The 288,358-nt window shown below is 44.0% G+C and overlaps 2 protein-coding genes and 3 long non-coding RNA genes across 11 annotated transcripts; 3 read left to right on the forward strand and 2 right to left on the reverse strand.

Annotated features, from left to right (window-relative positions):
• The first annotated feature begins 32,846 nt into the window (after positions 1-32,846).
• On the forward strand, positions 32,847-34,666 carry ADIPOQ (adiponectin, C1Q and collagen domain containing). Its single transcript, NM_001006644.1, is given in 2 exon segments — positions 32,847-33,060; positions 34,146-34,666. Coding segments are annotated over 2 exon segments (735 nt in total).
• A 59,466-nt stretch (positions 34,667-94,132) lies between these two features.
• Positions 94,133-215,393, forward strand: ST6GAL1 (ST6 beta-galactoside alpha-2,6-sialyltransferase 1). Of its 6 annotated transcripts, XM_038583653.1 has the most exons (9): positions 94,974-95,092; positions 124,148-124,286; positions 172,825-172,893; positions 180,341-180,476; positions 184,670-185,305; positions 192,582-192,679; positions 208,425-208,523; positions 209,603-209,777; positions 212,286-215,393. In XM_038583653.1, the coding sequence occupies exons 5-9, from the start codon at positions 184,720-184,722 to the stop codon at positions 212,525-212,527; spliced, it is 1,200 nt and encodes a 399-aa protein (XP_038439581.1). In that variant the 5' UTR covers positions 94,974-95,092; positions 124,148-124,286; positions 172,825-172,893; positions 180,341-180,476; positions 184,670-184,719; the 3' UTR covers positions 212,528-215,393. The 6 variants fall into 6 exon arrangements, with proteins under 6 accessions (XP_038439580.1, XP_038439581.1, XP_038439577.1 ...); XM_038583652.1 differs by lacking the exons at positions 94,974-95,092; positions 172,825-172,893 and adding an exon at positions 94,133-94,471; XM_038583649.1 differs by lacking the exon at positions 172,825-172,893.
• Positions 215,394-218,412: 3,019 nt separating this feature from the next.
• LOC119867503 lies at positions 218,413-240,956 on the reverse strand. 2 transcript variants are annotated; one of them, XR_005383855.1, is made up of 2 exons: positions 240,707-240,956; positions 218,413-220,192 (listed from the first exon to the last, which is right to left on the reverse strand). It is a non-coding gene; the product is annotated as an uncharacterized LOC119867503 (long non-coding RNA). The 2 variants fall into 2 exon arrangements; XR_005383854.1 differs by lacking the exon at positions 240,707-240,956 and adding an exon at positions 223,640-226,952.
• Positions 240,957-250,819: 9,863 nt separating this feature from the next.
• Positions 250,820-265,158, reverse strand: LOC102155419. The gene is made up of 3 exons (XR_005383856.1): positions 265,070-265,158; positions 254,062-254,119; positions 250,820-253,267 (listed from the first exon to the last, which is right to left on the reverse strand). It is a non-coding gene; the product is annotated as an uncharacterized LOC102155419 (long non-coding RNA).
• Positions 265,159-265,608: 450 nt separating this feature from the next.
• On the forward strand, positions 265,609-267,695 carry LOC111093901. Its single transcript, XR_005383857.1, has 2 exons — positions 265,609-265,901; positions 267,286-267,695. It is a non-coding gene; the product is annotated as an uncharacterized LOC111093901 (long non-coding RNA).
• The last annotated feature ends 20,663 nt before the right edge of the window (positions 267,696-288,358 follow it).

The raw sequence follows: 288,358 nt of genomic DNA on the forward strand, positions 1-288,358 counted from the left end.
TCCCGGCCACCAGAGCTATAGCGAGTATGAAGAAATGCTGGGCTGGCTGGCTAATCGTAGAAAAGGACTACTTGCTGAGAGATCTACAGGACTGGGTGACAACCTGACTGACCAAGCAGGAGCATATATGGGACTGCACTGGATGAAAAAGGGAGAAAAACCTGTGACATGGGATTTAATATCTTGGCAGAGTCCAGGTGATAGTATTTGGTTGTCCCTTAGAAACTTGGGAAAAGCAACAACCCACACTAAGTAGAAATGCCCCGCAGTCACAAGCACTGAGGGAAGAAAGCAAGACACTCGATTAGGGTATACTGCGCAAGACTAAAAAGCTACTAACCTCCTCTGTTCTTAGGATACAGTGTTCTTGTCCAAAGTGACAAGGAATGTGCTGATGGGGGTGCTCCAATATTCTTAATAAACTCAGTGGTGGGTGGTCATCTATAGGCCAAGGCCACTGGTAGGAGATGTTAGGATGGAAAAGGGTTTTCTAGTAGTTGTGGGGACAACAGAATTCCAGAATAGTAGCCAGATGGCAATACTTAACTCTCAAAAGCAAGGCAGGTATAATTATCATCATGAGTGGCAATGTCAGAGAGGTCGGACTCACAGAGAGCTAGGGAGGTGGTTAATACAGCATGGCATCCTGAGAGACATGACAGATGAACAGCAAATGAGAGTATTGCTCAATCTACAGAACCAAAGTAAATCCAAGATGGATGACCAAGATACTGACCACAGACCTGACAATAAAAAGTCTTGGTCACTTTCTCAGTTTTCAGACCTGTGCCAGTTTTCCAACCTAAATCCCACTGACTGACAGAAAAGCTCATGAAAAAGAACCCTGCAAACACCGTGGCAAAAAAAAAAAAAAAAAAAAAATAAGGTAGTGATTTCCTTAGTCCTTCTCCAAAGCCTTTTACTCATAAAACTGTACTCTGAAGGAAAGAGAAATACAAAACCTTTCAAGGACTGTTGGATACACGGTCTGAGTTGAGATATCCAGGGATCCAAAGCATCCTCATATCTTCTCTCTCAGGAGCGGGTGCATAAGGGATAGGGTAGTAAATGGAGTTCTGACTCAGGTGTGGTTTATGGTAGGACCCACTCCTCTGCTGGTAATTTCCCTGGTTCCCAAAGGAATAATGGAATGGCCAAGCTTAGGTACTGGCAGAAGCCACATTGGTTCCTTGACCTATGGGGTCAGGCTGTCATAGTGGAGAATGCCAAGAAGGATCTTGTGAAATCATTCTGCCCTTTTCAGTGAAGACAGTAAATAAACAACAGTATCATATGAAGAGATAGGGCAGATACTAGTGCTACCCTTAAATACGTAGGCAGGAATGGTGGTCCTCATCATAGGCCCATTCCATTAATCAGTATGAAGTAAAATGCTAAGTGTATCCTGGAGGATAACAGTGGGTTACCATACACTAACCAAGTAGTCGCCCCCCAACTGCAGTTATGAGCCAGATATAGTATCTTTGCTAGATCACATTAAAATGGCCTTGGATACAAAGTATACAATATCAATCTCATAAGTATATTCTTTTCAAATCTCATTAGGAAGGGTGATCAGAGCAGTTTACATTTGCATGGCTTAGGGCACAGTATACATTCACAGTGTTGCCTTTGAGCTATGTTAAATATGCCCTCTCCTACAATATAGTCTTAAGGACCTGGACCATCTGGACATCATGCAAAAAAAAAAAAAAAAAAAAAACTACATTCCTCTATTATATTAATGATGAGATGAGCAAAAAGTGGCAAATATACTGGAGGACTGGGTAAGACATGCAAGGGAGAGGACAGAGAAAAGGCTACATGACACTTCAGGGGCTCACCACATCAGGGAAGTTATTTGGGATCCGGTGGTTTGGTGCAAGTTGGGACATATGCTCCCATTACTACCAAATTAGGCCAGATTATTAACTCACGTCTCACACAATGAAGAAGAACTCTCACACAATGCCTGGAAATCCTTTTGGTTTTCTGGAGGCAGCACATTCCATATTTAGAAATACTGCTCTTACTTATTTACTTGGTGACAAGGAGAATTGCCAGCAGATCCAGGCTGACGTGCAAGTATCACTGCTGCTTGGGCAGTACCATCAGTGGGAACCAACTCAGTTCAGGCTGGCTCCTAGGAGGATTACTTGGAAACCGCATCTCCACGCCCAACACACACACACACACACACACACACCCTCCAGGAACTAGCATAGCAGCACATCCCTCCAATGCATTTTTAGGATCCAGTCACTCTCCACGTGAAAAAATTCCTGATTGAAAACGTCTGCTCTCCAAAGTTTCTACCTCCTGACTTCAGCTAAGTGGGGACACTAATCTCCTGTCCTGACAAGGAGTCCATGGAAAGTCTGTCCCCTTAACCACCTTAGAAAGGACAAGAAGCAAGTCCTGTGTATCTCTGTACAACTCCTCAAGAATTAAGGGAGGGAGACTGCAAGGACTGCCCATTAAACTGCAGGGCTCTCTCTCTGCTTCTGTGTTTCCAGAACAAAGCTGACCCCCTCCTGGTCCTTTGGGCACATTCCTTTGGGCACATTCTACCAACAAGGGCCCCGTCACTCACCTACCTTGCGTGGAGGAGCCAGCCTTACACCTAATGGGAGGAGTCACCGGGAGTGAGGCGCTGCAGCCCCTCTGAGGTTGGATCTGAAACCCAGAACCTCTCCAGACTAGGGGCCCGCACCCACTGACACAAGAGGGCTGGGCTGATCTCTAAAATCCCTCCCGCTCTGACCTCTGCCTTGACATTGAAAACAACCAGATGCCTCAGATGCAGCGCTCGTGGGGGCCAGCAGGATTGGGCTTGGCAAAGGCCAGGCTGACCCACTGGTTTCTGTCAGAAAATGTCTTCTATAAGATTGTCATAGGTTTTCAGTATATACCAAGCGCACTGTATCTCATTTGAGTGTCTCAATCATCCTGTGAACTATCTCCACATCTGTGTAGGTATCTCCATATTTACAGATTCCCTCAAATCCAAGGAGTGATTATGTCTCACTCATCTTTGTACTTCACTAACTCTACCCGGTGTCTGGCCTTATAGAATCTGCTCAATCAATATCTGCTGAGAAGAATCAAGTGGCGGAGCTGGGTTCCAGACTCAGCCTGAGCGCTGGCTTTCCCCAAGCTGCCTTTCCATGTGCTTCTTTCGTTGCCTACCTGGTCAACCTGAGAAGTTCGTCATTTCCTTCCCTTCTTATTTGACTGAACTCTATCACCGGGCCATCCCTCCCTCCTCACTGACCCCAACCTTTTCTCTGGGTAAGCATCTTGCCACAGAGTGAATTGGGTAAAATTCAAGATGGCCCCAGGCATTCTGATCAGAAGAACAGTTCCTTTTCTCTTACAGATGTGGGAGAACCAAGGAAGAAGCCCAAGGCCTATCTGCCTCCGCCAGTGCTGCCCTGGCCAGAGTTTTGCCTGTACCCATCTGTGCCCTGCTATGACAAGAGAGCCTGCGGAAACCCCAGCCAGAGGCTCCATTGCAAGGCAGCCCCCCTACACACACCTCCCGACCCAGTTGGGAACTGTAATCGACTTGTTCTTACCCTCAGGTGTAGAATCAGACCCACAAACTGCAGTCGGGATGGAAATGAGGAAATGATCCAGCCTCAGCAGTCTGGTACTCAAGGGGGAAGGCAATCCCCACCCCAAAGTTGTCCCTTCCCATTGGCCAGCCCTGTCAGGGTAGAGGCCAATGGGAGGGCACCCTGCCCCTGGCAACTGCTTCAGGTCTCCACTCTGGGGAACCTGCTGCAAACCTTCTCGGGTTTGGGAAGCCAAGTGGATCCTCAGTCACAACACTCAGATTCTCTTGGCTCTTATGTTTGCTTCCTACAACCTCAACAGAAGGTAGGGCAAGGTTCAAGACCAGAAAAAGGAAAATAAGCTATCTCGACATCTGAGGGAGAAACTTCCTCCTATAAAGTGAACTGCCCGGTGATCCAGGAGATGCCCCTTTCCCCCATCAATTTGCCGTAATAAGTCAGGGACACCAATTACCACCACCACACTCCTGCCCGCTGTGCATGACAAAGTGTGAGATTGTGTGGTGCACATGGAGCACTTCAGAAGGGGGAATAGTCAGAGGGGTTACAATAAAACAAGAAATAGAACACATCCTCCCCTCTCTGGGCTGGACCCCAAATTTGGGGAAGACTTTGTGGGTTAATTCAGAGAACCGAGGTGAAGGGAAGTTTCTGGAGTGGTGTGGGGCAGAGCCAGAGTAAGCCCTTTAGAGGCTCCTCACTGCAAAAGGTTATAGAGCTCTGAACCTGATGTAACTCAAATTCAACATAACAGAAAACTTTCCTAAAATGTGATAATAGAATACAATCTCTCAAGATTTTCTGGTTCCAAAATTCCGAATAAATTTTGAAAACTAAGTTTTTGTGGGTATGTGAGCCCTTATTTTGCCAGTCCCTTAAGCATATTTCTGACTTTACCTATTGGGGAACCCAGCTCTAGGCTGGGAGCAGCCTGGAGGACCACCAGCTGCCACCCATGTAGGTGTTCCTAGAAGGCTTAGGCTTGAAATGGCAACATTCATCACCTTGGACTCTTTCTTGGCAAACTCATGTTCTGTTTTTGAAACTCAAGATCAGAGTGGTTCCTGCAAGCCACAAATTCTGGGGCACTAAATCATGACCCCAGCAAGGGCTCAAGATCCCAGTAACAACTTCTACAAGACAGTCAGAAACAGGATGTTCTCAGGATATCTGGGTGCCTCAATGGTTGAGCATCTGCCTTTAGTTCAGGTCGTGGGATTGAGTCCCGCATCGGGCTCCTCGCAGGGAGCCTGCTTCTCCCTCTGTCTATGTCTCTGCCTCTTTCTCTGAGTCACTCATAAAAAAATAAATAAATAAAATCTTTAAAAGAAAAAAAGGAAACAATGTTCTCAGGCAGAGGCTGGGCAAGTGTCTGCCTGACCCCGAACACCATCTCTGCTGGCCCCACAGATCCTAAAAGTACACAGCAAAGTCAAGTAAAAGTCTGATCTCAGGCCTTTGCCTTTGGCTAATATACATATTTTCTGGAGAGGTCACTTTAGGCCATTGGGATTGGAGTCATGAATCCCTTTCCAAGGGCCCACTGGCTTAGATAGGGACCAGGGGAAACAAGGTTTAATAGAGTTTACCAGGTAGGTAGGACCAAGCAGAAAACAGAGAAGCTGCAGTCACTCTCAATTGAATCACTGTTTTTGTTTTTATTGTGGCATTTGCTTATTTACTTTTGGTTGTGTTACTATCTGTCTCTCTGTCTCTCACTACGTTGGGAACTTCATGAGAACAGGCGCTTTACCTGTCCAGTGTTGTATCCCCTGGCCCCTAGAATATGATCTGGTACAAGGTAGGCAATACAAAGTGTTGAATCAATGGATAGGTAAGTGATCATATTTAATCTCCCTTTAAGGATTGCTATGGCTGTCTCATATTTTACAAAAAAAAGCCTCTAGAGTTCAGTGAGGTTAAGTGACTTGTCCAAGGCATAGATCTAGGATTTGAACCCAGATCTGAGTCGAAAACCAGTATGCTTTCTAATAACTCATGTTCCTCACTCCTCCTGATGGACCGTGAGACCCTAAGATCCCCATTTGTACTTCAGTGTAGCTTTGGCAAAAAAAAAAAGTATTTTCTCCCGGCTTTATGGGAATGCAGCTGGTTACAGCAGGCTTTAACTGTTGCACAAGGTGGAATGCCTCTAGCCCCAAAAACACACCAGGACTGGGCTGGGTCTGGTTGTCAGCCAATGACATTGTGAAAGCCTGTCATTTTGAAACCTCAGGGAAAAATGCCATCCACCACAAAGGTCACTGTGTGGAAAGAGGCAATTCTGTGGCATACTGGCTTAGAGACCGTAACTGAAAAGCATTCAGCCAGGAATGCCTCGAGGCTACTCTTTTTCCCAGGACGGAACTGTTACTACCTAGAGTGAAATAATCAAATAAATGTGATCATTTCCTCTAGGGTATGATGTCTGCAGTTCAATTTCCCATCAGCTTGTGAATTGGGATATTGAAACAACAGGGCACATGATTAAGTTTCCCATAAGTATGGCTAAATATTGCCATACATTTTTTGCTTAATTGTGATTTCTAAAACATAATCTTAATTGAAATAATAAAGCATCATTACTGTGTTTTGAAAAAGAATCCAGAATATTGGAGCATGACAGCAGAGTAAGCACACCCTGGAAACTTCTGCTCCATCCCCAAATCCCTAGAAATGGCAAGAAAGGGAAAAAAAATCTTGGCTATAAAAGGAAAAAGATTTGGCTATAACTGCACTTCACCTAAGGCAACCTCAGATACTAATTTAAGTATATGTTTTGCCACTCAGGCTGTGGACTAATAGTAATGCACTTCCAATAAGCAACCCTAGATTCGTATCTTTGAGAACCTGTGTCCTGGGACCACACCCAATATCAGTCAAAGAATTTCCCACAATAATTTTGGAAATGCTGGAGAAGCAAAGGAAAGGAGATGCCCAGAGATCCAGAAGTGCCTCTGTCCATAGGACATAGCCTATTAGCCTACACTCAGTCTGTAGTGCTAGAGCCTCCATGACTGTACTGAATGGCAGCCAGGGCCACTGACACTGCCAGGGATATGGCCAGAAACACAATAGCTTCTCCCTTTTACTCCCTGTCAATCTTACACAACAGTCTTGCCTTTGCAGAATCTAATTGGAGCTCATCCGGCAAGGGAGACTAGAATATGTTATTTCAGACACACAGCTTCAGGAATAAAGGGGATTATTTAAAAGTGGATATGGGGCTAAGTACCAACAGACATAATCTGACATAGGCCACAATTTCAACAAACAGAAGAATTTACACCAAGAAATCAAAGCTAATTGCCTAAAAAAGGGGGCAAAACTTAAGAATAATTGTTATATTTAGGAATATATCTATTCCTATGCCATGGCATAGATAAAAATAATTTAAATGAATATCCTCCCACAATAGGAGATGAAAATAATTTTCTCTTCCTCAAGTCATCAAGTTTGTGGTGATTTGTTATGGCAATGCTAGGAAAATAATACAGGGAATAGAGCTAGGGAAAGATTTCTTACATATGACACCAAAGCCATGATCCATTAAAGAAAACAATGGAAATTGAGATGCCTCCAAAATTAAAACTTTTGCTCTGTTAAAGACCCTGTTCAGAGGATTAAAAAAGCAAGCTGCAAACTGGGATGAAATATTTGCAAACCATATATCTGAAAAAGCATTTGTATCTAGATTGTATAAAGAACTCTCAAAATAAACCAAAAAACCCAGTTAGAGGGCAGCCTGGGTGGCTCAGGGGTTTAGTGCTGCCTTCAGCCCAGGGCGTGATCCTGGAGACGTCGGATCGAGTCCTACGTCAGGCTCCCCGCATGGAGCCTGCTTCTCCCTCTGCCTGTGTCTCTGCCTCTCTCTCTCTCTCTCTCTGTGTCTCTCATGAATAAATAAATAAAATCTTTTTTTAAAAAATCCAATTAGAAAATGGACCCAACATATATGAAAAATATTTCATAAAATAAGATATATGGATGGCAAATAAGCACATGCAAAGATGTTCAACCTTATTAACCATTAAGAAAAAGCAAATTGAAACCACCAATGAGATATCACTACACACCAACTAGGATGGCTAAAATTAAAAATATTAAATATTATAATGGTGGATAGATATTATGCATTTATCAAAAACCATGAAAAAGTGGTTTCTCTTTGATCAAAAAACACAAGGAGTGAATTCTAATCTCTCTCAGATCATATTTCTGGCTGTGTAGTAGGTTTCTATTGCTGCATAAAAGTATTACTATAAACTTAGCAGCTTAAAACAACACATATTTATTATTTCACAGTTTTTGTGAGTCAGCACTTAGAATGTAACTTAACTGGGTCCTTTTCTTCGTGTTTTCACAAAGCTGTAATCAAGGCATTGACTGGGACTGTGGTATTATTATCTGAGCATCAGCTGGGGAGATTCACTTCCAGCCTTGTGTGGTTATTGTCAGAATCCACTTCCTTGCAGACTGCCACACTGAGGGGTTTATCTTCTTGTTGGCTCTTAGCCAGAGACCCCTGATTCAGTTCCTTGTCACATGTCCCTTTCCATGTAGCAGCTCATAACATGGCCACTTGTTCTTCACAACAAACGGTTTAAGGCACAAGGGAGTGTCCTTGCAAGACGGGTGTTACAATCTTATATAGTGTATCAAGTACACTTATTACTCATGTACATCTCATCATCTTCACCATATTCCATTCATAGAATCAAGTCACAGGACTTGCCTCACTGAAGGGAAGGGGATTACCCATGACAGTGAACACCTGGAGGAAGGGATCATGGGGCCACCCTAGAGACAGCCCTTCATAGACTACATGGAGGGCTCCTATGACTAGCTGACAGAGGAGGAAAAAGGCTGTGTGGTTCTTAGATCAGTTGGTATGTGGGTGTGAGACAAAAATGGATAGCTACTGTAGTGCAGCCTCAGTTAGGGGTCCCTCAGGGATTACTGTGAAGAGTATCCTCCTAAGGATGGTATCAGGCAGTACATCAAGTCATCTACTTGAAGAAAGAGAAATGGGCCAAGGCAAGGATGCACAGAGGCTTGTGGGCAATGGTGAACAGGTTGGCCAGTTGGTCAGGGACTTGAAAAAAGAAAACACTGGAAGATTGAGGATGAAGGTTTGTGGGAAAGAGGCATGTGGCTAGTGGACCAAGATAGTGGGCGTGGAATGTGAACATTTTTGTAACCTATGTTAATACTCAGAAGAAAGCATCACCCGTAGGACAGGCACTAATCAACCAATGACTCTTCCAGTTATCCTCAGCCAGTCTCTGCCTTTGGTCACCCTAGTGTTGGCACAATAAGGTCATGAATGGAGTAGCTACGGAGGCTATATGAGTCCAACAGCATGGGCTGTTCTAGCTACTGTGCTGCTGAAAGTTCAACCTGCCAACACACAGAAACTAGCATTGGGCACTCCTCTGCCTTCAGGGCTCCAGCTCTCAAGGAGAATTCCCAACCTTCCCCACAATGAAAGAAAACATCACTTGCTGCCACCAGAAACAAATTTCTGCTCTCTGCATTGTCCTAAAAATCCTTACTTCTTAGAGTGATGTTTCTCAAAAGGGTAACTCAGGCCTATAGCTTCCGAATCACTTGAGGGGCTTGTCACAAGCACTGATTTCCACCCAACCTACTGATTCAGAATCTCTAGGTTTGGTGCCTGGGAATCTTTATTTGTAGAACATAGAGGTTTTGGTTACTGGCCTTTGTCTACACTTTAATATTCTAACTAAATTTCTTCCAGGAAACAATACAATTGTTATGAGATGGGAAAGAAAATATCAACCTAGGAGTTTCCAAAGTGAAATATATAAAGAACTGATACAACTTAACACTCGAAAATAAATACTCCAATAAGAAAATAGGCAGAAGACATGAACAGACATTTCTCCAAAGAAGACATACAGATGGGTAACAGACACATGAAAAGATGCTTAACATCACTTATCGCTAGGGAAATGCAAATCAAAACTACAAAATACCACCTCACACCTGTCACAGTGACTAAAATAAAAAACACAAGAAACAAGTGTTGGCAGGGATGTGGAAAGAAAGGAGCCCTCGTGCATTGTTGGTGGGAATGCAAACTGGTACAGCCACTGTAGGAAACAGGATGGAGGTTCCTTAAGTTAAAAATAGAACTACGCTGTAACTGTTACTCAGTATTTACCCCCCAAAATGCAAAAACACTAATTCAAAGGGATACATGCATCTCTATGTTTACTGCAATATTATTTATAATAGCCAAATTTGGATGCAGTCCAAGTATCCATCAATAGATGAATGGATAAAGAAAATGTGATATATGTATATACAATGCAATATTATTCACCTATAAAAAAGAATGAAATCTTGCCATTTGCAACAACATGGATGGAACTAGAGTATAATGCCAAGTGAAGTAACTCAGAAGACAAATACCCTATGATTGCACTCTTATGTGGAACTTAGGAAACAAAACAAGCAAAGAAAAAAAGACAAATCAAGGAACTGACTCTTAACTATAGAGTACAAACCTATGGTTATCAGAGGGGAGGTGGGTGGCAAGATGGGTACAATAGCTGAAATTAAAGACTACACTTATGCTGAAAACAATAAAATAAAATAAAAAAAAACAAAAATAAACTTAACAACAACAAAGTGGAAAATCGCTTTACCCTATCAGTAAGACAAACCTGTTATTCGGTTACCAATTCAGAAATACATTTATAGGATCTCTGAGAGCCTGGCACTATGCTCTAAGTTGTGATGGGAATTAAAAGCATAAAGTCTGGGGGCACCTAGGTGGCTTGGTCAGTTAAATGTCTGACTCTTAATTTTGGGTCAGGTCATGATCTCAGGGTTGTTGAGATAGAGCCCTGTGTCAGGTTCCACACTGGGCATGGTGCCTGCTTAAGATTGTCTCTCTCCCTCTCCCTCCCTTTAAAAAAAAAATAAAAGCAAAACATAAAGTTTAAATAAGAAGGAAAAAGTCAATACACATAAAACTTTGGACCTGAAAGACAGGCCTAGAGCACTGTCCAGCCCCTTCTTTTATAAGAACCAGGTCTCCTCTGAGTCTGGCTCACCAAGGAGGATCTGATGAAAAGTCACCAAGACCAATGCCAACAGCGAGGGCTCTAGGAATTCGCAGGGGCCCTCAGTGCACTCTGTGAGTGGGTAGTAGCAGGGCCTTGGGCTGGTCCCTGAGAGGAGATGAGACTTCTGGGACAGAATGTAGACTCAAAAGCATCAAGCAATGGGGAAAGGAGGTTTCAGGATCAGGAATATCAGGACCTTATGTCTAGCATTTTACAAAGCTCTAACAAGGACCAGATTATCACCCCAGTTCATTCCTATTCCACATTTAATCCTTGGGATTGCTGAGTTTAATAACCTTGTACACTCTGGGCAAGGTATACACGGAACCCAGTGACAAGGATACTGGCAGCCGCCAAGAGATGTGGAGACAGGGCTTCTGGAGACAGCCAAGTGGAAGGAGTCTTGTGCCAGAGGGAGTTACAGATGCAGATGGGTTTGGGGAGGGAAGAGTGTAGCCTGATGGGGGGAAACACATCAGCATGATAAATCAAGGAGGGAGGCAGACACTGGTTTGGGACAACTATGTTTGCAGCCTGACCACCTATGATTTGGGAGGTTTCCGGAGACTGGGGGAAAGATCAGGCCCACCAGGGAAGGGCTCTGGCAGCAGGCAGGTTTGCAGGGGCTGCATGGTGTGCAGGATACAAGGCAAAGACCCAGTTTGGGCAAACATCAGAGCATGAGGCCGGGATATGAAGGCTGCAGGCCCATTGTAGCAGCAAGACAATTCGTGCCAGTTGCACAGATAATTAAGAGTAGACCCAGGAACCTTTGAAAATTACTTCCCTGCCTCTAAGCATTTTCAGTGGTGATTTGGAGCCTTGCCTGAGAGGTTCATTGATGGAGTGGAAGGAAATGAGAATGAGAAGGAGGAAGGTAGCCTTAAATATCAGGCTGAAGTGTTTGGTTTTTATGCTGGTATAGGCAGTGGAGAGAGCCACTGGGGCTTGAGACCTGGTGTTATTCTCATTGCCTGGAAAACACCTGAACAAATAATGTTCTGGAGATGTGTGTTTCCCCACTGACTTATAGAGTTTGGGCTCATTTCTATTTCCTTGGTGCACACATGGAAGAATGGGGAATGGAAGGCTCACTGATACTGCTGCCGTCCATATTAACAGAACTAGCTGTCACAACTTGGACAGACTCAGAATCAAGGCATGGTAGGTGGGTAAGTGGGAGAGGATGCCAGGGCCAAATAAGCCAAGACTACAGAAACACCTTCTGAATATATGAGAGAAAAAAAAGATCAAAACATACATTTAAGTAGACAGTGTTTTATGTGTATGGTGGCCTTACTTCTTTAATATTTACTTAAATGTGTGTGTGTGTGTGTAAAATAAATTGAAATTCACTTCATTTTGGGATGGCTGGGTGGCTCAGCAGTTGGGTGTCTGCCTTCCAGCTCAGGACACAATCCTGGGGTCCCGGGGTCAAGTCCCACATTGGGCTCCCTGCTTGGAGCCTGCTTCTCCCTCTGCCTATGTCTCTTTCTCTGTCTCTCATGAATGAAAAAATAAAATCTTAAAAAAAAAAATAAAATTGGCTTCATTTTGAGTGATTTTTTTTCCTTTCAGCCTGAAATTAGTTGTTTTTTGTTTTTGTTTTTTGTTTAGATTTCATTTATATATTTGTGAGGGACAGCACGAGCAGAAGGGAGAGAAAGAAGCAGACTCCTCGCTGACCAGGGAGCCCAATGTGGGGCTCGATCCCAAGATCCCAGGATCATGACCTGAGCCGAAGGCAGACACTCAACTACTGAGCACAACAAGCTTTTTTGTGAAGCATCCAAAAATTGCATGTGCAGGTAAATATTGTATTTTCTTTAAAAGAAACAGAAAACATTTTGAGACTTCATGTTGATTGATTTTCTTACCTTTTTTTTTTTTTTTTTTTTTTTTTTACATAAAAAAGACACCAGTTCTCTCTTGATGTTTATTAGTAACTGTGATTCCTTTTGGTCTTAGATTAGTTTGAGAAGGAAAAAAATTTTCAGAGATATATAAGTGTATCTGTACAAATTTAAATTCTAGTTCACAGAGGAAAACTTTGCAAAAGGCACTGATTCAACCTAACAATCTAGACTAATCCTGAGACTCCTCTTCTTTTGACATCTAGGTTGCTAGTGGGGCAGAGGAGACAGAAATTAGCCCTGTGGTTTAACAGCCACCAGGTAACAGCACAACGTAGGTGACAGGAGCACAAGTGCTTGAAGTCCTAGAGTTCCAGGCTCAAACTCAGTTCTGTCCCTCTAGACAAAATAATTTACCTTCAACGTGACTTAAGTTCTTAATTTTGTATTTCACAAAATAGAGGTGACACCTTATAGTCTCTCTGTGAAGACTGAATGAGATGCAGTTCAGGTACTTTCATTCATGTTAGCACAATCGTACTGTCCAATGTTCCCCCAAAGGGACAAGAGAAAGCTCAGGCCCTCTGACAAGGAACAAGAAGCTTCTTTAAGGAAGCTCCAGCTCTCACAGTCAAAATAACTCTGTCTGTATGCTAGATAGTGTCCTAACATTTTCACAAAATGTACCTTGCTTTTGCTTGAGATGAGAGCGAAATCTGGAAGGAACCAAAAAAAAAAAAAGTTTGACCATTTAAAATCTGCGCAGGAAGAGATGCCAAGATGTTAGCAGGATCCAGAGTGGTTCCAATCCGCCATCTAGTGGACAAGAAGGGAAAGGACAAACTTAGAGCAAGATCACTGATCTTAAGATTTCGTGGATGTCTGTAGTTTTCAGAAAAGTATTTTCTGTTCAATGTAATTCAAACTCCCTACTGAATTTGCTTACTAATAGATTCATTTAACTTTTATAAAGTAAAACAACCCAGTATTCTAAACATTAAGCACTAAAACTAAATTCCCTAAAATGTTTATATTTACAAATTTTGAGTTTTGAAGATTGTTTGAAGAGAGAATGCTCTTGAGTTCTTACCATCATGAGTTTTTCTGGCCCACCATTCCCATTTATATTATCCATCTCTATTTATTTGGTACTCTGCATTTATTTTGGCACATAGACTAGGAGTAGCTAGAGCTTGTTCATATTATGTCTTTCCCAAAACACTGACCGAAATCACTGGGGGAAGTAAGATTATTCTATTAATTTTTCAAAAATGTACACCAACTTAAAATGCTGGTGTAGCCAATATGAACATTTGTTAAGGTCTAAGTGCTTGAATTAGTTTTTTGCTGATTTATGTACGCACATATTTTCTCTTTTTATTTCTAAGGTCATTTCCTTAAGTGTCTATGAGGATTTCCGTTTTGTCTAGGGTGAAGACATTGGCAGCCAAATCTCCCCAAAAAGTTAGTGACTGGAGAATACCTGAAGTGGCCAGTGCTGTTTTGAGATATAATATATATATTTTAAATTCAAAAAATAAATAAATAAATTCTTGTTACTACTAACAATAATAGCAGGTGCTATTTATTGAACTGCTATGATGTGCCAGGCATGCTAATGTTCTTGATGCACATAGTGTTAATCCTCTCACTCTCTAAAATAGATATGGTTATCTTCACTATGGATGAAAAACTGATGCTTGTGACCCACTGGGCAAAATCCTGACTGTGCCAAATAATCACTGACTGGTTGAACCCTTCAAGGCATTTTCATCCCTAGAGAATGAAAAATTTTGACTAAGGCCTATTCTCTAAGGTTGTGCCTGATTTAAGAGCTCCTTTCCTGGGAGCTGCGGGGCTTCCAGAGTGAAAAAGATTTTGTCTTGCCACCGACTGGCCCAGGGTCTTATGGGAGACATAACCCCAAGGGCACAGAGTGGGATGGTATTGTATGCTAGAGCCCATGCCCTGGAAGGGACATCGTGGCAGGCACCTATGGGACCTCCCACAAAACACCTTCTGCACTCTGTCCTTGTCTTCTTTCTCTGTTCTGCCTTTCCCGAGTCCCTACCATTTTCCTTCTGGTTCTCTTTATTTTCTTTCTCCTTCTGCCCTACCCTAGAAGGGTGCTTTTTTTAAACTATGGGTTTTAAACCATTAGTAGGCCAAAAAAATCGACTCAGTATGTATAGGCCAGCATTAGAAAAAAATGAAATTAGGGATACTTGGGTGGCTCAGTCAGTTAAGTGTGTCTTCAGCTCAGGTCATGATCCCAGGGTTCTGGGATGGAGCCCTGCATCAGGCTCCCTGCTCAGTGGAGAGCCTGCTTCACCTTCTCCCTCTGCCACTATGTCCTGCTTGTGCTCTCTCTCTCTGTGAAATAAAATCTTTAAGAAAACTTTTTTATTGCAATTACACAATTCAAACTCTTAAGGGCATCACTCGTAAGGAGGGTAATATGCTTTTTTAAATTTAATTTCATTTTTAGTTTAATTAAAAAAATTTTAATTCCAGTGTAGTTAACATACAGTGCTTTATTAGTCTCAAGGGTACAATACAGTAATCCAACAGCTGTAGACATTATTCAGCGCTAATCAAGACAAGCTCACTCCTATCTCTGAGGATAATGTTCTGTGTAAAACCTGTTTTAATATGTATCCCTGTGTTTGCCTATACACTGGGTCAAGATGTAAACTTTCTATCTTAAGACATTAGGAAAACATTGCCCTAAAGTGGAGGCCTCCTCTCTTACCTGTGGAATTGCCAGGAAGGCCACAAGCACTTGACAGTCGCCAGCAGGGAGGTGGCATCCGGGGACTGTCAGCGCTGGGAGGATCATCTCTCTCCAGGCTTAGGCAGATCCTTCCTGAAGGCAGGGAATGGCCCAGATGACCCCGAAATGCTGCAGTCTACCCGTGGCCGAGTGTGTGAGGTCCTCTGCGCCAGCCCTGTGCCTGGCTGAGGGTCCCCGTCCCCTCCCGCTGGGCCCACAGGAGAGGGGAAAGCAGCCACCAGTGCCTGGTCATCATTTTGCCCCAGGTGCCACTTACCTGTGGAGTGGCTGGGACCGGCTGTCAGGTCTCTCAGGTGCAGCATCGTCCCCCAGCCTGGGGGACGGCCCCACGCCTGGCTTTGCAGCGGGTGGCCCTGGGGTCCCCGGCCCACGCCCACCCCCACGCCCACCCCTCGGCCTTGTGTGGGGCACTGAGGCCACGAAGCCCTTGTGTTCAGGTGTGATGAGGGCATGTGAGCGTGCCACTTGATGGGAGACGTTGGCAAACTAAATTAAAAAATAATAATAAAATAACTTTCTTTGTACCCCCCAAAACAAACAAACAAACAAACAAGAACGAGGAAAGAACAGTAAGAGGACTCGTCGGCCGCGGCTCCTCCGACTCTCCCTGGAGCCTCAGGACGCCCGGACCGAGCCAGCGTCCCGGGGCGGCCGCGAGGTGCGCGCGCAGGCGCGGTGCGGGCGCCTGAGGACGCGCGGGGCCCCTCCCCGGACCACGGCGCCGCCTCCGTCCCCGCGCAGGCCGCGGGGGCGCCGACGGCCCGGCCCACCCTGAGCGCCCTGCGGACCTGCACCCCGGCCGGCCGGGGGGAGCACCGGGACCGCCTGCCAGGGGCCTGCCCGCGGGGCCGCCGCCCCCCACGCCCCTGCGCGCCGCGGACGAGCGGGGAGCGGCTCCCCGTCCGGCTCTGGGCACACACGGCCGCCAGCTCCGGGGCTGCTCCCCACGCGCCTGCGCGAGCGCCGGGACCCGGGCGGGGGGTGGGGGCTGCTCCTCGCGCGCCTGCGCGAGCTCCGGGACCCGCGGCTGCTCCCCACGCGCCTGCGCGAGCGCCGGGACCCGGGCTGCTCCCCACGCGCCTGCGCGAGCGCCGAAAACCCCCGGGGCTGCTCCGCTAGTACCAGCGCCTGCGCGGGGACCTAGTGCGGACGCCCGCGAACCCCGGGACTGTTCACGCGCCTGCGCGAGCGCCAGGCCTGCGTACGGAGGCCGGAGGAGGCCACGCCCCTGCTGTGGTGCAGCCCGCCGCGGTGTCGCTGTGGGGCCGAGGCTATTCCGTTTCGGGGAGGGTTGGGGCCGTGTTGACCTATGAGAAATTTACGTTTAGGTTTTTTAGTTTTAAAATTAATTTTAGGGGCACCTGGGTGGCTCAGCGGTGGAGCATCTGCCTTCGGCTCAGGGCGTGATCCCGGGGTCCTGGGATCGAGTCCCGCATCGGGCTCCCCGCATGGAGCCTGCTTCTCCCTCTGCCTGTGTCTCTGCCTCTCTCTCTCTCTCGTGAATAAATAAATAAAATCTTAAGAAAAAAAACCACTTTGACCATTGACTAGCCATGTGCCCACTACAGAAATAGACCAACATTTTTAAAGCTTTTTAAAAGGAGAAAAAAAAAAAAAAAGAATGACTCTTCTCTGGGTCAAACGTTTGTCATCTTTCCATTTGTCTAGATGAGAAAGAATACAGCACAATGAGATAAAAAGGACCTAAACCTTTTGGGACCATTATTCTCCATGGTTTTATAATACAGCCTGTTGTCCCCGTGAGGTAACATGCTGTGACTGCTGTGACTGGGCTGAAGGCTGCGTGATTCTGTAAAGTTTGGTGTGTCCCAAATGCACATGAAACCCTCGCTGTGCATTATGCAATATTCAGAGAAAACAGAAATCGTCGAGATCAGCATTTTTTTCCAGATTTGTTTTTCAGAACCAGGAAGAGAATGCAAGAAATCAGCAATTTTCTCCTTCAATTTGCAATATAGGAAAAAAGAAAGCACGTAGCCAGAATTCCTACAGGAAGGAAACCTGCAAACTCTTATTAACCCCTTCATGTCCCCAACTGTTGGACTGCAGTACTCTTGTCTTTGTGGAATACCGCGTGGCCTGTGGGTTAGAAGCTGCTGCAACAGGGAGCAACAGTCCAGTGAGTCAAACAATGCATTTATTTCTGTCTCACGGAATAGTGCAGGATCGCTGGGAAGCCTGCCCTACTCCGCACATTCAGGATTCCCAGGCTTCTTCCATGTGGGTTTCACACCATCCCCCTCGACATCATCTTTGTCTGTATGGTCAAAACTGGGTCACAGGCACATAGTTAATAATACATATTGTATACTCGCAAGTTGCTAGGAATAGATCTTAAGCATTCTCACCCCCCCACAAAAGAAAAATTTTGTCAGGCAATGAAGGTATTAATTAATTCCATCTTGGTAATAATTTCACAGTGTGTATGTATATCAAATCATAGTACTGTGCACTTTAAATATACACAATTATAGGAGCACCTGGGTGGCTCAGTTGGTTAAGTACCTGCCTTTGGGTCAGGTCATGATCTCAGGGTCCTAGGGTCGAACCCAGTTTTGGGCTCCCTGCTCAGCAGGGAGTCCTCTTCTTCCTCTGCTCCTCACCCCTCTTATTCTTTCTTTCTCTCTCTCTCTCCCCCCAATAAATAAATAAATCTTTAAAAATATATATTTGTCAGTCATTTCTCAATAAGCTTGGAATAAGAAAGAAATATGTAGTTCTATGAAAAACAACCAATCCCCAAACCCTTCCCCCAAAACACTGAGTCACAGGCATATCTGCATTCCAGTACCTAGGTAGAGAAGAAATTGGAGAATCACACGTGCAATATTTTAACACACAGCCTGGAGGTAGCACACGTCACCTTCTCTCATATTCTATAGGTGAAAACTTTGTCATGTGGTAACTCCTTGCTTCAAGGAAGGGCAGGAATTACAGTTACTGATAATGGAGGCCATTTCCTGGCTAACAGTCTGTTAATTTGTGCCATGGTCCCCCAACCAGCCTGCAGGGAAGCAGGGACAAGAGTCCAGGTCTTCTAACTCTTGATCCACAGTTCTCATTGCCACACCAGCATTTCTGTACTCAGCCCACATATATGAAGTCCTCTTGTATGTCAGGCTTCATGTCACAGTACAAGGATAGAAAGTTTTAGAAAACACAGTCTTGGGCAGCCTGGGTGGCTCAGCGGTTTAGCACCGCCTTTGGCCTGGGGCGTGACCCTGGGGACCCAGGATCGAGTCCCATGTCGAGGAGCCTGCTTCTCCCTCTGTCTGGGTCTCTGCTTCTCTGTGTGTGTGTGTGTGTGTCTCATGAATAAATAAATAAAATCTTTAAAAAAAGGAAACACAGTCTCCTAATTACATATTTCCTTTAGTATCAGGCTTTATAAATAAATAAACTTTCAGGTATGACTTTAATAGTCATGTCTTATAGCTTTGGATCATGCTGCACTTGGTTGTCAAGAGGATACATATTCCTGATGAATAAACATATACGGTGAGCAGCAGAGTAGAGATTCCTGAAATACCCCCCAAAGCATTTGAAAAGTGAATGTATGAAAATTAGAATTGAAAAAAATAAATATGCATTAAGATGTGTGTTGGGTTCACCAAAAGTGTATATATATATATATATATATATATATATATATATATATATATATATAATGAAGCTGGATTTTACTTCATTTTTTAAAACATGAGGAACTGCTTATGTGAAACTCTAAAGCTGAGGAGCATATTTTCTTCCAGTTGAAGCAGGAAAGCCCAGATGACCCTACCCAGGCTGGAGAGCCTCCACTTACATACCAGTAGGTAATGGTCCAATCAAAGACTGACAAATGTATCTGAAAGTCAATCATAACACTTCTCTCACTTCCAAAGTCCCACGCTATGAGAATCAGAAAATCCCACCTAAAAAAACTCTTCCAAGGACTGTCTTAAGAGTTCTTCTTTTCAGTATGTAAAAGTTCACTGTCCTTTCAACCCTCTTCTAGTCTCTACTGGAATGAAAAGGTGACAGTAATGACTCCCTTAGAATAGTAAGCTTTGGCTAAACAGCCTCTGATTAACTGTGTAAGTGATCTTTGTTCATTTGACAAAATAATTATAAGTTGGTCAGTGAATTAAAGGAAAAAGAAATCATAAACATTCTAGAAAAAAATATTTTAAAGAATAATTTTGGAATGGGCGGAATCTTTAGGCAAAACACAAAGTCCAGAAAACAAAAGGAACATGTTAAAAATTAGGTTAAACAGGTAGCGAAAAATTTTTGTATAACATACTTTTTAAAAGGCAAAAGATACATTTTCAAAACATATAATGAAGGACTAATCTCCTTGATATACAAAAAACTTTTAAAAGTTAATAAAAATAACTCAATAGAAAAAAAATGGACAAAATGAACAGCACAATACGCAGTAAAGGAAATACATATAACTAATAAATATATAAAAATATAACCTCATGCATAATCAAGAGATACAAATTAAAATAAGATACATAAAAATCTAATAGAATGTCAAATATTTATTTATTTTTTATTTTTTTAAGGAGGGAGAGAGAAAGAGAGAGTTAAGATGTGCGTACATCTTGATCCTGCAATTCCACATCTACATGTTTATCATAAGTATTTACTTACACTAATGAGCAAAGATATATATGTACAAGTTTTTATGTGTAGGTATTTTGGGGGGATGAATGCATGGGAGTGTGGCTGCTGTTTAATTTCTTAAGAAACTGCTTAACTATTTTCCAGAGTGGCTGTACCATTTTCCATTTCTACTGGCAGATTATGAGTGATCTATTTTTATCATGTTCTTTTCCAAATTTAGTATTTCACTATTTTTTTATGTTAAAAAAATTTGTGCTCTTTATTTTTCCGACCTTTAAAAAAAAAATCATTCAGTGATACTTAGGTGGCTCAGTTGGTTAAGCATCTGCCTTTGGCTCAGGTCATGATCCCAGGGTCCTGGGATCAAGGCCTGCATCAGGCTCCGTGCTTAGCTTCTCCCTCTCCCTCTGCCTGACACTCTCCCTGTTTGTGCTCTCTCTGTAAGATAAATAAATAAAATATTTTTTAAAAAATCATCCAAAGTCCATAGCTTATATTAGAATTCACTCCTTGTGTTTTTTGATCAAAGAGAAACCACTTTTTCATGGTTTTTGATAAATGCATAATATCTATCCACCATTATAATATTTAATATTTTTAATTTTAGCCATCCTAGTTGGTGTGTAGTGATATCTCATTGGTGGTTTCAATTTGCTTTTTCTTAATGGTTAATAAGGTTGAACATCTTTGCATGTGCTTATTTGCCATCCATATATCTTATTTTATGAAATATTTTTCATATATGTTGGGTCCATTTTCTAATTGGATTTTTTAAAAAAAGATTTTATTTATTTATTCATGAGAGACACAGAGAGAGAGAGAGAGAGAGGCAGAGACACAGGCAGAGGGAGAAGCAGGCTCCATGCGGGGAGCCTGACGTAGGACTCGATCCGACGTCTCCAGGATCACGCCCTGGGCTGAAGGCAGCACTAAACCCCTGAGCCACCCAGGCTGCCCTCTAACTGGGTTTTTTGGTTTATTTTGAGAGTTCTTTATACAATCTAGATACAAATGCTTTTTCAGATATATGGTTTGCAAATATTTCATCCCAGTTTGCAGCTTGCTTTTTTAATCCTCTGAACAGGGTCTTTAACAGAGCAAAAGTTTTAATTTTGGAGGCATCTCAATTTCCATTGTTTTCTTTAATGGATCATGGCTTTGGTGTCATATGTAAGAAATCTTTCCCTAGCTCTATTCCCTGTATTATTTTCCTAGCATTGCCATAACAAATCACCACAAACTTGATGACTTGAGGAAGAGAAAATTATTTTCATCTCCTATTGTGGGAGGATATTCATTTAAATTATTTTTATCTATGCCATGGCATAGGAATAGATATATTCCTAAATATAACAATTATTCTTAAGTTTTGCCCCCTTTTTTAGGCAATTAGCTTTGATTTCTTGGTGTAAATTCTTCTGTTTGTTGAAATTGTGGCCTATGTCAGATTATGTCTGTTGGTACTTAGCCCCATATCCACTTTTAAATAATCCCCTTTATTCCTGAAGCTGTGTGTCTGAAATAACATATTCTAGTCTCCCTTGCCGGATGAGCTCCAATTAGATTCTGCAAAGGCAAGACTGTTGTGTAAGATTGACAGGGAGTAAAAGGGAGAAGCTATTGTGTTTCTGGCCATATCCCTGGCAGTGTCAGTGGCCCTGGCTGCCATTCAGTACAGTCATGGAGGCTCTAGCACTACAGACTGAGTGTAGGCTAATAGGCTATGTCCTATGGACAGAGGCACTTCTGGATCTCTGGGCATCTCCTTTCCTTTGCTTCTCCAGCATTTCCAAAATTATTGTGGGAAATTCTTTGACTGATATTGGGTGTGGTCCCAGGACACAGGTTCTCAAAGATACGAATCTAGGGTTGCTTATTGGAAGTGCATTACTATTAGTCCACAGCCTGAGTGGCAAAACATATACTTAAATTAGTATCTGAGGTTGCCTTAGGTGAAGTGCAGTTATAGCCAAATCTTTTTCCTTTTATAGCCAAGATTTTTTTTCCCTTTCTTGCCATTTCTAGGGATTTGGGGATGGAGCAGAAGTTTCCAGGGTGTGCTTACTCTGCTGTCATGCTCCAATATTCTGGATTCTTTTTCAAAACACAGTAATGATGCTTTATTATTTCAATTAAGATTATGTTTTAGAAATCACAATTAAGCAAAAAATGTATGGCAATATTTAGCCATACTTATGGGAAACTTAATCATGTGCCCTGTTGTTTCAATATCCCAATTCACAAGCTGATGGGAAATTGAACTGCAGACATCATACCCTAGAGGAAATGATCACATTTATTTGATTATTTCACTCTAGGTAGTAACAGTTCCGTCCTGGGAAAAAGAGTAGCCTCGAGGCATTCCTGGCTGAATGCTTTTCAGTTACGGTCTCTAAGCCAGTATGCCACAGAATTGCCTCTTTCCACACAGTGACCTTTGTGGTGGATGGCATTTTTCCCTGAGGTTTCAAAATGACAGGCTTTCACAATGTCATTGGCTGACAACCAGACCCAGCCCAGTCCTGGTGTGTTTTTGGGGCTAGAGGCATTCCACCTTGTGCAACAGTTAAAGCCTGCTGTAACCAGCTGCATTCCCATAAAGCCGGGAGAAAATACTTTTTTTTTTTGCCAAAGCTACACTGAAGTACAAATGGGGATCTTAGGGTCTCACGGTCCATCAGGAGGAGTGAGGAACATGAGTTATTAGAAAGCATACTGGTTTTCGACTCAGATCTGGGTTCAAATCCTAGATCTATGCCTTGGACAAGTCACTTAACCTCACTGAACTCTAGAGGCTTTTTTTTGTAAAATATGAGACAGCCATAGCAATCCTTAAAGGGAGATTAAATATGATCACTTACCTATCCATTGATTCAACACTTTGTATTGCCTACCTTGTACCAGATCATATTCTAGGGGCCAGGGGATACAACACTGGACAGGTAAAGCGCCTGTTCTCATGAAGTTCCCAACGTAGTGAGAGACAGAGAGACAGATAGTAACACAACCAAAAGTAAATAAGCAAATGCCACAATAAAAACAAAAACAGTGATTCAATTGAGAGTGACTGCAGCTTCTCTGTTTTCTGCTTGGTCCTACCTACCTGGTAAACTCTATTAAACCTTGTTTCCCCTGGTCCCTATCTAAGCCAGTGGGCCCTTGGAAAGGGATTCATGACTCCAATCCCAATGGCCTAAAGTGACCTCTCCAGAAAATATGTATATTAGCCAAAGGCAAAGGCCTGAGATCAGACTTTTACTTGACTTTGCTGTGTACTTTTAGGATCTGTGGGGCCAGCAGAGATGGTGTTCGGGGGCAGGCAGACACTTGCCCAGCCTCTGCCTGAGAACATTGTTTCCTTTTTTTCTTTTAAAGATTTTATTTATTTATTTTTTTATGAGTGACTCAGAGAAAGAGGCAGAGACATAGACAGAGGGAGAAGCAGGCTCCCTGCGAGGAGCCCGATGCGGGACTCAATCCCACGACCTGAACTAAAGGCAGATGCTCAACCATTGAGGCACCCAGATATCCTGAGAACATCCTGTTTCTGACTGTCTTGTAGAAGTTGTTACTGGGATCTTGAGCCCTTGCTGGGGTCATGATTTAGTGCCCCAGAATTTGTGGCTTGCAGGAACCACTCTGATCTTGAGTTTCAAAAACAGAACATGAGTTTGCCAAGAAAGAGTCCAAGGTGATGAATGTTGCCATTTCAAGCCTAAGCCTTCTAGGAACACCTACATGGGTGGCAGCTGGTGGTCCTCCAGGCTGCTCCCAGCCTAGAGCTGGGTTCCCCAATAGGTAAAGTCAGAAATATGCTTAAGGGACTGGCAAAATAAGGGCTCACATACCCACAAAAACTTAGTTTTCAAAATTTATTCGGAATTTTGGAACCAGAAAATCTTGAGAGATTGTATTCTATTATCACATTTTAGGAAAGTTTTCTGTTATGTTGAATTTGAGTTACATCAGGTTCAGAGCTCTATAACCTTTTGCAGTGAGGAGCCTCTAAAGGGCTTACTCTGGCTCTGCCCCACACCACTCCAGAAACTTCCCTTCACCTCGGTTCTCTGAATTAACCCACAAAGTCTTCCCCAAATTTGGGGTCCAGCCCAGAGAGGGGAGGATGTGTTCTATTTCTTGTTTTATTGTAACCCCTCTGACTATTCCCCCTTCTGAAGTGCTCCATGTGCACCACACAATCTCACACTTTGTCATGCACAGCGGGCAGGAGTGTGGTGGTGGTAATTGGTGTCCCTGACTTATTACGGCAAATTGATGGGGGAAAGGGGCATCTCCTGGATCACCGGGCAGTTCACTTTATAGGAGGAAGTTTCTCCCTCAGATGTCGAGATAGCTTATTTTCCTTTTTCTGGTCTTGAACCTTGCCCTACCTTCTGTTGAGGTTGTAGGAAGCAAACATAAGAGCCAAGAGAATCTGAGTGTTGTGACTGAGGATCCACTTGGCTTCCCAAACCCGAGAAGGTTTGCAGCAGGTTCCCCAGAGTGGAGACCTGAAGCAGTTGCCAGGGGCAGGGTGCCCTCCCATTGGCCTCTACCCTGACAGGGCTGGCCAATGGGAAGGGACAACTTTGGGGTGGGGATTGCCTTCCCCCTTGAGTACCAGACTGCTGAGGCTGGATCATTTCCTCATTTCCATCCCGACTGCAGTTTGTGGGTCTGATTCTACACCTGAGGGTAAGAACAAGTCGATTACAGTTCCCAACTGGGTCGGGAGGTGTGTGTAGGGGGGCTGCCTTGCAATGGAGCCTCTGGCTGGGGTTTCCGCAGGCTCTCTTGTCATAGCAGGGCACAGATGGGTACAGGCAAAACTCTGGCCAGGGCAGCACTGGCGGAGGCAGATAGGCCTTGGGCTTCTTCCTTGGTTCTCCCACATCTGTAAGAGAAAAGGAACTGTTCTTCTGATCAGAATGCCTGGGGCCATCTTGAATTTTACCCAATTCACTCTGTGGCAAGATGCTTACCCAGAGAAAAGGTTGGGGTCAGTGAGGAGGGAGGGATGGCCCGGTGATAGAGTTCAGTCAAATAAGAAGGGAAGGAAATGACGAACTTCTCAGGTTGACCAGGTAGGCAACGAAAGAAGCACATGGAAAGGCAGCTTGGGGAAAGCCAGCGCTCAGGCTGAGTCTGGAACCCAGCTCCGCCACTTGATTCTTCTCAGCAGATATTGATTGAGCAGATTCTATAAGGCCAGACACCGGGTAGAGTTAGTGAAGTACAAAGATGAGTGAGACATAATCACTCCTTGGATTTGAGGGAATCTGTAAATATGGAGATACCTACACAGATGTGGAGATAGTTCACAGGATGATTGAGACACTCAAATGAGATACAGTGCGCTTGGTATATACTGAAAACCTATGACAATCTTATAGAAGACATTTTCTGACAGAAACCAGTGGGTCAGCCTGGCCTTTGCCAAGCCCAATCCTGCTGGCCCCCACGAGCGCTGCATCTGAGGCATCTGGTTGTTTTCAATGTCAAGGCAGAGGTCAGAGCGGGAGGGATTTTAGAGATCAGCCCAGCCCTCTTGTGTCAGTGGGTGCGGGCCCCTAGTCTGGAGAGGTTCTGGGTTTCAGATCCAACCTCAGAGGGGCTGCAGCGCCTCACTCCCGGTGACTCCTCCCATTAGGTGTAAGGCTGGCTCCTCCACGCAAGGTAGGTGAGTGACGGGGCCCTTGTTGGTAGAATGTGCCCAAAGGAATGTGCCCAAAGGACCAGGAGGGGGTCAGCTTTGTTCTGGAAACACAGAAGCAGAGAGAGAGCCCTGCAGTTTAATGGGCAGTCCTTGCAGTCTCCCTCCCTTAATTCTTGAGGAGTTGTACAGAGATACACAGGACTTGCTTCTTGTCCTTTCTAAGGTGGTTAAGGGGACAGACTTTCCATGGACTCCTTGTCAGGACAGGAGATTAGTGTCCCCACTTAGCTGAAGTCAGGAGGTAGAAACTTTGGAGAGCAGACGTTTTCAATCAGGAATTTTTTCACGTGGAGAGTGACTGGATCCTAAAAATGCATTGGAGGGATGTGCTGCTATGCTAGTTCCTGGAGGGTGTGTGTGTGTGTGTGTGTGTGTGTGTTGGGCGTGGAGATGCGGTTTCCAAGTAATCCTCCTAGGAGCCAGCCTGAACTGAGTTGGTTCCTGCTTCTGTCATTCATCCTTAGGTTGTAGCAGGCGAAACCATTTTTAACCTTTAAAAATGGAAGTTTCTTTTTTTCTTTTGGATTTTTTTTTTAACCTATGAAAGACGCAGAAGGAGAGGCAGAGACATGGGCAGAGGGAGAAGCAGGCTCCCCATGGGGAACCTAATGCGGACTCAATCCCAGGACCCTGGGATCATGACCTAAAAGCCAAAAGGCAGATGCTCAACCACTGAGCCACTCAGGTTCCCCTAAAAATGGCAATTTCACAGAACCCACAAGAGTTGCTCACATGATCTTTTTTCTTTATTTTTTTTCCCCTCCCAGCTGTTCAGCACTTTTACTAAGAGTTGTGTGATCTTAAAGGCAGCATCTTGGTCTCTTCAAGTCTCCGATTCTTCTCTATAGTGGAAGCAAGAGCAGGGCTATGGGGGAAGTTACATGAAATAAAAGTTCCTTATCCAATTTCTACTCCAATGTACCCTTGCCGATTTTAAAGTATTCTCATGTCCCTCATCTTATGTGATCACAGTTTAGCAGGTTAGGAAGCTGAGTCTGAGAAGGCTTTTTAGAGGCCTTGTAGCATGATGGGAAGCTCACTGGTTTGGAAGTCAGAACAGGAATGTCTGAGGGATCATGTCCTTAATCTCTTGGTTTCCCCATCTCTAAAGTTGGGATTATTTTCCTTGCTTCATGGACCTCTTGTAAAGATTAAAATACATAATAGATAAAATAAATAATGGGTAAAAGCTACTAGTGTGGGAGCTGGCCTCTATGAAGATCTAATAAATGCACCCTTTCCCTTCTCGTTAACCTCCCGTTTGTAAAAGGAGGACAGGGGTGAGATGATTCTGGGGTTCATTTAGGCTCTCAGTGATCTGTGCTTTAGTGCCCTTTCCTACTGGAAGAGTTGGCACCAGATTTGGTGGCCTTTCCCCCCTCTACTATTTCCTGTCAGTCCCAAAGGAAACCCCATCCTGCATTTCACAAGATTCTGCTGTTGTTATTGAAGTTTCAGCAGGTCAAAGTGGAATTTCTTATATATTCTAAATATGAAAAGAAGAGATCATAATATGGCCCTTTAGGATCCAGAAAACATCGTGGCCATCCCCTCATATAGTTTTAAAAATGAAGAGATCCATGCCTATACACGGTATACTGTGAAAGCCAGGGCCACTGAAAGAACCCAGGCTTTGGGTTTTAAATTGCACCCCTGTACTCTTTCCCTTTTCATGCATGGGCAGAAGTTACTAATCTTCTCTGGTCCTGGGAGTTCTCTTGTGGCAGTTGTGTCCTACCTCCTGGAGTAGTAGGGATGGAAAGAGATGAAGAACAGGTGGCCGTACAGTGGTGGTCTATAGCAGGTGGTCCATAAATATTTGCTAGTTTCCCTTCTCTTCACTTATATGTGTGGAAGCTTATAAAATACCTCATACTTTTAGTCAACTGATACAATAAGATTGTGAAATAGGATAGGTAAGGATTAATATCATTAATAATCACATTTGCAGGCAACGAGCATGAGATCTGGGAGGTGAGGTCACCCAGTGTGTTAATGGTGGAGCCTAGGCTAGAAGCCAGGGCGCTTGCATTATAATCTGGAGGGCTTTTCAAGCCATTTTCTCTTATGTCCTCCATCCCATGGAGTGGAATATAAAAAGGCAGAAATGTGATCCTGATGCTTTTTTTTTCTCCTCTGAAGTATGCCCAGGGGTCCATTTTTGGGGTTTGGAAGACCAGAATTCAATTTCCAGCTCTTTTTGCATTTAAAAGCTCTAAGATCTTGGACAAGTCACTTAACTTTCCTGAAACTCACTTTCCTCATCTCTAAAATGGGTACAGTCATAGCTAACATTTATTAAGCACTGACACGTGCCATGTGCCATTCTAGGTACTTTATATGGATTTTATGCCCTTAATCCTCCAACAAATATATGACTAATACATGTTACAGGTAAGAACAAATCATTCTCACCCAAGCCCCAAGATCATAGAGCGTGTGATCCTGTTCTATTTCATACTGTTTCTCAAAATAGTTGTGAGGATTAAATGAGACATTAAGTGACACATGGAGTTCTGTAGAAACAGAATTATAAGTGAAACTTGGGGTCCAGCTTCATGATCCACATAAATGCTTTCTTTACAGGCACCATTGGGTCTTATTTTATGGTTTCATAATTAATGTTTTCCCCTGTGGAATTAGAAGTCTTTCCAAATGTAAGTGTAACAACTGCCATATCTAAACAAAGAACACAAATAATTTTGGAATACATTTTTTTTTGAGAGTAGTGTCTCTGCCCTGACCTTCAATTGTTATCAACTGGTGACTTTTCCACCCAGAACTAAGGTTAGAAGACAACTTTCTTCTGCAATCAGAGTCTGTTCTAGCATCAGAAATTCCTGAGGATCACGTACCGATCTTCACCCCACTTCTCTTCTCAGTACCTCCTCCTTATGCCACTGTCATGGTATCCGGACTGCTTGTCCCTGTTAGTGGAGAAATCCATCCATAATACTGAAATGTTGAGAACAGAATGCCTTCCCTTGGGCTGAGAGAAGAGAATCTTAAACCAGAGAACTCCAGAGGCCTTCTGACTTTACATTCCCCCCAACAGTTTGGAAAAGCCAATCTTCTCCTATCTTTGGGTCCTCTGTAGCTGTCCCCCACCAGTTCTCATGTTCTGGGCTCTCTCTTCCTATTTCTTTGTGGAAAAGAGCACAGCCTCCTTGTTTCAGGAGAAAGCAAGCACACAACCTTTCAGAGGTCTTCTCGGGACTTGGAATGCTAATTCCAGAAGAAGAAAGGATGAAAATGACAAATAGTGGGAAACTTTGAATGCATATTAAGTCTTGTTCATATGAGGTGTTCTTCCTAAATACGAAAGCGGGCTTGGCTGGTCTCTCCTCCCTGCCTTCTAATCTAACTCACCTTTTCTTATTTTGGGACCAGCCAAGCCTAGGCTGTATCTCATTTCATTTCCAGCAGCTATGGACTACACTCGCCTGAGCCCTTGAAATCCAGTAGAGGGCGACAAAGGTGTACATAGATGGTAAGGGGCGCGTCGGCTAGAGATTCACAGCTACAGAGGACCCAAGGGGCAGTGCCTGCTGCTGTGTGGTCTCTCTCGGCCCCTTTTTCTATCAATCTATCTCCTTCTCAATTCTCACTTACTTATAAGATCATAGTAAAACTTGATATTTACTAAATAAATGATGCAGCAGCTTAATAAAGAGTGGAAAGATGAACTAAAGTTGTCTTTAAACAGCTAGTCTTCAAATAGAAATCATTTGAGTTTTTTTAGATCACAAAACAAAATATTGAAGATGAATTAAAGAATGAAATTAAAATATATCAAACAATAGAAGACAAAAAGTAGAATATTTTCCAAGACCTACAAGGGCTAAGAACTGTTTACAACTTAGAAGCAAAGAAAAATAAGAGTTGACTCTAAAAATGAAAACTTCCATCACTTAAAAATCAGGGCAGACAAAAGAATGATCTACAGAATAATCACCAGAGAAAACAGGTGTGGCATATATGATAAAGTGTCTGTAAAAAGAGGTCACACAAATTGATTCAAAAGCACAGTGTGGGGAGCTTGGGTGGCTCAGTTAGTTAAGCATTTGCCTTTGGCTCTGGTCATGGGTCCTGGTCCTAGGGTCCTGGGATCAAGTCCCACATCGGGCTCCCTGCAGAGCTCTCTTTCTTCCTATCCCTCTCCCCCTGCCGCTTCCATTGCTTGTGTGTGCACTCTCTGTCAAATAAATAAATAAAATCTTAAAAAAAAAAAGAAAAAAGCACATTGTGTCCCTAATAAATTAAGTAACCCAAAACACTAAAGGGTGTATCATGAATGAGGAAATTAAGTTAGGAAATAGGCCTTTAATAAAATGTGCAACTCACTATTGATCAAAGTAGCAAGATGGCATTTCTTTTGTTCATTAAACTAGCAATAACAGAAATAGGTTTTTAAAATTTTGCTGGTGAAAGTAGTTAATAGGCTTTCTTAATAACACACTAACACACTACCTAGTAACAGTGTAACGAACTGCAGTTTGGAAATACACATCAAGAGCCTTAAAAATGTTCATAGATTTGGGCCAGTAATTTTACTTCTGGGAATAGGTCATAACTATATAACTTGGAGATAAGCTATATGACCAAGGATAGTAGTTATGGATTTTAAAATAATACTTTGAAATGGAGGTAAGTTAAAAGTTCAACAAAATAGGAATGGTTAAGTATATTTTGACTGTTTCCATTTGATGAACTAGCACACACACATTTAAAATGAAGATTATGAAAAAAAATAAAATAAAGATTATGGGCACCTGGGTGGCTCAGCTCAGGTCATGATCTCAGGGTCCTCAGATCGAGTCCTGCATTGGGCTGGCTTCTTGCTCAGCTGGGAGTCTACTTCTCCCTCTCCTACTGCCCTTCCCTCCTGCTCATGCTTTCTCTCTCTCTAATAAATAAATAAAAACCTTTAAAAAATGGTGATTATGAGAACCAGAAAGTGACAAGGCAAAAATGGGGGAATAAAATTTTTATGTAAAATGTGTTTTTCATTATGTTTAAAAATAAACGGAGAAAGCATTGGGACTGGGGATCGTTTTGTTTTCTGTAGTTTCCAAAGTGTTTATATTACCAATTTTTAGTGAATACATGTGCGTGTATGTCTATATCTACATCTATCTATCTATCATCTATCTATCTATATGAAAGGCGAATTCATATATATATAGATATAGATATATAGACATATATAGATATATATAGATTCATATTTATATGAATGAATGAATGAATAAATGAATGAATGATGAGTTGGTGCGTTGCATTGAGAGGGCACTATAGAGCCTAGGTGATGGGGCATAGAGGTAGGATTCTAGACACCATGCATATCTTGGAGGGTAAAATTGTCAATCAGAGACTTTCTTGCCTCCTGCACACAGGAGCTGTCCCCTGAACCCAAGCCCAATTCTGGAGACTTTGGATAACTCTTAAGAGACAAGCAAACTGATGAAAATTGGTTAAGTCCTTGGTATAAAAAAACACACGTGGACTGTGTTTAACTCAGAATCAGGTTCATGGGATTAAGCACCTCTCAAACTCCACAGAAAGTTTTAGGGCTGCCTTAATCCAGGATCCTAGGACTTATTCCCCTTTCTGTGGTGCCTTCTCTCAACTCCCTGGTGAAAGAGGGCTGAGGAGACTAAGACCCTGGCTATTATTGATGGGGGGGGGGCTAAGATCACCCTAGCATCAGAGGCAGAAGCTGGGAGGGGACCAGTATATATATAAAGGACCATCTTCTGCGGTGGGGGCGGGATATGGAGGAACGGTGTTGAGACAGGATGTCCCCGGCCACCTGTGCCACTTGAGCTTTTTGCTAGGGCTCCCAGAACACATATTTCAAATATACTCCCCTCTTCATCCTTCTTTCCCTCTTCCTTTCTCCTCCCTCACTCCCTCCTTTCTCTGACTCTCTTGCTCTCTCTTTTCTTCCTTAGAAAGACATTTATTTAGTTCCCACTAAAAAGTAAATAGTGTGTTAGGCTTTGCCTCCTGGTACCTGTAGTTTAATGGGTGAAATGAATGAGCAGATCGGGGAATTACTGGATCATGCAGGAAGTGCAATACCAGCAGTAAGCGAGGGCAGAGTGTGTGCAGGGGAGGAACGAACAACCCTGATTGGGGAGGGAGGACTTCCTGAAAGAGAAGACATCCTAACTGTGTCCTGAAGGCTGCAGAGGGATCCGGCAGGTGAGGAGGTGCAGTTAAGAATGGCCCAGGCAAAGGGTCAGCAGCGGAGGGTCATCCTCATGGGACAGTGTGGCTCTGGTTGTCTGACTAACACAGGGAGAGGCTGTGTGTGTGTGCACTGTGCGACTGTGTATATGTGTGTGCAAGCATGTGGATGTATGCCTGTGTGTGCACGTGTGCGGGCACATGTACAATAAACCAAATGGTCTAATATGTGATCCAGGAGATGGGCAGAGGCAGAAGAGAAAGAGAGAGAGAGGGGGGAAGGGAGAGAGAGAGAGAGGGAGAAAGGAGGAGGAACAGACATAGAAATGAGGGAGAGATGGGCAGCCCAGGTGGCTCAGCGGTTTAGCGCCACCTTCGGCCCAGGGCCTGATCCTGGAGACCCAGGATCGAGTCCCATGTCAGGGTCCCTGCATGGAGCCTGCTTCTTCCTCTGCCTGTGTCTCTGCCTCTCTCTGTTTCTCTCTGTGTCCTTCATGAATGAATAAAATCTAAAAAAAAAAAGAAAAAAGAAAAAAAGAAATGAGGGAGAGAAGTAAAGAAGAAAAAGGAAGGAGCCAGAGAGAGAGAGAGAGAGAAGTTGGTTAGAGTCGTCATCCTTGGAAAACTCAAGAGGTAGATTCTTGACAAATGGACTCTTGGAACTTGGTCCAAGGAGCCTGGCCCTGTGCCTATGAGGCAATTGGAAGAGTGTCGTTCTGCCCTCATTGAACTCACAATCTGTTGAGGAAAGGAGATTACACATGAAGAATAATGCTAAAATTGCAAATTTCAGGGCAGAAAGAGATCAAGCTAGGTGGAAATAGTCAAACAAGTCTTCTAGAAGAGGTGAGTGTTGAGAGAGCAGGTCTCAGAAGTGGACACTGCTGAGATGGCCCGAATCCTGCTTAGGTCCTGATGGGGTGTGCTGTATGAGGTCTCCTTGCGTGGCTGACAATGCAGATCTGGGTTCCAGGGCTCAGGATGCTGTTGCTACGAGCTGTTCTACTGCTACTAGTCCTGCCCGCTCACGGCCAGGACTCCGTGGCAGAAGGGCCTGGAGTCCTGCTTCCCCTGCCGAAGGGGGCCTGCCCAGGTTGGATGGCAGGCATCCCAGGGCATCCTGGCCACAATGGGACCCCAGGCCGTGATGGCAGAGATGGCACCCCTGGTGAAAAGGGTGAGAAAGGAGATCCAGGTAAGAACAAGTTTTTTGGCTTCCTCCATCATAAACTTCTTCTGGATAGAAGAGGGCTTCTGGAACTATACAAAGTCATTAGCTATTGACAAAGGCCTAGACACAGGAAGGGAGCAATTTTTTCTGTGACCCATAAGCAACCTATAAAACCAGCACCTCCGACTCTGCTCTATCCACATCACGTTCCCTGTACTCTTTCCCACCCCCACACTATCCATCACTATTCCCAATCTGTTCACATTCATGTCTCCCTTCATTTCCACTTAATTCTCATTCCACTGATTTCCACTTAATTCCCATTCCACCCAGTGGCATTCACACTTAATGCATTCTTATAGCTCACAGTCCTCCTCCTGGGGAACTCTTGTTTCAGTTAAGAAGATAAATTTAGGGATCCCCGGGTGGCTCAGTGGTTTAGGGCCTGCCTTCGTCCCAGGGCATGATTCTGGAGTCCCGGGATTGAGTCCCATATCAGGCTCCCTGCATGGAGCCTGCTTCTCCCTCTGCCTGTGTCTCTGCCTCTTTCTCTCTCTCTGTGTCTCTCATGAATAAATAAACAACATCTTTTAAAAAAAAGTCTAATGCATGAGGCTGTTAAAGATTACTACAAGGAAGTCTATTCCAAATATGCCAGATTGAATGTGGACAAATGCCCAAAGTATGGAACAGAGAGAAAATGCAACGGTCTTAATGAAGATCTGGATTAACAAGGAAGGCTTTCAGGAGGAGGCGGGGCTTGAGTCAGGCCTTGAAGGATGGGTACACAGAATAAAGGAGGGAGTGCATCCCAGATAGAAGGGATAGAAGAGCAAATGTATGGTTGGTTGAGCCAGCATATAAAGGGTTCGCAGGGTGGAGGGTCTAGGATGCAAACTTATAGGAAATAAGGCTGGAGATGAATTTATGGAAGTCTGCTGGGGGATGTAGAAAGTATAACTCACCTCTTTGGGAGCTCCCATTGGTCCCTTGCTCTGTAAGTCAGGCAGGCTGTGGGTAAGGGCCAAAGAGACAGTGTTTCAGGCTAGAATTCACCTAGGCAGGAGTGTTCTGTTCCTTATGGTCACTGAGGTCTTTTCATTCTCTAGGTCTTGTTGGTCCTAAGGGTGACACTGGTGAAACTGGAGTAACTGGGGTTGAAGGTCCCCGAGGCTTTCCAGGAACCCCAGGAAGGAAAGGAGAACCTGGGGAAAGTGCCTATGTACACCGTTCGGCATTCAGTGTGGGGTTGGAGAGCCGGATCACTGTCCCCAATGTTCCCATTCGCTTTACCAAAATCTTCTACAATCTGCAAAACCACTACGATGGCACCACTGGAAAATTTCACTGCAACATTCCTGGGCTGTACTACTTCTCCTACCACATCACAGTCTACTTGAAGGATGTCAAGGTCAGCCTCTACAAGAAAGACAAGGCTATGCTCTTCACCTATGACCAGTACCAGGAGAAGAACGTGGACCAGGCCTCTGGCTCTGTGCTCCTTCATCTGGAAGTGGGCGACCAAGTCTGGCTCCAGGTGTACGGGGATGGGGACTCCTATGGGATCTACGCAGATAACGTCAATGACTCCACCTTTACGGGCTTCCTTCTCTACCATGACACCAACTGATCACAACTAACTTAGAGCCTCCATCTGGCCAAACAACTCCAAAGTGAAAAAACAGTCAACAGGTGTTCAGTGGAGTTAGAAGACTAATTTTGAAAAAGACGACGATGACGAAGAAGAAGAAGAAGAAGAAGAAGAAGAAGAAGAAGAAGAAGAAGAAGAAGAAGAAAGAAGAAGAAGAAGATTAATTTTTGTGTCTAGTTGGAGAGCTCTGAACATTACTCATTATTTACTCATTCATTCAGCAAGTACCTTTTCAAAAAAAATCACATACTATATTCCCTGTCCTAAAGAAAACATAGTTCTTGGCCTCAAGGATCTGTTATGTAGTAGCAACGAAAAGTTAATAATATTTCTGGGGGTGCTTCACATATATGGTGAGATAGTGGACTACCAGAAAGTATTTGGCAGTGCTATTCTGTGTCCACCCTTTTTCCTCATGTTCATGCCAATCCTGGAAGGTGCACAGGAAAGATATTATTCTTCTCATTCTACTCTTGGGTCCTGAGCCTGAGAGAGTAAGGGAATGCCTAAGCTCACACAGGTATTAAGTGGCAGAGTTAGTAACCAAACCCAGGTCTGTAGGCCTTCTCCACTAGACCCTGGCCTTTTTTTAGGAGTATACGGCCTCTTGAGAGTGTTGGTAGGGGGTCTATCACCCACCTCACCTGAGGGCCTCTAAGTTGGTCTTCATGGTGAGTTAAGCCTTTCCCCAGTAGAGCTCCCTCAGAGAAGGTGATTCTATGACTAGGTCCCATCCCGGCTGGACCACTAATTACTCTGTACTTCTGCTTCTGTGTCTTTCCTCATGCTCTTCTCTCTAGCTCAGAAAGCTACTTCCATCTCCACATGGTGAAATCCTCCCTGTTCCTCCAAACCACCTAGTCAGGAAGCTTCTCTGATGTGATAGCTCTTTCCTGCAAATTTTCCTCACAACACCGTGCCCCTGTGTCCCTCTACATATTAAGCTGGATGAGAATCCTGGGTTGACATTTTCTACCAGCCTGGAGACAACTGCCTGGAAAGGACTGTGCTTCTTTCACCTCTGAGTCCCTTTACAGGTCCTTGATAAATGCCTCATGAAGACCAAATCTCTTGAATCTCACCTCTACCCAGAATTAACTCCAGTTTAGTCTCTTCATATAACTGATCCTTATCTACAAACTGATCCTTATCTTAAAACATTTTCATTTTAGGAACTCCCTGAATTTAATCCTTTCCATTGAGTAGTTTGAATTTTTTCCACTAAGGTTTGGGTGTATTTTCCAGAATACTTAAAGAATTCTCCCTCAAGGGGGTAGCTTGAGCCTGCAATGCAAAACCCACAAAGGAATTTGGAGACGATTCTTTCCTTGAGTACCAACAAGGTCTGGAAAGACCTGGGCCTTCTGAATCTATTCTTGTTCTTTAAGAATTATAAAAGGAAGAAGAGTAAAGAAAAGAACTATCTGAGGTGATGGGTATGTGAACTAGCTTGATTGTGGTGATTATTTTACCATGTTTATCTATAATACATCACATTGTACATCTAATTATATACAATTTTTAGTTGTCAAATATTTCTCAAAAAAATAAAGAAGTATAGAAGTAGTCGATAATGATAAATATCCTCCCAGGAGACAACAGCTTGAGTAACATTTTTCAAAGTCTTTAGCAAAAGCAGAGTTAGTAGCATTCTGTATAAACAGACAGGGGAAGCTTTTTTTTATTCTCCTCCCAGTTTTATCATTCTGAATGATTCCTTTCTGTTTGTGTATTGCTTATCATTAAGGGATTATTATTTCTACATACAAAGCTTCATTTTTTAAAATGTTTGCGCATCGGGGCACCTGGGTGGCTCAGTGGTTGAACATCTGCCTTTGGCTCAGGGCATGATCCCGGGGTCCTGGGTTTGAGTTCCACATCGGGCTCCCCGCAGGGAGCCTGCTTCTTCCTCTGCCTGTGTCTCTGCCTCTCTCTGTCTCATGAATAAATAAAATATTTTTTAAACATAAAGTAAAAAAATAAAATGTTTTCACATCATCATGTTATACAAATAAAAATACTGTTTAGCATTAAAAGTAGAAGCACTTGAATCATATGGCTTTTGTTTTCATTTTTGGAGAAAGACATGGGGCTCAGAGGAGGGTGAAGGGGTAAGGGGACATTGCATGTTAGGCCTCTGTGTTATAAATGATGGAAAACAACTCTCAGTCAAGATGGGGGGAAAAAAGGATTCCTTTGCATGATGGAAACTACCAGAGCAGCTATTTTGTCATTGGGTAAGGCTTGAACCAGAGGCTCAAGTGATATCCAAGACTCTTTTCTATCTGTCCTTCTCTGCCGTCAGCAGTGTGGACTTAACTCTCAGGCTCTACACAGTATACTTCTAGGCCTTTCCTCACGATATCAAATAGACTGACTGGCAGCCTGCCAGCTCTGGCACCCGCCCACCACATCATGTGGCTAAAGGGACATTCTCTTTTCTGGTGATTCCCACGGAGGCGGGAGGAAGTTCTCTTTTCCAGAAACCCCAGCAAGTATGTTCTTGCATCTCATTGGCTCTCACTGGGTTGTTTGGCTGTCTCTGACCAATTACTTCAGTCAGGAGGATGGAGTATACTTATCGACTTAAGTTGATTATGGCTCAAGCTGGAGAAAGGGTATTTTCTCTAAGGCAAAACTGGACACAGTTGCCAGAAGTGGGAGAGTGGATAATGGATGCGAAAGCACCTGTTCACCATAAACTCTTAATGTTATGTTTGAATTTTCTTAGGTTTCTTAGATATTGCTGGAAGATTACTATTGGTTTTCTCTAAAATTTCAACAAGTGGTTGATATCTGGTCATGCTCACAGTCCCACGTCTGGGTGGGGGTGGGAGGATCTTCACAGCACTGGACATGGAGTCAATCTCACTTTAAGCTCTCTGGAGCATGGCCAATTCTTTGTGGAAACAGAGAGACCCAAACTGCATAGCCCCTCCTGAGAGGAATTGTGGCCAAGATTAATGGTCCCATGACATCTTCATGGTCACATCATATCTTCAAACATAATTATGGATTTATTCCTTTTTAGTTCTGCCAGCTTTTGCTTCCTGTATTTTGGAGTTCTCCTGTTAAGTACATACTCATTTAATATTATGTCTTCTCAATGATTTTACTCTTTCATCATTATCTAATGTCTTTCTTTATCCCTGGTCATTTTCCTTATTCTGAAGCCTACTTTGTCCGAAGTTTATATAGGCAGTCTAACTTTCCTTTGATTACTGTTTGCATCATTTATCTTTTCCCACTGTGTTGCTTTAAATCTATCTATATAGTTGACTCTTGAACAATGTGGGGTTTAGGGGCACACACCTTCCACATAGTCAAAAATCTGTGTATAACTTTTGACTCTCCAAAAACTTTTCTACTATTGAGCGGAATCCTGAATGATAACATAGTCAACTAACATGTACTTTGTATATTACATGTATTATATATTTTATAATATATTCATATAAATATTATATAATATTCTATTATTTATATTATATTTATATTTAAATATATTTTATTCTCTTTTGTATTACTTGAATATTCCATAATATTTCAACTTAATTTATTTATTGGATTTTGGCTGTGGTATTTTTAGTATTTTTTAGTAGTTGCTCTAGGAATTTCAATGTGTATACCTAACTTTTCAGAGTATACTTAGAATTAATATTTTACCACTTCAAATAAAATATGCATGCCTTAGGATTCTGTGTCCTGATCCTTTTATGTTGTGGTTGCTGTGTATCTTATATCTATATCCATTTAAACATTACAGATAATGCTATAATTTTTGCTTTCAACAGTCTTCCATATTTTAAAGAATTTAAGAGGCCCCAAATACTCTATTTAGCTAGATATTCATCATTTCTCTTGTTCTTTCTTCATTCCTAAAGTTTTATGTTTCCCTCTGGTATAGTCTCCCCTCATCCTGAAGAACTTTCCTTGCCATTTCTTTCAGAACAAGTCTGCAAGTCATGAATTCTCTTAGTTTCCCTCATCTGAGAATATCTTTATCCTGCCTACATTCTTGAAGGATATTTTTGTTGGCTATAGAATTCTGAGTTGGCAGTTCTTTCCTCCCAGCACTTTTTATTTTTAAGTAATCTCTATATCCAATGGAGGCTTGACCTCACAACACTAAGCTCAAGAGTCACATGCTCTACTGACAGATCCAGCCAGGACTTTTTATGATTATTTATTTATTATTTTTTCTTCCAACACTTTAAAAATATTCTCTCTCTGTCTTCAGGCTCTGAGGTTTTTGATAAGAAGCCTGTAGTCATAGTTTCCCTTACTTGTAACTTATCACCTTTTGCTTCCAGGTGCTTTTAAGGTATTTTCTTTACTTTGGCTTTGAATAGTTTATGATATGTCATAAACTATATACATATATACATATACATATAACTATATACATATTTTTAACCTAAGCTGATGGGATTCATTGAGCTTCTTGAGACTGTAAATAGGTGCTTTTCACCAAATATGGACTGTTTTATGCCATTATTTCTTCAAATATATATTCTGAGTAATCTTTCTCTTTTTCTGAGATCCCAATGACACGAATGTTAGATTGATAAGCACCTAAGGTTGCACTAATTTTTTTCTATCTTTTTCTCTTTGATCTTCTTATTTCTCTTGATCTATCTTCAGGTTTTCTTTCCTCTGTCATTTCCATTCTGCTATTGAGTGCATTTGGTAGAACTATGAATTCCAGATATTGTATCTTCTAGTTTAAATTTTTCCATTTAGGTTAAAATTTATTTTTCTTTCTCTGCTAAGAACTCTATCCTCTCATTTATTTCAAGAATGTTCATCTTTACCTCATTGCTACAGTGGGTATTATAAAGTCTGTGTCTGGTAATTTAACTGGGGTCACCTGTTGATTATCTTTTCTTCCAAGTTATTCTGAATTCTGGTCAGATTTTTCTGGTTCTTTATACATTCAGTAATTTTGACTTGTATCCAGAATATTTTTAATATTATATTATGAGATTCTGGCTTCTGTTAAAATCCTCTAGAGAATGTTGATTTGTTTGTTTGTTTGCTTTTGTTAGCAGGTAATCAGTTGGCTTAGGTTCAGACTACAAGTTGTGTCTCACCTTTTGTGGGTTATGATTCCAATGTCAGTTCAGTTTTCAAACCTTTGCTATGGTATTTGGGTCTATCTATCACATGCACAGCTCTGAGTTTAGCCTCGGACTTTGGTAGTTCAGTTCTTGAAGCTTTACTACACTTCTTTGGGTCTGCCATGCATGTGTACAACTAGGGTATTTTAGTTATTTGTTTTTTTGCATTTTGCCTAGAAGTTTTGGTTGTAATCAGTGGGAAAGATAGACTGTTGTTGACTCATTGCATCTTGGCTGGCACTGAATATCTTATGTCCCATGATACTCCTGAAGAAGGAAAAGGAGAAGGCATTGAGAGATTGCAGGAACTCCAGGAAGGCATGTAATTTACTTTGAAGTTGATGGAGGTCAAAGAAAAAGTCCAATCTTGAGACAGACTTTTGTTAGAGGGAGAATCTTGGAAGGTACCAAAAATTCCTCGGGGCCAAGTAAAGTCTTGATTATAACCCGAGTCTCTGAATTTTACTGTACATGGAGTGGTTGATAAGAATACATTAAATGATGTGCAGACACTAAAGAAGTCAGCGTGACCCCAGCAACAGGGACCAAAGCAGAAATATTTACCTCCAAATTCAGAAATTTTATTCTACATATAGTGGTTTACTTAGGAATGTTTGGAAATATCCAAGCTTTTAAGAACATTTAGAAAGAACTAGATTTTTTTCTTTTAATTTTTTCGTTTTCACTCAGGTATTTTACAGTAAGTAAACATGATTTCGAATAAAATCTATTATATAAAAACCACATTTTCCCAAAAGTAAGTGAAGCAAGCTCTCTTCACTTTATCAGCTATGTGTGTGTCACAAGCTCAGTTAAGCAGAATTCCTGGACCAAGAATAAGGTTAATGTGCAGTTCAGTTTGTGGTTTGAGTTAGGGCTGCGAGATGTTAAGGGTCAGTGTGTGGTAGGTGCTAGGTGTTGGGGACACCTAGTGGATGTTCTGCTATTTCTCCACTCAAGGTGGGTTACCCCTGGCCCTTCACTTCAAGCAGTGAAGGTGGTCCATTCTGTGGTGCATTCTGACCCCTTTCTCCTGGAGGCTACTGAATGGATGAGTGTAAGTGCTTGATCTAAGCCGAGCCAACCAGAGTCCTTCCAGGAATATGAATTAGGATGGATGCAAAACACGGAGATTCAAGACTCATAGGTGGCCTTCTGCCGTGCAGTCCAGAGAGAGAAGAGACTCACCTTGGAGAAAGAAACGGAGAGAAATAGAACTGAAAGTCAAAAAGGAGAAAGAGAACTCTACTTCCAAAATCTTGCCACTTTTTGGTTCCATTCCTTCTCAACACTCAGCTATATCCCTGTCCTTGGGTCCCCTGAGACACCAGTTCCTAGATCTTTGTACAATTTCTCTTTTAACTTAAACTAGCTTGAGTTAGTTTCCACTACTTGCATCCAAAGAGTACAAGAGGTCAAGAATTGGTTTGTGAATGTGCTCAGGGACCAGGCTGAGATCAACTTAGGAAGAATACTTAGTAACAGAATTAAGTCACAAGACTGGAATTTAAAATAATCTTTTTTTCAGATAAAAAAGTCATTAGGCCCCATGAAATCAAACTTAGAAGTCCAGCTTTATTTAGATTTATTTTATTTGCAATGAATTTCCTAGCTGGCAAATCTCCTGTGGGCATAGACTTTCTATTTCATCTCTGAATTTTTCAAAATTTTGTTTATTTATTCATGAGAGATACACAGAGAGAAAGAGAGAGACGGGGAGGGGGAGGGCAGAGACATAGGCAGAGGGAGAAGCAGGCTCCCCACAGGGAGCCTGACATGGGCCTCGATCCCAGGTCTCCAGGATCACACCCTGGGCCAAAGGCGTTGCTAAACCACTGGGCCACTGGGGCTGCCCATCTCTGAATTTTTTATAGAGATCATTTAATCACTCAATAAATATTTACTGAATATCTATTATGTGTCAGGCATGTAATAATTTTTTTAAAAAATAACAATGATAATAGCATAAATAATCATTTTGAGGTACCTGCTTGAAATGTATCATTTTATTTAATTTTTGCAACACCCTGTAAATTAAGTATCATAGACCCAACCATTACGTGAGAAAATTGGTGCTTTTTGTGAAAGCTAAATTGTGGTTCAAAGCCATGACTAGTAAATTGCAGGGCAGGGGTTTATACTCAGAGCTGCTGAACTCCAAAGCTCACGTTTGTAGAAGGAACGAACCCCAATCCCACCAGCTTTTCCATCTTTCTAGTTTCAAGATGTTTGGGGGATAGGGCGTTTATACAACCTGTATCCCTGACGTCAGCAATCCTGTAAATACTAATGATGGAAAAACTTGCCTTTGTAAAATGAGTCATTAAATTTGCTGTATGACAGAAAGTCTGGTTGTTAAAAGGAAAGATGATGAAATGTCTCACTCATCATTTATATGGACAAGTTCTGAGGACTGCACTGAGGTTCTTTGTAAGTGTGGTGCAAGAAAAAAAGCACCTTGCAAAATAGCTTCTTTATGCCAGCTGAAATAGGTTGAGTCAGCGTTCAACCATCGGTTACTGAAACATTTTGTGAATTAGAAATAGAATGCTATTTCCTTAACATGATAAAGAATAACACGCTCGAAACAGTGTCTACACTATAATAAATAATGCACACCAAATATGTCCTTATCAAAATTGGGTACAAAACAAGGACAACCACTTTTTCCAGTCTTACTTAACAATGTTCTGGAAGTTCTGTTGCTCTATCTTTTTGTCATTGAGCTCCCTCCTATTTTATTCAGGTTTTCATCACAGTCTTCCATAGAACACATACTCTTGGGAAGTTTTGTTTTGTTTTTACTTTTTGCTCGGCTTATATTGTTTTCTCCCAGCCTGGGTCCTTGGCTCCTCCTTGGCATGTTGTACCAGTTTCTTTTTGTTCTTCCAAAGTATATCTGATGAATTGTAGCTTGTTTGTGTTGAATGTGGGCAGCTCTTTCCAGACCTTCAGCTCTCCCTGAGACAGTGAGGATGAGTTCTCTATGACCTCCATCCCTGACATGCATGTCTCACCTTCAGGCTACAGGGCGGAGCTAAAGTCTTGGGTTCTATCTGCTCTTCTGAGATTGAGGACAGAAAGGGTAGAAATACCGTTCTGCCGGGGCTGCGTGCACCCTTTGTTAAGTAATCTGGATTTTAATCTCTCTTCTGAAATGATGTTAAATATCTGGTACCAGGAATTAATCTGTCACGTTGGCCATGCGTGCTGTCCTCATGGTAGGATACCTCTGTGTTCCTGATGGTTTCCTGTATCCAGCGAGAGCTGGAGTTGGGGCCTTCACTCTGATGAGTGTTTCCTTGGGCTGCTTACTTACCTCTGAGTCTATTTTTCTCTGGGTTGGGCAGCATTAGTGAGAATTCTCAGGAATCTGTCCAGCTCTCTCTCTCCTCAGTACCATCATGGTGGGTAGCAGGCTGCAGTGGGACTAGAAGCCAGGCTTTGCTCTGATAGAATGTTTCGTTTCTTTCCTCAATAGCCACATTTTGAAGCTTGTGACTTGTAGTTATACCCCTTTTCTTATTCTGTGGCTGCTGGTGAATTTTCAGAGGTGTCAGTTTTTTCCTTTTGTGGTGATCATCTGAAAGAGCAGACAGATGAGATGATATAAGAATAAAACTTTAAAAATAAAAACTTACAAGTGGGAATGGCAGCTAGCCTTACTAGTTGTTGGAGCACATTACAAAATCATAGCAATTAAAGCAGAGTATTCCTGGCATAAGAAGAGACAGATTAATGGAAGATAAGATTGCTCAGAATTAGACCTTAAGATATATGAAAGTTTAACATGTGATCAAAGAAGCTTTATGCATTTCAGTTGTTTACAACAAAAGAGAAATCCTGGCCTTTTCTTCATACGTGCTTGAAAAAGATTGCACACAGATTAGATAGTTAAATGCACTTAAAGTAGAAAGTAAAACTATTAAAGATACTCTGAAAGTCTACAAAAGTGACTACCAAGTCTCTAAATGGGAGAGAGGAGACTCTTGAGTTTAAAATGAGAGGAACAGGGGTGCCTGGTTGGCTCAGTCAGCAGACTGCTGGACTTTTGATCCCTGGGTTGTGAGTTAAAGTCCCATGTTGGGTGTAGAGATTATAAATAAATACATACATAAATAAACAAATTTTTAAAAGAGAGAGCGGTCAAATTGATAAGAAAAACACAATGTCCCCAGTAGACATTTCGGTAGGGATGTGAAGAGACAAGCAACAGAAAGGAAAAAATAAATGACTTAAGTTTATGCAAATGCAATGCTCTCTAATAAGTACAAATTAAAACAACAAAGTCATGCCATGTTATTTTCAGCCATATAACTAAGGAAAGATTGTCTTAAGTGGTAGCACTTAAAGTGGTCATAAATTTAGCATCTTCATGCACCTTTGCTGAGGTTATAAATTATACAACTCTTTGGATATAAATTTGTCACATTTTATCGTGGACATTTAGGATGTTCACATGTTTTGCCCAGTAATTGAATTCCTGAGATTAAATATGAAGGAAATAGTCCTAAATTCAAGGGGAAAAGAATCTCTGGGTACCAAGATATTTATTATAGTATAATCCATAATGGAGAAACATTGGAAACAAGTTAAGTATCCAATAATGGAGGGATGGTTATAGTTAAAGCATGGTTGCATGATAAGATACCTATGAACAATGATATTTGCAAATAATTTTGAATTACCTGAGCAAAGCTTACATAATTACATTAAGTTTTTAAAAAAAGGATAGAAGGGTGCCTAGGTGACTCAGTGGTTGAGCATCTGCCTTCAGCTCAGGGCATGATCCCAGGATCCTGGGATCAAGTTCTGCATCAGGCTCCCTGTGGGGAGGCTGCTTCTCCCTCTGCCTCTGCCTCTGTCTCTCTCTGTGTCTCATATGAATAAATAAATAACATCTCTTAAAAAAATAAAATTTAAATTTAAAAAGGGTATAGAATTGTGGTATATGATTGTAAGTATGCAGAGAAAACAACTGGAATAAAAACTTATAAAAATGCTACAAAAATCCAGTTGTCTTTGGGGGGTGGGATTAACAGTACTTGTTTTTTCCTTTTATACTTCTGTTTTATTGTCAACTCTCGGTTACAAGTAACAGAAACCCAACTCCAAACAGTATGAGCAAAAATAAAAGTTTATCAGTCAAGTAATCAAAAATCTCAGGGATAGAGCACATTTCAGTCTAGATCCAGAGGCTCCAATGACATGGTGATGAGTCTAACTGTCCTATTATTTCATCCCTCATCCCTGCTGCTTTTAGTGCATCAATAACATTTTTCCTTGATACAGATGGCTTCTTTTGTGAGACCAGAGAAGGCGGCTGAAAAAGACTTCTACTTCTGTCATTCTGTATCCCAGAACTGAAGAAATTTTCACTCTTCTGATGTCTGTATTTCAAACCCTCCTGAGGACAAACTGGTGGTTGCCAGAGGGAAGGGGGTGGAAGGATGGGCAAAATGAGGGAAAAGGGTGGGAGGTAGAGCCTTCCAGTTATGGAATGAATAAGTCATGGGATGAAAGGCACAGCGCAAGGGATATAGTCAACTATATTGTAATCCTGTTGTATGGTGACAGATGGTAGCTACACTTGTGGTGAGCACAGCATAACATAGAGTTGTGGAATCACTATGCGTTACACCTCAAATTAATGTAACATTGTGTGCCAACTAGATTTCGTTTAAAACAAAAACAGTCGGGGAGCGCCTGGGTAGCTCAGTCAGTTAAGCATCTGCCTTCGGTTCAGGTCATGATCTTGGGGTCCTGGGATCAAGCCCTGTGTCAGGCTCCCTTCTCAGTGGGGAGTCTGCTTCTCCCTCTCCTCCCCACTCATGCTCTCTCTCACTGTCTCTGTTGCTTTCTCTCTCTCTCTCTCTCTCTCTCTCTCAAATAAAAAAATAAATAAAATCTTAAAACAAAAAGAAAACCCCAGAAAGTCTGGCAGTCTGTGGTTAGCCTTGTCAGGTCACGTGGTGACCTTGATCTAATAAGCACCCCCCGCCCCGTTCTGTTGCTAGTTATTAAGGAGTGGGGGAAATGCATGCATGGAGTTAGTCCTACCTGAATCACTTTCGATGGGAAATCTGCAGGAAAGCATGCTTCCAAAATGTGGAGAAAGAGGGAAATACAGCAATCTTCTATAACAAACAGGTATTGCATATAAACTGAAAAAAAAAAACTTATTTTTTTTAAGGGGAAGGGAAAGGACAGAGGAAAAGAGAGAATCTTAAGCAGGCTCCACGCCCAGTGTGGAGCCTGACCCAGGGCTTAATCTTACAACCCTGAGATCATGACTTGAGCTGAAATCAATTCAGATGCTTAAATGAGCCCCGCAGGGACACAAACATTATTATTATTTATTTATTTATTCATTTATTCATTTATTTATTTATTTTAGGGGGGATGCAAGCAGGGGGAGAGGCAGAGGGAAAGGAAGAGAAGAATCCTCAGACAGACTGCCCACTTAGCTTGGGGCTAGATCTCAGGACCCTGAGATCATGATCTGAGCCGAAATCAAGTGCCAGAAACTTAACTGAGTTTCCCAGGTGCCCCTTCCAAACCATATTATTTTTTGAAGATTTTATTTTTTAAGTAATCTCTACCCTCAATGTAGAGCTTGAAGTCACAACCCTGAGATGAAGCATCACATGCTCTACAGACTGAGCCACCCAGGCCCCCCCACAACCATTTGTTAAGAAAAATACACTATCTTGCTAGCAATAGTAATGCCTGTTAAGTGTTAGGTTTGCCAAATATTTGGTGGTGACATGTAATTATTAATGGTGTGTAATATATGTGGATGATGGGGCCATCAGGGAAATAGATTCTTTACAAGACCAAACCTTATTTTTAAGAGCAAATTGCTACCATCCACCCACCTCTCCCCAACCCTTCACCAAGAAAGGAAAAAACCCAGCATTCTTCAAATTTGACTGGTTAAAGTGTGTCATTTCATTTAGATACTAAACCAATGAATTAAATAACCAAAAAGAAATAATTCTTAAAATTGAAGGTGATACACAGTTATAAATTATTAGAAGCATCAAACCTAGGAATAAAGTGAAAAGCTATTTTGAGAGGAAGGAAGCTCATACTATTGGAGAAACATATTAAGTCCTGAGTTATGACATCGAAAATCAAGTTTTGAGTTAAAATGTTGACCCATCCCTCAAAAGACCCCAAAAATCAAAACCTAAAAAACAAGTAAAACTAATAAAGACATGAGAATGGGCTTCTCTCTAGCTGCAAAGAGTTAGAGACTACAATGAGAATTCGATGACCAAACCACTCATAAGGCTTTCCTCATAACATTTTCTTGCAAAGGCAACTATTCTCATGGGAACAATAGCTGAGGGCTTCTTAGGGAAATAAGCAGAGCTGAGGCTAAGACTCAGGATCTTACAAAATGTTGTTTTGTGCATCGGCAGCTTGTCTTCATGGCTCAGTAAGACCCCATTGTATCGATGGAACACAATTTGTTTAGCCATTGATGGACATTTGGGGATTTTCCAGTACTTGGTTATTATGAAAAAATCTGCCATGAGCATTTTGTACAGCTCTTTTTTGTGGGCATATGTTGTTATTTTTCTTGAATCAATACCTAGAAGTAGAATTTACGGGCCAAATGGTAAAATTTAAAAGAAGCTGTCAAACTCCTTTCCAAAGTAACTGTACCATTTTATATTTCCACTGGCAGCATATGAGAGTTCCAGATGCTTCACATCCTTGCCAACACTTATTATTTTCAATCCGTTTTACTTTTAGCTATTTTAGTGCATGTGAAGTGAGATTTCATGCTGGTTTTGATGTCTATTTCTCTGATGACAAATGAGGTTAAATTTTTTTAATGGGTATTTCTTTTTTTCCCCCCCCAAGATTTTATTTATTTATTCATGACAGACACAGAGCGAGAGGCAGAGACAAAGGCAGAGGGAGAAGCAGGCTCCTTGAATGGAGCCGGATGTGGGACTGGATCTCAGGATCCTGAGGTCAAGTCCTGAGCCGAAGGCAGAGGCTCAACCACTGGGCCACCAAGGTGTCCCTTTAATGAGTATTTCTATATATTCCTTTGTGAAGTTCCTGCTCAAATCTTTTGTTCGTTAAAAAAAATTGAGAGGAAGGTGCAGAGAATTTCCATGTACTCCCTGCCACAATATTACACGGCTTCCCACATTATCAACATCCTCCACCAGATGGTACATTTGTTACAATTGATGTATCTATGTTGATATATTAGGTTAGGGCTCACTCTTGGTGTTGCATATTCTGTGGGTTTGGATAACAAATCTATAACTATATTTGCTATAATCCTTTTACAAACAAGTCACATTTGGGATGTCTGGGTGGTTGAACTGGCTGGCTCAGTGGCTGAACATCTGCCTTGGGCTCAGGTTGTGATCCTGGAGTCCTGGGATCGAGTCCCACATTGGGCTTCCCCATAGGGAGCCTGCTTCTCCCTCTGCCTGTGTCTCTGCCTCTCTCTCTGTGTCTCTCATGAATAAGTAAATAAAAACTTAAAAACAAAAGAAAACAAAATGCAAGTCATATTTGTTATGTATCATTATAGTATCCTACAGAGTGTTTTCACTACCTTGAAAATCCTCTGTGCTCCACCTATCCATCCCTTCACTCGAATCCTGGCAGTCACTGTTTTACTGTCTCCATCATTTTACCATGTCCAGAACGCCATATAGCTGGAATCATCCAGTATCAGGCAGCCATCTCATATTGGCTTCTTCTACTTAATAATATGCAAACCGTTAACCAGTTACTTTTTTATCCTTTATTGCAAAATTGCCTTATGGCCATTAGTTATGTGGCGAAAATGCTTGCAGCAAAAATGTCTGTGGCAAAGATGCTTGTGGCAAAAATACCTACGACCAAATTTTCATTTCAGATATTGTGCTTTCCAATTTCTAGATATTCATTTGCTTTTTATACTTTGCGGTTCCTATCTCATTGTGTTGTTTTCCTTTATGTCCTTGAGAATATAAAGCTTATGTATAATGGCTGTTTTCATGTCCTTGTCATCTTGCTCCACCATCTCTGGCATTTCAGCATCATTTTATATTGACTAATTTTTCCTCTGGTTATGAATCATGTTTTCCTTCTTCTTCATAGACCTACTAATGCTTGGTTAAATACTGGACATTCTAAATTTTAGATTGTTGAGCTTTGGCTTTTGTCGTGTGTCTTTAAAGAATGGTTCCTTGTGCTTTTTATGGGTTTGTGTGTGTGTGTGTGTGTGTGTGTGTGTGTGTGTTTTGTTTTTGTTTGTTTTTGCTGTGCAGTTAAGTTTGTGGACTCATCTCCTAGGGAGAGTCTAGAGTAGGCTATACTGTGAGGTTAATTTATCCCCACTGTTAAGCCTGGACTTTCTGGAGTCTCTCATTAAGGTTCTGTGTGTACAATACTGCCTCTCTACTCTGACTAGCTGGGATTTGAACAATTCCTGGTGCTCTCTGAATTTTTTGGTTTCTGTCTCTGGAAATCATTCTTTGATATTGTGGGATTTCAGCCTGCCATGTACAGACTGGTTTGTAGTCAAACATGAAAAGGGATCCATATTCAGATTTCTGGAATTCCTTCTTTGCTCTGTTCTCCTTTTCAGGAATTATGCCCTATAAATTCAGCCTCCTTAGTATTCTTCAAATCCAATCTTTATCTCCTCAGCTCAGTTTGTATGCCCCCATCTGTCCCATAGCTTGGACATTGCATCTAGGCAGAAAGGTTGGGAAAGTGTAGGGCTCACATCATTTTTTCCCCATTTTCTCATAAATCATGAGCCTCAACTACCTATTGTCCAATATCCAAAATTTGTTTTTCCTACATTTCCTCCAATTTTCTAGTTGCTTGTGGTGGGAAGATAATTGCAGACTCCATTACTCTGGCATGGCTGGAAATACAACCCCAGAGTTTAATGATACTGGAGAATTATCAGTTACAGTTCCAGCTTATAAATTTGGGGCTCTTTTGTCTTCTCTGTTTTATGAATCAGCAGACTTTGGGGCACCTGGGTGGCTCAGTGGTTGAGTGTCTGCTTGGGCTTGGGTAGTGATCCTGGAGTTCTGGGATCGAGTCCCACATTGGGCTTCCCTGTGGAGAGCTTGCTTCTCCCTCTGCCTGTGTCTCTGCCTCTCTCTGTGTGTCTCTCATGGATAAATAAATAAAATCTTTTTAAAAATCAGAAGACTTTAAAAGGTTAGTAATGTTATTATATATTATATATTTGGTATTTCTTTGTTAAGGAAGTATAAAGGCACTTGCTTTTATGTAAGTTGCTGATCAAATGATCAGTGGCCAAAGCATTTAACAACATATTTGGATGTTTTTCTTCCTGATTACAAAGACAATGAATTTTCATTGCAAAAAAATTGAAAAGCACAAAACAGCTTAAAGAAAAAAAAATCATAGTTCCAGTTCTCAGAGACTATTACAGTAAATATGATTCTACCAGTAATTTTGTGTGTGTGTGTATATATATATATATATATATATATATATATATGTTGATAGTGATCTCTTAAGCTCCAGTACTGGGGAACAGGGTAGGGTGTCACAGATAACCTCCAAATTATAATTTAAACAAAAATTGTCACAATATTTTAGAATATAATTTGGAGGTAAAATAATTTGGTTTGAAGTGTATTTAACATTTAAACAACCTATGCAACCTACACATATAGCAAATCAGGTTGTACTCGTGAAACTAGTATAATGTCATATGTCAGTTATATTTCGATTAAAATAGAACATTGCAATAGAAGAATGAGTGTTAGCTTTTATGCTGATACAGAGGTTGATAATCTTTCCTAAGGACACGTTGAGTTTTCATTGGTTCACTTGCTCAAAAACTGAAATAATTGTGGGCTTTCTTTGTTCTCAAGAAATTTAACTACGTGTGCTGAAAAGATAGCTGATTCTTTTTATAGTGAGCTTCGTCCCTCTGAATTGAATGTCAGCACATCTAATAATAAAAGAAATTCACATTAAGATGGCGAAAAGGAACTGCACCCTAGGCTGTGTTCTCAACGTTTTTGGATTTATCACATACGTTTTATTCTGGGAATTTGGCAGCACTCCAGAAGGGCTTGATAAACAAGTCAGAAAGCTCCTGCAGTAAGAGTGCCTCCCAAAAATAAATAAATAAATAAATAAATAAATAAATAAATAAATAAATAAATAAACAAGTAAATTAGTAAATAAATAAATAAGTAAATAAATAAATAAATAAAAAAGAGTGGCTCCCACTGTGTATGAAAGCACCTTGGGTAGCATGCTAGTTATTTGGTTACCTTCCACACTGTTTGACAGTTTGAGAACTCTGAGTTCCATGACTTTGCTCTCACATATAGTTTCCAGTAAATGGATCTTTGGTTAGGCAGTGGTATTTTCCAAAATGCATAATTTTTACAGCAGAGACAAAAGGGAGAACTTTAGGACAAGGGAGTCAGGTTAAGAATGGAGTTATTCCTGCAAAGGGATTCCTGTGCTGGGATTAACTTTGGAGGCTTGCTTTTGGACTCTGGCAAAAGTCGTATTGTGAGCATTTCTTTAGGTTTGTTCTTCCTACAGTGTTATAATTTCCTTAAATTTCTTGAGCCCTTCGTTACAGTCTTGTGGTGGGGATGGGGATCAAGGAATAGGAGAATCAAATAAGGCAAGGCTTGCCCCACATCAACCACTGGTTTTCATGGAGAGGAAACAGGGAACTGTGGGAATGGTTTTCAGCAGAGTCTGGTAGGAAACAGGTGGTCTGTGGCAAAGCTGGGAGAAGCTGTAGAGCTGCTCCACTCATACAAGGGCCACCCGGAGTGACCAAAGACAGAATCTTTGATTTTGCAGTATTTTTCCTGGAAGAAAGAGACACTCTAAAAGAGATAGGTTCTAAAAAAAAAAATAAATAAAAGAGATAGGAGGAGGGGCATCTGGATAGCTCAGGGGTTGAGCATTTGCTTTTGACTGAGGTCAGGATCCTGGGGTCCTGGGAGTCTCACATCAGGCTCCCCACTTGGAGCTTTCTTTTCCCTCTCCCTGTGTTTCTGCCTCTCTCTTTGTGTGTCTCTCATGAATAAATAAATAAAATAAAATAAAAAAAGAGAGAGGAGGAATAGCAAGTTGGGATACACAACACATTTGTTAAAAAATTGGTATCATAATGATACCAATATTAAAATCCATATTCAGTGTTTGCTCTGCTTTTTCGGATAAACTGAATGTCATAAAATATAGTTCATAAGTGCAATTTTTTCCTTAGAGACAGCAAGAGCACGAGGGGTGGGGGTGGGGTAGAGGGAGAAGGAGAGAATTCTAAGTGGGCTCCATGCTGAGTGGGATTCAATCTCATTACCCTGAGATCATGACCTAAGCAGAAATCAAGAATTGGTCACTTAAACGACTGAGCCACCCAGGCACCCCTGTAAATGTGATTTTCATATGGATGCATAATATTCTGTAATATGGATGTTCCTTTGTCAATCTGGGCTGCTCTACTAGAATACCATAGACTGGGTGACTACCACAATAGAAATTTATTTCCCAATTCTGGAGGCAGGGAATTCTTAGATCAGGGTACCAGCACAGTCGGGTTCTGGTGAGGACCCTCTTCCTAGTTTGCAGATGGCCTCTTCTGGCTGGGTCTTACTTGGACAGAGAGTGATCATCTCCCTTGGGTCTCTTCTTATAAGGGCACCGATCCCATTCACGAGGGCTCTAATTATCTTCCAAAGGCCTCACCTCCAAATACCAACACATTAGCCATTAGGCTTCAATAATAAATAAAATTTCTGAGTGAAATCAATCAATCAATCAATCGGGGAAAGACAATTATCATATGGTTTCACTCATATACGGAATATAAGAAATAGTGAAAGGGACCATAAGGGAAGGGGGGGAACTGAGTGGGCAAAAATTAGAGAGGGAGATAAACCATGAGAGACTCCTGACTGGGAAACAAAGGGTTGTGTAGGGGGATGGGGTCACTGGGTGATGGGGACTAAGGAGGGCACTTGATGGGATGAGTACTGGGTGTTATACTATATGTCAGCAAATTGAATCTAAATAAAATATTTAAAAAATAATAAATGAAGTTTGAGGAGGGGATACAGCCGGGTGTTATGGTGATTTGTTTCAATAATGTTTACCGGGTGTTATGGTGATTTGTTTCAATAATGTTTACACCTAGAAATGAAACATGTTGGCAGATATATATAAAGACAGGGCGAAAGAAATGCCTGACTACTGACTATTTTGGAGAATGGTGTCAGAGCCCAGGAAACTTGGAAATCTCCACGCTGGGCTAGTTGGCTGAGTATTAATGATGGCTGGAGGATGGAGATGAGAAGGCCTCACAGACTCACACATGAGTTTGAACAATGTTGCTAACAGGGTAAAACCCAGGCTTTTGAAAGCATAATTGTTTTCTGTAATTTGAGTTTGTAGAAAACTTTCTTAATATACCAGTCCTGTGTGCTGAGGTCTAGCAAAGGGTAAGCCAGGGCTCAGTTAAAAGGTGAAGTAAAAAAAAAAAAAAGTTGAAGTAGCAGCTCTTTCTCAGATTCACACATTCCTTTTGACTTATTGGCAGTAAGATATCATCTGGTTCATAGTCTTGTTTCCTAGGCACATTTATTTTGGTAAATAGGAATACATTACATCTGAATCCTGAAGACAAAGATCTTACTGTCTTCCTTACTCATGACACAATCATAGCCACAAAAAAGGAAGAATGAATCCTGGTATTCGAATGAAGAAAAGTTCTATTCAGCTGCTTTCCCACCCTGGAAAACTTTCTCTCTGAGAATAATTTCATGATGGGTAATTCTGTGAGGAATGATACAATGCTGGAAATGTCCACATGCCAAACTGCTTTCAACAAGTGACTGTTTTCTCTGGAAACTGGAAATTGTGATGCATCCCAGTCAAGAGCATACTCCCTGTCTTCAGTAATAAAGAGAAGGAGCATTGAGGGGATCTCAGGTATAACAGAGATTTAAGATATTTATAAGTAGTAACCTGATCAAAAATAAGATAAATGTATGTTAGGTTGCCTGAGTGACTCAGTGGTTGAGCATTTGCCTTCAGCTCAGGGCCTGATTCTGGGATCCTGGGATCTAGTTCCGCATTGGGCTTCCCACAGGGAGCCTGCTTCTCCCTCTGCCTATGCCTCTGCCTCTCTCTCTGTGTCTTTCATGAATAAACAGATAAAAAATCTTAAAAAAGAGATAAAGATATGTCTTGATTTCCCATATTTAACAAAAGAACCTATCATTCCACCCCATCTTTTCCTACAATAGAGTAGTCTCACAAAATAAAATCCACATTTATTGAGAGAGATGTTTTCAGAATGTGTAGGGAATCATGGTCCCTGCAGTGAACACAAGAACTGAAATGTGAACCTGTTGTTTCCTTCACTGTTCACTTACCTTTCTTAGATGTGGGTTTCTCCCAAGGCTGAGTATTATCCGTTCCATAAAAATAGATATTTTTCATTCAACATATCTACTAATGGCAACTGTTTTATGTATGCTCAAAATTCTTAAGAAGGATTGTTAAGGGCAATTCTAATAAATTCTAATGGATTCTATTGCCTTAAGTATTGTGACATAGACTACTGGAACTCCCTGCTATTTGCATGCTCCTCTATATTTCCCTGTAGTTAGGTTGGCCCCATAACTAGGTCTGGCCAAAAGAGCAGAGATGGGTATCACTTCCAGGCTGAAGTAATGAAATATCTGATGTGCCTTCCCACACACTGTACTCTCCTTCCACGTGGGAAGCCAAATGATGGGCAATGAGAGTCACAGGATGAAAGGACCCTGCATCCCTGAGCCACCTTTGGAGGAGAGCTTCCTTAGGGAACTCCCCAACTGACATCAGACTATATAACATGTGCAAGAATTAAGCCTTTGTTTTGTTAAGTTTATTGTGTTGTGCAATGTCTGGGGTCATTTATTATTGCTGCTAACATTTCTTACCCTTTAGAAGCCATCTTCCCACCTCCACTGTCAACTGTCAGATGAACTCAGTTCTCCACTCAGGTTTTCTTAGGACAGAGCACAGCAGTCCTTGCAATAAATATGTGTTTGTTGAAAAATACATCTGATATCAAGCTTTTTCATTCAAACTCAGTTTCAAGTTTTTCATAATTTTGTAAGAGGGTTTATCCTGATAAAAAGTGATCTTTAAAATACTTCATGTATGAGTTAGGGATATAATATGATAACATTTCCTAGTTCTTGAGTTATATAGTTAAATTAAATACAGCCATTTCACTGGGTTCTGAAATGAGTACTATGACTTTAAGGTGCTCCTAGATACATTTGGGAAACCTTATATACTTCTAAGCTACAAGGAATATATAATAATGAGATGGCCTTGAAATGTAAAATATTGATATTGTTTCCATCCATTCATTTAGCCATTCAACAAAAAGGTATTGATCACCTACTGTTAGGCAGGATCTGTGGGGGGTAGAGTAGAACTATGTTATCCAATTTTGTAGCCATTAGCCACATGTGGCTTTTTAAATTTAAATTCAAATTAATGTAAAAAAATAAAATAGTTTTGTTCTTCTGTCACACTAACCACATTGCAAGTACCCAATAGCTAACATGTAGCTCATAGTTACCTTATTGGACAAAATGAAAGAACATTACCATCATCCAGAAAGTTTTACTGGAGAGCACTTACCTAGAGGGAAGATAGACGTGTAAGCTCATAATTTCCCTTTATCTTAATAATTGTTTCCATAAAAAATAATAAAATATGGTTCCAGGTTAAGAAAGAAGATGCTTTAGACCTCCAGAAAGGTCAGGAAGTCTGTGCATTGGGGATAACATTTGAACTAGGTCTTAAATAATGAGTAGGAATCTACTAAATTGAGGAACAAGGGAGGACACCTTCCAAGAAAAGTGAAGAGCAGATACAAAGCCAAAAAAAGCATAAATAGGCTGATAAGGCAAGATGAGAAATTCAATATGACTGGAAAGAAACATACGTAAGAGAAAAGACCAGAGATGAGGTTGAGTATAGCAAACTCAGGAAAAGAGACTAGTAGGGTAGAAAGGGTTTGGACTTTATCTTTGGCGATGGGAAGCCAACAAAAGTCTTTTAAGCAAGAGCATAACATGATCAGATTGGCACTGTATTAAGGTCACTTGCTGGCATTACTGCTGTCCAAAGACTACATTAGAGGCTCTTTGTTATGAGGCCTAGCAAGTAAAGACAAAAGCAGTAGTGATTGTGTTGAGGAGCAAAGACTCAATTCTAGAGATATTTCTACATTAGAATTATAAATTTAGGATATAATCATAACCTAATTTTTGCTATTTCATTCAGTTGGAGTATATGATGAGCCAGGTAAAAGGAGAAGTGGGAGTGTGTGTTACGTGGGTGTCTCAGCCCCTGCTCACAGAGAATAAACAGACATAAGGTTAACACGCATCTCTATCCTATCACATTAAGGCTCTATTTCTTCAATAGAGAAAATCATTTGTGACCTTCTTCACAATTGGACACTTGAAGTTATCAGAAGCTCACTTCTCCCTATGAAATCTGTTTCATTGAAGGGATTCTGAATGTTACCTCCATATTGAAAATTGTTGCCTTTTAATGAATTTATTTTGTCAGCTTGTATTTCCATAATGTACTCTGAGTTATTTTAACACAGGGTTATCTATATATTGAGGGATGATGTTATGGTTAGTGGGTGGTGAGGTATCTGGAATTTATATAAGTATGAGCCTTATGAAAATATGTTCTAGGAGCACCTGGGTGCCTCAGTTGGTTAAGCATCTGCCTTCGACTCAGGTCATGCCTAGGATTGAGCCCTCATCGGGGAGTCTGCTTCTTCCTCTACTCCTCACCTTGCTCATGCTAGCTCTCTCTCTCAAATAGATAAATAAAATCTTTAAAAAATATCTTCTAAGGCTGATAGGTGCCTGTTTGTGAGGAGCATTTAGGAGTGGATCACAGTTGATACGAGCCTGATTTTTCCATTATAAGGAGATTTCTGATTTGTTTTTTAGTTTATCCAAGTAAAATTTCAGGTGACTTTTAGTTTCTCAGAAAGGAACAGGAAGTATTTATGATAGAGTCAGTTGGCCAGATTAACCAGAGGCACCACTTCCCTTTGTCCGTTAATCACTGAGCCTGGTTTCCTTCTCTGTTGGGTCAACGTCCTTTTTATATCCCTGTTTTCCCTCCAAGTCAGCACTTGCTTCATGATTTCCTGTTTCTGAGCAAAATAATCTTCCTGAAACCAAACATGGAATCAAGCAGAAAAAAATTGGTAAGCCTGCCATGATGAGAGAATTTGAAGTCCTAGAATTTGGGTTATAGGATGTTCAAGAATTAGAGGGTGGAATGTTTGGGGTCCTCAGCCTGCTTTCCATGCCCTTCCCAAGGGGCTGTCTGCTGTGATAGAAGGCACTGAGGGACCCAGGGCTCCCTATGAAAGCTTCCTTATGTAGCTCTGTGGTAAAACAGCATTTAAGCCCCTCTTTTTTTTTTTTTTTTAAGATTTTATTTATTTGAGAAAGAGCAAGTGAGTGAGCATGAACTGGGGAAGGGGCAGATGCAGAGGGTAGAAGCAGACTCCCTACTAGGGAGTAGTAGGGAGGCCGATGTGAGGCTGTATCCAGGGACCCCGAGATCATGGGACTCCAAACCAGGGCCCCAGTATCACGACCCAAGCCAAAGACAGACGCTTAACAGACTGAGCCACCCAGGCATCCCTTAAGCCTCTCTTCTTAAATGTAAAAGGATTAAGTGAGAAATAAATGTTTCTGAAGCTTCTAATGTCCTGAAGCTTCTAATTAGTGTAATGCTTATCTCTAAGGTTGAAGGTTAAAAATGCCTGGAAGGGAATATATTTCTGTTGTCTCCTCCTTTTTTAAACATTTTATTTATTCATGAGAGACACAGAGAGAGAAGCAGAGACAGAGGCAGAGGGAGAAGCAGGCTTCCCACAGGAAGCCGGATGTGGGACTTGATCCCGAGATCTTGGGATCACGCCCCGAGCCAAAGGCAGATGCCCAACAGCTGAGCCACCCAGGGGCCCCTTTTTGTTGCCTTCTTTTATGCTGTGGTAATTTTTTCTGAGCCATTAACAATGTTATTAGGGGAAAGAACCTTCTCTTAAGTGATCATAAATTTGATAGCTTATTTTTCTGATATGCAAAAAAGAAGTCTTTTTTATTTTTGAATGCTTTTGTTACATTGTTTATATTATTATGCCACAAATCAGTGTCTAGTAGGAAAACTGATGATGAATTCACACTATATTCATCTATGTAAAATGCTACAGGATAACTTTGCTAACCCTTTCTTAAAGCTGCCATGTATTAAAACCTATAAAAGCTTAATTTGTCATAGGGTTCAGATGAATACTTTACTTGGTCACCTTCTAACAGGGGAAACAAAAGTGATTCTGGTAGCTTCCCTGAATATTATATGCAATGGAAAACCTTTGTTTTGTTTAAATTGTTTTGACAGCCCACAAACCATTCTTTCCTCAATTCCTATAAGACACAGTAACTGAACTGGTCTGCTTGCTGAGACAGGCTTGTTACATGGGTAATGCACAAAGGCTGGCTAGTGTAGGCAACATAGATGCTGTGTTGCAAGAAGCTCCTGTGGGCATCATCTGGAAACCTTTACCCTTTCTTCATGCTCTCTATCTGCTCACTGAGCTACTATATACCCTTGTTGGGAATCCTGGAGATGTTGCACTGCAAACCACCGGGTAGCAATGCAGTGGTGAAGACCAATCAGAGATTTTAGGCATATTTACCTCCATTCTTTAATAATCAATCTATTCAACAAAATATATTGAGTTTTGGGACAACTGGATGGCTCAGTGTTTGAGCATCTGCCTTTGGCTCAGGGTGTGCACGATCCCAGGATCCTGGGATCGAGTTCTGCATCGAGATCCCCACAGGGAACCAGCTTCTCTCTCTGCTTATGTCTCTGCCTCTCTCTCTGTGTCTTTCATGAATAAATAAATAAATAAAACCTTTATTTTATTTATTTATTTAAAAGGATTTATTTATTTATGATAGACATAGAGAGAGAGAGAGAGGCAGAGACATAAGCAGAGAAGGAGGAGGGAGGAGGGAGAGCAGGCTCCATGCCAGGAGCCTGACATGGGACTCAATCCTCGGACCCCAGGATCGCGCCCTGGGCCAAAGGCAGGCGCTAAACCACTGAGCCAGCCAGGGATCCCCTAAATAAAACCTTTAAAAAATATTGAATTTCTCCTCTGGGTCTGGCATTGGGTTGCTTGATAGAAATCAAAAGACGAGATTCAAAATAAGACATGGTTCATGCACAGAAAGATAGTATTATAAAGATCAAAATTATAAAAAATTTATTTATAAGGTCTCAAATTGATGTATAGAATCAAGGCTATTTCAATCCCAGTAAGGTTTTCAGGGAACTTGACAGGCTGATTCCAACATTTTTATGGAAGAGCAAAGGGCTGAGAAGGGTCAGAATTCTCTGAAAAAAGAACATAGTTGGAGAATTTGTCCTTCCAGATAATAATACTTATTATAAAGCTATAGTAATTAAGACAATAGGGTTTAATTTAGGAACAAAGAAATAGAATCAGATATGAACCCATGCATATATGAAAATTTCACTCATAATGAAGGCTGCTTCACAGATCAATGGGATAATAATGGATAATTCAATAAGTGATGCTGGGATACTTGGTTATATATATTTTAAAAACCATGACATTGAATCCCTTCCTTGCATCATGCACATAAACTTATTGCAACAAAGTTAAAGACTTAAATATGAAAGAGAAAACTTCAAATTTTTAGAAAAAATATATGGATAAAAAAGGATTGTATAAACAAAACTCAAAAGGCATAACCAATGAAGAAAAACATTTCTAATCTTATTATAGTAACATCAAAATCTTCTATTAATCAGAAAATACCCCTAAAGAAAGTGAAAGGGACTAGCCACATATTGGAAGAACTTACACCACATATCTCCGATGACAAAGAATTAGTATTCAGAAGATATAAAGAACTAAAAAAGAGTCCTATAAAAATTGAACAAAAGTATGAAAGAATACATTGTTGGTTAATTCATGAAAATTATTAATAGATTATATTATCAATTATTTGTATTAATAAAATCAACTTATATAAAAATACAAAATTATTAATATATTAATATATGAGAATTATTTTATTAATAATCTAGGAGATTAAACTAAAATCACAATGAGATTCCATTTTAAAAATACAATTTGTAATACATCAAGCTATTTAAAGCCTCTATGTTTAAAATCATAAAACATATTGGAGCGCTTGGGTGGCTCAGTTAAGTGAGAGACTCTTGGTTTTGGCTCAGGTTATGATCTCATGGGTCATGGGTTCAAGCCCCATGTTGGACTCCCCACTCAAGTAGGGAGTCTACTTGAAAGATTCTCTCTCTCTGCCCCTCTCCAACTTGTGTGTGTGGACACATGCTCTCTTTATATAAAATAAATAAATCAATCTTTAAAATTATAAAACTTGTGTGCATTTTGTTGCATATAAGTTATACCTCATTAAGCTTGATTAAAAATGTTATACTTCAATAAACACTGTGAAGGTACTTAATGCCACTTAACTGTATCACTTAAAAATAATAAAAATGGTCACTTTTATGTTATATATATTTTTCCAAATTAAATAGTACAAGGTATATTTTTTCTAAAATTATAATATTTAAAATTTCAAACACACACAAAATAGAACAGTATAATCAGTCCCTCTATATCCTTCGTGCATTATCTAGATATAACCATCATTACCACAAATATGGCAGATTTTAGGGCATTTGGGTGGCTCAGTGGTTGAGCATCTGCCTTTGGCTCAGGTCGTGATCCAGGGTCCTGGGATGATGCAGAACTCAATCCACATCAGGGTCCCCGGAGGGAGCTTGCTTCTCCCTCTGCCTATGTCTCTGCCTCTCTCTGGGTGTCTCTGATGAAAATAAAGCAAATATGGCAAATTTTAGCTACATTTGTTTATATATAAGCACCCTAAAGTAAGCTTAAATTTATAATCACATCATTATTATATTTATTAATATTATATTTATTCTACCTGAGTAAATTAACAAGAATTCATTAATATCATTTTTCATCTAGTCAAGTTTCAAATTTTCCCAATCATTCCAAAATTCATCCCCAAATTTCTCTTTTGTCCCAATTAAGATTTAATCAAGGTGTATGTTTTGGTTTGTAACTTTAGTCTCATTTAATTAAAAATGAGACTAAAGTTAAAGTTCCTCTTCCATGATGCTGACTCGCTAAAGGCACCCAGCCAGAGAGGGAGAGTCCCATATTCTGGATTTGTCTATTTCTTCAGAGTATCACTCCCTTTGTCATTCAATTCCCTTTACTTCTTATAAGGTGGAAGTTTTGCCAAGGGCTTGATTAGATTCAGGTTAATATCTTTGATAAGAATTATTTATAGATAAATTTATATATAGTTAATACTGCATCGTATCATGGGACTCATAATATCAGATGGTACTGCTGTTAGTGATGCCAAATTTGGTCACTTAGCTAAGGCAGTGACAGCCAAATCCTCCATTGTAAAGACGTGTTTTTTCTTTTTACAATTTACAAGGAGTGGTGTTAGTATGCACTAATAGTCTCTGGTGATTCAATTTGTTCAAATAGTATCATACTATTTGAAATCCATTATATTGGCAACATTTAAAAATCTGGTATTGCCAAAGGTTAGTGGGAGTGCAAAGGCACTGGCGCTCTTACCCACTCTTGATGGGAGGGAGTATCCACATTGATATAACCACTTTAGAAATCAAGTTGGCATTATCTGATAAAGCTGAAGAGGTTGATGATTTATAAACTATACTCTTTTCCTGTTTGTCTTTCTTAGGAGAAATCCTTATCTTGGTGTACAAAGAGACATATGCAAGACTTTCCACAGCTGTATTGTTCTGTAAGAGCAAAACTTGGGAGCAATCCAAACATTCATTAAAAAAGAATGGATAAATAAAGTGTTGCATAGTCAAAGAATAGAGTAGCATCAAACAGTGATAATGAATCACGTAATGCTATGAGTATCAGTCTGATGTATCTCACAATCATTACACACACATACACACAAACACACACACATTTTCGGAGAAAACACGCAGTACTTTTTATTAAAGGTGGTAGATTAGCATATATATTTATCTCTGCTATTTCTCCAAAATCCATTAAAACAATAGCAAACATTTTTTGAAAATATTTTATTTATTTATTCATGAGAGATACAGAGAGAGAGAGGCAGAGACATAGGCAGAGGAAGAAGCAGGGAGCCCAATGTGGCACTCGATCCTGGGACTCCAGGATCACACCCTGAGACGAAGGCAGACGCTCAACCACTCAGCCACCCAGGCATCCCTAGCTAACATTTTTATTATTTATTTATTATTATTATTTTTTTCCTAGCGAACATTTTTAAAGCCAAGTTTGCACAAGGACAAGTAGGAGTGTAGACAGTAGCAATAAAATCCATAAGGCATAAAAAGAATGGTAACTGATTTATCAAACTGGAAAACTTACTCTTAAGCTGGTGGAGAACACAAAGGAGCATTTGACTATGTGCTCCCAGTGGGTTAGAAATTGGTGGAACCAAGTATCTTTTCAAGTCTGACATGGCACTGCCATGCTGACGAGGCCAGGTGTAGGGCTTCTGGTAGACAGTCCCAGCTAAGCCCAGCTTTCTAGCTATCCCAGCCAACTGGCTAGACATATATGTTGAGAAACCATACTGCAAGTGAATTCTCCAACCCAATATGTTGCAGTGCTCAGCCATTTGAGTCACTCCCAGATGTCCAAGTCATCTCAGCTGAAGCCCTAGACCTTGTGGAGCAGAGCAGAGCCCTTCTGGCTATGCACCCATTTTAAACTCATGATCTACAGCATCTGCAAGCATAATAAAATGTTTTATGCCAGCCACTAAGCTTTGGGGAGGTATGTTATACAGCACTGGCTAACTTGAACAACCATCTGGCCTGCAAGAGATTTAATACAACAAATGACTACTAGATTTCCATGGTGGGACTCCATGCAAATCCAGTGGAGAGCTGGTCCAATAGGAGAGGCAGGCTGTGAAAGTGAACAGAAGGGTCTCCAGAGTACAGGGAAATCAAGCCAAGGCAGAAACTACCTTTTGTTCCTTGTAGGTCAGAACTGACTCTTAGGAGCTTTTTTGAAGTGACTGACACTTTGAGAAGGGTGGCTGTACATGAAACCTTGAGAATCAGATGTCATGAGAATCAGAATTGCATATCCTTTGGTAGTCTCTCATTTTTCCTAAGCCCACCTTCCTGAAGTCTTTGCATGATTATAATATGAGGTACAAAGGAGAAGGTGAATTCCAGCCCAATCAAGGTAGGGAGATCTGCTGAGTAGAGGGAAGGGTGACAGAGACAGGCAATTAAGATATGGACACGGTGATCTGAGGACAGGGTACTGAAGAGAAGAGTCTGGGGAACCTGAAACCTTGCAGATGTAACCAGAGACAGGATTCAGGGTAAAATTTCCTCCTCGTAAATAGGCTGAGGCTTCCTTTCTCTGGCTACCTCTGACCTCTTTAACATCTATCTCCTTAGGGCTCCTATCTACTGTGCTTATTGTCATGATTACTCAAGATGTCCTTGGAATACTCCTGCCACTGTGGTCCTGAGCTGTTGTTGGGGTAATAAATTGTTGCTTTGGTATCCCACTAAGTCATAAGAAGATTGCCTTCCAGTAATATGCTCATTCATTCATTTGGCTTAGTCCATTCATCAGTACAGCCTTAAGTGCAGTAGACACCTCAGAAATCTTCTTGCCTAGCCTTCTTATTTTACAAATAAGGAAGTTGAGGCTCAATTTATGATGACATACAGTAGGGCCTACAGGGGTAGATCTGGTACTCTGCAAAATGTCAATTACTGATGACATCGAGTAGACTCAATGTCCTTATTGACTAGATGAAATAATCAGTGTAACTTTTTCCAATGACAAGAATCTACAGGACAACAGAGTAACTTCACATACACACTGCAGTCACTTACGTGGAGTAGCAGATGAAAGGGGTGTTTTATAATGTACACCAAACCTGGAGGGAAGCCTTAAGTCTTTGGGGACTCAAGAGGAAAGGTCTACATTTCAAAGAAAGAGCCCAAGGGAAACCTTTCAGACCCTAACTTCACATAAACTCAGAGAGGCCAGGAAACATTAGCAATGATCTTCTTAGCAACGTCCCCATTTTTACCCACTGGGGGTGGGGGGTGCTGTCCATTCTGCATGAGACAAACCTGGGAGATTTGGGGATGAGGATGATATGAGGAATAAGTTCCTTAAATTGAAAATCGTGCCAGAAAGGAGGGAGGCAAATGGGTTTAAGGCAATGACTAGAAATTGTCCTTTTGCGAGAAGACCTGGTCAGCCTGAGGTCAGTCCAATAGCAACTGATCAAGCAAAAATATCATTACACCAAAAATATAATAATCTTGATGTACATAAATAGACAAGGTTGTTCAATGTAGCAAAGTTTGTATAATAGCTTAAGTGCCCATAAAAGAAAATTAGTCGATGAATTCTGGTAGCTGTAATAGAATAAAATACCGTGCAGGCAGTAATCAGGAAGATGTAGTTCTATGTTCATTGGCATGAAAAATTTCCATAATCATTTAGTGAAAAATGTTATATAATTTATATGAAATATATATAGTCAACCTTATATGTGTGTGTGGGATGTGTGTGTGTTTGTGTCTGTATGTGTATCTGTGTTTAGGGAGACCTCTACAAAGATGTCCCACAAAACTTCTGGGAGTTAGTATTTTTGTTCTTTTTTAAAAATATTTTATTTATTTATTCATAAGAAACAGAGAGAGAGAGAGAAAGAGAGAGAGAGAGGCAGAGACACAGGCAGAGGGAGAAGCAGGCTCCATGCAGGGAGCTCAACATAGGACTCAATCTGGGGTCTCCAGGATCAGGCCCTGGGCTGAAGGCAGGCGCTAAACTGCTGAGCCACCCATGCTGCCCAGTATTTTTGTTCTTTAAATTTTTTTTTCATATTGTTCTGTATTCCTTGAATTGGCTACGTAAGATTTTCTACTGTAATCAGAAAAAATGACACAGGTATTTTAAAATTATGAGAGCAGGTTGCTTGGAGAGAGGAAACTCAGGAGAGGAAGTGGAGTGGATTTGAGTTAGAGGCTCCTGTGGATGCCAGTGAGCAGCCTCAGCTCTAAACCATGGTAGGTGTGGTTATTCGCATTCACAAACCTGCACAAGGGAGAGGAGGCCATTCAACCATGTTCTTCTTTACTTTGTGTTAGATGTCTTACCAGAATACTTGATGTTCCAAGTATGCAGCCTCTTTATTTGCCTAGAATGGCTTTTTTAAAAAATTATTTATTGATGAGAGACACAGAGAGAGAGAGGCAGAGACACAGGCAGAGGGGGAAGCAGGCTCCATGCAGGGACCCTGATGTGGAACTCATTCCCAGGACCCGGGGATCACAACCTGAGCCAAAGGCAAAAACGCTCAACCACTGAGCAGCCCAGGTGTCCCAACCTAGAAGGCTTCCTACATGGCTGACTTTCGTAAGTCCTTCAAGTATCACTTTGAAACTGTCCTGGGTTCCTCCAGGTAGCTATGGAATTGTAAATATTTGTTTATATGTCATCTGACTGAGCTAGATTGCGGGTATCTAGTGACAACCACGGTGATAGTGATCATCCTTTGTGATGTGCCCTGTGGTATTAAGAATGGTAAATGCTACAGGGAAACAGGATTTGAAATACCAGAGTCATAAACACCTGGGGCCAGATTAGTGGTTATGGTACCCAGACTTCCATGCAGAGTGGGAGAAGAAAAATGCTGAAATGTTCAATTCTTAAGTTAAGTAAAATATCTAAACATGTGAAAAGTCATTTAACTTGTTCTATAATAAGAACAAGATACTGTTTTTCATCCATTACGTTGGCAACAATCAAATAGTTTTATGACACCACATATGGATGGTGTTATGGAGAAACAGAAACGTTTGCTGATTGGAGGGCACATTCATAATTTTGGAAGATAATTTGGCAATATCTGCCAAAATTTTAAATTCATTTATTTTCAGCCAAGTGGTTCTACTTCTAAGAATCTATCCTACTTATATTATATACAAGTATAAAATGACATTGTATACAAAGTTACTCATTGTGGCACTTTTTGTAAGAGCAAAAGTTTTTAAACAATTTGAATGTCTATTAATAAAAAATGGTTAAATTAATCTATGCTTGGGCACCTGGCTGGCTCAGTTGGTAGAGCATGTGACTCTTGATCTCAGGGTTGTGAGTTCAAACCCTACATTGGGATTAGAGCCTACTTAAAAAAAATCCATGTGGTGGAAAACTTTGGAGTCTTTAAAAAGAATAAAGCAGTTCTACATATACTGGTCTGGTGTGATCTCTAAGATGAAGTTTTATTTTTTAAAAGATTTTATCTATCTACTGAGAGAGTGCTTGCACACGTGTGCACACACACACACACACACACACACACACACACGAATGGTGGGGGGAGGGTCAGAGAGAGAGGGAGAGAGATAATCCCAGACTCTGGGCTGAGCAGAGCGTAACGTGGGGCCTTATCCCACTACCCCGAGATCATGACTTGAGCTGAAATCGAGAGTCAGACGCTCAACTGACTGAGCCACCCAGGTGTCCCTAAAATGCAGCTTTAAGTGAAAAAAAGCAAAGTGCATAATAGTATACATAATCTCTTAAAATTGTGGAAAAAATACATAGTTTAGTCAATTTGGACTGCTATAACAAAGCACCATAGATTGGGAGGCTTATAAGAAACAGAAATGTGTGGGATGCCTGGCTGGCTCAGTGGTTGAGTGCCTGCCTTTAGCCCAGGGCGTGATCCCGGAGTTCTGGGATCGAGTCCCACATCGGTCTCCTCATGAGGAGCCTGCTTCTCCCTCTGCCTATGTCTCTGCCTTCTCTTTGTGTCTCTCATGAATAAAATAAAACCTTAAAAGAAAAAAAGAAACAGAAATGTGTGATTCACAGTTCTGGAGGCTAGAAGTCTGATATCAGGGTGCCAGCATGGTCATGTTCTAAGAACACTGTTCCAAGTTGCAGACTACTGACCTCTCATTGTGTCCTCACACAGTCGAAAAGAGTGAGCTAGCTCTTTGGTCTCTTCTTATAAGGACACTGATCCCATTCATGAGGGTTCCACCCTCATTTTTGACCAATCACCTCCCAAAGGCTCCACTTCTTCCTAATACCATCACCTTGGGGGTTAGATTTCAACATACAAAATTTGGGGAGAAACTATATATATGTGTCTCCCCAAGATATACAGAAGTGTATTATTTTGCTAGGGCTATGGTAAAAAGTACCATAAACTGACTACCTAAACAGTAGGAATTTGTTTCTCACAGTTCTGGAGGCTCCAAGTGTGAGGTCAAGATGTCACAGGATTAGTTTCCCCGGAGGCCTCTCTCCTTGGCTTGCTGATGGCCACCTTTCCCCTATGTTTTTTCCTGGTCTTTCTGCCTGTCTGTCTGTGTCCCAATCTCCTGTTCTTATAAGGTCACCAATAGGAGTGCATTAGGGCCCACCCTAATGACCTCATTTAATCTTGGTTACCTCTTAAAGATCCTATCTCCAAATGCGATCATGTCCTGCGGTACTGGGGTTGGGACTCTAACATATGAAATCGGGGAGGGGGATGCCCCAGTTCGGTCCCTAACAATGAGGTACATGCAGGTACCTCTAGGAGGCTATGCAGCCAACGCTGATTGTGTTTGCTTCTGTGGGAAGGAAGTGTTGGACAGACAACAGGTAAAGGAAAAGACACTTCCATCCTTTTTAACTTTGAAGCATCCTATGCAGGTAATACCTATTTAAAAATTTAATTATGTAACAACAAAGGAAAAGTTTGCCTCTCAATCTTTCTTATCTGCATTTTCTTTTCTTTGCTGAAGATGAATAGTTCATGCATTAAAATAAGCCTGAAAAGTCTGGATCTGCGTCCTTTGGAGTTTCTGGAACCGAGGGAAGCACTAGCTTTGTGCAGTCTCAGCCACCACCTGCTGGGACTTGTCCTACATAAACTACGTAATCTATCTGGAAACCGATTCCTTTACATCAACCGTATAGAACTGTTGTCGTAGAAATTCCTCTTATGGCTCTCCCCCCACAGCCGGTATAATCCCTCTAAAGTTAGATACTGTCACTCTTCTGTTCAAAACCCTGCAAAGGCTCCCATTTCACTTGGAGCAACAGCCAAGTCCCGAGAGCAGCTGCAAAGCCAGTGAGCTCTGCGTCTCATCCTTCAAAGTGACCCCTCTGTGCTCTCTGCCCCTTGCTCCCTGGCCCTGCTCTGGAAGGCTCTATTCCCATGACCTCCAGGGGTCCTGGCCTTCGAAGGTTTCGCTCTGGCCCACTTCCTCCAGCATCCCGCCTACCTTGCCCATTGTATTTACCTTCACAACCTGCTTCCCTCCCTCTACTCCTCAGTCCTGATTTCCCATCATGCTTGATTCTTTTTCTTCTAGAGCATTCATCAGCTCTTTATATACTCTTTTTTTTTTTTTTTTTTTTTTTTTTTTAATGGTCTGCCTCCTCCGCTGGAATGTAAGCTTCAGGAGGACTAGAATCTTTGCCTGTTTTGTTCACAAATGAATCCCAAGCACCTGGAATCCACTGGCACTCAGTAACTGTCGTGAAGGAATGACTGAATAAGTGACTGGTAACCACGTGCCTTTCTTTTGTGCCTGAGGAAAGGACCTCTCTGTTCTAGACTCCTCGCCCCTCCTCCCCTGCCTTTCCTCCTCTGTGGAGAAACACCAACCTCTGTTCTGATGAACAACTAGAGCCACCTCACCTCGAGGGTCAGGCTGGCCAGGCACTTCACCTATCACCTCGATCCTTACCATACTTTGTAATTTAGGTATTAAGAATGTGCTTGGGTGGCTCAGTGGGTTGAGTGTCTCCCTTTGGCTCAGGGTATGATCCTGAGGTCTTGGGTTCGAGTCCCCCATCCGACTCCCCACAGGAAGCCTGCTTCTCCCCCGCCTATGTCTCAGGCTCTCTCTCTGGGTCTCTCATGAATGAATAAATAAAATCTTAAAAGAAAAGAACGTGCTCCTTTTGCACACTTATAAATGATAAGTCACTAGCTCAGGGTTATCAACAAGGAAACAAGAGCCCCAGAGCTTCTACGTAAGCCTTTCTGTCATAAAGTGGGATCAGAAGCTATCTTTCTGGAAACGCCTCTGTTCTTCCCCCGTCCTCTCTCAGTTACCAATTGGTCGCCTATCCATCTTCCTGAAAATAGAATCTGCTTTCCCTTTAACAGGAATTTAATGAGTGAGGGCAGCAGAACAGTTGACTGAGAGCTGTGTCCATCCCAAATACATTTCACGGTAGACTCACATTCGTGAAAAAGTTCCCTCCCACAAACATCCCGGGGCTCCTGCCTGGCACCCGGCAACATGCCAGCCTCTGGATTCTTAAAACGACCCTCAAAGTGACTTGCAGGTAATCATACAAATTGCTCCTCAGACTCTGTCTCTAGTTTAATGCACAGTTTCCTGGGCAAGGGCACACCTGGTCAGTTCAAGTTCCAAATCCACATGAGCAAGGGCATGTCCAAGGCTCCAGAAGCTGCCATCTTCCTGATGCTCAGTACTCCTGGTTTTAGATTATCTTAGGTGAGGGTGGGAGTCAGATACGATTTAGCACAGCAGAAAAATCCCTAAAATACCTCTTACCAAGGAACTGCCAATCCATTTCTATAGAAGTAAGTTTGCCTTCCTAACTACGGGTGCCTGGGGCTACAGGTACAGGTAAAGAGCCTTTCCAGAACTTAGAGTCCTTCCTGCTTCCTTCTGCAAAGCCTTGCTGGCAAACTTCCTGGACTGTCAGATTCTGCAGAGGTGGGAAAGGCCGGCTGGAAGGTGGCGGCCTGACCCAAAGCCCTGAAGCCCCAAAGCCAGAGGGCAGTGAGGGGGGCTGTCGTGGAGATGCACTGTCTTATAGGTGTTGATTCCTAAGAAACACAATGCACCCTCCAACTCCGTTACAGTGTCTACTAGAAAACCCAAGCTGTGATGATGCGTCAGAGGATGAGGGTAGGCCCAGCTGCAGACACAGACAGAGGAAGGTTCATGACCAGGTGAGTCCACCATTGGACCTTCTCTGAGGAAGGGGTGTTCCAACTGGTGGGCAGAGCATAGCAGTGGTACACAGACATGGCCTCAGTGCCCTGAGCCCCCAAGGCCTGTCCCTCCCACATCTTTACTCCATGAGTGCAATTCCTTTCACCATCACTCTGAGGACACACTCTTGCCATCTCTCCCCGGATTCCTTGTGTGGGCTCCTAATTCCTGACCTCCCACCAGATTGATTGCTCTGAACCCTATATCTGATCATGCTAGTTCCTTGCATGAAACTCTTCAAAGGCTCTCCATCCACCTCAGCACCAGGATCACTTGAATCAGCAGTGCTTGGAGGTCTGGCCCGGTGGGCTTCCCTAGGCTCATCTAGCGTAGCTCCCAGCTGAGCCAGCACCTCTCCTACTTCCCACCAGGCTGAGGGGGCTTCCCTGCTGCTTCAGGCCCCAGGGCCCAGAACTGAGAACAACAGGCAGTAGAATCTCCCCTTGTAAAGAGAGCCACCAGTGTGCATATAGCCACCTCCCTACAGAGCCAGCTCCACCCCAACCCCCAGCGATCACCACCATCCCCTAAACACTTGCTCACGCTTGCGGAGGAGGGAGGGCAGTGGGGACCTTGGGGGATTGTCACAGGCAGAGTATCCTGCTCCTGATGGTGACGGTCAAGGGGACGCACCTTGCTGACACCTGGCCTTGGAGGGCAGAGTGTAGGGCCAGGTCACCCAGCAGAGGGGCAGGCTGCTGGGTACGAGCAGTGGAGGGGTGGAGAAGTCGAACAAGCTCCGAGCTGGGGTCCCTCAGAAGTTCCCACATGAGCCCGTGGCTGACTCAGCCCTTGGACATAGGCCGAAAAGGACAAGTAGGCCGGCCAGTGTTAGCCAGAGACGCAGCTACCACCGGAGAGGATCAAGACAAGGGTGGGATGGGGAGAATGACATTCCCTCTCCTTCTTCTCCCTCCTGGATGCCCCTCATTGGAAGTGCCCATCGTCGCAATCCCAGCTCCAGCCTATAGAGGCAAGTTTCAAGTATTTTTTTTAAGATTTTATTTATTTATTTATTCATGAGAGACAGACACACAGAGAGAGGCAGAGACACAGGCAGAGACACAGGCAGAGACACAGGCAGAGGGAGAAGCAGGCTCCATGCAGGGACTCTGACACGGGACTCGATCCCAGGACCTTGGGATCATGACCTGAACCAAAGGCAGCTGCTCAGCCACTGAGCCACCCAGGAGCCCTGGTGAGGTTGAAGTTTTAAACTACCTTTTAAGAAACTGGAAAGGAGGATTTGAAAGACTGTGGTTGAAGACAGTAATTGAAAAAGAAAGCAATTTTGTGTTTATGTCCCATTGAATCATATTTCAGAACTCTGCTGCCCTCCTTACACTCGGACTAGACCATCTGCTGCCTCCTAAGTGCTCCAGAAATGAGGAGAGTTATTGGGCAGGAGCCATCTCTGCTCCCACCCTCCAACCTATGGACTTTGACGGACCACAGACATGGTCATTGCTTCACCCCCTCTGTCTCAGCAGTAGCAGTGATTGGTTAAGTAAATTCCATTTGGTAAGCAGGATTTTAAACTTTTTTTTTTTTTAAGATTTTGTTTATTTATTCATAAGAAACAGAGGCAGAGGGAGAAGCAGGCTTCACACAGGGAGCCCGATGTGAGACTCGATCCCAGGACCCCGGGATCACGACCTGAGCCGAAGGCAGGTGCTTAACCGCTGAGCCACCCAGGCACCCCAAATTTTAAACTCTTGATGTGTGTTAACTCATGCTGCTTTGTAAACAGCTCTTTGAGGTATATACTATTGCTTTCTATATTTCTGATAGAGGAAATTAAGGCACGGAGAAGTTAAGCAGCTTGTTGATCTCTTATCTAGTGGCTCAGCCCCTACTGCTAGAACAAAATACCATAGACTGGGTGGCTTACATAAACAAATGTTTATTTCTAGCCAATCTGAGGCTAGGAAGGCCAGGAGCAGCGTACTGGAAGATTCGGTGTCTGGTGAGAATCTGTTTCTTGGTTTGCAGACAGCTGGTCTTTTCATTGTATCTTCACCTGGTGGTGGGAGCGATAGGGAAAGAGAGAGAGAGAAGCCAACTCCCTGGCCTCTTCTTTAAAAGGCACTAGTCCCATTCAAGAAGGTTTTGCTCTCCCTCACCATCTAATTCCCCCCAAAGGCCCATCCCCAAATACCATCCCACTGGGGACTCGAAGGGGTCAGAGTTTCCAGGCACGCCTTTTGGGAGGTCACAGACACCCAGGCCCTCGCCTGTAAGACCTGAATCAGTCTGGTTCAGAAGCCTTCCTGGGCTTGCCTGCTCCACCCCACTGTCTCCTGAGCTCTAGAAAGTCCCATCCTCTGGACTTCCTGGGGAATCTTGTGCTACTGTCTATGCTTCCCCTTTCTGAACTTTGAATTGCTACATGTCCTCTGGCCTTCTCCTCACTCACCATAAGCTATGACTCTTTTTACTTTTGCCTGATTTCTGGCTTGTCACTTATGAACAGACCATCCCAGCTGCTTCCTTGACTTCCCTTCTTCCTCTAGAACTGCTCTCAGCTCATCAGGAATGACGCTGCTGAATTCCTTTAGAGCTTTTGCTGCTACTGACCCCTTCCCTTCTTGAAAATTCTACCTTGCTTGGCTTCTGTGACATCCTTCCCTGCAAAGTTTCTCTCCCCACCTCCCCCATACCCTTTTTCTGAGTCAGACTGGTCTCTAGCCTGCGCTCCTGCTCTGCCTTCATGCAGGTGTAACCCTAGAGTCCATCCTGAGCACTCTTCTTAGGACAATTCTCTCCCTTCACAGTAGCGTTCTGGTGGCATTCCTTAGACAACCTACACTCAACATTTGCCCGACTGAAACACCTCCTCTCCTTTAAAGCCTATTCTTGACATAATCCCCATCAGGAGGATAGTTCTGGAACTAGACCAAGACTGCTCACTTCATCTCCCCCAAACGTTTGCTAAATCCTGCTGTTTTTACCTTGTAAACTAATAAAATTTGGGGGTCTCTGGATTCTTTGAGACTCTTAAAAATCATCATGGATCCCCCAAAGCTTCTATCTACATGAGTTATATTTAAAGATATCTATTCAATTTGAAATTAAAAGAGATTTTTGAAATATTTAAAATAATAACAGACCCATCACATATTAGTATGAATACAATATTTTGTGAAAATGATTCCATTTCCAAAGTAAAAAGAGAGAGAGAGAGAGAGAGAGAGAGAAGAGTTGCATCGTTTTACATCTTTTTGCGAATCTAATGACTGGCTTAATGGAAGACAGGTAATTATCATATCTGTTTCTGCACTCAATCAGCTGCAATATATTATTTTGGTTGAACTATATTAGGAAAATCCAGCCTTAGACTGGTAAGTAGTTGGAAGAAGGAGGGAGGTTTCAGCAGCCTTTCCAACTAATTGTAGATGGTTTCCTTTGATGCTACATCAAAGCACAAGTGATAGTTTCTTAAAGGTTAGCTGCAACATGAATTCTGAAACCTGACACTGAATTCTTTGTATTCTGATATATTATGATGTATCAGTCTACTTCACGCTTGGAATGGCTCTCTTACATGCATGATTTTAGGACATACATTGGGCTTTTGGAAATACTGGTTTACTGCACATCTTTCAAATGCTGACACACTTTCCTTTACAGTATCAAGTAGCTACATGTGGGGTGATCATCACTGTATTAGTTTCCTAGGGCTGTTCTAACAAAGCACCACCCACAGCACAGCTTAAAATCTTTGTTTTTACCAAGGTGATATATCTTATACAGAAACTTATTCTCTCATCTCTCTGGAGGCTCAAAGTCTGAAGTTAAGGTTTTGGCAGAGTTGGTTTTTTTCTTAGGGCACTGAGGGAGATTCTCCTTCATGCCCATCTCCCAGCTTTTGGTAGTTGCCAGCATTCCTCGACATTTCTTAACTTGACTTGACCTCAATGTCAACGCCATCTTTACATGACACCATTCCCTGTGTGTGGTTGTGTTTATGTATATAAAACTCTTTTTACTTATAAGAACACCGGTGATTAGAGTTGGGGCCCAATCTAATCCAGCATGATCTCTTTCAAGTTGATTACATTTACAAAGAGCCTATTTTCAAGTAAGGTTATATTTACAGACACCAGGCATCAAGACTTCAACATGTCTTTTCTGGGGACATGATTCAACCCATAGCTATGACCTCATCTGAGAAATCTCTAAGAACTGATAAATATAGGGGCACCTGGCTGGCTCAGTTGGTAGAGCACGTGACTCTTGATTTTGGTATCATGAGTTTGAGCCCCACATTGGGTGTAGACCTACAAAAAAAAATCAGTAAGTACAGTGGTGGGCAAATTTTCCAAAATTCTATTTTTTTAATTTTTAAAATATTCATCTATTTTTAGAGAGAGAGTGTGTGTGTGAATGCAGAGGAAAGGGGCAGAGGGCGGGGGAGAGTTTCTCAAGTAGACTCCATGCTGAGCTCAGAGCCCAATGTGGGGCTTGATCTCATGACCCTGAGATCATGACCTGAGTCGAAGCCAAGAGTAAGATGTTTTAATCAACTGTAACCAGGCATCCCCCAAAATTCTAATTCTTTTAAAGATTTTATTTTTAGGGCAGCCCCGGTGGCCCAGCAGTTTAATGCCGCCTTCAGCCCAGGGCGTGATCCTGGAGACCCAGGATCGAGTCCCACGTTGGGCTCCCTGCATGGAGCCTGCTTCTCCCTCTGCCCCCTCTCTCTCTGTGCCTCTCTGAATAAATAAAATAAAATCTTAAAAAAAAATAAAGATTTTATTTTTAAAGAATCTCTACACCTAATATAGGGCTTGAACTCACAACCCTGAGATCAAGAGTCACATGTTCTATCAACTGAGCCAGCCAGGCACCCCTCAAATTCTAATTTTTGCCTGAAAACTCAAATTTCATTACTGGTAACAGATATAACTCTTAACAAATACCACAACAAAGATAAGAAAAAGTTGTTTTCCTTCAAGTGGTAGATTCAGTTTGTTCATTTTTAAGAAAATGTCTCCTAAATATTCAGATGTGAATAACCTTAATCAGTCCTTTTTATTAAGGTAAAGATGGAAAAAAAAAAAAAGGTAAAGATGGTGTTCTGCGAAAAAAGTGGTCAGTGCAGCTCATAACTCATTGCAAATGTATTTTTCTTTGAGACAACAATTGTACTTCTCTCTGTGAGTAAAATGCTTTATGTATCTTTCATATAGAGCATTAAAAAGAGGTGTTCTCAAGGCCAAGTTTCAATGAAATTAATCCTCTTTATTCCTTCATCAAGGACGTTTTGAAAAGGAATTGATTTTTTTTTTTTTTTTAATGAATGGATGGAGGTGAAGAATGCAAGACTATTAATGGACTTTAGTGGCTTCTTAATTGAGCTAAGGCACCAGCAGTTCTATCCGCCTTAATATTATTGCAAAAATAATTTTGACCTTGCAGCCCACCTGAAAGAACTTCAGGGACCCCTTGGGGTCTGTGGAGCACACTTTGAGAACCACAATACTAGTCAGCTCTCCACCGAGACTCTCTTTGCCTTAGGGCCCATCAGTTCTTGGGAGGACTATGACAATAACCAGAACGGGTAGGCCATCTCCAGAGTCATTCCTCCCAACCAGTTCTCCACATAGCAGCCAGTGGGCTCTCAAAAGGACTACGTTCCCAGGACACTAGGTGCTTCAAACAAACCCTTCAGTGGGTTCCCATTGACTTTAAAGAGCCAACTCCATGTATATAGCACAGCATGGCACAGGAGGTAATCTCAGATCTAACAATGACTTACCTTTCCCCCCTCTTCCCCAGCCGCATTTCCATATGGCATTCAATCTAGTTATTTTAATCCATCACGCTTTCTTTTGCCTGGAATGCCCTACTCTTCTTGCCTCTTACCTGGCTAAACTTTATTCTTTAAAAAGTCAACTTCTCTCCCCTCTTCCAGGAAGCCTTCTTTGTTTTTTTTTTTTTGTTTGTTTTTTTTTTTTTTTTTTTTCAGGAAGCCTTCTTTGACTGTCTGTTTGAATTAGCAGGATTTTCTCCTCTATGTTCCCATGCCATCATATACTTAGTTCTATGGTAACATTTCTAATAATATACTGTAGTATCAGTGATTAATAATACTATTTTTTTAATCACAAATACTTATTTCCTACTTATATTTGCTGGATGTGATGTTGGCACTTTAAAGGCACCATAATTTCTAGCATATGCAGCTATTACTCACATTAAGACTTGGAGTTCATTAGTCCTACCCAGGGTATAGGAGGTAAGAGAGTAAAGTGGGTATGTGCCTGGTTCTTTTTTTTTTTTTTTTAAGATTTTTTTTTTATTTATTTGAGAGAGAGCATGTGCACAAGAGATCACAAGCAAGGAGAGAGAGAAGCAGGCTCCCTGCTGAGTAGGGAGTCCACGTGGGGCTGGATCTGGGACCCCAGGATCATGACCTGAGCCGAAGGCAGACACTTAACCTACAGAGCCACCCAACAACAAGTGCATGGTTCTTAAAGTCTATGAGACTTGAGTTCATATCGCAGCTTCAAACTATGTGAACTTAAACAAGTTTCTCATTTTTTTTCTCGAAAAATCTTTGTTTTTACCAAAGTGATATAGGTTATACAGAAAAGCACAAGTGAGAAAGCAAAGATGACCCCCATATCTCACCATTCGGAAATAAAATTATTATTTGTAAGCATGGTTATAGATATTTCCAAGTGGATCAGGATGTTAGGATGATACATCAACAAACAAAAAATGATAACCATTGGATGATAGTCCATATTCTGTTGTTTCGAAGAGGAAAAATACAACAAACAACAACAGACTAGTGAAATTCAAGGTATTGGGGCAGCCCAGGTGGCTCAGTGGTTTAGTGCCGCCTTCAGCCCAGGGCCTGATCCTGGAGACCCGGGATCGAGTCCCACGTCGGGTTTCCCGCATGGAGCCTGCTTCTCCCTCTGCCTGTGTCTCAACCTCAGTCTCTCTCTCTCTCGCTCTCTCTCTGTGTGTCTCTCATGAATAAATAAATAAAATCTTAAAGAAAAAAAAAGAAATTCAAGGGATTGATGAAATTGAGAAGTGATTCTTTACCACAAGGAATACTGGGGTACAGGGAGTTCCTTTAAACCCCTCATAGAGCAGAACCCTCTCCTGGGCCCAGCAAGCTGCACACTGACCCACACAGGTGCTCTGTTTGCATGCACTCAGTTTATTTAGAGAAATAGAAGCTAAATATCTTGGCCTGGCCACCTCACATGCTCACTGGGCAGTAAGTACATGGGCTGGGGAGCCAGACTATCAGGGTTTAAATTCTGATTCCATGACTTGTTAGCTTCGGGTGGTTAGTTAACTTCTCTGTGTCCTATTTCCTCTTATGTAAGATGAGGCTAGTAATAGACTTAACCCTACGGACAGGATTAAATAAATTAATCTCTAAAGAGTTTAGGGCAATAAGCATATGGTAAACATCAATAAATGTTTGCTATTTTTACTTGCTATCTGGCTCCTGTGCTCAGATTAGGGGGAAAAGAGGATGATAAAAACCATTAGAAGCTGGAGTTTTTATGCTTTCAAAACTGTCATATTTTAATTTTAGATACCACCAACTGATGGCTTCCTAGAAGATATGAGACCAGCACCATAGCACTTCTTCCTGTCTCTTTTTCCCCTCCTACTAGGTCTTGCTTGTCTGTATTATTTCTTTGTAAAGGTTATGACCATTCTGTTCCATTCCATTCTGTTCTATCACTTCTCTGTTATTTAACTTCGCTTTTATACCTAAATGGATTTCATGGGGCACCTGGATGGCTCAGTGGTTGAGCATCTGCCTTTAGTGCAGGTCATGATCCCGGGGTCCTGGGATTGAGTCCCACATCGGGCTCCCTGCATGGAGCCTGCTTCTCCCTCTGCCTGTGTCTCTACCTCTCTCTGTGTGTGTCTCTCATGAATAAATAAACAAAATCTTTAAAAAATGGATTTCTTGCTCACCACCAGGGTTTTTGCCCCCCCCACCCCGCCCCAAGTTGTTTAATGCTTATTCAACTCTTGATTAGGTAAAGCTTGTGTTTCCAAGAAGGGCTCAAGTATGCATGCTTCTTTCCCTGAGTTCTTGCATGTTTGAGAATGTGTGCCTTTTGCATTTATAGTTGAATGACATTTCAATGGGATGTAATATTTTGGGGATACTTCTTTCTCTTGGAAGTTTGCAGATGTTATTCCACTGTCCTCTTCCATTGAACACTGCCGTGGAAAATCTGAAATTTCACCCTTCTAGGTGATTGGATTTTTTTCCTGGATATCTAAATACTTCTTTTTTTTTAAAATCCTTCAACTTAACAAGCGTATATCTAAAAATCTCTTTTTTTCCACATGTTATTGGAACACAGCATATCTTTTTTAAAAATTTTATTTATTTATTCATGAGAGACACAGAGAGAGAGAGGCAGAGACACAGGCAGAGGGAGAAGCAGGCTCCATGCAGGACGCCCGATGTGGGACTTGATTACCGGACTCTAGGATCATGCCCTGAGCCAAATGCAGATGCTCAACTGCCGAGCCACCCAGCCGTCCCCACGGTATATCTTTTTGATTAAAAACTTAAATTCTTACACTTTGGAGAAGTTTCTCTCCATCACACTTTCCTATATTACAGTTTCTTCCCTTAATTATTGCAAATCTTCACCTCTGGAACATCAGTAATTTTTATGTTAGATTGTCTTTGTCACCTATTCTTTAATTGCTTCAAATTTCATGTCCTTTCCCTCGGTATTCACTATGATTATCTCAAGTCTTCTGTCCAGTAAAATAATTTGCTATCCTGCTGTATCTCTTCTGCTATATGTTTATTATTATTATTATTATTTTTTAGATTTGCTAGAGCTGAATGCAGATTTGGCTATACACTTTGCCGCTGTAGCACTATAATCTCTTTTTTAATCTCCCACTGTTACTTAATCCTTTTGTCTTTGTGCTCTGATTTTGTTATAGTCATATTCTTGGGGCACGTGGGTGGCTCAGTCTGTTAAGCCTCTGACTCTTGGTTTTGGCTCAGGTCCTGGGCTGGAGTCCTGAGTTTGGCTTAATGCTCAACAGAGAATCGGTTCGAGATTCTCTTTCCCTCTCTGCCTCTTCCCTGGCCCATGTGCATGTGCGTGTACTTGCTCCCTCCCTCTTTCTCTCTCTCATAAATAAATAAATAAATAAATAAATAAATAAATAAATAAAACCTTAAAGAAAATAAAATCATATTCTTTATTAGAATATGTACGTCTGGGGGCACCCAGGTGGCTCAGCAGTTGAGCATCTGCCTTGGGCTCAGGTCATGATCTTGGGGTCCTGGGATCGAGTATCACATCGAGCTCCCTGCAGGGAGCCTGCTTCTCCCTCTGCTTATGTCTCTGCCTCTCTCTGTGACTCTCATGAATAAATAAATAAAATCTTAGAAAAAAAAAAGAATATGTATGTCTGAAGAGTGATGAATCCACAGAGTATTCTGTTGCTTGGTTTTGGCTAGGTTTTCTTGCAGACTGGATTGATTTTTTTTTTCTCTATATGGAATATTTTCAGTTTCTGTCCTGTTTCTTTTTTATTTAGCCTGAGAACTAACATGAATTATTTGGTTCGATATAAAAATATGGGTGAGTTCTTAAAACTCTTCCTCTGTTATTTAAAACTCAGTTGCTTTGCCATCAGAGCTCTGGCTTGAGGGCTGCGGCGAGTTGCCTGCTGCATCTACTTTTCTGTAGTTGCAGGACCTGGGGAGTGGACGGGGCTGCATGTGGCTCTGCTGCGGGGCCGGGGACCTGTGCTGTTCTGAGACCCATTAGAATGTCCAGTTGCAGGATGCATGCCAGCCCTCTGGCTGTGTCTACCACTCCTGTGGGCATGCCTCCAACCTAGCACCATGATCTGGGAACTGTCGAGCCCGGGGCACCTGTCCTCACTCCCTCATGGTCCTGCAGTGGAATACAGGGGCTTCTGCTCCCAAGTGTTTTCTTGCCATGTTTCTCCAAGCTGACTTTTCATTTGCTCAGTCCTATTCTCTCCCGATGGCTACAGGGGTGGGCCAGTGCCTGAATGTTACCAGGATTTTGCCCTCTCACCTTTTCCCTCCATACTGCTTCTTGGGAGGGAAGTAAGAGATCGCGATGCATGAGGCACCACCTCCAAACTCCTTCCTTTGTTCTTTCTTTTCAACATTCCGGGCATCAACGTGAATCTCTTTCCTTGTTGCTGCTGGTGGATTTTTTTTTTAAATGTCTTTATTTTGGGCAGCCCAGGTGGCTCAGTGGTTTGGCACTGCCTTTGGCCTAGGGTGTGATCCTGGGGACCTGGGATTGAGTCCCCACATCAGGCTCCCTGCATGGAGCCTGCTTCTCCCTCTGCCTGTGTCTCTGCCTCTCTCTCTCTCTGTGTCTCTAATGAATAAATAAAATCTTTAAAAAAAATTTAAAAAATGCCTTTATTTTGCCTCTGTTTTGGAAGGATATTTTCAATGAATATAGAATTCTTGGTTGCTACGGGCTGCTTTTCTCCTTCCCCTCGATGCTCCACTGTCTTTCTGGTCTCCAGTATTTATAATATGAATTCAACAGGGGCTCACATGATTCTTCCACAATGGGATGTATCTTTCCCCCTTGCTCTGGCTGCTTTCAAAAACTTTAGTTTCTTGACTTGGATACCCCTCTGTGTGTCTTTATTTATACTTAATGCTGTTTGGGGTTCACTGAATCTATAAATGTATGTCTTTCTACAAATTGGGAAAAATGGAAACCATTATTTCCTCAAATATGTATTTTCTGGCCTCATTCTCTCTTTCTTCCACTTTTAGAATTAAAATTACATATATGTAGACATTTTTACATTATTCTACAGGTCCCTGAGGGTCTGTTCATATTTTTCAATGTTTTTTTTCTTTCTCTTCTTCAGCTTAGAACATTTCTATTGAGCTAACTTCAAGTTCTTTGACTTTTTGTGAAGTTTATCCAGAAATTTTAAATTTCAAACATTGTATTGTTAAGTTCTAGCATTTCCATTGGTTCTTTTAAAATATAGTTTCTAATTCTCATCTGTGATTTCCTGCCTTTCATTCATTAAGTGTATTCTCCTGGGAGTGCAGCGCCTGGGTGGCTCAGTCAGTTAAGTGTCTGACTCTTGATTTTGGATTAGGTCATGATCTCAAGATTATGAGATAGAGCCCACCCTCCCCTTCCATGCTGCCTCCTGGCCCTATGGATCTCTGTGTTGAGCATGGAGCCTGCTTAAGATTGTCTCTTTCCCTCCCTCTCCCTCTGCCCTTTCCTCATACCCTGCTTGCACAAACACACACTCTCTCTTTAAAAAAAAAAAAAAAAGATATATTTTCCTTGATTTCACTGAGCATAATGGTAATAGCTGCTTGACACTCCTTATCTAATTGCAACATCTGGATCATATTGGGGTTGGTGTCAGTTGGTGGTCTTTTCCTTTCAGCCTGAATTATATTCCCTGGTTCTTTGTATGTTGTCTCATTTTGAATTATATCTTAGACATTATGAATTTGATGTTATGGAGAGTCTAGGCCCTATTGTAGTTCTCTGAGAGAATTGATGCTTTGGTTTAGGAAGCAAATAAACTCAGGTGGATCCAAACTGCAAAGCTGCCCTTTGGGGAAGCAGCTCAACCCAGTTCCTCTCCCCTTGGCGTGGTTACTTTCAGTCTGCTTTGTGCTTGAGTGGTTTGGGATCTCACAGCAGCCTGGTCAGAGTTTACACACAGACTTTGGGGCTCTCTGTCTTTGGATCATTCATTTCCCATATTTCCTCCTTTCTCCTTGCTTTCCAGCATATTCTGGCCTCTGGTTCCTTAGGCCAGAAAGAGTGTGGACTTTTTAAAATTCAAGTTTTAGCTGCTGCATGTGGTGCTGATTTCAGCCTGTTTGCAGGCTGTTCATTCTCTTATGCCTTCAGGTTGTTGTTATTCATAGTTTATCCGGAGCACACAGCCGTTATCTGTGGGAGAGCATGGTCTGGCAGGTGCTTATTAGTAGAAATTACTGATAATTTCTTTTGCTATTTTGCTGTTTTGACTTTTGTTGTTCATTGTGTTAACTGTTGGGAGAGAGAGATGTTCTCATCTACAGTTATTTTACCACCTTTACCCAGAAGTTCTTCTGTGCAAGTGTCTTATTCTTCTTGAGCCTCAGCTCTGTAATCTGTAAAATGGGGGAACAGTCCCTTCCTTGTGGAGTTGTTATAAGGGTTAAACGGGATCATGCAGGTAAAGATTTTAAGCACAGTGCTTGGCAGTTTATAAGATTATCGCCATTACCTTTGTTAGCAGTATCTCATGCCTAACATAGTCCCTGGTGTATGAAAGAGGTGAATAATGATTGTTGAATAAATGAATTAGACTCATGAAAACAGCAGAGGAAGAGAATGGATGTAAAAGGTGGTGGAATTATAGGGAAACCGAGGAGCAATTTCAAGACAAGCATTTTCCCGTTGGACGTGGGCACGTCGCCGACACACAGGCCTGAGGCCAGGAAGCTCTTCCCTCTGGCCAGGCTTCTATTTCCCAAGGTATTCTAACTCTGGTGGTGATTCATTATGCAAGCTGCAGCATGAGGCCAACCCTTGAGAAGTAGGCGAAGAGGCTCCATATCCCCACCTTGTATACTTTCCAGGAGACACAAAGGAACTTTTGGGGATTCTGGAGCCTGAGGGGAACCTCCCCCCACCCCATATGGGTGCATTGGAGGAAATGGCTGAAAGTTGCATTCGTGTGGAGCAGTATCAGAGACAAAATGAAGAGGCCTGGGGATGGGGGAGGCCGCTTGTTGTCCAGACATGACCAGCCTGTGAACACCCTGACTTTAGGGAGGAATAATTCCGCACACAGGAGACCCAAAGTGCCAACTCTCAGCAGGCAGTTACATGTTCCAGAATCATAATGTTGTTTTCCAGGGCAAAGGGGTCCGTTGGGGTGTTGGGGCACGAGCGCTGGCCATGTTTTTCCTTTGGCATCTGGGGAGGCCACTCTGACGTGATGGCAGTGTGAACATGGCCCTGGGCCTGGGACTCTTGTTCACCTGGGAAAAATACAAGTCTTCAAAAACATTATTAATTGAACTGGACACATAAAAATGGTTAAAATGGCAAATTTTATATTTTACCACAACTAAAACTAAACACAATTATTAAAATAATACCTGCTTATTGTAGGCAGTTTGAAAAGCTAGGAAAGATTTAACAAAATTATCCATATTCCTCTCTTCTAACATTTTGATAATTATCTGTCTTTCCTTTTATATGCAAATGTATATTTTTATTTAGTTGAGATTATACTGTGTATGGTGTGTGGTGGGTTTTTTTTGAGTTTTATAATATGAACATATTTGTTATTCACTATTGTTTGAAAATATTTTAATGGATTAAAAGAAATTTATTTTATAGGCTTATCAAATTTTATTTTTCTCAGTGGCTATTTAGGCTGTTTCCAAACTTTACAGAAAAAAAAATAACACTTTAGTAAACATCTTTAGATGTTAAGTCTTTGCCTAAGAGATCTTCTGGAAATGTAAGAGTTTTTCTTCTCTTTCTGTTTCATCCTGCCCAGATCCTACACTTTCTTAAATGCCTGGCTCAAGTCAGGCTTCTGCTAGGACACCTTCCCCAAGCACTTCAGTCGCAAAACTTCCTTCCTTCTCTGATTTCAATTGCATTCATTCACTTCATCCCATCATTCATTTATTCATCAAGTATCACTTGATAGCACAAGTATGCTTATATATAGATCTTCCCTAATAATGTGATTGCTTAGAATAATAATTATAGTTAATATCCTTTGAATATTTACCCTTTGCTGGCACTTATTTATTTATATATATATTTTAAATTATTTATTTATTTATTTGAGAGAGAAAGATTGAACACAAGCATGGGGTGTGGTAGGGTAGGGGATGAGCAGAGAGAGGAGAAGCTCAGCAGGGAGCCCAACATGGGGCTCGGGCCCAGGACCCTGGGATCAGGATCCAAGCTGAAGCATCCAAGATGCTTAACCGGCTGAGCCACCCAGGCGCCCCACCTGTCCTGGCACTTTTAAAAGTACTTTATGTAGATTATTGCATTTCATCTTTATAGTACTATTCATGCTTTACTTTGGGAAAGTTGAGGCTCAGAGAGATTAAGTCACTCACCCAAAATTGCTCAGCTATTCCTTGGGTGATGTGGGAATCAACTCCAGCCCCCGCAGCTCCAGAGTCCATTAACTGCATTAACAATTATATGTGCTGCCTCAGTTGAACTATTCTAGGGACTAGGGATGGAACAGTGAACAAAACAAATATCTTCCTGCACCATGGAGTTTGCTTAGGCCTGGGTGCCCCACTTAGCTCTCGATCATAAAAGTCTTGAGCTGTTCCCTCATGGCCGTGACTCTTTTTTTCTTCATCCTGTGAGCTTATGCAGGGCTGGAGTCCTGGCCCCTGCTGCCTGGCACCCCTAAGAGCTAGTGTGCAAGGAGTACTCAGTAATGTCTTCAAACCGATGGTTGGAAGGGCGAAAGAAATCTGATTTTGCTTGGGGCTCTGTCACTGTGCAACACAGGAGAGGTTTCTCTACCACTCTGGTGCTTGTTTCCTCATGAGAAAAATGAGAGGGCAGCCTGGGTAGCTCAGGGGTTTAGCACTGCCTTCAGCCCAGTGTGTGATCCTGGAGACCCAGGATCGAGTCCCACGTCGGGCTTCCTGCATGGAGCCTGCTTCTCCCTCTGCCTGTGTCTCTGCCTCTCTTTCTCTCTGTGTTTCTCATGCATAAATAGATAAAATCTTAGAAAAAAGAAAAAAGAAAAATGAGATAATCCTTGACATTCTATGAATGTAGGAAAATCTCCAGTAATACCTGAGGTTTTTCTCACATGATGATGAGCAACTACTAGCACAAGAGTTCCTGTGGCCTCTAGCTCTCTGATTCAGTCCAAGGCCTATCATTGTAGGATTGAACATGAGAATGTTGTCTCCATATTGTTTCTTTTTCAATATGTCAGATATGAGCAATGAGCAGCAATCTTTTAGAAACTAAAATGTAATGCTAATTTTCTCATGGACATGTGTCCATCTCATAAAGTAGGTATCTTAATCTGTTCAGGCTGCTATAACTAAAATACCAGAGGCTGGGTGGCTTATAAAGAACAGAAATGTATTTATCACAGTTCCGGAGACAGAAGAGTCCACAATTAAGGCGCCAGTAGGCTCAGTGTCAGCAAGGGCCAGCCTCCCGGTTGATAGATGGGTCATCTTTTTTGCTGTGTCCTCACAAAGTAGAAGGGGCAAGGGAGCGTCCTCAGGCAGCTTTTATAAGGGCACGTATCCCGTTCATGAGGGCTTCAACCTCATGACCTCATTACCTCTCAAGGGCCCATCTCCAAATACCATCACCTGGGGCATTAAGTTTTCAACATGTGAATTTTGGAGAGACACAAACAGTAGGTAATTGCAGTGACAGTGTTTAATTTTCAGTGGGATTAGAAGAAAAGAGAAGAAGGAAGCATTTTAGGCAAGACCAAAAACATTTATGTTTTTTTCTGGATTGGCCCTAGGGAAATTAGTTGTTTCTCTCCATTTGATTGGGGTCACATCTAATAATCGTAATAGCTGCCATCTTTTGAGTACCCATTTGATGCACATAATCGTATTATTACTGATCCTGACTCTGATCTTTCCAATGCTATAGTGCTCCCAATTTATAGATTCAGCGTGGTTAAGGGTCTTTCCTGAAGCCACCCGACTAGTAAAAAGCAATGCAGGGGCCATACTCCATTTTGCTTGACCCCAAAGCCTGCTGAAGTGCCATTACCAAACAGTTTGCTCCTGTCTCATTAGTTATTTAGGGAATGAGCTGTGAGTAGCCTGCTGGAGAGGCACACTGCAGAGGCATGGCCTTCCTGGAATTTTATTAAAGACCTTGGAGAGGATCAGAGAGGAAACTGTCAACTAAGTGGAGTAAGTCTGTTTCCTGGCCATGGATGCAGCCAGAAGGGACCCCCACTTTCACACCTCTGTGGTTCTGGGTCCAAATTTGGGGAAAAGCTTAGAAGAAGATTCTGAACTGAATCAATTCACGTCTCTGAATCTGTTAAAGCAAATTTTGTCCTAATTTGTGGATTTACTTATATAAATAGATATTTCCATAAAATATCTAATGCATATTTATTTGAAAATATATAAAAACCCAAATCTCATTTAGTTATACATTTAATGAATGAAAAAAAAATACAGTCCTGAGAAATTCTGCAAGTGTTTCTAAGACTTTAGAGAAGGAAGAAATGATTTTGGACCCAAGGCTTCCTGCAGAAGCTCAGGGTTGAATTAGACATTAGAGGAGGGCTTGTGTTCATGCAGGCAGAGTGAGGTGAAGAGGGCAGTTCAGAGAACTGAAAAAGCATAAGCAAAGCCCAGTGGCAGAGATAATTGGGGAGATGAGTCAGAACAATCTCACATCACTTTGCCTCCAAGGAAAAACTGAAGATGAGCACAGTTGTTAAAGAATGGCTTTGAAGTCATGCACAGGTTGGTTCAATCCCCAGCTCTGCTGGTTACAAGACCTGTGGCCTTTGGTCAATTTTTCAAACTCCTTAAGCCTTAGTTAGTGCCTCTGTAAATGCTTTAATGACGCACACGTACAGGGTCTCTGCGAGGATTAACTATGGCACAGTTCAGTTGCCGGTTCAGTAATTTGCGGAAGTGATACTTCTCTCTCAGATCATTCTGGAATATCCAGATCCTAATCTTAACATGCTCTATTTCACCTCAGTAATCAATAACTGAGAATTATTATTTCTTCCAGCTCAGCAGATCTCAGAAGCAGTAACGCCGCCTCATCTTCTGTGCCAAAAACGCTGAGGTGAAGGAAATGAACCATCAGGGGTCTAGGCTCACACAAAGCTATCTCAGATGGAGTGACTTCCTCCTTCCCAGCAGAAACAATAACATTCCACCAGGCATCTGGCTATTCTCTACCATCTCCATTTATCACTTTCTATGTTTTTCTTAGCCCTTTGAAGAGACAGGCTGAAAACCCAGCCTAATGATCCCTGACCACTCTGTAAAGTCAGAAAATAATGAGCAGGGCCTGATTCCTCTCAAGGGTCTCATTATGGGAGGCTAGCCCACAACAGTTTCTGCTTTTTAAGTCTCTGGTTCTCTCTCTACTTTCTGGGCTGCCCTGCAGCCCCTTATTAACATTTTAACAGAGTCAGAAGATGGAGGTTGTAGTCCAAACTTTGCCACTTATTAGCTAGGTAATCTATGGCAGGCCATTTGAGTTTCTAGGCCTCAGTGGATTTATCTGTAAAATTGAAAGATGTATAGGAAAGCGCCTTGGGTGGGAGTCCTCTAAGTGAGGAATACATTTTATTTTATTTTAATTTATTTATTTAAAAATATTTTATTTATTTATTCATGAGAGACACACAGAGAGAGGCAGAGATATAGGCAGAGGGAGAAGCAGGCTCCCTGTGGAGAGCCCGATGCGAGATTCGATCCCAGGCCCCCGGGATCATGACCTGAGCCAAAGGCAGACGCTCAACCACTGATCCACCCAGGTGTCCCCTCCCTTTTTTTTTTTTTTTAAAAGATTTTATTTATTGAGGAACACATTTTAAAGGGGATAGATTAAAATGAAGCGGGTGTACTGTGCCCCCTTCTTAACCCAACCATCAGATGAGTTTCAGATTCTACAAATAAAAATCTCTCCTGTATAGTTCACTCTCGGTGTGGACTTAGGAGCTTTGGATCTGTAAAGGGCAAGGGCAAGGAAATGAGTTTCCTACCCTCTATCCTTTCTGTGAGTTTGAGAAAGGCCTCACAGAGGAACTGGCCAAAGAGGTATGATGGTATCCCAAGCACCCTGGAATTATAGCTCATTTGATAGGACCCCAGGCCAACTTGATATCACCCTTTTAATACAATGGTATATATTTAACACAAACGCCTGCACTCCCACTCCTCCCTCAGGGACACAAAAATCTTTGGGCTAAGTGGCCCTGCCCTGATGTCCCTGCTTTCTGGATGGAGTTATTCTGAGGCCTTCAGGTCATGACTCTGTAGTGCTCTGAGCCATTTAGGTTGAGAGATACAGACTGTTATTCTCATTATAGACCACCTACTTGCTAATTGAACTTGACAGTTGAGTGCTTTATGATATCAGCGAAGGAAGACTGTAATGGATAATGTGGCATTGTTCAGGGGCTACTTCCTGTATGAGGCTTGTCGGTGCTCCTCAAATGCCTATCTGTGCACATACTTAGACCTTAGCGGAGCTGGTTATAGATTAAATTAAATCACCAATCCCCGTACCAACTCATGACAGGGTAATGCTGCAGCTGTACATTTCAGGTTTCTCCTGGGAAGCTACCAAAGGTTTTGTGTTGTACCCTACACAAGAAGGGCTGGAAAGTTGATGCAGCTCTCCGGGAGACATTTGACCCTTAGGAGCTATGCCAGTGATGGGAAAATATGACCTTTTCCAAAGGTTATCGTCCAGCTGTTGGAGGCCCATTAACTATTGGGGACGATGGTCAACAAGAATGTGGCTGAGGCTGCAGCCATGTCTAAGCCATTCAAAGTTCACAATCCCTTGGCAAAGGGTCCCTCACTCAGGATGCTGTTGGGAGAGAGGGCTCTTCTGGTCATGGGGTGCCGCCATGCTTAGGCATTGTTGGTGGCTTTTTATCCTGTTGGAGGAACTTCTCTGGGACAAGTTGGAAAGAGCCTTGGGTGAAACCTCGTTGACTCATCTGCCAATCCCACTGATCATCAACACTGCCTGGGGACCCATGTTAACAGCTACAGATACCCAAGGTCCAACCCCGGAACCACTGAAATGTTGGGTGGAGAATAGAACTTGTATTTTAAATGATTTCTGCATGTGATTTGAAAGGTCCACTAGGTTGGGAAACAACTAATTTAGTCCAACTGTCCTCATTTCACAAAGTAGCAAAGAGGAAGTGCTTTGTCTGGTTTCTGCAGTCTGGAATGTGAATGTTGAAGATAGAATTCAGGCCAGCTGACTGACAGGTTGGGGCACTCTGTGCTGTGCAGCTTTCCTCATGAAATGTCAGCTCTCTTTGGGGAGACGTGTAAAATACACATAGGTAAAGCACAGTAAGCAATGGCATGATCCTTTGAATGCCTTAACCACCAGAATTAGCCCTGGCTATTAGCTTGCCCTAATTTAATCAAATACCTTGGTTAAGAATCCAGCTTCACCACTTTTTCCTTGTGTGACCCTGATTAGGTCCCTAACTTCTTTGTTTCCTCATCTATAAAATATGAGCAATAAAATTGGTAGTCTCTGCCTAATGGGGTTGTGGTAAGTGTTCCGTGATGGAATGTTTGGAGAATACTTAACGCAGTGCCTGGCACTTGGCAAGTGCTCAGGAACGAACAGCTATTACTTTTTTTGTTTTTAAGATTTATTTATTTATTTATTTATTTATTTATTTATTTATTTATTTATGAGAGACACAGAGAGAGGCAGAGACACAGGCAGAGGGAGAAGCAGGCTCCATGCAGGGAGCCCGACATGGGACTCGATCCGGGGTCTCCAGGATCACACCCTGGGCCGAAGGCAGGCGCTAAACTGTTGGGCCACCCAGGGATCCCTATCCCGAATTTCTTAATTCATAATGCCTTATCTTGGCATTCAAATATTTTCACAGCAGACTTTCAATCTGCCTTTTCTTCCCTGATGCATGCAGTCAATGGTTTATAGGATTATTTATAATAGTGGAAAAATTGAAAGCAGCCTTAATGTCCAGCTGCAGGAGAAGAGTTGAATAATTTATGACGCTACCACATACAGCATATATTGCTAATAGCTCCTACTTAGTGCTTACTGTGACATCTCTTATTCTAAGCACTTTTCATGTAATTAACTCATTTCATCTTTAGAACCACTTGGTGAGGTAGATACCACTATCCTCATTTTATAGGTTAGGAGGTGGAGCCAGAGAGGTTAATGAACCTGTCCGAGGCCACGCAACTAGGATGTAGCAGAATCAGGATTCAAACCCAGGCAGCCTGACTCCAGAGTCAGTAACTACTCTGAGTCCCTAACTTGTCCCTCCGACAGCCAACAAATGGTGCAACAAACCGTAACAACTTGCCTGAGAGTGTTTGCCTGGCATCTAATAAGGGCTGACGTGAATGAAAAAATTTATTACGACATACATATAGGAAATGCTTATGCTATCCTCTGCATGGGGGAGAGAAGCTGGATATCATTAAACATCTTATGATCTCCACTACGGAAAATTGTAGGAAAACATATAGCAAATAACTAGAAGAAAACAGGCCAAAGGTTAATTCTACCTGTAGCAGCTGGGCTGACGGTATTTCCCCCTTGCTTCTTTAGACTTGTCTGACTTTCCTAAATTTCCTAAGGCAAACTTAATCTGTAAAATTAGAAAACAACTATTAAAAATAGCCTTTTAAAAACCGGAGGCCCTACAGAGGCAGGTTTGGGCAAAATCACCAACAGGCATCAGACACTGATTCTTTTCCCCTCAAAACATTTGTTCGTTTCAGAGACCTTTCCTTGGCCCACACAGCGTCTTGCACAAAGCCTGACCATCACTGTGGGTGGTTCTGAAGGTCATCCTCAAGTAATAAATACTCAGGAGGCAGCTTCCACTTTGGTTTTGATAGGAGTCCCTCGAGAGAAGCCAATTTCCTAGATCTTTTTGAGAGAATTTATGACAAGCATCTTTGGTTTCTGAGTCCCTTTGCCCCTGCACTTCCTTGCATTGCTGGGGAATGTGGTCTCCTGGGCATAGCTTCTGAGTCCTGCCCCGGAGCACCAGGGCAGCAGTTCCCAGCAGCCTGTGAATTATTACTGACAGCTTGATGCGCTCCTTCAGGCTTTTGCAGCCTTGAGCCACATGTGGTATGAAGGAGGCCTTGGTTTCAGGACATGGCTCAATACCCAGTGATGGAAGTTAGGCAACTTGCTTTACCTTTGAGTCTCAGTTTTGTCATCTGTGGGTGGGGATGATAAGGAGCCATACCCACACCTCACAGGCTGCTGTGAGTCCGAAAAGACCTCGAGTGGGGTAATGCCTATGCAAGCCACTTGTAAATGTAAAGATCTATATTCATGTGCATTGTCTTATTGTTTTGTAGCTTCCCACTCTTTTTTTTCATACCTTTTGGAATCACTGAGAGAGGCTGGTTCAAACTAAGGGAGACCTCCAGAGGGTAGGACTTGAGAGGTGGGAGGCAGCTGGAGAAACAATGGGAGGGTGAGGGATGCTGAGGAGGCAGGTGGAGAACTCTGAAGGTGATGTCGGGAGTAGAACATCAAAGAAAGGGATGTTGTAAGCAGATATCTAGGAAGCCTTGCGTCTTGACGTTTGGTGTGACACCATGCGGTCTCCTTAAGAAACCTGCAGGAAAGACCTCTCTCACTTTTTAATGTTCTTGCAGTGAGATTTGTAGCCATCCCCTTGCCTCCCGTACATTAATTTCATGCTAAGAGTGGCCTTGAGGCAAGAACAAGAGGGGTAGCATAAGAGGACTTAGGTGCACCAGGGTTCTAGAATGATACCCCCTTCCCCAAGTGAGGATTAAATGAGAACACGCACATAGATTGTCTTGCACATAGAAGATGTTCAGTACATGGCAATTATTACTCTTTATGAGCCAAAAGATATTTTACCAAAACAGAAATGATTTGTGAATTGAGACTTGGTTTCTCCTCATATCTCCTAGGACAGGGCTGGACAGTGAAGTTGTTTGGGTGAAGCGCAGTCCAACGACACCTGTGCCCACACAATATGTCCATTTCTCTGACCATGCCTGCTCACACTATGCCCGGATCATACTCTGAGGTCTTGGGGCCACAAGGTCACTGCTTGCTGTACCAGGCGCAGTTGGGGCAGCCATTTCCCTACCACCTTGTGGCTGTGGTCCTCCCAGGAGGCCTCTCTCTAGTGTCCAGCCTCTGCCCCCTAGTGTGGTTCTTTTAGAGATGGTGCTGCTCTATTCCTGTTTTCTGACTTGGGTTCCATAGACTTGGCTTCTGTTTGGTATCTTTATCCTTGAAGCTGAGGGCACTGAGACCCAAGGTAGGGGGTGCAGACAGACCACAGGGCAGTTCCTGTCACCCTGAGCCCACCCTTATCTTGGACAATGGGTACTGAAGGTGTGCAGAAAAGAACCGTGGGGGCCGCTGAAGGTTCTATGTGAGCATCTAGAGTGGGATGAGGAAGAAGGGTTTGGGAGGATATTTTCAACCGCCTGTGCTTTCTTTCGTCTCTACAAGACTGCGTAATAGCACCACCTCCAATTCAGGAGTGCTATGAAAATACTGTCTGTGAGTGGATTGTTGCAAATGAAGGTTATAAAGTAGGGCGTTTTTTGTTTTAGCTGGTCATCTGCCTAAAACAATGACCAAGAAAGGCATTACCTAAAGTATTATTCATAAGCAGAGACTGAGTTCATGGTGGGGGGGGGGGGGGAGCTGGAGATAGTGTCCAGAGGGAAGTTAGATTCCTGTACTTTAAAGAAAAATAGTCTGTCAAGGTAGGAGCGCCAGAGACAATATCTGGGGAAGCCTTCCAGACAGGACCACGTGCCTCCTGCTTCTCGCTGACAGGTTGGAAGGCCCCAGCTGCAACCTGGAGGGAGTGGCCCCCAAGGGGAATGGCTCCACAGATGCTCCCACCCTGGACATCTCCCAGAGCTACCTCCCCACCTGCCTGCCCATCTGCCTCATAGCCCCAGAAACTTCTTGGGCTTTTCATGTCCTTTCTGGTCACCAGGATTCTGTAAGAATCCAGAGTGAGCTTCTTCCATCATTTGGCTGTAATTCTCCTTGTAAAGAGTACTGTGGGGTGGGCCCTGGAGAACCTTCTAGAAAAAAGCCTCTCCCCTGTTTCTTGTTCTTCGTTTCTTTTTTTTTTTTTTTTAAGTTTATTTATTTATTTTTAGTAATCTCTATAGTCTATACTCGCGGGGCTCAAACTCACCAGCTCCCCGCTCAAGAGTCGCATGTTCTTTTGACTGAGACTATGAAGGGCTCAGTTGTTGTTGGTACTTAAGTTGTGTTGACACAAAAGTGATACGGAGGAAGGAAATGATTAAGGCTTTCCATTAATGTGGAAGAGGATTCAAATTCTAGCTCTTCAATTTTTCTTGGACTTCAATTTTCTCATGCATACAATGGGGCTAACACCATCGCATATCTTACAACAAGGAGAGACGATATAATAAGGCAAAGCGCTTTTACTCCCCAAATGGTGGGTATTATTTGCATGTCTTTTGTTCATTCCTGCTGTCATTGCCTCAGCTCCTATTATGTCTCCCCTGATGGCAGCTTGCAAGCTGGTCCCTGTGCTCTGTGCTCGCAGTCTCTGCTCCTGCCATCCATTTTCCAGTAAGCTGTCAGAAAAATCAGCATAAAACACAAGGATGCATGCCATGCCCCTGCATAAAATCTTTTTAAGAGTTTCCAATTTTCTGAGAATAAAGTCTGAAATCTTCAATATGGCATCCTCCCAGAAACAGTCTTCTGAGTTTGCCTATTTGCACTTATTCACTCATACATTATACTGTTATGAGCACCTTCTATATGCCAGATACTAGGCTAAATGCTTCCTAGAGATGGTGTCACATAATCGTGAGAACAACACTGTCATTAATATCTCCATGATACAGAAGAGGAAAGGGGTTCAAAGGGATTCAGAGGTTGAGGAACTCCAACCAATACACAGCGAGTGGGTCATGGAGATTTGAATTCACCCTGCTTGACACCTCCTCCACCTGGAGCTCTGTACTGAGCAGTAACGCTCCTCAGCAGCCGAGAAGGGGGCAGGGATCTGGGAAAGAAGGAAGCAAGATTTGGAAGAAGGGTGATGGGGTTGAGAGGAGGATGTGAGCTCCCCTTTCTCAAGTTGGTGGTGGGGAGTGGTCACCTCGATCTGGAGAGAGAGGGAGTTCTGTGTCTGGGCTTCACCCACGGTACATCGTGTCCCCAGGGGACCCAGCCTACCTTCCACTCCTCCCTTCCCTCCAGCACAGAGCCTGGTGCCAAGTGGGTGCCCAGAATCCACTTGGGTGATGATGACTGCTGTTGGGAGTCACACCCTTCTTTCTAGGGGACTGGAGAGGCGGCAGGGATGGTTAGTGTGTATAGAGCGGCGACGCTTGCTCAACCTGCGGTTTCCTCTGGCCTTCCCCGCGCAGCCCCAGATCAGCCTCTGTGAAAGGAAAGCACCCCGCGGCCTCCCCCCGCCCCCCGACCTCAGGCCTCGCGCCCCAGCCCGCAGGCAGCTCCCGGCCCACGTTCCCTTCTGTCTGCGGGGTTCCACAGCGCCCGGGACGCGCCACGCCCGACGTCGGCAGGTTCTTGTCAAACCCCGTGAAAGGGATCTCGTGGCTTCATATTCTACGTGACAATAGTTCCGAGAGGTAAAGCGACTCGCTCAGGGTCACGCAGCCGGTCGGTAGCAGAGCCAGGATTTATAGTTCGCGCTGGTTAGGACCAACCCGTCGGGGACCTGCGGGGCGCGGCGGGGAGCGAGCCCCGGGGTCCCCGCGCAGGCCTCGCCCCTCCCCCGTCCCTGCGCCGACCTCCCCAGCCCGAGGCAGGGTCCCGGCACCCCGCGCTGCGCTCACCCGGCACCCCTAGCCCCGAGGCCCGCTTCCTAGCCCCCCCCCCAGGGCCACGCCAGGGGGCTCGCGGCGCCGTGTGACCGGGGACCCACCCCGTCGGCCCGACTATTTGCATAACGGAGGCCGCCGCTTCCCCCGCCCCTCCGCCGCGCTCTTCCCCCTCCCTCGCGGGCCCCTCCACCCTCCGCCCCGGCCCCCCCCGTCCCAGCAGCCCCTCCCGCCGGACCCGGCGCCCGGCTCGCAGCTGCCCGGCTCCCCTGCGGCCGCGGGGCGCGAGTCGGGCGGCACCTGGGGGAGGGGAGCGCGGGGCCGGGCCGGGCTGGCGAGGACGCCTGGGGCACTGCCCGGCGCTAACAAAAGGAGCGGCCGCCGGCCGGCGAGGGCGAGGGCGCGGAGCGGGCGGAGCGGCCGCAGCGGGTGAGTCGGGTGCGCAGGGCGGCCGCGGGGCCCGGGCCGGGCGGGGGCGGGCGGCGGGGCGCGGGAGGGGAGGCGGGCGGCGGGAGGGGCGCGAGAGGGGCGCGGGGCGGGGAGGGGAGCGGAGCCCGGGACGCGGGGAGGCGCGGGGTGGCGGGGCGCGGGGCGCGGGAGGGGAGCGGGGCGCGGGAGGGGAGCGGGGCCCGGGGCGCGGGGTGGGGCGCGGCGTGGCGGGGCGCGGGGCGCGGGGCGCGGGAGGGGAGCGGAGCCCTGGGCGCGGGGAGGCGCGGGGAGGCGCGGGGTGGCGGGGCGCGGGGCGCGCCCGGGGCGCTCGGAGCCGGTGCCCAGCGCCGCCTGAGCGGTCTCGCTGGCGGGCCGGGGTGTGCGTGCGTGTGCGCGCGTGTGTGTCCCGGCCGGGGACCGCCCTGCTTCCCCCCGGCTCCGCCAGCCTGCGGACCCACAACAAACCCACGTGCTCTCGGCCCCCGGGAGCCCCGCTTCTCCGCCGCGCCCCGGGTCAGGTGTGGGACGCCTCGCAGACTCCGCCCCCCGCGGCTTCCGGCTCTGGCCTTACAGACCGGGAAACTGAGGCCTGCGGCGGGGGCGGGGGCGGGGGCTCAGGCGCCACAAGTCGCACGTGCGCCCAGGCCGGGGACCCCCCGGGGGTCCCCCTGCGAGGGCCGCCCTGCGGAGCCCGGGGCAGCGAGCCGCGCTGGGGGCGCCGCTTGCGGGAGGGCCGCGGAGACACCGGAGAGGCGCCCTCGGCCCTCCAAAGAAAGGGGAAAGCGAAACGCGAAAGCAGTTACGGAAAGCTCACCCCAGGCCAAGACCTGCCCCGGCCGCGACGCGTCCCTTGATGTGACCCGGACCGCCCGTCGCCCCCACCGCGCGTCGGGACCAGGGTCGAATTAAGGGTCCGCGGGTCCCGCCCGGAGGCAGGACGGAGCCCAGCGCCGCCTTGGCCCTGCCCTCGGGCGACGGCCCCGGGGGGAGACCGCGAGCCTCGGCCCGCGGAGGGAGAGAGCGAGCGCCCCGGGAGGCAGCGGCGGCGGCGGCGCGGGCTCGTCTCCTCGGCCTTCTGCTTGCGCTGAGCCTCGTTGGTCCCTTCCTTGCGAAGAGCCAGCCCGGGTGTCCTCGGCCCCTTTAGGCTCGGGGCTTCTTAGGTGTTTTTACAAGCGAGGCTCGCCGAGGCCTCCTGTTCTGGGTAGGGACGCTCGCATCTTTCAGTTCTATCAGTTTGAGCGAAATTCTGAGGTCCTGATAAGAGAGGGCTCTTGCTGGTTTTGCTTTTTCTTTGCTTACACACATGCTCTGCTCAGCTTGGCAGGTTTAGTTCATCAGACCTGTTCTGGCAGTGGGGACGTGGGAGGGAGGGCGAATTGGCCTCTTAGGTGAGGGTGTTGGTGCAGAGGTGAGCCCCTCGGGTTGTGGGAGTGGGGGAGTGGGGGTGGTGGGTGTGCGGGAGTGGAGGCACCCCTGCCAGACGGTGCTCCGTGCTCGGTGGGGCTGCCGGTACCTATGGGGGTTCAGCCCGGCCCTGGGGAGAACCCGAGGGCCATCATCCCTAACCCACTGTTCCTGCGGATCTAGAGGGGCATCTGGTGAACCCTCTTGTTTTACAAGCAGGAAATGGAGACCTGGAAGGTGCAGCCGCTTATCTGAGTTTAAGACAAGTGAAATCGGAAACAGGGTTTGAGTATGGGTCTCCCAACTCCCATACTGCCCCTCCCAGCCTTGCCAGCCACGGAAGGCAAAACCAGGATTCTGTGGTCAAAAGTCAGTGGCCATAGGCAGAACAGAGTTAAACAAAGAAAGTAATTCAGATTGAAAGCTGCACCCTTCCATTATCCCTTTCAAGAGTGTTTTATTCATTTGAGAAAAAATAGATTTAATAATTCTTGACTCTCCTCCTAGCCTTTCATAAGGTTAGTTATTTTTCTCTACCCGCTGCCCCTTTGCCCTCAGATTGGAATGGGGCCAACTGTGGAGACTTAGATGTTTTCGCCTCTCATCCCTGTGCCAGGAGGTCTTTGTTTGGGTCTAAGCATGGGGCTGTTGACATCAGCCCCGCAGGGAAGAAAGTGTTTCTTAAGGGGGCTACTCCTGAGCCACTTGTGGGAGAACAAAGCATTGTTTTCATTGATTTTATTTAATTAAATTCTTTTTGAGAGTTCTGTGGAAGTTAGCTGCCTATTTTTATATTTGGCAGTGGGAAAGTTGGAAAACCAAAAAAAAAAAAAAAAAAAAAAAAAAAAAAAACCCAAACCAAAAAACCACTTCGAGTCCGGGTTTCCCCAGAGCTCATGTCCTGTCCCTGTTATCTCCTGGTTACACTTGTTTCTTTTCTTAGGGGTTCTGGAGGGTTTCGTGTTTGTGGTCATTCCACAGGGCCTGGGAGTATAGTTTTCTTATCAGGATGCTCGCCTAAGGAACTTCAGAAATCATTTGGCCAGACCCTTTTCTTTTCCAGATGGGAAAAGTGAGCCCCAAAGAGGAGAAATCACTTGCCCCAGGACATGCAGCCAGGTGTCTGCTTTTAGTGTTTCTTTTTGTGTAAAAGGAAAACTGTTGCATCAAATGAGTTGTTGGCACCCCAGAGTAAAGTCAAAGTTATGATGGTTGTTATAACAACACCCTCTAAGTCAGAGAATGAGTTCCTTAAGGATTTAAATAGGTATTGGTTATTAAACAAAGCCCTGGATCCCTGTGGTAGCTATGGTAAAGAAGATTATGGTTATCATCACGTTATCATCATAGTTAGCATTTACTTTACCCTGGTCCTGGCCTCCTCCGTGTTTCCCTGTCTATTGCTTGCTTTCCCAGCAGGGAGCTGCCTTGAGCATAATCCTAAAGCAAAAGACAACAAGAAGCCAGAAAACAGAGACCCCACTTAGCGGCTGCAGTTTCCTTCCTTAGGAAGTGCACTGATCGTCCTTCCTGCCCAGTGTCTGCACAGACTGTGCTAGTGGGATGGAAGATGCTTACGCCTTAGAATCAGAGGAGCGGGTTTGAGTCAACCCTTCTCTCCTGTGTTCTGTGAGGATATGATTGGATAATGTGAGGGGAAGATTGGGTCTGTGTCTCCTGGACTTGTTTTGGGTATCAAGTCATGTGACGCATGCTTATGACCGCTCAGACCTCTTGGCAGGCTTGGGTACTCACCGGCTTTGTAGGTGGTAGAGAATGTTGGTGGGAGAGTAACCCCACAGGGTAAAATAGGAGACCCTGCTTAAAATAGGAGGCCCTACCTAGTTAGCAAAGAGGTATGAATGTCTGCCAAATTGTAAAGGGGCCGTGAGTGGTTGTGAGGCATATGTGATTCTAAGGTAAATAAACCTAGTAAAAAAACAAACAAAAAAGAAAACTATAACGTTCATGCCCAGGTTGTGCAATCTGAAGTGATTCCATTCATCCATTTCGTATTTACTGGTAAGCAGGCAGGCTAGGGGTGGGGTCCTTTGCTGACCCGGAGTTACAAAGAGGCAGATCCATTCTGTGCCCTGTCACTCTTGCTCAGAACACATTTGGATCTCCCTTTTAGAGATTGTCCTCAGAAACCCACAGAAAATAGATCTAATTCATCTCAATATTGACCTGTGGGGGTGGGGAGGGGTTGCCCTTTTCTTCATGAGTCAAACCAAGAGCAGGTGGTAAATGAGCCAGTAGAAGAGGGAAGGCTTCAAAGAGAATGTAACTTTCTACCAGTGTGAGGATGTGGTTTCATTAAAAAATGACAAGAATAGTTCATTAGTGACATTTGTAGTAATCTTCTGGAACATTATAATACTGAGAATTTGCTTAGACCTGGTATCAGTGATTTGTTCAGTAAAAGCCGAGTTGGGGAAAAACACCTTTTTCTCGCTTGTATGCATGTATACTGAAACTACATGATGTCGTTCTGGTTCCAATTGATGGATTCTTTCTAATCTTAGCTGTAACAGTAACATAGCGATTCAGTTTCAAGTCATTACTACGGTAATGGGTAGGGTTCAGGGTAGCCTTCAGAATCCATTTGGTGACTTAAATTTTATTTATTGTTCAGATTATGAAAATCAGGTATGCCCATGGAGGACAATTTGGAAAGTACAAAAAAGTATAGAGAAACAGAAAAAGATTCCATTATTCAAAGGTAACCACTGTTAACATTTGGCAATTTTCCCTCTGTTCTTTTTTTTTTTCCTAATGGATTTGTTTTCTCTAAATGGTTGAGAACATGCTGTATGCGCATTATCACTTGCCTTTCTTGCTCAACCTTCTCAGATACACATGTCATGGTTGACATCAGCATCAAAGCTACATCTTTCATTCATCACCCGTATCCGCTGCTCAGCACATCTGAGGTCACGTGGCCCAAGGGCTCTGATCACTTCAGTGATATTTCAGCGAGTGCCTGTGGAGGGAGGAGCCTCCAACATCCTCCTTCTATCTCAATCTGCTTCGAGCATTCAAACTCCAGCTATTTTTTTTTTAAGAGAGCGAGCGAGCACATGTGGGGGTAGAGGGAGAGAGAATCTTAAGCAGGCTTCACATCCAGCCTGATGTGGGTACCACCCTGAAATCATGACCTGAGCCAAAACCAAGAGTCGGCCAATTAACTGACTGAGCCACCGAGGCGCCCCCAAACTCCAGCCATTTTTATGTTACTTGTTATTTTAGAAAAAGTTTAAAGTCTAAGGTGGAGGGAGAAGGGCCCTGCATGTGACTTTGGGTTCTAGTCCTACTCTTGTGACCTCCAAACAACTTGAACAGTTTCTGTGGGTATTAAGTAAGCAACTCCATGGTCATTTACTAATTCAGTCCTCATGTATTCTAGTGCTCACTCTAAACCAAAGATATATGAGAAGAACTCAGCTTTAAAGAAACTCATGGTCCAGGGGAGGACACTGGGGAGCAAGAGACTGGTTCAGGGTACTACGGGAGCACAGAGGAAGCATTAGGAAGGTTTCTGGGATGGGGTTACCCCAGCCACTTCTAATTTGCCGTATGGTAATTGATGCTGTGATTAACATGCTTGTGAATAAATCTCTGTTTATATTTCAAGGTACTTTCCATAGGATAAAATGCTAAGGTTAAAATAACTGGGTCACATTTTAAAGGATATGATCATTTAAAAACTTTATAGGGATGCCTATGTGGTTCAGTTGGTTAAGCATTTGACTTTGGCCTCAGGTCTTGATCTCAGGACCCTGAGATCAAAAGAGCTCAGCTCCATGCTCCCTGCTTGGTGAGGAGTCTACTTGTCCTTCTGCCCCTATCCCCTCAAACAAATAAAATCTTAAAAAAAAAAAAAACCTTCATAGGTTCAGTCCCAATTACATATGAAGTCTTCCAAGTGCTAAAGTATTACGTATTGGGGGAGCAGTAGAAGTTTAGAGCACAAGTAATTCAGGATTTGATTCGTTTTTACTGAGGTGTAACTGATACACAACATTGTATTAGTTTCATGCATACAACTTAGTGATTTGATATTTGTGTATATTGTGAGATGATCACCACAATAAGTCTAGTTAAGGAGTACCTGGGTGACTCCGTCAGCTAAGCATCTGACTCTTGGTCTCAGCTCAGGTCATGATCGCAAGGTCATGAGATCGAGGCTGGAGTCAGGTTCTATGCTCAGCACAGACTCTGTTTGTCCCTTTCCCTCTGCTTCTCCCCCTCCCCCACTCTCTCTCATACATAAATTTAAAAAATTTTTTTTAAGATTTTATTTATTTATTCCTGACACACACACACACACACACAGAGAGAGAGAGAGAGAGAGAAAGAGAGAGAGGCAGAAACATAGGCAGAAGGAGAAGCAGGCTCCACACGGGGAGCCCGACATGGGACTCAATTCCCAGTCTCCAGGTTCAGGCCCCAGGCGGAAGGCGGTGCTAAACCTCTGAGCCACCTGGGCTGCCCTAAATTTAAAAATCTTAAAAAAAAAAAAAAAAAATCCACCACCACACGTATAGAATTTTTTTTTCTTGTGATGAAGGATTTGAATTCTTGCTCATCATTTATCACGGGTGTAGACCTGGACAAGCTAGTTAAGCTCACTGAACTTCAGTGTCCTTCTCTATAAAATGGGCAGCACAGCCCTTACTTCACTGGGCCGCTGTAAGGATTAAATGAAATCATAGCTAAAGGGTCCAGTGCAGTGACAGGTACACAGGAAGGACTCACTAAGTGATGGCTATTATTGTCGAGATTTTTCACAACTTGCAGAAACCGTGGCCGTATTTTTTCTTAACATGAGAGCAGGCCATTGTGTGGTTTTCTGTGCTGAGGGAAGCAGAAAGTTCATTGAAATGGAACGCCTACTAGGTGACAAATTGAGAAGGAAATGATCACTTGCATGATGCATTATAAAAAAGTCTCCTTCTTCCTCTTCTTCTTCTTCTTTTATTTTTATTTTTATTTTTATTTTTTTTTTAAGTAGGCACTATGCCCGGTGTGAAGCCCAATTTGAAGTTCAAACTCATGACCAAGATCAAGATCTTGGAGATCAAGAGTCAGACACTTAACGGACTGAGCCACCCTGGCACCCCAAAAAGTCTTCTTATGGACAATTTCAAATATGCCAAAGTAGAAAGAATGGTGTAATAAACCCCTGTAAACAATCACTTATCTTCAACAATTATCACAACTTAGAGCTGATCTATAGCCCCACATGACTTTGAAGCACATCGCAGATACCTTATCAGCATGATGCATATTTGAGGCATTGAGTGGTGCTGCTCTTAGAGCCAGTGTCTGCTGTGACTGTTATGGGACTCTGTGTGTGTGTGTGTGTGTGTGTGTGTGTGTGTGTGTGTGACGGGGGGGGGGGTGCCAACTGTAGAACTTCTGGAGCTTTACTGCTCAAGTGAGGACGCCCTGGCTGCTTCATCCCACACTGACAGGATAGAAAGAACGCTGAATTTAGAGTCGGGAGGCCTAATTTTGCAGAGTGTCCCCACCTTTTGCCAATTGTCTGCGCTTGGCATGTGACTTGTGAATTTCCTCGAGCACACTCACAAACGTTTGGCAAGTACTGAATGAGGTAATCCATATGATAGCCCAAGCAGCTCCACGTTAGGTCACGGAGTCAGGCTTGAACCAGCCTTCCCTTCCCGAGAGGCAGTTTCCCTGTGGCAGCGAGGTCACAGCCTGGTGGCCCCACCACCAGAGACGCATTCAGGGAGTGTTGCTGCCAGTCTCATCCTGAGGAGGTGGCGACTGCTTCAGGGGAGCCCCTGCCGCACACTGCACCCCATGCCCGTGAATCTCTCCTTGTTCCCTTCCGCTCAGCTTTTCCCTCTGACTCACAGATGGGTGCACGGAGGCCCGGGAAAGGTAGGGCCTGCTGGCTGTGCCTGAGTGACGGGCCCTGTCTGGGACCCCTTTTCCTCCAGGTGTGATGAGCTTGGTTTCTTCTATCTGGCTGTTCCTCCAAGTAGGAATTTCTGACTCAACTAAAAGAAGAAAGTTGATTTGTTTTAGTAATTAAGTTGAAGCCCTCTCTTTAATCCTCTTGGGGTGCCACTATGTCAGCACTATGCCTAGTGCTTTGGCTTGTGGTCTCCGGCTGTCACTAGCTAGCTATATGTTAGGCAAGGTGCATGTCACCCCTCCTGAGGGACCCAACTCTGAGCTCTCCAGGCCACTTCCAGCTCTGAGATGCTCGATGACAAAAGGAGAAATATATCCCTAAGGTCAGGGGGCTTCTTCATACACACAGTAAATGAAACCTGTTTCCTCTTAGAATATTCAAACAGGGTAAAACATTAACCCCCTCACCTTTTGCCATATTCCACAATCCCACTTCTCTCTGAAGTGACTACTCTTTGTATTTTGTGGGTCCTTCAGCCCCTTTGGTATGTACATTTATGTGTGTATTCATGGTTATGAATAGAATCCGTGTGGGGGATCCCTGGGTGGCTCAGCGGTTTAGCGCCTGCCTTTGGCCCAGGGTATGACCCTGGAGTCCTGGGATCGAATCCCACATCGAGCTCCCTGTGTGGAGTCTGTTTCTCTCTCTCTCTCTCTCTCTCTGTGTGCCTCTCATGAATAAATAAATAAAATCTTTAAAAAAAGAAAAAGAATCAGTGAATAGATTCCATCTCATTCCGCCCATCCATGACAAACCTGCCTTTTCCACTGTACTATATGTACTGAAGATCTTTCCCTATCAGCGTATACAGATGCTTTTTCTTTTTCATAGCTACATTATGCTCTATATTGGGATGTTTACTGAACCATAAAAATGTTCCATAAAAACGTATTTCGAACTGTATTTAGACCCTCAACTTATGGGACAAAGGTTGGAGATGTCACTGGTTAAATGAAGCCAATCCATTAAGCTCTGGAAAGGGTGGTGAGGGAAATGGGCACAGGGATACTGGGGACCACACCCTGGAAAGCTGGAACGAAGGGCTCCCGGGAAATTACTAAGAGGTTGACTGTTTGGATGGGGTTATTTTTGGAGATAGCCTGGCTGTTTGGGTGCCCTAGGCTGCAAGGGCAAGACACTGAGCTGCGTCATCACCGTCTCCTCCTCCTTGCACTGTCCCTGGCACTGCCAAGTTTGTTTCTGTTCCCAGGGCCCGAGGAGACCCCGTGTGTGTGTGTGTGTGTGTGTGTGTGTGTGTGTGTGTGTGTGTGTGTAGGGGGTGGGGGCATGCAGGGAGTGGGGAGGGCGACTAGAACTGGAGGGATGGGGATCGAGGGGGGAGAGGGAAGGAGGGAAGGAGGGGGCATTTGATGCCAGGCCTAGAGGAGGGAGTGCACCGGGGCTCTCTGCCCTTTCTGCTTGATCAGACCCTTCTGGAGTGTTCCTTGGCTCCGATGCAGATCGTGGGAAAATGCAGCGCACCCGGAGACGGGCCACTTAGAAGACAGAGGTGTCTTCTGTATCGGAGGTGGGATAAATGTGGAAACTGGATGTTCTTGGCTGCAGGAGATAATTAAAGGCACCTTCTTCCTATGGAAAAAGGCTACCAAGCACGCAGAGCGGTTGTTGGGGAGGGGAGGACCAGCGCAGGTTGGGGCAGATGTTGCAGGGTGGCAGACTGGAAGGACCCTACAGAGCCCACTTGGCCAGCTGTGGAGCAGGCAACGTCCCGGGGCAGGTCGTGGGAGTACTGGAGCCAACGTCGCACATGACCTTGTTGGCCATCAGAGGATTGGGGCTTGGCTGGTGAGTTGACCTAGATGCCTGCGAAGCCCCTTCCAACTTTGGGAGTCTAGGACCGTGGGGCAAGAAGCAGAAAGAGGCAAAGTAGGGCTGCAGGGTTGGGGCAAGTTCCATAGGAAGGACCCGGAGCAGGTCTCACCTGTTTTGTGCAGGTGGCATCGAACAGACGCCTTCCAGGGAGGCTTACACGTTGTTTCCCTGGATCTTGGCAACCCTCCTCCTGTTCTGTCCTTGGCTGCAGCTCTACCTGACTTTATATTCATAAATTATTTCCACAGTAATAAATATATCACATACACTTTAGATGACCAGGAAATCTGGCAACCAGAAAAGAACTACATGTCCCAGGAGGTTGATTGTAAATTTTTTTTTTTATTACAGTCTTTCTAAATTTGCATCCATCTCCTGGTTTCCCTAGCAGTGCTGAGACGTCATTCAGCTTTAATTTTAGCAACACTCTACCCTTTGCAACCTCTTGAAGGTCCTCCGGGCTAGAGTTGACAGTACCAGCCATATATAATGCTCGTCGTCCTTTTCCGTCGGCGGAAAAGGAAGAGCCTCTTGGAGTTAAGCTTTAGTGGAGTCTTGTGAGGGCGACCTGGCAAGTTCACTGTGTTCTGGGCTTTTGCTGTGCTCTTGGCCCTGATGAAACACTATATGTTCTCTCATACATGCAGTCCTCACAGCCACACTCCATGTCTGGGTATCAGTAGCTCCATTTTGCAGATGAGAAGGCTGAGCTTCAGAGAGGGGTAGAGACTCACCCAAAGGTTCACTGCTGCTAAGGACTGAGGCTGGCATGGGGCATAGCTTTTTCTCTGTGTTAAGTTACAGGATTTTTCTACTGCTAATAATTCTAAGTCCTTTGAATCTGAGAAGTGGTCTCACCCTTAGTTTCACTGGGAGCTTGGCTGAAATTCTCCCTAGAGGGGCTGATGGAAGTTTTCTATCATTCCCCTGAGAACATATGAGGGAAAGAATTCGTGGGACAGTCATGTGTGGATAGCATTTGCTCATTCCCCTTTTTGGTAAAAGTTGTTTGCGTCAAGCCTGGTTTGGCCTTTATTTATTTATTTTTTGCTTGCCTTTTAAAGCTAGGATACCCACCTGATTCATTATCTGTTATGACTGGGAATAAACACACTAGTGGTGAGTATGGCCACAGATTGGTGGGTGCCTTCCATGCTTTTAGCTTTTAAATGCAACTCAATAAAGACATTGTTAAGGGCTTATCTTGCACCTGTTGTTCTTAAACAATTTCTTCTCTTTTAAAGTTTATTCAACATTAATTTATTCATCAAATATTTTTTGAGTGCCTATTATGTGCTAGTTGTTGTGCTAGGCATTGGGAATATTTACATAAAGAGCATGTGTTGTAGATAACGTGCCCACATGTATTCAGTGTAACAAGCAGGGCCTTGGAAATTAGTGGCAGACAGACCTCCCATGTCACCCTCTTCCTCTTTTCGGAGGCCTTGCTTTGTTCGTTCATTCAACAAACATTGAATGCCTGCCATAGCCCTTGTACAATGTGCATTTTTAGAACAGAGACCCAGACATTCCCACAGTTCTGTTCTTCAGGAGCTTAGTTGGAGGAGGGCATGCAGATGATAGTTACAAAACTGTATGAAAAATATCATGAAGCAAGGAAGAAGGTACAGCATGGTTGGGAAAGCTTTCTGGAGCAGGTGACCCCCTAAGCTGGGTCTCGGAGGGCAGTAGCTTTTAGCCCTCCAGGGAAAGGGTATTTGGAGGAGAAGGAGCTGTGGGAGCAAAGGTGTGGGGGGACCACTAGCAGGTTGGTGTTCCTGGAGGAGAGCACATAAGGCAGGAAGTGGTGGGCCTGGGTTGGGCCATCACTTGCATTCCCTATGATTTTCACAACTTCCCCATGTGGCAGATACCATTATCACCTCCGTTTAGCAGGTAAGGAAGGCATCAAAGGCTGAAGCAGGTTCCTCGACTTGCTCAGAGTCAGCCAGGAAATGAATTTCGGTGCTTGTACTTGGACTAATCCCACAGCAGTGCCTGCAGAGGCAGGGTGGGGAGGTCTAGCTTGCTGGCTAAGGTGCTTGTGCCTTCCCTTTTGATCTTTTAAGGGTAATATCCTACTGAATCTTCTTCCTTCCACCCGCATCATGGTGTCTTCCAACATAGAGTTAAATTGGGATTAGTGGGTTTGGTGTTGAAGGCATCTCTTCTGAGTATTCGTTCTAGTTTTTGCCCTCCTTTTCATTCAGAAAATCAGGACTCCAGAGGCCTTCCGAGAAAACCTTTATGTGCCTAACCATGTGTGACAGGGGAGAAGAAGACTCTTGCCCTTTCTCTTAAGTTCCAGGGTCACTTAGAAGCCCATGTGTTACCTGTGAATGTTTAGTTCAGAGAAACTGTTGGGGGCTGGAGAGGGTGCCATCAATCTAGGCTGGCAGAGATTTGAACAGGTGGGTCTTGAGCTGTTCCTTTAAGAATGAGGATCAGGATGGTGGATGACCACAGATGACCTATGAGTAAAATTATTCCATCTTTCCCAATGAAAAGTGGGATCCCTTTGGCCTGTTCTCCCCATCTCCCAAGCTAGTTTCGGGCTTGGAGTCGGCTCTTGGGTTGGAGAGACAGTATCCATTTGAGCATTCAAATACAGTTTTTTGAAAAATAATCAGTGGAGAGCTCAGAGACAAGATGAGCAAACTGTGGAATGAAACAGAGAATAAGGAAACAAATGATACGGACATCACCGTGGAGAAGTTAATAAAGGAACAGAGCTGTACGTACTGAAAACCAAGTTGTTAGGGAAGGCTCGAGGAGAATCACACTATATGCTGGGAACAATGATAAGGAAATTAATCAGGGAAAATCAGAGATCTAAAAGGCCTGCAGAGGTGATCTCTCAGAATGGCCATTGGGGCATCTGTAGAGACACATGTCACTTCTGCGCACCGTCAACTGACCAAAACACAGACACACCTGACTGTAAAGGAGGCTGGGAGAGCATCTCCAGCTGGGGGGGGGCTGAGCACCCTTTTAGAACTCAGGCTTGGGGAAGGCCTCCTATAACAAAAAGGAAAAGGAGGAAGGTGTATATTGGGAGCACTTCAGCTCTGCCCAGAGCAGAAGCCTGGGCCTCAGGCTTGATCAGCAGCAGGGGAACACTTGAGAACGCAGAGAAGAAATACTCAGAGGGTTCTGAGGGAAAGGCAGTGTGACCGAAGACTTCAACACTGATGCGACTCACTCTGCAGGAATAAGGCAGGTGGCCAGTTGTCACGAGAGCAAGAATTCTAAGGTAGGACAGAGGAGCCCTTCTTGGGAAAACCTACTTGCCAACGAAAAGGATGAACCCAAGGTGTACCTAGGAAGGCAGGGTTAAGGGTCATTTGGTGAATACCCCCTCCTTTAAAGATTTGTTTATTTATTTGAGAGACAGAGAGAGTGGTGAGCCCTTAATCCACTCAAATAGAAGTGAAGCAAGGGTGGGCAGGAAGGCTAAGGAATAGAATGTGAGAAGTACCAAGAAGGTCAGGGAAGTGGAAGACTGGGCGAGGACATGGGAGGATGCGGATGTTGCTAACTTTCCCCGCTCCCGTCCTGTCTAAAGAGAAAAAGTCATGGTTCCAACCTTTCAACTCCTTCTTTTCTTAAGCTCGGAGGCATCTTTAAGGAAATAATATCTGTTTTGGTGGAGAAACATTCATGAAAAGTTCAGCTCTTTAAAAACTTAACCTTTATGTAGAATGGAGATAAAATAACATTCAAAACTAAAAAATAACTATTTTATTTAGTAGTTCCAGCCATCCTTGTTTCTTGCAGTCTTCCCTCTTCCACCTTTCTATCCACATGCAAATGTAGAGACATGTGAAGAATGATACTCATCTATTTTTTTTTTTTTCTGGGTGGTGGGATCTTGGGTGGCTTTTAGTTCTGTATAATTTTGTATGAGGTTGTCAAAAGGTGTTGTTGGGGCGCTTGGGTGGTTCAGTTGGTTAAAGGTCCGACTCTTGGTTTCAGCTCTGGTCGTGATCTCAGGGTGTTGAGATGGAGCCCTGCGTGGGGCTCCTCGTTCAGTGCGGAGTCTGCTTGTCCCTCTCCCTCTGGCCCTCCCCCCACACCCCATGCTGCCTCTCTTCCTCTCAAACAAATAAATAGAAAAAAAAAAAAAGTATTGTTAAGTACTGATGCTCAGGGTATGGAAAGCAGATGGGGGATAAAATAGATGAATAAAACATTGTCTTTTCATGGGGAAGTTGGTGAGTCAGTTCTGTGAACTCTGAACTCTAGGCAGGATGAGATGCTGTAAACCAGATGATCCAGTGGGTGCTGGGGCGCAGAGGATGAAGGGGAAGGTTTCACCAAAGAGATAGGGTTTGAACTGGGTGCTGAAGAACGGGAAGAGTTCTGATAGGTCTTGAACGGGAGAAGGGCATCCCTGGCCTACGGGGGAGCAGGAGCACAAGCTTGGAGCAGTGAAGGTTTGGCATGTCTGGGTAGCCGTGAGTACTACTTTGCGATGGTTGGAGAACAAAGGATGGATGAAAGCGTAGACACTGTTCATTAAGCGTGCACCGTGTGCCAGGTGTGACACACCGTATCTCCACTCCAGGCTGCCCATCAACCCTAGAGGATGGGTATAATTATCCCTCTGGTACAGATGGGAACCTGAGGTTGAGAGACAGATTTATTTGCCTGCACTTCGGCTTGAATCCCCCGAGCTGCCAGCACGCCAAAGGCCACGGTTTTCTACTGCTCTGTGATTTGTGGTGCACGGAAGACCTTCAGTGGCCACCTTTGTGAAACATAAAAACACAAATAGATATAAAAGACATTTTTTATAGGTAAAGACTTTCTAGGTAACTGTACATAATTTACCTACATACAGACTGATGAAATATAAATCTATCTTACATGTAAATTTTAGGTAAATATAAAAACCTAATTGTGGTCCAGACTGTAGCTGTGTGTAGCCTCAAGCTACTTAATCTTACCCCTAATTTCCTTACCCATAAAAGGAAATGATAATTGTGGGGCTGCCTACCCTCAGATTTGTTTTTATGTTCAAATTAGATCATTGATGTGAAAAGATGACAAAGTATAAAAGAGCTACACAGAAGGGTTTGTTATTGCTGGCACACCCCTTGCCCTTCTGAGAACTTAGAGACATGTGTTAGAGCACCCACAGGGGGCCATAAAACCCGCCACAGTCCCGGACTTGCTCCCTGCAGGCCTGCAACACGCAACTTGGTCACCAGGCAAGGAGCTGTGCCGCCCTGACTCAGACAGGCAGCTGGAGGCTGTGATGGGAGGTAGCGGAGAGGGAGGGAGGCAGGTCCTCTGTCTGGGTGTCTCCCGTCGCCGGGCGGGCGAGAGGAGGCCCCTGCCTTCCTGGTTGCTGGCAACGTCTGGGCCAGTGTCGAGGCGGGAGGGACAGCTGTGAACAGCTTGGTGAGTTACACAGGGCAGAGGAGGGTGTTCCAGACGTGCCAGGCTACGGGAAGGAATGTCGGAGCTGCCAGGCAAGCAGGCCCCCCCGATGTCTGTCTGGTGGAGGCTCGCGGTCTGGAGGAGGGACAGGAAGGACAGATGCCAGGGGCCTCTGGAGCGGTCTTTACTTTTCAGGAGTGCTGCTGAGAACAAGGCAGGGCCCTGGCCTCTAAGACATCGGTCTCTAACACAGCACACCAGGGTGGGCTGGCAGCCAGACCTCAGGACTCCGCTAGTGTGGTCTGGAGGCAACTCTCATTTGCCCCAGGAAGGATTGGGATTGTTCTAGGGTCTGGAGTGGGGCCTAGCATGCCACTGGCAGTTGGTGGTGGTGGTGGTGGTGGGGTTCCAAAAGCCCTGTTGTGTGTGGGGGTGATGGGGTGGTTTTAGAGAGCCAAGCTACTCTGTACTGCTGAAGGAACCAGTTCCTCATCCTGCTGGTCTCTCTGCTATTCTGAGACAGGCCTTATAGCTCAGCATTAAGTCAGGATGGGCCCCTCAAATTGCTGGCACCTACAGCAAAGAGAAGAACCTTCATCTCGTACACACCATACTCCCGCTATGTGTTAGCTCTGTGAGACAGCGGCCCCCTGGATGGCAGGATGCTGACCCGGTTCTCAGCACAGTGCCCCCCACTCCCCCACTATGCTTGCCCTCTGCTTCCTGAGACCAGGATGCAGTCATTCCCAGTGAGCATGAGCAGGTGCTTTCCAGGTAAGGTCAAGGCAGTGGGAGATGCAGCAGCCCAGGGTAGGGAACACTCGGGGCAGTCCCTTTCCACTCGTCACTTCTGGCCTTCGAGGTGAAACACAAGCAGCAAGATGAGTAGGGAAAGTTCTCTGGGCTGATGCATGGAGCTGGGCCCTAGGGTGGGTGGAGTCAGGTTCAGGACCTTGCTCTTCTTTTCCTTCTATTGGGAACCAGGGTCATAGGAATTTGTCCCAGGTGAGAGAGGGAGCAGGGCAATAAGGGAACTCTGACAAAAGCAGTGGGGTTGGACCTTCACTTACCCAAGCATGCTGCTGGGACAGCCTTTGTCAATTGTATGGTGTTGGGAGGATGCTGGCCCAGGGCCCGAGTTGGGGGTGGTTAATGACAGTGTTAGGAATAAATCCCCAGAAGATGCTTCCTGCCAGAGGGCTTGTGGCGGTTCCTTTTTTGCTCTACACAATGAACATTTTATTCTGGCCTATAAATCCGGAGGAGAGGAAAGATCAGGTAAGCAGGAGAGGGATGAAAGGCACCTCCCGGGGACGTGCTTCTGCATTTGGAGAGTCCTACTCTTGTCCCCCAGGCCTTCCAGGTGACGCCCAGAGTGGGGGCTGGGAGGCAACTCCCTGGCTTCCCCTCACCATCTGCAGGGTCATCTTTCTCCGAGAGCCTATCACACTGGGAAAAACACCACATGCTTTGCAGCCACATAGACTCGGGTTTAATTCCAGATGTGCCACTTCTTGTTCTTATTGTTGTTGTGTTGGCCACTTCTTCACTGTATGAACTTGGGAACTTATCTTCTCTGACCCTCAATTTGTCATCTGTAGCAATTAATCATTGCTACCTCATGGCATTGGTGCGAGTCCTGTGCAGTGCTTAACCCAGTGCCAGCATGTAATTGGTGATAATAAATGGTAACTATTTTTTTTAATGGTAACTATTTTTCACGTCATAGTTATTTTCAGTTATTGGCCACCTGATGGGCCTGACACTCTGCGAGGCACTGTAGGTATGAGGTTATGTGAGGTCCAGCCTCTCCCTGGAGGAGCCTCTGTCTAGGAGGGGAGGTGGGTCTATAATCAGGACGCAGATGAATGTGGGTTGCACAAATTGCTGCTAGAGCACGAGGCAGGGGTGGGGCCGGGTAGGGTCAGAGTAGAAGAGGTGAGATCCCCGTGTAGGCGTTTGCCTGGGCGGTTAGGGTAGGGTAGAAGGAAGTTCACAAGCGGGATTTGGCATGCGATCCACTGATAAGGGAGGGCAGGAGCTGACCATAGGGGACACTGGGGGGCCAGCAGGGGACCCCACAGGGCTTCTGCCCTCTGCTAGCATTCGAGCTCACACAGTTTAGGCTCAGGATAGCACCTGCAGTCTTTCTCTGGCAGTTGGGTAGATGTGGACAGGGACCTAGCCAACAGTGGCTCGGGGAGGGAGTCTTGAGATGGCACTTATCACCACAGAGATCTCTCCAGGCTCAGGGCTGGGATCAAGGGTGGACGTTCCCAGAGGGAGTAGTACAGGTCACCAGACAGACATCGCAAATGTGGAACCCTGAAAGTGCAGGCTCCCAGTGTTGTGGCCTGGAGACGGGCTTCACAAAACTTTGGCGCAGAACTATTGTTATCAAATTGGGACTCGAGGAGGGTGGGTGGGAGAGATGACCTGTGAATTCCCGTGATCCCATATGTAGTGTTCAGTGTCACAAAAGAGAACCACAGGACACTTTCATGTTTAAGGATATACATTTGTGATTTTAGTTACTTGCAAATGACTTCGAAACCCTGTGATAGACACAAATTGAGTGAATCATTTGGGTGAGATAAAAACAAAGTTATATTTCATATTGGCTACAAGGAGCCTATATGTCATCTAGCAGGTGATAGAAATACGGCAGCTTTCATTTACTGGACTCTAACCATGTGCACTTTACAGGAATCTCACGTAATCCCGGTTAACACAGGCTCACTCTCCCCACCATGCCTGCCCCCACAGCTCAGTGTGACGGTAGAGAAGCAGACCACTGTCCTGACTGCTCCCACTCTAGTTCATGACCATGATCCTTAAGTGGACTTCGGTGTTGTCAGGTCATGTCTCTATTCCCTGGGCCCAGTGGTTCTCAACTCTGGTTTCCAGTAGCATTACCTGGGGAGATCATAAAAGGTAGTGCTGCCTGAATTCCATCTAGAACAAATGAAACCAGAGTCTTTATGGAGTGGACCTGGACATTAGTACGCTTTTTTATTTATTTTATTTTATTTTATTTTATTTTATTTTATTTTATTTATTATTTTTTAGTACCCTTTTTTAAAGCCAAGCTTTAAAAATTGATTCCAATGGACAGTCTTGGCAGAGAACCACTGCCATTCTCTCTAATCCAGGTGACTGTTCACACCTCTTTCTGTCTGCAAACCTTTAACACCTCCTCTCCCATCCTTACTCGCCATCAGAATCTTGTTTCCCACTTACCTGAGAAAGTAATGGTAATCAGAGAACTTTCACACCCTTCTGCCACCAAATGCATGCCCATTAATTCTACTTTCTGCCTGTTACTGTGGATGATGAATTATTTCTGCTCCTATTTCCGACCAACCCCTCCACTCGTGTGCTGCATCCTGTTCCCTTACTTAATTAAGGACACGACTCCGGCAATAGTCCCTTCTCTTCCCAATGTTTCTGTCTCTCTGCTGGACCATTCCCATCTGCCTGCCCCATCTGTCGATCTATGGCTGTTGTTTTTCTCCCACTGAAACCCACCCACACGCATATGCACATGCACTTCTTCCCCTGACCTCATCTACCCCTCCAGCTGCTGCCTCATTTCTTTGTTCCTTGAAAGAATCATTTGCTCCCTGTAGTCCTCTTCTCTCATGACTTAAGCCCACGCGAATCAGTACTTTGCCTCCATGGCTCCACAGAAACCACACCTGTCAGGTTCACCAGTACCTCCATGTTGTCAATTCCAATGGTTAAATCTCAGGCCTTATATTGATTTACCAGCAGCATTCGATATGGTTGGTTATTCCATTTCCCTTGGAAATGTGTTTTCTCTTGGCTTCTGGACTATCACACCCTTTGGTTCTCCTCTTCTGTCACTGGCTTCTCAGTTTCTTTTGTTGGCTCATCTTCACTTGTTCACTTTGTAGCACCTCAGGGAGCAGCCCTTGGACTTGACCTCTTCTCTGTCTCCTCATTCCCTGGTGATCTCCTGCCATTCGTATGCCAACAATCCTCCAGTTAGAACTCCATTGCAGACCTTTCCCTGCACGCCATATTCATATATTCAATCATCTACTCACCACGTTTCCTTGGGTGTCGAATAAACATCACAGTGATGACCGGTCCAAGACTAAACTGCTTTTTCCTTCAAAACTGCCATCCCCACTTCAGGAGACGACAACTTCCATCTTTCTAGTTGCTAGGGCTTCAAACTCTGGAGTCAGTCTTGACTCATTTTCTCATGCTGCATCCAGGCTATCAGCAAATCATGTCAACTGTCCTTGCAAAGTAAGTCAAAGAGCTGACTACTTGTTCGATCCTCTAAATTCACACCAGTCCAGGACAGATCAATCACTGCTTTTAATTTTTAGAATAGCTTTGTCACTGGGTCTTCTACTTACATTCCTGCTCCTATGGTCTCCTCAAAATAGCAACTAGAGTGATCAACTATGTTAAAAGATGTACCATTTCATTTCTTTTCTGCTCAGAAACCAACAAGGGCTTCCCATTTCACTCAGAGCCAAAGTTCTTAGAAGGGTCTGCAAGGTTCTGCATGACCTGGTCTTCAGGTCCTCACAGACTTTAGCTTCTACAATTTTCTGCCACTTCATTCTGTTACTTCATGTCCCTTAAACATAAAGCACATATTTATATATTTTTTTACTCAGAGCCTTTGCACTGCTGTTCCACTCAGTTGGAACACCCTTCCTTCTTACACTTTCATTATGTTCCTCTTCTTTTCCTTCAGGTTTCTAACTAAACATCACCTTATTGGAAAGGCCTTTCTGACCATTTTATATAAGATAATTCTGGTCCCAGCCTCCTGCCTCATCCCCCTGGCTCTCTCCCCTTTATCCTGACTATTGTCTTTAGTGGCATATAGGGCCATCTGATTTATTTACTTTATGTCTCTTCTCACTAGGAAGTTGTTTCTATGAGGGCAGGGACTTTATCTCTTTTGTTATGATTATTTTCCTAGGACCCAGAGCAATGCCTTAGGAATAGTGGGCACGATACATAGTTGTTGGCTGAATTTACCTTAATCCTCACAAAAACACTTCAGAATTAGTTGAAATTACCTCAATTTATAGATGAGGAAATCGAGGTTCAAGGAGCTTAAATAACTTATTCAGAGTCACAGAGCTTGCTGGCACAGAAGTGGGACACACACTTTCTAAGTGACTATGCCCCTAGACACTCTTTCTGTTGAAGCGGGCCTCCCCCCAACCCCCACATCCTAACTTGCCTCATTTTGTTCCACATCTCATTGCAAGCAAGCAGACCCACAGAGTGACAAAATCCGTGTGAAAATGCCCCAAGTGTGACTGGAGGTGTAGGAGGTGCCTAGGAAAAATGCATGCACCATCTCTTATCTGCAATTTCCAAATCCAAAAATCTGTGAAAACCAAGTTTTATTTTTAACCTGCTAGGTGGCAAAACCTGTCCTGGACTAGAATGAGCCTATTTATAAATCTTTAACCTACTTAGTATAAACATTCATTTGTCCTGCTGCAGAAATATTAATCCGTATCATTAGAAAGAGCTGCCTTGAGCTGGCTGCAGGTGTTACGCAATATATAGTTTGGGCCACATGTCACTTTTCCAAAAGATGAAGTATTCTAAATTCTGACACTTAACAGGCCTCGGCGATCCCTGATAAGTGATCCTGAGCCTGTGTTAATGCTTTCCTAAATGTCTGGCCTTTGAAACTATGCCTGGAAAACAAGTTTTTTTTTTTTTTTTTTTTTCTTTTCCTGGTAACTAAAACTTCTTTTAGGGATCTTTCCAGGAACAAACTCGATTTTAAGACCTGATTAAGATCAGGCACAGCAGGCGTGCTGAGAAGGGCATGCGTGAGATGCCTTTCTAAAACAGAGGGAATGATCTTGGCTAATAGCCCTTTATCTGATATGTCATTTGCAAATATCTTCTCCCATTCTGTAGGTTGTCTTTTAGTTTTGTTGACTGTTTCTTTTGCTGTGCAGAGCGTTTTATCTTGATTAAGTCCCAATAATTCATTTTTGCTTTTGTTTCCCTTGCCTTCATGGATGTATCTTGCAAGAAGTTACTGTGGCCGAGTTCAAAAAGGGTGTTGCCTGTGTTCTCCTCTAGGATTTTGATGGAATCCTGTCTCACATTTAGATCTTTCATCCATTTTGAGTTTATCTTTGTGTATGGTGCAAGAGAGTGGCCTAGTTTCATTCTTCTGCATGTGGATGTCCAATTTTCCCAGCACCATTTATTGAAGAAACTGTCCTTTTTCCAGTGGATAGTCTTTCCTGCTTTGTCAAATATTAGTTGACCATAGAGTTGAGGGCCCATTTCTGGATTCTCTATTCTGTCCCATTGGTCTACGTGTCTGTTTTTGTGACAGTTCTACACTGTCTTGACCACAGCTTTGTAGTACAACCTGAAATCCGGCATTGTGATGCCCCGGCTCTGGTTTTCTTTTTCAATCCCTGGCTCTGGTTTTCTTTTTCAATATTCCTCTGGCTATTCTTTTTTTTTTTTTTTTTCTGATTCCATACAAATCTTAAGATTGTTCCAACTCTGTCAAGAAAGTCCATGGTATTTTGATAGGGATTGCACTGAATGTATAAATTGCCCTGGGTAGCATTGACATTTTCACAATATTTGTTCTTCCAATCCACAAGCATGGAACGTTTTTCCATCTCTTTATGTCTTCCTCAATTTCTTTTTTTTCTCTTCCTCAATTTCTTTAGAAGTGTTCTGTAGTTTTTCGGGTGTAGATCCTTTACCTCTTTGGTTAGGTTTATTCCTGGGTATCTTACGGTTTTGGGTGCAATTGTAAATGGGATTGACTCCTTATTTTCTCTTTTTTCAGTCTCATTGTTAGTGTATAGATTTCTGTGCATTGATTTTGTATCCTGCCACATTGCTGAATTGCCATATGAGTTTTAGCAATCTTGGGGTGACTTATTAAAACTCAACACCTGAGAAACAAAAATCCAATTATGAAATGGGCAGAAGACATGAACAGAAATTTCTCCAAAGAAGACATACACATGGCCAACAGGCACATGAGAAAATGCTCTGCATCACTGGCCATCAGGGAAATACAAATCAAAACCATGATGAGATACCCCCTCACACCGGTGAGAATGGTGAAAATTAGCAAGACAGGAGACAACAAATGTTGGAGAGGATGTGGAGAAAGGGGAACCTTCTTGCACTGTTGGTGGGAATGTGAACTGGTGCAGCCATTCTGGAAAACTGTGTGGAGGTTCCTCAAGAAGTTAAAAATAGACCTGCCCTACGACCCAACAATTGCACTACTGGGTACTTACCCCAAAGATACTGATTTAGTAAAACGCTGGGACACCTGCACCCCAATGTTCATAGCAGCAATGTCCCCAATAGCCAAACTGTGGAAGGAGCCTTGGTGTCCATCGACAGATGAATGGATAAAGAAGATGTGGTCTATATATATATGTACAATGTAATATTACTCAGCCATCAGAAGAGATGAATACCTACCATTTGCTTTGATGTGGATGGAACTAGAGGGTATTATGCTGGGTGAAGTAAGTCAATCAGAGAAGGACAAACATTATATAGTTTCACTCATACGTGGAATGTAAGAAATAGTGAAAGGGATTATAAGGGAAAGGAGGGGAACTGAGTGGAAAAAATTAGAGAGGAAGACAAACCATGAGAGACTCATAACTCCAGGAAACAAAGGGTTGTGGAAGGTGAGGAGGTTGGGGGGTTGAGGTGACTGGGTGACTGGCACTGAGGAGGCTACTTGAGGGGATGAGCACTGGGTGTTATACTATATGTTGGCAAATTGAACTTAAATAGAAAAAAATAAAATAAAACAGAGGGAATGAATAGAATTCAACATACTGAACAGTGAGACCATCCCAGCTTTCTTTTTTTGACAGTTCCTACAATCCTGGGAGCTAGGGTTAGATCCCCTTTTCCCTAGTAGTGAAATTAGAAGGGACTCTGCATAAATTTAACAGTCCAAAAGAAAAGGCCTATAGATATTGATATTTGGAGTTCTTTAAATAAAATGGGGAGATCACTCTCAACCCTCCTCTCCTAAGATCCACTGGTCCAGCAGCTCTGCCCCTGTACGTCAAGCTTCTGGTCAGCCTTTGTTGTCTTGCTTTTAAATTTTATTTTATTTATTTAGTTTATTTATTCATGAGAGACAAAGAGAGAGAGGCAGAGATATAGGCAGAGGGAGGAGCAGGCTCCATGCAGAGAGCCTGATGTGGGACTCAATCCCGGGACCCCAGGATCATGCCCTGAGCTGAAGGCAGACACTCAACCACTGAGCCACCCAGACACCCCTCACTTTTAAATTTTAAAAGACCTCTAAGTATCTCCAGATATTTGAGAAAAGTTCGAAACATAAAACACAGAAACCAAGAGACAAACGACCACCACATAAAAAGAAACTCTCAAGAAATAGAGACAGTGTGGGAAGAAAAGCAAACTTCACAAAAACTATAATTACTGGTGTCCTAGAGGCCAGACAAGATAGCACAGTAATAAAATAAAGACAACGTGCAACAAAAGGGGTATTCAAAGAATAAGAAAGAACCCTTGGAAATTAAAAGTATGATAGAAATCAATGACTCAATAGAAGATTTGGAATATAAAATTGGAAAAATCTTGGAGAAAGACTAGAAACCCAGAAAAAAAGAAAGAAATAAAAGGGCTATGCAATGAAAAATAAAAAGGATCATTCTAAGAAGTTCAACATCTGAATAGGAGGATGTACAAAAAGAAAAAGAAAATAGAGACAATGGGAAGAGTTATCAAAGAAATAATACAAGGAAAATTCTGAGCACTGAGGAACATAGGCTTCTAGGTGAAAAAACTCACTTGAGTGCCCAATGCCATGAATGAAAAAAGATACGCATCAAAGCACATCACTGTAAAAAACCCCACACAAATCAGAAGCAAAGCTTGAAGACACAAGAGAAAAAAAAAATCCTAAACTGATTACATGGAAATCTGATTTTACAGCAGCACTGGAAGCAAGAAGGCAATGGAACCATACCTTTAAAGTTCTGAGAGGGATTTATTGCCAACTGAGAATTTATATTCAAACAAATTATTAATTAAATGTGAGGGAAGAATGATGGCATTTTCAGATAAGAGCAATCTCAATTATTCTATTCCCTGTATGTCCTTTCTGAGGAAGCTACTCTAGATATGTTCCTTCAAAATTAGAGGAGTTAATTAACGACAGAAGAAAAGAAGTCTTCTTTAAGCCCAGAGAGCAACCAGCTTAGGTTGGAGTAGGAGGACAAAAGATTCCAGAAGGGAGAGCTTCCAAGAAAAAAAAAAAAAAAAAAGGAAAAGTTGGAAAGTTGAGGGCTGAGTTAGTGGTAGGTATATAGCATATTAAGCAAATAAACAAGAGAGACACTAATGGACTCCAGAAATGAAAACGAAGGAATATACACGAAAGGAATGAACCGTGGCACACCACAGAGCTTGGCTGTGAACCGTCACTTATGTGGATGTAACATCTAGTGTTGACTTAATAAAAAAAAAAAAAAATGGTTTAACTATGTTAGCAGAAGTAGAAGAGGGACGTGGGATGGTGGTAAAAGCAAGCTAAATGCTCATTTTCTGTGGTAGGAAGTAATGAATAAAAGCCATATAAGTATGCTATTTAGATACACTGAGATCATTCTAGAATTAGACCAGAGAGCTGAAAGTCCTTGCATTTGGGCGGCAGAGATCAGAGGTCTGTAGGACGGGGGCAGGGCCTGAAACCATGTCTGTGTATGGCTCGGACTGTAGGAAGGGCTTATGTGTCTCTGTGCATATCCAGATTGGCAGCTCACATAGGCACAGTCAAAACTGAGGGATTGTTTGCCTACAACAACATGTTAACAATGCAAAGAAATGAACAGGAGCTCCCTTATTTTGGGTGTTGTGCATACGGCCGAGGCAGAAGGGCTTCCTTTTTCTGGTTGTCTGGAAATAAATTCTTTACACCATTTCTTTTCTTGTCCGAACCTTTGTATTCAGGGTTAAACTCATCTTTATTTTTTTATTTTATTTTTTTTTGAACTCATCTTTAATTTCAGCTTTTGTTGAGAGCACTTGGCGGAGCTCTGTCCTAACACTGGGGGAAGAAGACCTGGGGGAGGCAGGCCGGTGTAGAGAATTCCGGCTTTGTCATTTATCTGTCAGCTTTGGGCCCTGGCTGGTTACTAAAGTCCTTTTCCTTGTCTGAAAATGGAGAAAACACTCCTTGCCTCATAGGATCGTGTGAGGAATAAATGAATAATTTAGTATATTAAGTGCCTGGCACATAGTAGTTGCCCAAAACATTTAAATAAAAAAAAATATGCAAAGGAACATTGTGGTTAGCCCTTGGTCGAGCACAGGAACCCTATAATGTTGGGTCTGGGCCATACAGATGAACCGTCCAGAAGAAACAAGAGCTTGGAGGGAAGGGGAAGGCAGAAATAATCCAGGAAGTCATCCGATTTTAGCAGAAATTCTTATTGCATTTTGGGTACAGTGTCTTCTGATCTGACTGTAGAGCTCAGCAAATTTGTGGAGACCTAGATCCTGGAAAGTTTTGTATACCAGGATCGATAAGAGCTCTTAGCTAATTTAGCTTCCATATCTAAACAATCAGAAAAGTCACTCATATTCCAGATAATGTGGAATAATGGATGCAGGGTTAACAGGGCTATTTTTTACCCACGGCTCCTGTGTGCCTTATGGTGATTGCTCATTTAAGCCAGGGAGCTGGGGCCTGGGCCCTACCCCTGGGATAAGCTAACCCATTCTCTCACCAAGCCCATTAGTAATGGCCCTTGTTTGGAGGATGCTTGTATCAGCAGATGCTGGGCTCTGAAATTCTTATGTTCTTGGCTCATTTCATGAACTTCTTTGGGTTCTTTGGTTCTTTGTGGGCTCTCTAACTCCTGGCTGTGGTCTATGGTCAGTGTGCACACATTGCATATGTGAAGGTAATGCCTGTATGAGGTATGAGGGAGTTAATGAGGCCAAGGCAGCCTCTCATTTATCTGCTCTCTTCCTTAGATGATTCATCTTCTGTGGGCACCTGGGTGGCTCAGTGGTTGAGCTTCGCCTTTAGCTCAGGGCATGATGGGTCCTGGGATCGAGTCCTACATCAGGCTCCCTGAAGGAAGCCTGCTCCTCCCTCTGCCTATGTCTCTGCCTCTCTCTGTGTGTCTCTCATGGGTAAATAAATAAAATCTTTAAAAAAAAAAAAGAATCCTCTTCTGCTGCCCCTGGGGCTGACTGAGAGCCTTAGCTGAGGAGCTGCCAGGGGCTGTAAGGTGGGAAAATAGTGCAGGCAGGAGTGAGGGCAGGAGCCGCAAATAGGCCCCAAGCATGAGGAAGGCATGGAGTTAAACTTTGGCTGATTAGCCCTCAGGAGAAAAGTAGTGAAGCCAAATCTAGATGTCAAGCCAGTGACCCTTGTGGAATTGGAGCAGAAGACACACAGATTATGGGAGGCTTCAGTTCGGTGGGTGCTATATTAAAACTGCAAGGAAGCACATGAGTCTATATAGGTGACTTAGGGGCAAGGGAATGCAAGAGGATTCTGTGGTCAGCTGAATGGATCACACTGGTAAGGTGACAGGAGGAGTAAGGATAGGCCACTTAATAGTAAAACCATATACTAGAAACATCTACTGTCTGTTATTATTGCTCTATTATTTTTTATTTCCCATGTTTCTGCAAAGTACAAATTGTACTTGCAATCCAAGACTGTCCCATCAGGTTGCCTCATCTGGCAAAAATCCAGCCATAAACTTGAGAAGGAAGTTAAAAAAAAAAAGTCTTTTGAGTAGCCACAATGGATGACTAAAGCCTAACCACACAGCCATGCACTGGGTGTTGGTGGGAGAGCTTCTCTGCTCTCAGACCAGGCCCTGGAAGACTTTGGTGAGCTGGAGCCATCTGGGACCCCAGAGCCGGTCTACACCCAGCTCTTCAAGGGCTTCTGGAAGGGATTCAGGGGATGCTTATAGGAAGAAAAAGGAGGAAGTACCGATGATCTTTGCACTTTCTAGAATATCACTAAGCATCTGTTCTCTCTGGGGCTGCACAGTTTCCTGTCTGCTTCAGCTCTGTTTTCTTGTGAGGCAGCTTCCTCTCCTGCAGGGCCACATGCCCCCATCACTTGATCTTGCACAAGCCATTCACCTCTTCTAGAGCCCTGGCTACCTTCCCTTTAAGCTCTGGGTCTACCACTAGCTGACTGTAGTCTTTCTTCAGAGTTGCAATTCACAGAGTATCTAATTAGCCCAGCTCCCTCATTGAGGTGAATTGCTTTTTTTATTTTTATTTTTATTTTTATTTTTTATTTTTTTGAGGTGAATTGCTTTTAAATGCAAGTTCCACCCTTTGTCCATCAGAGAGGGCTCAGGTGTGAGTGCGGGTTGGGTAGCAGGGAGACAGGTAGGATGACTTGCCTATTGGAGCAATTGGAGGTCTGCAAGCCATCTGCCAAAGGATTTGTTAAGCACAAATGGAACCCCACCTTTCCTCACCAGTCTGCAGATTGCTATGGCTGGAGTGCAGGGTGCAGGGGGTGGAGTGGCAGGGGGCACTTGTCAGCTGGGAAGGGGCACAAGGCTTGGCTTCCCAGGGTCTTTGCCTGGGTCACAGGGCCACAGAAATCCAGTAAGTCTGTTTAGACAGATTATGCGGTGAACTATGTCTCACTGAAGGTTTGGCCTGGAGCAAAAGAGAGGCTAGATAGAGAGAGATGGATAGAGGGGGCCTCCCCCCACTGTTAGGGGGGCAAGTGAGTCAGTGGCTCCAGAACCCCAAACCCAGGAGCACCTTGCTTCCGGGGGAAGGCAGCTTGCTGGCAGGCTCCCAGGTGGCCACCAGTTCAGCTGCATTTGTGAGTAGCCATCTCTTTCCAGCCTGCCTCGGTCTCCCCACCGTGACTTTGGCCCCTGGTATTTTGTCACTATTAATTATAGATAGCAGCAAAGTGCCCAAATGCTTCAAGTGATTTTTTCGTTTTCCATGTCACCAGATGCCTTTGTCCTTTGCTCTGCTCTCCCTGAATCATTGCAAGACCTTGACATTTCCACCCCCTCTTCACTTTCATCTGGTGACACTCCGTCTCAGTGTCTGCACTCTCCTGGCCTGGCTGTTGTTTCTCTTGGCATCTCAGAGTCTCTTCCTCCCGGACACCGCACTTGTGCATTACTGCTCTCGTCTTATCTATTCCTCCTAACCAGCTCCTTCTCGTGCACCGCACCCCAAGCTTGACTAGGGAAGCTCATTTAATCATCAGGTCTTAGACTTGGGCTGAGCTGATTGTGAACATAAAAAGTGACAACCCAGACGGCTGGCTCTGCACGCTCATTTGCAGAGAAATGTTTCACGCGGTGAGCAAGGGTGTGGGTGAGAGAGGGGCCAGGTGGAGGAGAGCAGGGGTAGAGACCCCAAGCACCTCTCTCCATTGCTGGGAGCAGTTGATAGGGCACAGAGGCTCCGGAGGTAGCATGCCAAGACTGAGACATTTGGAAATTCCTTGCTGGGTCTTAAGGAAATAACCATGGATTTTCCCAAAGATTTAGTTTGAAGGACTATTTGTCATTAACAACAACAAAAAACAACATTGGAAATGGCCAGTTACCATGGGGTAACTGTTCTGGTATGGCCACACAGGGGCAATTTATGTAGCCACTGCAGGACAACACTGGTGACCCAGCACTAAGCCATGCCTTGCTTTACTGCATCTTTGTAAAAAAAAATTAAAAAAAAAAAATCCAATAACCAAATAAAACCAGGAAGGGTGTGTTATCTGTAGTTATCTTGGGGGAGAAAAGAATAGGTAATTTTTTGCCCCTTCTGTGGACTTAATTATATTTTCTAAAATTTCTAGATTGAACATAAATTTCTTTGACACTTGGAAAAAACAGTTACTTTAAAAACAAATGCTGTCCACCCAGACAGCCATAACAATATATGGGTTGGAAATTCAGTTTCCGTTAAAAATGCTCCCAAAATAAATTAGGGATTGAATTCACATTTGTAACATTACAAACAATACACCGTAGGTCAAAGGGAGACTGAGCGAGTGTGATGTGTTTGTTCACTGAAATCAGCTCTCCATAGCCTTATTTAAACACGAAACTTGAGACCAGAACTCTCGTTTACTTTTTCTTGGATTTCTTACTCATAGCAGCAAGTAGCACAGGATTAGGTGACTGTGGTAGAGTCTGCTTTGCTTCATCTACAGCGCACCGAAATGGCAGAAGGGGTAGGTCTGGGGGAACAGATGGGCAGCTAGAGTCCTGGGAGAGGGCCGGCTCTTTCAGGTGGCGCTGTCGTTCTGGAAGGGGGCCCTGAAGTGTCAGGAGTGACCAGGGCCGGGAGTGGGAAGGAGGCAGGGTGCTAACCCGCTTGCATGTATTAACAGAGTGCTTTCTGGGGCTCTGTTGGCAACTCTGGTTTGTATGTGTGGTTGTTTTTTTTTTTTTTTTCCATCTCTGCAGGCGAGGTAGAGCCAGCTGTGCAGAGCTCTGCAGCGAGCAGCCCCGAGATAAGCAGTGAAGTCCTGGAGCCCAGCTGAGATGAACTGGCCTCCTTGAGCGTGCCCAAGCCCTGGCGCCAGGCCTCTGTCCCAGCCCTGAGGTAAGACCGCCCGAATGCCAGCTCGGGGACCAAGAGGGCAGAAAACGCCCTCTCATCCATGGAAACCTCTTCCTCTAAAGGCTCAAGGGAGAAGGAGCAGTTGTTTCTGGTACAAACCATCTGCTTCCACCTTTGGCCATTTGATGGCCAAGGAGGCTTTGATTTTTCAGAGTGCGACTTTTGGAATCTTAACAGGGAGTTGTGTTTTCTCAGCCGCTTGTGAAATTTGAACTGCAAAGGGGTTGAATTTAACCTCCACATCAGACTGCACCAGGTTCAGGTGAACACCTGCTCTGTCCTGCGGGGGAAGTTGAGTTCCTTGGAGACTCTCTCTCACACCCAAGGGAGACAGGCGGACAGAAATTATGTGGGGGCGGGGGGGAGAGGGCCGTGATTGCAAAGCATTCCACTAAGCTCCCTAAAAAAATGACTCATTACCTAGATATGTTCTGATTGTAAAGGTAATATGTGCTCCAGGATATTTGGAAAAATACTGACATGGAAGAAAATAAAACCTGCCTGAAATGCAACCCCTGTTAACAATCCTTCTGGGTGGGTTTCATTAAGGTTCCTCAGTCAGCCCCCAGTTAGCAGGTCAACGTCCTCCTGCCTGGAGGTAGAGAGGTGAGGCAGGAAAACCCCCCAACCAGGAGCCAGGAGAATTGGCTTCTAGTCTGCGGGCTTTCAGAGAGCAGATTTTGTAATCTCCAGGAATTTTGCGAGCTGCTTGTTAAAAATTGTTGACAGCCGGAAATTGGCCACGGTGGGGAAGTTTACAGCATGGGCAATTAGCCAGGGCTACAAACAGGGCCTTTGGTTTGGGAGATTCAAGTTGCCAGCTCGCTCTGCCACCGACAGGGACAGGCCGGGACACTTGAAGCAAGTGGCTTCCCCTGCGCACCCCTCTCCCTCTGTGAGGAGCAGGGGCTCAGGCAGCATTAGCCAAGTGGCCAAAGGAGTGAGACCTCTGTTCTTATCCAGTAAGACGGTTGTGAGGCTCCCTGCCCGCGGGGTTTGGGGGGGGTGGACTTGGTAGATGGGTAAACCCCAGGCTTGTCAGTGGAGACGGTCGGCTGGCCCTTCCCGCCTTGGCGCTCGCTTCTTGGGAAATCTGTGAATTACTGACACCCTTTTATAAGGGCAGAGAAAAACTCTCCTTTTCCTGACAGACATCTGGGGCATGTTTCCTTCCTGGAAAAATCGAGGAGTCGGTCAGAGAAGTGTGAAAAGGAAGCCCGGGCGCTGCTAGATGGGAGAGCCAGGACTGAAATGGGAGCTTTTGACTCTGGAACTCTCCTGGGGGGTGTGGGGGGTGGAGAGGGAAGGAGCACTTCCTGCCAAATGTGAAATTTAAACAAAAGCCTCTTTCTTCAAGGCCCTGCTGTGGGCAGATTAGAGCTAATTAAATTAGCATAATGGAACCCCAGCCTCTGCCCTTCCCCCTCCACTTTCAGAACCTTTGGGTTCCCTACCCCTCCCTCCTTTTTGTATCCTGGAGAGGGGGATGGGGAGAAGGTGGGGCATCATCAGTTCAGCACCCCCTCACTTTGTAGAAGTGTAGTTCAGAAGGTGATAAAGGTGGGAGGGAGGCCATTTGGTCCCACACCCTCATTTTAAGCCAGGTCACACCACTGGTGACAACTGTGGCTGAGGGGATAATAAGCACATGCTCCCGGGGAGGCAAAGAATGAGGCTGGTGGGATGGGGCACTGCTCAGGAAGCCTCAGGATCCTGGAGCCCTTTATGTGACTGGCCCAGGGACCTGGTGGATGGTCTCAGGGGCTGGCCCCGCCTCCACGCTCCCCCAGTAGCTGCCGCCACAGCTCCAGTGCCCTGGTCCCCGGGCCTGCTTGCAGTTAAGACCCCTTCCTCATCGGGGCTTCAGTCTTCCAGGTCGGTGAAACCAGCTGGACAGATCTAATTCTGAAGACTTTTAGGTGTGTGTATAAGGAAGGGCAGGGAAGGGTAGGGAAGACTCAGTGATGGCTCTAGGCCTGTGCTTTGTGCTCTGTTTGCAGGACCTCCTTGAACTCTGCAAAGGCCTAACGGGGTAGGTTTTTCTATTCTTAACGAGGCAGATGTGGAAGTGGGGTCTCTCACAGAGGTAAAGAGACTTGTCCAAGATTGGACAGCCCACAGGCAACAGAGCTGTAAACGGAGCCTGGCTGTGACTCCTTGGCTTCTCAGAGGTAGTGGGTGCTCTTCACAGCAAGTACCGCCTACACGGGTGGGAGTTCCCAAATGCAGTTCCAGCCAGCAGGGTCCCTTCCCTCGGGGTACCTCATTCTATCTCTGCAGCTCTGTGAACAGTGGCAGCTGTAGTGCTTGGAGCTTCACAAAAGGCCACATTGTTCCTTTCAGATACCAAGGACTCTTCACTCTACAGTAAGATAGTGTCAGAGCCGGGAGCATCCATAAGTTCTTTAGCATAGTCCCCTCACTCGCGTGACACCTGGGGGTAGTGAGTTGGGGTGCTGCTAGCCCCTGGTCTCTGAGTCATCTGGAAGCAGAAGCCTCAGCCTCTGGACTCTCGGCGTTCTTGTCAGGGGGATACCGAGATGGACCTGTTTGGTTTTCGTGATTGTTCCTCTGGCAAGAGGGATTTAATTCAGTTTCACAGATGCTGTGTACCCAGCCACATAACCTGGCATGTTCGGGCAAGAAATCCTGGCTTGATCTTGAGCATACAGGTATGCCAAGGGACAAGGGGAGGTGCGCTCCAGTATTGAGACTGTGTATGACATATATTAGCCCATAACCATACATCATCTCCAATAATTCTAATGGGGGAAACTGTCTGTGTGTCCCAAAGCTCCCAGAGCCCTGAGAAACAGAATTTTCAGTGCTTACCCTGATAACTAGGGAGCAAATCAGCGAAGGCTGGGTTGGGGTCTTTGGAAGATTCTTGCAGAGGGGTGGGGCTGAGGGGAGGAGACAGAGTGGCAGAGGGAGAGATTTGGGCAGGCACTGCTAAGTGGGGCAGGTGCCTCTGCCTGTGGAGCTGGGGCTGGCGGGGGTAGTGGGCTGTATGGTTTTGTAGATAATCAAGAATCCTTTTCCTCTCTGGCACCCATCAGCTTCAGAAGGAGGAAAAGCTCATTTCAGCTGAGCATTTGGAATGTGAGTCCCGGCTGAAAGAGGTCCTTGGAAAGCTGCTTGGTTGGCTTTCACATCTTCCATCTGAGGAAATGGAGGCTCAGAAAGGGGAAGGGCCTTGTCTATGACACCAGTGGACCTGGAATCTCTTCTGAATGTCTGGCCAAGGTCCTTCCCCCCACGCCAGGGAAGAATGTTCCCAGAGCCAGGTACAGCCCACTTCCTGCCTTGGCCTATCTGGCCCAAAGCCTGTGATGGGCTGGGTTTGGCTGTCAGAGGAGTTTGTGGCCATGGCAACCCAGAAGGGAGAGGGTGTCGTCTCACTGATGCCACACATCCCCTGGCATCTCAGTGATGCCAGCCCATCCTTCTCCTCTGTTCACATCCTTCTTAGAGGTCTGTTGACGCCAAGGGGTATCATTCCTTCCGGCTTCTTCCTGGACGTTCACCATTGTCGTAAGACCTCACAATACAGAGGAAAGTGCCCCAGCTTTGAGAACATTTAAAGCGGGTTTGAGCCTTGCTTGATCATAGTTGCACGACTACCTGGCCTTTCCTCATATGTAAAATGGGCTAAATAACCTCTACTCCGAGTGAAGACTAATAATTATTTATATGATGCTCTTCCCACAAAATAGGTGCCTATTGAATGGTCCCCCTTATTTTTTCTTTCTTTTTTTTAAAGATTTTTATTTATTTATTCATGAGAGACACACAGAGAGGGGCGGCGGGCAGAGACACAGGCAGAGGGAAAAGCAGGCTCCATGCAGGGAGCCCAACTTGGGACTCGATCCCTGGTCCCCAGGATCAGGCCCTGGGCCGAAGGCAGCACTAAACCGCTGAGCCACCCAGGCTGCCCCAAACTAACTTTAAATTTCCTTTACAACTCAATTCACATACCTTCACCACCTAGAAGTTTCCCTGACATCCTGACCTAAGATTACTGACCTTTCAGGGCACCCGGGTGGTGTAGTTGGTTGGGCATCCAACTCACAGTTTTGGCTCAGGTGGTGATCTGGCCATGGTGAGACTGAGCCCCACATCTAGCTCCAGGTACAGAGTCTGCTTGGGATTCTCTCTTCCCTCTGCCCCTCCCTCTATACTTGCTCACACATGTGCTCTCTCTCATACTCTCTCTAAAAAATAAATAAATCTTTAAAAAAAAAAAGATTACTGATCTTTCCTTGTATTTCCCTATATATATACTTGCTCAGCTGAATTGTAATGATTAGTTTACGTGCTATTATCTCTCACCACATGCAAGCCTCCGAATCGGAAAATATATTTTCAAACCTCTCCGATAAAGGACTTATTTATAGAATATATAAAAAAATACCCGCTTAATCATAAGAAGACAAACAAATCTTTTTTTTTTTTTTTTTTTACGTGAGCCTTTAAGGAAATTCAAATAAAACCACAAGATACCACCACATACCTATTAAAATAGCTAAAATGTAAAAGACCGACTATACCAAGTGTTGGCAAGGAACTGGGGCAACCAGAACTCTCATGTAGTGCTGGGGACAATGTAAAATGATACAACAACTCTAGAAAACAATTTGGCAAGCTTCTTAAAATGCTAAACATACGCCTACCATAAGACCCAGCCATTGCACTCTTAGGTGATGATGCAGGAAAAAGAATTCATAGGTCCTCACAAAAAAAATGTTCACAAATGCTTAAATCAGCTTTTTGTTTGTTTGTTTTGTTTTATTTTGTTTTCAGCTTTATTTTAATAGCTAAAAACTGGGGACAACCCAAACCTCTGTTAATAGATAAAATAAATAAATAGAGAGATAGTTTTGTTGCTGCGTGGTATTTCATGATACGGGTACACCAGTTTCGCCATTGACCTTTTGAAGGGTGTTTTGCGTGTTTCCAGTTTTTGACTCTTACAAATAAAGCTGCTATGAACAATTTTGTACAGGTTTTTGTGTAGACGTACATTTTTGTTTTTCCGGGATAAATGCCGAGCTGCGCAATTGCTGAGTTGTGTGGCAAGCATATTTTTAATTTTTTAAGAAACCGCCAAACTGTTTTTTAGAGTGCCTGTACCATTTAACATTCCTACCAGAAGTGTGGGAGAGATCCACTCCCTTGCCAGCATTGGGTAGGGTCATAGTTTTATGTTAGCTCATCTGATTGGCAGGCAGTGGTGTCTCATTATGGTCTTTTTTTTTTTTTTTTTTTAAGATTTTATTCATGAGAGGCAGAGACATAGGCAGAGGAAGAAGTAGGCTCCCTGTGTGGAGCCTGATGCAGGACTCGATCCCAGGACCCCGGGATCATGCATTGAGCCAAAGGCAGATGCTCAACCACTGACCCAGGCACCCCTCATTATGGCCTTAATTTGCATTTCTCTGATGGCTAGGTGTGTGGCTCTTACCCTTTCTGCTCCTTTGGGTCTGGCCATATGAATCTAGACCTCAGCCCGAACTTTTTAAATCTGAGAAGCCAGAAGACCTAATGCTCATCACCCCCTCCCACATTTCTGGAGCTGTCCTGAAGCAGCTTTTGAAGCTGTCTCACTCATTTCTGTCTCACTTCTCTGTCCTTTGACCCAGTTAGGCACTTACAGGAGATCCTTTTTCATTGTTCTGAGTGTCTCCAGGAAAGTGATATTTTTTAGAGCTGTGTATTTTTCCAGGGAGGTTTTTTTTTCTTTGAGCAAACAACCTGTGAGTGTTGATTTTTTTAATTATTATTTTTTTTTATTACTGTGCCGTGAGGTAAGTTCTCTCTCTCCACCCTGTCCCTCCCTGGTGCCAGTATGCCAACATCTGTACTTACTGGCAGCTGAGATAAAGAAGCCTCTGGAGTTAGGCCAGGATGGCTATTTTCTCAGTGTTTGGAGGCCTGAAATGCCAAGGGAATCTGTCATGGCCTCAGGCCTTCCTTGTGCTCAGCATCTTCTGTTCTTTCACTTATAGAGAGGCAGCTTTAATGTGCTGGGAAAAATCATCATGGCAGCTAACAGTTCGATAGCATTTATTATGTACCAGGTACTACGTGCTTTATATGTATTAACTCATTTGATGCCCACAACAACCCAAAGAGTTGTCAATACTGTTAATACTCCACTTGACACGTGAGGAGACTAGGGTCTGGGAGGTCTTATAGCTAGTAAGCTGTGAGTAAGTTGGGACTTGAGCCCAGATGGTCTGACACCAAGTCCATCCCCAACGTCAGTGTGCTATACTATCCCTCCGCGAGGACGGGTGCGCCTTGTGCAGTATACGCCTGGCCTCAGGCTCTCCCTTTGGCAGCAAGTGGGAGGGGGAGGGCATGGCATGGGTGTTCTCTGGGGCTCGTCAGCACTTCATGATGGCAGTGGAAAACAGAATAGATGGGAAGTGCTTTCTCAGGAGAAAGGGGAGTTCCTTGGAGGCCTGCACTGGGCATGGGCCGTTGTCCAGGCCTGACTGAGGCTCGGGCTCTGCACCTCAGTCTCGTGAATACATGATTCTGTACCATGAGCCTGCTGTGCACCCAGGACTGGCTCACGCACACTGTGGGCAGAGGCCCCGACCTTGGGAAAAGTAGCAACCTCATTGGCCCTCAGACTCACAGCCACCTGCCTGTGCAGTAATAACCTCGAGGTTGCACCAAAGGGGCACTCCCCACCCCAGAGGTGACTTGGCCTTCCTGGCCTGACAGATCTGGATTCTGGTTGTAAAACCCCCATTTCTACCTATTGACAGGGCAATAACCATATCTGGTGTCTAGATTGTGGTGAGTTGAAGTGGGGACAGTGTGGTGCATTGCCCTAGGGAACATTGGTCCCCTCTTCTCCTCTCCATGGGGCCCTTCCCAGTCTTAAATATCAGCTGCATGGCAGTGCTGCCCTGAAAGAAAATGGGTTTGTGTCCCTTGTCCTGATTCACTAGGTGAAGAGTGTCCATCCACTCGTTCAGCATTCAGTTAACTTCTAAATGACCCTCTACCATACGCTTGCTTCTGTAATAGGCCCTGGGAGCCTACGAGCCAGATCCTTGACCTCATGTAGCATATGGTCTACAGAGAGAGACAAATGTTAATTAAATAATAGCACAGCTGAGTGTGACATCATGACCTGTGGGATTGCTGTGGAGGAAGTTCACTGGTACTGTGCGAGCCGGAGGACACTTCCTCGGGGGAGTGATTCTGATCTGGGTCAGATTCTTTAGGCCTAATCCACCGGAGGAGCCCACATAGAATGTTCTGTAGGATCAGTTCACTTGACCCTGTGTCCTGACTGTAGACTGACCTGAAGCCTGGCCACCCTGGTGTTCTCTCCACCCCAACAAACCACAACTGTTCTGGGAGGTTCCCCAGACCCCACCGTTGACAGCTGATCCTGACCCATGGGAGCTAAGGCTGAGCTCAGAGCCACACCTTACAGGGCCTGGTTGCGTTTTTGTTGTTAAGTGTGCTTGTGACTCAGCTTATTACTCAGCGGAGCATAGTTTGCCACCATCAAATCTCACAGACTTTTTTGAAACAACTTTACTGAAGTATAATTTAGATTTCATGAACTTCCTTTGTGTGTAAATTCAGTGACTTTTAGTAAAAGTTGTGCAACCATCACCACAATCCAGTTTTATTTTATTTTTTTAATTTTTAAATTTTTATTTATTTATTTACTTATTTACAATCCAGTTTTAGAGCATTTTCATCATTGGAGGGGTTGTTCATCTTCACATGGATAAGGCAAGAAAATTATTTTTGTATGGAAATCGCTCCATAATTATATTTTCTGGACTTAGTTCTGTGCTTCCCGCAGATCTCGTTAATTAATTCACTGAGTATTTACCAAGTGCCCGCTGGAGCCCACAGCCGGGCTAGGTGCAAAGGGGGAATAGAATAGAGAAACAGTGGATAGGGCGGTTTCTCTGTGGTCGACAAGCTTCCTACTGAAGACCCGCTGTTCAGTGTAGCCTGCCTGCAGCCATGGGTCTCAGGGCAGGCCAGGTGTTTGCTTTCCACCCAGTGGCTCTTCACTGAGGACAAGGCAAGGGCCTTGCTTGCTTTTGCAATATTGACATTTTGAAAATACTGGCCGAGCAGAAAGAGGAAAGTGTACTCTCCAATATCTGCAAACAGCTCTGGGCTTTGGCAAACCTGGATGCAGGACCTGCAAAGAGAGGAGAGTGGGCGTGTTGTTTACTGTGCAAAGATTCCACAGGTGGAATTAGGGTGAGCGGCGAGAGTGCCTGGAGGAAGATAGGAGCAGGAGCAAAGTCAGGACAGGAGGCTCAGGTGAATTCAGGGAGTCATGGTGCATTAGGTCACCTACAATTTAAGGGTGCATTTGCATATGGTGGGGTGTTGCTTGGCGGCCTGAGGGTGGGGTGGGGGTGAGGACTTAGTGAACATGGAAGATGCCATTTTTGTCTCCAAGGGGATGGGGGCATAATTGTCCAGAGCTGGACTTGGGGCATAGTCTTGCTTGTGGAGATGTGGAGAAAGATGGGAGGCAGGTATGGTTCAGGAGGCTCCTTCAGGGCTCTAAGATCAGGTGGTGTGGGCCTGACCTTGGGTGGGTCAGTGAGGTGAGGAAGGGAGAAGTAGATGGGAGAGAAGATTCTCTCAGGTGAGAGAAATCTCTCTGTTCCAGCTTCTCTTGGGGGCCAGACTTACCCTGCCCACCCGCCTCTTGCACCTCAGCGAACCCCTCACACTCAGCTTGTTCACAACCAGACTCAACAGCCCCTCCCCACAGTGTGTCCTCTCCTTGCCTCCCACGCTCCTTTTCTCCCCTCCAGTGCCCATTCTTCTTGCCCAAGAAGGAGAGGAGCCAGAAAGCAGATCACTACCCACAGAAGGCAGTGCTGTAGAAGGTAATGGTGAGAGATTTCCAGAGAGAGAAGTGCCACATACCCAAGAAGGGGACTGAGGGCTGGTAGCAGCCAGGCAAGGCAGGTGCCTCAGGTGCTGAATTTCAGGAGGCATTCCCACTTGGATGCCAACCCTGTCCTCACATGACCCCGAGGGGGGTGGGCTTCCTTAAGTATTGCACTCCAGGTGCCTCTGTTGCCTTACCCTAGTCCTGGGTTAGGAGCCTGGAGAAAACTGGTCTTTAGGACACTGGTGACCTTGGACAAAGCAGTGACTTTCAACAGGCTCAAGATGGAGTGTGGAACTGTTTCTTCAGAAGGAAGCCTTCTGTGGGAAGTTTCCCGAAGCCACACGAGTCCACGTGTCTCTCTCTCCCCACTCTAAGACAGCCCCTCGGGCTCCACGGACTCTTTAGGGTTCCTGGAGCACGGTTTGAAGAACACCAATCAACTCCAATCCCCAACACACACAGTTCTGAGACCACAGGTGTGACCCTAGAGGTATCCCTGTACTTTCCTTTGGTTCATCATCTTCAGTTTTATAGCTTCTTTTTATTATCCCCCCTTCCAGAAGAATTAGAAACAGTTGATACTGAAGGTCTTAAGATATCTGAAGACCGCAGTCTGAGAAGTCCATTTATTGAGTGCCTGCTACCTACCAAGCACTATTTTAGGGGCTTTCACATTCATCATTTTAACTCTTACAAGAACCTTTCCAGGTCCATGTCATCATCCCATTTACCTGATGAGGAGACTGAGGCTCAGAGGAACAAGCTCTTGCTTAAGTCTGCAGAGTTGCTGACAGGTGCTCCTGTGTCCAAAGCCTGTGTTCTTCCTCCAACCACAGCTTTACTCAGTTTTCTTTTTTAAGATTTTATTCATTTATTCATGAGACACACACACACACACACACACACACACACACAGGCAGAGGGAGAAGCAGGCTCCACGCAGGGAGCCCGACGTGGGACTCGATCCCGGGTCTCCAGGATCAGGCCCTGGGCTGGAGGCGAGGCTAAACCTGAGCCACCCGGGCTGCCCTTTATTCTGTTTTCTAGACTGACTGTGCCTGGCTACCAGGCACCGAGTTTGGTGCTGCCAGAGTACAAAGGAGATGAAATCCCGTTAAGCCCACCCACTTGTCCCCTGCTCTGGAGGGGTGAGGGCTGGCTCTTCATAAGGGTTCCTGCCTCTGTCTCTCATGAGTAAATAAGTAAAATCTTAAAAAATAAAGGGGGGGGGGGCTCCTGTGGTGGTCGCAGTGATTTCTGGCAACTGTGGAGATGAAATCCATGGCCCCATTCCCTCCCCAGCCAGCAGGTCACAGGGCCCCCTCCTCTGTGCCCCTGGGGTTCTGAAACCTTCCAGTGAGGCGGCCCTGGGGCAGTAGGGGCGGTTTGTCCTGCGTGGAGCTTGACGACCCCGCCTCCCCCTCCCCGGGTCCCCTCCCTCTCTTGGCATCTATCACCCCTAGTTTCCTTCAGCTGCCACCGGGCCACCGAGCTCTGATTCACTTCCCAGATAGAGGCGAGGTATTTTGGCCTCTTCTGCCCTCAGCCCCAGTGAGGGTGAGAGTTGGGGCCCAGTGTTTTCACCTGTCACTTCAGACTGTTTGCCAGAGTTTGCGGAAAAAGGCCTGTATTATTCAGGTCGGTGCCAGGAACAGCTGCGCCCTGCCAGGTTGTCATGTGAGCCCGTGAGCCCCCGGCTGCAAGCCCACAGCTCTCCAGGGCCCCGGCTCAGGTGGCAAAGAAGCAGCCAGTGGCCCAGGAGGCCGGGAAGCAGCCGGGAGGACGGTCGGCCTCTAGGAACTGGCGCAGCCTGGCCCCATCCTGCGCCCCCGTCCCCGTCCCCCTCCTCCACAAGGTAATGCGGGGCTGTTACTCAGCGTAGTAATGTCCGGAGGGTCCCTCGTTGCTCACAGAGGATGCTGTGCTGGCCCCTGGAGACAGACCCTCAGAATGTTCTCGAAGCGGGGCTGATCTCCACTTACTGGATGAGCAAACAGCCTCAGAGAGCTCAAGGGAAGGACGGGAGGCCACGCAGGCAGGACGGGGTGGCGGCTGGTCTGTCGCGCTCCTTTCAGGAGGCCGAGGGCCACCACACACGGAAGGACATCTTCCCGGCGCACCTGCGTTACACCTGCAGCCCGTCCCCGCTGGGTCTCTTACCCTCCTCTCCTCCCATCGCTCTGCAAACATGGAAATCTGATTTCTGGAGCTGAGTGTTCCTGGGGGGACCTGACTGGAGTTTGGGATCTGCTGGGTCAGCGGTTGGTGGGACTGAAGGACAGGCCGGGGGTGATAAAAGATGGTCTCTGGCACTTTCTCTATCAGTGGAAATGGCTTCTCTTCACACCCCATCAAAGCCCTTTTTAGTGGCAGGAGCTCAACACTAAATTTAAAGAAAATAATATCACGTGCTTAGAAAACCTCCACCAGTCCCAGTTTCTTGCAGGATGAATTGAGACTTAGAAATACTTGTCTGGAGCAGATAATCCTGTTGAATCTCATTTCCCATCACTGCAGCCCTCATACCCTCACCTCTCATAACTTCTCACCATTCTCTGGCTACTATGGGCCCTATTTCATGGCTAAACCTTTGGGCTACTGTTAAGTATGCCTTTTTCTGCCTGTTAAACTCCTATTCACCCTTCGGAACCCAGGAGGCATGTTACCTTTCCTGACTTGCTCTAGTGGAGTTGGTACCAGCCTAGCCTTTAGTTCTGAATGCCTTACACGGGTTTACACCCACCATTTTATGGGTCTTTCTCTTCCTCTAAGGGCCGAAGGGGCTGGGGCTGGACCGTTTATCTCTCACCTGTACTTGGTGCATATTTGTGCGAGCAAATGAATGGGGGCTCATTAATGAATTACGTGCTAAAGTGTGAGTCGCAGGTGGCTCCACTTTAAGTACAAGGTCTCAGGTGCTATTGATTGACAGATGAGCCAGGTACTGTGCTGAGAGCACTATTGCAGATGAGCCCTGCAGCAGAGAGAGGGTCTCCCAGGGGTGAAGAGACATTACAAAACCTCGAAGTCATGGAGTCAAGCATAGCCTGCCCTGTTCCTCAGGCCAGCCTCTCAAACTCTACACCCAGCCTGCCTCCCAAGAGCGGAGCTCCTTAGGGCTGGGTGGGTGTAGACCTGGAGCAAGAGTAGGGATTCTGAAGGGTCCCAAAAGGAAGAGGAATGGGGGCGCTACTCAGGAGAGGAGCAGAAGCAGAGGCAGGAGGAAGTACAAGGCAAACTTTATTTCCTTACTGTGATGCCAGGGGCATCTTGCTGGCCAGAGCTCCTGCCTGACGGCTGCTCCTGAGGATGCAGTATGAGCTGGATCCAAGCAAGAATTTGGAGCCAGACCTGGATATGTAGGTCATTCTGTGCCCCTAGGGCTCCCGCCTGTTTACTTCCTCCTTCCCCCACTGCTGGATGTAGGCACTTAGGCTTTAACCATGGTTAAGCTCTGAGTTTAAATCCTGATCGCAGATACTTTAACTGCGAATTGTGTAGCACTGAGCAAAAATACTAGGGTTGCTATTTTTATTTTTTAATTTTAAATTTTTTAAAAATTTTACTTCCACTACTGTTAACATAGTATTATTAGTTTCAGGTTTATAGTGATTCAACAGTTCTCTACATTACTCAGGGCTCAATACCATAAGTGTACTCTTAATCCCCTCCACCTATTTCCCCCATCTCCCCTCTGATAACCATCAGCTTGTTCTCTGTGGTTAAAAGTCTGCTTCTTAGTTTGTTTCTTTTTTTGTTTTGTTCTGTTTCTTAAATTCCTCATATGAGTGAAGTTGTATGGTATTGATCTTTCTCCAACTGACTTATTTCACTTAGCATAATGCCCTCTAGGTCTATGAGGGTTGCAATTTTATAGGGTCATTAGGACAAGTGATGATGCCACTATGGAGAGGTTGTGTACTAAGACATCTAATTTATTCCTCTGAATACCCTGCAGATACATGCTGTTATCCTTCTGAAATCACGGATCTTTGAGGTTCAGAGAGGCTCCACAAGCTGCCTAAGGTCCCATTGTGAGTAAATGATAGAATCAGATAGTGGACTCAGGTGTCCTACATCTGATCCACTACATCACCAGTCTCTAATCTGCATGATCCTAAGAATCGCCAGGGGCTCTTGCTGAAGGAGCAGTTCCCAGGCTCTGTATCAGATTTTGATTCAGCCCACTTTATTGGCAGGGGGCAGGCGGCAGGCGTGGGGAGCAGAGGCTGTAACAGGTACCCAGGATGATGTCAGGATTGGACAGGTTTAGGAAACATAGTATTGTAAGTTCCTGCCTATAAAGTGTGGCACTGGGTTGGCCCTCAATAAACACTGGCTGTGAGTATTATGACCTGAACTGATTGAAAGGACATCTTACTGTGAAAAGCGTTTCATCTTTTAAAAGCTCATTAGTCCTACAACTAGATCTTGAAGATAGAAGTTAAGGGAAGTAGATCCAGGATCAGGGAGTCTGCATTCTGAAACTCTAAACTCAGAACTACCTGCCAGTGGAATGAGCTGCCTACAAAGGTCCCTATTGTTCGTGATCAAGCAGTCTGTGACACCATGTGTCAGGTGTGCTGGTCGAGAGGACCCAGTGCTCGGTCAGTGTCTGTCCCGTGAATGCATGCACTGAGGAGCTGTTCATGGGTTTGGCATTTTGATATTCCGGTGGAGGTGGAGTGGTGCAGCTATGCGCAGTCTGGAGGGATCCCAACTCCGGCAGGGAAAGCCGGAAGGTAGGCATGGCAGAGATGGTGAGTAGGTATTTCAGGGCCATCACTCCCTGCTTTGTGTCTCAGGAAGCCTGTACTGCACTTTCCTCTGTAGCTTCTGAGTCTCCAGACTCTCATTCCCTGGCCATGAGGACACATTTTCCTTGGGGATTGGTGGTGAGCCAATGTCTCGCTCTTCTCGTATGTCTGGGTCTTGCCTTTATTTTTTAAGTTCTTAAGGCCCATCTTATGGGCATATAAATTATAGAACATAGGGAATATTGTCCTTTCAGAGCCTGGAGAAAAGCTTGACCTCTATCCCGTTTTCAACCTCAGTCTTGATGACAAAATTTGGTGATGGCTTTCCTACAGATCAAGAGCATCTAAACGACCTTGCTTGAAAGCTGATGGAAACCTACCAAATAATTGCTGTGGATACTTTCATTTCTAAGATCCATGATAAGTGCTGCCACTTTACACCCTGGTTGTGTGTTGGTGCTTTATATTATCTACTCTTATTTAATCCTTGCAGCAGCCTTGTGATATAGGTAACACTATCGCTCTTTTACAGTTGAATAAACAAGGCTCAGAGAATTCAGCCCAGTTGCCCTAGGTGACAGAGCTAGTAAGAAATGGGCTGGGGCTTCAGACCTATGTGTGATGCACAAATTAGAACTTATTATGCTTATAACATTTTGTCTCATTGGAATGATAAGTTTTGCTTCTCTCGATGAGGAGGAAAGTTAGGGATAGGTTCCCCAAACTGGTGATAGAGCACAAAGCTACATTCAGAATGCATCAAAAGGATAACTGACTCCTACATTCATGTTTGAAGTTATCCCTAATGTTTGTGAATGTGGATAACCATGATCTTCCTCTAGTCATGTCTTGGTGATGGCAGCACAGCAAGATTTCCAGTCCCTTGTGACCCTCAGGAAGACTCCATCCCTGCCAAGCTTGTTGGAGAGTATGTGTCTACACCTTGGTGGGCTCTGAGGCAAGGATGTTGAGGGCCAGAAACTGACTTCTCATGAGGGATGTCAGCTGGAAGATGAAATGAGAGCAAGAGAGCATGAGTTGTGCATCATTTAATCAGTCTGCAGTGGAGTACCTGGGTGGCTCAGTTGGTTGAGCAACTGCCTTTGGCTTGGGTTGTGATCTTGGAGTCCTGGGATTGGGCCCTGAGTCAGGCTCTCTGTTCAGCAGGGAGTCTGCTTCTCTCTCTCTCAAATAAATAAAATCTTTTAAAAAAAAATCAACCTGGAGCTTGAAACCAAAGGATACCTGTGTGTATTAACTTGAATAAGGAGACCATCTGAGCCCCCAAGTTTGTCTGCCAAACACCAGGAGATGGCTTCTTCTAGTATATAGATCTATATACTATACTATATACTATAACACATCTATAGATGTGTTAGAGAAACAAAAATCCCCCAAGAAAGGTGAGGGAATTTGAGTGCTTTCTTCAACTCAAGCTGTTTTCCTTGAACAGATTTTACTTTTTGGCTCTACATCACGTACATACTCATGTCAAGATGGAGGGTCCTCCACCACACTCCCCTTTTTGACTGCCTATTGGCCGTCTTTTTTCCCAGCAGCTTCTTTGACTTCCATCTTGAGGTTAGTGCTCTCACACACTGCCACTTTGTTCTCCTATTATCTCTCTGACCCCTGACGAAGCCCCACTGGCCAGCCTCCCGTCCCCACCTTCTGTTTAAAAACCTTGCTCCCATCATTCCTTTTTGAAGGCTTCAGGCCATAGCCAGCCATTCCAATACTACTGTCTATCTTCATTTCTAATCTAGCCAAGATGGTATCTTTTTCTTGGAGTTCCTTATGTAAAGTCAGTATTTTCTTTCTTTCTTTCTTTCTTTCTTTCTTTCTTTCTTTCTTTCTTTCTTTCTTTCTTTCTTTCTTTCTTTCTTTCTTTCTTTCTTTCTTTCTTTTTCTTTTTTTAAAGTCAGTATTGTACAGCTTGCCCTTTCATTATAGTGGTCTCATTCCATTTATTCAGCTGTTTTATTTTCTGCCTCAGGTGTACCAAGTTTACCTCTCAAAACTCCTTACAGGCAGGGACTGTAGTTTATGTGGAAGTGGTGGTGATTTTATTTTAATTTCTGTGTTTAGCAGGTAAGAGTGGCCAATAAAATTGTTTTTTGTCATTTGATCAACTGATGGACACTTACCACGGTCTGTGCACTGGACACAAGGCACTAGGGATATGGAGCTAATTATGACTTGGTGGTTGAAATGCTTATGGTTTTAAGGGAAGAGAGACATGCACGCAAATTAAAATTATATTTTGAGCTATAATTGAAGTTTAGTAAAATTTCTTGGGAGCTCAGATGAGAAATGAGAAAAGAGAGATGGAGACAGATTTAAGAAATGTTTTAAGAATAGAAATAGAACTTTGTTTCTTACTTAGATTCAGTACCGTTTAAGGGCTCATTCTAGGGGCAGTGAGGTAGCAGGATGAACACGTGATCCAGGAGCACTTGGGGAGAGGAATGGGTTGACTATGGGGTAAGAAAGAAGGAAAAGTCGAAGATACTAGACTTAGCAAGACAGTAAGAGCTGGAGAGAGGGACAGTGAGAGTTTTAACTGCCAACATTTATTGTGTGTCGATTACTGTGTGTGGGGTAGTTAACATGAATTGCTTGTTTTTCATCCATAAAACCCCAATGAGGTAGATACTTTCATTTTTCCCATTTTACAGAGGAGGAGACATCCTCAGAGCATTTGAGCTCATTTAAGATCACACAGCTGAAAAGTACTAGAATCAGGTTTAAACCCAGGAACTCTTGCTTCAGAGCAAACACCCTAGGACGACTCGACCAACTGCTCCAGAGCCTCCAGAGGCCTTCACTGCCCATAGCTCCCACATTTACACCTCCAGCCTGGACTTTTCTCCAGACCTTTGACTTGCCATCAGGCTGCCTATTTACACGCCACTTGACAGTCTGATCTCAAACTCAGACTGAACCCCAACTGAACTTCTGCTCTTCACTTCTCTCCCCTTTTCTCCTCAGAGTAGCACCATCATTCTGGCTGCTTTGGCCCCAAACCTTGGAATCACCCTTGACTTTTCTCTCACACCCGCACCCAAGCCATCGAACTTGAGTTTCAAAGCACACCTGAAACACATTCCTTCTCACCACCCCCCACTGCAACTTCCCACTCCAGGCTGTAGGCATCTGGCACTGGGATCTCTCCAGTGATCTCCTGATGCTCTGCCTGATTTTACCCTTGACCCCTCTCCCTGTCCCGACATGGCAGCCTGAGCAATCCTGGCAACATTGAGTCTAACCACATTGTTCTTTTGCCAAACCCTTGCAGTGGCTCTTACTTTTACTCAGAATAACAGCCAGAGTCCTTACCATGAGCTGTAAGGTACTAGCTCATCTCTTCCACCCCCACCCAGTTGTCTCTGTCCCTCTGGGATCCCCTTTGTCTGTCCCCTTTGCTTGTACCTTGCCTTCTGGCCTGTACACACCCAGGCACTCCTGCCTCGGGCCTCTGTCTCAAATGCTCTTCCTGAGATATTGTGGGGCTTACTCCTTCACTAGCTATAATTTGCTGGAATGTTCTCTTCTCAGTGAGGCTTCTTCTGACCTTTTAAACCTGGAAACTTGCCTCATCCCAGCACTTCTGATCCTCCCCTTCCCTGCTCTGCTCTACTTTGTTTCCCATAGCACTTAGTATCCTCTGAGAAACTAAATAATTTATTACATTTATGGGTTTTTTAGTGTTTCACTCTGCCCTCTTAAGGGCAGTGATCTTCATCTGGTTTATTCACTCTTGTGTCCTAAGCACTAAGATTTTTGCTGAGGACATCGTGGCTTGTGCATTTAAGAAAATGAGTCCGTGTAGAGTCCAAAGATTCTGGACAGGTGTTCAGTTGAAAAATATTTTTAAAAAGATGTGGTCTGGTGTCTGAGGGAGATGCCAGAATGGGGGTGGCCCACAGGGATGCAGGACCTGCCTCTGTGTAAGGCAGTAGGGAGTGAGCGGAGCTCTTGCTGAGGCTGGCTTCCCTGGTGATGTCAGGGCTGCTCTGGAAGCTGGCCACCAGAGGATACAGAGATGGAAAGGGAGGAGGGAAACGGGAAGTATGCTTGTTAGACTTTATTTTATTATTTTATAGTTTTAAAGATTTTATTTTTTTATGAGAGCCACACAGAAAGAGGCAGAGACATAGAGGGAGGAGCCAAAGGCAGACGCTCAACCACTGAGCCACCCAGGTGTCCCTCCTGTTAGACTTTAATAGGAGGGAGTTTGAAGAAGGAGACCCAGAGAGGCCTCACAAGGCCTGGAGAGGGATCTTCAGATTTTGCGATTAGAAATGCAACCTTAGTTGGATGATCTGTGCCAACTTCAATTATTTGAGGAACAAGTAGAAAGTGGGGAAGCGTAAGTAACTCAAGAAGCCCTGTGATGGGGAAGGCGAGATTAGGTGGTGGCATGAGGAAGTGATTTGTTTGAAGGACTTGTTTTTAGCTCTAAAAACCAGTCTTTTGGGTGTGGGTGGGGAAGTGACACACAGTAAGCTAATACCAACCAGACTGAAAGAACATGGTCCAGATTATATCTTGTCCCTGCCAGAGAGCCGCTACTCAATCTGAGCCCCACCCCCAGCACCCTGCCTGGCCCACAGTGGGTCCATAGTAAATAGTTTTTGAATACAGTAGAAACAACTATAGACCTTCCTGACCAGTCACTGTGTCCACAGCAACAACAAAATAACAGGAGTGTCCCACTGAGTGTTGGTTCATGGCATTTCTCTCCTCTAAGCTACACAGGTCTTAGCACTTCGAGCAGCCCACTCTTTGGTTATACTTTGGGTTCCTTTACTGCACAGGGGCTGTGTTTTTAAGAGGTAAATCTTCAGGTGACTCAGTTGAGTAACTAGAATGACAAGTTAACAGTTTTACATGGATGTGAAGGATATGGTGGGTCTTTGTCCATTCAGGCTGCTATAACAAAATACCAGCTTAAACAACAGAAATTTATTTTTCCCAGTTCCTGGAGACAGGAAGTCTGAGCTCAAGGCGCCAGCACCGTGACATTCCAGTGAGCGCTCACTTCCTGGTTGGGAGCTGGTGCCTTCTCTCTGTGTCCTCATGCATCAGAGGGGACAGTGGGGCTCTTGGGGCCTCTTTTATAAGAATACCAATCCCATTCATGAAGACTTCACCCTCAGGACCTCATCACCTCCTAATACCTTTGCCTCTGGGGGTTATGATTTCAACATATGAATTCCAGTGTTGCAGGGGAGGTGGATACATACATTCAGGCCAACTCTGATAGTAATTCCAGGGAAATAAGAGGAACAAAAGGGTTGGCTAAGGGTGGCAGATCTCTTGACTGTTGGGCAGAGCCTGGCATTGAGCCAGCTTCCTCTCATACCAAGTTGTACCACCTCTCTGGGAGTTGATTTTATTTATTTATTTATTATTTTTTAAAAAAGATTTTTTTTCATGAGACAGAGAGAGAGAGAGAGAGAGAGAGAGAGAGAGAGGCAGAGACAAAGGCAGAGGGAGAAGCAGGCTCCATGCAGGGAGCCCGATGTGGGACTCCATCCCTGGTCTCCAGGATCAGGCTCTGGACTGAAGGTGGCGCTAAACTGCTAAGCCACCTGGGCTGCCCTGGGAGTTGGATTTTAATGTTATGAGTTTGCTTCCTGTGGATTTTATAAAAAGAATAGTGTCAGGAAAAGAACCATGACTTGAAATATATCCAGAGCCAAAGTCTGTCTGCTTTTTCTTCCTTTTAAAAATGTGATATGCAAAGCATGTCGGCTTAATTCCCTGGTGGTGGCAAATGCCATAAAGTTCAGAGATGTCCTGGGAGAGAGGAGGACTCCTTCCTCTTTTACTCCTGTCTTCTCTGAAAAGAGACAGCTTGGCAGGCTGCATAGAAAAGAATGAAAGAGAGAAGAAATCTCTAATATTTATTAAGTATCCGATGTGCCTGGAGCTATGCTAGGCCTGTGTGCACCTTTCATCTATCCTTATTAGGTGAAGGGCATTGAATCAGTCTTTTCTGTAACCTACCCAAGGTCTCACAGCCAACAAAGAGGAGAGACGCTAGAACAAGCCCCAGGGAAAGAAAATTGAAGCCTGTGGCTAAAAAGAGACCAAGAAACTTCTGTTTGAAGTCAGCCAGAGTTCCTAGTGCCCAGTCTTATTGTCAGGAAAATGTTGAGAAATATTTATCAGAGGGGTGGTTGAATGAATTACTAGGGCCCTGAGAAAACTCGTAAATATTTTTGCAGAAGTGCTATTGGAAGTCTAGAGACTGGGAAGAATCAAGGGAGAGAGAAATAGAATTTAAATTTTCAAAAAGGCATAATTATGAACCATGAGCATCAGGCAATGACTGAAATGTCCTATGTCCATGCACAGCATGTGGTACTACTTGATAAATGATAACTGTATACTTCAAGGCATTACAAATTATTAAGTCTATCCCCATGCTTCTCCTCACTCTGGAACATGAGGCATAGGGTTCCATGACTTGAGACTTTTCAATTTGGGGCACATATTGGAAATGATAGCTCCTCTCGATTCGTAATATCTTATTGCAAATGATAATGTCTTTCCCAGTTGGCAGTCCCGTGCCACCTCTTGTGCCTTAGTTTAGCTGCTCCTTGTGGCGTCTGTACCATGAAACTTGTGTCTGGTCCCATAGTCTATATTTTAAAGACCATCCCAAGTATCCTTACCCCTCAAGGGCAGACGTGTGATGTCATATCAAAAGATACGCCGATTATTATGATCGTTAACTTAGAACTCTTCTATCAGACAGTGGACATCTTTGTATCCTCATTAACTGAGGGTTTACCTTCTGAGGAACAACATGGAAGATGTGGATTGGATGGTGTTTCAGTTGGCGCAGATGTGCTGCTTCTATTATCATCACTAACGAATGCTCATTTGTGTCAGGAGATAATGCCTGTCTTCAGCTCTTAACTTGTGCTTTATACGAATACACAGAGAAGGCTCACTGATTTATGGATGATTTCCAGCCATCATTTGTGGTAGCAAATGCTGTATGTGCCAGGGTCAAAGTTCTGAATAAGGTCCACAGGCTAAGAGAGGGACTAAGTGTGAAAGAAAGAATGCACCAGAATAAATGTGAGCTCCAAATACCGAAGGTACCAGTAAGGCAGCCCAGCTGGGTGTGGCTAGACAGGAGGGCTTGGAAAAAAGGCGAGTGAGCTTGATTTCAGTAGTACTCAACTGAGAGTCATTAGCATAAGACTGCTAAAAACTAACCAGAAATTTTTAACATTTGCATTGGTATAGTCAGCTTCCTGTTCTATACTAGTTGGGTCACACCTGGAAGTTGTTGAGTTCTAGTCAGAGTGATGTGAACAAATGAGAATGAGTCCAAAGATGAGTAAGTGGAAAGGTGAAGAGTTCAGAGGCCATGTTATTGAAGGAATGGCTCAAAGAAGGGGAATCTTTAGCCTGAATAAGAGAAGGTTTAGGGGAGTGTAACGGTCTTAAAGGATTGGCCTATGGAAAAAAGAACAGACATGTGTTTTCCTCTAGAGAGTAGAATTAGAAGCAGGTGGAAGGTAAGGGGTACGGGGAGGACTGCAGTCCAATGTAAGTAAAAGGTTTTTCAGAATTAATGTTTGGCTACCTGTGGCTGGGCTGCCTTGGAAGAAGAGATTATCATTATTACATTATTATCATTATTACAGGTACGGACGAAGGTGCTCACTGACCAGGCATTTGTTGTTGCTATTGAGGGGGGAGTTCGTTCATCAGGGGGCAGGTTGGCCAACCTGACTGTCCACTGAGGTCATTTCTAATTGTGATGGTGTGCGGTAGGCCACAGAGAACATTTAGGCCCTGTGCACTATGTTCCTAATGGTGATGATTTGATAGGAAGCGGTAGTGCAGAATGCTTGAGCTTTTGATGAAGAGCTAACGACTGAAGTCTTCCTGTACGTATTCGACTTTCTCTGTGATGAATAAAAGTTGGAATCCCCAAATGCTCATCAGGTAGCATTTGCTATTGGAAAAATAGTGGCATGACGGCAGGGTTCTTCTCACATAGGATCTCAGGCACCGTCAGGATCTCCTGGATGTCCTTCCAGTACTGTTCTAGGTGTCCACATCCTACACCTCCTTCCAGGTCCAGCCTTATTTCTTCACAGGAAACCTTTCCCTTCCCTACCCTTACTTGTAGGGGTGATCTTTCCTCTGTGTGCTCTAAACATGGGCTTTGGAGTTGGGTTTGAATTCTAGCCTTGATCTAGCTGGATGCATGACCTTGGGCAAGGGTCTTCCTATAAAGATATTCATCTATGAATGTGGGTGACTTGCATTTACTTTACAATAATTGGAGAGAGACAAACTGCCTCACGTAGCACCTGGCACATAATTCATGTTAAGTCAGTGGTGTTGGTATTTATGATGCTGTAGTTTTTTAAAGATTTTTTTTATTTACTAGAGAGAGAGTATATGTGGATGGGGGAAGGGGCAGAGGAAGAGAGAGAATCTTACTTAAGTAGACTCCACACTGAGCATGGAACCCAACACAGGGCTCGATCCCCAGGATCCCGAGATGATGACCTGAGCTGAAATCAAGAGTCAGCTGCCCAACCCACTGAACCACCCAGGCGCCCCTATGATGATGTATTGATTGGCATCAGGATTGACCGCTGTGTTCAACTACCCCGTGAGTGGCTACCTGGAATGAAGAACCAAGTCCCTCTCTGTTAAACCAGTCCTTTCCTCTAAAAATTCCAATTAATAATACAGACCAGGTTCTGGCTTTATCTGGCACCAGCTGACTCAGGTACTTGAGCCAGCGAGTTCTCCATCACTGCCCGTCATGGTTGCCTGCCTCGCTACCTTCTCCGCCCTTGCTTTTACGTCATCTGCAAATATCTGGGCAGAGTTTCACAGTCTTGGTATGAATCTTCATGCCAGGCTCCTACCCCGTGCACCTGGTGGTAACTGACTTTTTTTTCTCGTGTGATCTAGACCTTTCCATCGAAACTGTTAGTTTATAATACGGGGGAGGCAGGTTGAATGCGGTCAGTTGCCCTCTCCTGGACTTGTTTTGATTTGGCTTTTCAGTCAGGCCCGACCTCTATTTTTCTCTTAGGCAGAGTGTGATTCTTCTATAGGTAAATCATTCACAGTTCTTGCATTCAGAGTCTGCAGAAGTCATTGCCCAGGACCCAGCCTGGACCTAGCAGCGTGGTAGAAAAGTCTGGAATGGTTTCTGTGCTCCAGAAGGTCACACCCTAGTGGAGGAGATGGACAGAGAAACTGTGAGAGGGATGCTGTGGGACACAATGGGGGGGGGGGGCTCCTAACTCAGACTGGGGAGCAGGGAGACATGGCTTCTGTTCTCAGTTGCCTCATATTCAACAGGCTCTTTACATCAGACCCACTGGTTCTTCCCACATGCTAAGTCAAAGAAAACCTTCAAGTCCTCTCTGGGGTGCCCTGATAGAGACTTAAGGATTATGTCATCTGGCCTCCCCAGGTCTCACCTGTGAAGATGTGTGTTCTTGTGACCCGGCTCCCTTGGAAGCAGGAGTTACTTGCCTGATGGCCTCATCCCATACTGGACAGGGGTATGAGCTGCTCTGGGCCTTCTGTGATGATCCATACTCAACTTGCTGCCTTTGTTCCCATGATTCCACTGCTCCCAGGGCTGGGGGACATTGAATTTATGGGAAGAAGTGAATTCCACTGAGTCACGGAGCTTGGCCTCTTACTCATAATAGAAGCCAGAGGGGGCTTCCATCCCTAGCCACCTCCCCTTCCTCCTGAGGACAGAGGGTGGCCTGCCCATAATCTTTTAGGGTATCTGTGCTTCCCACCCTTTGAGAGGCCTGTGGGTATCATCTCCCTCATCTCCAGCTGACCACTGATATGGCCAAATTGACTCTGAGGGCAGGAATCTTGTTCCTCAAACTGAACCCTTTAGATTCTGTTCTGGCACCTGAGAACAGTTTCGGTATCTTTTAAAATTGTAAATATAGTACCTGACCATGATCGGAAAAAAACCCCACAACAAATATTTGGGGCCTACTTTGTGAAAATGCAGAGGCAAATTAGGCATGGTCCTTGCCCTTAAAGTACCCACAGTCCACTATTATTCTCTGTTGGATGGTTCTCACTGCTGGTCAGTACTTGTGAGACAAGTCCTTTACTAGCCCCTCCAAAACCACCCATTCCTTCTAATCTGGGTATGGCAGAGGATAGGCTCCTGTGGCAGCAGATGACTGTTTGGCTGCCTACCCACTCCCCACAATGCCTGGAGCTACCTATGGCCTGGGATGGTGACTTGAATGTCCATGTACCCCACAACCCTTCGCCAGGGATGGGCACTTCCCTTTGTAGGCACTTGATAAACTCCTGCATGAGGAATTGCAGTAGCAAGTACATAAAGGGATCTATTCTGGGGTCAGACTCCCTGTGGGGTGCCTAAGTCACCACTTGGCTGGCCTTTAGGACAGAGCATGCCCTTTGTCAGTTCACTTCCGTGAATGGCCAGTCTGACTCACTATTAAGTGGCCATGACAACCGAATGGATTTGAAGTTTAAAGAAAAAAAATCCTCCTAAGGAACATCTTATTTTGAGGGAGTGGGGGATGGGATCCTGGGATCACTTGAATATCTGTCATTCCAAACGGAAGAGTTATTTCCTGTTCTGTTCTCTCAAGTGTGTCAGGTGGATCCATCATAATGGCAGCCAGAGAAATCAGAAGTGAGACAGAATGGGACTGGAAATGTGCAGAAGTCATCCTGTGGATCGCAGAGTAGGGTTTTCTCCACTTTTCAGTTGGACGACTCAACAGGATTTTGCTTTTGTTTTTGTTTTTTCGTTTTTAGGTGTTTTAGAAAATAAAGGGGTCTAGTTAAAGTAACTGTGCTCAAAGGCCTCATGTAGCACTGTGCTAGAAGGGGCTGGGCTGGGGAGCAAGACTTGCATCTTGGTTATGTCCCCTTCTCGCTGTCTGTGGCCTTTGGGAAATCACTCACTCACTCTGAGCTTCAGCTTCCTCACCTGTGAAATAACCCACCTACAGAGTTATTCAGAAGATTTAAGATTAAATGGAAAGCCCCGCACCTAGACTAAGGGCTTCAGGGACGCTCAGGAGGATGATAGTGACATGCTAATCACAATAACGGAATGCTAGGCTCTCTGCTTGCCCTGCTGCTGCCTCACCAGGGACTGTCTGCGTCACCCAAACACTGCATGGCTCCCTACTGTCTGTATCTTTCTGTGTGTTCAGATGTGATTATCTTCTCCCCAGTAGCAGTTCTAATGCTGGCGGCAGCCTCAGAGAAGTGACATACAGCATGGAGACTGGCATGTCATTAACTCCATCCACTTAGCACATTCATAAAAAGGCGGTAGGGGGAGGGATTCAAGAAGAAAGAATAATTGAAATAGTGCCCACCATTCTGATAGCCACTCAGTCATATTCCGGTCCGGCCGGCACAAGGGCAGGGTCGGGAGCGCGACTCTAACTTCCTCTCCGGCTCTGTTAGGCTGAGCATCTTCTCGCAGGGTCTGATCCCAGCATTTGTGTCTTTTGTGCTACCTGGAGCTAAAGTCAAGATAATTATTTCTTCTGTTACCCAGAGGAAAGATTGTAATCTGCTCCAGGGCAGGATGAGAACCCAGCAGAGTTGGGTTCATGGAAGGAACTTTTGTGTGAGCATTCGGGGCTGTATCAGACTGTGTGTTCTGTAGCAGACTGTGTTCTATTCTATGGGTGATTTAAGGTAGGAGGACTTTTCATTCAACTTTCCTTTACTGCACGTGCTTATCCATACCAGATGAGATCTTATTTTGCCTGACTTCTCATACAGCCACTTATTTTTTCATTTTTGTCTGTATACATAAATGTTTCAGTGTATGTTTAAAAGATCCTAGGGACTTTTGGAGGGCATCTGGCTGGCTCAGTTGGTAGAGACTGGGACTCTTGATTTCAGGGTCATGAGTTTGAGCCCCATATTAGCTGTAGAGATTATTTTATTTTATTAATTAATTTTTAAAATATTTCATTCACTTGTGAGAGACAGAGAGAGGCACAGACATAGGCAGAGGGAGAAGCAGGCTCCCTGCGGGAAACCTGATGCAGGACTTGATCCCAGAACCCCAGGATCATGACTTAAGCCGAAGGGAGATGCTCAGCCACTGAGCCACCCAGGTGTCCCTGGAGAGATTACTGTGAAGAAAAAAAAAAAAAAAAAAAAAAAGGCTGTTTTTTCCAATCAGGATTCAATTACAGTCCTTACGTTGTCATAGGTTGATCTGACTTTTAGAATTCTTAGAATGCTTGTAATCAGTAGTTTCCCAAGGGAGGAGGATTTTCGGCCCTGGTACTGATTTTGTAGCTAGCCATTGGTAAGGCATGGCTTTATTCTCCATATAAGCAGAGGTGGACACAGATGCCTCCCCTTCACGGTGCTTATCTGCTCTCACTGCTCAACCCTCCCTCTTAGAATCACCCACTTCCTGATCTTTCATCTTTTCATTCTTAAACAAAAATATGATCATTTGAGATTATTTTACTTCTTTATATGTTTGAAGACCAAGCTGAAGGACAAGTTCAGCTTCAGAAATTTCACCTTTAGATCTTCAGCCAAGAAGCCTTCTGTGTTTGCTTTAACTGGACCATGCAAGTGGAACACTGTGTTTTTTGATAGAGCTTGCTGCCTAACTTTCCTAGAAATAATCTGGATCCTATTTGGGAACCAGGAAGAAACACTTGAGCACGTAGAGAAGCCCACCCAGCCACGCACATGATGGGGTAAGTTTGTGCTTCTCACGCCTGTTGGCCTTGGGAGGAGGTAGATGGAGCATAGATGGTGAGGAGGTATTTCCTGGCTAAAAATAGGAACAGGATGTTTTGAGACAGGGGCTTTTGCTCCCATAAGGCTCTGTGCACAACGCTGCAGTTAATGCAGTTACCACAGGTGGTAGTTCAGCTCATAATGGCAGGTTTTGCACATGTCCCTAAGTGGACTGCAGGGTGAGCTAGGAGAAGCTGAAGTAGCAAAGTCAGAAAGGCAGTCATGTTCCGTCTGCAGGAAGGACCTTTCAACCAGGGACCTCTCGTGATAAGATTTATATTGTTAGGTGGCCCGTTGTACATCACATGCCAGTGTTTACCTTGGATTGAGGGCCGCAGCATTCCATGCTCATTCAGGCTTTCATACTGTTCTGTTTTGTGCATGTCAGAGTCCTTCCTGTTGGCCGTTGCCTACCTCTCCCTGCCACCACACTTCTCTGCTTCTCCCAGGTAGGGAGCATGCTGCTCTTGGCCCCTGGTGCACTTACATGTATTCAGTTCCTCTGTTACAAGCACGTCCCATGCTGTGTTGTCAGGTTTCTTGCCAGACCCCCCCTACCACTAAGCTTAATGCCTGGTACATAAGGGCACACCCCATTTGTGTGGAGGTTTGAGGGGTCTGCCTGTAGCACTCTGCGTTGGTTATGTTGGGGGACTTGTGAGGAGGAGGAGGTGTGTTCTTGGGGATACTTGTTTTTAGAGACAGGAGATGTGGAAAATAGGTAAGTAATAGTATAAGATGGAAGGCAGAGAATATCAGAGGAGGTGGGTATGGCCACCCCACCTCCTTGCTGCTGTGCAAATCATACTACTTAATCTTTACCTCTACAGTCCTTGACAGTTTATCGAGCACCTTCCACCTGCAATCTCTCATGCCATGAACATGATATCATTACCCTCTGTTTTGTAAATGACAAAACTGTGGCTCAGTGGAGTGAAATGGCATGCTAAGGGCTACTTAATTAGTGATGGTAGAGCTAGGACCGCAGTGCAGTTTTCTGATACTAAGGTTAGTTTCCTTTCTCCTTTTTGTCACTTGTCTCAGGTTGGTAACCTGGGACCTGAGGAGGAGAAAGGACTCCACCTGGAACCACAGATGTAATTAATGACTTGATACAGGTGTGAGCCAGGTGTGAGCTTCTATGTGGCCAGTGAGTGGGGAGGGAGAAGTAGGGAGAGCACAAACATCGAACAGTGTTCAGTGGAAATAGAAAGCAAGACACAAGCTCGGGCTGTGTTTATAATTTTAAATTTGATAATAGTCACATTACAAAAGTAAAAATAGAAGATGGAGTTAAGGGGCACCTGGGTAGCTCAGTTGGTTAAGCGTCTGCCTTCAGCTCAGGTCATAATCCCAGGGTCTCGGGATCGAGCCCCATGTTGAGTTCCCTGCTTGGCATGGAGTCTGTTTCTCCCTCTCCTTCTGCTGTTCCTCCTTCTGTGCTCTGTCTCTGTCAAATAGATAATAAAATCTTAAAAACAAAAAAAGTTAACCATTTAAAAAAAAGATGGTTGATTTTAATATATTTTATTTAACCCAGTATCTACAAAATATTATTTTATTATGCAATTGACATTAAAGTTATCAGTCCAACATTCTTACATTCTGTTTTTCTGTGTAATTTAAATTTATAAAGTATCTCAGTATGGATTAGTCACACTGCTAGGGCTCCATGGCCGCCTGTGGCTAGTGACTCCTGTACCAGGTGAAGTTGGGTTGTATGGATTTTATATATTTCAACCATTACATGAAGCATTTATTATCATATTGCCTAATGGCTTAGGAAATGAAGACCAGAGAGGTTACGTAACTTGCCTGAGATCACAAAGCTGGAAAGTGAGAGCTGGTTTGTGACCCAGGTCTGTCCCTCCTCTTCCCCTGTGCTTGATCTGAGCCTGGAAGGATGGTGGAATTGAATAGGTGGAAATGAGCAATGGCCTTGAGGTTGTGATATTACCCCCGAGGGTGTGACTTGCTGCTGGTGTTGATACTACTGTGTGCAGTGGACAAGGGGCGGGGTGTCTGGGGACAGAGCAGGGGTAGCTAGTTTCCAAACCATTGTTAGACTTTGTTAACCATTGTTAGACTTTTGAGGATGTGGCTGAGGGATCACAGGAGAGTGAAGAGAAGGCTTGTCTTCAAATGTCAGAGCAGAAGTTAAGGGAGCCCGTTCACTATGTGGTGAGCCTGTTATATATGTGAAGGTTCAGGTTATAACTCGCAGAGAGAACTCAGCCAGGGCCAGGTTGTAAGGGCCAAGTACACATGTTTGCCCTCCCTATGCTAAGGCAGGAGAGCCTACAGTTTGTCTGAGTTTTATCCCTTTCCTAGAAGATGATAGTTTCCTGGAGGGGAAACTGGCTTAGGTGGACCATGTGCCTGCCCCTTGGGCAACCAAGTGGGTTCTAAATTTGTTTTTCTTGTTTTATTCACAAACATCACAATAGCAATAACAATAAACTCTTTAAATTCCTGGCATTCTGGCCCATTAGTGTTCATTTTACAACGTTCTCTTGCAATCATCTATTTTTCCATTTGTGGTGGGGGGCAAAAAGGTTTTTGCTAGAATTATAATTTTAGCGTGGATGGAGTTTATTTTGTTTCTGCCTTTACCATAAACATTTTTCTATTTTTATAGTGTGTGTGCTATGTTAATGGCCTCAGAGGATATCACTGAATTCTACATATAATTTCTTTGTTTCTATGGATGGATGTTTAGATGGTTTCAAAATTGACATGGTTAATACTCCAGTCTACGACCTCATGCCTAGGTTTCTTTTCTATCTTTTGTAATTAGATTATAAAATCAGGTCACTAAGATTTATAAATATATTTATGAATTACTTTAATTACTTTTAAACATAATTTAATTACATTTAAATGGGATATAATTAAATATAATTGTATTTATAAGCAATATGCAATTATAATTATACATTAAAAACTAATTTTTAAAGATTTATTTATTTATTTGAGAGAAAGTGAGTGCAAATACAAGCAGGAAGGGGTAAAGAGGGAGGGAGAGAGAGAATTTCACACTGAGTGCGGATCCTGATGCGGGGTTTGATCCCAGGACTCTGAAATCATGACCTGAGCCAAAACCAAGAGTCAGACCCTTAACTGGCTGCATCCCTAAAAGGTGTCCCTAAATCTTCTAGGTGTCCTTAAAATTATTTCTTTATAATAAAAACCCCAGCCTTTGAATTCTAAGCCAGAAAGCTACAAACATTTTAAAATGTGTTGGTTGTTCTGAGATCTTGCTTTCATTTTCTTGATGTATTGCTTCTGCTGTTGACCCCTGCCAGCTTTATTGAGATATAATTGACATACAGCACTGTATAATAAATTTAAGGTAGACAGTACATACTTCCACTTTCCCAGCATCAAGTGTTAATGCGAGCTCACCGTTTTTGTCACAAAAATCACGAGATTCAAAGTTTTGCTAAACTTAACAAAGGTAAAGATATGCCAAGTGTTTGTGTGTACTTACTTCCTCATATACCTCTTGGGACATCACTGATGTCACCATCCAGAGGAATGGGTGAGGCCACCATCAGTGTTGGGGTGCCTTCCTAGAGGAAGGGTGGTTCAACAGTTCCTTACCTGATGGTGAGGGCCAAGCCCCAATACCCACTGCCTTCAAGTCTGGGCATAGCACTCCCCGAAATTCAGCCTCAGTTTCCCACAGTGGCACAAAAGGAGAATAGAACTCCATCCTGAACTGAACACAGCCCGCATGAAAGGGATGACTTTCCCACTTCCTTCCACATTTCCTATTGCATGTGGATCTGTCCCAGGCTTTGGAGGCAGAGAGATGTGTGGTGGTGGGCATGTGATTTAGTCTCTCGTTGGCTCATTTTTCATCTAAAATGAGAACAACGGCAGTCTCCTTGTGAGGTCTCCAGGAGGGTGAAATGTGTTCATCCTTGAAAAGTAGAAAGAACAGTGCTTGGCACATAATTAGTACTCCATGAAGCTTATAAATGTGGGTCTGAATCTCAGTCCCAACACTTCCTAGATGCTACTTTGTGCAAATCTCTTAACCTTTCTCTTCTTGAGCTTCCTCTTCTGTAAAATGGGATTATAACACCTGCCTCACAAAGGTGCTAGGGGGTTTTAGTGAGATGGTGTGTAGCACAGAGCGCTGCACATCAAAGGGAGCCGAAAGTGAAACATTGTTATTATTATTATTTTTAAGATTTTACGTATTTATTTGACATAGAGGACAAGCAGGGGGAGCAGCAGGCAGAGGGAGAAGCAGACTCTCCACTGAGCAAGGAACCTTATACAGGCTCGATCGCAGGACCCTGGGATCACAACCTGAACCAAAGGCAGACACCCAACTGACTGAACCACCCAGGCGACCCAAAATATTGTCTTTAAAAATTTTTATTTTCTACTCTACAGAAGGGAGAGCTTTGTCCCTTTACACTGGTCTAAGCAGCACTTCTATTGTAATGAGCTCTTAGGTTTTGATCATTCTTGTTACGGTGTATTTGTATGTCTCTATGTTGTAGGTTTGAGGCCATCCTGAAACAAAGAGGGAAGCAAAGCAACATTTTCGTGTCCCTGAAGCTGTTGACAGGTTTTAGTGAAATCTTGTTTTGAAGGTTAGTAAGTGCATAATTTCACAGAGAGAGGGTGATATTTCATATACTTAGTAATTTAGTGGCTTCTCCTCCCAGTTGGCATCAAAAGAAACTGGCAGGTGTATGGAAGGTATCACGTGTTTCATTATGCTCCGATGATATTTGTCTGAATGAAGAGATAAAGGGCACAATCTTTTGGAAATGCAAAGAAAGAATGGAAGAGGCACTAGAGCACAGCCTACCCATCCCCTCCTCCTGTCTCTCCAGCTCGTCCTCATCTTCCTGTTGGAGATGAGGTGTCTCCCCGAGGCTGCCTCCCCGGACCATCTGGACTGGATGACTGGCCTTTCTCTATGGTGGCATACTGGACCACTGTGGTTCTCTCGTACCAGTCTTTCTCCCTCCGGAGGCAGAGACCTGCCGTAGTCACCCATGTATCCTTCTTACCTAGCCCGGGGCCTGAACAGCATAGGACTCCATAAGTGTGTTGGCTTAATGGATGAACTTGCAGAAATCTGCCCATGATGCTAGAAGGTACATGCTAGAAGGACAATGACAGGTGGATTTGCAAAAGAAAGGCAAGTGGAAGGTAAATGCCATTTTCTGCATGGGCAGAGGATGAATGAAAACCATAGTGTTTGTTTGGAAAACACGTAGGACATCCCTTTGCTTCTGCTGCCCTTGTACCTTGTGAGACATTGTCTGTCCTCTCATCCCAGCTGTTTCTTATCCCTAAGCATCCTCTTTCTTTCAGCCTCTCACCAGTTCCCAACTGTGCCATCAACCTGTGCCTAAGATTTGGGGTGAGGATAGTTCTGTGGCATGTTCATGTCTAATTTGTTAGCCTCCCTGTGTTATGGGAAAAACCTGAACTCTGGGTGTGTTACAGAAAGGATGAATATTTCCTTTAATCCTCATGCCTTGTGAGTTAGACAAGAGCCAGAGAGAGCCTCACTGGCTTTCCTTGAACAGCAGTAACTGGTGGAAGGTGTAGGAATAAGTTGGTGTGAAATGCACTTTGCTCTAGAAATGTTGGCTGTGGGGCCTCTGGTTTGTCACTGCTCACCTGGGAAGTCCAACCTACCTTAACAATCGTCTTCTCTACTGAACACATATTGTATGCTGAGCAGTGTACTGGGAGCTTCACAGATATCATCTCAGATACTCACATTTAAGGACCAACGTGAATCCCCTACATCTTCCAGGAAGCCCGGCCAGACTGAAGTCAGCAGCATGACACAGTGCTAAGAGGAGGATTTGAGAGGGAGCCAAGAAGTTGGAGTTCTAGTTTGGCTCTGTTGGAAACCAGTGATGTGGCCTTCTCTCTGCCAGTGGTCCTGCTTTCTTATGTATGAAAATGGGATGGGGAGAAGCAATCAGATTTCTCAGTTCCCCATTTCGTGTCCTCAATGTATCTACTCCAACCCAACCTGCTCTCTTCTTTGCCTGAGTTATTTTAGATTGCAGGTCAGAATTACATCTTTTAGTAGTGCTATGTGCTCTGAGTGAGTCTTATCTCCTAGCGATACTCTGATCTTCCTGTGACAAAGACTTTATCTTGTTCTCTTAAATGCTTAACTCTGGGCCTACCACATTGGTGAAATATGATTCTGTTACCCTTGCGTGAGGCCTTGGCACATCTTGGGTATGTGTTGTCCTGAGACGGTTGTTTCTGGGCCTCTTCAGTCTTTCTCACGTTATGAACTGAGGTTAAGTTGTCAGGGCCACTTTCAAATAAATTGGATTTTAAATGTGATGAACTTCTACTTAACCATTGTTTTTCCGCTGGTTGGTTAGTGCCTTTTGTGTCCTAAGACATCTTTGCCTGCTCCAAGTTCATGAAGATACTCTCCTATATTTGCTTCTAGAAGTGTTATCGTTTGAACTTTCACACACAGGTTTAAGATCCTTCTCAAATTAATTGTATGGATAAAGTGAAGTAGAGGTCAAAGGTCATTTTTTTTTTTTTTCCTGTGTTGATATCCAGACATTTTGGAACAGTTTATTAAGAAGATTTTTCTTTCTCCATTGAATTTCATTGGTACCGCTGTAAAAAATTGATACTGTATATGTGTGGGCCTATTTAGGGATTTTGTGGTTTTTTTCCTTGATCTACTTGTTTGTCCCTACACCAATTACACAGTGTCTTGATTACTTTGGTTTTATAATAAATTGTTAATATAAGTCCTTTAACTTTGTTCTTCTAATATTGCTTTTGCTATTCTAGGTCCTTTGTATTTCCTTATAAATTTTAGACTTAGCTTGTTAGTGTCTACAAAATAACTGGGAATTTTGACTAAGAATGCATTGAGGCTGTATCAATGTGGAAGAGTTCTCCAGAGAGGTAGAACTTCCTCTCTCACACACACACATGCACATGTGTGCGTGCACAGACACAGTGTATTCTATTTTTAGAAAGCTGGTAGTGGGGATCCCTGGGTGGCTCAGCGGTTTGGCGCCTGCCTTTGGCCCAGGGTGCGATCCTGGAGTCCCGAGATTGAGTTCCGCGTCGGGCTCCCAGCATGGAGCCTGCTTTTCCCTCCTCCTGTGTCTCTGCCTCTCTCTCTCTATCATGAATAAATAAATACATCTTTAAAAAAAAAAAAAAGAAAGCTGGTAGTGATGCTCTGAGTTGATTTTTGAGACCAATAATGTAAAATACATATTTTTAAAATTTATTTGACATAGACAGAGTGCAAAAGCACAAGCAGGGGGAGCACGAGAGGGAGAAGCAGCAGGGAGCCCCATGCAAGGCTGGATCCCAAGAATCCAGGATCATGGCCTGAGTTGGAGGCAGTTGCTTAACCAACTGAGTCACCCAGGAGCCCCTGTAATGTGCATATTTTTGATAAACACTGGTGCAGTTAAGGAGAGAAGGACCTATAAAATAAGTGATTACCATCTACTGGAAAGTGCCACCAAGATGTGTACAGAGAGCTCTAGGACACAAGGGTAGAGAGCCAAACCAAGGAGTGTCCTGGAGAGTCTGGGAAAGCCTCCCAGAAGTCCTTGAAGAGTTGGCATAGAAAAGGAAGCATTTAACATATTTGACAAGAGGGTTGGGAGAGGTATTTGAGCTTGAGGATGACAGCAGTGGTGCGAGTGGGAAATGGTGAGGTAGGATGGGTGTACTCTAGTTAATTTAGTCCAGATGAAATGTGAGGGCTGAGGGAGTGGCAGAAGGTGAGGTTACAGATAACAACAGAAGGAACAAAAATCATAAAAGCTCCCCTGCAACAGTCTAAAAAAAAGTTCACATTTTATCTCTACCCTGTGTGGTCATGATTTCGAACAGAACAACCAGACCCAAAGGAGACCCAGTTCTGGAAGCCAGATCTTCTAACCCACTGATGCAGTTATCCTTCCATTCATGTGGCTTCTCAGAAGATCTACCCAGACACATAAATTGTGCTCTTTGAACCATTTACCGAAGTGAAAATGCTAGTCCCTTACAGGACATTGTACAAGGTGGAGAGTGAGCTCACTCCATCTGTTTTTCCTCATTCCCTGTGTAGGCTTGCCTCATCTGCCAGGCAAAGTCATGGGAACCTGTGAGAGAGTGATAACCTCCTACATCTCCAACATGGCATTATTCTAGATGCCTTCTGACTATTGACCCAATGAATCTTCACAACAGTTCTTTGTGATGTTATTATTTCCATTCCATAGATAAGGAAACTGAGGTACCTAGAATTAAGTGACCTACCTAAAGTCACACATCAAGCAATTAGCAAAGCTGCGTTTTAGGTGAAATCTCTTCTCCTAATCACCACAAGGCTTCTTGTTTGGGTTCAATTTCATCTCTGCTGTGTCCTCAAACCTGGACCTTTGAACAGAGATGTTCATAAAAAGATTTGGCTTTGAGTCTCAATATTGCCAAATCTGATTCTTCCCTAATATAGAGGAAAAGGAAAAGTTTTTCTAGCTAGGAGAAAAAGGATGGCTTCTGGAAGGAGATGGTGTTTTGATGGAGCTTTGGAGAGATGAGTGAAATTTTGCAAAGTAAAAATTGCTGAGAAGGAAGGGCAGCAGTGCCAGCCAAGATGATGTCATTCAACTTTGACCTCCTTCTGTTTACAACTAAAAAACTGGACAGAATGCAAAAGTAACTATTGCAAGAGCCCCAGGAAGTGATAGCAGACAGAAAGGAGATGGGACCTAAAACTTGGACAATGACCCGAAATGGCCTTTGTCACAGAGAGTTGCACGATGGTGTGGGAGGCTAAAACTCTGAGATAGCCCCACCTTTCAGGCAGAGGAACATGGCAAAGGAGCCTCCAGAGAGTGGGAGGAAATCTCTGAGAGGAGAGAGCTGGGAAAAAGGCCATACTCCCTCTGTGTATGGACTAATATAAGTCATGGGCATGCTCCAAGGTGTGTATGGATGGAATAGACCTGAAGAAGCATGGCAAAGGTTTGGAGTACTTAACTATGAAATCAACACTACCCAGGTCCTGGAGAAACCCAGAGTTACCTATATGACAGGCAGACCCAATTAGCCTAGCAAAGGCTTTGAAACCCAAACTGGCATAAAGCCACCAAAGTTGAGACAGAATTTTCAATCTGAACCTACCTGGGTTAATTGTACATAAAATAAATAAAAATATCAACATTTTTTCCAGAGAATTTAAGCAGGATTCAGTCTCATAACATGTTATCCAAAAGGCCAGGATACAATCCAAATTTTCTCAATGTAAAAGAGCCAGGAAATTCTGAATGATACTCAAGGGAAAAGACCATAATAGGTGCTAACCCTGAAATGACTCAATGGTGGAATTATGAGACAGACTTACAGTAGCTATTATAAAAATTCTTCACTCTTGAAATGAACAAGATAGAAATTATCAGCAGAAAAATAGAAACTATGCAAAACAACCTGATGGAAATTTTAGAACTGAAAAGATGGCATCAGAAAGTAATAAATTCATTGCAATGGGCTTAGTGACAGAAAAGAGATAACAGAGGAAAAAGATCTGTGAATTTGAAGATAGATCAATAGAAATAATACAGTATTTTATATTTGTAAATATATGCTTTTATCGGGGGAAAAATGAACAGCATCTTAGGATACCATGGGACATCAACAAGTTGAAAATTCATGTGGTTGGAGTCCCAGCCCAGAAGGTGGGGGGAAAAAAGGTAATGGTACAGAAAAATTTGAAGGTAAAATGGCTAAAAATGTCCCAAATTTGGGGAAAGACATAAGCTAACAAGTTAAAGAATCTCAGTGTGGGGCACCTGGGTGGCTTAGTTGGTTAAGTGTCTGACTCTTGCTTTTGGCTCAGGGTCTTAGGATCGAGCCCCATGTCCAGCTCTGTGATCAGTGGGGAGTCTGCTTGAGATTCTTTCTCTCCCTATGCCCCTCCTCCAACTCATGGGTGCACTTTCATTCTCTCTCAAATAAATAAGCAAATCTTTAAGGAAAAAAATAAAAAGAATCTCAGTAAATCCTAAATAGGATAAACTCAGTGGCAACTACTCAGCCACATCATAAACTGCTAAACATGAAAGATAAAAAATCTGGGAGCAACCAGAAAAAGACACATACGTCAGGCAAACCTATTAAAACAACCATAGACTTCTCATTTCTAACCATGTGAGCCAGGGACAGTGAAATAACATCTTGAATGTACGAAAAGAAAAGGTGTGTCAACTTAGAATTTTATATCCAGAAAAAATATCCTTTAGGAGTCAAGGAAAGATTGGGATCCCTGGGTGGCGCAGCAGTTTGGCGCCTGCCTTTGGCCCAGGGCGCGATCCTGGAGACCCGGGATCGAGTCCCACGTCGGGCTCCCTGCATGGAGCCTGCTTCTCCCTCTGCCTGTGTCTCTGCCTCTCTCTCTCTCTCTCTCTCTCTCTCTCACTATCATAAATAAATAAAAAATAAAAAAAATATATTAGGAGTGAAGGAAAGATAAAGATCTCAGATGAAGGAAAATCAAGAAATTTCATTTTTAGCAGACCTGCTCTAGAACTGCTTTTTTTTTTTTTTTTCTAGAACTGTTAATGGAAGTTTTTCAGGCTGAAGGAAGGTGATACCAGTGGGAAACTGCTTTTATTCTAAAGATTTTATTTATTCATGAGAGACACAGAGAGACAGAGACATAGGCAGAGGGAGAAGCAGGCTCCCTTGCTGGGAGCCCAATGTGGGGACTTGATCCCAGGACCCCCGGGATCACGACCTGAGCCAAAGGCAGAGATGCTCAACCACTGAGCCACCCAGGTGCCCCTCAGTGGGAAACTTTGAACTTGAATGAAAGAAGAATAAAAAAAATGATACATAAATATATAACACTGCAGATTCCTGTTAGTAAACCTACAGACAAAAATACAAAAGTAAGCAAACATCCTCTCTAATGCCATGACATGGGGGTAACTATAGATAACTGGCAATATTTTGGATATGATTCCTTCAAGTTGTTTTCTCTGTGAATAGCATTTCTTTTTCTCTTCCCTCCCTCTCTTCCAATTAAGATTATATATAGAATATATGGTTTTATAATATTCCTTACCAGTTCACATTGTATTATACTTTTTTTGTTTAGAAACCTTAGTTACTGACAGTTTTATTAGGTTTGATAATGGTATTTTTGTTGTGTTTTTAAAAAGAATACATTTTAGAAACACACACTGACATATTTATGGATGCAATGCTATGATGTCTGTGATTTGCTTCAAATACCCAAGGTGGGGAGCTGGCTGAATATGGATGAGCTAAGATTGGCCATAAAAAGGGGCGCCTTGGGTGGCTCAGTGGTTGAGCGTTTGCCTTCAGCTCAGGGTGGGATCCTGGAGTCTTGGGATCAAGTCCCATATTGGGCTCCTTGCATGGAGCCTGCTTTTCCTGTCTCTGCCTCTCACTCTCTGCCTCTGTGTCTCTCATGAATAAGTAAATAAAATCTTTAAAAAAGTGGCAGGGGCATCTGGGTGGCTCAGTTGGTTAAGTACCTGACTCTTAGTTTTGGCTCAGGTCATGTCTCAGAGTTGTGTGATCGAGCCCTGTGGCCGACTGCTCACTCAGTGGGGAGTCGGCTTAAAGATTCTCTCCCTTTTCCCCTCCCCGAACTCATGCTGTCTCTCAAGTGAATAACTATATCTTAAAAAAACAAACAAACAAATTGGCCATAAATTGATCATTGCAGACAATGGGTAATGGGTACTTCATGGTTCAATGTACTACTTTCTGTAGTATTCTATATGTATGCAATTCTTCATTAAAAAGCTTTAAGAAATCTTCATGAATGTGATTTTAATTATTTAATCATATCCCATCCTGTGGACATCCCATATTTAAGTATTCCTCTGTTGTGAATTGAGGTGTCTTTAGGTTATATGTGGGCTGAGATGAGACTGCAGTCTTTGAGAGCTTCTTTGATTATTAACTTTTTGGAGATGTGATTACTGAATTAAAGAAGAATGGACAAGGGCACCTGGGTGGCTCAGTGGTTGAGCATCTGCCTTTGGCTCAGGTCTTGATCCCAGTGTCCTGGGATCGAGTCGCACATCAGACTCTTTGCATGGAGCCTGCTTTTCCCTCTGCCTGTGTCTCTGCCTCTCTCTATGTGTCTCTTATGAATAAATAAATAAAATCCTAAAAACAAAAGTAAAAAGTGCCAAGTTTCCTGAAGTAGATGGCACTTAAAAAAAAAAAAAAGGGACGGGGGGGAGAATGGATATTTTAATGCTTGGCTGTGTTTTGCCAAATCACCGTTCGGAAGACATGTTGTATGTAGTCTCCATACGAGAGGTATCTAAGAGTGCTCTCATCAGCTCTACGTTATATATATTTTCAGCCTCGTTAATTTGATAGAGGGGGAGGGTGGTATCTTATAGTTTTCATGTGACTTTCCTTGGTTTCCAGGGACATTGACTTCCCCAGCCTCACACTGAATTGGTTCCCATCCTTTCAGGGAGGGAGCAAGGGAGGAGAGTAGGAAAAGGGAAGAGATTTGTTGCTCCTTCCCCATTCCCCACTTTGAAGATGAGAGGCAAACAGACACAGGGAGCCCTGGGTTCAAATCCTGGCTCTGTCACCTACCAGCTACTGACTGTACACCGTCAGCCTCTCCCTGTCTCAGATGTCTTCGGGGAAGAGCTAGGGCAGTCATGCCGGCCTCATGAGGCCGAGGAGACAGAGACTCACCGGGGCCAGCTGGTGCACAGCGCTCCACCACAGGATGGTAGCTGTTGTTGCTCTTGGGAAGCTGAGGATTAGAGTGTCTCAGAAGGACCTCCTGCTTTCTTGCACGCAGGCAGGAGGGAACTCCAGACTGGGTGTCATTGTCTCCCCCAAGCCCAACCCCAGCCCTGATCCTAACCACACCTGCCCCACTCCCTGCACAGGGAAGGGCCCGGGCAGGAATTCCTACTCCTGTTTGTATCACTGTCCCTTCACCCTTCATTCTTCGAAGTCTCCCCAGCCTTTCAGCCTCCCGTTGCTGAGAGAGAAAGGCAGGTATCCCCAGCCGGGAAATCCAGCTTGGGGAGCTGGGTGAGCCTGAGGAAGGAATCGAGGAAGGGATTCAGACTTGCCTGCTCCCAGGATTTGTCTGGCTGGGTGGGAATGCATGTTGTGGTGCTTGGGCCAGAGGACTGGGGTGAGCTTCAGGGGCCTGTGTGTGGCACTGTCTCACCTTATTCCTGGGAGCAGAATTCACACCTGGAATGTGATCTTTCCACAGTGGCCCAGCCAAGTGGGCATCGCTGCCTCAACTCACTGGGCCCCTCCCTGGCCCTTCACCTTCCTTGTGCTGTTTCTCTCTGCCCAGGCCCAGACCCCCTCCGTTGGACTTGTTCTTACTACATACACACACACCCCTTACAGAAGGTTGAACCCCTGAAACAGAAAAGAGGACTATGGCTCTAAATAACCTGCCTGTTTGCAGACTAGGAGAGAACCCAAAGTACTCTTCCTCTATTTACAGCTTTTGATTGGTGGGAGGTGGGGGTCGTGAGGACCCTTTAGGTTATTGCAACACCAAGCAAGAAGGCTAGAAAACCCTACAATGCTCAGCTCAGAGCGTGGATGCAGTTGGCTGGGTAGAGAAGCATTTCTCCTGACATCAAGGTTGGGTGCCCAGACCTCAGGGCTACCTACTTTACCCTGTTTACACTCTGGGACCACGTCACTGACTTCCTGTTTTCTTCTCAGGGCACCAGATAGTTGCAAGAGACCTAAGGGTAAAGCTGGGAGGGGGAGTGAGTTTGGCCTGTTTTCTAAATTAAGGGAAAATCCTGAGAAAGGACGGTGGGCTTTCCTGTGAGAATTTGGATCTACCAGCTTTTCCTGCTCTGGGCAGTGAGCCCTCTGCTCCATGAGAAAACTACCCCCCCACCCCCTTCTGGGGTCTGCAGAGGGCTCTCGGAGGGTACAAACTCTGAGGGAACTGAACAGCTTTATGTTTTCATGCATACGATCACAGAGAAGTGATTCTTTTTTTAAAAGATTTTATTTATTCATGAGGGACACACAGAGGCAGAGACATAGGCAGAGGGAGAAGGAGGCTCCCTGCGGGGAGCCCAATGTGGTACTTGATCCCAGAACCTCAGGATCACACCCTGAGCCCAAGGCAGACACTTAACCACTGAGCCACCCAGGCACCCCAAGAAGGGATTCTTCTAATGGTTATAAATCACCTCAATTCACAATAGAAGGATACTTTGATTTAAGAAGAAATCTTCAATGTCTTAAGTAGGAGTTCCTTAAACAGTGTTTCTTTTCGTCTCTGAAATGGGAAGGTGCTTTACCCACCAGCTTTATTTCCGATGTCTTGATAGAGGGACCACTCGGCTAGGACCTGGTTTCAGACTTTACCTGAAATTATGGCCTTCCTAGTCCCACTCCCTTGGCTCTGGCTTCCTGAGGGTCCCAAATTCTGCTTCTCTTGGCTGTGCAGAGGTGTTTGAAAGAGTTAACACTGAAAGCAGCAGATACCGGATTTGTTGAGATGAACATCAAGGTCCTGTATTTATTTAGCCAAAGACAAATACTGACTCATGACACTCCCAGAAAGTTCATCTCCTCTCACAAGTGAAGACTTCCTCGACCCACAGTGGCAAAGCCAGGCCCCCGTCTCCTGTGCCCTCTTCCGACCCCTGCCAGGTGCAGGTTTATAAGTCACCAGCTACTAAGCACTTGCCACATGCCCAGCACCGCACGGTCCTCACTTCCAACCCTTACAGCAGTCCTGCGAGGTAGGTTGTTTTGCCTCCGATTTACAAAGGAGGACGCTGAAACCCAGGGTGTTCCTATCACATTTGCCTAAGATCACACAGGGCTGAGTAATGCAGCTGGGACCCAAGGCTAGGTTCATCTGACTGCAAAACTGGGTTCCCATGAAGTTTTGTACCACTCTCCCAAACTGGATCTCATCTGATCATCTTCCTCATCTCAGGCCCTCATCTCGTCTGCACTGGGGGTTGCACCCAGGTTTTCCTGGCCTCTGTGCCCTGAGTCGAATCTGAGTTGAGATCTTGGCTCTGCCTGCTGACAGTGGGATGCTTGTGGGCATGTCCCGCTGCCTCTCTGAGCCTTGGTTTCTGGGTTCGACGGTTACCTGCCTTAGTGCGGGTTATTTTGAAGATTCAGTAGGTGTTCGGCCCCAGACCTGGCACATAGCAGGTGGCTAAGAAGTACCTGCTGTGGCTAGTTTATAGGCTGCTTACTTGCAGGGAATGGAAGAGGGTGTTGTGAGCTGCAGCACCCTCCTCCTGCTGCTGACCTTGGACTATCCCCTCTGGCTCATCACTTCCCCTCGCCTGCTCTGAAGCTTTCTATCTGCTCTCTGCTACATGCTTGAAAATTGCCAGGCTCTTCCATGGCTACTCACAAAGCCATAGGCTGAGGTCAGGGACTCCCTTGAAAGGACCCCTCCCTCTGCTCAGCTTCGTGCACCTACTTGGGCTGACTCCACCCTCTCTCTGGTGCCCTGCCCTTGCCTGCCTCATGCACATGCTCCCAGAGCACACAATTTCCCCATATACGCATTCATGCATAATTGAACAATTGAGGCAACTTCTGTCTCTTATTGATTGCATGAATATAGGGCTATAGGCATTTATAAATCTGTTAGCAGCAATTCATCATGGAGTATGAACTTTTCTTCACATGGACTAGCGGTCTTTCTTATTTTTTTGGGAGCTGTAGATCACAAGGAGTTATTTGTACCGTGTTCTGGTACATGGAGAGCACAGAGACCCTCTCTTCCCTCTTGTCCTGGGTCGTGGCCTGGGGATGAGCTCTCCCATATACTAGCTTTCTGTGCACATGCTTCATATTCATTCATGAGCACAGATCAGGCTGCTTTTTGGTTTAGGACCTTTGGGGTCGTTCTCTAGTAGTCAACATTTCAAAGTTGACTCTGTACATGCCAAAGCCCTCCAGGGCTGCTGAAATATCCAGTTCACCATATCAAGCATCCTAACTGTGCTCTGGACTTTGAACTCAATACTATTGGTTCCTTTATAACTGAAACCATTTGCTTCTGTGGTTCGGTGGGCATGGCTGTGGCCAAGAGAGTCACAGGTCAAACAAGATGACCATTGTAGTACAGGGATTAAGAGCATGGCCTTTGGATTCAGACAGTTCTGGATTCCAGTTTGGGCACTTCCATTTACTAGTCAAAGCTCTTCAGTGTCTTTAAAATTCAGCTTCCCTATCTGAGAAATGGAAGCAGTACCCATGCCAATCTCAGAGGATGGCTCTTAGATTTGAATGAACTCTCCTATGTATATGTAGGAAGCCCCCAGAAGCAGTCACAGTAACTTCTCTCTCCCTCTCTCTCTCTACAGGGATACACACCCAGTAGGTGTTTCATGTTTGTTGATGATTTCAGTTCAAGTCTGAAATCATTTTCCAAATAGGAAAATTAACCACCGGGACTCCTGGGTGGCTCAGCAGTTGAGCATCTGTCTTTGGCTCAGGGCATGATCCCAGAGTTCCGGGATCGAGTCCCATATCAGACTTCCTGGGAGGCACCTGCTTCTCCCTCTCCCTATGTCTCTGCCTTCTCTCTGTGTCTCTCATAACTAAATAAATAAAATATTTTTTAAAGAAATAAAATAAATAAAAATTAACCACCTTACACCCCCAACATTCACATTACAAGCCCTGGCAATGGGCCCTCTCTGATATTGAGTACCACTTGTATACCTTGTGTTTGGCAGTGCTGAAGCAGCAGAATGGGTGTTGGTGAACTCTGTCCACATGGAACCCTATCAGATGGGAAAAATAAGATCCCCACTCCTTCCACAGCCCCTGGTGGAGCATACAAGAGAACATTCACTTAGGCCAGGAGTGTGGTGGGACTCCTCATAGGAGGAGGACCCCACCCTGGGGGGGTCTAGGGAGCTTCCTCTGTGGAGATGGACTGGTAATGGGGATGCCCTTGGATCCCTGAAATGAAAGGAGGGAATGATGAGTAGGGATACTTGAGGGTTAACTAGTAAATGCTAAGATGTGTGGATCTGGCCCCTAAAGAAAATATCTAAGCCTTCCACTGGTCAACATGCTCCATTAAGCACCAGCTAGGTGCGATATAAAGTGGTCTTTGTGCATGGGTGATGGCGAGGCAAGTAAATGTAGAACACTTCAGAAAACCAGCCCTTGCCATCTAAGGGGGAAGGACCATTCACCAGGAGTGGAAGTTATGTGCGAGCCCTCGTCTGAGACTGCCCAGAATGGAGCACACTCCTGCGCCTATGAGATTAGTCTTCAGTCCCATTTCTGCCTCTGCCAGCTGGCGACTGAAATCCGGATCACAACCAAGGGGAGAGAAAGCTGAAAGACACCCCTTGATGCAAGGGCAGTTAGCACTCTCTCTGGTAGTCCTGACTCCCCCTGACCTTATAACCGACATGAATTATCTACATCTCCCCTTGAAGTGGGCAGCCCAGAATTGACAACAGTTGGGCCTGAAATTCTCAAAGACCTGGACTGAGGTGGAGGCCCTGCCACCTCCTCAGGAACTCCTGGTCATGAAGAGGCACAGACTCCCCGGGTAGTGGAGGAGCCTGTGCTAAGCAAGGACTTAACGTGCTTGAGGTCACGTTATTGGCTGACCCTGCCATGTTCACACTATGCTGAGCCAGCATGGACCCTCCCACTCTGCCTGAGGCCACCCTCCTGTGGATGTTCACATTCTTCAAGGACTCTATTGTTGATTGGTCCAGACCAATTAGATCAGAATCTACTAAGGACAGTATTGGGCATCTATATTTTCCCATGGTTCCTAGGTGATGTTAATGCCCAGGTAATATAGAGAAGTGGTTCCTTTCACCTACACTGACCTTAATGGCTATGGGACTAGGGGTAGGATGCTCCTCTGAGAACAGACTTGATCAAACCTTTTCTCCTCTACATTCTCTTTGCTTTTCTCTTTGGATGGTGGCCCAGTTGGGCTTGGGTTGGACTTAGGAAAGAGGTCAATTTGCTAAGTGAGCGAGGTAAACAGTTGTCACTTTGGTGGCCATAAGGAGTGGTCAGTGACTCTGACCTTTGGGCAATATTAAGAACTCTGGTCCTGGCATCCTCCTGTCCAGTCGGGTAAAACCAAGATGCAAGGGAAGAACAAACAGTCCTTGGCATGATCTCTGGCCCAGGAATTCCTGGAGAAAATTTATGTTTAAGACAACATCATTGTTCTCACTAAAGACATAGTTAAACTGGATTTGAAGAGGAACGTAGGTCGTCAGGCCCTCATTATTAGGATTTAAGAGAAAAGTCTTAATCTTCCATCTTTCATCCGAACTCTTTTCCTCTTGGGTTGTTATTTGGTCTTCCTCTGCTCTTCAGCGAAAATTCTGGACCACCTCGTTACTCTGCTGGGCTGTAGGAGCTCTGCTGTGCAGTCCCAGAGGGGGCATCTTTCTGATATAACTGCTGCCCGCCTCAGCTGCTGAGCTCTGAGATGATGGGCAGGGCACCTGTGTCTGTTTGATCTGGCTGTCAATAAAATTCTGGTTTTTACATTGCTGTGCCCTTGAGCTTTATGCACTTGGGGGCCAGATTCTTCCAGATAAGCACAGAATGCCTTATTTCTGCCTCGTTGGGGGCAGTTGTGTGTAGTTTTTTTTAAGTACCCTACATATCTAGCCAACCAGTAAAACCTGTTTTCAGGAGGCCAGCTGGGATCAGAAAGTTATGATTTTTATTGGGGGCAAGTTTCAGGCCATACAAACCCGAATGCCTTGCCCAGGGTCTCCAGAGACCCACCAGACACTCGGAGTATTTCAAAAAGCCAGATGGCAGAAGCACATTTATTCACAAAAAAAGCCCTGCATGGGCCAAGGAAATTATCCAGTTTCTTTGTGTCATGCTGGAATGTTACCAACAGATTGTGATAACAATGACAATCTCATGCTGATCAGAGTCTCTTATTGGCAGCAGTATCTCTGTTCATTTGAGAACAAATAAGAACTCAAAATCTTAATTAAATCTGGCTGATGGCATCTTTTAGAACCTGGCAGTCGTAGCAGGGGGAAACAAATACAACAGGTATTTGGTGCCGAAGAATTTAGGAACCTCTGGCTTTGACTAAATTAAGGGGAGCTCCTATTATTTCCCTGTGCTAGGGAAGTACTGAGATAAGGAGAGATCTGTGCAGATGATGGAAGACTCTACCGCTGAGAATTCTGCAGAAATTCCTAGACTGGTACAAATAGAAATTCAGGAAGTTTCTACTAAGAACCCTGTTGATATAATGCTAGCTGCACTTCCTAGTGGTCTTGGTCTAGAAATGACACTTGTTATTTTTGCTCAGTTTTGATAGTCTACTGGTTTCATGTAGATGCAGGGTGTGTATGTGTGTGCGTGCGTACTTGCTGGAAAATGTCATCCCTGGATGAGCCCACCCTTTCAGCCAGAACTCTGTAATGACAGAAGGATCACAGTTTTGGTGGGGCAGCCTGTCATCCTTGACATGAGAAACAGGAAGAGGAGTCATTATGGGATTAAGTGGCAGCTCAGCTGGCACAAGTTAGGAAAGGTGAGCCCATCGTGGTGAAGGTTTCTGGAAGTCAGGGCAAGTGGACTGTTTCTCAAAGGCATTGTGGTTAGTTAAGGTATCCTTTGGGGATAGTTGGGGATCAGGGTCTCTAGGCACAGAAAATGTAGGTTCTAAGATACAGACGAACGATGGGGTTTCCACACCGAGGGGTTAAGGAGGTGGTGATCAGGGCAGAGTAAAAAGATGTCACCAGAAGGTCAAAGATGGTGACCAGCCACTGCACTGGACCTGGTAAAGCCCTTTGAAGGACTCTGAGTAGACAGACATATGTTGGATAGCATGAGCACTTTGGGCGGTGGGGGGCGGTTAGGATAGTCTAGTTTGACCATTGGCAATGACATCTTGAGCAAATGGCTTAAACTCTTGGAGCTTCCTTTTTGTTTATAAAAGAAGATAATTAAAAGCCAACCCCATAAGGTGCTGATAAGGATTAAATTTGGTAACATCTCTAAATTGCTAGCACCCAGGAAGAAGCTTAGTAGATGGCTCACAGGCCTCTTTTCACCTGAATTGTTGCAATAGCCTTTTGAAAGGTCTTCCTTCTTCTTCTTCTTCTTCTTTTTTTTTTTTTTTTTTAACCTCCTTCAACCTGCTATGAACAACACTTGATTCTCAGTGCGGCAGCCAGAATGATCATTTCAAACCTAAGTCAGCTGGGTCTTCTTTGGAGCGAAAGCGAGAATCCTACACCAGTCTAAGGCCCAAGGTGATCTGGCTCTAAGGCTTCCCAACCTCACCCTCTGCTACCCTTCTCCTCACCTGCTCTGTTCCTGGCCTTGATGCTATTCTTGAAACAGGTCAGGCCTGCCCCTGCCCAGATATTTTGCTTTTGCATCCATCTGGAACCCTCCTCCTTCAGAAATCTGCATGAACCCTCTTTCACCTCCCTCCAGTCTCTGCTCAAATGCCTTCTCAGTGAGGCTGACTATCCAGTGTGACCCTGAGCTCCACCCTTCCCCCATACACCCGCTGTTTGTAGCCTGTCTTCCCTGCTTTAATTTTCCACCTGGCAGTTATCCACTTCCAAAACATCACATACATATGTATTTTGTTTTACTCTTCCCTTATCCCCTCCCTGGAAGGCAAGTTCCGGGGTGGGGGTGGGGTGTGGGATTTCTGGCTGGTTTCTACACTGCCGTATCTCCAGGTGGATCACAGTAGGCAATGAGCATTGGCAGAATGAACGCACCTATCTATAAGTACGTGTGTGTGTTGTCCTCATGGACTCTGGGACTGCTGCAGAGTGGAGGAGCTCCGGCCTCTCTGCTCATGTCTCTCACCCTGAACTCCCCTAGCCAACCACGACTGAGACCCTCCTACGTATAAAACACTTGGGGGAACCATCAAACTTGAGACCATCGAATCTCAACAAGCCTTGAAATCTAACACTCCATTTACAGGAAGCACAGAGCAGAGAGGAGTAAGTCAATACCGTAAGGAGGTCCTCCGCCAGATTCAGTACTAGGAACATTCCATGGATCAGAGGACTTAGTTTCTCCCACAAACAGAAGTCCTGAAAAAGGAAAATAAGGGCTCTATTATAAATTAAAAGAGAGTTTAGAATGGTATATTATCCACACATGACATTTGGATGCTCTTTAAGAAATTAGTGCAAAAGACACTTTTAAGAGAACTGGTGAAAATTTGAAATTGAGTATCGATGGCACTGTGGTTCTATATATATATATCCTCATATATTCTCTGGCAGAACTGACTGTGTGTGTGTGTGGCATATTCTAGAGAAAGAAACTCCCTAGAAAATTATTTGAGGGCCTCTGGTCCTACCTCTCCCAAGGATGGCACATAGCTAATACCATCCTAGATGCCAGCAAGGTGAGTTCATTTATGACATAAATGGGTGTTGGAAGACATTAGGGCTTAATTTTCCCAAGGAACGCCAATGGAGAAGAGATGGTGGCAGAGACTGATCCGAGGGCTGACATTTGCTTTAAATTACTTCAGAGGAAAAAAGGGAAGGGGAAATAGATTAAGTTGGCAAAGGGCACCTGGGTGGGTCAGTGGTTGAGCATCTGCCTTTGGCTCAGGTCATGATCCTGGGGTCCTGGGATTGAGTTCCGCATTGGGCTCCCCTCAGGGAGCTGGCTTCTCCCTCTACCTGTGTCTCTTCCTCTCTCTGTGTGTCTCTTATGCATAAATAAATAAAATCTTAAAAATAAAAAGATAAAGTTGGCAAGATGTTGGTACTCTTTGGAGCTGGGTTCTGAAAAGAGGCTCATTGTGTTACTTCCGTACCTATTTGTATGTGTAAAAACTTCTATCGTATAAATGAAATTCTTTTTTAAATATTGGGAGGAGGTGAAACAGTCCCACTTCCTGGTGGGGAGGGAGGCCCATTTTCTTTTCTCTGCTTCTCTGTTGGGTGTGGGTTGAAGTGTGGAGACAAAGGGGATGGGCCTGCTGCCCGGGAGGCATGCCGTGCTTATTCACCCCTCCTTATAGGCCCTTTGCTCCTTCTTCCTTGGCTCTACTCTGACTGATGCAGTGGAGTGCGCAGTGGTTCACAGTGTGGTAAGATCGGGCAAGACGCCAGCTGGGACTGGGTGGTGGGCATCAGCCAGAGAGGGAGCCAATGGGGGCAAAGTTCCTTGTTCAGCCGATACCTGTCAAATGGGAAGGTACATATTCCTTCAAAGATACAACTTGGGAAGGCACGAAGTTGAAGACCGTAGCAAATGGCCTGTGATTTCCCTTTGCTGTGGTTCTGGAAATCCTGTGTTCAGAGCTCTCCCCACCTGGTCCAAGTGGCTAGCTCTGGGCAGAAACCCCAGAGGGGCTGCTCTGTCCATGGTGGGCACTCAGTACCCCCACAAAGTCCTGTCCTTAGGCTTTCCAGAAACCTCAGGGAAATGTATGCAGGTGTTTCTTCTCTATCAGTGGCTGCCTGGCTGGGAAAAGATCTAATTTCTGTTAAGAGACACTTTTTGCCACCTGGGCCTGGAACAGTTGGGGCAAGCTGGGATGAAAGCCCCTTTATCTTCAGGGCTTTGATCTGGGCAGGATATCCCTCTCCCCACCATTAGCTCGGAGGCCGGGCTTGCCCTCAGGTAAACATTGGCAAACACTGCCACTCAGACATCCCGTGAAATCTCTTGTGGCTTCCTTTTTCCTTTTACTCTCTTCTCAGATTTACTCACTGCAGGTTGGTTTCCTGTTGCTTAATGTGTGTGATCTGAACAAAATTGTGACTTGTCAGAAATATTTTGACATTAACTATTCCCTTTTTTGACCTGTGCCAGTGCCCACTGATGAAACTCGGGGGCCCAGGGACTGGGAGTGAGTCAGCAGCCAGGCCCACATCTCTGGGGACTCTGGAAGCAAGTGACAGCAGTACCTGCCTCAGGCAGTCGTTCCTGCAGGAATTAAATGAGCTTCACTGACTTACAGGAGCTTTACTGTATGTAAAGCGCTTAGCACATGGTAAAAGTTCAATAATTTTTTGCTGCAATAAAGTCCTAAGGTCTGTCATTAAATTGTTGCCACCACCCTGCAGGGGCAAATTTTAAAATTTTATTAGCCATCCTTTACAGATGAAGACACCAGGTTTGTAAAAGTTGACCAACTGGCCTATCTTCCCACAATGGACAGATAGAAAAGTTGGGATTTGAATCTGGGCTTTTGAAATGACAGTGTGAACTCTTTCTCTGAAGCCAGGGCTTCTCAAACTGTCCCTGAAGGATCAGGTCGTCCCCCCCCCCCCCCCCCCCCCCCCCCGCCAACCTGTCACACACATCAGTAGTTTCTAAAATACAATGAAGAGGATTTATTGGAATAATTCAAAGAAGGACATTTAAAATACAAGCCTTATTTTTAAAGTTACTGTTAGATTCAATAGGCATAAATTTCCTCTTCCAAATTAGTATAAGAAATGATTACATTCGCTATCTGTACTCTTCTCATCCTGGATCTGGAGAAAGCTTTCTCAAACTAGCCCTTCCTTATGTGCAAATCTCACTGGAGTAATGGTGCCCTCTGCTTCTCAGAGCATGGTGGGCAGGTGGGACCACTCATGTCAGAGTTGCTTGGGTGCTTGTTAAATGCCCATCTCTGAGCTCCATCCCAGACTGCTTGGATCAGAATGACTGAGGAAGAATTCAGAAATCTGCATTTCAGCAAGTCATTTCATAATTGCAACGAGCTCAGAGTTTGACCATCCGCGCTCTGCGTGGTGCTGCTTCCCCTTGTGGTTAATAGATGATAGGGAAATGGTCAAGTGAGTATAGGTGTTTTATTCTCACCCCTATTCCCACCTGGCTTTGTAATTGTTGTTTTTAAGTTCTTAAGAAGTTCCTTTCCGTAGAAACTCACCGACAGAACCTGCTTTCTCAATTCATCTTAGTGCATGTCAGCAAATGTGTATTGGGTGCAAACTACAGGCCAGGTAGAGGGGAAACAGACCAGGAGGTGCTCACAACCAGTGGACAAGTGTTGTTGATTGAGTACAGAATCAAGGGGCGCTTCAGTGTGCAGAGGTGGGGGAAGAGGATGAGAAGGATCTAGCATTGGAGACTTCTGAGAGATGATCAGTAAAGTGAAGAAAAACCAGAACAGCGAGTTGTAGATTTGAGAAGCCAGAAGGGGGAAATGACCAACTTTGGAAAATGCTGCTGCTGAGCCAAACGCGATGAAGACTGAGTGAGCTCTGACCGTTCATTTACTTAGCAACACAGTGGTCATGAAGGTCTTTGGTGACGTTGACAAGAACAGTTTCCTGGAGCTGGGGGAGGCCTGCTGGGGGGCATTCAAGTGAGAATGGAAAGAGGGAAATCAGAAACACTGACTCTACACAGTTCTTTCAAGGAGTTTTACCGCAAAAGAAAGCAGGTAGGAGGTGGGAGGTGAGATGAGGTCAAGAAGTTACACAGGTGGAACAGGGAAATGGAGGTTATTTAGAACTCGTGCCAGGGCTAAATATGTGACTATTGTCAAGTCCAATATCTTTTTCAGCGAATTCCTTCGGTAAAACAGAAAGATTGTCTCCCATATTCTCCTTTCAAGCTCTTTCAAACTCTCCCACTCCCAAATGATAGTGTTCGGAAAGAGTCTGTAAATAACTCTTACTCCTTACATGGCTTAATTTGAACACATTTTTTCATATGACATTGCATTTTTTTGGTGTTTTCCTCCTCTATTTTTGGCTGAAGTGTTCTAAAGGAGATTTCATCTCTATATCACCTGAAAAAGACTTAAAAAAAAAAAGAAACAAGCACATTATGTAATCATAATAAAAGAATACTTACTGTTATATGCCTAACAAAAGTAAGGATGATTTCTTAATATCATATAATAGCAAATCTATATGCAAATATCCCTATTTGCTCCCAACGGTGTTTTGTTCAAATCAGGATTCAAGCCAAGTCTGCATGTTGGATATGATGTTTTTGTCTTTTAGCCATTTGTTTTTCCCACCCATTGACCTGTTGATGAAGCTTGTTCAGTTCTGTAGAATGCCCTGCTTTCTGGGTCTGTCTGATAACTTCTCTCTTGTGTCAGGTACCTTGTTCTTCTTGCTCCTGTGTTTTCTAAAACCTGGAATTACATATAAAGGCTTGAGTATATACCAACTAAACATTTCAGGTGAGAATTTTTCAGAGGTGGCACCGTGTGCTTCACACCAGAAGGCACATACTGTTGAGGTGCCCTACTCTTAGTGATGCTAAGACCGATCAGGGTCAGGTGGTGGCTGCCTTAATCAAGAGACTTTTGTTTTTTTAAGATAGGAGAAGCAATAGCATGTCTATGTGCTGATAAGCATGATCTTTGAGAGAGGGCTACAAATGATGCAGAAGAAAAGGGAGATTTTGTAGAAGAGTATCCTTAAGTAGACAAGAATATACAGGATCTATTGGAACAGATGTTGGGTATTCCAAGGGTTGGGTGCCACCAATTCATCCATAGGAACACGAGATCATTTGGGCGTAAATGCAAGTAAGGTGAGGAGCTGTGGTACAAAGGTGTGTTGTGTCTGTGGTAATTCTATTCTGATAGCTTCCTTTCTCTCTATGAATAAGTAGCAAATTCATCAAGGGAAGTGGAAGAGGGGACTTTTCATGGGGAGGAAGTCAGATAGTTCTCTAGGAGAGTGGCGGGTGAATTGACCAAAAAAGTAGCATGTGATTGCTAGGAAGGATGAAGGCGCTACTTGAAGTTAGTGATCATGAACTTGAAGTGAAATCCCTAAGTTTTACTTTGTGATTTTCTTTAGCCCTGCAGCTGCACTCTGGCAGGTGTGGAGGAAGACAGAGAGTTGGATTTAACCAGAATTGGGGTTTATCCAACGTTGTGTGACGAGAGAGGCCAATTTAATGCCTGACCACGGAGTTGAAGCTGGGTAGAAAGGGAAGTGAGAATATGAATGAAGTGAGAGATAGTGAGAAGGTGGTAGGAATAGCTAGAGAAGATAGTCGAAGGTCTATGGGAGTGGGAGATGGGGCTGAGTGGCTGTGGCCTTGTGTGAACAGGGTAGGAAAGGACATTTCATCAGAAGGAACTTGCCTTGCGAGGCAACAAAGGACGAAAGAGTAGGACATCTGGAGGGTCACAAGTGAGTTAGTCTGAGAAAATTACGCCTCTTCCTTATTTTAGTTTCCCTATTTGTAGTTGGGACAGTAATGGTTTGCACTGGGTAGGGCCTGGTGAGGAGTCAATGAAATAATGTGTATAATCTCTGTCATGTGCCCTATTGTAATCCCTTTGAGTGTAATCCCTTACTTGTTTATTTAAATAATGCTATGAGAGTGGCTTTTTAATTTTTTTAAGATTTTATTTTATATTTTTTATTCATGAGACACACAGAGAGAGGCAGAGACATAGGCAGAGGGAGAAGCAGGCTCCACACAGGGAGCCCGATGTGGGACTCGATCCCAGGACCCTGGGACCACGACCCCAGCCAAAGACAGACGCCCAACCAGAGCTACCCAGGTGCTTCTGGCTCTTTTATTAGTATTCTCATTTTATAGATAAAGAAGCTGAGTCTTTGAGGGTTGAGTAGCTTGCCGGAGGTCATATAACTGGTGCAAGATGGTTTGAACTCTTGCCCTGATCTTTAACCACCACCACTACCAACACCCCCACCCAGAGTTCTAACCCTTAACCCCTAATCAGTGCTGAGCACATAGCTGGTGCTAAGTAAGTGGTAACTGTTATTGTCATTGATTGCTCAAATTTCTCACCTGGAGAATTGAGGCCTCTGTAGAACTTATGCAGCTGGTTGAAGTTCACCATGGCTGCAATCTCATGAGCAGCAGTGAAGATTTCTGGAAGACTTTCATCACGTATGATAGATGTACATCAACAATTGCTCTACTTTGTTTCAGTTAGTCGGTTTTTAGAAATCAAGAGCAGGAAGTGGTTGTTATCTCCTAAGAGACGAAGTTGTTCTGAGCAGATGTGATTGATAAGGGGAGGAAGATCTGCGTTAGCTGCACTCTTCTGCTGTCTGTGTCCTGAATTCAAACTGAAGTCACCTGCCCCACAGCTTACTGGCTGGGGGTGTGGGGGGAATGGCAGCAAACCACATTCATAAGCTAGAGGCATCATCTAAAGGGCAGGGGGCCTACCTGCAGTGTTCCTCAGGAGGGTGCCAAGAAAGAAAGGGTTCCATCAGTGATGCCTGAGGAAAGCGTAGACCTCTTAAGAGCTGGTGATACTTCGTTCAACAAATACTGATTATTTACTATGTGCCAGACACTCGTCTAGGCATTGAAGATAGTAGCGATGAAGGCTGGCAAGGTTTCTACCGAAGGAGTTTACATTTTTAGTAGCGGAGCCAGATGGTAATCATATAATAATATGAATGCATGCATAATTACTAGACTCGCACCACGAAGGACACATATGTGACATGAAAAGAGGTAGAGCTATCAGAGATATTCTAGGACTCAACCAGGAGCCAGTTCTTTGAACTAATGAGAGCCCTGGGTTTTTGACAAGATCACCCCAACACCTCTCACTTTTGCCCCATCAGACCTGCCCGGTGACCACACCTGCCCACCTGCCAGTCTGAACCCCAGGCCTGCCAGGTAGGGGCTTCCCCTTAGGTCATGGGAGGGAGCCACTTGTGGCCACTGTGACTTCCTCTGAGCTCTTCGTGCTGCGTCTCCTAGGACGGGCTTTGAGATCAGCCCAGGAGTGGGTATGGAGTTGATATACTGGGTCAATATTGTTCCTAACATGTTGTTTTGCCTAATTATTCTGGTAACATAATAAGCATAATAAAAGAAGTCAAACTGAGAGAGGACTCCTTGCTCAGCTTGCTCCTCAGCTGTTTTCAGGTCTCAATCTTGTACCTTTCTTCTAGTTATTTGAACATGAGTAACTTTTCATCACAATGATTTTTGCAGAGATAACATTCTCTGTTTTACTTCCTTTGTTTTAATATATGAAGAATTTTCCCCCTTATTGCTACAGAAATTCACATGCAATTATATATATTATGTTATCACATATTACCTTATATATTTTAAATTAATATTGCTAATACATAATATATATGTGTATAGTCTGTCAGGTAGAGGTACCCTGGTTTAACTATTTCCCTTTTGCTGAAAGCCTAGCTGTTAGCCTTAGATTTTCACCATTAGAAATCACTTTGTAATTGAAAACTGCTTTTTTTCTTGCATGTACATATTGCTTTATAAAACTCTTTCTTTATCCCACTGATCCTCTTCTGAATCTCACCACTACTGTGGAAGGTAGGGAGTCATTTATGTGCAAAGAAACCAGAATATGTCGGCTTGATCTTCTTTCAATCATTTGTTGTCTTATTTCCTACAAGTATGGTAACTTGGTTGATGGTCATAAGCTCTTAATTCTATGACCTGGTACCTTCTAATTTTTACTGCTCCCTCAGAATATACCAATTCTATTACAACCTGTTCAGTAATGATATTAATGATTTTGAAAACTGTCTGATATAAATTCTATAAACCAGCATTTTTTTTTTATTTTTATAAACCAGCATCTTAACATGCCAGTTGTCGCTTTTGGGTTTCTATCAAGATTCATCATCATTTTATATGCTTGTTAATTATGTTTCCTGTTTTGTGATTTGTCCATTCATGTGGAGTGCCTGTTTATTTTGAGGAGCTTTGACTCTCTTTACCCTTTGCACAGCTGGACTCTTTATTTCCTTTTAATTACAGCATTTTCTTGGAGACAAGTGAGAGTTTTCATGCAAGTGACTATTAAAGTTGTCTTTTATTATTTTTCTATATTCTGTCAGAAGAAAGAGCTAACAAATATAGAAGTCTATTTTTAGCATTTTCAAATTATATTTTTATAATAATTTTTCCAACTCTAAGAGTAATGCATATACATTTTAGAAATTTTGGAATATACAAAAAATTGTAAAACATGAAAACCCATTCATTATTCTACCGTCCAGGGTTATCTTGTTCTGTTTCTAGTCCTTTCTCTTTTTACAGGTACCTTAAAGAACAATTTTCATGGATTTGATTAGAATATGATATACAGTTTTACAATCTCTTTTTTCTAGTTAGCATTATACTGATTGAAATTTCAAAGAAAGTATTCTTTGATAATAAATAAAAGAAAATCTGTCTAGAGTGTATTTAGGGATGATCCGAATCTTCTCTCACCAAATTACTATTTATATATCCCCAAACCAGTGACTGAATAATCCTTCCTTCCTACATTGGTCTGTGGGGACTGCTTTATCCTTCTAGCATGTTCTTATCTAGTATCAGTCTATTTCTAGGCCTTCTCTGCTACTCACGACTCTGAGCACAGCACCTATAATGGGCTCTTGTCTCTGTGTTTCTTTTTCTGAGCTCTCCAGGCTTCCTGGATCAAGCTGTAGCGGAGGCCAGGAAACTAGCTGAGGGGCCTGTCCACCTTGTTAATATTTAACCCTGCCCCTGCTGGAAACCAGCCCCTAACCTCCTCTTTGTTGTTTTTTCCCTTTTCTTTTCTTTTTTTTTCATTTTGGCCTTTGCAGATGTTTTTTGATCATCCAGAGAAAAATGCGCCTTGGCCTCCAGATCCAATAAAGCATACATTCCTCCCATGGAGAAGAGCACTGATTCCTGAGGACCTGCAGGGCCTGCAGCCCCAGGGGGATTAGCCAAAAGCAGGTAAGGAACACCTGAAGGCATGGGCTATGGGAGCAGCAAAGGGGTACATTCCTAATTGAAGAATGGGGCGATGGAGTGTGTGGCCGGGATTCAAGAGTCTCAATGTCTGACTATGGCTTTGCTGTTTTCTTCATCTTTTTTTTTTTTTTTTTTAGTTCTGATTTGGTGAGGGGTGGGGATAGATGGTTTTCCTGTGTCTATAACTGGTAAGTGTTAGACTTGAAGTTATTCTGGGGTTCAGTCCACCATTTTTGAGCACCTACTTTGTGCCAAGCCCACCTTTGGTACTCATGTAGTGATGAGTAAATCAGGGCAGGAACCTTACTTTGAGATTTTCTCTTGGTTCAGTGTTGGCTTGTTCTCTATAGGTGACAATGTGGGCTCTTACCATATTCTTCTAGAAGCCTGGTGGGGATGGTTAAGGATTTATTGATATAGTCCCATCAGTTCAGTAATCCTTTATTGAGTACCCAGTCAGTTTCAGGTACAGTGCCGGACACTGGGGTTTCAGGAATGAGCCAGGAGGGGTTCCCCTCTAGCAGGCGGTCAGCAGGAATAGCGAGCATTGCTAAACACTTAAAACGAGTGGGAGGGGGCTTCATGGGAGGTCAGAAGCAGAAAGGTAACACTGTCTAGTTGCCAGGCAAATGGGCAGGGAGAGACTACAGCAGTGAAAAGGCCCAGAGGCTAAGACATCTGGAAAATCCAAAGCTTGATGTGTTTTCCCAAAGAAATAGGGGAGAAAAATATACTACTCCTTTCCTTCAGCTTGGGATGAAGGAAACTGCTTCCATCGTGCCTCTTTAGAGCAGCTGGAGAGGGAAACAAGGGTCTTGAAGCTCTCTGTGTCTTATGAGCAGAAGCTCCAGCCAGCCATTGGACTAGGAGCCCCAAGAGAGGGTGGTGTCAGGACACCTGGGGAGCCCTGAGGTGAGCTTTCAGATGAGAGTCCTGGTGCCATGACCCTGAAGCCTCGGGCTGTCTCAAAGTTGCAGGACTATTGTGCCTGGCATTTTGGAGGAGCTCTTCTGAGACCCTCAACCTTCTAGAGTCGGTCTTAGCAGGAAGGTGACCACCGGCCCCTTCCGAGCCTGAGTTCCTATGCAGTGAATCAGGGCCTGCCTACCTACGTCTTGTCTCACTTTCCTTATACACATAAAAGTTAAATCCCAGCTCTCAACTGTGCCCACTTCCAAATCACTCATGCATCTGTGGAGATTAAATAAATAATAAACGTGGATATATAAAACCACAGCTTTTTCGACTCTAAATGGAGCCAAGACGATTTGCTCTGCTTACATGACAGGGTTATTCTGGGTCTCAAAAGCCTAATTACTGTGAAGGAGCTGCCTGAGGGTAACCTGGTGCATGCAGACGGGTCAGGGCTGGGACATGCTGATGGCAGAGGTGGTTTTCCTGTGATCATCTGACAGATTGGCTTGTCCCTCTTAGAGCCCCTGATTTCTGAGTCCTGTTTGGTCAACACTTTTCTCTGTCTTTTAATATAGATGCCTGTCTTTGAGCACGCAGACCGTGAACTTTTAGAGTCAGACAGACCTGGGTTGGAATTCCGGTTCTGGCTCCGAACACCTGTTGACTTTGGAGAAGCCTTAGAGCTTTACTAAGCCTCAGTGTTTTCATCTTCTCCAGGGGGGCCGTGAATATCTGTTCCATTGTGTCACAGTAAATATTAAATTAGACCTTGCAACTAAAGTGTCTACGATATGGGAAGCACCCTTCTCTTTCTTCTTGAGTTCCATTCCCTTCTTCTTGAGCGCCTTAGCTACCCTAGCCATGTGATCAGCTGAGCGAGTGTCTGAGGAAATTGAGTTCCTTTGTTTTCTGACCTGTAAGCAGCACCCCCCTCAACCCATTTCATGATCCCAGGTTTGAGGTTTTTTTCCTTCTATGTACATTGTATCACTTCTCAGACTTCCACGGCTCCAGGCAAGCACCCATTCTCCCCAGATCCACTGGCTCCTGAGGTCTGGGGTGATGGGAAGCACGGTATCACCGGTACTGCCCATGGATTCCAGAAACAGCCTGGATGTCACTTACATTAAAGAGTCCAGAGGAGGACCTGAAACTCAGATTGAGGAATCATGCCAGTGTTCTACTCTGCCATCTTTCCGGGTCCCACATGGCCTCCATGTGGCCCTCAGCCAAGGGGCTGCCCTCTGGTCTGTGTTCAGAACACTTCCTGTGCCTTTGCAATGATGATCTAGATCAAACACCATTTCTGCTGGTCCTCCCAGCGCACCTGAGTGAGAGAGAGATTACTCACAGAAAACCCAGGTAGAGACAGGTTTAGTGACTTGCCCAAAGTCACCAATAATGGGGAGAGAACTCAGGTTTTGTGAATATCTAGTCCAGGACTCCTACCCCTTGTCCTGGATATCCTTAGCACTGGGCTCCAAGGGAAGAAACTATGGATCCCTAGTGGGTTAGCAAAACCCCACAGGTGATTGCTTAGACTCATTACGGTAAATAGACCCAGTTATTTAGGAAAGAACTTAATGTTTTCCAAAAGATACAGACATTGTTTGAGTTCAAAGTACTTCCATCTTCCGTTCAGTTACACAATAAATTCTGGGAAAACAAAGTAGGGCTTTACCCAGATATGAAAGGGACCATTAGGCTCTATTTGTATAAAGAAAATCCATTTGCCAGAACTTTCAGCAGTTTCGTGCATGTTTATGCTTAAAAGGACATGGATTATGGAATCAAGTGCACTTGGATTTGAACTTCATCACTACCATTTACTCAGCTTTGTGATGCTAGGCACTTCTCTTAACCTCCCAGAGCCTCAGGCTTCTAATCTATAAATACGGAGATTATGACACCCTCCTGGCCAGGGATGGTCAGGGCCTCTCCACACAGCACAGAGGATGCCCTTCCTGCTGGACTGTCATGTGCGTGGTACTGGCTGGAGCCGTACATGACAGAGCCCTGGTTTATGGCGAAATAACATGAAAGAACACCTGACGTGCTTGAGGCACCTCTCTTTTTATCTCTTTAATTGGTTATGTGTCTGCTGTCTTCCCAGGATGTCCTCTCCTTTACCACGAGGTGAGGCTGCTTCCTTGCCACTTGATAGTGCTCTCGCAGGGCACTCCATGAAACGGAGTTTACATTGTAAGCTAACTGGTGGTCTTCTTGTCAAGCAGGAGTCCAACACCACAGCCCCTAAAGAGATGCGTCCCAGGTCTCTGGCACGGTTTCTGGACAGAGGTCTCTTTTTTGCAATTTTTTTTATTTACTTTATTTAAAAAATTTTTTTTAAAGATTTTATTTATTCATGAGAGAGAGAGAGAGAGAGACAGAGACAGAGACACAGACAGGCAGAGGGAGAAGCAGGCTCCCTGCAGGGAGCCCAATGTGGAACTGGATCCCGGGACTCTGGGATCACGACCTGAGCTGAAAGCAGATGCTCAACCACTGAGCCACCCAGGCGTCCCTCTTTCTGGCAATTTTATTTTTTATTTTACTTACTTTTTTTTAAAAGATTTTATTTATTCATGATAGACATAGAGAGAGAGGCAGAGACACAGGCAGAGGGAGAAGCAGGCTCCATGCAGGGAGCCCGACACAGGACTCCATCCCAGGACTCCAGGATCACGCCCTGCGCCAAAGGCAGGCGCTGAACCACTGAGCCACCCAGGGATCCCCTTTTTCTGGCAATTTTAAAAGGATGGTGGGCCTCTACGCATTTTTGGGAGTTTGGATTCTTGTCAGGTAGACCAGTCATCCTCCTCTTCCTTTTTTTTCCTCCTGTTTTCCAAGCATATGTGCCTTTGTTGAACAGATAGTATAAGGCCCCAGGAGACCAGTGATGAGTAGATGGTTCCTGACCTCACCAAGCTCAGGTAGTCAGGGAGCTAGTGTGTGAGAAGGAATGGTCGGAGAATACAGAAAGTGTTCATGGCTTAGAGAGGAAAAAGGGAGTGTCTTTTTTTTTTTTTTTTTTTTTTTTTAAAGGGAGTGTCTGAGGCCCGTGGTCTACATTCAAAGCTCAGACTGAGGCTGAATGTTGGCTCCAAGGAGCTGCAGGCTGCGAGCCTGGTGGGAGGTAGACGGGCTGGAAATGAGTCCCTTCACTCTGAATCCATTGCCCAGCTCATTGCCCCCCCTCCTGCCGGTCACTAGATTTTGGTCACATCTTTTTTTTTTTTCCCTCCTCTTACCTTTTTTAGGCTTGTTTTCTACTCAGCACAGAGTGGCTCCCCTGAACACATCTTTCATTATGATTCACACCAACTTGAAGAAAAAGTTCAGCTGCTGCGTGTTGGCCTTTCTCCTGTTTGCAGTCATCTGTGTGTGGAAGGAGAAGAAGAAAGGGAGTTACTATGATTCCCTCAAGTTGCAAACCAAGGAATTCCAGATGGTGAGAGGGCTGGAGAAACAGGCTGCGACTTTGAGCAGCACTCAGAACCCCCCCAGGGCCAGCCAGGCCCTCGGCAGTCCCCGGGGCCCAGTCAAGGCCAAGTCCGAGGCCTCCTTCCAGGTGTGGAACAAGGACAGCTCTTCCAAAAACCTCATCCCCAGGCTACAGAAGATCTGGAGAAATTATCTGAACATGAATAAGTATAAAGTGTCCTACAAGGGGCCAGGGCCGGGGGTCAAGTTCAGTGCGGAGGCCCTGCACTGCCATCTCCGGGACCATGTGAACGTCTCCATGGTAGAGGCCACAGATTTTCCCTTCAACACCTCCGAATGGGAGGGTTTCCTACCCAAGGAGAACATTAGGACCAAGGCTGGGCCATGGGGCAGGTGCGCTGTTGTCTCCTCAGCCGGATCCCTGAAGTCCTCCCAGCTGGGCCGAGAAATAGGTGGGTTCTGGAGTGTGAAGACTCCTCTTATGGAGCTGGGTGTGTGGACAGGACTGGCAAGGCCCCACTCTGGTCCCGTGAGCTAGTGCTGCGCTCCCCGCAGCATCCTCTGGCCTTCTCGTGGACTCAGAGGGAGCAGGGGGCGGCCAAAAGGGTGAGGATCCATCCAGGCCCCCAGCGCCCTTATCAATAGGAACAGCTTTGCTTTTCTCTGTTTTCTCTGTTTTTTTCCCCCCCTTTGGAAAATATATTTATTATTGGTAGTGAGTGTAGTAAAGATGTCAGTATTCATGATCGAGAAGAGGTTGTATAAGCCAAGGTTGCCTTTATGTTGATAAAAAATGCCTTATTTCACTTGTAATCATAAACATTATTCCAGTAAAAGAGGTACATTTTTCTTTCCTTTTTGTCTTACTTACATGATCACCATAATAAGTTAAAATGAAGTAGCTCTTATATAGTCAAGGGAGAAGAGAAAAAGAGAAAACCAACATGCCAGAGCCTAGACGATCGCACCCAGCATTTCTGGGTATAATATTGCTGTTCTACAGACGATACCGTTGGAAAAGTGAAATCTGCCCTGAGTGATAAGCACAACTCTATAATTGACTTGAAAACAGTAGAAGCACTGATTTCTCCTGTATCTTCAGGTTCTGAAGTTCTGTACTTGTACTGGCTAGTCGGGGACTAATTGCCTCTTTTGGCCTCAGCTGTCTGAGTAATTTTCAGCCTTTCTGTTTGAAAATCACTAATTAGAGTGGGAATTCTTAACTTGGGGGCTGTGGACCAAACTTAGGGGGTTCACGAGTCCCTAAAATTGTGTGGAAAATACCTATGGATTAGGTGTGTATAAAGTGTGTGTGTGTGTGTGTGTGTGTGTAAGTCGTCCGTACATTGTTCCAGAGAGAAAGTCCATAGCTTCTCATCGATTTTTCTGAGAGTTCTCTGTGACTTGGCTAAAAGCCACTGGTCAGAATATATCAACTTGCTTTTTTTTCTTTCTTTCTGAAATCCTCACAGTTTCATAAAGATGGAGAGTCTGTCCATGTTTGTAAACATGTGTACAGCACAAAGCAATGGCCTTGCTTAAGGCTCCCTAGTTGTGTTTTCCATTATTGTGAAATGAATCAGGCTAAAGGAAGCAAAAAGCACAGGAAGCCTTGCTCTTCTGTCCGGCTCTGGAAGGTACTGGAGCAGGTGAGGTCATATGTCTCCTTTTTTATTCCCTCCTTAAGACTGCCAGGAAAAATGGTCTGAAACCACAGGCTCTCAAAGGCAGAAAGGTAGACCCAAATTGGATTCCCTGGAGCAGAAAGAAGTGATGAGGTCACATCTTGTGCTTCCCCAAATAGGCAGCGCTCACTAATCAAGGCTGCCAAGATAATCCGCCCCACCCCAACTTTGGCGTTTGCCTTTTTGATTTCTTCTGGGTTTTGTTTTCTAGAAGCTCCGTGTGATTGCTTTTTGTTCACCCATAATGGAACTAAATTCCTTTCTTTCTTCCTGACTTTTGCTCTACAATGGTAATGTCTCCAATATCCCAGGTGCTAACTGATCCTCCTCTCTGTGTTAGCTCATCACTGACGGCCTGGCTGGAACTGGCTGAGTTTGAGGCAGAGCCTGATACTTCTATGAATTGGAACTACAGTCTTTATGCACTCCATGAAAGTTTGCAAGTGACTTACATACACAGTAAAATAATTTTTTTCTGTAGACTACAGTTATAATTTCAGGTATGAATTACCCTGGGAAGACTTTGCTCTTGGGATGTAACAAACATTGCATGTTGGACTTCCAGCCTCCTCCCTTTTCTTAGGGCATTACCCTGGGCATTTAGTCTAACAAATGTTTTAAGGAGTTCATTCATTCTTTTATTCATTTGTGGATCTTTCAACAACACAGAGCGGGTCTCAGAAGACAAAGGGGAAAGCTCTTTGCTGAAGGCCTGGGAGTATCAGACAGCGTGTCAGGCCCACGGCCTTCCCACTTTACCTGGAATTTGTTCTGCTTATTGCTGGGTATTGAGTGTACCGAATGGTTTTGAATTGTTTGCTCTTACAAATTGTACTGTTGACAGGGTTTTTGTGCAGGCAACTTAAGGGACCAAAGGGAAAATATCCACAGTCATGGGGCTAGAAGACCAAAGTAAGATAAGTTTTATGGCTCTTTTTTCGTCCATTGCAAGATAGTTTACCAGAGGGATTGTAATAATGTACTGTTATCTCCAGTAGCCCCTGAAACCAGCCAACGGTGGTGGGCACAGACATTTTCAATTATTTTTGTTACATGTATATGTAAGGTGACTTAGATTTGTTTGAGTTTTCATTTCAAACAATAAGCTATTTCTCAAACATTGTAACGCTTATTGTGCACCTGCTGTGCACCCAGCATGTTTTGCTTTCAAATCCTCCTCGGTAATCCTGTGATGTAGCGATGATTATTGTTCCCATTTAACTGATGATTATTGTTCCCTTTTAACTTACTAGCTGACTGTTGAGGCTCAAAGAGATTATGTAATGGATAAATAGTGGACTGGGACTTGAAACTGGGTCCTTCGACTCCAAGGCCTGCATGCTCACTCGCTCTGCTCTTGTGCCTGCAGGGGTTGTAGCTTTTATTTTATTTTATTTTATTTTATTTTATTTTATTTTATTTTATTTTTTATTTTATTTTATTTTATTTTATTTTATTTTTTATTTATTTTATTATTTTTTAGATTTTATTTATTCACAAGAGACACACAGAGACAGAGACATTGGCAGAGAGAGAAGCAGGTTCCCTGCGGGGAGCCTGATGCAGGACTCAATCCCATGGCCCCAGGGATCACTCCCTGAGCTGAGGGCAGATGCTAAACCACTGAGCCACGCAGGTGCCCCAGTTGTAGCTTTATAATAAAGTTTTTGGTGTGATGAATCCCTTGTCAGGTGAAAAAAAGCAATCCCGTGATATTCTTGCTTAGTTGCTCTCCCACGGGAAGGAGAAGCACACTCTGAGTTGAGGCAAAAGCAAGAGGCAAAGGCTGCCTGGGACAAAATGCAGAGCATGTTGGGGGGCCCTGTAGGGTGAAGGGGCTGAGGAGCCAGGCCAGAAAGATAGGCAAGGGACAGCCCCCACAGGATGTTGACGGTCACAGAAAAGACTCTGGGTTTCGTTCTTTAAGCCATAGAGTCCTAGAAGGGTTTTCAGCAAGCTAGTGATGAGATCATGTGCATTTTGGAGGGATTTCTCATTTCTCTGAACCCCCTTGTCTAGGGGGAGTGCTATGTGATCTATTCTCAGGGATTATTGCCACTTCCAGATGAGAAGTGCCAGGCCTGCTGGAGCAGTGATCGTGGTGGTGGTGGAAAGAACAGGTCTGATTTGAGAAGAGACAGAAATTATTTAACTAGAAATGACCTTGAGGGACAGATGGGAGCCAGAGTCTCTAACTTGGGAGGGTATCTCGAATCATAGGGGAGCATGCTTTTGGAGGAGGGTAGGTGCTGTCTGGGAGGGGCTGAATCTGAAGTGTTTGTGGATTTCTCTGAGTAGATATCTATGCAGTTAGGCTTTTGATTCTGGGGGAAGGGTCAGGTGGGGGGGGAGGTTGTGGGCAGGGAGATCAGATTCAGGCAGGGGTCATTTGTCCCTAGGAAACAGTTGTAGTCAGGAGAGAGGGCTCAGGAGAAAGCCTACGGAAAGTGTAGAGATGTAAGGGACAAGATGTAAGGGAAAGAACAGGGAAGGCAGGCTTTCTGAAGGCCAGAGAGAAGGAACAGGGAGAAGCAGGTGTATGCCTTGCGATGGGAGGCAAGGGGAGCAGAGTTTGGGTAGATTTGGGGCAGATGGGGTTCTGTGCAGAGTGAGGTCTGAGAAGACATCCTTGGATTGTATAGCTCAGAAAATAGGATTGCTTCTATCAGGGGTCAGCAAACACTTCCTGTAAAGGGCCGGACGGCAAATATTTTTGGTGTTGAGTTCATACAGTGTCTCTCGCAGCTACTCCACTCTGCTGTCGTAGTGCAAAAGCAAACTAGACAGTAGTAAATGAACGGGCCTGGCTATGTTCCAGTAAAACTTTGTTAACCAAAATGGAGAACAGGCCAGATTTTTGCCTTCAGGCCATAATTGTCCAGCCCTGATGTGTATTATATCTAATTTTCCTAACCGGGAGCAGAATATAGCCTCCCAAATGTGATTACCTGATTCATGAAGCTAACTTGAAAATCTTAAAAAAAGCTTGGTCTAAATTGTGATAAAATTCCTTTCATTCCAATTTCCAGCTATTTAGAGCTACTATACCTGCAGACCGTGGATTTTGGTGTATTGATGAATTTACTAAGGAGCTGACTCTGTTGAATATTCTAGACATGCACACGGTGGTGCATTTATTTCCGCATTTTCTAATTTGTGTCTTTTTCTGTCCTCTCATTCTAAGCTCAACAGCAGTGGTGGCCGCTGTGTTCTGCAGCCTCCCCCTGGCAAAGGCTCATTTGTGGGGGTCCCGGTAGCTGTGGATTTCTCTGCTGGTGATTTCCTAGAGGCCTGTCTGACTTGAGGACTTCTTCAGCCTCCGATAGCAAAAGATAGTTTAGTGAACAAGGCCGCCATCCTCTTTCTTTAGGAGCCCAATTTAGTAGTCAATTTTAGAGTTATCTTCTTTGACTGATATATATTTTTTTCTCCTTAGAATAAAATCCAGACTTCGTACCTGGCCTCCACACCCTGTGCGGCCTGGTTCATGCCAGCTTCTTTAGCTGCATTTTTCTTTTTCTTCCCCTCACTCACTCGTCTCCAGCCAAGTCCTTACTGTCCTTGGGGCCCCGACGACACTGCCTCCTCTGGCTGGAACGTGCTTCCCGGGACCCTCCCCGTGGGTGGTCCTCCTTTGGGTTCAGCTCAAAGGCATGCTCCTGAATCCTCCCTCTGTCCACAGGAGATTCCCGCAGGATCTCTGTCACACCACCTAGTTTATTCGTGCCATGGTATTAATCACAGACTGTAACCGTCCCACGTGCAGCTGGTTGTGCTTCTTTGTTGGCTCCCTCCTTGCTGTGGATGGCAAGAGCTCTGAGGGCAAGGACCTTGTCTTTCTTGCTTACAGCCATTGTCTCCAGTGCCCAGAACTGTGCCTGACGGGAGTAGGTGCTTAATCAGTATTTGTTAAGTGAACAAATACATTTTTCTTTTCTTATGGTCAGTACCAGGGATGGCTCCTAAGCCTCCCCTATGCTGGATGCTCTCCATTTACCCCTCGGCCCCATGCTCTTCCCTTTTTTGGCTCACTTTGGGCCCTGAGAGGTTAAATTTGGGATTGTGTCACTTGGGCTTCCATGCTCTCTGGATTTTATTTGGGACCAGACAGTAGAAGTCCTGCTCCAAAGCTGAGAAGGAAGAGAGTGAAGTTGGGGTGTCTGTCCCTCACTCCCTCCACCCCCCCCCACCAGCTCTCTCACTGCAGAATGCTCACAGGCTGCTTCTTTCTCAGCTCACAGTCTGGCCCCTTTCAAGTGCCTCTCTGCCTCTGAGTCTCTCTCTCTTCTTTTCCCTCAGGCCAAGAAGCCAAGGGAAGGAGGAGAGAGAGGTTGGGGTACCGATTCCATCCTCGCTGGCTGGACATCACCCATAGCCGTGTTTCCCTACGGGCCACCATTGCGCACAAGTGGCCTTCTTCAGCTCGGGCCTCTACTCTTCTTGCCACATCTGGGGCAGGCCAGTAGTGGCCCCTGCTGCAGCCAACCCTGGGGTATTGGCCGTTTCCTGTGGATTTCTTTAAATTCTGCCTACAACTTTGTAAATAATCCTTTTATCCAGTTCTCAGTGACTCCGTCGGAGTTGGTCCTGTTTGGGTACCGGGATGCTCAGATTAGTCATTTGCTCACCTGTGAAATGGAGAAGCTGACCAAGCGAAGCTTCTGATGGATCTTCTTTTCTGGTGTGATTACTGCCAGTCATTTTCGAAGCCAGCGGCTGATACTGACAAGCGTGTTGCAATCTGAGTTGTGTAAAGGTGTGCCTTCTGCCCTATTTGCAGTTCAGGGGGTCTGCCCTGGAGGCTGATAAAGTTTGGACTATGTACATCTCATGGAATTTTCAAACCGTTTTGATGAGTTTTGTCCCAGGATGGAGATAGGGTTGTTTTTGTGACTAGATGATATGTCTAGTCCCCTGAGGCTTAAAGACTATGTTAGAATTTAAGTAAAGAGGGAGGCTTTCATCTCTTAATTCCGTGGGCATTGTTTTTACAGATCATTTTGTGTTGAGCCAAGTTCCTCCCAGCCCCTCACCTTCTGGTGTCACCTTTGTGGATGAAGAACCACTCCAAATAAATTTCCTGCGAGGAGGGAAATAAAACAACAGAAAATTGGGTTGTCCTCCAAACCTTGTGCAGATTGCAGTGGTGAACCCTAAACTTGCTTGAATCAAGTAAGGTTAGGATGAGCTCATGGGAGGTTGGCTCAGGATTGGGATAGAGCTTAAAAGTCATTAGTCCTCTCCCTCAGAAGATTGGTCAAAGCCAAATAGAAAAAATTCTCCAAGTCTTCCAATCTCTGCTGAAACAGCTACAAGGGACAGGGAACTAGAGCCAGGGAATTTTTAAAAACATAATCTGTCTGATTTTGCCTGGATTTAGGACACTATTTCTGACAAAAAAAAATAGAAAATGTGGGATTTAGTTTCGATCTCTGACCTTCTGTTCCATCTCTACCACCACTCAGGTTTGTGAGCCTTCCTGGGCCTCAGGTTCATAATGGAACACTCGGGGAGTTGTCTTGGATACCATAGTAAATCTCTCCAATTTACTGAGCATTGCAAGCTTTTCAGAGTGCTATGCGGACTTTGCACTTGTGGGTTACACTGAGCTTAGGGAAGCGTCTTCATTTTTCTGATGGAGGTGGAAGTGTGACCTACTGGTAACACCAAGAGAATATCTGGTTTGCTCCTTTGGTAACTGGGATAGTGATTACATCTGAGGTAGCACGCTGGCCCTATTCACCTTTCTGTTGTGCCTAGGCCTACTGGAGTCATGGAATGCATTTCAGGGATGCAACAATACGAGCCTCGTTAGGTTTTGCCAGGCAGGTGGGTGGTCATCTCTGTCTACAAACTGTACCAGAATGCCCCATATAAATATGATCCTTTTCTCTTGTGATGGGGATCATGATGGGATAAAGATTAGGAAGTAGTATTCTCTTGCCCCTCCCCTTCTTCCTGCCCTCTCTCCCTCCAGACCTTCCTCTGTTTCTGCATGTTGCTGGTGCTCATCACCTCTTTTCTCTTTCCTTGTGGTTTATAGATGATCATGACGCAGTCCTGAGGTTTAATGGGGCACCCACAGCCAGTTTCCAACAAGATGTGGGCACGAAAACCACCATTCGCCTGATGAACTCTCAGGTAAAATTTCTTCTGTGTGGATCTGGAGTGAGAGAAGGATCACAGTATAGATCCTAATGTAGAACCCACCTACTGGGAGCATAGCAGAACTGCCAAATTAAGTCCCATGACCTTCCTGAGGTCATTCTAAGACCCAGCGTGGTGATGTGTTCATGAAAAAGCACCAGTGGCATCAGATGGCATTAACAGAGGTGTCCAGTGCCCTGAGAAAGCAGAGTTCTGCTGTCTCCATAGCTGCCCGGTTGTATGTGAGTATTGCACGAGGGACAACATGGCAGAGAATATCAGAGTGAGGGATACTCTGAAACGTAAGGGGAGCAATAAATGTGGGTGTGTTTGATAAGCTATAAAATAGTTTACAAGTAACATAAGACATCAGCACCAGATGATGATGTGTTTTATGTCACTAGAAGTGTTGCATTGCCCTCATGAATTCTGCAAGAGAATTAGTTTCCTGAAGTATTTCCAGGTAGCACATACTGATTTCTCAAAACGAATGGGGACTTGAGAAATACTCTTGCCACAAAGTTCTGTTAAAAAATTTAATGAGTGGTAAAAAACAAAAACAAAAACAAAAAACAAAAAAACAAAACGATGACCCGTATACCAAAACTAGCGTGAGAGGTCTACAAACACATTCACCTTGCTCACAACCATCAATGTTTGTTGTTCTCTGTGTAAGCACATAAACCTTGGGGTTTTTATGTTTTTACGTTTTTATGTCAGTGTGTAGACTCTACGTTGCCTGGGACTCTGTGGCTGTGGAGCACATCCTGGGAGTGATCATAAGTGCCCTTTGAACTGTTCCAGTTCTCCACCCCTCTGGCACAAGGCCCTACTTCTGTTTCCCTCAGACAGCAGTCTCTTCGCTGTTTGCCCCTCAGGAACTCACCAGCTGGGCAGAAGCTGCCTCTTGCATGGCCCACTTTCCATCTGAGGCCCACAGTCATAGGAACCTTTCTATGAAGGGACTGGGATTGACGAACTTAACTTCTTTGCAAGTGGCTGCCATTTTGTTTTCTTTTCTTTCTCAAATCCCTTGGTGATAATGTCACTCTTTGTCACTGTAATATCCTCAGTAGACTCTATGCGTTTTCAGTTCCTATTTATTATTTAACCTCATATTTGGGTTTTATATGACTTGTATTATAAACTAGAAGAGGGCAGGATAAAAGAACTAGATTGGTGAACAGGAGACTATGGAGCTCTGGAGCATGTGGCACCAGAGTAGGCTTTGAAAGATGGGTAGGATTTGGAGAAAGAGTAATAGGCATTCTTAAAAGTGGTATCGGCAGGACAGAGATACATAGGCAATGAAGGAGACATCCAAACAGGTCTCACTGGCAAGGGGGTGGGGATGGCTTTGTGTTGCCCTCGAGAGGAGATGAGGCTGGAGCTTCATGGCTGCTTGGACCTGGCAAGTCTAGAAAATCAGGCAGAGAAGGTGGGATGAGCTTTCCCTTCTTTCTCCTTTTCCTTCTCATGCCCCAGTCAAAGAAATCCTAGAGTGGGAGAGCTCAGGTAGTGCCTATAGCTTGACCTCTACTTCTGTATAAGGTGGTACCCAAAGATCCACCTTTGCCTCCCTCTATCCCTCCCTTCCCCGTTTCACAAATATGGACAGTACCGAGTGAAATGCAGTAGTCAGCACATCGGTTTGCAGTTAGCCTGCCTAGGGCTGAGACCCTGGCTCTACTTCTTAATAGCTAAATGATCGTGCATAAGTTACTTATGCCTCCATCTGTTCAGGCGTGGAGGGGAGAATAGTAGTACCTTCTTCATGGCACAAGGTTGTTAGGAGGAATAAGCGAGAAGACCACGGAGAGCCCCTAGTACCTGGCATATACATTAGTGGATGATAGCTACTCTTACATTCATGTGGGGCGGCGCTGAGATGGGTTTGGGGGATACAGTGGTGAGCCCAGAAGGCTGGGTGCCTTCACCTGCCACCTATGGCTGCGATCAGTTGCTATGCAGAGACAGATGGTTGCAACAGAGAACTACAAAGGACAGGATCAAGGTGCTCCCAGAGCCCATTCAAGGAAACTCTCCCTGGTCAGGGACATCAGGAGTCGTGAGGAGGTGAGTCAGCTGTGTGGGTATAGAGGTTGAGAAGAGCGAGGGCCTTGCCTAAAGAGACAACAGCCTATGTGAGGCCATGTATGGACAGGGCAAGGGAAGATAAGGGCCCAGGGGGTGGGGAGCACGTGTGGGGGTGTGTTGAGCACTGAGGCTGAAGGTGAGGGGGAGCCATGCCCTGGTGCTGCAGCCAGGGCTAATCTCTGTGGCATGACCAGACGTGCTCTCTGCAAAGGTTGCTGGCATCCATCTGATAGCCCTGCGGTGCATAGAGACACAGTTAGGAGGCTCTTGCAGGGCAATGCTAACAGTTGCAGCAGAGGAGAAATGAGGGTAAGCATGAGAATGGAATGGAATGGATTTGAGATGGATTGGCATGTGTGGTCCTGAGGCATTAGTGGGTCAGCAGCGGGGGGTGAAGGGAGAGGGGCTGCAGGTGCTACTGGATTTCTGGCTCGTGTTGTTGACCAGCTGGAAGTCACTGGGATTGCAAGTGCTTGAAGACGTTTTGGGTTGTGTGGGCTAGGGTCAGAGAGGAGGGTAGGATTAAAAACTCTGGTTCTGGATGGGGTTAATCTGAGCTGCCTCATAGAGACCTGTGAAGAGATGTCAAGTAGGAAGCTCTACAGAGGGGGTTGGAGCTCAATGGTGACCTCTGGGCTGGAGGTGAGAATTTGCCTTTTTTAAAAAAAAAAAAAAAAAGATTTTATTTACTTATTCATGAGAGATACAGAGAGAGAGGCAGAGACACAGGCAGAGGGAGAAGCAGGCTGCCTGGGGGGAGCCTGATGTGGGACTCGATTCCAGGACCCCGGGATCACACCCTGAGGCGAAGGCCGATGCTCAACCACTGAGCCACAGGTGTCCCTTTGCCAGTCATTTTTATATGTGAGGCAATGAAACAGTGGGGCCAAATAAAAGCATGAGGGACAGGGTGTAGACAGAAGTTCTATGCAGGGGCTTTGGGTAATGAAAACAAAAAGAGAGGGTAGTCAGCAATGTCCAATGCTGCCAAGGCCCACTGAGGTGAGGCCTGAAAAGCATTGTTTTCTCTCTGCCCAAAGGGAGGCCACTGGTGACCTTCGTCAGCAGCTGTTTGGGAGAGCAGGGAAGCCAGATGCCAATTGGAGCCTAGGGTCAGGAGTGAGTGGGGAAGGCCAATGTGTACAGTTCTTTCAGAAAGGCTAGCTCTGTAGGGCAGAAGAGAAGCAGGGCAGGGAGTCCTAGAGAGTCAAGAGTTCCAGCACCAGTTTCTGTTCTTTTCTTTTCTTTTCTTTTTTTTTTTTTTTTTTTTTTTTTTTTAGATTGGAGAGAACTGAGTAAGTTTACAAGTCACTGGGAAGACAGTCACAAGAGAGCATGTGCTGTGTGGGTGCACTTACATGAGCTTCCCAGAGTCATCAGATTCATAAAGACAGAGTGTAGAATGGTGGTTTCTGGGGGTGGCGAGGAATTATTGTTTAATAGGTAGAAAGTTTTGTTTTGGGACAATGAAGAAGTTCTAGAGACGGATGGTGTAATGGTTGTATGACAGCATGGATGCACTTAATGCCACTGAGCGGTACACTTAAAAATGGTGGAAATGGTACATTTTATGGTAGGTATATTTTACCACCATCATTTTCTTTTAGGTCAATGAGGAGAAACCAAATGATGGAGGGAGAAACTGAATATACTAAAAAGAGGGGATGATACCTAAGTGATGGGGTGGAGGGATTGATCCAAAGCCCAGCTGAGAATCAAGCCCCCCACAGGAGGGAGTCAGAAGAGAAGAAGGCTAGGAAAGATGTAGCAAGAGGCCATTTGGAGTGGAAGGATGAAAGGGCTGCTATTTTCTCCAAAAAAGTAGGATGTAGAGAAGTTGTTGTTGTTTGTTTTTGTTTTTGTTTGTTTTTTTTTTGTAAGGAGACTGAGGGGAAGTGAGGTTTCAGTAGAGGAGGTTTGAGCAAAGAAGGCCTGAAGCGAGCAGAGGAAGGAGCCAGACAGAGGAATGGAACAGGATTTCCAGGCCATGCTGGCCACTTTGGGGCTGGAGACTGTGACTTCAGAGAGAATGGGTATGATCTCCAGATCGGTAGGGGCAGCGATCAAGAAGAGGGAGCTTGGAGGAGCCCTGAAATTCTCTTGGATTTGGGAGGCTGCCCCTCCTTAGGCATTTCTTCCAGGTGGTTAGTGGAGAGGTAAGTCTCCATCCTGCGAAGATTTCCTTTAAAGCTGTGGTAGGTTTGCCTAAGAAGCCCTCTTCCAGGTTAGGGAGAGAAAGCCTATGTCGTACGTGGCAACGGGGCGTCCTGATTGGACTTCAACCGGGACATTCCCAGATCACTTACTGAGGCTTAGCCTGAGACCACAGCTGGTGCCACTTCTTTAATACTTCTTCTGTCTGAGGCCCATACATATCTTATCTCACTTGATCTTGGGATCACTGCTGTGAAGCGTGATCAGCAACCACTATTTTATATGAGGATAACTAAGTTCAAAGAGTCTGAGTGAATTGCTCAGGGGAGGGCAGAAAAGATGTGATAGAGGAGGGATTTGGATCAAAGTTTGTTTGCCAGTTTTCTGGAATAGTTTGCGTAGAGTTGGTATTTTTCTTTCTTTTCTTTTCTTTTTTTTTTTTTTGCATGTTGTAGAGTTTGCCAGTAAAGCCTAATTTACCTTGTGGGAAGTTTTTAGCTATAAACTCAATTTCTTTAATAGATTTAGGGCTATTCGGGGCTTCTGAGTGGCTCAGTCAGTTAAGTGTCTGGGTTCAGCTCAGATCCTGATCCTGGGGTCCTGGGATCGAGCCCCACATCAGGCTCCTTGCTCAGCAGGGAGCCTGCTTCACCTTCTGCCTGCCTCTCCCTCTGCTTGTGTTCTCTCACTCTCTCTGTCAAATAAATAAATATAATCTTTAAAAAAAAAGGAAAAGATTTAGGGCTATTCATGTTACCTGTTCCTTCTTGACTAACCTTTGGAAGTTTGTATCTTTCAAGAAATTTGTTCATTTCTTCTAAGTTATTGAATTTATTGGCATGAAGTTGTTCATAATATTACCTCATTATCCTCTTGTAAAAGATTTACTGTATTTCTCTCATTATCCTTTTAATGTCTGTAGAAAATGATGTGATGTCTGATGTGATAGGAGACATCCTTTGGGGTGATTCAAGCAGTATTGGAATTCACAGAGCTTAAAAGGACTTTGAAGATCAACGAGCCATGAATTCATTCCAGAAGTTCTTACTTGATCACCTGCCCTGTGCCAGCCTCTGTGAAGGGAGCTGGAATTGAGCAGCCCACAATAGCAGTAAAACAGACAGACATGCTCCCTGCCCTTGTGGAGCTCAGGGTCTTACTGGGTCATTTCATTTTCCAAACAAGATGACCCAGGCCCGGGAAGAGAAGGTGGCCTGCACAACACAGAAGGTAATGGCAGGCCTGGACAGGATGAAGGCCTCCTCACAGCTGGGTCAGACTCCTCACTGGCTCTCTTCTGGAACCTTCCCAGTCTACGCCTCTCACTCCCTCCTTGGAGTTACCCATCTCACCTGTTGCCTGGCTCTCCCACCATGATGTTCTGTCTCCGAGAGGAGATGTGTTTGTCTGTTTTGTTCACTGTATATACCCAAGTACCAGGACCAGTGCCCAATACGTGGTAGGCATGCAATAAATATTTGTTGAATGAAGCATAGTCTAGAGAACCTTCTGCTCACTCAATGGACTGCCTCCAAACTTCTCTAAGTTCTTAAAAAAATTTTTTTTGAACTTGTTATTTGGAAGTACTTTAAAACTTGCAAAAAAGTTGCAATAATATGTCTAATAGGAAGAATGCCTGTATACTGTTTATCCAGAGGCACTCACTATTTCTTTGTTTTACCTCATTGCTGTATCATCTGCTCTGTTCATTCTTTGTAATATTTTTTTCATTTGAGAGGAAGTTGTATATATTGTAGACATCAATCCCTAAATACTTGGTGTGGGCAGAAAGTTTATGCCCTCCCCCATTCATATAGTGAAGCTCTAATCTTCAGTGTGATTATATCCGGAAATAGGGTCTTTGGGAGACAAATCTATTTAGATGGAGTCTTGAGTGTGGGCCCCCACCCCCGCCATAATCTCTGCCATGTGAGGAAGGCAGCCATTTACAAGTCAAGACGAGCATCCTCACTAAGAACCAAATCTACTAGCACCTTGACCTTGGACTTCCCATCATCCAGAACCATGAGAAGTAAATGTCTGTTGTTTAAGCCTCCCAGTCTATGGTATTTTGTCATAGCAGCCTGAGCTAAGAGTTTTTGGTGCCGAGAGGTAGAATTTTGCTATTACAAAAACCTAACAATGTGGAGTGGCTCTGGAACTGGGTAATTGGTAGAAGCTGGAGGAGTTTTGAAGGGCATGCTAGAAATATAGATACTAAGGGAAATTCTGGTGAGGGTTCAAAAAGAGGAGAGGAGGGCGGGAGAGAGAGTTTCCATCTTTTAAAAGAAGATGTAAATAATCACAAACAGAATGTTGGAGGAAATGCAGATAACAGAGGCCCTTCTGGTGAAGTCTCAGATGGAAATAAGGAACATGTTCTCGAACAATGGAGAAAGAGTGATCCTTGTTAGAAAGTGGCAGAGATTTTGGCTGAACTGAGTTCTAGTGTTTTGTGGAAGGTAGAACTTGTGAGCAAAGAAATTGGATGATTTACTTGAGGTGATTTCCAAGCAAAGTGTTGAAGGACTGGCTTGGTTTCCCCTGACTTCATTTAGTGAAATGTGAGAAGAGAGAAATGAATTAAAAAAGGAATTGTTTAGCAAAAATGAAACAGAGCTTAAAGGTTTGGAAAATTCTTGGCATATCTGTATGGCAAAAGAAAGAAAAAGAAAAAATTGTTCTGAAGAGAAAATGAAGGGGTGGCCCCAAAACCATTTGATAAGGAGATCAGCAAGTGTGTGAACCACAGACCTACTCAGCCACCACAGCAGAAACTCTGCCAGCTTGAGCTGAAGGAGACGGGACCAAGTGGAGGAAGGCTGTGGGCCTCTTAGGTCCTATGAGCCAGAACTATATTCTTGGGCTGCGAATGGGCATTGTTCTTCATGAAAGGAAAAGCATGATCCCAAAGGTGATGCAGAAATCATCAAGGTTGCATCCTTGGTTTCAAAGGTGGGAGGGAGGCCTTGGTTTTAATAGGCCAGATGGTAGCTGCTCAGAGCCCTGGGTGTGTGATTGTGGCCTGGCAGAGCCACACAGATGGGACCGCTGCCCTGGTGGGTCTGTAGGGCACAGCACTGAACCAAAGAGGGTTCTTCTCAAGCCTTAACATCTAGTGGTATTTCCTTTGCTAGGTTTTGGACTTTCTTGGGACCTGGCACCTCTTTTTTCCTTCTGATTTCTCCCTTTTGGAATGGGAATGTCTATCCTGTGCCATCCCACCACTGTACTTTGTACATGATTTTTCTGGTTTCATAGGTTCACAGCTGGGGAAGAGTTTTGCTTCAGAATGAACTGTCTCACCCTTATCTGATTTGCATAATATTCACATGAGACTTCAGACTTTAGAGTTGGTGTAGGAATGAATTGAGACATCTAGGAGGTTGGGTGGAATTCATCTGTTTTGCATGTGAGAAAGATGTGATTTTGGAGGATCCAGGGGCAGAGTGTTCTAGACTGAATGTGTCTCTCCTGAATTTATATGTTGAAGCCCTAACCTCCAGTGCAATGGTGCTTGGCTATGGGGCCTTTGGAAGATAACCAGATGAAAAAGAAGTCTTGAGGGTGGGGCCTCTATGATGGGATTAATTCCCTCAGAAGAGAGAAATCTCTACTACATGAGGACATGGAGAAGGCAGCCATCTGCAAGCCAGGAGGTGGGCTCCCACTGGGGAACCAGATATGCTGGTACCTTGACCTTGGACTTCCCAGCCTCTGGAACTACGAGAACTAAATGTCTGCTATTTAAGGCACTCAGCTTCTGGCATTTTATTATAGTAGTTCCTGAATGGACTAAGTTAATACACCACCTTAGGCTTTGTTTCCTAAGAACGAGAATATTGTTTTATGCAATCAAAGTACAGTTATCAACTTTTTATGTTTACACTGATAATACACTTTAATCTGAGTTCCAGATAGGTTTGTTTGCTGATTGACCTAATACTGTCTTTTATGGCATATATTAATTTATTTTGGTACAGGATCCTGTCCATGATCTGGTAGTGCATTTAGTTGTTGTGCCTCTTCAGTCTTCTTTCGTCTGGAATATTTCCATAGCCTTTCTTCTTCGTTTAAGGCACTGACATTTTTGAAGAATGAAGTCCTTCTTCAAAAAAATAAATTATTTGAGGTTTTTCTGATGCCTTCTCTATCTTAGATTCGGTTCATATATTCCTGGCTGGAAAAGCACACACATGATGTTGGGTCCTCCTAAGAGCATCACACCAGGAGGCATCCAAAGTCTATCTGCCCTTCAGCTGATTTTAATTCTGATCACCTGGATAAGGTATTGTCTGATTTCTCCACTGTATAGCTATTACCTTTCCCTTATAGTCTATGGCTGAACACTTTAACACTGTGCCACTATTCTGCTCCTCATCAAAATTTCCTCCTATATTTAGCATTCCTGGCTCACTTTTGCCTGAACCAGTCTTTCCTTTGATGCTTGCAAAATGGTAGTCTTCTAACTATAGCTCTCTCTGTCTGCATCATTAGGTTGGCACTTGGAATTCTACTGTGAGTGAGAGCCCTCCCTTCTCCTCCTCCATGTATCTTCTCCCTCTCTCCTCTCCTTTCTTTATTTATGATTGGTAAGAACTCATGGATTCCTCTTTTTCCAGTGGTTTGTAATTCATCATTGTTCTGAATTACTTTGGCGTTCAAATAGTCTTAGATTTGGCCGGTGGGAGTTCCTTGAAGCTGGCCCCTATTTCCCTGTGACATGCATGCCCTCCTTAGTATTTTTTTTTTAAAGTTCGGTATCTTCTGGCATAACAAGGTAGTCCAACTAATTGTACTTATCTGTTGTGTTTTAAATGTTTCATCTTTATTAGTTTTATGCTGAATATATATATACACATGTATTCTGGATCAGAGATAGATTTCTGATCTAATACTTTACAACAGATAATGAACGTACTAGTTCTTCCTTGCTCAAGCTCTGACTTCTAGGGCAATGCAATGAGAGCCACATTAGTTGTCCTACATGACTAGCAAGGTACTTCATAGGCAAGGGACAAAAAGTGGGTGGTTCTGCCCTCCCTCCAACACACCACTTGTAAGAGGCAGGAGGTAGCTGTCCCCTCCCTCAAAGGGAACCCTTCTTACTCCAGTCCTTTAGAATATAAACTGGCTCAGATGTGAAACCAGAGACGTCTATAAGTTCCTGGACCTTTTTCCTCTTGCACCAGGTTTCCTGGCCTCTTAGTATATCTCTGTATTAACCTAGATATATCGTCTGAGCTATAACCATTTGCCTTCTTGGGGAGATAAGAGATTTAATTCTGTTTTGAACCAGAGCAGACCAACTAATTAGACAAATAGCTATAGAGTTCATTCTGATGGTATAGAAGAGTATAGGCGTCTAGGGCTTGTAGCAGGAGCACTGAGGTATTGAGGAAAGTTTTATTTCCTCATACTAACCTACCTTAGCTCTGGAATATGTCATTTTTCCAAGGAATCTTGGCTCTTTTAAGTAAACATTGATATTAGAAACCAAGATCTGGGTGCTAGGTGGTTCATGCCTACTGAAGTATCTTTGCTTCTTGGCTCTTATAGCACAAAGAACTAGGAAATAGTACATGTATACACGCATTCCTGTATTTACTGGCATATACGGACCTGCGTGTGTGCATGGACACATCTGCATAGACACATGCATGTTCACACAGATATGCCTGTTTTAGAAATGATAGACCCTGACTGAATTCAGTCTATCCACATAAAGTATCCCTTGCCTTCCGCATTCTATATTTGCATTTCCCCCTCCTTTCACAGTGAGGATCCTGCATCTAACACATGTGCCCATTTATTTATTTGCTCGCATTGGTAATACCCCTAAGATAGTTTGAAAATTACTTTGCACATCTCTCCATACTCCAAATCTACCGGAGGGAGTTCAGGATGGATTTGCAGTTTTCCTCCACATGCTGCCCAAGCCTGGGGTCGCACAGTCACATGATGCATCTTATACCTAAGTCACCTGGATTCCTCCCTCCGAAGTGTTTCTCTTCGCTGCGATTGTCGAATTCATTTGAAATTCTGTTGTATCCATTTTGTTTCAGTTTTGGGGTTTTCTTTTCCTTCTTTTTAAATCATGCACAATATTAACATGCTCTCCAAATTCAAAACTATCCGAAAAGCTACAGAGAAGTGTTAACCACCCCTGTAACATTCCTCCCACCCTGCTCTACCCCCACCCTTTGTTGGCAGCCAACTGTACTATGTTCAGATGTGTCCTTCTGAGTTTGTGTTTGTCAAGACAAACAGGTGTATAGGGTTTCTGAAGTCCCTGTGGCTCTTACACAGAAGGTAGTGCAGTGGGCTCTGTGTGCTCTTTTACACTGCTTCTCTCTGAGTGTCTTCTCAAAATCACTCCATTAGCTTGTAGAAATTTTCCTCCTCCTTTGTTATAGTGGCATAGTAGTCCTTTGTGGCTGAATTTCGTAGCTTTATTCTTGTAACCTCTTCAGCTTGGACAGTGAAGTACTTTCCAACATCAATTCTTCTTATACTTGCTGATTCTTTCAATGACTTTCTGGGGTGCCAGGGGGAATTACAGGCACCTCTGATTTGGGATTTGCGGTGGCCTTCCACTTGAGGTGCCCTTCTCTCTGTGAGAGCACCTGCTTCTTGTCCAGGTCCAGTTTACCATGGTCAGGCCTTCAGTTTTCGTATCTGCTCAGGACCTCTACCACCACCCGGTGTGTCTTCCCAGAGTGCTGACTACTTCTGTAACTCTGGCAAAGTTGCCAGTCTGGCAGCTGGAACACAGACTTTTTACTGTCTTGAATGAAGGTTGTCTGGTACAGTGGGAAAAGATGAGACAGTCCTTAATTTGTACCCTAGCTCCAGCCTTTCTTAGCTGTGCGATCCTGGGCCAGTTATATGACCCCTGATAGCTTCCTTTTCAGGCCCTGTTTGGGGCTGAGAAATACTGTGAGGGAGGATTAAGAAGACATGGACTTTGATTGTTGTATGAGTTTAACAAGACAGTAAGTCTAGACTCTATAGTTAAGATATCAGTATCTACACACACACACAAACACACACACACACACACACACAGGGTCTATCAGTGTCCTAGGCCTGCCATCAAAATACCACAGATGGGAGTGCTTGTACAACAGAGATTTATTTTCTCACAATTCTGGAGGTCAGAGGTACAAGATCAGGGTGCCATAAAGCCTGGTCTCTGATAAGGGCTCTCTTCATGGCTTGTGGAGGGCCACATCTCTGCCTCTTCACGTGGCCTTTCCTCGGTGCACATGTGGAGAGAGAGAGAGAGAGAGAGAGATCTTTAGGGTCTCTTCCTTTTCTTATAAGGATATCAGTCTTATCAGATGGAGGACCTGTCCTTGTGACCTCATTAAACCTTAATTATCTCCTCGAAGGCCCCACCTCCAATATAGTCACATCGGGGGTTAGGGTTTCAACATAAGAATTTTGGTGGGGGGCAGGAAGACGCTGAGGGGAAAAAAGATTTGGGGAGAAAAAAGGCCAACATATTCATACAGATATTGTCTGTTGTTTTCTTACCTTATGCAGTCGTGTGTATTCTTCTCTCACTTTCTGCAGTGAGCATTTCTTACTTTGTGACTGGAGAGATGACTTTAAACAGGTTTCCATGGGCAGCCCCGGTGGCACAGCGGTTTAGCGCCGCCTGCAGCCCGGGGTGTTATCCTGGAAACCCGGATCGAGTCCCACATCGGGCTCCCTGCATGGAGCCTGCTGCTCTCTCTGCCTGTGTCTCTGCCTCTCTCTCTCTCTGTGTCTCTCGTGAATAAATAAATAAAATCTTAAAAAAAATAAAAATAAAAATAAATAGGTTTCCATAATAGCACCTCTCCGTCTCCCTGCGTGGCCTTTTCCTGGCAGGTGTCCCTGGGGGCTCTGTCGCTGTGGCGATGACTCACGTCCCTCATCACGAGGCTCCTGGGATCCCGGACCCCAGTCGGACTCTGCACCAGGCTAAGGGCAGGGGCACCTGAGAAGATGCGCATTCTGTCCCCAGCGCCTTGGCTGGCAGAGATGCTCCCGGCACGGCTGGTGCCCCGGCTGGTCCCCCTGCACCTGAGCCCCGCGAGGGGAAATGGCCCTCCCCGGCCCCGGAGCACTGCCCGCCTCCCCGAGCCGCTCGGAGGCCCCTCGGGTAGGGGGACATCTCTCAACGTCACGTTAGGGCCGCCAGAATGCGGGCGGGCAGGTCAGGGCCAGGTCCGTTTCCACTTGCGGGGTGCTTGCCAGCCGCTCCCCGTCCCCGCCCGGGGCCTGGCTGCCGTCACCTCTGCTCCTGCTCTGGAAAACGAGCCCTTACCTTCCTCTCTTCTCAGTTTCTTGCTTAGTGCTTCCCGCGCAGCAGCTGGGGGGGGGGGGGGGGGGGGCAGCGTGCGCATGCGCGTGAGGACCGAGGCTGCGGAGCCAGGGCGCTCCTTATGCGCAGTGGGGGGGGACAGCCTCTGGGCTCCCCTTCTGGCTCTGTCCCCAGCTCGCCCACAGGTCTCTCTGCTCTCTGGACCTCAGTTTACCCATCTAAACTGACGGATTGGGTCCAGCCCCTCGAGGATCTTCCAGCTTTGACTTGCTACGACTCAGACGAAGCAACATTCTCGCGCCGTGTCTGTCTCCTCCCACACCCCGCGCCGACCCCCCCCCCCCACCTTGCGGGAGGCAGTGCGGGTCGGTCAGCAGGGCGGACCCTGGAGCCAGGCAGCAGGGCTCCCGTCCAGACCCCCTGCTACTAGCTGTAAGCTGGGGCGAGTTTCTTGGCATCTCTCACTTTATCTCCTTATTTATAAAAAGAGCGTCTTAAAAACAATTACCTCCTGGGGCTGTTGCGAAGATGAACTGAGACAGTGTATGGAAGTACGTGGCTTGGGATGAACCGCACCAGATGGCATCGGTTGCTATCGTTGTTCGCCTTTGTGGCAAAGGGGAAGAGACTTTTGAGCAGCTCCCTTGGGACTTGAGGCCCGCGAAGCCCCAGATCCCAGGAAAGCCTTAGGATGCCAGAACCGGCTGCCAGTGGCCTCCTCCTTGTGCAGAGATTACTGGGAGGAGCAGGAGACGGTTTAAGAATCCCAGTCGTCTCTGTCCTCCTGAGCGCACCTGCATCACCTGGCTGATGGCAGAGAAAGAAGCGGGGCTCAGGAAAAGACTTGGGCTCTCAATACACCAGCTGCTCCGAGGGGGGTGGAGCAGGGTGGGAATAGGAATGAAGTTGTGGAATTCTGTTCCCGAAGTATAGAATAGTGGGAGGTCGCCCGCTGCTCCCTGGGCCTTCCTGTCGCCAGCTCCAGCTCCGTGGCGTCTGCCTTGCAAAGCCCCGCCTGCCGGGATGCCTGGCCCGCCTTTGGACCACAGCACTGCATGCCTGTGCCAGGGGTTACAATACTCCCCGGGGACACAGGACTGCACTTAAAGTCAGAAGACGTTCCTAGATCCAGTGGCCCCTCGCTGTGGGACTTGAGGCCAACTGCCTCATCCTTGAACTTCAGACCCCCACCTCACCCACCCCTGGCACATTTGCTTTTCTTTCCACATTCTCATTGTAGGAAACGGCCTGAGGTCTAGGAGTCCCCTTGAACCGCTTTCCTTCACTCTCAGCACGCAGTGAGTCTACAAGTCTCCAGTTGCAAGTTGAAGCTCCTTGTCCTTCCCCATAATTTTTTTTTGGCTGAAACCTGGTCTCCCCTTCTCTCTAACTCTCGAGACTCCAGAACACTAGTCAATTTACATCCTTCTCACTGAAAAGCCTTCACCAGTTCCATAATCTACTGAAGAAACCCCGAGCTCTCTGGCGTGGCCCCTGCCTATGTTTTTCTAATACCTTCTAGCTCTCCCCCTGTATCCTAGCTGCACTGGACAACCTGCGTATTCCCAGATAAGCTCCTCATGGTAGTGAGTAGAATTAGGTTTGTCTGTTAGTGACAGGAACATGCTGCCCACCCCTCAGCACTAGGTTAACAAGATAAAAATGTATTTCTATGTCATGTAAAAGAAGGCCAAGGGTGGACATTCCAGAACTGCTATGGTGTTCCAGTGTGTCAGGAACCCAGGCTCCTGCTACCTTGTGCATTTGCCCTTCAGTCATGGGACTTCAGCTTCATGGTCCAAGATGACTGCTCCAGCTCCAGCCATCACATCCACTCTTAGCTGGCAGGAAGGAGGAATGAACAAAGAAAGGCATGAATTTGCCTCTAAGGACACTTTCTGGAAGTCACACTTGCTCACATACCCTTGGCCAGAATTTTATCATGGGGCCAGACTTAGCTGTAAGAGAAGTTGGGAAATTTTTATTTCAGGTCATCTTTATTTTAGGTGGCCATGTGTTGAGGTAAACAGAACTGTTTGTTTCCAAGGAAGAAAGAATGAATGGATATTGGGTGATACCTAGCAGTCTCTGCCACATGTCACAGCTGGGACATCCTCTGTCTCCTCACACCCCATTCTCCTGGCTTGGCCAGCTATGATTTGTCCCTGAACACTCACCTCACGGCCAGACTCATGCTGGCACCCTGTAACCCCCTGGGGACTCCTTTTTCTTTCTTTCTTTTTTTTTTTTTGAAAGATTTTATTTATTTATTTTAAAGATTTTATTTATTTATTCATGATAGACATAGAAAGAGAGAGGGGCAGAGACATAGGCAGAGGGAGAATCAGGCTCCATGCTAGGAGCCCGACTCAGGACTTGATCCCAGGACTTCAGGACTGCGCCCTGGGCCAAAGGCAGGCGCCAAATCGCTGAGCCACCCAGGGATCCCCATAAAGATTTTATTTAAGAGAGAGAGAGTGTGCACAAGCAAGGGGAGCGAGAGGCAGAGGGAGACAGAGATGCAGGGAACCTGATGCAGGATCCAGTCCCAGGACCCTGAGATCATAACCTGAGCCAAAGGCAGACGCTTAACTGACTGAGCCACCCCTCCCTGGGGACTCCTTAGCACCCAGTAGAACCCAGCCAAGGTGGGCCCACTGCTAATAGTTCTTATCTCAATGATATACTGAGGAAGTGGGATTGTAGTCTTCAGGCTTCCAGGCCGTTCTTACCTTTGCGGGGGGGGGGGGGGGGGGGGTGACGAGGTAGCTGAATGACTTCAGAGGCTCGTGGCAAGTTGCCGCTCTCTGGGTTGACACCTTCCCGTAGTCATTCTTGGGCTATTACAGTGACACTGATTAGCTCTCCGCCTCGTGATGGTGAGCAGTCGGGGTGCGGAGGGATTGTGGTGATTCTTGCTCTTCGTTTCAGGGCAGCTCTTGATTTGATTTCTGCCACTTGTTCCTCTCAGTTTCCACCTGGGGCATGTGTGCTTTTGAAGGTGAACGTCCGACGGCTGATCTCACAAATCGCTGAAATTAAGTGCTACACCAAGACAGAAGCCTCACGGGCCCTGGGGCCTCTGGTGGTGCTTGTGACCTGCCAGTCAGTACTACGAGGCAAGCGTTTACATGTCAGCATCCAGGTGACAGTTGGTCTGTTTCTTCCTTGCAGCTGGTCACCACTGAAGGGCGCTTCCTCAAGGACAGTCTGTACAACGAAGGAATCCTAATTGTATGGGACCCGTCTGTTTACCATTCAGATATCCCAAAGGTAGGTGGGCGTCCGTGGGAAAGAGAGATTGAGTCTTCCGTTTCCCTAGAGATGCTCCCAAGTTCCTGGGTTTTGAAAGTCACGGCTGACCTGGGCCAGCCCTGAAGACTGGCTCCTTCGTCATCCGGACGAGCAGCGCAGAAGTATTCCTGTCCTGCAGCCTCGCTGCTGTGCTCGGCCCCACAGGGCCATGTTTCTCTCTTAACTCTGGCGCGGGTCAGGAGTCGGGGTGGCTGGATTTCTCACTGTCGGGTGGGGCCGTCCAGTACAGTCATTTCGGGTGCGGATCAGCAGGAGTAGACAGTGATTACACATTCCTGGGACAGAATCACCATTCCACTTTCCAGAATTCTTCCCATTTCAACTCATAACAACAGAGGGAAGTAGATAGAGGCATGGCTGTTTCCCTTGTACAGGTGAGGAGACTAGAGTACGGAGAGGGGAAGTCGCCTGCCCAGGACTTTGTTTACCAAGCGGAGGGCTCTGTTTTGGGGTTGGGAGTCTCAGGCCCCCTTGCTCTGCAGCTCCTCCAGAGTGGCACACTTGCTGTCCGTCGGGCGTGTCAACCAGCCTCTCCCTACGTGCCGCAGTGCCACAGGACAACGGTGTCAGGGCGCAAGGCTGGAGGCTGCTGTCCTGGGGACACTGGATTCTGAAGTCAGACCCCCTGGGAGCTGACGGCTCTGGTCATCCATCCCCGGCGCCCTCGCCACCTCAGCCTCCACAGTCTTGCTCTGGTCTCACTTAGAACTGAAGTTTGCCTGGGGCGGGACAGGGGCTCGGGACCGACAGATGTGGCAAGCTGTGCCCCAGTTTTCACCCCTTTAAAAATAAAAAGTGGGATTAGATGGTGCCAAGGGCCCCTTTGGGCCCTGATAGCATTCCCTGAGTCATGATCCCAAAGTCTGAGGCTGTGCTGGGGTGGCCAAGCTCAAAACTCCCTGTGAGCACCGGCTGTGTGCTGGGTCCACTGTGCTGTCAAGTGAGAGCTGTGATGCAGAGAAGTCTGGAGTCTGCTCCAAGGAAGGGGCTCTGAGGCACATCCCTCTTCTTGAGAAGACCCTCTCCTTCCCTTTCAGTGGTACCAGAGCCCCGACTACAGCTTCTTTGAGAACTACAAGAGCTATCGCAAGCTGCATCCCGACCAGCCTTTTTACATTCTCAAGCCCCAGATGCCTTGGGAGCTATGGGACATCATTCAAGAAGTCTCCCCAGAGGAGATCCAGCCCAACCCCCCATCCTCCGGGATGCTCGGTGAGTCCGTATCTGGGGAAAGACCTCTCATGTTTGTTTCTAGAAGAGATTAGAAAATGAGATCTCATTCATTCATTCATTCATTCATTCATCCAATTCTTTGCTTACCAAACAATTGCTAGGTTTTTGCTGTATGTGTAGGCTGTGCCAAGTTCTAGGTAAGATCCAGAGACCAATAAGAGAGAATCCTTTTTCTTTAGGGTGTTTGTGGGGGAGTTCAATCAGGGGTCAGAAAGCCAGGAGGGAGCACCCCTTCTGTCAGCGAGCTTGGTGAAGGAGTGGCATTGGGCCAGGCCCGGGTAAGGGTTGGATTTGGTGTGGGGAGGGGTCAGGAAAACAGGAAGGGCAGCACTGGGATTTGAAAGAGGAGGGGAGGCAGGCATTGGCCTCCCAATTTAAGGGGGCACCAAAAAATTCAGTGACTGGGTAAATACTATGCATACGATATCTTTTAAAAATCACAATTAATGTAAGATTTTAAGCTGAGTGAAATATCAACATTTTAAATAAGGACAGGATCAGTGATCATGTTATGCTGAGCCATACTGGAATCCGAGGACAAACAAGAATCAATAATACTTTATTCAAAATTTTAAAAATCGGCCTTAACCTGGTGAGTACCCTAGTCATGGCCCTGAGAAGAATGAGAGGCAAAGCTTTATGGGGTTTGAGGGTCGTGAATGGAGCTGAGGGAGCTGGTGTAGGTGGGCTGCATTCTGAGGCCAGAGGGTCCTAAATGCGGGCTTCAGACTTTCTTCTTGGACACATGGAAGGGCAGCTCTTTCCTCTGCCTCCCCCCTGCCCCCCCACAGGATGGCTCTTCTCCTCCAGATAGCTCTGGGACACCACCCTGTGTGATGTGCTTGCTCTCCTGGAATGCAGACTCCCTCAGGGTGGGACGTGAGACTGAAGCATTCTTTTTTTTTTTTAATTTTACATTTTTTTCCTCAAAACTTTATTTAGATTCATATTATACATGATATAATATCGGTGTCAGGAGTAGAATTCAGTGATTCATCACTTACATACAAGCCCTCATGCTCCTCATCACCAGTGCCCTCCTAATCCCCACCACCCTTCCAGCCCTTCCCCTGCCCACCTCCCCTCCAGCAACCCTCAGTTCTCTGTCTTTAAGAGTCTCTTAGTTTGATGGGTTCTTCTGGGTGCAGCACAGGGTAGCCCCGTGGGAACTGTCCTCTGAGCTCATGAACAACTGAGTGTTCAATGTCGCAGGCACTCCTTGGAGAAAGGGATGGGGGCCATCTCAGGACCATATCTTCATACCTTTTTCTTCAACTTCTGTATGTATGCATTTGATGCATTTGGGGCTCTTCTGGGAGACCTTATGAGCAGGAATAGTTGGAAAAGCATCTGGGGAACACTCTCCCATCGCCCCAGTGGCTGGTGTTTATCCATGCAGTCCCCTCCACTGCCAGCCCTGCCCTCATCCATCCCTCCTGGTCATGGCCCCTACCGGGCCCCATACCACTGCTGCTGGGAGATTTACTTGAGACCCATAGGAGGTGCTCCCTCCCATAATTTCCAGAAGCCACTTCTGTTGCGCCTTCCCCAGCTTGGTTGCAGAAGTATCTTTTCTCCCCCACTGGACCAGGGGCAGCCAGAGAGGGCTTTTCCCATATCTGATTCCTCTGGAACATAGTTGCTGCTAGCAGTTCACAGTTTGGCTATTAGTGAGAACTGCTTCATCCTAAGGGGTCAGAAGGGGTTGTTAGGAGGAGTCTGAGAGCCATGATCTCACTGTATGCTAGCAACAACCTGTGTGGTAGGAGAAGCGGTTGGATCACCCCTCGGGGCAGATGGAGACCCTGAGGCCCAGGGAGAGACGTGTCCTGCATGAGACACTTGAGCCAGGTGGGGACGAGCGTGGGTGTAGCAGGAGTCTCCTGCCTCTCGTTGGGTTGTGTCTCCAGCACAGTGTTCTGTGCCACCTCCCCGAGAGCGCCAACCTGGCCTCACCCCCTCCGCTCTATCTCCTGTCGGAATGAATGGAGCCCGTCAATATGGGCTACGCAAGTTCCTGTTCCCACCACCCCCCTGGCAGCTGAGGGAAGGACAGCCTCCCCACCCACACTCTTTCTCTGAAGTACCGTTAAGAAACAACTCCCCCCAGTCAGCGCCACCTGCGAGGCTCCCGCTGGATACACAAGTGCTAGAAAGTACTATCTACGTGTGATGGTACTGTCTCCTCTGTCCTCTTGTCCTCCCTCTTCATGTTCACACCGATACACTCAGTGACTGATGAACGGAGCACTTCAGTCCTCTAGTGTTTAGGGATTCACAGGTCATAAGCTCAGCAGCCTGCACCCTGAGGAAGCCTGCTGGACTGGCTTACTGGCAGAGCTCGGGCTGAGAATCAGAGTTGTCAACAGAAACTCTAGATCGACATCTCCCCAGGTTTGGGTTTCTGAGCTGCTGGACTCACGGGGCAGACCTCTAGGGTGCTGGAGTGGGTTGTCGGGCAGGACTTACCTCTGCTCTCCTCTTCAGGTATCATCATCATGATGACACTGTGTGACCAGGTGGATATTTACGAGTTCCTCCCATCTAAGCGTAAGACTGATGTGTGCTACTACTACCAGAAGTTCTTTGACAGTGCCTGCACGATGGGCGCCTACCACCCACTCCTCTTCGAGAAGAATCTGGTGAAGCACCTCAACCAGGGCACAGATGAGGACATCTACCTGCTGGGGAAAGCTACACTGCCTGGCTTCCGGAGGATTCGCTGCTGAGCATGGGCTCCCTGGTCAGGTCCCCCTCGCCATTCTCCACCAAGTCTGGGCAGATCACGCTCCTAAACAATCGCGGCCCGCACTGTGGGCCTTCTGTGAGCGAGAACCACAGGCTGTAGGAGTCCCAACAGCAAGCAGCCAGGTCCAGCCTGCCCCGTAGCTGCAGAGGTGTGCGAGCCCAAAGCCTCCTGCCACACACATGTACACACACACCTAGCATTCTTTCCATACCACCTTCCCACCAGGGCTGCCAAAGCTGGGCTGTTTTCTCCTTATTTTCACAAACCAGCACTCTCCATTGCTTCAAACCTGCACTTTTACACCGATGTCACATTTTAAAGAAATTCTCCCAAATTATGATTGGGCCAGTATTATAGGGTGGCTCTGGGGGCCAATGAGTGGTACTGGGCATAGGAAACATGTCGATTCCTCCAGAACAAAGTTTCTCCCAAAGCCCATGCCCCTGGGAGAGGTGGCATTCCTGTCTCTCTGGCTGGTTTGGTGGGTCCTTAGCCTGGGTGCTTCTGAGCAGAGGGTCTTGATGAACCCACACCTTCTCCATATGGAGAAGAGAGGCACAGAAGGGCACGGTCTCCATCCTCCGGCTGTCCACAGTTCAGTGGGAGAGAGACAGGGAGGATTCAGTGTGCTCAGTGCTCAGGGCGTTCGTGGCGAGGCCGACTCCGTGCTGTCCGCTCTCATGCTCAGAGGGGCCACGCATTTGCCGTGACTGTGGTCAGAGAGGGCTTCGCTGAGCTGCGCGGTGGAGGAGCTTTTAGAGGAAGTGGAGAAACACGTCAAGCAGATGTTTGAGTCATTTGAGTTGTGTTTTCCCTTCTGCCTTTACTGCCCATGTTTATTCTCTAAGGTCTGCCCAAACTTCAAGGCTCAAGTTATTTTTTAAGGAAACCGCTCCCTCTGAGTGCAGCCCCATGGCAGACACCTGGCAAGCCAAATGCCAAAAACCTGACTTGTCCACGCTCGGCCTGGCCTGACCCTTCGCTGCAGCTGGGTTCGCACACCGTGTCCGCTGCTTCCCTGTCAATGCCTGCCCCACCCCCTCCTGCCTGCCACCTTGTTTTTCCCCTCTAAAACAGTAGATTGTTTCCCTCTCTCAAATTACTTTTAAGGCATTTTGTACTTTAAAAGCCTCCCGATCCGATGATTTCTTTGACCTTCATGGGCTTTTTTGCAGAATGTGTCTCAGGGAGTTAGGGATGTGGTTCCCTAGAATTTAAAGTTGCTCTCAGAAGTCAGAACCTTAGGGCAGCCTGGGTGGCTCAGCGGTTTAGCGCCACCTTCAGTCCAGGGCGTGATCCTGGAGACCCAGGATCGAGTCCCACATTGGGCTCCCTGCATGGAGCCTGCTTCTCCCTCTTCCTGTGTCTCTGCCTCTCTCACTCTCTGTCTCAAATAAATTTTTAAAAAAAATCTTAAAAAAAAAAATACAGAACCTTAGAGATAATGGTTTATCAGACGGCTATGCCCTCCACCTCTCCGGCAAGGGGCAACGTCAGAGTCTCCAGATAGAGCCCCTCCCACTGTGGTGTGCAAATAAGCTTCCTGGGGAGTTTTGCTACCCCCTTCCCAGGTGAAGAACCACACTGGACTGGTCTGGCCCCGGTGAGGAGAAGGTAAAGGACTCACTCAGGGTTACAAAGTAATGCTGTAGAGCCAGGGCTCCTAGACCCAGGCTTGTGGACTCCTGGCTCCATGTGCTCAAGGGCCTCTTCAGCTTGAGTTCTAGACCAGCGGTCTGGGAGCTGGAGTGCTCTCATGCTGCCAGACCCTTGGGTTATATGGGCAGTAGAAGGAGTCCTGGAGAGAGAAGCCCTGGGTTTTCAAATTGATGTTCCCCTGTTTACTAGCCATGCCACCATGGGCTAATTCTCCTGAGGCTCTGTTTCCACATTTGCTAAATGGAGGTAATGAGCCTACCTCACAGGGTTGTTGTTAAGCTTACATGAAACACCTGTCCCGGGTCTGTACTTGGCACATAGCAGGTGCTTAGTACATAGTGGCTTCTTTGCCTCTCTCCCTCCTTCCTCCAATAAGAACCTGCTCCAAGCTCACACCTGGGCAGGACCTTGCTTTGAGGGAAGCCAGAGAGGGAATCCCATCATCAGGGAATTAACTATGCTACTGGGAGACGACAACTGCCCTGGCTGGAGCACCCAGGAAACCATCCAAGGCAGCGGGGGTGCAAGTGCAGAAGTGTCCCTCCTCCTCCTGCTCCCTCCTTGCAGCTCTGGTCTTTTGGCTTGGGAATAGGCAGAGCATTTGGGCTGCTTCCTGCTGTGTAGAGGGAGTCTTCTCCACCTCTGTGCGCCCAGGAATTCTCAGCTTGCTTTAGGTTCTCTTTCGATGCACTCATTGCAATCTTTGAATCATAAACAGAGGAAGGTGGCATTCCACCAGTGGGAGATAGGCGTTGGTGTGGACACTGAGACTACACTGGGTAGATGCTAGCTTTTAATTGTTATTATTAATATAAGGGATCAAATTAATTTAAGTGTGATTCTGGGTCTATGGAACTTTTAATTCTGTGTTCTCTATGGAAACTAGTAAAATGCAAATAAGACAGGGGTATTATTGTTGGTCTGGTGAGATGTTTAATATTTGCGACAGGTAACTTAAAAATGGTGACTGTGTGCTGCAGGGAAGTCCCCGTCCCAAGGGGTTTGTGTCTTTGTCAGTAGGTGTCTCTTCATCCTTTGTCATGTGTTCCCCCAGTCCTTCAATCACGTAAGCTATTCATTTTGGTTTGGAGACCTCCATCTCAGAAGTGTCTGAAACATACCTAATCTCATTCTGAATTACCCAAAGATTATGTAAAAATTTAAAATAAACATGTTTTTAAAAAGCTTCTCCCTCTCTTCTTACTCGCTAAGGGAACCACTGCTGCTTATCACCTTTTGTCTCCAAGGAGGACATGACTGGAATCCCAAAGCCACGAAGCCTCCCCCACTAGCTTCTCTTCAGTACTCCAGGAGGAAGAATGGTCTCTTTATGTGGCAGCTTGATTGGTTTTTCTCCCTTTTGCTCTTGCTTGGATTCAGATGACTGAGTTGTCTGCCCCCAGGGAAGGGATGAAGGAGGACAGAAAGCAGAAGGAAGGTGTTCACCTTGGTTTCCAAAGGCCTAAGGACCCTAAGGGAATGATGTCTCAAGGGGATAGCTAAAATGCTTGGATAAAAACCGTGAGAAGCAGGAATAGGAGAGAAAGGAAAGTTCCTTTTCTCTGCGAACTGCATACACCTGCCATTCTGGCTTGAATGTGTCCCCCTAAACCACACTCCATTGCAGTCTGTTTAAGTATGCAAGAGCAGGGACGCCTGGGTGGCTCAGTGGTTGAACGTCTGCCTTTGGCTCAGGTTATGATCCCGGGATCCTGGGATCGAGTCCCGCATCAGGCTTCCCACAGGGAGCCTGCTTCTCCCTCTGCCTATGTCTCTGCCTCTCTCTCTGTGTGTCTCTCATGAATAAATAAATAATATCTTTTTTTTAAAAAAAGTGTGCAAGGGCATTGTGTCTACAAAAACTATGCACAGACCTTAATAAAAAATTTCTTATTGGTAAAAAAAAAAAAAAAATACTACCCATCATCTGAGCTTCCAATGAGTCATAAGTAGAGGGTCTTGCCCAGGTGTTGCTGGCTGCTGACTGATCAGGGTGGTGGTTGCCGAAGGCTGGGGTAGCGGTGGTGATTACTTAAAATAAGAGAACGATATGGGGTGCCTCGGTGGCTCAGTTGATCAAGTGTCTGACTCTTGATTTTGGCTCAGGTCATGATCTCAGCATCATGGGATCCAGCCCTGCATCAGGCTCTGCGCTCACATTCAGCATGGAGTCTAATTATGATTCTCTCCCTCCCCCCCTGCCCCTCACCGCCCCTCACTTGTACTCTCTCTCTCTCAAACAAAACAAAACAAAACAAAACAAAACAAAACAAAACAAAAAAACAACGAAGTTTGCCACATTGACTCTTCCTTTCATGAACAATCTCTCTGTAGCATGCAATCTTGTTTGATACATTTTACCCACAGTGGAACTTCTTTCAAATTGGGGATCAGTCTTCTCAAACCCTGCCACCGCTTTTTTTTTTTAATGTATTCATGAGAGACACACAGAGAGAGGCAGAGACACAGGCAGAGGGAGAAGCAGGCTCCATGCAGGGAGCCGGATGAGGAACTCGATCCCAGGACCCTGGGATCACGCCCTGACCAAAGGCAGACGCTTAACGGCTGAGCCACCCAGGCGTCCCTCCTGCCACTGCTTAATCAACTAAATTGATATAATATTCTAAATCCTTTGTTGTCATTTCAACAATTTTTACAGCATCTTTACCAGGAGAGTTCCATCTCAAGAAACCACTTTCTTTGCTCCTCCGTGAGAAGCAACTCCTCATCCATTCAAGTTTTATCTGAAATTGCAGCAATTCAAATATAATAATAATGAAAAACTTGGATATATGGCAACAATTATTAAAATGTGACATAGAGGAACTGAGCAAGTGCTGTTGGACAAAGCATGCCAGTAGGTTTGCTTGACACAGGGTTGCCACAAACTTTCTTAAAAAATGCAGTATCCACAAAGTGCAATAAAGTGAAGTACAACGAAACAAGATATGCCCGTATTTACTTCTGGCACCTGCACCCAGTGCTTTAGTGCTGTAAGCTTCCTGGAACTCAGCTGTAATGCCCTATCAACGCAGACTGGGTTTCTGTCCAGACCCCAGTGGAAAGGGAGCTCAGGATAGAAGTGACAGAAAAATAGACTTCTGGGAACTGAGGTTTGTTCTCGCCACATTTACAGTGGCCCTAAATCTGTCAGGTCCTCTTAGCTGGTGAGCTAGGTGGCCTGGGCCCCTCTATCTGCGTCTGGAGGGGAACTCTGCAGCCTCCTCAGGCTGCCTTTCCCCTACTTCCCACTCTAGTTAATCTGCTGCTTTTTAAAAAGGTGTTTATGTTGGACATGAGGGAGAAAGAACGAGTCCCTGGCTCCTCCTCACCTCACCAACCACTTGGGAGAGCCAGCCCACAAAGGGAAAGGCCATTCCAGCGAGAGATTCGTCGGCCACCCCAGTAGCTCTCCTCACTGACCAAAGCCCAACTCTTAGGCTCTTTGTTCTTACAGAAACCTTTGCACCCTGACAGCGTGCTGAGCCCACACCCCTAGGGTACCAGTTCTGTAGCCGGAAATGGGAGGGGAGAGGGGCACACCTGGACGCCCCAACTGCCACCCCCACCAGTCCTAGCTCCGGCCTCCTGTGTGATCTTGGTTTCTTCTTTCCTTGTGATGCGCTGGGCAGCCCTCTGGGATGTGCTGTGATTTAATAGGGAGTGCATTATTGTCCAGGGTCACTTTCCACTTTTCCAGGCCAGAAAATTCCTCCCCGTGGCCGGGATAATGACATCAGTTGCAGGAAAGAGGAAAAGGCCTGGGGCACCCATAAAAATCCCACCACCTGACTCATTTATACCACCAGCCAGTCCTTTTCAGCACTGACTGGATAACAAGTTTCTAATAGGAAGAGGACTTCAGTCCAATGGGTGGTAGTGGGAGACAGTGACAAATGGCCACAGTGCCTGCCCTCCAAGAAATCAGAGCCTGGGAGAACGGGCCTGCCTTGCCTGTGTGTGGTGTCAGGCTTAGGTGAGAGCAGCGAGGCCATTTTCTGGAGCGCCAGACCTAGGTGGTACACTCACGCTGCTAGGCAGGCATTTATAACTGGAGAAGAGTACCATACAAATGCCAAATAAGAAGAAATGGGATTGTACAAGGAAAAGAACGATAATGAAATTATAGAAAAAAAAGAGATTGACTTGACAGGGATTTGGGTAGTCTTAATGGGTGACAGTCTTGAGGGATGGGCAGGATTCCTTTTTTTTTTTTTTTTAATGCTTTTTCTGATGATAATAGTAGTACATATTCACTGTTAAAAGCATGAAATCATAAAGGGGAAAAAGTCATCTGCATCCTATCATCCAAAGATAATCTCTGCTAGCAGTTCCCAATTCTATTTTAAAATACTATATATCCATACATACACACACGTACATAAGATCACATCCCACTTTTTAAAATTTAAAAATACATCACAAAAATGTCTCCAGAACAGTAGGGATGTCTTTGTAATTACACTTTTGTGGGGGGAAACAAGTATAAAAAACCGCATGTCCAATTCTAAGGAAAATTGTATAAATTATAACATATTTTTTTTGTAGAATATCTGCAGTGACACAGGCAGAGAGAGAAGCAGGCTCCATGCCAAGAGCCTGACGCGGGACTTGACCCCGGGACTCCAGGACCGCACCCTGGGCCAAAGGCAGGCGCTAAACCACTGAGCCACCCAGGGATCCCCTGCCATCTGAGGTCTGAGGAGCAAGAAGGATTTGGAAGCAGTGAATATATTTTGTATGTGGCAGGGTTAGGGTCAATAAGGCAGATTGTTGTAGCCAGGCTTCAAAATGAACCCCACTGACCCTCACCTCCTGGTTTCATGTCTTTATGAAATTCCTTCCCATGCTGGAGAGTACTGATCAGTGTTACCAGTAGGATACTGAGGAAATGACAGTTTATTATTTCTGAGGTTAGGTCACAAAGACATTGTAGCTTCCACCTTGCTTTCATCTGGATCACTTGCTCTAGGGCAAGCCAACCATCATGTCATGAGGACACTCCAGCAGTCCTGCAGAAAAGTCCTGAGAACTGAAGCCTCTTGGGAACAGCCAACAGAAACTTGCCAGCCATGTAAAAGCAAGGTTGCTGGCCAGGTCCTGTGGTCAGAAGGGGCCTCCAGCTGTATCCTGCAGTTGGGTGGGGCTAGAGACTGTGCTCTCCGGCCAGGCAGCGCTGACGTCTGGGTTCCTTCATCAGGTTGGGCCCACTATACTCTGCAATCGAGTCCAGTCACCATCAGGGCTCCCTGCCTGTGCAAGGCCAAAGGTTGTGTTCAGCAAGCAGGCAGGATCACAGGCTGGGCTCTGAGCCTGCCAGGGTCACTGTTCAGGCTCCCTGTTTTTGCAGGTTTTGCAGAGGTTATGCTTAACAGTTGGACAGGGGGGCTGGTGTGGCTCTCTGCCTAATCAGGGCTGTAGGATGTGTCAGGCTCTGTTCTGAGGGTTCGATGAGTATTAACTCATGTAATCCTCACAACAAGGAGATCGACAATTTTGTTATTCCCATTTTACGGACGAGGCAACAGAGGCCTGAACAGGTCGGGTACGAACGGAAGTAACAAGTAGGTATTAGTGGAAGAGCCTGCTCTAGTGGTACGAGCAGGGTACAGTCCAGCTCTGGAGCCCACGCTCGAAAGCACTATGCACATCAAAGCTTTCCACACGTTTCTGGATTTTTCAAGTAGGCATATGTAACTGGGGAAATCCAAAGGACCAATCACCAAGACTGAAAGGGGAGTTTCGTGTTTAATACAAAGAGGAAGCAAAATAACCCTCAGGGTAAATTCCTACCTTTTGAAAATGTTTCCTGGAGTAGAACCAAACCTCACTGCCATTACCAATGGCCTCTCCACATGGGGACGACTTCTTGGGGCTTCTGCTGTGTCCTGTGCTCCCTGCCATATCATTCAAGGTGATCTGCACCACCGGCCCGCTGGTCTGCCACTTGCCAGGTGGCCTGCTGACATTTTCATCGCCAAAGTGTCTGTCCAAGTGGATGGTGGAATGAAACACGCAAGCTGCCTCTTCTCTTCCCTTCTTTTTATTTTTTATTTTTTATTTTTTTTTTTTAAAAAGATTTTATTTATTTATTCATGAGAGAGATATATAGAGAGGCAGAGACACAGGCAGAGGGAGAAGCAGGCTCCATGCAGGGAGCCTGACATGGGACTCAATCCTGGGACTCCAGGATCATGCCCTGAGCCCAAGGCAGACGCTCAACCACTGAGCCAACCAGGCGTCCCTCTCTTCCCTTCTTTTTAAATATTTTTTTTTATTTGAGAGAGAGAAAAAGAGAGAGCATGAGCTGGAAGAAGAGAGAGGGAGAAAGAATATAAAGCTCAGCACAGAGTCCAACTTGGGGCTTGATCCAACGATCACGAGATCATGACCTGAGCCCAATCCAAGAGTCTGACACAGCCAACTGAGCCACCCATGCGCCCCAACTCTTCTAACCCTTCTAATGTAGTCGTCCGTCTGGGTCTCTGTGGCCCCAAGGAGTTCCTCAGTCTCACCCCTGGGTTATGGGATTTTCACAATAGTATCTTGTCTATGAATAGTTGCTAGTTGGTGTTCTTGTGAGGGAGGCTGAAATAAGGAATGACCTATGCTGCCATCATGATGATATCACCCAGTATATCTTTTCAAGTGCTTATCAGCCATTTGTATATCCTTTTGAAGAAATATCTATTCAAAACCTTTGCCCATTAAAAAAAATGGGTTAATTTGTCTTTTTATAATTGAGTTTTTTAGGAGTCCTTTATAAATTCTGGATAAAAGTCCCTTTTTGGATATATGATTTGCCAATATTTCTCCCATTCTGTGGGCTTTCACTTTTTCAATGGTATCATTCAAAGCACACAAATTTTTAATTTTTATGAAGTTTATTTTTCTTTTGTTCCTTATTCTTTTGGTATCATATCTAATAAAACTTTGCCTAAGGTCATTAAGATTATTTCTGTTTTCTTGTAAGATCTTTATAGCTTTATTCTCATATTTGGGTCAATGATCCATTTTGAATTAGTTCTGGGATAGGTATAAGACAAGGAGTCCAACTTCATTTTTTGGAGTATGTGGATATTCAGTTGCCTCAGTACTATTTGTTAAGAAGATCTGATATACTCATGACCATCCTTTTGCATATAAGGCTTTTTGGAGTCTCATTTGGTTTTAAGTGCATTTCTTAAAACCAATACATTATTAGATTTTGTTTTCTGACTCAGAATGCTAGCCTTTTATGTTTTTATTTTTATTTTTTAAAAGATTTTATTTATTTGAGAGAGAGAACACAAGCAAGAGGAGGGGCTGAGGGAGAGGGAGAAACAGACTCCCCACTGAGTGTGCAGCCTGATGCAGGGCTCGATCTCAGGATGCTGAGATCATGACCTGAGCTGAAGTCAGATGCTTAACCAACTGAGCCACCCAGGTGCCCAAGAATGTTAGCCTTTTAATAGGGAGATTTTAATTGATTTTAAAATCATTTTAATGTACCATCATAATTATCTTTAACTGTTACCTTTTTTCATTCTGTTTTATACTTCCAACTATTTTTTGTTTTCTCCTTTTATTATATAGGTTTTCCTTTTATCATTTTCAGAGCTTTGTATAATATACATTTGATATAGCATAGTATATATATCCCATATGTCATTCTACTCAAAGCTTTGCAAAAGTACTTTACCCTATATTTCACTCCTTGTCAGAGTCAAAAATGAAACGATATCTTATATTTCTATATAAACAAAGTAAGTTTGACAAACTTTTATTCTCTATTCCCTATCCTTAACCTTTGTTACTATTAGGATTTTAGTCCTATGACCCAGCAGTTGCACTACTAGGCATTTACCCAAAAGATACAAATGCGGTGATCCAAAGGGGCACCTGTACCCCAATACTTATAGCAGTAATGTCCACAATAGCCAAATTATGGAAAGAGCCCAGATGTCCATTGACAGATGAATGGATAAAGAAGATGTAGTATATATAAACAATGGAGTATTACTCAGCCCCAAAAAACAAAATTGTACCATTTTCAATGATGTGGATGAAACTAGAGTGAAATATTATGCTAAGCGAGAGAAGTCACTCAGAGAAAGATAATTATCATGTGATTTCACTCATATATGGAATTAAAGAAACAAAACAAATGAATGTAGGGGAAAGGGGGGAAAAATAAAATGAAATCAAAGAGGGAGACAAACCATAAGATACTCTTAACACTAGGAAACAAACTGAGGGTTGCTGAAGGGGAAGGGGAATAGGGTAACTGGGTGATGGGCATTAAAGAGGGCACCTGATATAATGAGCACTGGGTGTTATATATAACTGATGAATCACTGAACTCCACCTCTGAAACTAATAATACACTACATGTTCATTAATTGAATTTATATATATATTTTTTTTAATTAGAGGATTTCAGATTCAGAATATTGCATGGAGAATAATTTTTGATGATATCATTCAGTTTAATAACCAGTTACAGCATATTTTAAGGAATATTTCTATTTTAAATAGATTAATTACTCAGCAATAATCATTTTATACTGTAATATCCCCAATCTTGATGCTCTTAATTTGCTCCATTTATCATTCTGTTGCAATACATCTTCAAAAACTTGTTTCAAGGGTACACAAGTCCTTACATATCTGAAAATGTCTTTCTGTTTTCATGAAAAACAAATTGCCTGGCTATAAAATTCTAGTTTCTTTATAAAACTGCACAGTGGAATCATATTCCTATCTAGTTGTAAGGTTCAAAAGTCACTATAGGGGCACCTGGATGGCTCAGCAGTTGAGTGTCTGCCTTCGGCTCAGGTCATGATCCCAGGGTCCCGAGATAGAGTCCCTCACATTGGGCTCCCCACATGGAGCCTGCTTCTCCCTCTGCCTGTGTCTCTGCCTCTCTGTGTGTCTCTCATGAATGAATAAATAAAATCTTAAAAAAAAAAGTCAATATAGAAGGCAAAAAGCAAAAAACAAACAAAAAACAAAAAACAAATGAAGGCAAAAAGCACACATAGTGAAACCTTCTCCTAAAAATTTTTTTAAAGCACACTAACCCCAGATCTGGACCCTTGAAAATACAAAAGTCCAAGATTATCTTCTGTGTCTTTCTTTGCTTTTGGCTCAAGTCCCCTTTTCCCTAAAGCAGTGAAGGCCCAACATCTGCTAGCCAAACAGATTGAAAGTGGACTCTGATAGGCAAACCATAAATTATTTTATACAGTCATACAGATTGCTGCCAAAGGCCCAGGCTAGGGGAGCAGTCTGCCTTTCTAGGCTTAGCAGGCCTGGCTCAAATTCAGGGGGTCACAAAAGGAGAGGAAAGGGACACAGATTGTTCTATTGCTCTGTTATAGAATTAGGACGAGAGGAACTGTGGGGCAAGTCTGAGGAAAGTCTCTAAATTCAGATTCCCTGCAACACTTACGGAAGACTGAGAATTCAGTGTGGCAGGAGCAGCCTGTGGCTCTCGCAGCAGTGAGGATGGTGGTAAGGAGAGGCAGTGAGAGTGGCTGGTGCCTGGCACTGGTGTTCAAAGAAGAAACAAGAAGAGGAAGACAGTGATGGCTGCCATGGAGGCAGGTCCACTTCACACCAAGGCCTCGCTGTCCTATTCGGGTCAAGGTTCGAGGGAGATGGAGCTTCCAGTAAAGGGCCAAGGCCAAAGCATGAAGCAAGGTCTGGGGAAACAAGATGCCCTCTGACAGAGAAGTCCCTCGTGGAGGGAGTGCACGCGTGTAGCTAGGTCAGCCAGGAAGGGGAGTAGAGGCAGCAAGATAGCAGAGGCGGCACAGTAGTGTAGTTGCTTTGAGTAACTGAATCGGTCAAGTCTGTCGCTACAGAAGTGACCCACTCTTTCCAGACATGAGATCTGGTCTGTCCTTCTGTGGTGAGGAGGTGTGTGTGTGTCTCTAATGACAACATCTCTGCTCTGGGGCAGCCTACAGGTGGGCCGCACAGCTGAACAAACAGAGCCAGAACTGCAGCCTCAGACCCTGGCACTGCCCAGAGCTCTCACTGTGCTGCCTCAGATGTTTGTTTCTACCTCTTTCCAAAGACAGATGGAAGGAGCCTAAAAATAAGTGGGGGAAAGTTTCACAAGTTTCTTTATTGGGACGCTCTGAAACCCACTTGCCAAAGGTCTATCGGAGGCATGATTAGATGAATGGAAAGGACCAGTCTCAGGCACAGACATGAACATGGCTGCATGTCTTAAACCCTGCAGCTCACGCTGACACAGAGGCTGTAAGCCCTTATGAATCTCTGCGGAGGGAGAGCAAGGGGGAAGTATCCGCTAGGGCTTTACATGAGTACCTCTTTTCCAAATAGGAAACCTCCTGTTCCTGGAACATATTGCACAGGGAAAGTGTATGGCCCTGGGAACTGAGTAATAAAGTAATATTCAACTGAGAGTTCTAGATGAAAGTAAAAACATGGAGAAACCCTGAGTAGCCACTTTTACAATAAAATAATCCAACCATAGTTGATTATAATGCTCCAGGCAGTGCTTACTTACCAAGAGAAGGGAGTTAGTGGTTTGGCCTGTGGTGACCACGCTGATCTCACTGTCTGCTCTACTTGGCCAGCAGTTAGTAATCTCAGCTTTTTTCGCTTCGGTTTTGCTCATGTGAATTATTTCCTATCAGACCATGGTAAATTCCATCAGAAGCCACATAGCAATATTCCATGTTTACTAGCTGGAAGGACACCAGCACTGCCGGGCCACTACTCAAGAGTAGGAACACTTTCTAAGTTTATCCTTATGCTGAAGTTTCTACTATTGCCTAACTCAGCAATCTTCACTTGGGACAGACTCTCTAGTGCAGACGTTAAAGTTCATTTTAAACTCTGAATCTAGTGTGCACTAATCCTGCCAGCCATTTCTTTGCAACTTTTTCTTTTAGAACTTCTAAAAAATATTTGTTTAACTTTGTTTAAGTAAATTTGTTCCTCCATTCACCTATCCAACCACGTGTTCATCCAACTGATAAATGCTGATGTACATACATTTTGCCCAATCCTGGTGCCATGTGATCAAGTTACAAAGATTATAATGATAATGATAATGATAATGATGAGGAGAGTGATATCATCAAAATGGTGACACAGGAGACCCCAGCTCCTGTCCCCACATAAAGAGCAATAATTAGATAGCTAGCTATGAACAAAAACAGCTCTGGGGTCCACTTAAGAAATTTTAGCAACACAGTGGAACAACAACAACAAAAAAACTCAGCATAACTGCACGAGGAGGAGGACAGCTTCATTCTGTCTGCATCACCCTGCCTTGCCAAGCGGTATGCTCAGGGCCAAGTGGGAACTTCCCAGTTAGAAAGAGCTCCTCTGCTCAGGAAAGGAAAAGCAGGCTAAGCAACTAGCTTCTCCAGCCTGTCATGGCACCACAGAAAAGACCTGCTTCAGTTCTGCCCCACCCGGACAGGCAAAACTGAGATGTATAGAGATAGCTAGGAACAAAAAGGAAAGCAGGGGCTACTGAGAGCAGCCATGCAGCAGGACCAATTGTGGTTCACAGTGACCTGCTACACAGACAGACCCAGCAGCTTTCACCCTAAAGAAAGAACAAATGGCCAGCACAGCTGCCAGACCCCTCTGCATGGTTCACCAGCTTTGGCTCTATGGGTATCTGTGTTCACTGATGCCAGCCACCTGAGTCCCTGTTGCTCCATCACCACCCCCACCACTCTGCCCCTGCCAGAGCCTGGGATCCACACTGGCAGCTAACTCGGACCTCTGTGACTGCATCAGCCTAGATGTTCACTGTTGACCATCCCCCCCACTGACTGCTATGTGTGTACTCAGGGCTAGACCCTCCAGCTGTTCCCTTGCATGCTGCTGACCAGACAGCCATCACAAGCCTTTACTGTAGTGCACACCCCCCGGTGCACACACCACAGAGACTGTGCAGCCATGGGCCCCCATAGCTGCTTATGTGCCCAGATCAGGCCTTGCATTTTATAACTGGCCTGTACCACTGTACTAATGTATAGCTAGCCCCTCCATCTGTGATCTGTAATCCTCTGACCCAACTCCTGATACCAGTCTCTACTGAAGTACACACATGCAGTGGGAGATTGCACTACAGAAAATCCTATTGACACTTAGGGCCTCTGTAGCTGTCAGTGAACCCAGAGTTGTCCCTGGCCCTTGCTGCCTGCCCTGGATATGTGTATCTGCAACTGGTTCCTGCCATTACATAGGCACCTGCAGCTGGCTCCCACAGCTCAGAGTGTACACACCACCAGCTCTGACCCCTAGGTGCTGGACCTGGAGGTACCACTGAATATCACAACAGCTGTTACAACCATTGCTAACTCCTCTCCCCATCCTCACCATGCACACATAGTTGTTGATGCTGGGGACTCCAGCGGCCTGAGCCGAAGAGATATCATGCCTCCCCCGGACCTGGTATTGCCACATGCTCCCATAGTTGGAGCCCTCTACTACTAGACCTGGGGTCACAGCACACTTCAGCATGCCCCCACCTGCAAGTGAATGTCTTCCCTTACCAAAGTCAGTTCCTAAAGTCTAGTTCTTCTAATGCACAGGCACCTACATGGGCCTCAGGAATCATTAAGAATAAGGGGAACATAACTCCACTTAAGGAATACAGACATTAAGCTGCTAGTAACTGGTCCAAAAGAATGGATATCCAAGAACTGTCTGACAAAGAATTCAAAATAATTGTTCTAAAAATGCTCAAAGAGCTGAAAGTGAACACAGATAAACAATTTAATGATATCAGGAAAACAATACAAAAATAAGTTCAACAACGAGATAGAAAATATGAAAAAACAAAGAAACATGGATTTGAAGAATACAATAACTGAAGAATTCAATAGAGAGCTTCAACGATAGACTTGACTGAGCAAAAGAAAGAATCAGTGTGCTAGAAGGCAGACCAATTGAAGTATCAATCAGAGGAACAAAAGGAAAAAACCATGAAAAGAGCCCATGAGACTCGGTGGGCCATGAGACTTGGTGGGACTATGAGAAACCACCAAGGGAAATAATGCACATCATTGGAGTCCCACCAGAAGAGAGAGAAATGTGGTAGAAAACTTATTTAAAGAAGTAATGGCTGAGAATTTCCCAAATTTGAGGAGAGATTTAAACATGCAATTTCATGAAGCTAATAGGTCACCCCAAAATGTCAGGCCAAGGAGGTCTTACCCTCGACATAATATAATAAAACAGTCTAAACTCAAAGACAAAGAATTTAAAAAGAAGTAAAAGGAAAAACATTCCCTCAACAAGGAAATCCCCATAACACTATTGGTGAACCTTTCAGTAGAGATCTTGCTGGCTGGGCAAGAATGGGATGATACATTCCAAGGACTGAATGAAAAAACTGCCAACCAAGAATACTCTATCCAGCAAAATTGTCCTTTAGAAATGAAGGTGAAATAAAGACCTTGCCCAATAAGTAAAAGCTGAAGGAATTCATCACTGCTGAACCTGCTTAACAAGAAATGATAAAAGAAGTTCTTTAAGCTTAAACAAAAGGACGCTAATTAGTAATGAGAAAATATACACCAAGGTAGATACAAACATAGATTCAGAATACTCTAATACTAATGTAGTGTGTTAACTACTTAATTCTGGCATCGGGGTTAAAAGACAAAATATTAAAAATAACTATAGCTACAAGTTTGTTAATGGATACACAATATAAAAAGATGTAAATTATGACATCACAAACATAAAAGCAGGGAGTCAAAGTTTAGAGTTTTTTAATGTGATTTGAGTTAAACTTTTATCAGCATAAAATAGAGTGTTATTCATATAAAAATTTTTATAAATGTCTCACAGGAATTGCAAAACAAAAACCTAGAGTAGAATCACAAAAGATAAAAGGAAGAAAATCAGAGCCACTAAGGAAAATCAATAATTCACAAAGGAAGGCAGAAATGAAGAAAGGGAAAAAAGAACTACAAAACCAGCCAAAAAAGAATACAATGACATTAGTAAGTCCTTATCTATCAATAATCATTCTAAAGGTAAATGGACTGAATTCTTCAATCAAAAGATATCAAGTAGTGGATGGGTAAAAAGAAAAAAAACCAAACATGCTACCTACATGCTACCTAGAAGGTATACAATAGGGAAAGGATAGTCTTCAATAAAGGAGCAGGGAAAACTGGATTATCACATGTAGAAGAATGAAATTGGACCCCTGCCTTACACCACTCACAAAACTAACTTGAAATGGACCACAGACTTAAACATAAGAACTGAAATCACTAAACTCATAGGAAAAAACCCATATGAATAAAACTCTTTCACATTGGTCTTGGGAATGATATTTTTGGATATGATACCAAAAGCACAACAACAAAAGCCAAAAAAAAGACGTAGAACTATATCAAACTAAAAAGCTTCTGCATAGCAAAGAAACAATCAACAAAATAAAAAGGCAACCTATAGGGTAGATATAGGATGCAAATCTTATATCTGATAGTTACAAATCAAAGATACATAAAGAACTCCTACAACTCAATAGCAAACAAACAGATAATCCAATTAAAAACTGGTTGGAGGGAGAAGGAACCAAATAGACAGTTTCCAATGAAAACATACAAATGGCCAACAGGTACATCAAGAAGTGCTCAACATCACTAATCATCAGGAAATGCAAATCAAAGGAAAAAGGACACTATTTCACAGAAACTTAAAAAGGCTATCATCAAAAAGACAAGAGCTAACAAGTGTTGGCAAGGATGTGGAGAAAAAGGTACCTTTGGCCCAGGTTTCTGGGGGTAAGTTATGAGAGGTATGTTCATGAGAGAAGCCATAGCCCTCACTACTGCAGTTAGTCCTGAGATTGTAATGTTTGTCATTTTTCTCTGCTACTATCTGCTCTAGATTCCCCTCTTGCCCTTGACTACAATTTCTGGTAGGCTACGTGGCTAGCCTGGTGAGATGATCTAGACCTTCAACCTCAGGGTTCTGAGCTTCTGGTTACCATGCCTTTATTAGGCCATGGCTCTGCAGCTACCCATTCACACTTAATATTGGCCATAGAAGTACCAAGAAATATCCCAGTGAGCCACCTGAGCACCAAACATACACCCCCCACCTTCATTATGAAGCACAGTTCTACTTCCTCAGAGTCAATTCCCCTGATAGTATGGCAACCTCTTTTTGTATCTTTTGGTTTACTGGCAGTAACCAGATGGTAGCCATAGCTTTAAGTTTAATTGAATTCTTAATATATCCTCTGGTGGAAGCATACCTCCCCTGGGTACCAGGACCTTCAGACCCACAGAGCCTAAGTTTGCAGGAACAAGAAGTACAAATTATTCAAGTGGGAGTGAAGGTAATGGGGTCATTTCCTACTTCTGCTGGTTGATTGCCAAATTTCTATGTTCTATCCATTGATTACACAGATTCCATCCTCACAGGGTATAACCTCCAAGCTGGCACTTCAGCTGTGCCTTTAAGAGGCTGTCAACGCTCTATTAGGCCACCAGCCTCTGGATGATGTAGTATGTGGTAGAACTAATGGATCCTAGAGTTTTGTGCCCACGGACACACATTCAAAGCATTGTTGTGCAACATTTCATGCTGGTAAATCAGATGCTCTGTGGGTCTTGGCTAGTGAAATGAGGCTGTGGGAAGGAAAGGCAAGCCCATTCCTGGAATATACATCAAACTGCAATCAGGAAAAATGCTTTCCTTTTCAGAGTGAACAGGGTCCAATGTAATCAACTTTTCACTTAGTGAAAAGTGACTCATTGTTCTTAAGGGCTAACGCTATATTTGGACTCAGTGTTGGTTTCTGTTTCTGATGGGTCAGATGTTCAGCAATACCAGCAGTTAGGTTCACCTGGGTGAAAGGGAGCTATGGGCTCATAAATAGTGTGTCTTCATCTCTGCCTTCGTGGCTGGCTTTGTTCATGGGCTTGCTGGTCAGTGATATGGCCAAGAATGAGGCAAACTGACATCCATTGGAATGTCCGGCTTGTGGTATGTCTCTTCTGCAGGAATACTTACTGGTGGGCGTGAAACACGTGGTACTGGTGGGCATGGAACATATTCACACTTTGAGCCCACTCTCATAGGTTCATCTGTATGCTTCTTCTCCAGATGGCTTTAATCCTTCTCCTTCCAGGTCCCTAATCAATCCCTAAGACATTCACTGCTGTCCATGAATCTCTATATGCACATCCTTACCACAGGCCACTTCTCTCCCCATATAAGGTAGATGACCAGATGCAATGTCCAAACTCTGTCCAGCTGGGGAACTTCCCCTCTCCACTGTCTTTCAGGGCCACCCCTGAGTGAGGATATATATATAGTCCATGGTTGATTTGGGGCTTATACCAACATATTCAATCCATCCATGAATCAGACCTGGTTATTTTCCTCCTTTGTTGGTAGATCAAAGGAACTCTGCCATGAGAGGGGAGAGTTCACTTCATGCTAGCAGAGAAGTTACTGGTGCATGGGTGATGAGTAATGAGTGAAAACAGAGCTGACCTTCCACACAGATTATCTGTGTCCTCTGCACCAGCTCCAGCCACATCCAGAATATACCACTTCTGGATGGCTTCTTGTTGGGCCTGCCCAACATTATGACTTAGGAATTCAGACAGCTCTCAGCTCAAGATGGGGCAGCTCTGGTCCCAGTTACTTGAGTTCCTAAGATCGGATTCTCTGTCTCTATCAGGGCTCAGTATCATGCTAGGAGCCGTTTTTTGTTTTGTCTTTGTTTTAATGGTGTATAATTCTATGCTGCAGATGGCAGGCCTTTCTTGATGTATCAGGAAGACCCAGTGAAAGTTACCAAATTCTGTGGTAGTCATAATTATGAGTTCCCTTGTATCTCTCAAATGCTGCTGATAATGAATAAGTTCATGCATTCCCGTCTACCTCCGTACTGTCTCAGTGAAAGTTTTAGTAATTGCAACGCTAGTGTGTCAGGGCCTATTACCACTAGCAGGGAGTCATTTCCTTCTGGCCAACCTACGATCCAACTCCAGAATCTTATCCTTAGAGGGTACTTCCTAGGACCGTTTCTGGTACCAACTATCTTAAATTGGATCCTCCCAGAATCAGATCCTGAGTCAAGGATTCAGGTGCTAGTGATACATTAAGGAAGAAACTAGTAAGGAAACGCAGCAGCAGGATAGGGGAGAAAGGTTAAGCAAGGCTGCAGTTTCTGATGAAGTGTCAGCTTTCACCTGAATTGTAGATACCTCTGGGAGTAACTGACTCCTGAAAGTTTGTTTCACCTGTTTGTTTGATAACATAGGAGCTATGTGTCTGTGTGTGTGTGTGGGGGGGGATTGGGGGGGCAGCGAGGGGTAGAAGGTAGATGTAAAACACACAGGCACCTCCCACTCTCAATAAGGATAAGCAGCCCTACTGCCTGGGAGAGAAAGCCTGCGAAGGTCACAGGTGTTGGCTGTTAACTACAAAGCAGGCAGAAGCTGGAAGGATGGAGACAGGCTGCGATAAAGGGCCTCGGAGGGCATCTGGGCCGGGGTCTCCTTCTGTCTACTCCAAGGTGATCCAGAAAGAAATGCTCTGAGGTCAGAAAATCAAGAGATCATGAGTGAGATGGAGGGGCTGCATGAGGTCAGACTTTGAGTAAGCTTATGAAGGGGAAGTAAACTTGTGAATCCAATTATTGTATTAACAAGGGCATCGCCATTACATTTGGTGGGGCTATCAGTAGTGCCTGACACACAGAAGGCCCCAACAAATTAGATTAGCACTGTAGGTTAGACAAATTACATTAACACTGTAGTTGCTGTTGAGATTCTTTAGTAATTTTCTCTTGAACCATTGTTAGAATGGTTGTCTGGAGGAAAAAATACATAGCAAAAACACAAATATCTCAAATATCAATTCTTGCTCACTCCTCTCTCCATGTCTGTTTCAAGGCCTCTTCTAGGAAACTTATTTTGAAGGGGTGATGCCAAACACCTTGGCCTTATTTCTCTGCTCCCCAGCCCTTATCAGCACCTTTTTTCCCCTGCCTCATTCTATTCTAAGTAGGCAAGTGAGTATAGTAAGTATGGTAAGTAAGACGCTGCATCCTCTCTTGGATGTCTGTACCTATTGAACATTTATTATTCTCCTGCCTCCTCTGAGGGCTCAGCATTTGCTGCAAATTGCAAATTACTGCTATCTACTAATATAAAACAAAATATGAACACAAAAATAGACACATAGATCAATGGAACAGAATAGAGAACCCAGAAGTGGACCCTGAACTTTATGGTCAACTAATATTCGATAAAGGAGGAGGAAAGACTATCCATTGGAAGAAAGACAGTCTCTTCAATAAATGGTGCTGGGAAAATTGGACATCCACATGCAGAAGAATGAAACTAGACCACTCTCTTTCACCATACACAAAGATAAACTCAAAATGGATGAAAGATCTAAATGTGAGACAAGATTCCATCAAAATCCTAGAGGAGAACACAGGCAACACCCTTTTTGAACTTGGCCACAGTAACTTCTTGCAAGATACATCCACGAAGGCAAAAGAAACAAAAGCAAAAATGAACTATTGGGACTTCATCAAGATAAGAAGCTTTTGCACAGCAAAGGATACAGTCAACAAAACTAAAAGACAACCTACAGAATGCGAGAAGATATTTGCAAATGACGTATCAGATAAAGGGCTAGTTTCCAAGATCTATAAAGAACTTATTAAACTCAACACCAAAGAAACAAACAATCCAATCATGAAATGGGCAAAAGACATGAAGAGAAATCTCACAGAGGAAGACATAGACATGGCCAACATGCACATGAGAAAATGCTCTGCATCACTTGCCATCAGGGAAATACAAATCAAAACCACAATGAGATACCACCTCACACCAGTGAGAATGGGGAAAATTAACAAGGCAGGAAACCACAAGTGTTGGAGAGGATGCTGAGAAAGGGAACCCTCTTACACTGTTGGTGGGAATGTGAACTGGTGCAGCCACTCTGGAAAACTGTGTGGAGGTTCCTCAAAGAGTTAAAAATAGACCTGCCCTACGACCCAGCAATTGCACTGTTGGGGATTTACCCCAAAGATACAGATGCAATGAAATGCCGGGACACCTGCACCCCGATGTTTCTAGCAGCAATGGCCACAATAGCCAAACTGTGGAAGGAGCCTCGGTGTCCATCGACAGATGAATGGATAAAGAAGATGTGGTTTATGTATACAATGGAATATTCCTCAGCCATTAGAAACGACAAATACCCACCATTTGCTTCAACGTGTATGGAACTGGAGGGTATTATGCTGAGTGAAATAAGTCAATCGGAGAAGGACAAACATTATATGGTCTCATTCATTTGGGGAATATAAATAATAGTGAAAGGGAATAGAAGGGAAGGGAGAAGAAATGGGTAGGAAATATCAGAAAGGGAGACAGAACATAAAGACTCCTAACTCTGGGAAATGAACTAGGGGTGGTGGAAGGGGAGGAGGCCGGTGTGTGGGGGTGAATGGGTGACGGGCACTGAGGGGGGCAGTTGACGGGATGAGCACTGGGTGTTATTCTGTATGTTGGCAAATTGAACACCAATAAAAATAAATTTATTATAAAAAAATATGAGATGCCAGAAAAGTGTAATCAATTATGAATATGAGAGCTCGAGGCCCAATTTTGTTCAAGTAAACAGGGGTGACTTGCAGAAGAATATGGGACCTGATTTGAGCTTTAGAGTACAGTGTGATGTAGAGAAGGTGAGGGGAATTGCCTTCAAGGGAGCTGAGGTGTATGAGCGAAGGCATCTAGTATGGAGGACAGGAGAGGGAGAATGTGACCTTTGTGCTTCCTAAGCTTGATCCAGATTTTTATTTTTCAGTTTTTGGAAATTATTTTCTACAATGGAAGATGAAAACTTAGCTATCTTACAATTCACCCTTCACCCACACACACTTCTATATTCCACTCCTAATTCAATCCTAATAATATTATGTTTGGTTAAATCAATATTCAATCATTGTATTTTTTACTATATAAATGTTATTAGGTGAGCCATATTTCATGGTTACATTTTCTTTTAAATTCTTCCTACCCCAGACAGAGTTAATGATTTTTTTTTTTAAGTAGGCTCCATGCCCAGCATGGAGTCCAATGTAGGGTTTGAACTCACATCCCCGAGATCAAGACCTGCGCTGAGATCAAGAGTTGGATGCTTAAGCAACTGAGCCACCCAGGTGCCCCACATTTTTTTTGTTATTGTTATTGTTGCTTGCTTAGTGTTCTTTGGTAACATCCATAGTTTATCCCCAAATTCTGAGGGAACTATAAAAAAAACTTTCTCAATATACTTACTTATAAATATTAGATCCTACCTTCATGTTTTGAGGGAGGCTGTAGGGGAACTGTACCTCCAGAGCTGGCCATCTCTAATCCTACACCACAATATTGTTTCCTTTCAGGAACTCCCTTTGCCCCTCTCCTCTTTGAATTCTGTTCCTCCTTCTTGCCCCTAGCTGGTTCCTTCTTGGTTTACATGTCCTTGTTTTTGTGGGAAGTACCCAAACAGTGGTTGCTAGAAAGAGAGGGCACACAAAGAAAGAGAAGCAAGTAGTGAAGGTGGGGATGGTGCCAAAAAAGCGTCCCATATAAGGAAATGTGAAGTGAGCAAGGATGTCTTATGCTTTTGGAAGCTCTTCCTGAGAAGGCAACAGGTTTCAACCATACAGAATTGGAAAGGTGAGTGCCTACAGATAAAATTATATTCTTCAGCCCACATCACAGGCTTGGATCTTATATGGAGGACAATCCCTCCCCAACCACCAAAAACAAATATTTAAAAAACTGTACTTAAATTGAACTTAAATAAAATATTTTTTTAAAAAGCTCTACTTTGCCACATACTGACAGAAGATGGCACCATTAAACTAAGAATCTTCTAAACCATTCCAAATCCACAGAAAGAATTGAAGAAAATGAAATAAATCTAGGCAAATTTACCTAAAGGTAAAGAAAGAGAGAATCAATACACCTCAAGTGATAAAATCCTCCACTATTCTAAGGGTGATAGGAAAGAAACAAAACAAAACAAAACAAAACAAATCCAAACAACATAAAACCACCATGAAGCAGAAGAAAACTAAATGACAACATTCTAGATTGAACTAACTAAATAACCTCAAAAAGTATTATATAAAAAACTGCCTATAATCAGAAATTAAAAACAAAAGTGGATTTGGAAAAAGAACAGGAAGAGATTAAAAGACAGTTGCCAAAGGGTGCCTGGGCAGTCAGTCAGTTAAGCATCTGCCTTCCGCTCAGGTCAGGATCCTGTGGTCCTGGGATGAAGCCCCACGTCAGGCTCCCTGCTCGGTGGGGAATCTGCTTCTCCCTCTCCTCTGCCCCCCCACTCGTGTTCTCTCTCTTTCTCTCTCTCAAATAAATAAATAAAATCTTAAAAAAAATAAAAGAGTTGCTTGGACTCAAGAAATAAATAGAACAAAAGAAAAATCATCTCAGGACTGAAGAGTAAAATTTTTTTTTTTTTTTTTTTTTTTTTTTTTTTTTTTTAGAAAAAGAGAAAGTGGGGGTAGGGGCAGAGGGAGAAGGAATCTTACAGCTGGCTTCATGTCCAGTGTGGAGCTCGATGTGGGTGGGGCTGGACATGGGGCTGGACGCAGGGCTGGATCTCATGACCCTGATATGACCTGAGCCAAAATCTAGAGTCAGACACTTAATGGACTGGGCCACCCAGGCGTCCCTGAAGAGTCAATTTTAAGAAGTTAAGTGCATTAGTTTGCTAGGGCTGCCTCAACAATGCACCACAGGCTGAGTGACTAGAAATAACAGAAATGGATTCTCTGGCAGTTCTAGAGACTGGAAGTCTGCCATCAAGGTGGCAGCAGAGTAGCTTCCTCTGGGGACTCCCTCCTTGCTTCTGGTGGCTGCCAGCAATTCCTGGGCTTTTTGGTTTGTATCTGCAGGACTGTAATCTCTCCCTCCAACTTCACATTCCCTTCTTTTCTACATCTGCTCGCCTTCTTTGCTAAGGACACTTGCCATTGGAATTAGGGCCCACCCGCGTATCTGGGATGATCTCATCTCAAGATCCACAATGTAATTACATCTGCAAAAACTCCCTTTCCAAAAAAAGTCACACTGACAGTTTTTGAGTGGACATATCTATTGGGGAACCGCCATTCGATCCACTACAGCACCCGAGGCAGAACAGCCTCAAATGTAAATTTAGTACGTGGCACTAAAGAAAGGTAAGCAAACAGCTAAGAAATGAGATAGCAAAGTAAAAAGGGTCAGGAAGGAAACGGTTGACACAGAAGACAAGCAAAAAAGCAACATGGGTAAACTTGGAATCCTTAAAGAAGAAATATAAATATGGAACAGCTAGGGTTGCAGAAGGGGAGGAGAGTGGGGGGATGGGGTGACTGGGTGATGGGCTCTAAGGAGGGCACTTGATGGGATGAGCACTGGGTGTTATACTATATGTCGGCAAATTGAATTTAAATAAAGTATTAAAAAATTTAAAATATATATGGAACATCTATACCTGAAGAAATAAACACCAATCTACAAATTGAAAGGATCAAGCAGCTGAAAAAGATGAATCTGAAATGATCAACTCCAAAATAAGCTAATAAAACTATCTCGTTTCTGCCCTTTACATGTCTGTGCTTTCACTGAGCCCACAACAGCTTAATTCCCACGGCTTCACAGTAAGCATCAAAATCAGGCCGTTTGAGGGCTTCAACACTGTTGTTCTTTTTCAGAATTGTTCCGGGGATTCTGGGTCCTGTGCATTTCCATATAAAGCTTATATGGAAACTTGTCTATTTGTACAACAAAGCCTATAATGTTTCTGATTAGAATTGTGTTCAACCTTTAGATCAATTTGTAGAGCAAAGACATTTCAGCAACATTGAGTTTTCCAATCTAAGAACATAGCGTATCTCTCCATTTGCTTAGGGTTTTACTTTTTTAAATCTATTTTGTAGTTTTCAGCATATAATCCTATGCATATTTTGTTAGATTTATACTCAAGTATTTCATGTTTTTTAGTGTATTATAAATGGTATTATTTACAATAAATTCCAATCACTGACTTTTACAATATAGAACTCAATTTTGTTTTCAATTGATTTTTTTTTATATTGACCGTATATTTTGTGGCTGATAACTTCACTTATGAGTCTCAGTATCTGTTTTGTAGAATTTGGGGGTTTTCTACATAGAAGATCATTCATCTATGAATAGAAACAGTTTTATTTCTTCCTTTCCAATAAGTATAAAGTCACTTTTTCTTATCTTACTGAACTCAGTTTGATGTTGAATAGGGTTTTGGGAGTAAACACCCTTCCTTTGTTTCTGACTTATCAGCAAAGCAGTCCATCTTTCATCAGTTAAGTATGATGCTATGGATTTTCTGCAGATATCTTTATCACAGAAGAAGGAGCATTCTTCTATACCTACCTTGCAATATTATTACCACAAGTGCATTTTGTCTATTATCATATTATTTCTATTTGGCACTTTTCTATAGTTTCCATATCTCTGCTAAAATTCCCTCGTTCATGTATATTGTCCACCGTTTCCACCAGAGCCTTTAGCATATTATAGTTATTTAAGTTATAGTTCCAACATGTGAATCATATAAGAGTCTTGTTCTGCTGCTTACTTTGGCATATATTTTTATCTCTTCTTTTTTTTTCTGTGTATTTTTTATTTTGGTTGAAAGGCAGACATTGTGTGTAGGACAGTAAGGACTGAGGTAAATAGTATTTATGCCCGGAATTGGGCACTTTTCTGCTAGGCCGTAAGTATGTGGGAGGTTGAGTCAATTTAGGCAGGAACTAAGATGGGTTGTTTTTGTTTTCTTTTTTTCTATATTTACTTTCAGTTCACCAATAGCTTCCAATTCTAGTGCTTCCCTCTACTTACGGTGGGACAGGTTTACCTTTTTCTCCATGTTTCTGCTCCACTCTCGGCTTTAGGCCTTTACTGTTTACCTTTGCCTGAGTTTCAGAGAGGATGTCTCTCCACCCTCTTGATCCTCTCCTAGAGGTAGGTTGCAAGTGCTTCTTACTACCAGTATTTGCTTGCCTAGTTGGGACAGGATGCCTTGATCCCACCGGTCTTAGGCAGGCCCTATATCCCTGAATTTCAGGGGTGAGACCTCAGTGACCCTGTCCTTCCCCAGCAGACCACCTTTGTTGGTCTGAGCCCATGAGGACTTTTTTTTCTTTCTGCTCCTCCCAGCCATAATCAGTCTTCACCTATGCCCTGAGAGTAACAGGGATTGCTGCCCTTGGTTCAGTGGCTACATTTCCAGACAAGGCTTCCTGCCTTTCCTGCAACGGAGTCTGCTCCCCTCCTCTAGGCCTGTGCCTCACGGATGTTTTCTCCTCTAGCCCCTTGCTCTGCCAATCACACTTATTTGTGAATGAATACCTTGTGGGGTCCATTGAGAAAAGCCTGCAAGTATGAAATCCCTTATTTCTGTGGCTCCTTGGGGATCCTGTTCTTTCAGATTATACCACTTCATATCCAGACTTTAGCAGCTGAAGAAATGTGTTAGCTGGGGATCCCTGGTGGCTCAGTGGTTTAGTGCCTGCCTTTGGCCTAGGACATGATCTTGGAGTCCTGGGATCAAGTCCCACATCGGGCTCCCTGCATGGAGCCTGCTTCTCCCTCTGTCTGTGTCTCTGCCTCTCTCTCTCATGAATAAATAAAATCTTAAAAAAAAAAAAATGTGTTAGCTGAAACCTTCTTCCCTACTTCCCTACTTCTGATCTGACCCTATAGTCTTCCTGTGCTTTTCTACAAGTGAGTCATGAGTCAGTTTTTGTGTCTGGTCTCTTTTTAGAGACCTCTATATTTCATTAGAGTTAGGATAACCAGCTATCCTGTAACCTTACCTAATTAGTTCAAGTTGTGATTTTGTAGACTGTCCTCTGGCTTCTTTCAGGATTTTTTATCTTTGATTTTCTGTAATTTGAAAATGATATCCCTAGGTATAGTATTTTTAAAAAATGTATTCTACTTAGTATTCTCTAGACTTTGTGGATCTGTGTTTAGTGTCTGACATTTATTTGAGGGAAATTCTCAGTCATTATTTCATATATTCCTTTTGTTTCTATTTTTTCCTGACATGTCTGTTACATGTATGTTCTACCTTTTGTACTAACCCATAGATCTTGGATATTCTATTGTTTTTTCAGCTTTTGTTCTCTTTGCTTTGCAGTTTTAGAGATTTCTATTGGTATATCCTCAAGCTCAGGGAAACTTCATCTGTGTCCAATCTACTAATAAGCCTATCAAAGGCATTTTTTCATTTCTGTTATAGTGTTTTTGATTGCAAGTATTTCTTTTTGATTCTTAGGATTTCCATCTCTCTGCTTACATTGCCCATCTCTTCTTGCATGCCAGTTTCCCTCTTAGAGCCCTTGTCATCTTAATCATAATCATTTTAAATTCCCTGGGTCGACGGTTGTTCTCAGTATTGCAATTACAAACAGTGCCACAGTGAATATTCTCATGATACACATTGTCATATTATTAGAGGTATAGAGTCCCACAAGTGGGTACATTCCCAGAAGTGGAATTGCTGTACCAAAAGGTAAATGATTGTCATTTTGTGAAATATTGTTATATTTCATCCACAATGATTTTATTCATTTGCATTTTTACCCACAACATATGAGGGTTAGGGGTCTCCTTATAACGTTGCATCAAAATATTATACTATGCAATTTTTCCCAGTCTGAAAGGTAAGAAATGGTATTTCATTGTGATTTTAATTTTCATTTCTCTGAGTAAGATTGGATATCTTTTCATATGTTTATGGACTGCTTTTACATCTTTTGTGTTTGTGATCTGTTCACACCTTTTGCATATTTTTTTTGTCATATTTGTGCTCTGGGCATCAGAGAAGCCTGTGAAAATGAGGAACTTGATCTGATACAAGAAGAAGGTCTCCACGAAATAGAGAAAGCGGTCATTCATGAGACTCAAGATCGTTTTTGGTTTGGAGACAAAGAAACCGCCCTGTGTGTCCTCACAAAGACACAGATATATTTTCCATTTGGCATTGCTTTCAAGGATCTTTTTGTAGTTATGGTCCAGTTCTGGCCTCGTGATAACCACCTTGCTACATGAATGCCCACGTGCAGTGGTGTCACTAGCCTTCTGCTATACTTGTTCATTGTGGAGGACACGTTTCCTCTCACTCTGCCAATTTGTTGACCTTTGTAATGTCCTCACACAAACTGAACTCAACACCCTTTTGGATGGGTGTGGATTGAACACTGGACTTCTGTCTTAACTTGGAAAGAGGGGAAGGCAATTTTCCTATATATGTGGTAAGATGCATTGAAATGCCTTATAGGTTCTTGCTCTAGTTGGTCTGAGCCCCCCAACTTTTCAGAAGTTGGAGTAAACTGCATTTTGGCTGCTATTCAGTAATGATCACCAGAGAGAGAGAGAGAGAAAAAAAAGGCTGATATAGATATTTTACTTACCTTTGCCACTGTTTTCTATGATCCTCAGTAGCTCAAAATAACTGTCAGAGAAAGAGGGCAAGTGAGGGCCTGAGTCTGGGAAGGGGAAGCAGTGAAATAGTCCTGTAGGCTGCAATGCCCAACAAACTAGCAACTGAGGGGAGAGGAGCTCTCTAATGCATCTGTTAAGGGTGGTGCTGGTGCCTGAAAGTTAACCTCAATTTTACAACACCCATTAAAGGAGAAAAGATCTTGACCACAGATTCCATTAAAAGATAGATGTCCTGTGGTCAGAACACAACTTGTCCGAACCAGGAAACTACCTATTGTATTGGGTCTGTATGACAAATTTAAATGTTTTCAATCATCAATGCTAGAGCGTAATCAACACCTTTGACACGTCCAGAAGACAGATGAGCCCAGACTCACCTTCAGAAATGGATCACTCCAAAGCAGAAGTTCAGCCAACCGGGTCAGCTCAACCCAACTCAGGGTCAGGCCTCTGACACTTTGAAACTTGGCGTTTCATGACAAAAAGCATGCTTTCAGTTTACAAAGTTTTATCTCAATATCTTCTAAGACCTGTAACCCAATGAAGAAGGCAGCTTCCTGTTTTCACATGAAACAATTAAGCCTCAGAGAAGTTTACTCCACCTGTCCAAGATCATACAACCAGTGGGAAGAGTCAGGACTTAAAGATACCTGGCTCCTGGTCTTTTGCCTTTTCTTTCTGGTTTTATTCTGGCAGGATTCCTCCCAGAAGCAGAGCCACTCCCATAAGCTAAGAGTCTGTGATTTCAAAATGGAGACTAAAATGTTAATATTATAGGAGTAAAGTTCTGTTTAACTAGCCAGGCTCAGCATCCAGAAACCAATACATGATTTTATAGATGCATCCCCTTCCTCCACCACAGCATTCCCCAGTGTGATGCCACACATCCTATCACCCCGTACAACCACCTTTCCTCATGCACAACCAGGGATTTCCTCCACTGTCCTGCTGCTAGGTTGTCTTTATCCATTCTGTCTTAGCTCTGTGTAACATTGCTCTAAGTCCTGCAGATGCAGAACCTGTTTTGAAAAATTATGCCCTAAAAATATCTATGTCCTAGGCCTTCTTTATACTCCATTTTTCTTAGCTTAAAATTATATCCACTCATGCTTAGGACATTCACCTTGGATACTTTTCTGTGCCTAAGGCAGCTACACATTTACAAGCTTGACCTGCCATTCCATCTTAAGAATAAGGAATTCCCTTCTAATATTACAGGCAGAGAAGTGCTGACCTATAGGACACGTTGCTGCAAAAGAAACAGGTAGGTACTTTTCCTTCCTCTGGGCAGTTGTAGCCTTGCACAAGGGTATGGGTAGACAAGGTGAATTCTGGCAGAGTTTTTGACCCTGTTAGCTCCCTTGGCCAGGCATCTCTGTGCAACACTCAAACTGCACAATTATATCAGGTAGCCCTGGGTCTGGGAATCATGAAGTGTGCTACCTTTTGTTAGTGGCGAACAAGACAGGTAGACATGATCATCTCATGGTTTGTAATCACATTTGTAAGATTTAATCTGTGCTCCCAATCCAGTAAGTTCCATGAGAGTAAGGGCTCTTTTTACTCTATATGCCAGTGCCTACTACACTGCCTGCCTCATACTAAGCACCCATTATTTGTTCAGTCCTTTTCATAACTGTGGCTTCAATACATTGGGAAGAGCAAAGAATTTACCTCATAACTCAGACATGACCACTACCCAAAAGTTTATCTATGGCAAACGTGGGAACCCATATAGGGAAGAATGAAGATGGGCAACCATCTCAAAAGCAGAAAATGCTAACTAGTAGTTAGCCAAGGTTACAAACTCTCAGCCAAAGTCCGAAATTGCCTCATTTACATAAGGTAGCTATAGAAATGACTGGTCCCTTCCTGGTCATTGTTCTTTCCAGTTCTTCTCGTCTCTTCCTCCAATCCATTTCCTATACCAGAGCCAGTGTGAAAACTAATCTGATTCAGCTATTTTTCAGCTCAAAACCTTTCAGTGTTGTGACTTAGGAAAAAAAAGACAAAATTCTATCCTAAGTCCCAAAGCCCTGTGTGATATGGCCTCTGCTTAGCTCTGCAAACTTATCTAGCCATTCTCTGCTTTCTCTAGCCACCATCCTCTCCCTTCCCCAGAACAATAAGGTCCATTGTGTCTTGGGGTCTTCAAGTATGCTGTTTCCTCTGCCCAAAATACTTGTTCCCCTCACTGTAACTGTCATGTATCTGCTCTTCCCCTGCAGTTCTCATTGTAGGTGGGAGTTCTGAATGCTCAGTGTAATGAGGGTCTCCCCATTTGCCCAAAAACTTGACCTCCTAGAAGCCTATTCTTTCATAGTCCTTATCCCATTCTATATGTTGGTATGATCTGATTAGCATCTATCCCCCCTACTATAGACTAATTCCATGAAGGTCTGTTTGGCTTCACTGGTATGTTCTCAGCATTACTCAGGGGTTTGGCATATAACTCAAATTCTATTGTTTATTTTGTAAATGAAAGCACACTTTTTAAGCATCAGAGAGACATGTTAACATGGGAGGGGGCAAGGCACCATGAGGAAGTAAAGGCAGATGAGAGAGAGCATCTCTGGCATTACAGCCAGGGCTCATGGCCCCTCAGGTCCTGCAAGAGGTCAAGGAGCAGCTCATGAGCAGTCTGGGTTGTTGACCGTGGTGTCTCAGTAGCAATAGCATGCATCCCTTGGTTCCTGCTGCTCCTGAATGCTCTTCATTTCTCAGCAACAGTCTTCCATTTCTTTTGTTAAATGTCCATCAAGAGGATGTCTTTTCATTTAAAAAAATGCTTTGTTTTTAAAGATTTTATTTATTTACTCATGAGAAACACAGAGAGGAGAGAGAGAGGCAGAGACACAGGCAGAGACACACAGATACAGGACACCTGACATGGGACTCGATCCCCGGTCTCCAGGATCACGCCCTGGGCCGAAGGCTGCGCTAAACCGCTGAGCCACCAGGGCTGCCCTAAAAAAATGTTCTTATGAAAAAGTTAATACCAGCTCATTACAGAAAAAAATAGAACCCTAAAAGCTTGATTATATATATATATATATATATATATATATATATATATACACACATATATATACACATACAGACAGAGATGATCTTTTTATAAATTGAGGCATTTGTAGATTCTATTTGTGGACCACATGGAAGTAATACATAACTTTTTTGGAACTTTGTTAAGTTGTTGCAAATAACCATTTGTATTTGTAGGTCTTAAACCTGTTCTGTTACAAATAATACACTATTATTACAAACAATACAAAGCTGGAATGACTGGCTGAAAATAAATAGGAATCTAAAAAGAGAGTATTAATCTCCACAAAACTTAAAATATGGATCTAAACATTTAAAATGGGTAATGTGTTGTAAACCATATCATGGTATGTTTATATTACTACTATTTCAAAAGCCAGTTTCTGTGGATATTAATTTTTAAAATCTAATTGTCAAAATTAACCAACTTGCTGTCAACTGAATCTGGAGTTTTCAAATTGTATCATCTAGCCATTACTCCATTGGAGGATCTTAGGTCTTCCATTCATAAAAAAATGTCAAGTTTTGAATGGGGGCAAACAGGTATGAACAGTTATTTTTAAAGGATTTAGGTGTAAAAAAGTGTCTAAGTCTCAGATGGTGAGAGTAACTAATAGCAGTGCAGTTCTTCTGCAAACAGTATTAGATATATACGAGCAGTATAGGTCCGTGTGACAAAGGGATTTTTTACAACCAAAGGTGGCAGGGATGGTGGTAGTGTGCAAAAATTATGCAGTGTGAGTTCACACACAGCACCTACCTGCCATATAACCCCGCCTTTTCAAACGTAATGCAGGCTTTTCACTTGGCTTTTCTCACATGGTCATATTGTTTTTGTTTTTTTAAAGATTTATTTATTTATTTATTTATTTATTTATTTATTTATTTATGAGAGACACAGAACAAGAGAGACAAAAGACACAGGCAGAGGGAGAAGTAGGCTCCCTGCAGGGAGCCCGATGTGGGTGGGACTCCATCTCAGGACTCCAGGATTACGCCCTGGGCCGAAGGCAGATGCTCAGCCACTGAGCCACTCTGGCATCCCCCATTCTCACATGGTCATATTGTTGCAAGATGCCAGTTCTATGTCATCATCTCCCCTAAGATATACGCAGGAAGAAGGGTAAGAAAGAAAAGCAAAAGGGCACATGCCCTGAAGTTACCCCCTTTTAAGAAGCTTTATGAGAAACCCTTCTCAACACATTCAGTCACCCCTCAACGGTGTCACACGGTGTCATCCTTACTGGTAGCAGAGGATGGACAATGTTGTTTTTTTGTTTTTTTGTTTTTTTTAGCTGAGCGCATTGCAAATGTGCTCTATTAAAATCAAGGTTCTGTTAATAAAGAAGAAAAGAAGAATGAAGAAAGGGGTAGATAACTAGCAATCTTTCCTATGCACAATTTTGGAAAAGATGCTTAAAGACTTCTGGGAATTTCAGCTCCCCCCCTAAAAAAACAAAAAACAAAAAAGGCGGCGGGGGGGGGGGGAGGGGAATGAAATGTAAAAAGAGGAAAAAGGAGAGGCTCTCAGTAGAAAGACCTATTGGTCTAGCTTGAAAAAAAGCCCAAAATGATGGGCAACCCATTAATGGTCACAGGAAGGAAATACCAAGAGAAATAATAGAGCTTGTCAACCATAATGTCTGCCCTTCAATCCTATATCCAAGCTTCAGAGGACTGAGACAAATGCCCCTAGAGGAGAGGCCCATGACCCCAAATAAGGACACTTCCTCCACTGGGAACACATGGAAACAGGAGGCTTTTTGTGCAAGTAATAGACCTGTGGGTCTGGAGGGTGGGGTAGATTGGGGTGTGGCTGAGACACAAATGTTTCATAAACACCAAGTCACAAGTACCCTTGCAGGAATCTATAGGCCAACAGAGGTAACAGGACTAAAAACAACTGACTAGGTTATAAAAATAGGAAGGATACGCTATCTCTGCCCCATCCTCTCGTTTCTTTCCTCCTCATACAAAAAAGAACCTTTAGCCACCTATTACAGTTCATCCTAGGTTGACTAAATGATAACTTTAGCTACCTACAGAAAGCATCTAGCTGACCCTGTTCTACTCTATATATAGGGCTTCACCATTCTTTCTATAACAATTTCTACCAGGGGCTATTTGGCTCCAACTACTCCAGAAACAAGCTTGGGAAGATGCAGGGGAAGAACTGGACTGGGTTGCTGCCAAACCAATCTCCCTTGAGGTATATAGACTGTTGTACTGGCTACATTCATGAAGTCATCTTCATTGAAAGTCTTCTCAAAGAAAACTTTATTGTAGTAAGACAAAGAAGTTCAGTAAGTCAAAGATGTATATTATACTATTCCAGGTATTGGTTCCCCTAATAAGGTAAGGAAGGTATGTAGAGTGCTCTCTTGTGGGGGGGACTCTTTGACTTGGAGCTGGCATTGCCCAAAAGTTCAATGCCAATCACATATTGCTATAGCTGGAGGTAACTCTGCTTTTTGAAAGAAACTTTTTTTTTAATTTTATTTATTAATGAGAGACAGAGAGAGAGAGAGAAAAGCAGGATCCTTGCAGGGAGCCCAACATGGGACTCGATCTCAGGTCTCCAGGATCACATCCCAGGTGAAAGCAGCGCTAAACCGCTGAGCCACCGGGGCTGCCCAAGAAGAAACTTTTTGAAAGAAACTCAAAGAGGTCTCTCCTACCTACACTGAAGATGAATTATGGAAGGACTAGCTTACAGCCAATAAGCCAATAGTCCTCATTTTAGTACAAAAAATACTGATAATGTGTTTTACCTTGAAGGAATGATCACAGTCATTGCCCTAGACATCGCAGGTGATTCACAGCACCTGCAGTAATTGACTCTTCTCAGGAAAATACTAAATTATTTGTTTGGATCTATGCCAAGTTACCTAAATGGTCTAGAGGCTGCAGATACAGAATAATACATATCCCAATTGTTGGAGATACATACTTTCCTCTAGAACAATTGAGGGATGAGAAATCATGGTACCCAGTAAAAAACCATGCAAAATTCAGAACTTGGATAGCCTATGCAAAAGCTAAGCTTAAAAGTAATAATAGAAGGCTTTACTGCAGTTAAGAGAGAAAATATATGTGGGGATGGGCAACATTAGACTTACCAAATATCTAACAGCTGGAACAGGGTTGATTGTACCTGACCATTTGAGTGGACCCATGAGAGATGGTCCATTTTCAAACCCTGAGACAGCCTGGCTCCTGTTGTCCTAAGACATAGTCCCAATCCTATCTAAGTATGTTTTCTCTGAGTCTGAGCTAAAGGGAATAGGCACCAGCACTTGTAACATCAAGAATGCTCATAAAAGTCCTATATTATAACATCTATATTAAGTACCAAAAATTGAACTCTGGGTTTTGGCAAAAAGTGTAGGTCCACTCCTAATTCTCCCACCTACTGGATATGAGGACCAAATGTACACCAGTGACTGACTGCCTGAGGAATATAGGGGGAGACGCTATTTGGAACTAACTAGACCAGCACTGAGAGCCATCCAATGGCTCCCCAAAATCCCTATTGGGCTCAGGAACAGAATTTACTATATAATTTACTATAAATATAGTATATTTACTATATACTATATTTCCAAGTTCAGAATGACAAGGATACTTCAAAGATCTGTGATACAGCTACAGATGACCAGCTATACAACATTATTGCTGAAGAAATTGTAGCCATAAGATATATGGTAGTTTCCTACTGCATGTCCTTAAGATTATACTCTAGCTGGAAAGGAAGGAGGACCACGTGCTATTAAAAAGGAAAAATGCCTACATCTTGGACAACTCCCTGAACACATGGGATTCAGTAAGTTATGTTCATATGGAATGGTTAAACTGAGTGGACTTCATGTGATCCTAGTTCACACCTTTTAGTAAAGAAGAAATTTATAATAAGGAAGTTTATTATTTGTGAAAGTGCTATTTCTATTAAGGGATGAATTCTGTGAAAATAATGATGGCATCAAGTTGGTCTGGAGATCAGTGTGTTGGTCCACACAAAAGTTACCAACTAAGGGGTGGATTGTGCTGGGTCAGGACTTTATAAGTATTGTAACCTAAGAAATGTCATGGTTGGAAAGCCCCTGTGTTATATGGAAAGCACCCTCCTCCCACCCCTACACCCGTTATTTGTTATTCTAAAATGGAGAGTTCCTACATCCTGGGGTACAGTTTGAAAGTCTATATTCAAACCATGAACTTTAGATCCAGAAACAAGGTAGCTAGAATTCCAGGTTTACTGATTTAGATATTGATGACATCGTCCTCTTGACTGATAAAGAAAAAAACAGACTGAGGAGACTCAGTGTTCCTCTGACCTGGTAGGACTCTGACTCCCATCCTGCACTAGTGACATAGCCCACGGATTGTGGGCACATTTCACGGAGAAAAAAGGAAGGTAAAGAAAGGTACTGGGGAGCAGCATGCACTTCACTGTCTTAAGGCTTTCTATGCTCTAACTAGCTGAGTCATAGTCTTTATTTGAGATAAACTAATGATTGTTACCATCAGGAGAAATTCTGGCATTTATCTTGACACACAACATATGGGGGTCGTGGGCTCCACTACAACCAACCCTTACCACACCTTCAGGGGATCCTGTCATTCATCAAATGACTGTCAAGAATCCTTAAAGGACTCTACAGATAGCTCACTCCTACCCCTAGCCCAGCCTACACAGATTGCTACATATCTTAATTATCAAGCATCAGTGAGAGTATTTAAGATAAAGTGTCTCACCAAATTCCTAACAATCTCTGACATCTAGAAAGTGTATCAGATTACCTTCCAAATGCACATATGTAGCATTAATGTATTTCCATGTCCAATCCCCTTCAAAAGATACCTAAAGATAAATATAACAGACTCATTTCTATCCAGAAACGATGAATTTTGATTTATCAGCAAGGTTGGGAAGGGGTATTTTCTCTTTGAGAATCTTGCCTATCTCAAAGGAGCAACATGAGACAGGAGTCAAACAGGAAAAAAGATGATATGACATACTATTTGGGGGCGGGGGAGGAGGAGATAGTCAAAATATCATCTATCAAGTGCTTAGAACCTGACAGTAAATAAAATCTGGGGCATTCCACATGCTATCTCAGACAGAAACCATCTTAGGGATAAAAGTGTAAGCCATCTATGCTTCCTAAATTTGGTGTGTCCAGACTGGTTAAAGCTATGGGCAAAAATAAACCTTATAGAAAGTGCCATAAGCTGCAAAATGGATACTGTACTAGGCACATCTTTGCATTTTGTGAGGCTTTCTGAAGTCGTGGGAAGCATTCCTTGGAACCCACCAGAAATATCAAAGCATTTTGGCATGGTTAAAGGTCATAAATATGCAACCCTAGGAATCTTTTCATAAGGAGAGTTTGTATAACAAAACCATATTGTTTCCCCCATGTTTGGGTGAAGTTATAAGCTAAAAACAAAATTTTTTTAAGGATATAAATATCCATAGATTTTTAATGTTTTGAAAAACCATAGTATTTTGAAAAAATGTTGTGCATTAATAATTTATTTTCCAGATTTCCTTTCTGGTAAAGGTGGTTCAGGTTGTTCATATCAGTCCTATAACAAGACAACTAAAAAAACTGGATAAAATATATTTAAAATGATCTTTTCAAAAGCATCAAAGAGATTATAAAATAGTCTGGAATCATCAGGACAAAAGTAAAGAGAAGTCAAGAATCTAGAGACGAGAACAAGCTTGAAGCTACTTTTTCCCCTGATAGTACTAGCTAACCCCAGAAATGTAAGACTATCCATTTTCATGGCCTTTCAGAGTAAAGCAGTGGACAAACTCTGGATCCATTCAAGTTGGGGAACCTGACAGGAGGCCCTCCCCTACAACAGTCTGGGTTCTAGGATCTAAGAGTGAAGGGAACAAGAGTTGGAATAATCTAAAGAGAATTAAAACAGTAAGAATCCCTTGAGTTGTCCAGGAAATATCAAACTTTGAACAGGCAATCACAGACTGATAGTGCCCTCCGGTGCCTGGCAGAAGCAAATGCAAATACTCTTTGGAGCAAAGTACTTTCATTATAGGCCTCACAGTTATTCCAGCAAAATAACATTTCAAGTCCAATGACTAGCACAAGTCAAACATACCCAGCACATAAGAAAATTAAAATCAGTGAATAAAACAACCGGAAAGAGATCATCAAAAACTCTAGGTGTAGGCCCCAGCATCTCTGTTTTAATAGGTCATCCAAGTCATTCTCATACCTGTTAAAGCTTGAGAATCCCTGCTTTATACTTTAATCACATAAGTATACATCCCACACACAAAAATGTGTAAGTGTGTCAGGTCTTGGGAAGGGCCCAAGAATTTGCATTTCTAACAAGTTCCCAGATGATGCTCATGCCAGACCATACTTTGAGGAACACTAGTATTCAAAAAGGACTACTCTACAGATCAGAATACTGGTTACCTGTGGGGAGAGGGCTGCAATTTGGAAGTAACATGTGGAAGGTTGGCAACCTTCCCTTCCTTGATCTCAGCGGTGGTTACACACTGTAATCATTATATTATAGGTTTATATTTGAATGCATAATGAGATCAATGGTTGTTGTCCTTTTTCCATTCAATCATTTAAGTCAAATGCCACTGCACTAATCCTATCTACCACCATCCCACCACCCTCATTTATCATCAACTCCCAAAGCAGAAAGTGTAAAAGATTGCAAAGTTCCAAGATATAGCTTCCAGCACTTTAGTTCCTAATGTAGTTAGCTCACAAAATCAAACAGCTTTAAAACTCAAGACAAGAAAAATTAGTCTAAGTTTCTAAAAACCCTATTTAAAAAGTTGTTTAAAACCCAGAGATATGAGAGATCCCTGGGTGGCTCAGCGGTTTGGCGCCTGCCTTTGGCCCAGGGTGTGATCCTGGAGTCCTGGGATCGAGTCCCACATGAGGCTCCTTGCATGGAGCCTGCTTCTCCCTCTGTCTGTGTCCCTGCCCACCCCTCCATGTCTCTCATGAATAAATGAATAAAATCTTTTTAAAAATCCCAGAGATATGATACTATTTATAGTCTTAGTTCTTTGACCCCAATGTAAAAATACCTGCAAAATCATCTTAAACTTTCAACAAGAAAAAGTACCCAAAGTTAATTTTTCTCCCAAGTTAAAATAAAGGGAGAAGACCCTACCTTTTACCAGTCTGAACTTAATATTCTAAAGATGCTTCTCTCCAAATACAACCTGAAAATAAAATACCTAGTACCGCTTGTAGTAACAATATGTTCCTACTCTTTTCATTACTCCTCACCTATGGAGCAAAGCTATATTCATCAACTATTACATCATCTGTAAACTCTGTAAGAGAAAATACTGAAAATCTCTTTGGGGAAAGGGAGAAATGAGAAAAAAAGATTGAAAAGCACCATATTAAATTGATCAGTGCAAATTGTACTTATAAGTTTGCACTTGACATATTTATACAAAATACTTTTTCTGGAGGTCACATTCTTCGATACACTTCAAAAAACAGTTAATACTTGGCATTTTTGATTCACAGTACCAACATATCCTATTACACCAGCCCTCACCAATTACTCTGTGAGGAAACAATGATAACAGCGATTATAGTTTCTGACTCTGGCAACTAGTCAGTAGCTGTCTAAACCTTGTGTGTTCCAGACAGGTATCAGAACAACCAAATGGTTCCTACAGCTAGGTCTGGAGATAATACCTTATCTTCGGCAAACTACTAAGGCTATGGCCAAAACACATACAGTTGGGTTTTGTTATGTCCAGAAGCACCATGAGAGTGGTTACAGACACCTTCAACACCCAGACATACCTTCCCATTTATGTGGTAGGAACTGACCAGAGTGCTTGGCTTAGCTCCCACTATACATTTGACCACTGCAGACCCAAATTAATATGCCCCTCACAGCTTCCTCTAGAATAATGTCTGATCATTATTATATCAATTGTAGGCAATGTAGCAAGATAATGTTGGTAGCTTAGCAAGGATCGTTCCTGGATCCTGAAGGTTAGATCCAGATGATCTGGCTTCTGAAAGGCAGTTTTTGTAATCATATAATATGCTAGAATTTCAGGACAATGTAGGCTTGGAAAGCTTCTCCATCCTGGGCAGGCAGACCTGAGTATCACCAGCCTTAATACCTGTCCTGGGAGGAGTTGGGGAGACTTGAAAAGCCACATTCGCTAAACACTCCAACCCATTATTCTCTGTGCCCATTATCTACAAGGCATCCTTCACTAAGCCTCAAACCAACTATTTTGTGAGGTCATTTCAATTTAAAAAGTAATTCTCATTAAAAAAAAAAAAGGCATAACCATAGTTTTGGAGTAGAGCTGATCCTAGTAAAGCAACGCTCCCATTTCTACTCATTATTGATATTGCTTTAAATACTGAATTGCCCTTCAAAAGGCCATCTTCCTTCAATTCTTTTGAGCAGAAAATTCTGGATTATCATGTGTAGCTGAGCTTGTTATATTAAGTTCTTGCACTTGTCTTGAAGACAAGTACTATAGTAAAGCAAATACAGCATCCTTTTATTAAGGACCACAAGCTATACTGGATTACCAATACTCTAAACGTTTTAGACTCTGGTCAAGATTAGCTTTAAGAAAACATCCTCCAGAACTTTCACATTATTATACCCTTCAACACAATCTGAGTACTCTCTCCTTATGCCCAGATTGTTTTTGCCTTTATGAGAATATCAAATTCATATGTAAATGAGTGTCAGTCTAAGAGCTGTATAAAGTCATGTAGGTCATCTAGTAGGTAATAGAGAAGATTTTGGTGATTGCTCTCAGGTTAGGTTAAAGATTTCATCCCATGCATAGTTATAGACAATATTTTCTTATAATAACCACTTGACTTGAAAAACCAATCACAAGCCCTCAAAGTATCCTACTTTTTCAAGAAAGAGTCCCTGCCAATAGACTTCATCAAAATTGTGGGCGTACCTGTTGACTGTCCTGCCCCCCATATGTCGTCTGATTACAAGGATTGGTTGGGAGAGATGTTGAATTTTCTAGTCATTTGTAAATCTATGTTTCATGTGGGTTGATAATGTCCATATTGTTACCTTTAAACCAAAGTTCTTTTACATACCATTCACTGGTTTTATTCTCAACCACGAAATCATACATGGAACTGATAAAACTTTTCAGCCTTAATTTCTTCTGTGTGGCAAGTAGCCTTTAAGTAATCTTCAATTTTGAAACTGAAAGTATTCAAGTATCTCCTGAAGAGAAGTAGAGATCTTCTTGCAGGTTGTTTTTGCAGCATTTCTGCCATTACTGGGTTATCTGTGTTACATGAAGTTTAAATCAAATATTTGACCAAACTTGTCAGTGTAATTCATATTTTGTTGTTTGTTGACTTGTAGTGAGTACATAACATCACTTTTATCATTTTTTGAATCCTCTTCCTTAGCATGTCCTCTTTTAGCTTTCCTTTCATCAATGTTTGATACACAACCTAAAATCAAAATGTTATTTGAAAGGTTTTTTTGTTCACATATACACAACTCCCACTACTATCAACCCTCCTGAAAGTTGAAATCATTACCTCTTCTTTATCCTTGTCATAGTGGTTAAAAGAACTCTAGAAACAGACTACATGAGCTTTAGCATCGTTTGTTCAGTGCGACCTTGAACACATTACCAAAACTCTTTGTCCTTCATTTTCCTAATCTGTAATATGTGGATAATACCTAATGTCATAGGATTGTTATGAAGTTTCTATGTGTAAGGATTCAATATGTTAATAGATGTAAAACTCTTAGGAAAATGCTGGACACATGATCAACACTATACATCTTAGTTATTATATCTACAGCCATATAAATCCCACAGCTGTTGAGATTATACATGCTCCTGTTTTACAATTTCCGTTCTTATTTATTCTATTAATCAAATACGACAATTTTAGAAGGAAGATATCATATACAGAGCCTACAAACTCATTGAACGGCTGTAAGTATTTCTCTTGGTTGCTCAAAGATACTCCAAGGAGGGCAGCCCCAGTGGCCCAGCAGTTTAGTGCCACCTTCAGCCTGGGATGTGATCCTGGAGACCCAGGATCGAGTCCCATGTCAGGCTCCCTTCATGAAGCCTGCTTCTCCTTCTGCCTGTGTCTCTGCCTCTCTCTCTGTGTCTGTCATGAATAAATACATAAAATTTTTTTAAAAAGATACTCCAACAAATAACTGGGCAAATGATAGAGCCTTCATCATCACACAAAATATAAAGCATTGCCTTGAGGCTGCCTACCTCATTACCCTTAGTGTTGCCTGGAGGGGTCACAAACTCTCCCAGGCTCCCATGACATCTGAAATAAAAAGCATAAGACCAGATGCATCACCAGTGGCAATATAAATCAAGTATGTTCCCAGACAGTTGATAGCAAAATTATACACACGTGTACATATACATACACATTTACCCAGAGGTGATCAATATTCTTGTTGAAAGCATATTGCTGTACTCAGCCTTCTTATTCCACAAAAGGGCTTTAATTTTTTTTTTATTTCACTAAAAAATGTATAGGAGTTGCTCTCATGCTAGAAGTAAAGTCCAAATCTGGTGCTAGCTGAATATTGAATAGAGTTATAGGAAGAGTAAGTGAGAATCTATCTCTTCATCTAGAGTTTATTTACGTAATGAGATAAATCTGTTGTTGACAGACAAAAGAATGGAAGAGACTGAACTAATTTTGCTTATTCTCTATTTTAGGGATTTCACAAAAAACCCATCTGCCTTAGTAAGAAACAGATGTTTACCAAATATGGCTTTTTACTATCTCAAGAACCATTTTTGTTCACTTTCAACATGTGTAATTATTTCACCAATTTGGCTTCTACCTAGGATGTAGAAACCTAGAAAGAACATCACTCTCACCTAAACAACTAGAAAAACTATAGAAAAGCTTCTCTTGAACCTGTTGGAGAGCTGAGGCTAGGGTGACCTACTGGACTTTTCCCAGTTTTAGTTCTTTAAGTCCCATGTCCTGGGAAACTCCTCAGTACCACACAAGTTGGGATAGTTGGACATCACAGCAAGGGTCGCAGACCAAGCAAGTAACTTGAGATCCAAGGAAAGGCTGGCCCCACCAAGAAGAGATAGGATGTGAGCACTGAAGAGGAGACATCAGGTAGCATACAGAATGCTAAGAATTCAGCTAAAATTGTTAACAGATGCTAAAGGCCAAATGTGGACCAGGAGGAAAGTTCACAATCTCTGTAAGCCTCAGACAAAAAAAAGGAGCTTGCTTCCACTTCTCCATGTTCTCACTGGGTGCTGATGAGGAAAACTGGGAACAAAGCAGGACACCAGAGAGTGAGTGCCTCCTTTGGAGGTGAAGTTCTTGCTGGAGGAGAGTAACCTCCCACTGTGGAAAGAACAAAAGTCTGGTTGTCATACCCTTTCTATGAATGATAAGGCTTCAAGCCACTGGGAAAGGGGCAGCAAACTCTGTTGCCTCCAGGGCTCAGGTAAAGGGCTCTCAGTATTGGGTAAGAATAGCAATAAGAGAAGACTACGAAGAGCTTCAATCCCTGGATAGGGAGGGACAGGAAACGAATATGTAACCCAGAATATAGTGGAGTAATAACTATAAAACACTAAAGGAAAAATACTGTAAACCCAGAATATTGTGCCCAGGGAAAGTATCTTTCAGATATGATGGAAAAATTGACTTCAAAAGACAGACAAAAAACCAACCAAACCAAGAAAATTTATTATCAACAGACCTGCAATAAAATAAAGGTCAAAACAACTTCCTCCAACAGAAAGAACATGTTACTAAACAGAATTTGCATCTATACAAAAAAATGAAGATTTCCAGAAATAGTTAAAATGAAAGTAAAATACAAAAGATATATTTTCTCTTATTTTTTGAATTGCTCTAAAAGATAATTGGTAGCTTAAAGCAGTGGTTCTCAACTAGGAGCAATTCTGCTTCTCAGGAGACATTTGTCAATGTTGAGACATTTTTTACTGTTGCAGTTGAGGTGTGGGTAGGGATGGAGAGGCAGTGCTACTGGCATCTGATGGGTATAGAGGTCAGGAATGTTGCTAGACATCCTACATCCTAGAAAGGTGAGCCCTATACAATAAAAAAGTATTCAGCCCAAAATGTCAACAGTACCAGACTGTTGTAGCCTGCCTGATAAAAAAGAGAAAAAGACATAAAATACCAAAGCAATGAAATGAAAAAGGGGCCATTACTACAGGTCTTGGACATTAATATGACAGTATCATAAACAACTGTATGCCCATAAATTTGAAACTTAGATGAAATAGATGAATTCCTTTCTAGACACAAACGACTTAGACTCACTTAAGTACATAACTTGAATAGTCCTAGGTCTATTAAGATATTGAATTTGTAGTTAAAAAATTTTCTAACATGGAAGACTATAGGTCAAGATGCCTTCACTACCAAAAGTCAAGATCAGGACAAGACCAAGCTAGCTCTTCTTAGTACACATCTATTTGATATATGTCTTATTAGGTCCCAGGAGAAATGCTTGAGCTTCAACCTACTGGCAATTGCAGAAAGTCTAGAATTCCAAGTTATTCCAAGGCACCAGTCCTTCCTCCTCCCTGCCCCCCCCCCCCAGCCTCCACCCACATTCCCACACTAGGGCCACTTTCCTCTAGGAAACTAGAGGCTCTAGAAGGACTGGGTTAGGACTACGTTCCAATAAACAGCGGACCTCTTCACTTACCACATTGCTTTTTTTTTTTTTTAAGATTTTAATTTATTTATGAGACACAGAGAGAGAGAGAGAGAGAGAGAGGCGAGAGGCAGAGACACAGGCAGAGGGAGAAGCAGGCTCCATGCAGGGAGCCCGATGTAGGACTCGATCCCAGGCCCTCAGGATCATGACCCGGGCTGAAGGCAGCACTAAACCACTGAGCCACCGGGCTGCCCTAACACATTGCTTTTAAGAGACATTCAAAACACTGAATATTAAGATATTGGAGCCCACCCATTGTTATTTTCCATAATGAAAAGAAGCTGCTTAAGTGAGAGCGTAAATATAATTTTCTGCTGCATCTATACTTCTGAGCAGTGCACCAGGCAATTTCTTCACTAGAGCTAATTACTTTTTAAGATAGCATGACTGAAAAAAGGGGAGTCAGGCCAAGGCTGCCATAATCCCATAATTTGTAATAACACAATAATTTAGAGCTAAGGTTGGTGAAGTGACCTTCCCTTGCTTAATTCTTCCTTCCCTTGAAGATGGCGGAAGAGTAGGGTCCCCCAAATCACCTGTCTCCACCAAACTACCTAGAAAACCTTCAAATTATCCTGAAAATCTATGAATTCGGCCTGAGATTTAAAGAGAGACCAGCTGGAACGCTACAGTGAGAAGAGTTCGCGCTTCTATCAAGGTAGGAAGACGGGGAAAAAGAAATAAAGGAACAAAGGCCTCCAAGGGGGAGGGGCCCCGCGAGGAGCCGGGCTGAGGCCGGGGCGAGTGTCCCCAGGACAGGAGAGCCCCGTCCCGGAGACGCAGGAGCTGCACCGACCTTCCCGGGGTAAAGGGGCTCGCGGGGAGTTGGAGCAGGACCCAGGAGGGCGGGGATGCCCTCGGGCTCCGGGGACACTAACAGACACCTGCGCCCCGGGAGAGGGCGCCGAGCTCCCTAAGGGCTGCAGCGCGCACGGCGGGACCCGGCGGGACCCGGAGCAGCTGGAGGGGCTCGGGGGCGGCTCCGCGGAGGGGGCTGCGCGGCCCGGGAGCGCGAATCCACCAGCGCAGGCCCCGGAGCACAGGGCGCCGGGACACAGCCCAGGATCCGGCCTCCCCCCGGGACAGGCAGAGGCCGGGAGGGCCCAGGACAGCGAGGACGCTCCTGCCCCAGCTGAGCAGATCAGCGGCCCCGCCCCGGAGCCTCCAGGCCCTGCAGACGGAGTTCCTGCCGGAGCTGAATCCAGGTTTCCAGAGCTGCCCCGCCACTGGGGCTGTTCCTCCTGCGGCCTCAGGGGGTAAACACCCCCCACTGAGCCCTGCACCAGGCGGGGGCACAGCAGCTCCCCCAACTGCTAACACCTGAAAATCAGCACAACAGGCCCCTCCCCCAGAACACCAGCTAGACTGACAACTTCCAGGAGAAGCCAAGGGACTTAAAGAACACAGAATCAGAAGATACTCCCCCGTGATTTTTTTTTGTTTGTTTGTTTTTGTTTTTGTTTTTGTTTTTGTTTTTGTTTTTGTTTTGTTTTGCTTTTTGATTTGTTTCCTTCCCCCACCCCCTTTTTTTCTCCTTTCTTTTTCTTTCTCTTTTTCTTCTTCTTTTTTTTTTTTTTCGTTTTTTTTTTTCTTTTTCTTCCCTTTTTTTTTTCTTTCTCTTTTCTTTCCTTCTTTCTCTCCTCTTTTTCTCTTTTTCCCAATACAACTTGCTTTTGGCCACTCTGCACTGAGCAAAATGACTAGAAGGAAAACCTCACCTCAAAAGAAAGAATCAGAAACAGTCCTCTCTCCCACAGAGTTACAAAATCTGGATTACAATTCAATGTCAGAAAGCCAATTCAGAAGCACTATTATACACCTACTGGTGGCTCTAGAAAAAAGTATAAAGGACTCAAGAGACTTCATGACTGCAGAATTTAGAGCTAATCAGGCAGAAATTAAAAATCAATTGAATGAGATGCAATCCAAACTAGAAGTCCTAACGACGAGGGTTAACGAGGTGGAAGAACGAGTGAGTGACATAGAAGACAAGTTGATAGCAAAGAGGGAAACTGAGGAAAAAAGAGACAAACAATTAAAAGACCATGAAGATAGATTAAGGGAAATAAACGACAGCCTGAGGAAGAAAAACCTACGTTTAATTGGGGTTCCCGAGGGTGCCGAAAGGGACAGAGGGCCAGAATATGTATTTGAACAAATTCTAGCTGAAAACTTTCCTAATCTGGGAAGGGAAACAGGCATTCAGATCCAGGAAATAGAGAGATCCCCCCCTAAAATCAATAAAAACCGTTCAACACCTCGACATTTAATTGTGAAGCTTGCAAATTCCAAAGATAAAGAGAAGATCCTTAAAGCAGCAAGAGACAAGAAATCCCTGACTTTTATGGGGAGGAGTATTAGGGTAACAGCAGACCTCTCCACAGAGACCTGGCAGGCCAGAAAGGGCTGGCAGGATATATTCAGGGTCCTAAATGAGAAGAACATGCAACCAAGAATACTTTATCCAGCAAGGCTCTCATTCAAAATGGAAGGAGAGATAAAGAGCTTCCAAGACAGGCAGCAACTAAAAGAATATGTGACCTCCAAACCAGCTCTGCAAGAAATTTTAAGGGGGCCTCTTAAAATTCCCCTTTAAGAAGAAGTTCAGTGGAACAGTCCACAAAAACAAAGACTGAATAGATATCATGATGACACTAAACTCATATCTCTCAATAGTAACTCTGAATGTGAACGGGCTTAATGACCCCATCAAAAGGCGCAGGGTTTCAGACTGGATAAGAAAGCAGGACCCATCTATTTGCTGTCTACAAGAGACTCATTTTAGACAGAAGGACACCTACAGCCTGAAAATAAAAGGTTGGAGAACCATTTACCATTCGAATGGTCCTCAAAAGAAAGCAGGGGTAGCCATCCTTATATCAGATAAACTAAAATTTACCCCAAAGACTGTAGTGAGAGATGAAGAGGGACACTATATCATACTTAAAGGATCTATTCAACAAGAGGACTTAACAATCCTCAATATATATGCTCCGAATGTGGGAGCTGCCAAATATATAAATCAATTATTAACCAAAGTGAAGAAATACTTAGATAATAATACACTTATACTTGGTGACTTCAATCTAGCTCTTTCTATACTCGATAGGTCTTCTAAGCAAAACATCTCCAAAGAAACGAGAGCTTTAAATGATACACTGGACCAGATGGATTTCACAGATATCTACAGAACTTTACATCCAAACTCAACTGAATACACATTCTTCTCAAGCGCACATGGAACTTTCTCCAGAATAGACCACATATTGGGTCACAAATCGGGTCTGAACCGATACCAAAAGATTGGGATTGTCCCCTGCATATTCTCGGACCATAATGCCTTGAAATTAGAACTAAATCACAACAAGAAGTTTGGAAGGACCTCAAACACATGGAGGTTAAGGACCATCCTGCTAAAAGATAAAAGGGTCAACCAGGAAATTAAGGAAGAATTAAAAAGATTCATGGAAACTAATGAGAATGAAGATACAACCGTTCAAAATCTTTGGGATGCAGCAAAAGCAGTCCTAAGGGGGAAATACATCGCAATACAAGCATCCATTCAAAAACTGGAAAGAACTCAAATACAAAAGCTAACCTTACACATAAAGGAGCTAGAGAAAAAACAGCAAATAGATCCTACACCCAAGAGAAGAAGAGAGCTAATAAAGATTCGAGCAGAACTCAACGAAATCGAGACCAGAAGAACTGTGGAACAGATCAACAGAACCAGGAGTTGGTTCTTTGAAAGAATTAATAAGATAGATAAACCATTAGCCAGCCTTATTAAAAAGAAGAGAGAGAAGACTCAAATTAATAAAATCATGAATGAGAAAGGAGAGATCACTACCAACACCAAGGAAATACAAACGATTTTAAAAACATATTATGAACAGCTATACGCCAATAAATTAGGCAATCTGGAAGAAATGGACGCATTCCTGGAAAGCCACAAACTACCAAAACTGGAACAGGAAGAAATAGAAAACCTGAACAGGCCAATAACCAGGGAGGAAATTGAAGCAGTCATCAAAAACCTCCCAAGACACAAGAGTCCAGGGCCAGATGGCTTCCCAGGAGAATTTTATCAAACGTTTAAAGAAGAAATCATACCTATTCTCCTAAAGCTGTTTGGAAAGATAGAAAGAGATGGAGTACTTCCAAATTCGTTCTATGAAGCCAGCATCACCTTAATTCCAAAGCCAGACAAAGACCCCGCCAAAAAGGAGAATTACAGACCAATATCCCTGATGAACATGGATGCAAAAATTCTCAACAAGATACTGGCCAATAGGATCCAACAGTACATTAAGAAAATTATTCACCATGACCAAGTAGGATTTATCCCTGGGACACAAGGCTGGTTCAACACCCGTAAAACAATCAATGTGATTCATCATATCAGCAAGAGAAAAACCAAGAACCATATGATCCTCTCATTGGATGCAGAGAAAGCATTTGACAAAATACAGCATCCATTCCTGATCAAAACTCTTCAGAGTGTAGGGATAGAGGGAACATTCCTCGACATCTTAAAAGCCATCTATGAAAAGCCCACAGCAAATATCATTCTCAATGGGGAAGCACTGGGAGCCTTTCCCCTAAGATCAGGAACAAGACAGGGATGTCCACTCTCACCACTGCTATTCAACATAGTACTGGAAGTCCTAGCCTCAGCAATCAGACAACAAAAAGACATTAAAGGCATTCAAATTGGCAAAGAAGAAGTCAAACTCTCCCTCTTCGCCGATGACATGATACTCTACATAGAAAACCCAAAAGTCTCCACCCCAAGATTGCTAGAACTCATACAGCAATTCGGTAGCATGGCAGGATACAAAATCAATGCCCAGAAGTCAGTGGCATTTCTATACACAAACAATGAGACTGAAGAAAGAGAAATTAAGGAGTCAATCCCATTTACAATTGCACCCAAAAGCATAAGATACCTAGGAATAAACCTCACCAAAGATGTAAAGGATCTATACCCTCAAAACTATGGAACACTTCTGAAAGAAATTGAGGAAGACACAAAGAGATGGAAAAATATTCCATGCTCATGGATTGGCAGAATTAATATTGTGAAAATGTCAATGTTACCCAGGGCAATATACACGTTTAATGCAATCCCTATCAAAATACCATGGACTTTCTTCAGAGAGTTAGAACAAATTATTTTAAGATTTGTGTGGAATCAGAAAAGACCCCGAATAGCCAGGGGAATTTTAAAAAAGAAAACCATATCTGGGGGCATCACAATGCCAGATTTCAGGTTGTACTACAAAGCTGTGGTCATCAAGACAGTGTGGTACTGGCACAAAAACAGACACATAGATCAGTGGAACAGAATAGAGAATCCAGAAGTGGACCCTGAACTTTATGGGCAACTAATATTCGATAAAGGAGGAAAGACTATCCATTGGAAGAAAGACAGTCTCTTCAATAAATGGTGCTGGGAAAATTGGACATCCACATGCAGAAGAATGAAACTAGACCACTCTCTTTCACCATACACAAAGATAAACTCAAAATGGATGAAAGATCTAAATGTGAGACAAGATTCCATCAAAATCCTAGAGAAGAACACAGGCAACACCCTTTTTGAACTCGGCCATAGTAACTTCTTGCAAGATACATCCACGAAGGCAAAAGAAACAAAAGCAAAAATGAACTATTGGGACTTCATCAAGATAAGAAGCTTTTGCACAGCAAAGGATACAGTCAACAAAACTCAAAGACAACCTACAGAATGGGAGAAGATATTTGCAAATGACGTATCAGATAAAGGGCTAGTTTCCAAGATCTATAAAGAACTTATTAAACTCAACACCAAAGAAACAAACAATCCAATCATGAAATGGGCAAAAGACATGAACAGAAATCTCACAGAGGAAGACATAGACATGGCCAACATGCATATGAGAAAATGCTCTGCATCACTTGCCATCAGGGAAATACAAATCAAAACTACAATGAGATACCACCTCACACCAGTGAGAATGGGGAAAATTAACAAGGCAGGAAACAACAAATGTTGGAGAGGATGCGGAGAAAAGGGAACCCTCCTGCACTGTTGGTGGGAATGTGAACTGGTGCAGCCACTCTGGAAAACTGTGTGGAGGTTCCTCAAACAGTTAAAAATAGACCTGCCCTACGACCCAGCAATTGCACTGTTGGGGATTTACCCCAAAGATACAAATGCAATGAAACGCCGGGACACCTGCACCCCGATGTTTCTAGCAGCAATGGCCACGATAGCCAAACTGTGGAAGGAGCCTCGGTGTCCAACGAAAGATGAATGGATAAAGAAGATGTGGTTTATGTATACAATGGAATATTACTCGGCTATTAGAAATGACAAATACCCACCATTTGCTTCAACGTGGATGGAACTGGAGGGTATTATGCTGAGTGAAGTAAGTCAGTCGGAGAAGGACAAATATTATATGTTCTCATTCATTTGGGGAATATAAATAATAGTGAAAGGGAAAATAAGGGAAGGGAGAAGAAATGTGTGGGAAATATCAGAAAGGGAGACAGAACGTAAAGACTGCTAACTCTGGGAAACGAACTAGGGGTGGTAGAAGGGGAGGAGGGCGGGGGGTGGGAGTGAATGGGTGACAGGCACTGGGTGTTATTCTGTATGTTAGTAAATTGAACACCAATAAAAAAAAAAAAAAAAAAGTAAACACAACAAAAGGACACAAGGAAGCTTTAGAAGTGTTGGGTATGTCTATTCTCTTGATTGTGGTAATGGCATCATGTGTGCTAGTACATGTCAAACTCATAAAATTGTACTCATTGAATATATGCAGAGCTTGCATATCAGTTATACCTCAATAAAGCTGTGTTTTAAAAATTTCAAAAAAAAAAAAAATTCTTCCTTCCCTTATCTATATTCTCTATAGTTTACTTCTACAAAACTAGACAGTAGAAACAGTCCTGCTGGCATCTGAATTGGTTTTAGTGGCAATTGGTGACCGAAATTTGAGACTTTCCTTTATGAGTGACTATAAGTCTTCCATTCTAGACTACACCAGAGTACTTTCGGAGAGAAGAAGGGCGATGTGAGATTTTTGGGGAGAGGCAGGTTTTCTGAACATTTTTTAAGTTAAGCAGTTTTCAATACTCAGAAATCTTTAGAAAAGTGCTCTCCAAAAGAAATGATGTGAACTACATATATAAAATTTTCTAGTAGTTCCATTAAAAAGTAAAAATTAACAAGTGAAACTAATTTTTTTATTTAACCCAATATATCCAAAATATTTCGCATGTAATCACTATAAAAATATTTTCCTGTAACCAGACATTAAAATCTGGTGGACATTTTACACTTATAACACATTTTATTTTTTAAAACTGTTAACATCTATTTTTTAAGTCTTATTTAAATTTGTTATTTAATATACAGTGTAATATTAGTTTCGGGTATATAATATAGTAATTCAACACTTCCGTACATTACCTGGTGCTCATCACAAGTGCATTCCTTAAACCCCATCATCTATTTCACCCATCCCCGCACCCACCTTCCCTCTGGTAACCATCAGTTTGTTCCCTATAGTTAAGAGTCTGTTTCTTGGGACGCCTGGGTGGCTCAGCAGTTGAGTGTCTGCCTTTGGCTAAGGGCATGATCCCAGGGTCCTGGGATCAAGTCCCACATCAGGCTCCCTGCATGGAGCCTGCTTCTCCCTCTCCCTGTGTCTGTGTCTCTAATGAATAAATAAAATCTTTAAAAAAAAAAAAAAAAAGCCTGTTTCTTGGTTTGCCTTTTTTCCCCCTTAGCTCATTTGTAACCTAAATTCCACATGTGAGTGTAATCATATATTTGTCTTTCTCTGACTTATTTCACTTAGCAAAATACTCTCTAGTTCTTTCCATATCATTGCAAATGGTGAGACTTCCTACTTTTTATAGCTGAATAATATTCCATTGTATATATATGCCATATCTTCTTATATATTCATCAGTTGATGGACACCTAGGCTGTTTACATAATTTGTTTATTTTAGATAACGCTGCTATAAACATTGGGGTGCATGTATCCCTTTGAATTAGTATTTTTGTATTCTTTGGGTAAATACATAGTAGTGCAATGGCTGGGTCATAGAGTAATTCTACTTTTGACTTTTTCAGGCACCTCCATACTATTTTCCACAGTGTCTGTAACAGTTTGCATTCCTACCAACAATGCAAGAGGGTTCCCCTTTCTGCACAACCTCACCAACACCTGTTGTTTCTTGTGTTGTTGATTTTAGCCATTCTGACAGGTGCGAGGTGGTATCTCATTATAGTTCTGATTTGCATTTTCTGATGACGAGCGATGCAAATCTTATTTTAGACTTGCTTCATTTAAGTGTGCAACAGCCACTTGTAGTTTGCGACTACCGTGTTGGACAGCCCAGCTGTGGAGCCTCTCAGTTTCCTTCCTGAAGTGTCCTCCCCTCCCCCCTTCACAGACACACACCTGCACCAACCCTTCCAGGACATCTGTGAAAGTAATCCCAGAGCACCCATTAACACATCTCATTTCTCACCTGCCTCCACCTTGGGCAAGAAACCAAACATTGTTGCCTTCAGAAGTGTGGCACTTTCACATTCTGTATATTCTTCAAAGGCCCTGAAATATAATGAGGGGTGGGAGGTGAGCTCTGGAACAGAAAGGTCGTCATGATTCCAACAACGGTATATTTAATCAATAGAACCAGCCCTTCTGTGTCTCTTGATGTCTTAGGAGCTGCTAAGAGGTCTAGAGAAGTATCCTTTTTAACTCCATTTTTTATACAATTGACCTTTATCAAAGAAGGCCTTCAAGAAAAGAGGAGAGCTGGGGCCGGTACCACAGGTTGACAATTTGCTGAGCCCAGTGGAAAAGAGAAAATATGGGGCCTTTTGCTCAAAAATTAAGAACTTTGAACTGTGACTGCAGAGCACTAAAACAAGTGCAAGGGGCAGCCCGGGTGGCTCAGTGGTTTAGCACCGCCTGCGGCCCAGGGCGTGATCCTGGAGACCCCGGTGGAGTCCTGCATGGGGCTCCCTGCATGGAGCCTGCTTCTCCCTCTGCCTGTGTCTCTGCATCTCTCTCTGTCATGAATAAATAAAATCTTGAAAAGAAAAAAAAGTGCAAGGCCCTCCTCCTGAGCATGGAGACTTGTGTGACTGCACAGGTTGGACCTCTGTGCAGCTGGTGCCAGTTGAGGCTTATGCTCCCCGAGGAAGCCAGGAAGTGGTGAGACGACCTGGACTATCCTCGAGGACCCCAACCTTCGAGGAGACTCCCCCAAATCATGTGTGCTAGAACTCCCCGAGGAAGAGGTTTTGAGGCCAGTGGGAACGCTTTGGAGAAAAGCAAGCAAGGAGTCGAAGGAGGTGGGTAAGACTCGCCTTTGCTGATTAAACCACTGGGTATCCCGGGCACCCCAAGGTCAAGCTGCTGTGACCCCAGGCTGGGCGACCACGGGCTGACACCTGCAGCGGGACTCGCGGGCCTGAGCAGGGGCCCCTTCCCGGAGACTCCAGGGTCGACGCTGCGCTCTCCGAGCCACGAAGGGGCGCTGCCGGCAGGGAGTTCCGGAGCTGCCCGGCGGGAGCCGCGGGTGACCCTGCGGGGGCGACCCGGTCACCGCCGGGCGAGGGGGCTCGGCTGCACCCGCGCCCCCAGGCCCCGCCCCCCCGCGGCGCGGACGCCCACGGCCAGCTGCAGGGCGGGGCGGGGCGCGCGGCCCCGGGACCCACGGCCCTCCAGGACCCGCCGCCACCGCCACCGCCACCGCCACCGCCACCGCCACCGACCCAACCACCGCCACCGTCGCTGGAGCCGCGGCGCCGTCGCAAAGGGCGGCCAGGGGCTCGCCACTGACTGGCCGCGGCCGCGACCGAGGTCGCAGGGGCCTCGGTGCCCTGAGCCTCAGAGACCCCTCGCCCGCCACTGGCGTCCGGGAGCCGCAACCGGTCGGGGCGTCTACCAGCAGCAGCTTAACGGAAACCCCGGGGCAGCGCGCGGGGCTCCGCAGGCGGTGGCTTCCCGGGCGGACAGGCCCCGCCCCCGGCGACAGCCCCCGCCCCTGATGACAGGCCCCGCCCCCGGCGACAGGCCCCGCCCCCGGCGACAGGCCCCGCCCCTGATGACAGGCCCCCGCCCCCGGCGACAGGCCCCGCCCCCGGGACAGGCCCCGCCCCCTGGCCGCGCCCCCGGGGAGATGCTCCTGGAGGAGCGGCGCGGGGAGCTGCGGGTTAGGGCGGAACCCGGGCTGGCGTGTCCCTGCGCCCGCTTTGGGGTCTGGACGCTCCCTTAGCACCTGTGCTGCCGCGGCGCGCAGCTGGAGCCTGGCGCGCCGCAGGGCGTCGTAGTCGTGGTGGATAAACGGGAGCAAGATGCGCTCCTTGGCGGGTGGAGGCACCGACCCGCAGCTCAGGCTCCTGGGCGCCGCCGGGCGAGGGCTGCCGCCGCCTCCAGGGGGCGCACCCCCACGAACACCCGCCGGGTGCTCGGGTTCTCGGGTTCTCGGGTTCTCGGAGAGGCTGTCCTGTGGCCCCCTGTCTTCCTTGCTCTCCATTCACTGATGTCCCAACCCAGAGTCAAGATGCCAGTTTCAGGTCACAGATTTCCTGCGCAGCAAAACTCTAAATGACTCACTTGATTTAAAAAAAAATATATATATATATATATTTTTTTTTTAATATTTTATTCATATATATATTCAATATATATATATTTTTTAAAATATTTTATTCATTCATTCATTCATGAGAGACACAGAAAGAAGCAGAGACACAGGAGGACAGACGGGCTCCCCACGAGGAGCCGAGCGGGGGACCCGATGCCAGGACCTTTGGGACACGACGGGGACAAAGGCAGATGCTCAACCACCGAGCCACCCAGGCGCCCTCTTGAAAATAATATTGGCAAGAAGATTCCTGTGAATGTAACATCTATGCTAATCGAGTTCTAAATTGAAAAGAATGTCAAATCTCCTGTAACATATTAGCAGTTTACTTCACCTTTGCAGTAACTGCAATTGAAATCTGTCTCAAAACAAATATGTAGTTGGAGATACTGTAATAGAAGTGGTCCTTCTTTCCAAATAAGTGGATCTAAAAGTTTGAATTGGGTCTAAAATGTTTCCTATTTATACCGATTAAATCATGCAACAGTGAAACCTTTCATTATCCTGGTGCTGTTTTACATAATCACAAATGAATTAATCGTAAAGATCTTTAAATCTAACCATCATACTCAATGTCAGTAGATTTCCAAATCTGTCTTTAAGCCTGTGTTATTTAACTCATGCAAAGATGGAAATTTTGAAAGGTGTTGGTACCTGGGGTTAACACAATACAAATTTGTTGATAAATATCACCATAGGGAGATTTATTTTATTTTCTTCCCCTATATCCATTGTCGGTTATTATCAGCTCTGCTATATCCATTGTAAGTATCAATTTAAGAAGGGCTTTAACTTTCAAATATATTTGAAATATGTTAATTTCACAGCATTTACACTTTTTACTTCTTTGATGGAAACAAGCACTCCCCAGTCATTTCAAATAGCGAACGTAGTCAAATGGTGATTTTTAAGAATATTTTTTTAGAAGTTTTAATTTAGAGAGAGAGTATGTGAGCTGGGGGAGCAGCAGAAGGAGAGAGACTCTCAAGCAGACTCCCCATTGAGCATGGAGCCCAATGTTGGACTAGATCCCTCCACCCTGAGATAGTGACCTGAGCTGAGTTGTTTTATAGTTTCATTTAAGTTTTTGACCTATTTGAGCTAATTTCTGTTTAAGATATGAGACTTAGTATTCATTTTTGTTTGTTTATGGATATGCAATTACTCCAGCAGCAATTAGACTCCTGTCATCTTTTTAAAAAACTTTAAAAGGAAGAACTGTTCGTGGGGAACCTGGTGCTAAAGCATTCGTAGACGACCTGCTTCTAGGTCGGGGTTTCCTACGTAGCAGAGTAGCTCCCTTGCTGCGATCTATTGAAAGTCAGCCCTCCACACAAGGGTTTGTATTTTAAAGGTTTTAAAAAAATTAAAAAATAAATAAATAAAAGGAAAAATTGTAAATTTGGCAAAACTACAAGATTAGCTGAAGATTTGGAAATTAAATTTTATTAAGAAAACAGTATTTAGTTGTAGAAAAAGTAATACTCCTTTTGCCAACAGAAGACTTATTTTCTTCAATAAAAATCAAGATTTCTTTGAGCCAATTACAATGTATCCTTTGTAATTAATCCAAAAGGAAGAGGATGCTCTTTATAACATTATTTTTTTAGACATTTATTTATTCATTTGAGAGAGAGAGAGAGAGCATGTGAAAGCAGGGGAAGGGGGAGGGAGAGAGAATCTCAGCAGATTTCCTACTGAGCATGGAGCCCAACATGGGGCTTGATCTCACAACCCTGAGATCATGATAATCCAGTCAGATGCTTAACCAACTGAGCCACCCAGCTGCCTCAATAGCATTATTTATCCTAATGAACTTATATATCCTTATCCTTATTCCCAAAGTGTAACATTTTAGATATCTTCTCTGCTATTTTATGCAATTATCAAAAGGAGTATATGTGGAATTTCTATAGCAACATGAGTCATGTAAAATGTTTATTTTTATTGAGACATAATGACATGTAACATTGTATTAGTTTCATATAATCTATCATCTTTGAATGCCTTACACACTTAAAGGGTGAGCAGCAAAGCTTCATTGTCATGTATTATCATTCAGGATGCATTCATGCATAGTAATGAAAATTAGTTTGACTCCAGTTTATTTGTGGACATCTCTCACCCTGTCATGGGTTCTTCTCAAAAAATATAATTACTCAAGACAATACAATAAAATACTCATATTTCTTTTCATTGTTACCTTGATATACTACTGTATAGATTGTAAGATGAAATTTTATCCAGTACTATGGGATTTACATTTGTATCTTACTGATTTTAATGAAGATATTTCTAATCTACCTTCATTTCACATAAAGATTAGTTTGGAGATTGAGATAAATGTGCTTTTTTGTGTTAATGATGTACCTACTGCTTACAGTTGAAAAGTTTTTATCCAGACCAGGTATTGAACTTTTTCTAATACTTGTCAGTGTCTAAGGGAGTGACAATATATTTATATACTGAAATATGATGTGGCAATTTATTTAAACAGATTTTCTGATATTGAACCAGTCTTTTATTCCTAGAATGAACCATGTTTGGTCATGTCATGTTGGTCTCTTAATATGCTGCTTTGTTTGCTACTATTTTATTTAGAATTTATGCCTATTGATGTTTTCTAGAGGGTTTTTTTTTTTTCTCTATGGTGTCTTTTCTTAGGGGAAATAGTTCCAAAATAGTTCTTAGGGGAAATAGTTCCAAAACCTCCTCTTTTTTAATATTCTAGAACACTACAAATAACGTTGGGACCAAGCGTGGGTTTAAAAGTCCCATGTGAAACTGCCTTGACAGTATTTTGGAGAAGACAGATCTTTGACAATTTTTAAATATATTCCATAGTGGGGCACCTGAGTGGCTCAGTCGGTTAAGCATCTAACTCTTGATTTCAGCTCAGGTCATGATCTCAGGGTTGTGAGATCCAGCCCCGCCCAGTGGGGAGCCTGCTTGGGATTCTCTCTCCCTCTGCCCCTTCCCCCTCTTCTCCCTGTCTCTAAAAATAAATAAGTAAATAAGTAATAAATAAGTATATTCCATAATAACTGATCTATTTAGACCAATTTTGGTGAGTTACATTTTAATAAAACTAATTTTATTGGGACATTATATATTTCATCCAGGTTGGCTCAGGGACAAACCTTGTAAGGTCAAAAACTCCCCTCCCAACCTGTGGGAAGAGTCCCCCAAATGATTGGAAGCGGCCTCCAATTAGAGACCACCCCACTCACTGTATGTCACAGCTCCTCTCAGCCCAGAGAGACGCAGCAAATATCCAATCCCAAAACAACCTCTGGGAATGTGTCTGCTGCTGTCTCCTTGAGAGGATACTTTCACTTTAATAAAATGCTTTGTGTTTCTACTTTCCTTCTGGCTGTTTTTATTCCAGTTTGGGTCCCCATGTAAATCTCACAGGGAACCCAAGTGAGGGAACCTGAGACCTCCATTCATACAAAGCAGACTCTCCCTTCCGTAGCAGTGGGAGTGTGCACACCATGGAAATCAGCAAAAGCTACAAGTTACGTGTTTTGCTTTGTTTTCCCAAGGATAGTTGTTAAGCACTTGCTAGCACACCGCTGGCTCTCAGTGATACGTTTAGCTTGAGTCTGTCATCCTATTTTACCTTGTGTTTTGTATTTTATATCTATTATGCAATATGTTTTGTACTTTTTTGGAGTATGCCTGTTTATTCTAATACTTTGGAAAGTATCTTTGATCTAAAGATTATTGTTTATAAACATAATTTAGGAAAAAAACTTTTATTTTATTTGTTTTTCTTTTTTTTTCATTGGAGTTCAATTTGCCAACATATAGCATAACACCTAGTGCTCATCCCATCAAGTGCCCCCCTCAGTGCCCGTCACCCAGTCACCCCCACCCTTCACCCACCTCCCTTTCCACCACCCCTTGTTCGTTTCCCAGAGTTAGGAGTCTCTCATGTTCTGTCTCCCTCTCTGATATTTCCCACTCATTTTTTCCCCTTTCCCCTTTATTCCCTTTCACTATTTTTTATATTCCCCAAATGAATGAGGCCAAATAATGTTTGTCCTTCTCCGATTGACTTCCTTCACTCAGCATAATACCCTCCAGTTCCATCCACTTCGAAGCAAATGGTGGGTATTTGTCATTTCTAATGGCTGAGGAATATTCCATTGTATACATAGGCCACATCTTCTTTATCCACTCATCTGTCGATGGACACCGAGGCTCCTTTCACAGTTTGGCTATTGTGGACATTGCTGCTATAAACATCGGGGTGCAGGTGTCCCGGTGGGAAAAAAACTTTTAATCCTATATCTGCTTAGACAGAGTCTATTAACTCCCCACTGTGAGCAGTCACAAATTAGTATATTTGCTTTTTCTTCCCTTTCACCCTTCCATTCAACTTGAACTGCTATCTCTCTTAGCATTTATCTTTCTATTGCTAGATACATTTCCATTATTTTTTACTTGATTTCTCAGTTTCCAGTGATATCGTTTGACCCCCTACTATAAAGGATGAATGAACTCAGTGTTCACGAGTACCCACTTATTCTCCATATTCTTATCTTTCCATCTGGTAAGAATTACCGAAACCGCTATAGAAATGTAAAGATAGATGGAAATGAAGGTGGACGCACTAGTGCTTTAGCAACTGACTTTAAAGTGAGCACATTTCTCTCTTCCTCATTCTTGAAGGCTCCCCTTCCCAGCTTCACCTGTTTTTCTGTAGAATCCTTTGTTTCTGGAGCTCGGTGTTGGTAATGACATCTTGCTGACCTCAACGTATAGTCAGTTGGGAGACTCAGGTGGCTGACTCTGGTGCTAGTCCAGAGACCACCTTTGAAGACATGACAGACCGGGCTGGCCCACTACCAGATCCCTACTGAGGCCACTCAGGTCTGCATTTCCCTGTAAAATTCCTCAGCCTTTCACCCTACGTGGGCTTGTACTCTTGGAGGCAAGCAGCCTGCTGCGGCCTCCTTTGCCTGGCAAAGTAATAAACTATCTTCCTTTTTTATACTCAGACTCTGTCTTCACATCATGTATTTTGACTCAGAAGCACAGAGGTCAGTTCTCCACATTCTGCGTTTTTACCATAATCCCTGCATTTACCCTCATCTTTATCCTACAGCAAACTATCTTCAATCTCAGTGGTAAGCCTGTTGGTTTTTTTCATTTATCTCTTGCCTGAGGGAACCTCATCTTCCAGTGTTTTCTACAAGAAAGGCTCATCAGATATTCAAAATGTTCATTTCTGGCTTTCAACTGGAATGGTATTTTGAGTGAGGAAAATATTCCTTGGTTACAACTTATCTTCCTGAGCATGTTATGATCACTGCTCCACTATTTTTTTGGTACGGGAATTTGCCTTGGGGAAATCTGAGGTCAGCTTTATTTTTTCCCCTTGTAAAGGAATTAATATTTGTGCTTAGCTCCTCAAAGGATTCTTTGTCTTTGAAGTCTAGTAGCTTTGTGACACAGTATGTCTCTGTACTATTTTGTCCTGGGACATTGTGTGTCCTTTCAATTTTCCAAATCAAATCTTCTTATAAAGGATTTTTAAAAAATTAAATAATTTCAAGTTGTTCAAAGCCACTTTTCTTTTCCTGATAAATGTTTTCCATATTGTTTGTTTTTCTTTTCCACATTTGTTTTTCCAAGATCTTTGCACAGATCTTTTGCAGTTCCTATTGGTGGCCTCATTTTTGAGTTGGTGGTAAGTTTTTCCCATATCAGATATTTTCAGGAAGTTCACATGGAGGTGAGGCCACACCTGTTTTAAGTGAGCAGAAATTTTCTTTTGCATCTGGGATTTATTTATTTATTTATTTATTTATTTATTTATTTATTTATTTTAAAGATTTTATTTATTTATTCATGAGAGACACACAGAGAGAGGCAGAGACACAGGCAGAGGAAGAAGCAGGCTCCATGCAGGGAGCTGGATGCAGGACTCGAACCCTAGAATCCGGGATCATGCCCTGAGCCAAAGGCAGGCACTCAATGGCTGAGCCACGGCTGAGCCACTCAGGTGTCCCAGAATCTGGGTTTTAGATATGAGTTTTCATAGGCTTTCGTTCTCCCCAGTAATGGAAAATGGCTACTATAAGGCTTTTCACTTTGCATGTCTCTCTTCTCCCCCAACTACATGGGTAGACTATTACCTAAAATTATTTCTTGTCTGTGTAATTCAACCTTGCCTCATCCACTTTTCACATCAAAACCAGGGCCAAGAAACCTGCCATTGTGTGTACACTCTATCTCTTGGTTACAAACAAAAGATTTTGGTTTTGTACTCAGAGTGCTCTTGTCCTCGGAAAATACACTTGATGATCTCTTTCTGAGCTGTGTAGCCTTCTTTTCACTGTCTGCCTTCATACAGTTCCATTGCTTTTCCTAACCTTTCCTGCTTTTTCCAGTTTTGTGACCAGACTTTTCAGCAATCTCCTTGTTTCTTTTAAGGAAGAGTTTGCATTTCTTCTTCTCATTCTTCTGGTTGCTGCAGAATGATTTCCAAGAAAAGAGAGAAATGGAAACCTCAAGCCCCATCTTCAAGCTAGAGATCCTCTAACTAAATTTTTCATTGGCTGGAGTTTTGTCAGTGGTGGTTTCCATCTTCTAGCCATGAGAACTTGCCGGGGCTTTTTTTTTTTTTTTTTTTCTTTTTTGGATGCATGTAGAGACAGAAGTATGTGGGGGAGATGTGGCCAGAGAGAATTTCCAGCAGTGGATATTTATCTTACTGAATATTGCCTCTTGAATATCTGGTATGGTGACACTTCCTTGACCTTTGTCCTAGCAATGAGCCCTTCTAGCCAGATAAATAGTCATAGTCCTAGCCTAACTAGATAGAAGGTGATTTTTCCCAGGTCCCCTCCTCTGTATGTGATACATCTCAACCTTTATTGTCTCCCCATCTCCTTTGTGAACCCCCTTAAAATTCCCCATTGTCAGAAATGCATTTGATGTACCCAAATCTTCTACCTCCTGAAAATACCTGAAATGAAACCTTGCAAAGACACTTTATGTATGTATGTATAAGATTTTATTTATTTAATTGATAGAGTGAGCACTAGCAGGGGAAGCAGCAGACAGAGGATGAAGGGGAAGCAGACTCCCCACTGAGCAGGGAGCCTGTTTCAGGACTGGATCTCAGGACCCTGAGATCATTATCTGAACCAAAGGCAGACACTTAACCAACTGAGCCACTCAGGAGCCCCAGAAATCATAAAAGGGCACTTTAGATTCTGACATAGGAAGCAAAACCCCACAATCTGCTTATTCTGAAGAGATTTATCCTCTTCAGAATCCTTCCTTGGCTGCTTTTTAGGGCAACGGATTTTCCTGTGTCATCAAGCTTAAGAATTCTCTTCCTCTTTCTTCTGTGTCAGATCCTCTGTTTACCATGTGCTCAGACTTTCCTCTTTGATTTATTCTTTTATTTTGGTGTAACAACACTTCCCCTAGTAGCTTGCTAAGAATGAGTGCAGGAGAGGAAAGCAGTATTTTGAGCCATTATATGCCTGAAAATATCTCTATTCTTCCCTTATTTTAATTAGAATATTGGCTGGGTAAACACATCTAGGTTGGAAATAATTTTATTTCAGAATGTTGATGGCCTTCCCGCATCCGCTAGCTTCTAGAATCAAAAAATTGTTGTGGAGAAATCTGATGCCTATTTGATTCTTGAACTTGTGTATGTAACCTTCCTTTCCCCATCTCTGGGAAATTTTATTATCTTTTCTTTATTATAGCTGTTCTGAAATTTCACAACAAGGTCTCATTGTGGTTCCTTTTATAGTTAACGAGCCACAATTTGGTGGGTTGCTTAAATTAAGAAATTCATGTTTTTCAGTTCTGGGAAATTATTTCTTTTTATAATTTTCTCTTTAGGGAATTTTTATTAATCGAATATTGAATCTTTTGAATTAAATTGATTTTACTGTGGTAAGAACACAGCATTAGAACACTGGAGCTTGTTCATCTTGCTTAACTGAAACTTTTTGCCTTTTGATTAGTAACTCCCCCATTTCCCCCTCCCAGCTCCTGGCAACCACCATTCCCTCTTTGATTCTATGAATTTGACTATTTTAGATACTTCAAATAAGTGGAATCAGACAGTGTTTGTTTTTCTGTAATGGGTTTATTTCTCTTATCATGATGTTCCTAAGATTCATCCATGTCGCATATTGCAGATTTTCCATTTTTTTTTAAGGTTGAGTGGTATTTCATACACCACATTTTCTTTGTTCATTCATCCACCAGTGGATTTTAAGGTCATTTCCACTTCTTGGCTATCGTAAATAGTGTGACAGTGAACGTAGAAGTGCTAATATGTCTTTGAGATCCTGATTTCTTTCTTTTCTTTTTTTTTTTTTTTTAAGATTTGATTTATTTATTCATGAGAGTCACAGAGAGAAAGGCAGAGACATAGACAGAGGGAGAAGCAGGCTCCCACTGGGGAGCCTGATGCAGGACTCAATCCCAGGACACGGGGATCACATCCTGAGCCAAAGGTAGATGCTTAACCCCTGAGCCACCCAGGCATCCCAAGATCCTGATTTCAATTCTTTTGAATAAATACTCAGAAGTGGAGCTGGTGTATCACATGGTAATTAAGGGGTGAATCTTTAAACTATATAAGGAACTCCTATATTTCAGTTAGCAAAATGCCCCTAGTAATCTTTTTTTTTTTAACTGTCAAGTACTTTATTTTTAAAAAATTTAAATTCAATTTACCAACATATAAAACCTGGTGTTCATTCCGTCAAGTGCCCTCCTTAGTGCCCATCACCCGGTCACCCCATCCCCTCACTCACCTCCCCTTATGCAACCCTTTATTTGTCCCAGAGTTGGGAGTCTCTCATGGTTTATTCTCCTCCCTAATTTTACCCCACTCAGTTCCCCTCTTTTCTCTTATAATCCCTTTCACTATTTCTTATATTCCCCCTATGAGTGAAACTGTATGATAATTGTTTTTCTCCGATTGACTTACTTCACTCAGCATAGTACCCTCCAGTTCCATCCAAGTCGAAGCAAATGGTGGGTATTCGTCCTTTCTGATGGCTGAGTCATATTCTATTGTATATGTAGGCCATGTCTTCTTTATCCATTCATCTGTCGAAGGACATCATAGTTCCTTCCACAGTTTGGCTATTGTGGACATTGCTGCTATGAACATTGGGGTGCAGGTGCCCCTTCAGATCACTACATCTGTATATTTGGGGTAAATATCCAGTAATGCAATTGCTGGGTTGTAGGGTAGCTCTATTTTAACTTCTTGAGGAACCTCCACACGGTTTTCCAGAGTGGCTGTACCAGCTTGTATTCCCACCAACAGTGCAAGAGAGTTCCCCTTTCTCCATATCCTCTGCAACATTTGTTGTTTCCTGTCTTATTCATTTTAGTCATTCTCACTGGCGTGAGGTGGTATCTCCTTGTGATTTTGATTTGTATTTCCCTGATGACAAGTTTGCCCCTGAATTTAATCTGATTAAATATAGGCTGAGGTCTTGAATAGATATTTTGCCAAAGAAGACAAAGTTGGCCAACAAATATATTTTTTAAAAAGTTTAGCATCATTAATTATCTGGAAAATGCAAATTAAAAACACAACGTGACACTATTTTAAACCTATTGGGATGGCGGTTATTAAAAAAAAAGAGGCAACAAGCATTGGCGAGAAATTAGAGTCCTTGCATACTGTTGGTGGAAATGCAAAATGGTATAGCTGGTATGAAAAACAGTATGGAGGTGAGTTAGGGACAGGCTAGGTAGGGAACCACGGAATCAGGCTCACAAAAATCCCAAAAATATGGAAATGAAGGGAAACCAGAGATAAACAAACCAGACATCCTGTCCTAGATGTCAGAGGTTCTGTCTTGTTCTAACAGTTACTTGTGATCAACAAAGAATTACCAAACCCAGAGAGGAAGTGAGCCATCAAAGGTGTTTTCACTGGTCCTTACTCAATGGTGATATTAATAGATATGTTAAAAGGACTTAAGTTTCCTGGTTGGCTTTCAATAAAAGACCAACCCTTCAAGCCCCAGAGGCAACCCTTTTGGGACCTCTCTCACTGCTGAGAGCTTTCTCCTCATTCTTGCTTAATAAACTTCCATGGCTTTACTCACTCTTCTTTGTCCATGAGATTCATTCTTTGACTCCGTGAGACAAGAACCTCGCTCCCCCGCTTCATTTGTTCTTCAAGAAATTGAATCTTTTGGATTGATCCCCCGATTTCTTTGTCTTTTCTGTGTTCTCTTTGCCTGTTTGTTGTTGTTGGTCTGATTTCTTAGAAATCTCAACTTTATCTTTCAGTTCTTTTCTTCCCATTTTTATTTCTCCTAGACTCTTAAATTTTTCTTCTTTTTCTTCTGGGTACTCTTTTTACAGTTTTCTTGTTTCATGTATGGAGTAGTTTTTCTTAGTTTTCACAGGGCATTAATTGTGGGCCAACCTGATAGGTAGAGGTGGTGAAGGGATTCACCCAAGGCAGAACAAGGGAGATAGAAGTTTGTTGAATATGCTGCAAGGGAGCTGAGAGCAGGATGGGAGGGAGAATCTGCCTGCCAGGAGGTGGTGGTCTGGTGGTCTGGTTGTTTTTCTCTCTAGTGAGGCGTATTAACATGAACACAGTTGGGAGCTTCCTGGAGGAACATTATACTCTGCCTGCCTCAAGTATTTGTCAGTGGGCTGATTATAAAGATGTTTAATTGTATCTACATTTCCTTCTGGAAGTTAGGTCATTGATAAGAATGGTTTTTCCTGTAAATCACCAAGATATTTATAGACCTAGGGAGACTCTGCTCTTGCAGGACTGTGATCTCTGTAAGTTATGCTTCCGCCTCAGTTTGCCTTCTGCTCCCCCTCATCACTTAGAGTTCCTTTTCTTTTTCTTTTTGGTTTGCTTTTGTTTCTTTGGCATTATATTCTTTTTTTTTTTTTATCGAAATACAGTAGACAACCAATGTTACATTACCATTATATTCTTTCTTCAAATGTCAGTGAAACCCAGTGATGGTGGCCTTCACTGCAGGGTAGATGGGCAGCAAGGGACCCAATCATTTTTTAAGGTGGGAGAGGGGGTTACCCCACCCTGTTGAGAGGAAGCGGAAGGCTAGCTGAGGACAAAGCAGAAGATGACACTCTATAAACCCCACCCCATCCCCCACTCCTGGGTGGGCTAGCTGTGACATTGCTCCAGGAAGCTCCCAACTGTCTTCTTGTTAATGCCTTGCTAGAGGGGAAAACAACCTTAGCCTAAGAGAAGCAAGGTCTTCAGTACCTTGTCCTCTACAGCAAAGGAAATTTCTTTTGAAACCTCCTTTTTCCTTACCTCCTCCCAACTCCCAAGTATATAATGGGCTGTCCCTCATAGGCCCTGGGCAGCCCGTCCATGGGTCCTGTCTCCATGTGTTAACAAAACAACCATTTTGCACCAAAGATGTCCCAAGAATTCTTTCTTGGCTCTGAACCTCACCCCACCCAACCTCATCTATATTCCCAAACTACATCAATATCAATGTCTGTAGGCTACTCAGTCTACCTACAGAGGAGTGCTCCCAAATGTGTGGGCAGGGAGATAATGACAATCTTGATTTCCAACGCTTTGGAAGCCAAGAAGCAGAAGGAGCTATTTCAATAAGTAGGCTTTTTAATAATCTCCTTGTTTGGAGTATATGGACTCAATTCTTATTCTGAGCCATTCCTGATCCATCTGCTTCAAGCCTACCGGCTACATCATTCCAAAAGCAAGCCTCTTGTTTGTATGGTCATCTGGCTGATTGAACTGAAAGAAAAAGTTAGGGGTTCTGACCTCTCTTCCAGCAGACTTTAGGTTATTCTTTTGAGGTTTAGCCGCTGAAACCCTGTCCTATAAGCGATAGCAAGTGCTTATAGTTCCTCAAACTCTGGGTTTTACCACCCTGCTTATTGCGGTGCCTTTCAGACTCAGCATGTATAAAAATCACCTGAAAGACCTACTGAATCACAGATACCTGGGGCCCACCCTCAGAGCCTCATCTGTGGTAGGTCTGTGGTGGGGCCAAAAAATTTGCATTTCTGACAAACTTCCAGGAAATGCTGATACCTCAGGTGAGTGATGCAGTCTGCTTTTATTTGCAGGCATTTTACCTTCAGACAATTTAATTTCTTTTAATATTCATCCAACTAATTCTATTTTCCCAAACTGTATTAAAATCTCCTGCCATCTGTAGTCTCACTTCCCATCACTTCTGTCCTTATGGATTTACATATTTTTAAAAGCTGCTTTGTCTTCTATTTCTGTGGTGTGGGCAGGAAGTGGAAATAAAAGCAAGTATTCAGACTGCTGCCTTTTCAAACCAGAAGTCTAATTTGATTATATGGAAGCTTGGGGCATGTCCTGCTGGTGGCCTCCTCACCCTTTCCCAGATGGCTATTCCTTCATTCCCGACAAGGTTCTTTCCAAACATCATTACTTCTCCCCAAACTTCCATCCTCCCTTTCCGTAGAACTTTCTCATAAACTTAACTCAAACTTTAATTTCCTGCCTATCTGAAACTTTAGTTATCATCTCCTTTTTTTCTAGGACAAAGAACTTATTCTCCTGTTCAAAAAAATCCCTTTATTTTATACCATCAGTCACTCCCTTAGAATTCTGTTTTCAACTGCTCCCTCTCTATGGGTGGTGGAAGCTTATGCATGTCTCGCTCATCTATATATAGTAAATAAATTTAAAAAAAAACCTCACCTTCCCCCAACAAATTATCCCTGGAATGTAGGTCTACTTCTTTCTTATTTTAGCTCCTTCTCTCTTGGGTCTGAACTCTAGGGAGTCTTATGCTTGAGGTATTTTGGGATGGAGGGTGATAGATGGTCACTGATACCAACAGGGTCAATAGCTGACAGAGGATCCAGTAAAAAGAAGCATGAAGATGGGTTGAGGTTTGTGGGGTCTAAGAAGGGGTACATGTAGTAGCTATATGTTCTAAGGTATAATTCAGTTATTTTCAAGGGTGAAAATAACATGCTTTTAATTGTAGTGTAAACTAGTTCAGCACAGGCTTAAAGAAACTGGAATTAATTTTCTCACATAGAAGCCATGGCTCAGTCATGTCAGGGTAAGCAGCTGTCTGATGTTTTTGGCCTTTTCTTCATGGTTGCAGGTTGGCTCCAACTCCTGACCAGCGCAGAGGGTAGATCTCAAGAAGTGATAAGCACAGGCAGGGGCAGCCGTGTCTCCCAAAGACTGTCCTCTCCCTGGCCATTCTGGGGATTCCAGTATTGTCTTAATAAGGGAACTGCGTCCTGACAATCATCTCTGGGAACTGTCAGGGCAGCTGTGTTTTTCCTGCTTCTGTCCTGGTTCTCTGCGGTGGGGCAATGCTCTGTCTGCCAACCACAGGCTCTGCTGACACTCATTTTAGTTGTGTTCATTTCATTAAATTCATGATTCTGTATTACCTCACACCAGAATCAATGGCGCACCATACTCCTTGCTGGTTACCTTAGCTACTTGCTTTCTTCAGGACACTACTACCTATTAGCTACCCCTAGGATTGGTAATTATTGAAGCAAGAGCTAGATTCTTGTCTCATGGAGTTGAAGAATGAATCTCGTGGACAAAGGAGAATGAGTAAAGCATAGAGTTTTATTGAGCAAGGATATAGAAAAAGCTTTCAGGAGTGAGATGGGTCCTGACAGGGTTGTCACTGAGGGTTGGTAGGGTTGGTCTTTTATTGGAAGCTAACCAGGGAACTTAAATCTTTTTAATTTCTCTACTGACGGTAACTTTGTGTAAGCAAGACTGGTGATAACATCTTTAGTGGCTTACTTCTTTTTAGGGTCTGTTTATTTTCTGTTGACCACAGGAGACTGTCATAAATGCCCCCCTTCCCCAGCTTGGGACACCTAGGACAGGGTGGTCTGGTATGTTCCCTTATTTCTGGTTTCCTTACACCTCTGCATTTTTTGGGATTTCTGTGAGCCTGATCACATAGCCCCCTATCTATCTCTCCCTACCTAGTCCTGCCTGTCCCTTACCCATTATGATGCAGTGAAGCGCTCATGTGCATTCCATGGGGGACAGCAACCCTCTCCTTTGTGTGTTACATTTGGTCATTGGATACCATGACTGTGATGCTTTGCCCAGAATTTAACATGATACCTAGTGAAATAATGTTTTTATTTTCATTCCACCTTCCATTCCACCCCATTTCCCCAGGACGCATGACAAATGTACTCAGAATGGTCCTTCCCTACCTGATGCCGCTGGTAATCAGGTTGTTCTGTCCAAACTTTTCCCCATTTTCCATGCTCATTGCTTTTAATGAGCTAGTTTAGCCCATTCGCCATTTGCCTGGATATCTATTAATCCAAAGTATAGGTTCTAAAGTCAAACCCCACATTTAGTTCATCAAGGCAGTGGGCTCCCAAAGGTTCCCTTGGGAGGAGATAATATCCAGATGTGCCGCAGGAAGGGCATGAAAGGGACTGGTCCGTTGATGCATTCATTAATCAATCCTACCTACTTAAACTGTACCTTGAGGCAAACTTCTTTATCCAACTGAGCCTTCACTAATCCTGTGTTTCACAATCTACTCAAGGGAGCCAGGGCTGAGATCTCTGATGCCCAAGCAGTGTGATGGTATGGCTGTGACAAGCAGAGTTTATTGACTAGGAATAACACCCTGAAATTAGATGCAGCTCAAAGACGTTAGGGTGGGCTCAGGAGGGTTTTTATTAAGTTCCCAAAGGTGATAGATGTTCATGAGCTCTTCAGTCCACAACACGCCCCTGTGATCCTTCTCAAAGTTGCCTCCTGCCTCATCACTCACTGTAGTGCCATGTCTCAACCATGACTTAGCCTGGCAGTTTATAGCTTCTGAGGTCTATGGAACTGCCAGTCTCACTGCTGGGCGGCAGCTGCTGGCCTGAGTTGCCCAGTTGTCATCAAGGTAAGTTCTTTGCTTTCTCTTTCTCCTTCTTCCACATTGATTCTCTTCCTCCATTTTTTCTTTTTGGTTTTATTTACTTGCTTTTGTTTCTTTCTTGTCCCCATTTTTCTTTTCCTGTATCTATCTTCTTTGCTTCCAAGAATTCCATACCTTTCTTTCTCTGGCAGTCTTTGTTCGGCTTATTTGAGTGCATACAAGTAGGCTATGTGTCAGGGCATGTGTTAGGTGGTAAGGATACAAAGATGAATGAAACCAGGTGAGTTTTTCTGAAACTTGGTTCATTGTTGGCATTAGAACTGTCATCCACAAAATTAAAAAAAATCATTAAGTGACTACAGTATTTCAGGTAGCTTATACACATCATCGTATTCAGTTGTCATAAAAATTAGTCAAGTGAGCATTCCATTTTACAGTTGAGAAAACTGAGACACACATGATTTGAGTTAAATATCTGTGTTCTGTTTCTGATTCAACCCTTTCTCTTTGCTCCCATTGTTCTTCTATTTATGTCACCCTTCACTTCCTTCTTTTGCTTCTTGCCTTCCTAGCTATACTTTGCTTCCCTCCCCAGTTCTTTCTCTCTGTGCTATTGCTCTTCTTCAGCCTTTCCTCTTCCTGGTCCAGTTCCCCTCCTAGTTTGCTCTTTTTCCTCATCTGCTCTTCTCCCTCGCTCTCTCTGGTGCCTTCCGGCCATTCTGATGCTGCCTTCCTTCATTCTCTGCTCCCTTCATCATCTCTGCATCTCAGGGCTCCCCTCCCCCTTCCTCCTGTCTCTGCCTCTCAGGCCCTGTGTGCCCTTCTACCTCTGCTTCCCTAGTTTCCTTCTTGCTGTTCCACCCCTTGGTCTTTCCTGTCCAATCTTTGTTCTTTTTGTCCTCCCTCCTCTGTTTTCTCCTGTTATTCTTGTCTCTGACTCTTTCCTTTGCTTCTCTTCCTCGTCATCTATGTTAATTGCTATCTCTCCCTCTGAGTCTCTGATTAACTTTTTCTAAAGATTCCTTTTTACCCTCCTTTCTTTGTCCTTCCTCCTCCCTCCCTCTTCTTTCCCTTCTCCTTCCTCTGTGCTGCCCATTTATCACTACCACATTTTTTTCTTCCTTTCTATCCACTCTCAGCTTTTCATTTTCTTTTCTTATTCTCTCCCCTGCTATGGCCCTGTTATTCTCCCAGTTGTCCTAGCTTAGGGGCAGAAGGATGCCTTGTGGCTGGTCTCTCTCTCCCTTTGGCTGTGGGTTGGTGAAGCTGGGGCTTCCTCCTGACCTGGAGGATCTCCCTCCTGCTGCCCCCTCTGGGCAGTGTTGAGAGGTCTCTGGCTAGCAAGGGCATGACCTTGGCTACCAAATTCACAATGCTGAGAGAGTCTAAAGGAGTCAGAACCCCATTCCCAGGGAGAAGCATCACTTTTTGGAGCATCCAGAATGGGACCTGAATGCTGGGTGAGGTTATAGGGTCAATATGGAGCAGCAAGCTTCTTTTCCTTGACCACTCCCCTCTTGTCCCATTCATGTGCTCAGAACACCCCCGTGAGCAGTCATGGTATTGGTGAATTCTGTGAGAGGCAGTTGCCCCAGTCATGCCCTCTTGAGGCTCTGGAACTTTGTGTTACCTGGTCCTGGCAATGATGGGGCAGCCTCTCAGAAACCTTCAGTCTGGCTTTATGAAAGCATTAAGACTTGAGCCTGCCTGTACATGCCTTATGCAGTGGTCCCTCATTACCCTTGTTTGCACCTTCTTCTGGAGAATGGACTACACATGTGGCCAGTGGGTGTCCTACATTCAGAATGCACCCTCCACTGAGGCTGAGCCAAGGCTCTGCACTGGGTGGATCCTCTTTTGTGTGTCCCACTTGACCATGTCACAGATGAGGGGTCTCCTTTGGATATCTGCTTCTTGGGTTAGGTGCATATTAATGAGCCAGGGAATATGTGTTATGATTATTAATGTGAGCCCATTAGGATGGGCAGAGTGCTGAGGTCGGAACCAGATGAGTGACACACCAAGAGCTGGGTATGCACCTAGATCCAGCTTTCCCCAATAGGCTCTGTGCATGCTGCTGGCATCATGGGATACTATGCCCCTATCAATGAGGGCTACAGGAGAAAACCATGAAGTGACCCTTGGGGTCAGAGGATAGAGAAACTGTGACTGGGACAATGATGGAAAGCTTCTCGAAAAGACAACATCTGAGGGAGGCCCTGCAGAATGGATTTGCTTTGATAGGTAAAGATAGAGAGAGCAGCAGTGAAGTTCTTTTGGAGATAACTTTAAAGCTGCTCAGTAGACTCTAAGCTTCACGATCAAATGCCTTAGTGGGTAGAAGATCCAGATCCCTGAAATGAAACAGGTGCTGCAGAATGAGGTGGGGATGAAGTACAAGGGGGTTTTCTGGGCTTATGACTTGGTGTGAGCAGTCTATAGTGCTTGTCACTCACTGGTGAGGCTGTGCCTTGTCTATGAGCCCTCTGAGTCCCTGGCTGCCTCCTAGCTTGGAGCACACAGCCCTGGGCTTGGCTCACTCCAAGGGCCGTCCTGGTCCTGGGGTGGAGAGCTTTCAAGGGCTTTGTCACCTGACTTGCATCTTGTCCCTTCATCTTTCCCTTTGACTGAGACACTAGGGAGATGCCAATGTAGGGGATGGAGCTTTATCTGAAACTGTTGGATGTGAGGGTAACACTTTCCAAGGACTTTGGGGGGAAAAAAGTGTTTTTTTTTAAAAAAGATTTTATTTATTTATTCATGAGAGGCACAGAGAGACAGGCAGAGACATAGGCAGAGGGAGAAGCAGGCTCTCTGTGGAAAGCCAGATGTTGGACTCGATCCCAGGATCCCGGGATCACAACCTGAGCCAAAGGCAGATACTCATCCACTGAGTCATCCAGGTGCCCCTCCAAGGACACTTTTCTAACTGTACTTGCATGCTGGCTCTGAAAGGCTCCAAATGGAAAAGACCTAATTGAGAATAATCTGTGGTCGTGATCTAATAGCGCTTTCTTGTTCACCGTCATCCAACTGTGAACCTTTAAAAAAGCAACAAAACAAAAACCTGTAATATTGCACCTGAAAGAGTCTCCAGGCGGCCACAAATTATCTGAGATGGAGGGGATTTTAAAGAACATGTGCTCTAGTCACACCAGGTTTTCATGTAGAAAAACCAAGAACAATATCACATGGTGCGTTTCAGTCAAGGTTGTTAATAAAACCCAGGTCTCCTACCATATACTCTGCCCATGTCATGTCCTCACTCATTTTTATTGGAATTACATGAGAGGAAACATTCTGTAGTGATTTAAATCCTGGGCTACAGGGTCAGACCAGCCTGGGTAACATTTTGGTGTCATATAGTTTTGGTCAGGTTCTCTTTAAGCTTTGGTTTCTTTATCCTTTAAATTCATAGAAGTCTGAGATCTGCTATGTTGGTGTTATATCAGGATTGAATGAGATAATGCATGAAAAGCCCCTCGCACAGAGTCTGTAGATGTTACTCAGTAAAGCTCATCTGGGATCGTTAAATTATACAGATTATTAATTTTTTGCATTGCGTACCTTATCTCCCAAGAATTATTAAATAAACTTACGGTGTTTTATAACCATGTTTGCAGTGAGTAGCTCTTTGCTTGCCATGACTTCTTTTCTATTTCATCTTTCCGCGTCAGACCCCCAGTGGCCCCCCTGCACTTGGTGACTTTGCAGATCTTGGCAGGGTTCCAACTTATTCACTTTTCCCTAGCATTTCCAGATTTTCACAGCTGACTGGTTGGTTGAGATGTTTCTTGATCTCATCCTGCCCGTGCCATCCCCTGAAAAAAATATCTTCAGGTTTCTGCTCTGCTGACAATGCCATGCCTTGTGGCCCAGGGCTGTTACAGATGATAACTTGATCTTTATATACCTTCCTGTGTTTCTGTGAAGTTGGAGTGGGAGGGATGCTAAGAGTGTGGACCCCAAAGAGTACTCGGCCAGGATTCCCGGTCCTGTGTGTAGGCCTCAGCAGATGGTAGTTGGGTTCAAGTTTCTCCCAATTTTGGTTCCAACAGAAGCCCCACTTCCTGCTCAGGACAGTACGTCCTCCTCTGGCACCTCACAAAGCTCCAGATGGCCCTAGAGAGCACATAGGCTGTCTCCCTCTGGGAGTACCTATGCTCTCACTCCTTGGCCAATCTGTTCCTTCACGACTGAAGCCAAGGTTTGAATTTCAGCTAAAATTATAATTAGATTCCTCTAGGAGAAAGGCCTCTCCAAACAAATCAGAGTTGGGATTTGGGTACCCAGAATTGTGCCTTTAGTTAAATTCCCTGTATGGGGAAGGCACGATTCAGCTAAGAAGAGGAGGCAGGGTTAGATAAGAAGTAAAAATGGCAGTTTCAGACTCTAATTCCTGAGAACACTTGAATTTTTCCAAACCAGAGAGATCTTTGTTGCTGAGAAAGCAAATAGGGCTAAGGAGCTGAGGAGGGTTACTGAAGTTCCTGCTTAACTCATCAGTTTACCTACTCATGGTATAATTTTGAGTGAACTTCTTTCTCTGAGCAGTCGGATGGAATGTGCCATGGCCTGTCCCATCTGTTACCCCAACACGGAGACCATGGGTGTCTCTAGAATATCAGCAGTGCGTCCATCGTGTTCGTTGAGGTCCAGGTCTCCTGTAAGCAGGGACAGGAGAAGCGAGGTTACAGATGAAATCTGAAAATAGTCAGGCAAAGAGAGCACTGGTGGAGCTTACATAGAAGTCCCAGTAAGATGAGTACTTTGAAGTCTTGAGTCCATACTTTTGATGGTCATCGAAGATCGGGCTTGGGTGCCGGCCCTGCCTTTCATGTTCCCTTTGAGACGTGATGAGGAACTCTTCCTGACACTGAGGGTCTCCTGGCATCTTTCTTGGGCATCATTGTGTTCTAGTTGCTGTCCATGCAAGATGGGGCCTCCCTAAGGTCCCGGGGCCAATGCCAACCTCTAACCTGGCCAGAGTGTGTGTCCCCTTTCCTTCCTGATAGACTGTTTGAATTGTCCTCTCCATAACTCTTTTAAAAAGATTTTATTTACTTATTCATGAGAGGCATATATATAGAGAGACAGAGATATAGGCAGAGGGAGAAGTAGGCTCCTTGCAGGGAGCCCGATGTGGGACTCGATCCCAGGACCTGGGGTTCACCATTTGAGCCGAAGGCAGATGCTCAACCACTGAGCCACCCAGGTGCCCCCTCCCTATAATTCTTTCTGCATCTTTTCCCTTTTTCTGTCTGTAACCCTCTTCACTGCCTGTTTCTCCCCTCATCTTTGATCTCTTTCTTTTTTCCCTCTTCCCCCTTTCTGACCTTCATTACTTTCTTATTCTCCCTCACGTGTTTTCCTTTAAATATTTCTTTCTGGATGTACCTCGTTCTTTCTCTTTCTCCCCATCTCTCCCTCTTTCTCTTCCCCTCCCCCTTCTGGGCATATCTCTTCTTATCTAATCAAACTTTTCTTTGCTGCTCTATCTCTTAATCTCTCTATTTGTGCCCCATCGCTGTGCATCTCTCTCTTTCCCCTTTTTTCCCTAACTTTCTTTCCCTTTCCTTTTCTTGAAAGCACCTTTAATATGAAATGTAAACATATGTTCAAAGAAGGCACGGACCATTAATGTAAAGCTTAGCAAATAATTACAAATTGGGCACCAATGCAACTCCTGCAAAGGTGAAAGAAACAAATTATTGCCAGGACCAGGAGCCTCCAGTATGTGCTGCTCTGACCATGGGCACCTATCCTCAGTCTTACTTTTGTGACTATAATTTCCTTGATTTTTTTTTTTACAGCTGGACTGTCCATGTATGCTTCCTAAACAACGTGGCTTAGTTTTGCCTATTTTTGAGTGTTAAGTACATGGAATCAGGCCATCTATATTTTTCTGTGTCTTGCTTCTTTCACAGAGTATCGTGTTTGTAAGATTCATCCATGCTTATTCATTTTCATTGCTGCCTAGCACTCAGTGTAGGCACGTGCTGACATTTGTCCTATCTGTTGAACAACAAATTGTAGTTATCATCAGAACACCTGTTTCTCCTTTAGAACTAAGAGCTGGATTTGCTGCCCCCTGGTGTCTTACTGCCAGCATCACAGGATCATCAGGTATCCCCTTTCTTACTCTTTGGAATCCATCAAGGGGCTCCAAAAACCAGCTGGAGTTTCACCAGACCAGCTTGCTCAAATTACACCTGGGAGCTGAGGAGACCACTCATCTCAGTTGCAAAGAGCTCTAATGAGG

The sequence above is a fragment of the Canis lupus genome, chromosome 34 (assembly GCF_011100685.1).
Source record: "Canis lupus familiaris isolate Mischka breed German Shepherd chromosome 34, alternate assembly UU_Cfam_GSD_1.0, whole genome shotgun sequence".
NCBI classification, from domain to species: Eukaryota; Metazoa; Chordata; class Mammalia; order Carnivora; family Canidae; genus Canis; species Canis lupus.

Excerpts from the sequence above, each read along its gene's own strand:
- ST6GAL1 (XM_038583652.1), top strand. The coding sequence starts at position 184,720 with ATGATTCACACCAACTTGAAGAAAAAGTTCAGCTGCTGCGTGTTGGCC. Across the intron at positions 192,680-208,424 it reads TTCGCCTGATGAACTCTCAG|CTGGTCACCACTGAAGGGCG; the intron begins GTAAAATTTCTT and ends TCTTCCTTGCAG. Across the intron at positions 209,778-212,285 it reads CCCATCCTCCGGGATGCTCG|GTATCATCATCATGATGACA; the intron begins GTGAGTCCGTAT and ends TCTCCTCTTCAG.